This window comes from Vipera ursinii (assembly GCF_947247035.1).
Source record: "Vipera ursinii genome assembly, chromosome: 9".
In the NCBI taxonomy this organism is placed as follows: Eukaryota; Metazoa; Chordata; class Lepidosauria; order Squamata; family Viperidae; genus Vipera; species Vipera ursinii.
The window spans coordinates 10,026,210-10,314,567 of record NC_139523.1 but is presented as its reverse complement, the minus strand read 5'-3'; the positions used below and the strand labels follow the sequence as shown (position 1 = coordinate 10,314,567).

Genomic DNA, 288,358 nt, shown 5'->3' with positions numbered 1-288,358 from the left:
CTGGAGGCATTAAAAGACCCAGAAACGTATAACGCAGGGGTCTTCAAACTTGGCCCTTTTATGACTTGTGGACTTCAACTCCCAGAATTCCTCAGCCAGGCACGCTGGCTGAGGAATTCTGGGAGTTGAAGTCCACAAGTCATAAAAGGGCCAAGTTTGAAGACACCTGGTATAATGGGTTGAAGTGGGAGGAAGCAATGAAGGGAATGACCTAAAGGTGCTTTCTCAAAGGTTCTTCTTCAGTTCTCTTCTTGGACAAGTAGCAAAACATTTTCAAGGAAAACACCAAAAAAGTCCAGTTGCCTTTTGGAACTTTTGGGACAACCATGACTTGAATAATTAAGAATCTCCCTAGACAAATGAAGGGTATGCCACTGCTGGCAGCAAATGACCACAGGTCCAGCTCTGGTCTTATAACTGATAAACACCTGGAAGAAGCCTTGCATGGCCACAACACAACTGTGGTTGGCTCGCACATTTTACCCACAGTCATCACCGTGCATCCTGGGGCTACTGAAGCTGGAAACGATTAGACAGGATGATACCCTATTGCAACACAGGTGATAGTAGAGGAAATCAACTCTGGCCCCGAGGTGGTTGCTCAGCCCCAGGAATGTAGAAAGGGTGAGAAAGAGACTCAGAATAGCCCTAATTTGGCTTGGCTGTCACGAAAAAGGGGGCAGCAAAGGTTTTAAAGTTGCTTTCAAAAATCTCTTAGCAGAACCCAAAGCAACCAAGTCACGGCCCTGAAATCCTTGCACTGTCTGTGTTTTGACCTGTCCTACCATGGAGGGATGTATACACCCAACCTGAACAGCACATGCACATGAATCCTCAAAACTAATAAAAGGAGTGAAACGGTAAGAAATCCAGCCCTACGATAAGGGCTGTTGAAAGATGGAACAGAGGATGTCTTGAGAAATGGTGGGTGTTCATGGCCTGAGGTGTTAAACAAGAGTCTAGATGGACATTTATTAAGGATATAAGCATCCCGTGCGCCTTTGGCGTCTAGTCATGCCAGCCACATGACCACAGAGATGTCCTCGGACAAGCGCTGGCTCTTCGGCTTTGAAACAGAGATGAGCACTGGCCCCTAGAATCGGAAACGACTAGCACACATGTGCGGGGGAACCTTTACTTTTACCTTAATGAATTTCTGTACTTGGAAAAGATAGTCTCCCAATAACTTTCCAGCCAGTGGGTGCTTGATACTCTCTGAGCTTGGTTGTTTTCTTGTTGGCGTTTCATTACTGTAAACAATACCCCAGCCAAGGAACTACCAACCCAACACAAACAATCTAACAGTAAACAATAGCCTACTCAAGGAACTACCAAGAAAACAATACTCCCATCAGTACTGACAATCCAGCTGTATTCCAACTCCACTCCTTCTAGCACTGATGAGTTACTTGTTGGGCAGTTAACCAAGTACCAGGAGATGCTTGTGCCGCAATAGGGTTATGGGAGAAAAAGCTCTAAACAGGGCGGTCTTTTTAGGTGTTGCTTTTGCTGAAATTCCACTTTGGAATCAGATATTTGAGGGCCAAGCCATCTGGAGCAGCGTCAGACGGAAAAAACAGAAGTGGGGTCTGGGATTTCATGGGTTGCTAGAAGGAAGAACAAAACCTCCAGTCTCTGTGATGGGCTACAGATTGCAGTTATCCAGACACAACAAGATTAGTGGAAGGATGGGCGGTCCACCCCCTGCCAAATATGTTCTTTGTCTGACCAGACTGAAAGGTGCAGGAGAGGAAAGGGGGAAACAAAGATTAGCGGTGATCTACCACCCGCCCCTGCTACCCTGCTTTTGTATCCTTCAGACTCAGTTGCAAAGTGGAATGTGAAAGATTTTAAGCAGCTACTCAGTTCTTACGTAAGGGGAAAATAGATGGCTAGGCTCAACTCTGAACTAGGTCCTATGAAGTAGCTCCACTATGAACTAGCAAGGAGGCTGTATTTCGAAGTTTTATTTGTTTATACCGCTTATGACTGTTGGCACCTTTCCCAAACTACAGACCTGAACTTCTATCATATCCAAACCAGATTTAGGTTCCATTCCTAAAGCTTCCAGGTGTGAAATTTTCTGTTTATTACAGTAATTGTACCTTGGGTGTCAACGTTTTCCTGGAGTCCTCTGTAAGGATTCTAAGATCCTGTTCCTAAATGATCACTTCTAGCTCACATCCTTTTGCTGTAAAGCTTGGATTTTTGTTCCAAATCTGCATCATTTTCCATAGCAACCTTCACCAGAATAGTGTCAATCTTGTCTTCAGAGCAGGATGTCCAACCTTAGGAACATTAAGGCTGGGGAATTCTGGGAGTTGAAGTCCACAAGTCTTAGTTGCCAAGGTTGGACATCCCTGGTTTAGAGAGATAGTTGCTGTAACATTGAAGTTTATTCTGTCTATATAGCCAAGCTGTAGCTACCCTTGCTGAAATGTTAGCATCTCTGACCAAATGCTATATTTGTAATCTCTAAATTAGTCCCATTTGTGGAATCCGGTACAGACTTTCCTCCCAAAACTGCTCTATTCCAGCATCTGCCACTCTAAGCCTAAGAGTTACTCCAATCCTGCTAGTTTTGAGAAACAAACAAACAATGGTGCCCTGACGAGAAAGATAAACCCAAAGATGGTGACCTCAGGCCATTGCCTCAGGAGATAACAGCATATCTGTTAAATTCCCCAAACCACTCCATGCACTGTTTACACACACACCTTTTCCTCAGGCCTTTTTTTATCCCCACCGGACAACTTCATATTTTAAAAATAAAAGACATTAAATAGAAGCCAACTGGAATGAGAGGCCTTGACCCCTTCCCAAGGCTTTGATTCCAAGGCCCAAGGCCAACTGTCCCCCAGACTGTCATGTCCAGGTGGGTTGAACTTCAGCTCCTATTGTTGAAGGTGTCAAATTGATTAAGGTAATCTAAACTGGAACAAAAGTTAGGACAATAAGTGATTCTCTCTCTCTCTCTCTCTCTGTGTGTGTGTGTGTGTGTGTGTGTGTGTGTGTGAGAGAGAGAGAGAGAGAGAGAGAGAGAGAGAGAGAGAGATGCTCTTTCATCCAGAAATTGAAAGTAAGACTCCCCCCCCACACACTGTTACCTTCACAATATCCCTCTAAATAGACAAGGTGATGCTTCTCAACCTTGGAAATGTCAAGATGTGTGGATTTCAACTCTCAAAATTCTCCAGCCAGCAATGGACTCTCCTTCCAATGTTATCTTCACAATAGCCCTGTAAATAGACTGGGGCAGTGTTTCTCAGACCTGGCAATTTTAAGATGAGTGGAATTCAACCTCCAGAATTCCCCAGCCAGCAGTGGCTGGGGAATTCCGGGAGCTGAAGACCACAAATGTTAAAATTCCCAAGGTTGAGGAATACTGAGCTAAAGTGAGAGAGGGTGGTAGGCTCAAAACTGACCAGAGAATTTCCATGTTTGGTGTGGATATCACTACGGATGTCTTCATTCAGTGCCGTAAACTAAACCTTGTCTTACATGTGGCATGGATTAATTATGCTTCACTCAATAAGCCATCACTGGCTACATTCACACACTGCCCTCAATTACAGCCAAACCGCCACACGATGATGTTGCATTCCAACAAACCCAATGCTGGCTGGGGGAATTCTGGGAGTCGAAGTCCATCCATCTTAAAATTCCTGGGGTTGAGAAACACCTCTATAGATCTTTTCAGCTTCCACCAAGGTACAGGCACAGAGAAAGAGCACTGAGGCCGACTAACAAGCAGCTTCCATCACTTTAGCCAAAGAACATGGCTACTCATAGAGTCCCCATCTCATACTTGATGCTCATACAGAGGCATGCACTTTTAGGTTTCCAGATCCCAAGTTGAGAATATCACTAAATCTCCTGAGCTGGAGGGCATCTCTAAAGAAGACCTGTTGGGGTACAGCAAGGAGGAAGGGGTAGTTGCTTTCATGAAATGCTGAACCAGATAAGCCTTTGGCTGGAACCTGCAAGATTCTGGTGGCTCTTAATGAAGACATGCAGAATTTCTTCCAAATTAATTTGATACTGTTCCTTCCCTGGACCTCTGAAAGCTGGCCAGCAGGTCTATTTGCTTCCAAGCCTTATTTCTTCTCATGTAGACATCCTCCTGCCTATTTGCTAGACCCATTGTTGTGTCCAAGAACCGGGAACCTCATACAAGATGCAAGGTGAATGGACTATCACTTACCCTCGTTTGCACTTTTTGTAGACTTTGTAGATGCTTTCTTCTGGCAGGCCATATTTTTCTGAAATCTAGAAGATGAAAAACAGAACAGTCTATGCACATTCCGATTAATGGGATTCCTGGGCTTATGAAAACTCAGTGTTGGCAACTGCAGCACGTGTAATACTTCCCAATTCATTTCATTCAGTCTGACCATAAACCAGTTGCAATTGCCTCATTCAGAAGAGATTCCCTTGTCAAAATCTAAAAACGGAGAGTTGAGAACTAACTTACTTAGGTGGTAAAGAGAATGAGATCCAAGAAAACCTGTTCACATCCTATTCTAGTTATAATTTTTCTTGGCTTAGGCTAAACTCTGTTTATAACTTTTATATCTCCCTTCTGAAACTCTGGTTTAAATCTTCCCTTGCATGGATACCCCTGGGGTTGGGAGAGGATAAAAAAAAATCAAGAGGGTGGCCTCAAAGTGGCCGTAGTCTTGACTTTTTTTTTTGCTTACTCTTGACCTTTTATGCCCCTAAAAATAATAGATTTTGTACCTTGGGAAGACCTTCCGAACATTTGGTGTGAAGTTCTTTCAATACACAAAGATGGTTCATAGGTCATGCTCAGTTAGCTTTAGTCATTATTTGTTAAGTAAGCCACAAAGTCAAAATTCACAAATTGTGCTAAGCCAAAAGCAAACAAATAATGTCTGAGAACCAGCCTAGAATATATGAATCATCTGGGCCAATTTTAAACCTGGTCTCCCAATTCCCTTCCCTTACAGGAGAACAGTATGTGGGTTTAACGAGATTCATGTTTCTTACTTTTCAGCCATCCCTTTTTAGGGAAAACAACAACCTCATTTCTGCAAGCAGAGAAACCGTTTTAATGTGGAAAACTACAGCTCACAAGGAGGCAATTTCAGAAAAAAGAAATTTGTTCCCAATGCGTTCTTTGTTCTTTTCCAAACTGAAAGTGTGCAGAAGCAGAGGACACACAGAGAGAGAGACACACACACACATAAAGCAAAGCCATAAATATGACTATCAGATCATTCCAGGAGATTGTTTGCTTTATTCCCCGCCTCAGCCAAGCCAAGCGAGGGTTATCAGGAATGGTGCTGATAAACATCACAGAAATATGCTCAAGCATTGTGTGCTCTTTAAACATTGAGCAAATGTGCATGGTGGTAGAGAGAGGGGGGGGGGAACATCTAGCCAGCCAAGCTAAAAGAAGAAAAATCTAGAGAAAGAAAGAAAGTACCGAATGAACAGGAAAATGGTCTCCAGAAACAGGTCTAGGAACCAAAGTAGACATGGGGTCTTTGATGGTGAAGCCCAAATCTTCACAGAAGGTTAAAAGTAGTAACCATTTGGTGTTTAAGCTCTGATTGTTCCTATGGTATATATTTATGAAGTTCAGGCACTATGCTTCTTCTCCATGTGCTCTGGTTGGTTTCAAGAGTAAAATATATGAATGAATACAGTTATTGAGGAACAGAAGTCACCATTCATGATCTTGTGGAAAGACAACCAACAAACTGATTGTGGCTTTTTCCATAAACCATCAGTTAGCAAACTCTAGTTTAATGCAAAATGGACTTCATTGCTCAGGTCAGGCTGCCAACGGGCTAGTTATAATTCCAACAAAACATTTCTTAAGAGAAGGCCTTAAAATGTGGCACCCTCAAATTGGTTTTCTATTTTATCAACAGCAGAATCATTGCACAACATTGATTAATTGGGGCCATCTCTTAATACAACCAGCAGCTGTTTCCTCCCATTATTTAAGCAAAATTGTAGGGAAATTGTAATTAAAATAGGATAAAGAAACCGAGGAAGGGATGAACATCTGGGATGGGAGGCAGTCTGACTCAAGGTGTCCTTCCGTTCGTGGAGGTCTGCTGGTTGCCCTTCTCCAGCCTAGATGTCTTCAGCACCTCATCCCAAGGTAGCAAGCTTCCATGCCACAGGATGAGCAAGGAGAGAAACTCACCGCATTTCTCAAGCCTTTGAGATCGGGGGTCTTCAGCATGAGAGCGTCAAAAACTTCCTCTGATTCCCTTCGGACATAGAGTAGAACTGAATGACAGAAGAGATAAGGATCAAAGGAAGCCCCCTTTTCTCTCCTTCCAGTCTAGAGTCTCCCAAACTCACTGGTCTTTGCTTTGAGGCCCCACATTCCTGTCCTTAGGAGCTTTTTTGCATTCCTTACAACCTCATCCCCCACACTCCATGTTTCTGTACTCTCGCTGGGCACAGACACTGGCATCAACTTCATGGCCCTCGGCACCTGTCCCTCTTCTGCTTCAGAAAAAGGACAGGTGAGTGATGTCACGCTTACTGTCTTAATGCAGGACAAATTAAGGATAGTGATGGATGGATTCCCCGAGCTTCATTTCTTTCTCCAGAGTTCCTTCCACCTTCCAGTGGAAAAGAAACCATCAATCGCTCTCCTTAACTTGTGATGGGACAATGAAGGACACAAGTGGGCAGGGCCCTAGAGAGTCGTGGTTAGTCACCTGTCAATTTGCCAATTTGCCACTCTGACATATTAGTGTTGTAGTTAACAAACAGAAAGGTGCATCCTTCTGCATCTCTTGACTCCTTGCTTTTTCTTGGGCCATGAGGCCCTCTGGGGATGCAGAAGACATCTGCCACCTTACCTCGTTGGGGGTCTTCTTCTTTTGCTTGTTTTGCAGCTATGGGATCAAATTCATCGGGGAAGGAAGGGCAACTCCGCTTTAAAGGCAAGCTGAGGTAGGGGGAAAAAAGGAGATCAGAACATCCCCTGGTTGTCCCTAATGTACAAATCAAAAGGGATCTTCCCAAATAGATCAGATGTCCATAACTGAATCTAGACACTGCAGCAGTTAAAGAGTGATCTATAGACCAGAAAGACTCAAATTCAAGACCCCTCATAATCCTCAAGTGGATTTAGTCACATTTCTCAGCTTAATCCACCTTGTGGGTGAATTAGGAGAAACTGCCAAGAAGAAAAAAAATGAGAGAGGGAGGGAGGATGGGTGGGTGGAACGGTGGATGGACTGATGGATGGATAGATGGGTGGGTGGATGGATGAATGGATGGATGGATGGGTAAATGGATGGAGGGATGAATGGATGGATTGATGGATGGATAGATGGGTGAGTGGATGGATGGATGGATGGATGGATGGGTAAATGGATGGAGGGATGAATGGATGGATTGATGGATGGATAGATGGGTGAGTGGATGGATGAATGGATGGATGGGTAAATGGATGGAGGGACGAATGGATGGAGGGATGAATGGATGGATGGGTTGGATGGACAGACCAACTTCAAAGCTTTGTCCTTAATAAAAAAGGACAGTTCATTTTATTTCATTTGAATGAGGCTGTTAGGCTGATATACATGTTGATGGACTGCTCTCTCTACTACTCATTAAAAACACCCCAAATGAAGTGTCCTCCCCTCATTTGAGACTAGACCCTTAGAGATTCCCAGATGGAAATTACTGACTATTCCCCCACATGGAAGCTGAACCAAGACTGTGACTGGTTCAGTGAAGGTAAACCCATGCCTGGATCAAAGACTTAAATATTTGAGTTTCCATAAGCTACTGTATAAAGACAACAGATATAAGGAAACAACACATTTTTGGTCTCAGAGTCTGAAAGCTTTTCAGGTTGCTGACCCTGTCAATGCCTCCCCCACCAAAGGAAATGCATTACACACCTGTTGGAATCATGTGGAGCCCCAGCAGTAGGTAATATCTGTAAAGAGGGAGGGATATGTTTTAAAGAAAGGTGAATAGCTACTTTAAAGCCCCCCCTTTGCAATAGCATTGCAAAGCGTTGTTTATTAGATTTAGATTCTGCCTTTTCTTCAAGGGTTCAAAGGTGGCTTATATGGAAACTCCACTCAAAATATCTTCTTTACTAAATAGCTTGTTGGAGCAGAGGTTGGTTGTTTCATGTATGTCCACATGCCTCTTGGGATGTAGGTCATACTCAACTAATTACACACTTTTACACACCTTACTGCTCTTCTTTGCCCCCCTTTTCCCTAAGGAAGGTTAGGTGTCTGTGTGTGTGTGTGGGAAATTAAATTATATTTCATCCCCACAGAATGTGTTCCTTTCTGGAGCAGAGCCTCAAATGGTTGCTTTGCTGACCAATTATTTGGATGATCACACAGTAAGCTTAATGTGGTCATTAATAATCCATTTTTGCATGACACATTCAACCTTATATTTATCGAATGGAATGGGATCATCCAGCCAACCAAACCAGACCAAACAGCTTGAGTTGACTTGGTAAGCATGTCACGTGAATACATTGTCCCTAGTTCTACATATTCAGTCCACTGATGTAAAAATTAAGTGAACTTACATATCAGATATACAACAAAGTCTAGTAACTTTTTAGCGAGAGAGACTAGTAGTTTATATTGAGTTATCATATATTAAGATAATTTATTATTTATATCCTGCCTTTATTATTTTTATAAGTAACTCAAGACAGTGAACATGCCTAATACTCTTTCCTCTTCCTGTTTTCCCCATAAGAAAAACCCTGTGAGTTGAGCTGAGAGAGAGCTTTCATGCCTAAGGCAAGTCTCCTGATGATTGGTCCAAAGTCACAAAGTCAATTTTTGTTCCTAAGGCGGGACTAGAACTCACAGTGCCTGGTTTTCGACCCTGGTATAATAACCATTAGACCAAACTGGCTCCCTGGTTATAATCCTATAAAGACTTTGCTTTCTGGACAACCACTGATTCTTGACCACACCTAGAGGTCAATCCTCTCCCTCACTGAAGATCACCTTTGGTGGATTCTAAACCCAACCATATCAAAGCATGGATCCATTCCTAAGTCCGCCTTTTCTTGACAGAACTCTTATGGTTCTCAGCCATAAGCTGTAGGGCCACAAGAGGAGTCTTACCGTTCCACATCTCTGGAGGTTTGAAAAATGAACATTTGGGATGAATAAGACTGGCTGGGTTTCCAAGTCAGTTTGAGGCTTGAGGTAAGTGATTTCATTGCTGCGAAAGCTTGAAACTAAACAGCTTTTTAAACCTGAAAGATAGAAAATTATGGGTTTTTTAAAATCACACTCCTTATTCTAGATCAGACATGTCAAACACAAGGCCCAGGGGCCAGATCCGGCCCGCAAAGTGGTTTCATGTGGCCCGCGAAGCCATCCTGGAAAGAGTGAGGGAACGGCCCCCACTGCCTTGGCCCTGGCCCAGAGACCCTCCTTCTGCCAGAGACCCTCAGATCTGTCCCACTTCTGCCCAGGCCCCCCATAGGCACCCTTGATGCGAACGATGTAGAGCTGGCCACGCCCACCCAGTAGGCCATACACACTCTAGCCACGCCCACCCAGTAGGCCACACCCACCCTGGCCACACCCACCCGGCCCCCTGAGGGCAACCGCCATGCTGATGCGGCCCTCAATGAAATTGAGTTTGACACCCCTGTTCTAGATTAACAGAAACCTTGTAGTCAGCCATCATATTTGCAGGGAAATTTTCTGGGATGGGCAACCTGATCAATGATAGTAGGAATTGTAGCCCAATACACATGGAGAGTATCCATTTATACAAACCCAAACAAGCACACTTAGGGGAATTTTATAAAAACAAATATTTTAATGTATAAATTAAGCCAGCACACTCATAGGGTTAATAAACAAACATTACAAATATTATTTATGTCATATAGTTATATTAGCTGATTAAATCACACCATCGAACGATTAATTGACACCATTTTAAAATATCTCTATAACTGAAATAGGAATTTGATATTAGTATGTTGTCTCTGTTATTTTTAACATCCCTTCTATTATTCTGCTACTTTGATTTTTATACCTCTTAATGTATTTACTCTTTTTAGCTTCGTTGAACATTGCCCAGAGTCATTTATTTGTGAATTACGTGGCTATATAAATTGGTTTAATGAACAATAGGTATTGGTATGTTTCTCTTTTCTCTATTATTATGTTGTTATCCCTATTATTTTTGGTTGAGGTTGCCTTTTTAAAAAAATGTCTTTATTATACACAACCACAGGCTGAATGAATGCAGAATGCTACTTGAAAAAAGCTCATAAAAATGGATGCCTTGACCATCAGGGGACATTACAAATTCACCTGCTGTCTCTGTTCCTCCGTGAAAAGCTGGAGAGTTTGTTGAATACTAATTGCTCCTTTGCTTTTCAGTAGGGTTAAACAGTCCCACGAGACATCTTACAAAATCATAGAAATGTATGATTCCGCTTGTAACATGATTTTCTTCCTCCCCACTCCTCCCTACGTGAAACAAGAAACAAACCCATTAAGCAGGAAGATGTAGGAGACTTGCAAATATTGCCTTGGGGCTGGTAGCATAGGAGTTACTTCTAAATGGAAAAATCTTTTGAGTGCCAAGATCATTGGTGCCCCTAACCTTTTGGCCTTTAGGAAGGCACTTAAGACTGTTTTATATCTCAGGGACTATGGGCTCTAATGGCGAAGGGCTTTCCTTAGAGATAGGCTTGTAACTCTGGTTAGAGTTATCCTCTGTCATTGTTTTTATATTGGCATTTTCCTTTGTGGTAGTGTAAAACATCTTGAGTCCTGCAAAATATGTGGTGTATAGATTTTGGTGTGAAGATAAATAAATTCACCCAAAAAGCAGATATAACTGAAAAGCTATTTTAAAAAGTCAGTAAACAAATAGTCTTGAATCTAATACAGTAATGTCTTAACACAAACTCATCCATTTAAAAGCCTTCTGAGACTATTCTAAGAGCTGTGGTGGTGCAGTGGTTAGAATGCAGTATTTCAGGCTAACTCTGCCTACAGCCAGGAGTTCAATCCTGACTGGTTCAAAGGTTTACTTAGTCTTCCAACCCTCTGAGGTCAGTAAAATGAGGACCCAGATTGTTGCGGGCAATAAGCTGACATTGTAAACCGCTTAGAGATGGCTGTAAAGCATTATAAAGTGGTATAAAAAGAGCCTTGGTGGAGCAGTGGGCTAATGCCTCCTTAAGTAACACCGGCTGCCTGCAATTAGTGCAGGTTCGCATCCCACCAGGCTCAAGGTTGACTCAGCCTTCCATCCTTCCGAGGTAGGTAAAATGAGGACCCAGATTGTTGGGGGCAATTAAGCTGACTTTGTAATAATGCCGCTTGGGTGTGTGTGTGAAAGCCCTAATAAGCAGGCATATACATAGAATGAAGGCTACTGCTAAGTTTGTAAGCCGCCCTGAGTCTTCGGAGAAGGGCGGGATATAAATGGAATTAAAATAAAATAAAATAAATAAAATAAAAAAATAAATATAAGCCTAAGTGCTATTGCTATTTCATAGATGGCATCCTAGAGAATCCAAAGTTTGTTTGTAACATGCTAAACCCCATTCAATATTGGTAAGATGTGCCAGCAGATTGTCCCATGAAAGGCAAGAAAACTTGTGACCCATTTTTTTTGGCGACCATCATTTAAGAGGTCCTTCAATAATTCATTACTAAACTGAGATCAAAATCAAGAAGATGCCATTGGCAACCTCAAACCCCAGAAAGGTGAACAAAGAAAAGGAGGCAGAGAAGTGAGCAGAAGGTGGAAGTGATGTTGATGGCCCCAAAATAGAACTCTGAGGACCACAGAAATTAGCAGAGGATGGAGGCCATTTTGATGGACCCAAAGCTGATCTGTAAAGACAAGAGAAGTGAGCAGATGATGGAGGTCATACTGATGTCCCCAAAGAAATCTCTAAGGGTCACCTTTTCTTAAATGACCCTCGTGGTCAACTCAGTTAATCTTACAGGTTCTTTATAGTTCTCCATTTTTGGAGACCTGACTAGTTATTGGAATGACAAGCCTTCAGGCTGTGGTACCCATACAACGAAGCTCTTACTCCAGGGACTTTCCCCTGGCCCTTTCTTTGCTATCTTGAAGGCCCTAGGCAGAGTTTGCCAAGCCTTCCTTGAGGCCTTGGAGCAATCACGAGGCCCTTGAAACTAGTTCCAGGTGCTATTTTTATCTCGGCGACGCTCTTTTGCTTTTCTCTCTTTTGTAGTTTTTATGGCTGTTTTTATTTGACATCTTATTTATTATGTTTTGAATATGGATTTGTTTTGTAAGCTTCCCGGAGGGCATGTGTCAACCTATGGGGGTCTAAATCTCATTAAGTAAATAAATACAATAGAAGGATTTTCACAGTAGGACTTTAGATCCAGCTGGGGCTGGGCTAACGTGGCCTGGCCTGGATTCTAGGTGGAAGGTGCAAACCTGGTTCCTGTGGCCACTCTCTTGGGCAGCTTGGAGTTTCCAGAATTGCACTGATTTATCTAGTGGGCACCAGATCAGTCAAGCTGGACTAAGAGTAGATGCTCTTGTTCATCTGGGCAACTGTCAGGTCCCCAAATCCTTATTGTTTTCCCTGTCTATGCGCTCTTGTTTTGGGGCCTGCCATTCTGCTGGGGGTGGGATGGGGGGGAATTTGCTTTCGCTTGGCATAACTTTTGCTTTCTACCTTTCCTCTCCTGCCTACATCCACTCGAGAAAGGAATGTCTCTCTCTTATCAGGGAGACAGTTACAGAGAAACGAAACTGGAGAAGACCTTGAGATGCAGCACCAACTGTTACCAGTTACCCATATGCCGTGCCACCTGTGGATTGGCTAGATTTCAAATGGACATTATGACTCTGGTGGGCGGAGGAATATTGTTAGTTTAACTACTAAACCATTTAAGCAGGATTCCCCCCAGATCTCACCTTGACTTCCCTACTGTCACTAACCCCTTATAAAAGTATCCTTTTGAGACCATGCCTGTTTCAAGAGCTTTACTTTCTTGGCTGGTTAACTGAGGTGGGTCCTTACAGCGACTCTAAAGCAGCTGGAGCCGAGTCTTTCTAGACTGCAAATGCTGATGCTCTTTCTACTTTTTTAAATCCTTAAAAGCAGTTGGAAGCCAATCCCAGGTCATCTTCGCTGCCACTAATCTCAAAGGCTGAGAATATTGTGAACCTATCAGAACTCCAGCAGCTGAGCAACAGAAAAATACAAAATACAGGTAATCCTCAACTTATGACCTTTTGCTTAGTGACCCGTTTGAAGTTACAACAGCCCTGTGAATGAAGAGACCTGCAACCAGACCTTGCCCTTCGGACCTCCCCAAAATCACGGGGTCAAAATTCAGGCACTTGGCAATCAACATGGATTTAAAATGGCTGCAGCGTCCTGGGGTCATGTGATCACCATTTGCAACCTTCCCAGCTGTCTTCCGACAAGCAACCACGTGATTCACTTAACAGCTGTGGTGACTTGTTTAACAACTGTGGGGGGGGGGAAATGATCGTAAACTCAGGCTCAACTCACTTAACAACTGCCTTGCTTACTAACAGAAATTCTGGTCCCAGTTGTTGTAGGTCAAGGAGCACCTTGTATGGAACTCAATCAAAGCTCCTGTCTGAGCAGTTGCTACAGTGGGGGAGCTGTAAAACTACCCAGGAGCCTCCCTCATTGTCTTTAAAAGACCCCTGAAATAATAGTCATCTTCGTCTGACTATCGTATCTGAGCCTCAACAGGGAGGGAAGAAAAAGGGTGGGTTGCCGGGGCCGTGGGAACTATGAGGCCAGGGTGAGGCAGACGTTCCCACCCATGGAGAACTGCTGCAGAGCCTCCGTATTTCAAAGTAAGAAGTTTGCCTTTCATGCAGTCCCAGGTACATGGTAGCTGAGCTGTCTCAGATGCTGAAAAAGATGGCAGGGTGAGAGAGACCACAAAGGTCCATATCTGATTCTGGAGTTGTGCAAAGCAGGAAAGCAGCTCAAAAACACGAAGCGGCAGGATTTCCCTTTCCCAGACGCTAGGGTGTCTGCAGAATGTGGCTAAAAACATCAAGACGATGGTCACGATGGAGCAACTGAAGCTCTTTATTATATGGAACACGCAAATGAATGAGCAGAGAACGATTGACTGCTGTGGCTGCCATATTGACTTTTTTTTTTTACCATACCTTGCAGGCATCTCTGTTAGTTACCAGCCCTGCAGCTTCCTTTGCATGGCCTGGTATCTACCTACGAAGGCCCCTTTCCAAACAGTTTGAAGGAGCGGTTAGTAGAAACTCACCGTTATTATTGGCATCCAAGCATTTTCCTTTCCTCCTGAACTGTTTGCGTTCATCATCCCGCATTTTCCTCTCTGCCCCCTAGAAGAGAAGGAGAGTATAGGGTTTCCTGCCTGAGCAGGGGGTTGGACTAGATGACCTCCAAGGTCCCTTCCAACTTTACTATTATGATTATGAACAGAAGCCACAACCTCACTCTCACATCCACGGCTGCTAAATGTAAACCTACGAACATTTTTTTTTAATGTAATGGTGTGCGTGGGAACGACCTGGGGAGACTGTGTGTAGAGATGCTGCCAAAAGATACTGCTGAAGGAGTGGCCAGATAAGAGGGAGCATGGCCCACAACTGCACAATGGGTGGAACAAGAGACACAGGAGGGACTCTCCTTAAGTTCTCAGGCTCTAAAAGTGACAGCAGGGAGGCTTGCACTTTCAGGCTGCAAAGTTCTGTTAATGTAGCTTAACAATAAATTAGATTTAGCTTATCTGGCTGTGTTACCTGTGGTCTGCCTAGTAAGACTGACAAGGCCGTGGCAATGTGACATGACATTCCTCTACTTTGACTTGCAAACATCTGAAGGTTAGTGTAACATTTAGCTCAGCCTGTTGACTGCGTCTTCTTCTTCTTTTTTCTTTTATATACATTTGTAAAAAAGGGAGGAGAATTTATTGCTTTCTTGTTTCATCCCTCAGCCAGGGTGGATCCTACCATACATGTTATCTGTTAAATTTAATTGATCACTTTTTTCTCCTTTTTTGTACACTACTTTCTTTTCTTTTTCTTTTTTTGGGTGTGTGGTTAGGGTTGAATGCACGCTTTTGTTTTATTACATTTTGTTTGTTTGTTTTACTGTCCAGTATTTTATTCTCTACGATAAAACAATAAACTTGTATATAAACAAAGAAATAACAAAGGTTACCCCTGGCCATCCCGAGGCTTTCTACACACGCACACACACACACACACCCAGCCCATGCACAAAATTGCCAAAGGCTCCCTTTACTCTACCTTATCACAAAATATTTTGATCTGGCAGATGGCTCGGTGGACCAGCCGGTTTGTCCCAGTGCTGTAGTCGTAAGTGTCAATCTGGAGGTTCAAAGGGACACCCTTCACACCCTTCTGAGAGGAGAAGTCCGTGCTCAGGCAGTTCACACCAATGAACACCTGCAAAGGTGAATAGAAACCACTATGGAGCTAGGTCTATTGTAGCCTTGAAAGTGGGGGGAGGGGGGGGGTCACCTGAAGCTCTAGTGGCGTCCAATGGGTGGGTTGGTGTTATTGCAATGGGACTGACTAATTGCTCAGAGATGCCATTCCTAACCAAGGTGAAAGTCAAAAGATCAATGTAACCAACCAAAGGAAAGAGATTATTGGAAATGGATTGTTTCAAAGTTCCAAAATCTCTGCCCAATTTGCGGGTATATAAACTGGGTGGGCCATTTTTCCAAAGCTCTTCAGGAGAGGGAGAAAGTCTCCAAACCATTTCTCGAGGGCTTCTTTGAGACAGGACTTCCTCTTCAGGGTGACAATAACACAATGACTTAAGAATGATGAGAGGAGAGTGGGCTTCTCTTGCAAATATTTGATGGAATTTAATGTGGGAAGCCAGGGAGACAGCAGAGTGCTGGAGAGATGATGGTCCATGGAAAGTCAGAGCATTAACACACAACTCTTGGCCCCACCACTTTGCACCATACCACTCCATCGATCTGAATTTCTCCTAAATCCTTTTCTACTTTAAAATAATGTTCTAAACCAAATTCTTCTTTATTAAATTAATTAAGAGCCAGTTTTTAAAAAATGCAGGGTAATTTTTCTGCCTGATTGTAGCCGGTAGTCCTCTTGGTATCTCAAGCCTACCTTTGCTTCTTCAGCGATATTCCAGACAAAGGATAAGGCATTGTAAGCTACCTCTTCAATGTGCTGCACAGTATTGAAATTCTCTTTACAGTCAGCTAAAAGAGACAAAAACATTTATGTTCTTTAATTGACCAGGTACAGTTACTTAATTATCATTACCTTAAAAAGATGTCATAGCTCCATATTTACTCCTCAGAACTACTCCTAAACTTTCCTCTGGATTCAGTGGCCAAGATCTAGGATAGTTCTACTTCCGTCCAACCTTCCCCAACTCCTAAGAGCCATTCTGACCATGAATGGCTCTTAGGAGTTGGGGAAGGTTGGACGGAGGTAGAACTATCCTAGATCTTAGCCACTGAATCCAGAGGAAGAAGAATGGCCATGGTCACAAGAATGGCCATGGTCTGTCCCAGGTGGTGAATGAAATCTATGGCCCTCACCATCATCTCCATAAAACACCTGGAGGAGGAGAAGATTATGGAGGTAGGCAAAACAAATTAGCAGGAGTGCCTCCCTCACAGTGGGAAATGGTTGGCATCCCAGCCCCGTGGACCTAAAACAGCTCAGCTAAAATCTACCAGATTAGTTGTCCCAAAGGTGCTTTTTTGAGACTGAAGAAGCTTCTTGGATGAGAAGTGAAACGTCTACAAGGAAAAACAAAGTCCAGTTGCCTTTTGAAAAAGTGCCTTTCGGACAACCATGATGACTGAGAATCTCCATAGATGCCAGATTAGTGGTCTGGGAGAAAGCCCTCCTACCCATTTTTTATTCTATTCTGGACAAATAACCCTGAAGTAGTCACCCTCCATACCAACATCGATGACTCTCTGTTTCGCTGTTGGTTGGCGCGAATGCCAATGTTTCCAGAATTTGAGCTGTTCCATTGGAATCTTCTCATTGTCAAAAACTACCATCACCACGCTCTAGAAAAAGAGAAAGAAGCCCACATAGACACTGTTAACTTCTACAAAGTGCTTATTTATACATCCATTTGCAAAACCAAAAACCAACTCTGGAGTAACATTCAGGATTGATAATGATTTTAGAAATCTCCATGGCTATTGGCTGGAATAGCTCTGAAAATCAATCCTGCCGAGACCATGTTTTTTGGTGGAAGTTTGGCTGCCTGTCACTTACCTTCACTTTGTTCGAGGACAAGTGTAAACATTTGGCGTCTCCAACTGTCCTCAGAGTCACTGGGTAGAACTGTCCTTTGTTGAGGTACGCCATGGGTGAGTCACCTGACTTGATATGAATAGCTTTGGGAGATCCCAAGGTGTATTCAAAGTCACTGGAATGGAACCATTAAAGAAAGAGAAAGAGGTTTTACTTGGTAAAACACAAAAGGAATAATCTCAGAGCCAACATGGTTTTCTTCAATGTTATAGCTACACCAATATAATGAGACTACAAAGCTGGACAGATCCTAGTTCATGAGCTAATTAGAACCCTCCTCTACTAATCAATTGGTGTTGTTGTTAGCTGCGAAGTCGTGTCTGACCCATCACGACCCTATGGACAACGTTCCTCCAGGCCTTCCTGTCCTCTACCACTACTAATCAATAGGGGGCATTTAAAAACAGCATCAACCAGCAACACATCCATCTTCTACGCTGGTCTGATTGTTTAATGATATTCAAAAAAAAACCCCCTGCAATTGAATAACAGAACAGAATAACAGAGTTGGAAGGGATCTTGAAGGTCATCTAGTCCAATCCCCTACTCAAGCAGGAAACTCTATATCATTTCAGATAGATGGTTGTCCAGTCTCTTCTTGAAAATCTCAGTGATGGAGCACCTACAACCTCTGGAGGCAAGCCGTTCCACTGATTAATTGTTCTAACTGTAAGGAAATTTCTCTGTATTTCCAGGTTGGTTTTCTCTATGATTAATTTCCATCCATTGCTTCTTGTCCTGCTTTGGCACATATTGAAGACTCTGTGCCTGTTGTCTATCTGCTATGTAACTTCAAATTGTGAAAGTGTCTCAATATGAAAGGTCCAAGTGGAAGGGACAGCCTAGGAACCATTGGAGACCAGTACATTCCTAATCTCTGCATAGCTCCCGGATTTCAATTAGAAAACTGAGGAGGTTTGGATGCACAACAGCTGAGCTGAAAATAAATTGGCTCCCTTGCTGAAAGGAGCCATCATTGTAAGTTCACGGAAATGCAGCACCAATTCAGAAGAAACTCTACGTGTGAAAGTCCCCAATTGTTCTCAAGTGAGCCCAACTTATAGAAAAGAGGATAACCAAGGGCATCAGTGTAGGAAGTGCTTGATTTTTTTTTAAAAAAAAGATATTTCCCCCCCCCTCTGTTGGAGATTAAATAGTTCAGGAGAAAACCTTCACACTTACGTCTTGCCATCACTGATGGAATAACCTTCTGAACATGGAGCTTCTGCCTTCAAAATATCGTTGAAGATCAAGGACTGCAGAGAACAAAACCAGGACAATTTGGTGTGATTTGATTTGATTTTAATTTAGTATGTATGTATGTATGCATGTATGTATGTGTGCATGTATGTATGTATGCATGTATGTATGTATTTTGAAGCCTCCCCTGTTCCCTTAGTTCAGGGGTCTTCAAACTAAGTCTTGTGGACTTCAACTCCCAGAATGCTTGTGGAAGTTGAGGTCCACAAGTCTTAAAGTTGCCAAGCTTGGAGACCCCTGCCTTAGATTCAAGGCAAATTTGGTAGACAGATATGTAGCAGATTAACCTTCACTGTGTGGGGGAACAGAGTATCCAGAAAAAAGCACCATCTCCTTAACTGTCTCAGCCAGCTGCTAAACAAGTAGGACAGCAGAGCCGACCAAGCAGGAACCACCCTGTACTCAGAACCACATAATCAGCTCTTGAATAGCAGAGTGCTATTTTTTGCAACCTCCAGAACAAGTCTTTAGGAAGAGAGAGAGCTGAAGTGGCTATGGATTAGATCATTGTTTCTCCACCTTGTCAACTTTAAGACATGTAGACTTCAACTCCTATGCTGCCTGAGGAACTCTTGGAGTTGAAGTCCACATGTCTTAAAGTTGCCAAGGTTGAAAAAAAACTGCATTACATGCAAAAGAAGGGCATTTTTTGCTAGAAAAGGACTTACCAAACCACATCCTAGCTAGCAACCTGCTTATGAACTAGGAGCAAATACGAAAATGTCCTGGCTTTAGGTGTGAAGTAAAGTGGTTGCACAACCATGAGAAAAACCAATATTTCTCCCCAGATATCCCCACCACAGCTTTCCCCTGTCTCGTGTTGTCTAAAGGTGTTGGAATAGAGGTTCCATGAACAACCAAACCCCAAAACAGGATTTCTGAGAGCTGTTGTCCAATGCAACTGGAGGACCAGGTTGGGAAGTTTGTGCTAACGTTTGAAGTGGGAGATCTTCCTTTCATCTCCAGAAACCTTCCTTCTGTCCTCAGCTACATTTGCAAAGATGTTGCTAAGATATTTTTAATTACGCTTGGTCCATAAAAGGTGGTGTCCCAATGGGAGAAAACCAAAAGAGCTTGGTGTGGATTGTTTTGCATTTTGAAATCTGCCCAGGTTTCTTTGGGTCCAGGATAAACTGGATAAGGAGAAGAGCAAGCAAGGCAAAAGAAAGCTCATGCAGAACATTAAACCATAAACCATGGTTTACAAACATCTCCTTTGAGAGTTCCATTCCATATTATTTCACAGCCCATAAAGGTTTATTTATTTATTTTATTTTAATTCCATTTATATCCCGCCCTTCTCCGAAGACTCAGGGCGGCTTGCTTATCCTTGAACCAGGATGAAAGGAAACAAATCCCATCAGGACTCTAAGTCAGTAATTGGTAAAGGTGGACCACGTCTCTGTAATTTCCTGTTTCTTAACACTTTTGCACTGGCCTAGTGTAATAGGAAAGAGCAGTTTAGAAATAAGCTGTAGTCATTGAACAATGTGCATAACTATAGGCAAGAAGTCTATTTAAGGAACAGCTGACATCACCCCCCCAAAAAAACTCTACTTCATCCTGCTGAATCTTTGTGACAACTGATTTTGTATGAAAGGGACACTCCTTTGTACGCCTAATTATCACAATATGTGCTGCTCCCATTTATACCATGCATGTCACATCCTGCACAGAAGTGGGCAGAACCACACAGCTTGGATCCAAGCCAGGTGGCTGACCAAGCTGAAATGGCCCTCCCTTAGATTCACCAAACTTTCTGGATTTCAAAACAATCTGCATTTTATGCTATGTATTAATATATACTTTTCCCAACTTTCCCGAACCTGGTGATCTTCCATATGTGCTGGATTACAATTCGTATAAACCACCAGCTGTGTTGGTTGGAGATGTTAGGAATTGTGCTCCAGTACATCTGGATGCCATGTGGTTAGAGAAGCCTAACTTACCAGGGTCACTGATATATACCCTACAGACCACCATTGGCTTGATAACATTAAACAAGGATCTTGCATAAGTTCTTACCTCCTCAGGGTCCTCTTTAAAGGTGCTATCTGGCTGCCATCTCTGTTGGGGTGGAGCCACGTGGATGGAGTCAAAGAGGGAATTAAGCGAGCCGTTGTCATACATGTCTCCTGAAGTAATCATATAATTTGCAGGATTGCTTTCTAGTTTGCTGTGACCTGGAGGCAGAGCTGGTGGCTTGTGAGGAGAAGAGATGGTCTCAAAAGCCAAACCGTTCTTCTTGGGCAAGTCCAGGTATTCTTGGTTCACTGAAACGTTTTCAGCCAGAAGCTTCATGAGCTGAGCAGAACCTTCAAAGGAAGAAATCTCTGGTTCATATTCCATCCCATGGCAATGCCTAGAAGAGAAGGAAGGACCAGGCGAAAGGATTTAGCAACAGAAGGCCAACAGTAGGACATTTAATACGGGGATCTGCAGAGTGGGAGCTTACCAGGGCTAACCACCTCTCCACTTGGTAACTACTGTATCATCAGAACTTGATCAGATTATTCTTTTGCTTTCATTTTGCTAAATGGAAAGCTTGCACCCTTTATAGTGCTTCCCAATCTCTTTCACAGAACTCTCTCCAAGGAAAGGATGGAGAACCCATGGTTTTCCAGAGACAGCTCAGCTACTGTTCCCTGAATTCTGAGTGGAACTGTTGGGAGTTGTAGTCCAGCAACACTTGGAAGACTGCAGGCCAGGGGAGCTGAAATCCGCAAGTCTTAAATTGCTAGGGTTGCCTAACAACTTTACGACTTGTGGATTTCAGCTCCCAGAATTCTGGGAGCTGAAGCCCACAAGTCTTAAAGTTGCCAAGATTGGAGACCCCTGCTGTATGCTATCTTTTCCTGCTGTAGGAAATTCAGGGGATTTTGCCAGGCCAATTCTGCCAGGCTGGTTCTTCCTTCTTCCACAGCTCAGTTCCTTCTCCAGCCAAAGTTTCCAGCTGTTGTTCACTCCTCTAGCTTGGACCAGCAAACAACCCACCTCCTAACTCCTTATCTTCAATTTCCATGCAGTTGTTCAGAAGCAGATATAAAGCACAAAGCTGAAGGGCACTCAAAGTCCCTTCTCTGGGAAGCATGGATGCCCAGAAGGATGAAAGGATGGATATAAATTGTTTTTCACAGTGGTTGAAATAGAAAGTAGTTTATCACCCTTACACACCATGCAGAGGCGTTGCAGAGATACCGCTGTTCCTAGTTCTCAATGTCCTCAGCTATCTAGGACCCCCCCCAGCTGAGATTCCAGCCTTGGGCCAGAATCAAGAAAATAGCAGTACAGATTCATCCTTTTACTCATCAAAAATAGCACTCTAACATATGCTATTGTAATGGTACATGGGAAGGAACTTGGGAGTTGGGGGAGAAGGGATGCTGCCTAAGGGAAGATTGGATAAGAGAGGGCATAGCCTGGAGCTGCATAATAGGCAGAGAAAGAAACACAGAAAGGAAGCTTCTTAACTTCTCAGGCTGTAATAGAGAGGGTGGGAGATTTGTACTATCAGACTGTAAATTTCTGTTACCCAGTCTTACAATAAAGTAGAGTTAGCTTATCAGGTTCCGTTTCCTGTTTGATCGCCTGGAAAGGCTAAAGTCTGTCTTCCCTAACCTTCATGGATCTGTCTCCATCTCTTTTAAGAATAACTTGAGATGTGTCAGGAGAAATTTCCTGACAGTTAGAACAATTAATCAGTGGAACAACAACAACCTGCCTCCAGAAGTGGTGAATGCTCCAACACTGGAAGTTTTTATAAAGAGACTGGACAGCCATTTGCCTGAAATGGTATAGGGTTTCCTGCCTGAGCAGTAGGTTGGACTAGATGACCTCCAAGGTCCCTTCCAAATTATTATTATTATTATTATTATTATTATTATTATTATTATTATTTCTAAGCACACCATCTCTATCCCACATCTGAGCAGAGATTGCCTCTTTTTATAATTTTGCAGTGGCTGCCAAGTGGTTTCAGAAGCCTCTTTCTCTACTAGGAATAGCAAATGATGTCCCATCAGTGTTGCTGAACTACAGCATCCAAGATCCCTTGCAATGAGGCATGCACTCAAATTCCCCAGCACCTGGCAAGCCAGAGGTTGCTAGTGTACATCTTCTGGAAGCATAGTAAAGCTTTTCAAAACAACTGGGCACATAAGCAGCATTTCTGATCCGATCCTAGTCCAGAAATAGGTAGGAAGAAGCCAACCTACAACCTCAGCTTTCTGCTTCATCAGGACCATTGTGTAGGAGGCAGCCACAGACCCCAAAGGGATGCAAACAGTTCTGCTCTGTTCACCCCATCCCCCAATCTGTCATAACTTGTAATCTAGTAAGACATTGTGGAGTCCAGCCCTCCCATTGTCGTCACCTACTGACACACCTTTCAATTATTTTTTGAACTAAAGAAACAGATGTTTTGTAGCATGGATTTATGCAGTCCTCATTTGCTAGATTTTTTCCCCCCTCAAGCAGTTTACAAAACAGGGCAGATATTTTCCTTACCTCTTCCCAACTTCACTGCGCCCTGGTGTTCCAGATGGAAGGATTCGCTTTTCTTTTGGAACCTAGCAAGGAGAAAAAATAATGAGAAATAAACATGGCCTGCAGATCAGGGTGATGATGTTCCAGGTTGAATATTATTGTGTATTCGCAACTGTTGACAAAATGCATTTAACCTGGTGGCCAAATTAATCATATTTTCTAGTTTGTGCAACAACCTCAGCTATAAACACAAATCAGATGGTCTAGATTTGCATAACACTCTAAGGCAGTGTTTCTCATATGACAACTTGAAGAGGTGTGGAGTTCATCTCCCAGAATTCCCCAGCCAGCATTCCCCATTCCCCTTAAAGTTACCAAGGTTGAGAAACACTCTCAAGTTTGAGAAACACTGCTTTAGCATCATGTTTATTTGCAAAAATAGAAATGAGTTCTGCTCTATGGACATTTGGGAGCTTGACAGGTCTGCAGTGGCAGCCATTTTGTCAGTGCACCCAGCTGATTCTCCTAACCCCTGCACCAATTGTTTTTCATACCATATAATAGTCATAGAGGAGACTCAGGGCTGCTACGCTGTCATCATCCCCATTTACTCTCATCATGGCCTTAGTGGCTGCTGTTAGAGGGTTCTCCAAGTAACTCTTCCAAGCTTCGTCTTCGTTCATATAGGAGTACTTCTGCAAGCCCATCCCATCGTTTTTCATAAGACGCACAGACATGTAGCTGAATGGGAACACAAAGAGGCACGTTGTATTTGCAACCATTGGTTTTACCAAAATACATATAAAATTACGGCACTCATATCAGTTCAATACAACAACAACAACAACAACAACAACAACAACAACAACAACAACAACAACAATAATAATAATAATAATAATAATAATAATAATAATAATAAAGTTTGAAGGGACCTTGGAGGTCATCTTGTCCAACCCCCTGCTCAGGCAGGAAACCCTATATCATTTCGGACAAATGGCTGTCCAGCCTCTTCTTTAAAACTTCCAGTGTTGGAGCATTCACCACCTCTGGAGGCAGGATGTTCCACTGGTTAATTGTTCTAACTGTCAGGAAGTTTCTCCTTAGTTCCAGGTTGCTTCTCTCCTTGACTAGTTTCCATCCGTTGCTTCTTGTCCTGCCTTCAGGTGCTTTGGAGTATAGCTTGACTCCCTCTTCTTTGTGGCAGCCCCTGAGATATTGGAACACTGCTATTATGTCCCCCCTCATCCTTCTCTTCATTAAACTAGACATATCCAATTCCAGCAGCCATTCCTTATATGTTTTATAGGGGCAGCACTATTTGTCAGCACTTTTTATATTTTCCTTGCATGCTGTCTTGTTAAGTTGTTTCATTTTACATGTATGACTTCATTAGACAACAAAAAATAGATTTTATCTTCTAAATTAGACTGATTTAATTGGATTCACAAGGGCGTAATGAATCTAGCTCAAACTTGAAGCTCTAAGTGAAGTGTTAGTACCACTTTATAATGCCTTGGTAAGGCCACACTTGGAATACTGCAACCAGTTTTGGCCGCCATGATATAAAAAAGATGTTGAGACTCTAAGAAAGGGCACAGAGAAGAGCAACAAAAATAATCAGGGGACTGGAGGCAAAAACATATGAAGAACAGTTGCAGGAACTGGGTATGTCTAATTTAATGAAAAGAAGGATGTGGGGGGTGAGATGATAGCAGTGTTCCAATATCTCAGGGGTGGCCACAAAGAGGAGGGGATCAATCTATTCTCCAAAGCACCTGAACAAGAAGCAATGGACGAAAAGTAATCAAGGACACATTCAACCTAGAATTAAGGAGAAATTTCCTGATCGTGAGAACAATTAATCAGTGGAGCAGCTTGCCTTCAGAAGTTGTAGGTGCTCCATCATTTTAAGAAGAGATTGGACAGCCGATTGTCTGAAATGGTAGAGAGTCTCCTGCTTGAGCAGAGGGATGGACTAAAAGATCTTTAAGGTCCCTTACAACTCTGTTATTCTGTTAAGTTTCTGGTGAAGCTTGCCATGTAATATATAATAGGTCAACTCTCCCACCGAGAGTCTCATCAGCCTCCTGGATGTTTCCAAGGAAAAGTTGAACCAGAGACATAATTTTGGGTGGCTTTTTACATAAAAGCTCTTGGGATCTTGAGGTGAGATACAAAGAACTAAATAGGTGCATAAAATGAGTAACCATATTCTCGTTCTGTTCTCATCCCCTCCTTTGCTTGCCCGTTCCTGCACTTTCTCACAGTCATAGGTTATGCAATTTGTTGTGTTTTTATTGTTTTATCTTTTAATTGTGAGATGCCCTAGGAGCTCTTGATGGGTGGGATTTTATTATTGGCTAAAAACAAACAAGCTATTAGCGAAAGTTAAGATTTCGTCCTGAAAGACAGTCTGGATCCAAACTGGGTGGCTGTGGCTCCCTTTTGGAAAAGCATCTTTACCGAACTAATGATAAATCTGTTTAGCAACAATGACAAACCGAAGACATTTCTGTCATGTCTTTCAGTAAAAGAACTTTCAAGATGTGTAGGCTAAAACAAACTACAGCAACAAAAGAAGCGATTAAACAACTCCACCAGCAGTCAGACGAGACAGACAATAAAATGTATCTGCCTCAAATCCACGCAAGAGACCACAATTAAAATAGCACTCCAGAGTTATTCACGGAAACCTTTACAGAATAAAGCAGGGGTTCACAAGAGAGTTGGGAAAATAAATAAAGCTAGTACAAAATATGACCCGTTTTTGAGGAATAAAAAATTACAATTAAGGTGCCAAAGTCAAGAAGGCTCTGTTAACTGCCCGATTCTAATGACGATTATTATTATTATTATTATTATTATTATTATTATTATTATTATTATTATTGATAATTATTGATAATAATAATAATAATAATAATAATAATAATAATAATAATAATAATAATAATAATAAGAAGAAGAAGAAGAAGAAGTTGTTGTTGGAAGGGACCTTGGAGGTCATCTAGTCCAACCCCCTGCTCAGGCAGGAAACCCTATACCATTTCAGGCAAATGGCTGTCCAGTTTCTTCTTAAAAACTTCCACTGTTGGAGCATTCACCACTTCTGGAGGCAGGTTGTTTTTTTATGTACTGCACAATGTTTTAGATCAAAGGCAAGTTGAATTATGCTCAGGAAGAAATTTGACATTCGTATTGACAAAATACAAGAGGAATGTCCCTTTTTCCCCTTGTGTGTTTTTTTTTAATTATCCCATCCATGAAAACTCAAATCACAAGCAATTTTTGGCAGCCTAATCTTTAGCACTTCCAACTGGACCAGTTTTCCAATCTTGTTCTAGAGTGGATCTCTCCCCCCCCACCCCACAGAGCTGGCCATTGGTTCTCACCCTTGCTGTCTAGGTGAAGGTTTTCTTTGGACACTCATACCCTCCATAAGTTCTTTAGATGTTCTCTGGTCCCAACCTCCTGATTTTCTGTCTTCTCTCCCTTGGGAAGCTGTGGCTCAGTTTCTCCCTGTCACACTCTCTTTGGGTTAATTGTCTCATAATGTGATTACATGGAAGGCAGACTATGACATTCTCATGATGCAATTATTAATCTGAACAAAGACCTGGAACAGTTCCTGCAATATGTTTTGAAAGGCAAACGAGAGGGGGAAATGGATGCGCTCCGAATGGCTTAACACTTTTGCTTTGCCAAGTCTCCAGCTGATTATTCAGTTTCTGGGATTTGCATTTTCCCCCAAAGGCAAAGGATGATTCTGCAGGATAAAAAAGGCTAACAGCTATGAAATACACAATAAGACTCCTATCCCGTCTTCTGAAAAATCTCCAAGAGGAACATTACTAAAAAGTTCATTTCTCTGGCAAGATCCACTACGGGTAGTCCTCGACTTACGACCACCGTTCAGCCCACAATTTCTGTTGCTAAGTAAGACAGTGGTTAAATGAATTTTGCTCCATTTTATGATCTTTCTTGCCACAGTCATTACTGCAGCTGTTAAATTAGTAACCCAATTGCTAAGGGAATCTTGGGTTTCTCCATTGACTTTGCTTGTCAGGAGGTTTGCGAAAGGTGATCAGGTGGTGCCCCGGGACACTGCAACCGTCATAAATATGAGTCAGTCACACCAAGCGTCTGAATTTTGATCACATGACCATGGGGATGTGACAATGGTCTGTGAAAAACTGTCATAAGCCACTTTTTTCAGTGCTGTTATAACTTTGAAGGGTCACTAAATGAACTTCTATTTATAATCTTCTTGGGTCCTTGGATGGCTAGGGGCTGTGTGCAACATTTTTTTGACTGGCTGCGGGTCTCAGAAGGTGAAACAATGATTCCAGTAGGTGGACCATCTCATGTACATGGGCAGTCTCTCTCTCTCTCTCTCTCTCTCTCTCTCTCTCTCTCTCTCTCTCTCTTTCTCCCTCCCTCCCTCTCTCTCTCTCTCTTTCTCCCTCCCTCCCTCCCTCCCTCCCTCTCTCTCTCTCTCTTTCTCCCTCCCTCCCTCCCTCCCTCCCTCCCTCTCTCTCTCTCTCTCTTTCTCCCTCCCTCCCTCCCCCCCTCTGTCTCTCTCTCTCTCTCTCTCTCTCTCTCTCTCTCAATTTGGGGATAATTTTTGTTTTTTGTTTTTAGGTAAAGATAAAGGTTCCCCCACACGTGCGTGCCAGTCGTTGCCGACTCTAGGGGCCGGTGCTCATCTCCGTTTCAAAGCCGAAGAGCCAGCGCTTGTCCGAGGACGTCTCTGTGGTCATGTGGCCGGCATGACTAGACGCCAAAGCTGCACGGAACGCTGTTACCTTCCCACCGTAGTGGTCCCTATTTTTCTACTTGCATTTTTATGTGCTTTCGGACTGCTAGGTTGGCAGAAGCTGGGACGAGTAACAGGCGCTCACTCTGTTACGCGGCACTCGGGATTCGACCCGCCAAACTGCTGACCTTCTGATTGACAAGCTCAGCGTCCCAACCCACTGAGCCACCGCATCCCTATTATTTTGTTTTTAAATGTTGTTAATTCTCGGTATTTTCTGGCATAACTCTCCATGTTTGCACACTTCATTTCTCAAAATAGCAAGAATCCAGGCTGCTGACTTTGAACAACAGCAGTTAAAGGGGTAGGTGGGGACCCCAGAAAAGGATCTTAGATTCTGCATGCAGCCTTGGGGTTGCCGTTTGCTCATCCCTGGATTACTGTGATCTGTTAATTAATGGGGCCACCCTTGAAGAAGGTGCAGACTGGCAGGTGCAGAAGATGGCAACATTAAATTTTATGTGGAACCACCCAGGATCCTCCCTTGTTCTCACTAAATTGAGCTTCATTTCTGGAGTCGGTTCAAACTGCGGGTTTGGGGTTACAAAGGTCCATTTGGAATCTCTGAATCCAAATTTACCCTCTCCAATCAAATGTTCTCCATTTATTTCAGATCATGATAGCTAGAGCTGTAATATCAACACATCTGGAGGGCAATTGATAACTGAAACCTTACCTAAAGAGTAGACTGTGATTTAATTTACTATATTATCAGATCTTCCATGGAAATTTTTCATTGAAATCATTCTCCATTTAATGTAAAAGGGGGGAACAGTCCTCGTGGGATGGTCTCTGATCTTCTAAAAATGTCAGGACTGCCTGACATTCATATGCAAGGAAATACTTTCCTACTTGGCCCTTTAAATATTTCCAGCATGATGTCCAGATATTTTGGTCTACAGTATACAGTCTTCATAAAGCTCATCTTAGCATGGAAGCTAATACAATTTGCCTGAAGTACACCACATTGGGGAAAGTTGGGTTACAAGTTCTTCATGGCAGGAAGTTTCCTTCCTTCCTTCCTTCCTTCCTTCCTTCCTTCCTTCCTTCCTTCCTTCCTTCCTTCCTTCCTTCCTTCCTTCCTTCCTTATTCCAGGGAAGTCATGGAATTATATTTCCCTCACCTATATGTCCATTTCTGTAGGACCTTTCTACAACACTGTCATAGAAAAGTAAACCCATTAGGCAATCCTTGAAGATTAATTCAAGGAATCCACTAGACAGTTCTTCTTTGTACTGTTTATTGCTCTTCACTTCCACTATATCTAATCCAATGCTAGGAGTGCCCTGATTTTTTCTTTACTTCAGATGTCCAGATTGTCAGGGTCATTGCTTATGTTGTGACAAGAGTATCACAAACGTGAACTTGCAGAACTGGGAATTGTCCAATATTTTGTAGAAGTGGAAATACAAAAAGTACATGAATAAAACCTCACCCAAAAAAGATTGCTTGTGGCTTTTAGGGGATTGGGACTAACTGGGACATAAGAATGGAAAGCAGAGGGAACCCTAAAGAGGAGCGCTTCTTTTTGCAAATTTGATTGCAGGTTCCATTTTTATTAACAAGGATATGCAACTGTCAAAGTCATAACATTCGTATTTCCCTTATTCTGGTTCATACAGGGTTTATTAACTAAATCACATTTGGCTGGACGTACCTGGTAAGCTTTAAACCACCGCGCCACTCTAAGCCAAAGCTTGTGGATTTCAACTCCCCAAATTCCCCAACCAGCATGGCCGGCTGAGGAATTCTGGGAACTGAAGTCCACAAGGCTTAAAGTCGTCAAGTTTGAAAACCCCTACTCTACCAGGGATCTTCAATCTTGGCCCTTTTATGACTTGTGGACTTCAACTCCCAGAATTCCTCAGCCAGCTATGCTGGCTGAGGAATTCTGGGAGTTGAAGTCCACAAGTCATAAAAGGGCCAAGTTTGAAGACCCCTCTTCCAACCTGTGGTTTTGTTAAGCACGAATGATTGAATCAAGCCATAGTTGGATGCTTACTAAAATGGCCCTCAAGGGAGATGAAAAAAGTCAGATTGACAGTCACAATCCTGCAATCAAAACCGCTCCGCTTTTTCATTGGCATCAATAAGCAGAAAAAAGGAATTGGGGTGGTGGTGGTTGATTCCATAGTTGAAGCTGCTGTCTTCCCTTGTGCCCCATCACAATAAAACACAACTTACAAATCAGAAAAAACTACAGTTGTGCAACAAGCTATGTCCAACAAAACAAATTACACTTCTGTGCTGCAGGATGTACAAAGCAGGCCCACTGCTTACACATCAACCAAAGCACACAAAGAGATCTGAGCTTTTCCTTCTCTCCTCCTTTAAAGATCTGATCTGAACTCCTACAGCTACAGATCACGACTGGAATAGTGAAAGCAATGTTGGATTTGGCATAATCACAACATTTACAGCAGTACTTCTTAACCTCGACAACTTGAAGATGTGTGGACTTCAGCTCCCAGAATTCCCCAGCCAGGCATGGCTGGCTGGGGAATTCTGGGAGCTGAAGTCCACACATCTTCAAGTTGCCAAAGTTGAGAAACATTGATCTACAGGGAGTTTGTTCTTAAATCAATCACAATCACTGGGCATAGCTCATCTCCTGCTTTGTTTGCAAAGAGAGAGAGGATTAGAAGTGAGGCCAAGATCTTCCCTGCTGCTTTGATTTTCCACAAATGGAAAAGAGGACGGGCTGCAGATCAAACAGAGTCCCACTGGGGGTGGGGGAGGGAAAGGCATCATTGCCAATCCCCACCCTTGGGTGCTTTTCCAGTTAAAGAGGCCCTGTGGCTCAAGGGCAAGACTTTTGCTTAGATCACTCTCCACTCCGCCATCCTGGAGTCAACCAGCAGCTATTATGTGTTGCTAATAACAGTTATGTATCGAGGGTGGATACTTGGATAGGTCTTGCTTAAGTCAGGAATGGTGAGATAGGATGGACCCCAAACCTCCATCCAGTTCATTGTTAGCGCTCCAAACCACCCAGGCTCCTTTGGTCAAAACACGGGCCACCCAAAATTTAGAGGACTATCAGATAGCAAGTAAGGGATTCCCCTACTTTTCTGCTCATCTGGATTTTTCCAGTCCAGATGCAGCAGCACCAACAATCCTTTGAACTCATCCTTTCCTTCCACAGCATCATTTGTCAATGTCACCCCATCCCATCCCTAATGTTCTTTGTCCACTGGGGTCAATGGCTGAGCAAATGGGAAATCCATAATGCTGGAAAAAAAACTTTTTTGGTTTCGCTATTAAGGAGCCAGATAGGTTATCAAAGACCACAAGTGTTCAGATCAACTTTTTTGATAGCTCCTCTCTCTTTCCCCTCCCCAAACCATTCCTTCAATTCTTCCATCCATTTCCTTTTGTTTCCAAAGATGCTTCATGGTATTGGCAATTTCAGGCAGACAATAAGTCATTTAATGCTGGTGTGGCTATTCGGGAATAGGGTGGCTCATCTTACAGCCTGTGGACCAAACTGAAACCTTCCAACATTAGGTATAAAAGAAATGAAGATGTCTCAAATTGAGTATTTTTATGTAAAGAACCGGTCCTAGCTCAATCTGGGAAGAGGTTCAGAGATTCAGGCTGGATTAGGGATAGAGAACAAGAGCCAGGCCATATTAGTCATAATGCCACACAAGTGTTTTAGGTTGCCAAAGCAGAAATCACCAGGTAGCATCAAGGTAGACCTAGCCATCATCTTCCCCAAAGCAAATGGCTTTTGTATGTCCGAGCCAGCTTGCTTTTTCATTCTACCCCCAAATACACCCATCTCTTTGTTTCTGGAAGGTTGCAGAATTGTGTACTTTGGAAAATGTCTAATTCGCAAGTGTTTAGTTATTTGTTTATCAAATTTATATAGCCGCCCATCTCACCAGATGTGACTCAGGGCAGCGTACAACAATCAAAGCTAACAACTGGTCAAGTAAAACAACAGCCAATCATGACAGCAACTCAATCCACAGAAAGCCTCAAGAACTTTCTTTGTAGCTGAGTCATAGGCAGGCTCCTGGTTCAAAGTATGGCTAAAAGCTCAGGACACTTGTTAAAGCCACAAAAAAACCTAGAATTCAAATGTTGTGTCCTACCCCTCCCTGCCAAATGACACACAGAGGCTTAGCTGTGTCAGTTGCGTATAAAAATAAACTGAATTTGCCCTTGCGCAAAATGAAAACCTTTTAGGCTTCCAAAGCTTTCATGATGGTTCCCCAGAGATCATTAGAGGAAAGCCAGGAACATCAACCCTCAAGCTAAGAGGAAAAAGTTTCCAGAGTTTGATTTTTTCCCCTTTATCTCCCCCTCACCCATCACCATCCCTCACACGGGACTAATGCTAGTTAGTTTCACTCTCTGCATAAAAACTCTTAAGGGGGGGGGTTGGTGATTTCTTTTTTTTTAGTGTGAGTTTCGTTGTCTTTAAATTTTTCTCACGCAGCCGTTCCTCCTATTCAGTGCCGCCCCGACTGTCTCCAACGGAGCACCCCATGGAATGACTCAGGTTTCACCACTGTTGACTCTGTTTAATCCTGTTCAGACAAGAATCTTCAGCCAGACTAAATATTCACATGACAAGCAGCAGAGAGAAAGGCAAAGGGGATTCAGCAACCAGGCAGTTTCCCTTCTGTCCTTGGTATGGGGCTATTCTTGTACGTTTTGACCTTTATCACGTTTATGCATCACAGGGGTCTTTTTAAGGGGACAGAATTAAGAGGAGATTCACAGAATCTGTCAAACGTTACAGAGCAAAATCTGCAGAAAATCATCAAAATCTAAGGCAAGACAAGAAACAAGGGATGGAAACTAATCAAGGAGAGAAGCAACCTGGAATTATGGAGAAACTTCCTAACAGTGAGAACAATTAGCCAGTGGAACAGCTTACCTCCAGAAGTTGTGGGTGGAGGTTTTTAAGGAAAGACTAGACAGCCACCTGTCTGGAACGGTTATAGGGTAACCTTCTTGGGGTCAGACTACAAGACCTCCAAGTTCCCTTCCAGCTCTATTCTGATTGAGAATCACAACATTCAAAATTCTTGCTTTAGGGTGGGTTGAGTTTTGTTTGATGCCAATTTAGTGTGTGAAAATCAATCCCTGGGTTCAGTAAACAATGGCTTTCTGGCTAAGCAAGTTGTGTGAAGTCCCAGCAAATGTGGTTTGTTCAGGAAATCATGACAAAACCTAGCACCCCATCTTGTTGTTATTTACTAGATGTGAATCCATTAACCGACTCAGTGGCTTACACACTCTTCTGTAAAATAAGCTCAAACATAAACTTAAGAATCAAACAAGCAGCAAAGAACAATTCTCTGCCAGGGACCACAAACAACCTAAGTTGTAACAGAACACTCTATTCCAAGAATGAAACACTTTATGGTATACCTGCCCCAAGGCCTGTTGGAAAAGCCAGTTTTTAATTGTCTGCATTGTTTATAATTTCACTTCAGAATGTAGTTTGACTGTTCATTCTACACTAAATAGGTACCGGGTATCCTGGTTTTGCTTTGTTGCCATCTTTGCTTTGGAATATCAGCTCTGGATAACAATAATAACAATAACAACAACAACAATAATAATACCACTAGATGGCAACAAAAATTAGGGTTTGGGGTATCTCTCTGTCACCATCTAGTGGTTGCTTGGGGTTTGGCAGCTGAAGAAGGTACAGCTAGCCTTCAACCTACAACTATTTGTTTAACGACTTCGAAGTTACAATGACATTGAAAAAAATTACTTATGACTGGACCTCACACTAATGAACATTGCAGCATCTCCATCATGTGACCAAAATTCAGGGCCTTGGCAACTGGCATGTATTTACGATAGTTGCAATGTCCCAGCATCATATGATCGCCATTTGTGACCTTCTCACCTGGCTTCTGATAAGCGAAGTCAATGCGGGGAACCAGATTCACTTAACAAGTGCAGTGATTGGCTTAACAACGATGGCAAAAAAAGATTGTAAACTTGTATGTGGCTTAACAACTGCTTTGCTTAACATCAGAAATTCTGGACCCAATTTTGGTTATATGTAGAGGACTACCTATATGCATATTATATTCATGGGCCATATTGCCATATTTAATATTGCCATATTCGTAGAGTATAGGTAAAGGTAAAGGTTCCCCCGCACATGCGTGCTAGTCGTTTCCGACTCTAGGGGCCGGTGCTCATCTCCATTTCAAAGCCGAAGAGCCAGCGCTTGTCCGAGGACATCTCCGTGGTCCTGTGGCCAGCATGACTAGACGCCAAAGGTGCACGGAACGCTGTTACCTCCCACCGTAGTGGTCCCTATTTTTCTACTTGCAGTTTTACGTGCTTTCGAACTGCTAGGTTGGCAGAAGCTGGGACGAGTAACAGGTGCTCACTCTGCTACACAGCACTCGGGATTCAACCCGCCAAACTGCCGACCTTCTCATCGACAAGCTCAGTGTCCTAACCCACTGAGCCACCGCGTCCCTTACTCGTAGAGTATAAAACTACATAAATATAAAAATACTGTATTGCTGGTACCTCCACACACACAGAAACCCCTTGGCCATTGACGTTCTTTCTTAAAGTTTGAAACAGGGCAGGAATGAGCTTCAGGTAATGCCCCCAACCTTCTTAAGAGGGCTTCCCATCCCCACCTCACTTTTTTCTACCTCCCGAAGAGTGTCATGCTAACGTCAGTCTTTGGACAATTCGGTTTGGTAAAACAAACTTTCTTTTTTTTACAAGCTTGTTCTCTTTTGTGTAGCTGTCAGGCAGAGAAGGGCGAGTAAAAGGGGGTGTAGGAAATCCTCCTTGTCAACAAAGTTAGAGACAAGGTGGCTGTCTTCTTACCTGGTCAAAAAGAAGAGGACAGAACTATCTAAATCAGGGGTCTTCAAACTTGGCCCTTTGATGACTTGTGGACTTCAACTCCCAGAATTCCTCAGCCAGGCATGCTGGCTGAGGAATTCTGGGAATTGAAGTCCACAAGTCATCAAAGGGCCAGGTTTGAAGACCCCTGATCTAAATCAATGTTTCTCAACCTTGGCAACTTTAAGATGCATGGACTTCAACTCCCAGCAGAGCTGGCTGGAGAATCCTGGGAATTGAAGTCCACTCATCTTAAAGTTGCCATAACTGAGAAACACTGATCTAAGTCAACCATCTACGGTAAGTCAAATAGAAAGTCATGGGGCAAGGGCTAGAAAAGGTGACCCACATTAAAAAGTAAAGCCCCAAACTCATTGTTGTGGCCACCATTTTGACATTTTTTAAAATCATTCCCTGTATGATTAAATCGACCTCATCGATTATTGATTTAGTCTACTTCCTACCTTTGGGAAATGTAGTGAATGATTAACTAAGAGCCCCCAAGTGTCACTTTGGATGGTAAGATTAAAAGAGGCTTGGATTCACACAGAACAATAATTTTCCCCACGTCTTATGTTTCACCAAGGTTAAAATGAACTAAGCAGTTAAGTTAGCAGTCTTCCAATATTTGAGGGGCTGCCACCAAGATGAGGGGGTCAACTTGGTCTCCAAAGCATCTGAAGGCAGGATAGGGAGCAATGGATGGAAACTAATCAGGGAGAAAAACAACCTAGAACTAAGGAGAAATTTCCTGACAGTGAGAACAATTAGGTAATCAGAGGAAGGACTTGCCTTCAGAAGTTGTGGATATTCTAACACTGAAGGTTTTTAAGAAGAGACTGGACAGCAATTTGTCTGAAATAGTATAGGGTCTCCTGCTTGAGTAGGGGGTTGGACTAGATGACCTCCAAGGTCCCTTCCAACTCTGTTATTCTGTTAAGTTGAACATGTTGTATGAATGCAGCTGCTGGGTTATAACTGATCCAAGTCATTATGTTGGGTGAACCTAGCCATTGCCTTCTTTCTATCCACTTAACCTCACCCTTAACTAACCATCTTCTAGGCCTGTGAAGTGAGCGGATGATTCACTACATTAGATTCAGTAAACCATGGTTCATTTAACCATAGGCAAGCGTATTTCAGGAACACAACCTTTTTTTAATGTTCACTATTTTGAACAGAATCCTATGCGGTCTAAACTTAGGAGAAACAAGCCCCAGAGAGGGGAATGGTATGAAACATCATATGAAACAAGGTGTGGAGACTCCGTGTGTAGGCAGAGATGAATCTTCCCCTAGTATGCAATCTGGGACAAAATTTCTTGGGAAATCTTTCACAATAAGGAAAACTTTAATTGTGCCCCTTCCCTACTTTGGAAATTGTGATTTGCTATGTTCATTTCAAGACCTGGAAAGAATAATAGGACACTTCATTTTCACATTCACAATTCCCGCCCCCCCCCCCTTGGTCTCAGATACAGGAGGAAGAGAAACCTTAAACCAGTTGAAGTCCATGAGTCATAAAAGAGCCAAGGTTGCCTAGTCCTCAACTTATGACCATAAACGAATCTGCAATTTTGATTGTAAATCACGCCGATTGTTAAGCGAGTGATCACATGACTATGCCCCATCTTATGAGCCTTTTTGCGGTGGTCGTTAAGCGAATGCTGAGATCGTTAAACAAACACATTTTTTGCTAGGAGGTGGGTTTTGTTTTTTGTTTTGCCAAAAATTAAAGTAAAATCAGTTTCCAGCAAAAATCAAGGTCATGTGACCACGGGAAGCTGCAAACAACTATGAATGTGGACTCAGCACCCAAAATGCAGTCATGTGACCACAGGAGGCGGCGGGAGGGGGGGGCCAGCCGTTGGAACTTTGAATTCAGGTCCTAAGTAGCTTTTTCAGGACATGTTGTAACTTCAAATGATTGCTAAGTGCCCAGTCGTAAATCAAGGAATGCCTTTAATCCTGACACATCCCTGCCTGCTGGCCATGTCTTTTGAGGATGATGGGAATGGGAGTTCCAATAACATTTGAAACTTCAGTGATGTGGTGAGGAATCCTGGGACTTGGATTCCTCACATTTTAATGTTGATGAGGTTAGGACACACAGATCGAGGATATGGTACTATAAAATGGATTGATTAGAGAAAAAAATGGACTGGTATTATTATACAATGGGGCAGAGTGGAAGAGGGAAGCCCAGATTTAAATCCCCACTTAGCCAGGAAGTTGAAAATGAGTCTGCTGCTATTGCTCAACCTTGAGCAATAAAGAGTGTTAGGGTTGCCTTGAGTCCTGAATGAAATGTAGGCTAGAAATGTAACACATTCTTTCTCTCTCTCTCTCTCTCTCTCTCTCTCTCTCTCTCTCTCTCTCTCTCTCTCTCTCTCTCTCTCTCTCTCTCTCTCTCTCTCTCTCTCTCTCTCTCACACACACACACACACACACACACACACACACACGCACACACACTGTCTTCTCCCTGCCACCTTGAGAAGTGAGAATCTTCCAATTCTCTTCAATGGAGACATGCTACAGTATTCAGTCTGAGGTTATGCAGATCTGGAGATTAAATCAGAAGACACATCAATGGATTTGCTGAATCAAATCCCTAGACTGGTCTGCTTTTGCATGAGCATCACCAGCTACGAAGAACCCAAAGATCATTTGCACAAACACACAAGTTACAGAAGGGCTGATGTTCCAGTGGTTCTCTGTGCACACATAACAAACACAAAATCTCCAGATGCATACCTGATTACTAGCAAGGTGCGTAAACCAGGATATACAACTGGATTGCAAGGAAACCTCTGCCTGTACAAAAGTGCTTTTTCACAAGGCAACAGTACATTGTATTTCCTTGAAGTCATTTCACCTCTCATCTCAGAAGATTCTTGGATGAGAAGTGAAACATCTTCAAGGAAAAACAAAATACCGTTGCCTTGTGAAAAATCACATTTGGAACAACCATGATCTGGATGACTGAGAATCTCTATATACATCTGCCTATACAGAATGCCAAACCAGTTTTGGGGCTAAATTGCACAGTACCCTCTTATTAAGAAGGACTTGTGGTTACCTTATTTTGGGGAAGTGCCAACTTCAATTCTTAGCACTGCACTGCCAGGGAGAGTTTTGAAAACCCCTTCCAGAAATTTAAGAAAGGCATAAATGATCGTTATATTTTCTGTAGAGAGGTTTGACAAGCGAAATGGCAATTTTGCGAGCATTAGGTTCAGTAACCCCACTATTTCATTGCCAAAGACAGTTGGGAAAAACTCCATTTGGAAAATCTGGAGAACTATTGCAATCCACAGTGACAAGGTGGGCCAGAAGACTGCTCAATGCTGCTTGGGTGAAAAGGAGAAGGAGGAAAGGTCCTTTGACTCCTGATCTTCTTGGACACATTTCGGCAATGATGCGTGTTTTCTGGCACTTTATTTTATTAAACAAATTAGTATAACTGCTCAACTGGCAGTGACTTCTTGCCACAATTGCCTTTTTCTGGGTTGTTTTTTTATTTCTAGCCTCTAGCCCAGGGGTCTTCAAACTTGGTTGGCCCTTTTATGACTTGTGGACTTCAAGTCCCAGAATTCCTCAGCCAGGCACGCCAAGTTTGAAGACCCCTACTCTAGCCCTAGTTGTCTTCCAACCAAAGAGCAACCAACTTTGACCCAGCTTAGGTTTTCTGAGATCAGCAGAGGAAACATTTGCGCACATAATTCTAGCCTCCCCTCCTCCCCCTTGCCCACCATTCACCCCCACTATGCTCCTTTGTTCATAAGCCATTGCACAGCACACCACTCCAGAACCAAACATTTAGCAGGTTGTGTGAACCCAAATTCAAGCCAGCTTCCTATGTTCCCATCATTCCCGACCTCCGTTCATTCCGCCGGGACCTGAAGACCTGGCTCTTCGAGCTCTCTGGCCCAGGCTGAAAATTTTAATTTTAGTTTTAATTTTAATTTTAACTGGGGTTTTACTTATGCAGGGACGAATATAATTTTTTTAATCTGTTTTTAACTTTTTTATTTTTGCTTTTAATCACCCTGTAAACCGCCCTGAGTCCTTCGGGAAAGGGCGGTATATAAATGTAATAAAATAAATAAATAAATAAATCATTTCTCTCAGACCAGAAATGCGGCTTATATTAACACTCATTCAGGCACTGTGCTGGCTTCATATTTACACAAAACACACACACACACACACACACACACAGAGAGAGAGTCCTGACTTGAACTGAATTGGGACCAGAATGCTAAGCAACGAGTTGCACCTGATTTCACGACTTTTTTTGCCACAGTTGTTAAGTGAATCACTGCAATTATTAAGTGAAACACACAGTTGTTAAGCGATTCTGTCTTCCCACATGGCGATTGCCTGATCCCCGGGATGCTACAACCTTTGTAAATACATGCAGGTTGCCAGGTATTCACATTTTGATCACGTGAGCATGGAAATGCTGTAGCAGTCGTAAGTGTGAGGACTGGTTATAAGTCTGCCCCCCCCCGCTGTTGTTGTAGCTTCTGTCACTAAACCAAGGGTTGTAATTTGAGAGCTACCTTTATCTAGGAACTCACACAAGAAAGTCTACCAACAGCCAATATCCTTTTCAAAATCTTGCAACTCTCGAGTAGATAGGTCCTATCGAAAGCCAAGCAGCCATCCCTGCTATTAGCTGGTGAGAACAACATGAGCATCAGACGCCTTCAGCAAGGGGGAGTTGTGTTAGATACAAAGAAAGGCACACCAATTGCAGTCTAAATGTTTCTCGGTGGAGACATGTTCGTCTGCAAACTTTTTCCTAGCTTTAGAGCAGGGGTCTGCAACCTTGACAACTTTAAGACTTGTGGAGTTCAGCTCCCAGAATTCCTCAGCCAGCATAGCTGGCTGAGGAATTCTGGGAGCTGAACTCCACAAGTCTTAAAGTTGTCAAGGTTGCAGACCCCTGCTTTAGAGGACTTTCCTAACTTTTATTTTTTTTCCTGAAATAAAGAAAGGGAAAAAAAGGCAAGGGAAAGACACCCATGCATGCAGTCTGTCTTGGTCTCTCTCTGTCTCTCATACACACACTTTCACACACACACAAACACAGAGACACACGCACACACAGCCTGGATTCAGGAGGAGGCCTCCTGCACATTAATAAAAGGCTTTACCTTTTTCATTCACCAAAAGCATAACTCAACATTTCAAGAGCACGCCTTGCTGCATGACAAAAATTTGCTCCTGGCAATCACGGTTTCGACCACAAACCACAGCGGGGAGCCGTGCTAGCTTTAACTCCTTCGAGTCCGGCACTTTGCCTGGCACACGGCACAGCTTTCCCGCACCACCTTGCCCTCCGCCCTTCAGAAGGGGCCAGCTGGATGGTTGAACCCCATCCCTGGGAAGGTAGATGGTGGGGGAGGGACAAGTTGAGTGGTAGGGAATTCTGGGAAATAAATCCATTCCCTCCGAGTCAGCACACCGATAAAACCTGCAGTAGGCGTGCGCCTGCATCGCCACCCCTATTTTGGAACGCTTAGGCAAAGAGCAGAGACAGTAAAAATGCCTAAAGTGCAGAATCATAAATGAATAAATAAACAGATAAAGAGACGTGCTGTAGACATGAATTTCTTAGAGTCTTTTTTTTCCTGCCTTCATTTTCTGGAAGGCAGTATTCCGTGGCTGATACAATGCCTGGTTTTCAAAACTGCATGGCTGATATAGCAACAGCACTTAAGACTTATATACAGCTTCATAGTGCTTTAGTTTACAGCGCTCTACAGTGATTTAAAGAGTCAACAATCACACCATTTCTGGAGCCACAAGATAAGAAAAGGCTTGAGGTTAGATTGACATCTCATTTTTTTTCTCTTCAGGAGCTCACAACAACAGCATATGAGGCTTAAATACCGCCCCATAGCACTTTACAGCCCTCTCTGAGTGGTTTACAATATAAGCATTATTTGCATGTTGCCCCCAACAATCTGGGTCCTCATTTTACTGAGCTCAGAAGGATGGAAGGCTGAGTCAACCCTGAGCCTGAGTCAACCCTGTCAGGATCGAACTCCAGACTGTGGGTAGAATTAACCTGCAATATTGTAGTTCAACCACTGCACCACCGGGGCTCCTGTGGGCATCTGTAGTGTCCCATCCTCACAGCTTTTCCCCACAAGAACATCCTGGTGAGGTAGGTCAGCTGAGGGGGGCATCTGGCCCAAAGGCAGCTGGGGAACATCTGTGGGATATCCCTAACCCAACTTTTCATCATTATTATCAGGTTGGATGTTGCCCATACTGGTCCAGAAATAGGGGTATTGACAGGGAAAGAGTCCAAAAACATCAAGAAAGCGGGTAGGGCTTTGATTGTATGGATGTGGCTGTGATTTTTGCTTTTTTGACCCTGACCCTGTGAAACCTGCTTTATTTGGGTCTGAAAGGATCACTATGTACAAGATTTCAAGGACAGCCATAGCCAGCATTCCCCTTGATCAGACAAGGGGAGAAACAAATTATCGTGGGTTTGATGCATCCCTGCAATATGGCAGAAGCTCCATTAGAACAAGCATTCAACCTTGTTTCTGTCCCAAAGGGAACTCCAGGAAAGAAGTGGATCAAAGTTCCCCTCCCCACAGGAAAACAATTGCCAGCTGTCAGTTGCTGACTGGGGAATCCTGGGAGTTGAAGTCCACACATCTTAAAGTGGTTGAGTTTGAGAAACACTGTAATGTTTAAACTAAAGCATTGAGCTGGAGAGCTCTGGGCACATGTCCCTCCTAACCATGGATGGTCCCTGGCCAGTGCCTCTCTCTTAGCCCAAATCCCTCCCAGAGTTGTTGTTCAGAAAAAAAAGGAATGAAAGAGTGCTATGTACACCACTTTGTTCTCTTGAATCAAAGAGGTCATTTGAATAAACAAAGAAACATAATTCAGTGATTCCACACAGACATGTTTTTGGGCCCTTCTCTCCCCCTGCTCAGAATTGGATTGATTGATTGATTGATTGATTGATTGATTGATTTCAGGGCAAGACAAGAGTTTCAGAGGTGCTGACGTTCCTTACTTTTCTGTCCCAATTTAGTGTTCAGCCACAATCAGAGTCACAATCCAAACACAGGACATAATCACTAGTTAGGGTGACAGATTCACCTGCATATTCTCAGATGTATTGGATGGGAATGTGGTTTCTCCAAAGGCCAAACAACTTTGGGGGGGGGGATTCAGCCCTCTTCCTTGCCCTCCACCTCTGAGCAATCTCCTGTAGCCAGACACTCTTCCAAGAATTAGTGGCTAAAACATATGAAGAATGGTGGCAGGAATTGGGGTGACATGATAGCAGTGTTCCAATATCTAAGGGGCTGCCATAAGGAAGATGGGGTCCACCTATTCTTTAAAGCACCTGAAGGAAGGACAACAAGCAACTTACCAAGGAGAGAACCAAGCTAGAAATAAGGAGAAATTTCCTGTCAGTGAGAACAGTTAATCAGTGGAACAACTTGTCTCCCAAAGTTGTGGGTGCTCCAACGCTAAAGATTTTTAAGAAGAGATTAGACAACTATTTGTCTGAAAGGGTGTATGGTTTCCTGCCTGAGCAGAGGGTTGGACTAGATGACCTCCAAGATCCCTTCCAACGTGTTATGCTATTATTTTGATAACTGCAGTCCCAAGACATCCAAAGGCTACCAGTTTGTCAGAGTGAAGACAGAGTTTCTCCTCACCTCAGCTGAGAAAAAGCATTCCCCGAAAGATCCTCATGGACTTGTGATGTTCACCAAGCCCTTGAGCTTTTCACCTGAACCCCTCAACCCTCACCTGCCTCAGCTTGACCCTAAAGATAACTGTCACTGATTGCAGATTGTCTCTGCATTCAGGTGCCTTCAGGTGGAACCCATCAGCATCTCTGTGGATGTTCCCCGGGATCAATCCTTTGAAAGCGATGGCCTGCATATTCAAAAGGTTTAAAGAGACAGCTGGGGCATCAGGACAGGGACCCCTGAGAAGAGGCATCACAATGTGGGGCTCCTTTATCAGGCTCGGGAGTTCAACATCACAAAAGAGGAGACACCACAACTATCCCAGCCAACTCTCTTTCCAACAGTCAGTGGAAAAGACCTTTTCTTACTCGCGGATGTAAACCACCCGATACACATTCATTATTGTCAGGAAGATTTCAAAGGGAAGCCGTAGAATGCAGATTCTTCAAAGGGGTGGATTTTTTTTTTGGGGGGGGGGGAAGGAAAGAGAAGAAAATGTAAATCTTTTTCTTTTCCGAGACTCTAAACTCTTCGGGATCGTAGTGGTGATGGTTTATGCAAAGCAACGTCATTCTTTTCTCCAAAGGGTTTAACTTTAAAATAGAACAATTGCCTTAGGAAAGGCATCATTAGAAAAACAGGGTTTTTTCCGTATGGATAAATTTGGCATGTCATAAAGAAGGCAAAGTTAGCCAAAGTCTGATCTAAAGCTGGCTGGAGACTCCATAGAGCAGGGGTCTCCAACCTTGGCAACTTTAAGACTTGTGGACTTCGACTCCGGCTGAGGAATTCTGGGAGTTGAAGTCCACAAGTCTTAAAGTTGCCAAGGTTGATGACCCCTGCCATAGAGCACATAGATAAGCCATTGGTGGTTCTCCTCCCGCCCCAACCCCCTCCGTCCAATCAGCCGCAGGCCTTAGAGGCAAAGGTAAAGGATCCTGCCAAGGGCAGTTGAGCGATCTTGAAAGAGATCAAGCAGAGTGGGATCAAAACATCCAGGATCCATTCTGAAGATTTGGAAATATCAGGGAGTCCCAAGGGGAGAAGGTGTCCAGAACCCCAAGATGATGGCTGCAAGTGTGTCATTAAAGTTTTACTCCTCATTTACATGCAATGCACATACACGTACGTGAGGTTTTTGACCACCCTTACAGGTAAAGAAAAGGGCAGATAGCTTATGATACCAACTATGCACATAAGCGGGAAAGAGTTTCCTTTCAAAGCACGTCTGAAAAAGCCCAGGCTGCACACTCAGAGGTGAGGATCTTAAATATTTCCCTGGAACGTGTCCAAATAGACATATGCCGAATGCTTGGAGCAACTAGGAGGGGGAAAAATGCTACACAGATATATGTAAGAGTTGTTATTACTGTGGACATCATAGAGCTGTGCTGCTGGGGAGGAAGAGGCATCTGTAATTTACTGCAATTTCACTGGTGGAAAAGGGCATAAATCAAGACAAAAAGAGTGTCTCTAGAACAAGCTTGTCAATTTGCTCCTCAGCCCCACCATTGCACCATTAATGGCAGGCTGAAGCAAGAAAATTCCATGAATGCAGATTTTCCTGTTACCATCTTCATGCAATGAAAAGTATTACTTGCTTAAAACAGGTCACAATTGCAGTACAAAAGTTGGCCTCGAACCTGGATGTATAAAAGAATTCATGTGCACTGGTTGTTTTCCAGCAAAGGAATAAGCTAATTCAAGGATCTGTCTGTCTGTCTGTCTATCTGTCTATCTATCTATCCATCCATCCATCCTATTTATTATATCTATATATCGTATCTATCTATATCTATTTACCTACCTATTATCTATCCATCTATCTATGAGAAAACACTGCATTCCCTTTACAGCTGAGACCCAGAAATCAGAATTAACCACTTTTAAGGTTAAAGACTGTCTTCACACTCGGCAGAAAACTTTGGTTTATTGAATAAACCAATATTGGCTGGGTTCACATATTATTGCCCTAAGCCAGGGTTTAAATAGATAGCATCTTCAAAACTAAATCAGTCGAAGGCTTTAGCCCATAGGACTCCCATAGGAAAAACTGCCCCGGTTCTTTTCACTCACATCATCTCCTTGTCACCACTGCATTCTTTGCAAATAAGCCAACTGCACAATTTAAATTGAGAATCCAGCCATAATGTACCTCAAGAAACCTTTTTCTATCCCCCCAACCCCCCCAAAAACCCACTAAGCCCACAAAATTACCCCTGCTGTGCCTTCATCAATAAAGTTTTTGGTCTATAAAAATCCACATCTCTTTTAAGTGTCATACCTCTGAAAGTCTACAGCCTCCACTATTTTTTTAAAAAATCTGGCCTGTATTTATTAAAGATGTGAGGAGACATCCATTAGTTGCACTGGGTGTGTTAATTGTCTATAGGGGCAGGTAACCTTAAATCCAAGTTAGTTTAGCCCAGGCTTCTTCGTTTCTTGCTGAGAACCAATCCTCAGTAAATTACTCCAAAGTTTTGTTCCATTCCAAGCCATTTAAACACCTGTTTTCCCTAACCCAATTCTGTGAAGGAAGTATATGGGGATGAATCACAAGTGAACCAACTTCAAAGCTGTCAGGACATCTCTTTTGAGTTTAGATTATGTTATTATCTGAGTCAACAGAAGTAGAGTGTCAGCCCTCACTTCTGGAAGTGTGCCAGGGGAAGATTGCCTCTGCATCTGATGGAGCAGGCCCAGCCTATTAACATTTGTCCCACAATGAAAGTGTTAGCCCTGCATTTCCACAGCAAACCTCACTGCAACATTATCTCTACATTCCTATATCTACTTATGCAGAAAAGCACATGCCATTACGCTCAGTGGGTTTATCTGTAGGTAATAGCCTTAGCTAATAATCTAGTGTGACATTGATCTACTTGATTAAAAAAAATAATCATCCTTCACCTCGCTACACAGCGCTCATTAGCATTCCGAAATCCCATTGTAGAATAAGTGTGGAAAGCAGAATTTCCTTTTCTTTCTTACGTTATTGTGTAGTGGTTACCAGCTATTTGTCCTTTCAAATTAAGGGGTGAATAAAACGCCTATTTTGACAGGCTTTCTGAAAAAACTCTGTTCCCCAACGGCTTTATCCACAGACCAGCAGAAATTCAGAAGCACCTCTCTGTGCCCTGGGAAGAATCTTGAATTCTCTCCCAGATGAGATGTTCTTATGCAATAAATCCAGGATCATATCCAAAAATAATAAACATCCAATACTCCAGAGGAAATAACTATCAGCTTAGCTGTACAGTACAGGAAAGGGACAACGTCTCCCTTGGACTGCTGTTCTTCAAACATTAAGAAGCAAAACGTAATCCTTTCCAACTCAACTGGCATTTGCGAGAAAGAGGCAGGGAGGGAGGCAGGGAGGGAGGAATATCACAAACTTCAGTTGCACCCCGGGCAAGTTTGCTAAAATATTTAGCGTCCCACGCCCCACTACACTACACGGAAAATACTGCCATTGCTTCTGAAACCAAACACAGCAACTCACTCCCAGTTAATTAAAGCAGCTCATTTTTTTTTTAAAAAAGGGGGAAATAACCGAAGGGGGCTTGGAATGAAAATTTCTACTTTTCTAATCTTTTTTTTCCCCCCTGGTTTTCTGCGAGAAAGAGTTGCTGGGAAATGCGCGGCGGCAGCAAAAGCCCGCTTCGAATCTCGTCGCTCCCGAAACGCAGCGAGGTTAGGAAAATCAGTCCACTTACTCAACGTCATTAGACATGGTCCGCCCAGGTTTCCCAGTGTCGGCTTAGCCAAAAAGATGGTTAGTTTCCTTTCCCTCCTTGGCTGAAGCGCTCCTAGTACCGTCTAAAGAGAGTCATCAGCTGTAAAGTGAAGGCTTTCTTTCAAGGTAGAAGTTTATGTTGTACAGGCGTTCTGCTGACAGGTAGGCTCTGTCAGATCCTTGCGCCTGATTGGCTGGGAGAGACAGGTGCCAGGAGACAGGTACAACTCAGCAGGTGCAGCAGTTAACCCTTTGCAAACCAGGCAGCGAGGAAGAGCTGCCATTATCGGAACAAGCTCTCTCTCTCTCTCTCTCTCTCTCTCTCTCTCTCTCTCTCTCTCTCTCTCTCTCTCTCTCTCTCTCTCTCTCTCTCTCTCTCTCTGTGTGTGTGTGTGTGGAGATGAAGAGAATTGGAACCGGTCTTGGGGAGGGGAAAGAAATAAAGGAGGAGAGAAAGTCCAAGAATGTAGCTTTTTCCTCATAGAAAAGTTTATTTTGTGCTCATCAGGAGGAAGGGTTTGAAGGCAACGGAGGGAGGCCGTTTGCTATCATAGCTGCCATTCTTAAAGGATGCAGAAAAATGCCATTCTGTCTGCACCCAGCAAGGTCATTAGGTGGTATCTGCCAAAGGGGGGTGGGTGGGAAGAGTGGGGCTGAAGGAAAAGTAAAAGTGAGGCAAGGGAGGTGAGGCATTGGGGCTTTGGGGAGGGGTTAGGCAGGGGGTTTTAGAAAGGGAAAGTTTTTTTTTTACTCTTGGGCCCCTAGACCTGGCAAAGCTGCACCAGCAAAATTTCCATTTGAAATGGTTTATCTAAAGCCATTTGTTGGCCAGACAGAACAAAATATCCAGTCATAGAATTGCTTCATGTACTGATCTATCTGTTTATGAAGGGCAAAGGCGTATGACAGGATCAAAAGATAAATGAATGTATGAAAATAAAATAATAGTAAAATAAAATAATAAAATACGGTACTATAACGAGCAATGCACACACATCCAAACTGTTCCACTGTTAATCGTGTTGATAGCGCTCATAATGTTAATAGTGTCGTATTGTACAAATGAGGGAACAGAACTAGACAATCTGGGACGTAATTTTGAATTCCCCTCTTTTCTACAGACATACACATGACATACAAATATCTTATCCTCCGTACTGCACCTGGCCCATAAGGGCTGGTCTAGGAATATGGGGCGGGTGGGAAAACTTATTTTGTGTGAGGAAACTGGTCTATCACACCCACGGCGGCAGCATCACCACTGAAGGATTTCAGAAGGGAACCTGGCCTGGCCTGCTGGGATGAGACCTTCAGTAAGTAATGGAAGACCCCTATCCCAGGATGGATGACATGGCGCTCAGAGGCACTAATACCCTGCTAAACCAGCCCCTCTTTGCCCTCCTGTCTTTTAAAAAATTGTTTGATTACAAACAGTTAAAGAGAAAGTTGCTATGCTGCAAAATGAAGTGCCAGGATCTAGCATTATATTTATTTTCAGCAATGCCCTTGGACTTGGATGCCACAATAGAAATTATGCTAGGCAGTGATTTTGCCTTCTCCCCAGGCGGGCGTTGTGACAGGCCATGCCCACCCTAACAGCTATTTGGGAAAGTTTAAAACATGCTATTAAACTTCCAAATGTGCTGGTGGCCCTCAAAGGTTGTCTAATGAAGGGGTGCCATGACATTCAGGGCAGCAGAGAATACGCATCTCACATGGATGCCAAAGCATATAAATGTAATTATGCACACACAGAGGCTACAATGGACTCAAAGTGATGCCAGGAGTGTGTGATGTGTCATAGGTCTGTTTTGTAATCCATCCAGTGTGGTATTCTGTAATCTTCAGTTTCAGAATACAGATTTGGGAAACGTTTACTTTACAAGAATATTCTTGTGCATTTGTCTTGACACACCCAACAGGAGTCAACGTGCAATACTCTTCTGGGTGAGTATGGCAGTGGGAGGGGGTACTTTTAATCTTAAGGACCATCTGTCCATCAAACTTCCCGCTGCTTAGAACAGGGTTTCTCAACCTCAGCAACTTTAAGTAAGATGTGCAGACTTCAACTCCCAGAATTCCCCAGCCAGAATGATAGTTGGGGAATTCTGGGAATTGCTCACAGCTTAAAGTTGCTGAGGATGAGAAACACTGACTTAAAATCACCCTCTGGTATCCTGCTGTGAATATTCTCACTTTCAGACATAAGGGAGGTAGAATCAATAAACGGACCCTTTTCTGCGATGGCCCCCCCCCAACAGTACAATAATTCTTTGATTCCAACTCACTTGTTATAGGTGGCAGGTCACAATGTGTGTATTTTCCCAGGCAGTTTCCATATAACCCTCCAGCATTCCCTATTTATTTATTTGTTTGTTTGTTTGTTTAATATACCGCCCTTCTCCCGGAGGACTCAGGGCGGTGTACAGAGTAAAGTAAGTATACAATAAACCAACAATAAAACAAATAAAACCCCAGATCTACAAATAAAACCCCAAATCTATCAGGCCAGGCCGGCTTGCTGGAATAGATAGGTTTTTAAATCTCGCCGAAAGGTGCGAAGGTCGGGGGCCATCCGGATTTCGGCTGGTAAGCGGTTCCAGAGGATTGGCGCACCCACCGAGAATGCTCTCCCCCTGGGGGTCACCAGCCGGCATTCTCTGACCGGTGGCACCCTGAGGAGGCCCTCTCTGTGGGAGCGCACAGGACGGAGGGGTGTTGACGCTGGCAGTAGGTGCTCCCGTAGGTAATCCGGACCCATGCCATGTAGGGCTTTGTATGTCATCACTAGCACCTTGAATTTCACCCGGAAGGCAACTGGAAGCCAGTGCAGCTCACGAAGCAGAGGTGTAATATGGGAGTATTGGGGAGCCCCCAAAAGCGTCCGTGCAGCTGCACTCTGTACCAGCTGAAGCTTTCGAGTGATTCTCAAGGGCAGCCCCATGTAAAGAGCGTTGCAGTAGTCAAGACGAGAGGTCACAAGTGCATGGGTGACTGTACGTAAGGCATCCAGGTCCAGATAGGGTCGTAGCTGGCGCACCAGACGAACCTGAGTGAAAGCCCCCCTAGTCACAGCTCCTATGTGATCTTCTAAGCAGAGCTGTGAATCTAGGAGGACACAGGAGGATGAGAGGAGCTTTATTGACTATGAATCTGGCATTAAGATATACAAGCCTGAGCTCAGGTGGTTGGTTATTTATAGCTATTGTGCTGTAATTATTGTTTGCCATTGTGCTGTAAAATTGTAGTGTTAGATATTTCAGTGTTTTATTCTGCTTCTGAAGATGACAATGGAAATGAGGAACTTTAGATTAGCAGTCTCAATTGAATAACTTAATCAAAATTTACATTGAGAATCAATTAGGAAAAAGAGCAAAGAACACAACCCGTTCAAAGAAAAAAAAACTGTTCAAAGAAAAAAAGTTCAAGAATTTATTTACATTTTTTGTGATTGGAAAGGGTTGAATAGCTTAGTGCATGAGACCATCTGGAACATCTGTGGAGGCAAAATATGAGTGGAATAACATATTCCCATTAATCTTCCCCTGGAATTGCTATTCTGAAACATGTCAGAGGTAATAGAGAACTGCAGTGACTAGTCACCACTGATACCTGGATTTTCTCTAGGACAATATTTCTCAAACGTGTCCACTTTTACGATGGGTAGACTTCCACTCCCAGAAGCAAGCTGACTGGGGGATTCTGGGAGTTGAAGTCCACACATCTTCAAATGACCAAGGTTGAGAAACCCTACCCTGTCCAAGCAAATTCTTTAATCCAGGGATCTTGAAACTTGGCCCTTGTATGACTTGTGGACTTCAACTCCCAGAATTCCTCAGCCAGGCACACTGGCTGAGGAATTCTGGGAGTTGAAGTCCATAAGTCATACAAGGGTCAAGTTTCAAGACCCCTGCTTTAATCCCTCTGCAAAGCTGGGCATTTGCTTCAGTTGTGGCCATGATTACTCCTCACAGGAGTGAATTCCAGGGCTTTTCAAGGCTCAGTTAAAATGAGTTCCCCATCATTGATGTGAATGGGGCTGATCTCAAAGAAAAGCTAAGCACTCGGTTGATACTTGAATGGGAAACCACCAGGAAATTATAAAGCAATGGGCTCAAGTCAGAAGACCGGAAACGATTTGGAAAAAGGCTGTGGCAAATCGCTTCCATGTTATTGTCAAGGAAATGATACACAGATCTCCATGAAGCTGCGAGGAGTTCAGGTAGTCGAAAGGATACTTAACTTTAGCTTTCATTAACCTACATCTCCAAACATCATATTCTTAACATGAAGGGGAAAAGAAGAGCAACAAAGATGATTAGGGGGCTGGAGGCCAAAACATATAGGGAACGGTTGCTGGAACTGGGTATGTGTAGTTTAACGAAGAGAAGAGTGAGGGGTGACATGATAGCCATCTTCCAATATCTCAGGGGCTGCCACAAAGAAGAGGGAGTCAAGCTATTCTCCAAAGCGCCTGAAAGCAGGACAAGAAGCAATGGATGGAAACTAGTCAAGGAGAGAAGCAACCTAGAACTAAGGAGAAACTTCCTGACAGTTAGAACAATTAACCAGTGGAACAACCTGCCTCCAGAAGTGCTGAATGCTCCAACACTGGAGGTTTTTAAGAAGAGACTGGACAGCCATTTGCCTGAAATGGTATAAGGTTTCCTGCCTGAGCAAGGGGATTGGACTAGATGACCTCCAAGGTCCCTTCCAACTTTATTATTATTATTATTATTATTATTATTATTATTATTATTATTATTATTATTATTATTATTATTATTATAGAATAACTTTTTGTTTGTCTACTCCCACTCTGTAGCATGTCCCTTCTTATACATTTTTTTTGAGGGATCCTTGTTGGTCTCTGAGCTTGGTTGTTTTCTTACAGATGTTTTATTACCTAAACTAGGTAACATCATCATTGCTAGCAAGGAAACAACCAGGCTCAGACAACACCAAGGACACCTCATTTCAACCTTGAGCTGTAGTCCTAGCACTGATGATGTTGTCTTATCACTGATGATGTTACCTAGTTTGGGTAATGAAATGTCTGCAAGAAAACAAGCAAGCTCAGAGAGCACCGAGGACCTCTCATTTCAATTCTGAGCTCCGAAGATTCTCCTTTATTGGTAAAAACCTTTTTTTCCTAAACGAAATAGTTCCAAATTTTATCAACTTTCCTCACAGAGATCTGCTCCAGCTCTTGGATGATTTTCTTTCCTCTTTTCTACAACAACTCTTTGGAGGTAAGTTTATCTTTGTATTGCCCTGTACACCGCCCTGAGTCCTTCGGGAGAAGGGCGGTATAAAAATTAAATAATAATAATAATAATAATAATAATAATAACAACAACAACAATAATAATAATAATAATAATAATAATAATAATAATAATAATAATAATAATAATAATTATTATTATTATTATTATTATTATTATTATTATTATTATTATTATTATCTCCACCAGGGATGGGCGATTGGAAGCCCCAGGGCCACAGGAGATCATCAAGCCTTCTTCTGCAGCCCTCAGAGCCTCCTCTATCATTGCCTATGGAAAGGTGAGTGGGAAAACTGAAAGTTATGGACACCATAAGCACCATTTTTAAATCAAGGAACATCTACCTGCACCAAACTAAGTTTGTCCGCTCCCTATACTGCCCCTGCTAAATCATTGTGATTGTGGTCATTGGGCTTCCAAGTGTTTTCCTACTCCTAAACCAGGTATTTATTAAAACTACAGGACAAGAGATCTTGCTTTGGAAAACACCTGTCCTTCTTCTCTTTCTCACACAGCAAAAGTAGAACTACCAGATCTCAGCTGCTAAAGATGTTTAACAAGGTGTCTAAATTTATCCATTTTCTTGGTTTGCCCAATTTCTTGAACATACACTCAACAAGGACCGGTAGAATGTAGCATAGTTTTTCTATTCCTTTGCTTGTTCTGGTGGCATCTGATGCAGCCTAAATCTGATAAGCTCAACAGATGCCTTTTTAAAGATGCTGTCAACTGGTTTTCTACACACGAAGTTGCCTTCCATAACCTGACTACAACATCCAGCATCCCTCCATTTGGGGATTTATAGTTCCCCCCCACACACACATCTGGAAGGAACCAGGTTAGGAAGTAAACATCAAAAGTAATATTCTTCTTTCTCTAACTTTTATTTTATTATTTTCAGATGGATTATGCACTGGCATAAAGGCGCAGCCATGAAAGCTTCACTCAATGATATTGACACACTCATTTGTTGTTTTTAGAGCCCACAGAGGTTTTGCTCTTTGGGGGTGGAGGGCTTTCCAAGGCTGTAACCGTGTTGTCGCAAGCCCTCCCAGCTGTTCAGAAGTAAGATTTATGCAACAAAAACAAAACTCATTGACTATTCAAGCACTTCCCATCCTCCTGGAGAGTTTCTGTCACCCACACGTTGCAACAAGAGTGAGCAAAAAGTGATGGGCTTGGTGTGTGACTCACTTCAGTGGGTTAAAGAAGGCAGCAGAGGATTCCAACCAGCATGTCAGAACAAGCTGGGGAAAAAAGGAAGGCCCAAATAGAGAGAGAGAGAGAGAGAAAAAAATGCCTCTCCCTTTCTCTTTTTTTCTCGTCTACCCCTGGGAGTCAATATTCTTTAAGGAGCAGGGAGAAAGCTTCAGCTGAAGACAAATTCTAAAAATAACATTTCCCTCTAATACTGTCATTTGTTTATATCTCTAAAAATGAGAATAGTGCCCATCTCTTTTTCCCCCCCTAGCTCTGTGTCTTAAGGCATAGATTCTCAGACTTTGTAGTACAATGATCTCAATGAAACTGAGAGAGAAGTATGCAGTGGGGTGCCCCAGGGCTCTGTTCTGGGCCCAGTGCTCTTCAACATCTTCATCAGTGATTTGGATATGGGGATAGATGGGGAACTCATCAGATTTGCAGATGACACCAAACTGGTAGGATTAGCCAACACTCCAGAAGATAGGCTTAAGATTCAGAAGAATCTTGACAGACATGAACATTGGTATTATCTAACAAAAAATGAAAGTCAGTGTTTTAATTTTAATTCCATTTATATCCCGCCCTTCTCCAAAGACTCAGGGCGGCTTACAAGCTTAGCAGTAGCCTTCATTCTATGTATATGCCTGCTTATTAGGGCTTTCACACACACCCCCAAGCGGCATTATTACAAAGTCAGCTTAATTGCCCCCAACAATCTGGGTCCTCATTTTACCTACCTTGGAAGGATGGAAGGCTGAGTCAACCTTGAGCCTGGTGGGACGCGAACCTGCACTAATTGCAGGCAGCTGGTGTTACTTAAGGAGGCATTAGCCCACTGCTCCACCAAGGTAATGTTCTGCATTTAGACAAGAAAAAACAAATGCAGAGGTATAGTATAGGACCTTGCTCAATAGTAGCAACTGTGAGAGGGATCTTGGAGTCCTAGTGGACAATCACAATATGAGGCAGCAGTGTGCTGCAGCTGCCAAAAAAGCCAACACAGTGCTAGGCTGCATTAATAGAGAGATAGCATCAAGATCACGTGAAGTGTTAATATCACTTTATAATGCCCTGGCAAGACCACACTTGAAATACTGCATCCAGGTTTGGTCTCCACAATGTAAAAAAGATATTGAGATTCTAGAAAGAGTGCAGAGAAGAGCAACAAAGATGATCAGGGGACTGGAGGCTAAAATATATAAAGAATGGTTGCTGGTATTGGGTATGTGAGGGTGAGGGGTGACATGATAGCAGTTTTCCAATATCTCAGGGGCTGCCACAAAGAAGAAGGGATCAACCTATTCTCCAAAGCACCTGAAGGCAGGACAGGAAGCAATGGATAGAAACTAATCAAGGAGAGAACCAACCAAGAACTAAGGAGAAACACCCTGACAGTTAGAACAATTAATCAGTGGAACAACCTGCCTCCAGAAGTTGTGAATGCTCCAATACTGGAGAATTTTAAGAAGAGATTGGACAACCATTTGTCAGAAATGGTATAGGGTATTCTGTTTGAACTGGGGGTTAGACTAGAAGACCCCCAAGGTCCCTTCCTATTCTGTTATTCTGTTAATTTATAAAAGTGTGTGTGTGCAATAAACCTATTAGACTACTCTCATATGTGGCTCCTGCTTTACCTGGACAAGCCAACAGTCAGTGCATTGACTCCTATTGTGACATGTCTTCTTCATACACATCACTTCCACATGAACCATTTATAGCATCTTCTAGACTTTGCAGTTCACCATTGGGTCTAAAATAACAGCAGTGCAAACAGGCTTTCTATACCCAACAGTGGTTGGGTGTTGCCCTGAAGTTGTATTTATGGTTATTATATTTTATTATGGAATTAGGTTATGTTTTTTTATTATGTACCTTTATCTAGGCACATAATTCAGCAAACAAATCAGAAAAAGATCATCATTACAAAATTGCATTCAATTCATGGTTTAACAGCCAATCCAGGGATACTAAAAGACCAAATGTGCACCATCGGAATCAGTGGCTGGATCCATTGTGGCATCCCTGTGGAAGGAATCAAGGAAGATCTATCCTTCGAAGAGGAAGAAGGAGAATTGAGGGCCACCTTCATCCAGCAAAGCAAGACTAAGTGGGATCTCTTTCTGTAATTTGCTTGTGGGCCTCTTACATTCTATGGTTTGAAAACATCTGACTGAAGGATTTCTCTGTACCTCCCAAGCTTGTAATGTGTGAATGAGAGAAATACTTTTCAAAGAAGTTCACTCAATGGGGAGGCAGAATTGGTGGCAGTTTCTTGAAGTCCAGGAAGTGGTAGGCTGTGATGTCCATGTTCTTGCATGCATCAGTAGGGCACACACTAGGGGAAGGTGTAAATAATATGTTTAAAGGCTGTTGAACAAAGCTTAGCATTGTTGGGACACGGTGGCTCAGTGGGTTAGAACGCTGAGCTTGTTGATCAGAAGGTCGGCAGTTTGGCGGGTCGAATCCCGAGTGCCGCGTAACAGAGTGAGCGCCTGTTACTCATCCCAGCTTCTGCCAACCTAGCAGTTTGAAAGCACGTAAAAAATGCAAGTAGAAAAATAGGGACCACTACGGTGGGTAGGTAACAGCGTTCCATGCACCTTTGGCATCTAGTCATGCCGGCCACATGACCACGGAGACGTCCTCGGACAAGCGCCGGCTCTTCGGCTTTGAAACAGAGATGAGCACCGGCCCCTAGAGTTGGAAACGACTAGCACGGATGTGCGGGGGAACCTTTACCTTTACCTTTATAGCATTGTGGAGATTTGGGCAAATATGTAAGTTAAGTTATTTCAGACTTGTGGAATATATTTAGATTATTACTTTATTTACTTCAAGATGTTGGAAATCAGTAGTGCTACATTTGGGGGAGGAGTACACTCTTACCATGAGCTCCAAGTCAAATTCATACATCATTCTTGACCTGATTATTGAGTTAACCAATTTTCTGGGTGTGCAATTAATTAGCCAGCTGTGAGTTCAGAGTTGAACTAGATAATTTTGATGGTCCATTTGAACTCTGTGATTAAACTATGAATCAGTGTTTTTCAAACTTGGTAATTTTAAGATTGTGGACTTCAACTCCAGTATTCCCCAGCCAGCATTGTGGGAGCTAAAGTCCACAGTTCTCTTCCAGTTGCCAAATTTGAGAAACACTGAGCTACATGGTCTTCTCTTTTGAAATGTAATTTGGGATCTTCTCTCATCAACTTAATGCAGAGATATTTTTTTGGCATGGTGCTAACGGCAAGACAGAGTTTCAAGATGCACTTTTTAATTGCTTGGTGTGACAGGACAATTTATCTTTACATCCTGGGTTTGCCCTAGATATTTGACTGCTTCAGGTAAAGAGCAAGTGTTCTCTTTGTCCCAGTTCCACAGACAGAAGCTGTTGGACAGTCTGCTGAGTCTCACTTCAGTTCTGGGGATGAGATAATATTTTGCATCAACACAGTGACAGTGCTGGTAGGGTGGTGAACCACCAAATTGGCCCCATACTTTCTACCTATCAATGGGACGCGGTGGCTCAGTGGGTTAAGCCGCTGAGCTTGTCGATCAGAAGGTCGGCAGTTTGGCGGGTCGAATCCCGAGTGCCGCGTAACAGAGTGAGCGCCTGTTACTCGTCCCAGCTTCTGCCAACCTAGCAGTTCGAAAGCACGTAAAAATGCAAGTAGAAAAATAGGGACCACTACGGTGGGAAGGTAACAGCGTTCCGTGCGCCTTTGGCGTCCAGTCATGCCGGCCACATGACCACGGAGATGTCCTTGGACAAGCGCTGGCTCTTCGGCTTTGAAACGGAGATGAGCACCGGCCCCTAGAGTCGGAAACGACTAGCACGCATGTGCGGGGGAACCTTTACCTTTACCTTTACTTTTCTACCTATCAGGTAAGATAAGCTAAAGTGGGCACTCTCCAGGTCTCCCTCAGTTAGGCAACATTACCTTGAGGGTGATAATCACCTTCTCAGTGATGGTTCCTCCCAGTGGTGGAATTCAGCCAGTTTGCACCACTTTGGCAGAATTGGTAGCTAATTTTTGTTGCCCAGGCCCAGAATGGACTTCCGGAAGTGGCATCCACACAGAGAATCGGTTGTTCACCTATTTGAATCCCACCACTGGTTCCTCCCCTGTGGAATGATATCTCCTTGGATATCTGTACTTGCTCCACCCCCCTTTGATTTTCTGTCAATTTTAAAAACAGTGGTTGTTCTCCTAAGACTTGGGTTGGGATGGTAGTTGAAGCCATTTTGTTTTTTGATTCTGTCTTCTAGTTGGCTATATTCTGGTTTCTCTCTCTGTCTCTTTCTCTCTCTGTCTTTCTCTGTCTCTGTCTCTGTCTCTCATTTATCTATCGATAGTCCTTGACTTATGACCACAATTGGGATTAGAATTTTTGTTGCTAAAAAGCAGTTGTTGAATGGATTGACCTTTCTTGTCATGGTTGATCATTGAAACTGCTGAGTGAATGAATCCAGCTTCCACCATAGACTTTGCTGGTCTGAAGCCATCCAAAAAGTTCACAGATGGTGCCGTGTTCCTTTGCAAGTCAAAAGACAGCCTGGCCTTTCAGTAACAAAGATCTTGATGGAATTCTTCTCCTCTCAGATGCTGAACGTGTTCCTAGTTGGGAATTCTGGAACTTATACTGGCATACCAAAGAACAATAAAAGCTGGGATAGACCTTCAGGTATGGAAACTGACCGTCTCTGAATGGCAGAAGATCATGCTGGTAATCAGAAACAGAGGGGACAATATCCTTTGCTTCTGATTCATGAGAAGGATCTAAATATCTCATCTGCTGTATGAAGAAATTCCAGTGTGCTTTTGCATTAGAGAGGTAACCTGAATTATTGGTGACAGGAGATGTCCCATCTCTCAAATGCCTTTTACTACAGCACACAGGCTAAAAACATCACATTTGGTAGAGAAAAGATCAGAACAATGTCGAATTCAATATCCTTCCTGCAAGTGGCCACCCTTGGAATACTGCATCCAGTTTTGCTCTCCATGATGTAAAAAAGATGTTGAGACTCTAGAAAGAGTACAGAGAAGAACAACAAAGAAACGGCTGCTGGAATTGGGTATATCTAGTTTAATAAAGAGAAGGACGAGGGGGGACATGATAGCAGTGCTCCAATATCTCAGGGGCTGCCACAAAGAAGAGGGAGTCAAGCTATTCTCCAAAGCACCTGAAAGCAGGACAAGAAGCAACGGATGGAAACTAACCAAGGAGAGAAGCAACCTAGAGCTAAGGAGAAACTTCCTGACAGTGAGAACGGTATTAAATTAAAATACACTGCAGCAGAGCAAAACCGGGATGATACAGGAAATATTTGAAAAACATTAGCAGCATAGCGAACATACCAATAGCTGAGCATGTGAGAGCTCTTATTATGGCACTCCTCGATTTACAAGCACGCTTGGGACCAGAATTTCCATTGCTAAGCAGGACAGTTGTTAAGTGAGTCACACCCCATTTTGTGATCACAGTTGTTAAATGAATCTCTGCAGTTGTTAAGTGAATCATGCAATTGTTAATCGAATCTGGCTTTCCCCATTGACTTTATTTGTTGAGCCAGCCGGGAAGGTTGCAAATGCTGACCACATGACCACATGATGAGGCAGTGGTTGTGAATGAGTACATAAGGCAGTTGCCAAGGGCCTGAATTTTGATCACATGACTGTGGGGACACTGCAACGGTCATAAATATGAGGACAGGCCATAACTCATTTTCCCCAATGCCATTGTAACTTTGAATGGTTGCTGAATGAATGGGTGTAAGTTGAGGACTGCTGATACGGACCATCTTAAACTGTTAATGCAGTTCGGAATCTACTGACTCGGCTCCTTCATATATGACAATGCAGGTGCAGTAAAGTAATGATGGCAACATTGGGATATTTTCAGGGAGAAATAACAGGAAGTGAGATGGGTGATTGATCAACGGAGGAGAACAAGAACTAATAACTTAAACAACCAGTGGCCTAATGGGCAATTTTAGTTTCCAGAGGAGATACAGGTTGGTGGACGTGTAAATGGAACTCCTTTAAATCTAGAGTCTGCAGACCTGATTTATCACTTCAGAATTCCCAAACTCAGCCATTAATTGCACCAAGTTGTAATTTTTATCTGACCGAAGGGGAAATGAATTCAACATACATGGAATAATCAGATGCATTGAATTTAATTCCTTTAAAACACATTTAAACATGAATTCAAGGAAACCTTATTTCCAATTTGGTCTAAATTGAACACTGCCCCGGTTTGGGTGTTGTATGGGGAATTAAAACAGGAGAAAAGACTCTTGCAAGATGTGGGTCTGAGTATATAGTATGGAAGTGAATCTGAGCTGCAATATGTGTTTCTGGGACTAATGCTCAAGTAATCACATGACAAGCATATCAAACAGACAGTTCCCACAGAGAGAGGGTGGTGGTGGCTGTATTGTGAGAGAAAGAACAACCACAGCTTTGTATTGATGGTTTGCATTTCAGTTCCTTGCATCTTTCATTTGGGGGCACGAGCCTTGAGGCACTGTCCAGCATTGGCAAGAAAACCACCATCACAAACATTTCAAAGAGCAATAATGAATATCTCCGCGGCTGCCACAAACAAGAGGGAATCAAGCTATTCTCGAAAGCACCTGAAGGCAGGACAAGAAGCAACGGATGGAAACTAGTCAAGGAGAGAAGCAACCTAGAACTAAGGAGAAACTTCCTGACAGTTAGGACAGTTAATCAGTGGAACAACCTGCCTCCAGAAGTTGTGAATGCTCCAACACTGGAAGCTTTTAAGAATAGACTGGACAGCCATTTGGGTTTCCTGCCAGAGCAGAGGATTGGACTAGAAGACCTGAAGGGTCCCTCCCAACTCTGTTATTCTGCAAGCAAAGCAGCAGATGGAAAAGAAGCCACACTCCCAATATTTCTCGGGGATTGTCAACAATTGAGCGCACATGTCAACAGTCTTCAGAATGGGAGCATTCCCCTTATCATGGCCATAAATAACCTCAGGTCATCAGAGTGACCCCCAAGGAATTGTCATAGATTTGCAGAATGCAACCTGCGTAACTGTCTCGGCTGTGTGAAATAGACCCTGTCTAGCCAGAAGCTATAAGTTGGAACAAACAAGTTGACCCCCAGCTCCACCAATACTGAAATTATCCAGTATCCTACGTAAAGAGGGTTAAAAATTGGCAATAGGAAAATTCCTGGTGTCCCCACCCTCCACCCCAAGATCTTCTCCCTCCAGCTAGTCTTACCTGTTTTCATAGAGTGAAAAGGGTTTGGATTGTAAACAGCTTAAGTGTCTTAGAGGCAACCGCTTTCTGTTTAAATATGTGAACAAATAACATGGACAGGACACTGGTCAGTTTACAGCACACACCCTTCACCTACTTCAAGGAGCATTTGTGGCCATTTTGTTGATCAGATGGCACCAACGTATTTGGTGGCCAGCGTAGCAACTGCCTAGAGCGGCGTTTCTCAACCTTGACAACTTTAAGATGGGTGGACTTCAACTCCCAGAATTTCCCCAGAAGCAAAAATGGGCTGCAGCTCTGCCCGTGTTATAATGGCAGCCATTTCTCTGAAAAGGATTGGGTTGGAGTAATGGCCAGCCCTGCTTCTAGGAAAATAGGAATTACACTTACTCAGTTTTGTAGGCTTGCACAGTTCTACTTGTATTTTGCTGTTTTTGTTTATGTATTCATTGTTGTGAGGCATACATGGTCAAACAGAATCATAGATGTGATATGAGCAGTTATTCCAATCTAATCCAGTCCAATGCAGTCTAGTCCAGTCCAATCCAATCCAATCCAATCCACAATCCAATCCAATCCAATCTTTTATTTATCACTGCAATATTGTTGCTGATGGGACAAAACAACTTTTCAGGTTGTTTGAAAACCAATGAAATGACTTGGAGAAGACAGAGCTGGGAAGTAGGTCAAAAATATCAAGATGGCAGCCAAATGATGTGATGGACGCCCTACCTGTTTATAATGTGATGCACAATAAAAAAGCAAGGCACATGAAAACTAGTGGAAGGATGAGTACACTGTGTCTGCCATCTTTTGAGAGGTGGAACTATGGTGGGGAACCTGATGTGATGGACTATAGTGAAGGGGCAGTGTCTCAGGAAGAAGGGGGCACTTTCCAAGCAGGGGGAGTGAGACAAGACACAGTATGGCCTGGAGCTGGATAGAACCAGAGCAAGAGAGTTAGGGTAGCCCCTCCCTAGAATCTCCCAAGGAATCTCCATTAGGGTGAGAGTAGTAAGGATTGAGTCTGGTAAGATTCTGTCTATTTTGTGCAAGCAGATAGCCTGAACTCTGGCTGGATTGTTCTATGTCATTCTTGAGATTAGCCTGACACATTTTTACTGTTTTGACCATGCCCTGCAGACACCCTAAACCAGAGGCCGAACAGAGAATTGCCATATACAGGGGAGAGTACAGATCTATATGGGATGACATTAAAGACCTCTTCAAGTATCTACAAAGGAGATGCACCAAACAAGGGCATGGCAAGGGCATTCTGCATGGACCTGGAAAAAATGATCCAGAATACTAGGCTTAAATTGTGGGAAGGCAAATTCTAGTTGATAAATTGGAAATAGATTCTTAAGTGGAATCAGTTACTCAATTACATTGCATTGTCCGTGTTTAAGTGCAGTGCTCAACCTTCTGTCTGGGCTTGTTTAACCTGGAATTCGGCACCAAACAGCACCTTTTCAGGGTGACATTTTTCTTACAGAGAAGTTGCCCATGCTTCTGTCTGCCAGCAATCACATTATGATCTGTTCATGGAAAATACAACTCTCTAATCCTAGCCAGGATTACAGTTATAATCACTACCTGAAATTGGATTACAACAATATAATTAGCACCTATTTGCCCAGTGCCTATAATATCAACAACAAACATGCTCTATTATAGTTGTCCTCTTGGGTGTACTTCGCTGAAGTTGTAGGACTTCATTCTTGCCTTCTCGTTTCAAAGCTAGACATAAACTCTGTTCCACTGAACGTGGAAATAGTGTAGCTCCTTTTGCATAGGTATGTCTGTTCTTAGAAAGAGATGGAAAGCACAGTTGCACCTTCTGGATAGCAAATGTGCATGCCATTCACATGGAAATGTCACATATCAACAGGTTATCCTAAAGGTGCTCTGTCTCCATAGACACATCAAGAGGTTACACTTCTAAAACTGGACTGTCTCCATCACCGCATGGTGTCCACTCCCATTTTCATTTCTCCATAAACTTTTTGAAACAAGAAACGGCCTTTCTCCTAAACTGGATTTTTTTAAATTTTTTATTAAAAGTTTTACAAAGACCATAAAAATTAATGCAAACTAATAAAGAGTAAAAGCAATAAAGAAAGAAAGTGCAGAAAGAAAACGTAAAACGAAATAAAAAGGAACTTCTGATTTCCTTGGCAGAAAATTTAAGTACAATCTCTTACACTATGATTAAAAAAAATCTCACTCTTTTCTATTATGCACTTTCCCCCCCCCCCGATCATCAAATCCACAAATCCTAAGTGCATTTTTCCCATTTCATGCAAAAAGTGTATAAGGAGTTTCCAGTCAGCCATAAAAGTAGACATTAGTTTTTCCTCTAATGAAAGAGATCAATGTAGCTATCTCCAAAGTTCCATCATCCTCAACCATTTCTCCATTATGGGTACTGTCAAAGCTTTCCATTTTTGAGCCTATAATAGTCTTGCTGCCATGGTCATACAGGCAGTCCTCAACTTACGACCATAATTGAGCCTAAAATTTCTGTTACTAAGTGAGACAGTGCCCCATTTTATGACCTTTCTTGCCAAAGCTGTTAAGTGAATCACTGCAGTTGTTAAGTTAGTAACACGGTTGTTAAGTGAATCTGGCTTCCCCCATTGACTTTGCTTGTCGGAAGGTTGCAAAAGAGGATCACAAGACCCCAGGATGCTGCAACGGTCATAAATGTGAGTCAGTTCCCAAGCGTCTGAATTTTGATCATGTAACCATGAGGATGCTGCAATGGTCGGGAAGTGCGGGAAAAGATCATAAGTCGCTTTTTTCACTAAATGAGCCATTATAAGTCAAGGACTATTTGTACAGAAAAACAAAGTTCCATGACTTTTTTCTAGTTATTTGTCCATTAGTCCCAAAAGAAAAAAATCTCTGGTTATGAAGCTAGAGGTTTCTGATGCCAAAAAGACATGCAGAATTTGTATGAACAGGAGGATTAATTGTGACACATGCCATAGAAACATCCTTTAAGAATAGTGGGAATCAACACAATGTCTTTCATTTCAACATGTGTCCTTGAAAGTGCAGGACACTTAGCCGTAGACCATCTGAGGACTCACCCAAAATGAGTACACAGAATGGCTAGGAAATAGTAAAACTAGATCATCCTCAGAAATAAGGTACTCCACCTGTCCTGACTTCCTGATTCACACAGGATGTGCATATATCATCATAAATACTCCAGAACTGACTAAGCCACCCTTCTCCAAACTGGGCATACTCCAGATATTTGGACCTCAATTGCCAAAATTCTCAGCTATCATACAGAGCTCAAAATGGAAGTTATTTTCTTGCAGACATTTCATTACACAACTAGGTAACACCATCAGAATAAGAAGGGGGAGGGGTTTGTTCTCTGTTTACATACAGTGGCTTGCTCTGTCAGTGTTGGTGGGAGTGTTGTTGGTGGTTAAGCTTCATTTACTCCATATATTTAAACAAGGGTCTTCAAACTTGGCCCTTTTATGACTTGTGGACTTCAACTCCCAGAATTCCTCAGCCAGGCATGCTGACTGAGGAATTCTGGGAGTTGAAGTCCACAAGTCATAAAAGGGCCAGGTTTAGTTGTATGTTCTTCCTTTGCTCTCCCTCCATGTTTGACTTTTCCCAATTCATTCTATTTATCAGACTGCGATAGTCTGATGGACCATCTGAACACCTTCCAGAGGTATGGACTTCAACCCCCAGAATTCTCAGGGAAGGCCATCTAGCTTAAAAACTCTGGAGGTGGAAAGGCTGCTGCCCGGCGGGTGCTTGGTTGGCCATGTCTAGTCTCCAGTAGAATCTCAATTCTCCTGGAAATGCCATCTAGAAGTAAGAAGTAAGGGAGAGTGAGTATCTACTTAGGCACCATATCCTGCCATGGTGAAGTGGCTTTGACTCATTCAACTCATCTCAACTCCTCCCAAGTGGAAAAGGCAATTTGGGAATCTCTTGAAAGTTTTCACGTGACTCACCGATCTATCAGGAGTATCAGGCAGGCAGTTACTTTCCAAGCTGATCAGGAAATACAAATCAGATACTCCTGGGGGAAAGAAGCTGGAATCTCTTACAAAACCATGCAAATGTGGAGTTTTCTTTCTTCTCCCCTTCCCATCTTCCCTCCATTGCCTCCATGCCAGACATCAAGATCAGGGCAGGGCAAAGTTAGGTGGGGTGGGAATCCCCCCCTGGCAAATACATCTGGCAGGGGTTTCAACACCTTGAAAGCAAATAAGGGGACATTTCCTCAAAATGTTTTGCACAAATCTCCTACCTGAAATGGAAATTGTCCAAGTAGTCTAGTCATTGATCGAAATAAATATTAACTATCATCTATTATTAGTCATTGATCGAAATAAATACTATCAATTCTTTTCTGTTTTTTTCCTATGCATTATCTATCATCTATATATTTATCAATTATTTAGTCATTGTTGAAATATAAATATATTGAAATCTATGTATATTTGTCAGATTTAAAAAATAGAGTATGCATAGCCTCTCTCTCATCATCTCTCTCATCATCTATTTAATCATCTATCTAATCATCACCTACATCCCCTGACTGGCTTCAAAGGAAGAAGGAAATATTAAAAAGGAAAAAGATGAATTGCATTTCGGCAACACATTTAACTTGCTTATAGAATTAACCAGTTTTCTGAGTTTGCCCCATGCCTTTGCCTAAACTCATCCAATAATGTCAGTTTGCTCCATACACTAAGCCACAAACATGAACCATGGTTCCAAGCAACCAAGATCCTTACGTTATACAGATTGCCACTAGGACTTTTAACTGAACCGAATTCTGGCTACAGCTTTAATTCATCAGTTTAGGCACTAGATCTCTTGATCTTCCTTCAGTGAAAGTTGGGGAAGTGTCAAAAGCAACTGTATCTTATCTGTAGGTGCCACTTGTGACAGAATTGCTGTCTGGATAGTTGTGACCCCTTATTTCTGGAGGGTGCCGGTTTGGATGAAGCTGAACAAAGGAGTTCAACCACTGTGCAATCACCATCAGTTTAACTGAGTCTTCTTCCCAGGACTAACTGAATAGACAGCTCCACAGAATTAAAAAAAAAGAAATAAGGAGCATCAAACAGAACCTCCGGTTTCAGGACCAAAGCACTTTATCGGAAGAATCACACGGGGAAAGCATTACAAGCTCCTAATAGTTTCGGTCAAAAATGCAAGATTGGATGTGTTCATTTAATGCATTTCATTTAAGTGCACAAGGTGTTTTTTATTTTTAAAAAAAAAGCAAGGAAGAAGACACAGTTTTCTTTGTCACAATGAGGCAGCAGCAGCAGCCTCTGGTTTTGTAATCATGATGCTTGTTATCCCATAATTGGCATTTTCCACCAGGAGAAGAAAAAAAAAACTCCCCACACCCTTAGGGGCCACCAGAAACATTTGCTAATTGCCCCCCCACTGATGTTTTTTAGTGTCCTGCTTGTCAGCCCAACATTGCAAAAGGAATGTTTTCGCTTTCTTTTGTAGGATAAACAGGTTTGCTGGTGCAAAATTAATCTAGAGTCCCTTCCAACACCTGTCTGCTTGTCTGCCTGCCTGTCATCTTTTCTGTTTCTTGCTCTGCCTCTTCCTTGGCCTGCGACAAACAGGTGGCTTGCACGGAAGCACACCAACTCTGTCAAATATTGTGCAATGCGTTGTGCAGATGACCAAAGTGTATCCCACGAGATCCTCACCTTTCTCATCAGCAGCATCTTAATTACTTCTTCATTTTTGGTATGTCAAGGTGCTTCGCTTTCTTCACCCACTAACATTTGTAGTTATCACAGTGATCATATGGAGGGGGCCATAAATGGAACGTACGTCACTTTAATTTGACTCCCCAACTCAGGGACAAGTAACTTGGAAGTCTGAATATGTAGACCACCTTATGTTTTAACGATGCAAATGCCATGACATTCCTCTGTGGTTATTTACCTGTGGTGTGGTGGGCTGTTAATCGAGAACTAGGAAGAACCAGATTTGAGTCCCCCTGCAGCCATCAAAGTCAAGGGCTGACATAGGACCGTGCAGTGCTTTTTTTGTAAAAGAAAAAGGTGACGGAACTCACACATGTCATACAACCCGGCTTGCCTACCCTACAAGGTTCCATCCAAAAAAGGTGCCGGAACTCCGTTCTGAGCCTTCTATGAGAAAAAAAAGCCCTGGGACCGTGCCCTCCTTTTAGCCCAACAGCCAAGATCATGCCAGGCATTGTTAGAGTAGCGATTAGACTAGGAATTGGGGGGGGGGGCAGACCCACATAAGATCCCTAGATAACTTTGAGACAGTCTCTCTCTCTCTCTCTCTCTCTCCCTCCCTCCCTCTCTCTCTCTCTCTCTCTCTCTCCAGCCTGCCTCACAAGATTGTTGTTGCAAAAGAGAAGAGAGAAGGGAACACTAACCAGAAAACATGGCCTAGTAAGCACTGATATGGGAGATATAGACCTAATAAATCAGATTTTGGGAGCCAATGTAGAGAAGTGATGAAGAGGTTTGACTGGCTCCTGAATAAAATCTATCGATTGATTTATATCTGAGAATTAATTAATACGCGTAGGACTAAGGTAAGGTACTCATCCTGTCCAAACCTTTCTCTTCAACACTTGTGGGAGGATACCAAATTGGGGAACTTAATTGGTTTAGAGCCGTGTTTCTCAGTCTTGGTGGCTTCAACGTGTGGATGTCAATTCCCAGAATTCCATGGCTGGATGGGGAATTTTGGGAGTTGATGTCCACACATCTTGAACCCATCAAGATTGAGAAACACTGCAACTTTTGGCATAAAGACTTACGAATGCCATGAAATGGTCCAATTTTTGCTGGGGGAACCTGGGGGGGGGGGGTAGAGAATTTTCTTAGGAACCCCTTGAGGTTGAGTCCAGGAAAAGAACCTGATTTTCAACAAGCCAATCCCAGCACATTTTGCTTGGCCCAGACTTTACTTGTCCTTGAAATATTCCAGAAAGAACATTGTCTTCTTTTGAGGGCACCCTGGCTGTTTCTAAGATGCACTTAATCCATCACTGGTGCCATCTCTGTTCCCTCAATATAACATGAATTAATTACTAACCTGTCTCGTTCACTTATGATTTAGCTACCTTGCCAAGGGTGTAACAAGCAGTTTCCAGGTGGCCAGATAGAGAACACTTTAGTCAACCTGGCATCCTTTGGAGATGTTTGACTCTGGCCACACTAGTTGGGACTTGAATCAGAAACAAGGAAATTCCATGACAAACTCACTGCACATAATGGCATTACACTGGAAGTAGAATTGGGCAAGACACTTTGCATGTGTTCCTGACAGTAGGTGGACCCAAAAAAATGGCATGGTGGTATCCCTACAATTACAACCATACCCAGCTTGGACAAGCTCCTATAAGATGGAGAGATGGATGAGGAATAGTTCTCAATCCCTGCTGAAGCACCATAGCAAAAGGCCAAATAGAATATAAGTATCTGCTGAAGTTGTCCCTTCAGATATCAGCTCTATCCAAATTAATAAAGAAAGTGGTAAAGTGAAGTTAAGAGCCATGGGATAGCAGCTTGGCTTCAGATGCTGACTTCAGATGCTGTAATTATGACTCTGGAAGTCCAGCCATTTGGTGGCCACTGACTTGGAGGAGGCTGGCTTGAGTTCCTGCAGACTTAGAGCCTGCAGGAAGAAATAGTCAGTCTGCCAGGCTGGAAGATGGGAGGGGAGATACCAGACAGAGAAGGGCAAGGGTGAAATTCACTTGTTCTTGTTTGATGTGTCCCTACTGGAGCCAGAAAGGCTAATGTCCGGGAGGGTCGCCAAATTGGTCCCCCTGCCCTTATCGGCTTTTCAGTTTTTCTCACCTTGGTTCAAGAAAAGGGCAGGGGACGTCTGGCCTAAGGGGGATAGGACCTTTTACATGAAAATGCAGATGGGATTCATTCAGAGCCATCAAATCCCTGGGAACCCCAAACATTATCTCTTATTCTCTCAAGGTCATCAAAAGTCAAGGATGCAGGACATGAAAGGGACAATGATTAAGGGTCTGAATAGTCTAATACAGTTGGGGGCTTGGGGTCAAAGGCTTGGAAGATGGAAGTTCTAATTCTCCATCAGCCCTGGCATTTTCTAAGTAATTTTAAGGACCCCTTTGAGTTACATGCACACAACACGTTAACCTGGTTATTGAATTGACTCTTTCCTGGGTTTGCACAAGATCCTGAAGCATATAGCGTTAGACAAGTAAGGCTCGCACCGCATACTTATTCACAAAAAAACCCCTAACCTGGTTATCTCTAACCCAGCTCAGTATGTTGGGTAAATGCTGCCATTAAGTTTGTATAATAATTGACTTGCTGAAATGTGGTGCACGAATACAGCCATTGATTTATTCCGTGTAGTGCATTAAGACATAATTATAGCCCTTGCACAAATCCATTGGTTGGACTGAAACAATAAATTAAGCCACCATGACCTCTTTTCAGCCTAAACCGTTTAAGAGGGAAGTTGTGAAGCTACAATGGTGGGTTGGAGAAAATAATAAACCAGAAAGAAAGATGGGCACAAGTGTGTGTGTGTGTGGGAGGGGAGGCAGAAGAAGCAAATTACATCACCATGCAAATAATATGAATCATGTAATTTTCATAATGTCGCTGTGAATATGTGGGTTCCATCCGTTGCCTCTAAAGGTGGGATACAAATGCAACGATAGATTTATCTGCATCATTCATAGGGAACTGCAACTAGTCTAGAATAAAAGCAGCAATACTATCCATTAAAACTTACTGCCTTTTCTTTAGGGTAAACAGCAGCTTGTTGTGAGCAAAACATTTTGTGGTCCCACTTAAACAATCCTTCCAAATCTCTCAAGGGACCACATCCAAAGTGCTTTTCAGGCACATTTGAATCAGCCCATCTGGGTAGATCAAACACTGCCACTTAATCAACCAATATTAGCTGATGAACTGGGTGTGTTTTAGTTGTTCCATCAAAGGAACTTGCATCCTTTTCCTTGGCAGGAAAGGAAAGGAAAGGAGAGGAGAGGAGAGGAAAGACAGGCGTGACTTATTTGGAGCTAAATCTGTCACAACTAGTTTATGCATTTTTGTGAACAAAAATGTAAGTTCTGTGAGGACAGAGGCCAGCTTTTGTTTTCTTTGTTGTTGTTGTTGTTGTACTGTTGTATTTATTCCCTGCAATAATTCCCTTTGGTATTCTGGATCCAAGCCCATAAAACATAACGGCACCAGAAATTTGCTTTGCATAATACATCAGTCAACGATCCAGATAGCATCTCAGCTCCATATCTTTATGTGGGCTAACCGAAACTGACAATGTTAAGATTTAGCTTTAGACATTCACCTAACTCTTCCTTAGGTAGGAGGTTAAACAAACAGAAAAAAAAGCAAGCTAAGAACAGGTTGACCAAGGCATGGTGAAAGTCAGCTGCCAGAACTACAAGCTAATTAAGTCTTTAACCTAAATGGACTGACTAAATCCCACTGAAGGCTTCGGAGATCTGGATTCTAAGGAGAAAATATCAGAATGTCCAAGGCAGGGGTCTTCAAACTTGGCCCTTTCATGACTTGTGGATTTCAAGTCCCAGAATTCCTCAGCCAGAGTGCCTGGCTGAGGAATTCTGCAAGTTGAAGTCCACAAGTCATGAAAGGGCCAAGTTTGAAGATCCCTAGTCCAAGGGAAGAGCTATGATGGCCTGTGGTGACAAAAACCACACTTTACAATCACTTTAAGGTCTAATAAATTAGTTTCTCAATCTCAAAGCCTTTAAGATGTGTGGACTTCAATTCCCAGAATTCCCTAGGTGCACATGCCTGTTGCCAAGCACCCGAATTTTGATCACATGATCATGGGGATGCTGTGACAGTGGTAAATGTGAGGGCCGCTTGTAAGACAAATAGCTTTTTAGATGTTGTTTGGCAAGCCATCAACACACCCCAATCAACATCTAAAAATCCATATACAACAGGCATAATAAATATCACACCCAGAGCAGCACACACTCTGATAGATAGAAGATCCCTGAAAATGGGCCCCAGCACAAGTCCGAAAGCTCGGAAGATGAAAACCTCTGGTCCCAGTGACCGACCCAGATTGGATCCTTGTTTTCAGGGCCATTGTAAGTTTAAACGGTTGCTAAATGAATGGATGTAAGTCGAGGACTGCCTGTATCCTGAATCCACTTGGTCTTGTTTCTATCTCTGTGGGGGAGATGGAGGAAGAGGTGAATTGGTAGCTGAATGAAGAAATTTTTGTGCAAACTGTAGCTGGGAAGGTTACTTAGGAATGGGGACTGCTCCTTTTAAAGCCATTTCCAGAAACGGCCAGTTTTCCCATTACTGTATTCCAATTTTAGAGTTGACACATTAGGGCATAACTGGGCTATACTGACTATTTCTAGATTTGAATGGATATCAGGACGTCTCCAAAGGGGTGTTTATGTAACTCTCCATTGTTCGAGAGAATATTCAGAACTGATTGATCCTGGTCAATAAATAAGCAGAGGCAGGTCTCAGCCAGTTGGTGTTAAACAGCTAACTAACATTTTCTCTCCTATCAATACATGAAGACTTGCGTATTCCTCCTGGTGGCAACTGTAACCGGCTTTAGTTCAGCCCTTTGATCACTCCTGCTGTCCAGCCCCCAGATAAAGAAACGAGGAGGTGGAGCACACTGGACAGCCTTTCCCACAATCATCCCGGCTCCATGAAGAATGTATGGTTTGAGAGTATAGGTCCATGGTGGCGAACCTTTTAGAGACCAAATGGCCAAACTGCAACCCAAAACCCACTTATGTATCATTGGGTGCCGGGTGGGCTTGGCCCATTGGGTGGGCATGGCTGTGGGGGTAACAGCAGACTGAGTGAGACTAAAAAGTTCAGTCAATCAATTCCAACTTTGTGAGATCTTTTTTTCCCCCGTGAGAAGTTGAAATTGATTGATTGATTGAACCTTTTTTTTTGCACACAGCAGCGCAGGCCTAAAACGAAAACATTTTATAAAACCCATCTGAAGGCCTAGGACTGGGGCGACAGTGTGCGTGCCCACAGAGAGGGCTCTGTGTGCTACCTGTGGCATGCGTGCCATAGGTTCGCCACCATGGGTATACGTAGTTACGACTGTAATGGAGCCTGTCCATTATGGTCATGAAGTTAGGATGGTTGTAAAGTGGGTCACCCACATCACCGACCCAATTTTACGAGCTTTTCCTGTGATGGTTTTTAAGAAAATGCTGGGGGGGGGTTGTCATTAAGCAAAACCGTTGTTCTCTGTGGAGCGTTTTGGCCAAAACCTAGTAGAATGTGTCGGGGTTTGGCAAAAAAAAAAAGTCATAAATTGTGGGAAGTGACTTGCTTGCACATGGTGAGCAAAATGACCAAATAGCCAGGTTTAGCAGATGGACCTCATAGTTTGGTACAAGCATTCAGAATATGTAGACTACCTTATGTTTTAATGATGCAAATGCCATGACATTCCTCTATGGTTACTTACCTGTGGTGTGGTGGCTGTTAATCTAGAACTAGGAAGAACCAGATTTGAGTCCCCCATTAGCCATCAAAGTCAAGGGCTGACATAGGACCCCTTGACTTCGGTGGCTGAAGAGGGACTCAAATCTGGTTCCTCCTTTTAGTCCAACAGCCAAGATCATCCCAGGCATCATTGTTAGAGTAGCAGTTAGACTAGGAGTTGGGGGACCACATAAGATCCCTAGATGACTTTGAGACAGTCTCTCTCTCTCTCTCTCTCTCTCTCTCTCTCTCTCTCTCTCTCTCTCTCTCTCTGTCTTTCTCTCTCCAGCCTGCCTCACAAGATTGTTGTTACAAAAGGGACGAGAGAAGGGAACACTAACCAGAAAACATGGCCTAGTAAGCACTGATGTGGGAGATAACAGACCTAATAAATCAGATTTTTATTGGCTGACTAAGCTAAAATATAAAAAGTTAAAAACTTACATTAAAACCTAAGTCACATAGGGAGGATGGGGGTGCAGTGTGTGTGTGTGTGTGTGTGTGTGTGTGTGTGTGTAGGGGAGCCGGGAGTTGGTGTGTGGCTTCACAGACTTGCCAGGAAAGGAGAACCCATAGAGCTGGGATGGGAAGCTAAGGTTGACCACCCATTGGGGTCACTTCTATGGGGAACCCCAGATGCAGCAACATTGGGGGAATCCTGCCACATACCATGTTAAAATCATGCAACTCATAATTTCCTCCCTCCCTCCCTCCCTCTTTCTTCTTCTTCTTTCTTTCTTTCTTTCTTTCTTTCTTTCTTTCTTTCTTTCTTTCTTTCTTTCTTTCTTTCTTTCTTTCTTTCTTTCTTTCTTCACAAATATGGAGATGCTGAAGGCACAGTAACATGATTGGGCCAGGTGATGAAATAACTTTGTGTCTTCCAGCAATCATGTGACAGGCAAGAAGGCGAAACTATTTATCATGTTTTCACCATCTCCACTTCTTCTCCTCTTCCTCCTCCTCGCCCCATCCCATGTTGCCTCTCCTCCTGCCCAGATGAGCAGTTGATGTAAGAGTTTAGTACAATTTATGCAGGGCACTTACAAAATCTGGTTCCTTATGAAGTGCAGGGAGCAGTTAAATAGTTGCTCTGGTCCAGGGGTCTTCAGACTTGGCCCTTTTATGACTTGCGGACTTCAACTCCCAGAATTCCTCAGCCAGGCATGCCTGGCTGAGGAATTCTGGGAGTTGAAGTCCACAAGTCATAAAAGGGCCAAGTCTGAAGACCCCTGCTCTGGTCCACTCCATCCACTGCCAAAGTGGGCCTTATAGAGAGCATCTTCTGAGAGGCCAATGACACCTTGTCACTGCAGCTTTCATCACCCCCATCTTCTCTGTGAACTCTGCATGGTCCCCCTGTTCTTCAAAGATCCATTTCACTGCATTTTGGGGGACAGCAAGTAACCCTGCCTGTGGTGATAAATGACCCCCCCCTTTCCCCCCCCACTTCCCATGCAGTGCAGGTTCATTCTTGTGATCCTCAAATCCTCAGATTCGATAGTTATAACAGTGTACAAAGGCTGCTACTTGGCTTTGAAGTGTACAAGAGAGTGTGTAGTGATGCGTATAGTGCAAACACAGCCAAATTAGAGTTTCCAATTTTGTGTACTGACATTTGCCTCATTTTGTTTAATTTAATAGTAGGTTTGCATGCAAAATTAAGTCACAATACCCTTTCCTTTCCTTTCCTTTCCTTTCCTTTCCTTTCCTTTCCTTTCCTTTCCTTTCCTTTCCTTTCCTTTCCTTTCTTTCCCTTCCCTTCCCTTCCCTTCCCTTCCCTTCCCTTCCCTTCCCTTCCCTTCCCTTCCCTTCCCTTTCCTTTCCTTTCCTTCCCTTCCCTTCCCTTTCCTTTCCTTTCCTTTCCTTTCCTTTCCTTTCCTTTCCTTTCCTTTCCTTTCCTTTCCTTCCCTTCCCTTCCCTTCCTTTCCTTTCCTTTCCTTTCCTTTCCTTTCCTTTCCTTTCCTTTCCTTTCCTTCCCTTCCCTTCCCTTCCCTTCCCTTCCCTTTCCTTCCCTTCCCTTCCTTCCCTTCCCTTTCCTTTCCTTTCCTTTTCCTTTCCTTTCCTTTCCTTCCCTTCCCTTCCCTTCCCTTCCTTCCTTTCCTTTCCTTTCCTTCCCTTCCCTTCCCTTCCCTTCCCTTCCCTTCCCTTCCCTTCCCTTCCCTTCCCTTCCCTTTCCTTTCCTTTCCTTTCCTTTCCTTTCCTTTCCTTTCCTTCCCTTCCCTTCCCTTCCCTTCCCTTCCCTTCCTTCCCTTTCCTTTCCTTTCCTTTCCTTCCCTTCCCTTCCCTTCCCTTTCCTTCCTTCCCTTCCTTCCCTTCCCTTTCCTTTCCTTTCCTTTCCTTTCCTTTCCTTTCCTTTCCTTTCCCTTTCCTTTCCTTTCCTTTCCTTTCCTTTCCTTTCCTTTCCTTTCCTTCCTTCCCCTTCCCTTCCCTTCCCTTCCCTTTCCTTTCCTTTCCTTTCCTTCCCTTCCCTTCCTTCCCTTCCCTTCCCTTCCCTTTCCTTCCCTTTCCTTTCCTTTCCTTTCCTTTCTTTCCTTTCCTTTCCTTCCCTTCCCTTCCCTTCCCTTCCCTTCCCTTCCCTTCCCTTCCTTTCCCTTCCTTCCTTTCTTTTTTTCCTCCCTTCTTCTCTCTCCATTCCTCTCTTCTTTTTTCTTCCTTCCTTCCTTCCTTGCTTGCTTCCTTCCTTCCCGCTCCTCCTCCTCCCTCCTCCTTCTTCTCTTTCTTCTTCTTCCTCTTGTCTAATCTCCTTCCCTCCCCTCCTTCTCCCTCTCTCTCTTTTATTCTTTCAACGATAGATTATACCCAGGGTGGCCGGATCAATCCGAAGGCAGCATTTTTAATCATCACAGAGAAGGAATTTCCCCAGGTGTGACATGCCATTCTGACATCCTTTCTTCTATGTCAAAAGACAACCCAGGAGCCTTTTGTACCTGTCTTCATTACCTGCACAGGTACTAAAGGATTCGTCTCCCTCTCCTGCTTCTGCCCATTTGGTATTTCTAGGTATAAAGCAAACATGAGTCTGGGCACCTGCATTCCTCAGCCACAAATATCATTGACATTGTCAAATTGCAGTAATTAGTCCTCCTTAAAGTCCCCTCCCCTTCCAGAAGAGAGATACAGGTGATTAAGAGGAAGCTGGGCAGATGTCCAAGATGCAGAGGTTACCAATTGTGTGTGGTCACCATTGGCTTCTGATGGCTTTTGTTACCAGTTGAATAGAAGGTTAGCCTTTAAATTAGCCCTAATGTGGGGGTCATTTAATTTCACCCTAATGGGAGGTTGTTTGCCATTGGAAGAAAGAAAGTAGAACCAACTGTGGAGTTTCTTGGACAGACTAAAGGAGACCTGCTGCTCAGACAGACAAAGGAAGTTTTTGCACAAAAGGTAAATAAAATGTAGCTGCACTAATTCCCTGTCATTGGCAGACTGTTCTTCCAAAAAAAGTGCAAGGGAACAAGAGCATAGCTTGCAGAGGTTCTGCAGAGGGATGGTCAAAAAAGTCAAGATGGCAACTGTCCCCATATATTTGAGGCTCTGCCCCCCCCCCCTTTAAGATTTGCCTCTCAGTCAGAAAAAGAACAAGAAGCCATGGATGGAAACTAATCAGAACTAAGAAATTTCTGGACAGTTAGAACAATTAACCAGTGGAACAGCTTGCCTCCCGAAGTTGGGGCTGTTGTATCACTGGAGATATTTTTAAGAAGAGAGTGGACAATCATTTGTCGGAAATGGTGTAGGACAGGGGTCAGCAACCTGAAACAGTGAAAGAGCCACTCAGAACCGGTTCCCTCACAAAAGGATAAACTGGGAGCCGCAAAAAATGTGTGCGCATGCACGTACATGCGCACATGCGCAGAACAGGGTTTGACTGAAGAGTGGAGCCAAGGCGAGATAGGCACCTACCCTGCATATTTGAATTGATTGGTTGAACTTTTTTAGTCCCACTTTTTTTTTTTTTTGGACTGCACATGGCAGAAGACTGGGAGCCACAGGGGACGGCTGAAAGAGCCGCATGCGGCTCCGGAGCCGTGGGTTGCAGACCTGTGGTGTAGGATCTCCCACTTGAACAGGGGGTTGGACTAGAAGACCTCCAAGGTCCCTTCCAACTCTGCTATTCTTTTTATTCTACTTTACAATGGAAAAGCAAAAAATGTTATTAGACGTTGAGGACTCACAAGAAGGGGCCTGATCTGGTGGCCAGTTTTGGAAAGCTAGGCTAGTCCTTGGTTGGTATACATGGGATGACGTCTTTTAAACCAAAATTTCCATTGCTAAGCAAGACAGTGGTCCAGTGAGCTTCGCCCCATTTTACAACCTTCCGTGCCAGAGTTGTTAAGTGAAACACTGCAGTTGTTCAGTTAGGAACATGCTTGTTAAGTAAACCCAATTGACTTTGCTTGTCGGAAGGACTCAAAAGGAGCCCACCTGACCCCAGAACACTGTAACCATCATAAATACATGCTAGTTGCCAAACGCCCAAATTTTGAACCCGTGGCCATGGGGATGGGGCAACAGTTGTAAGTGTGAAAAACAGTCATAGGTCACTTTTTTCAGTGCCGTTGTAACTTGGTACAGTCACTAAACGAATGGGTGTAAGTCGAGGACTACCTGTATTTAATTCTTCCCCTCCCTTACATTGATTTAGTGAAGCACAGATACTGTATTTTAAGAAGAGGAAAAAAAATCCAGATTTCCAAAAACTTGAAAACCAAGAAATGTATTCTCTGTGATTCTCTGCAATGCCCATTTATTCAGACTTTCTTCTATTCTTATCCTCGTTTGGAACTATGTGGAATTTTTTAAAAATATATGTGAAGAAACATAAACATGTTATTGGCCTGCATGAGTAAACAGCTGGGGCTATTTCGAAATCACTAATGATAGGACACAAGGGTGTGTGAACTTCCGGTGTGGCACACCACATAGGGCTGTTGCTTTTGTATTCACCAATTAAGGTGTCCTTTTTTTTTCCTTTTTCTTTTTTTTCCCAAGAGCTACAATTTGCCTCCATTGAATTAACAAGCAAAATTTCCTCTCTGGAAGGGCTGACAATTAAGCATCATTCCCACCGGAGAAGCTCCCAGCTTGGCGTGGAATCTGCTTTATCAGCAAGCCCTTATTCTTCTTGAGATATTTGCGAAAAGACACAGCTTCTGGAGGCAATTTCCAAGCCTGGGATGGGAAATAAGGCACAGTGTTGTTTTTTTTTTATTATTATTTGATTGTTGGGAAATGTGCTGCATTCCACTGCACATTTTCTCCCAGAATTTGATTGCCACTCCGCCCCACCCCACCCCTTATAATTAGGGTAAAGAATAAATGTTGGGACTGAAGGAATTCACTTCTCCGGAAACTTTTTATCTTTTGATACCAGTCGAATGCTTTGCTGATTAAGGTGTTGGATCAGGACAAGATGACTTTGGGCCACTTGCTGCCTCTCAGCCCAACCTACCCCATGAAGTTGATGGGGTGGAAAAATTGAGATGAGAAAATGTGCGAAACTAGTGTTAAATATAGCTTGGGTCATTGCTTTGCCAAGTGTCAGGTAGGGATCAGGTATCCAGGCATTTGGTTCTTTGAAAATCAGAGAGAATGAGCACTCCAGGGAATAAATGTATTATGTGTTGAAGATGGATGGATGTATAAATAGATAGATAGATAGATGATAGATAGATGATAGATAGATAGATAGATAGATAGATAGATAGATAGATAGATAGATAGATAGATAGATGAGAGAGATGGACAGTGAGAGAGATGATGATAGAGAGATGATAGATATGAGAAAGAGAGAGAAATAGAAGTTATATATGTTTTATTTTTTACAAAAATCTGACAAATAAACATAGATTTCAATATATTTATATTTCAATCAATGATTAAGATAAATAATTGATAGACATATAGATGATAGATAGATATGCTAAAGATGGATAGATATAGATAGATAGATAGATAGATAGATAGATAGATAGATAGATAGATAGATAGATAGGAGAGAGATGGACAGTGAGAGAGATGATGATAGATGATAGAGAGATAGAGAGATATGAGAGAAAGAAATAGAGGCTATACATATTTTTTTTTAAAAAGTATCTGACAAATATACATAGATTTCAATATATTTATATTTCAATCAATAACTAGATAAATGATAGATAGATAGATAGACAGACAGACAGACAGACAGACAGACAGATAGATAGATAGATAGATAGATAGATATGCTAAAGATGGATAGATGGACAGACGGACAGACAGACAGATGTCATTTAACCTTTCATTTGTCCTCCAACGGTGCCCCTAATACTACTGAATTGAGGCCACCCATCTCACTGCTGCTCACCTCTCCCAGCACTGGGGCCTTCTCCAGAGACTTGGCCCTTCGCATAAGAGTGATGTAGAATTCCCAGCTTCCTGTCTCAGGCCATATGCTTTGCAACACTTCCAACGCAACGATGGGTCCCTAAGGTACAGACACTCATAGCTCAGGAGAAAGTTGTGTGTCTGAAGAAGTGGGTGAAATCTAAGGATGTTTCTGCCGTAGTAAATCAGCTAGTCTTCATACCACAACACTGTTCTTTCTTCTCCCTAACCTCATTTCAAGGTTGTTATGGTCTAGAGCCACATGAGGTCCACAGCATGGTCTGGTCCCTAACAGAATCTAGGTAAACTACCTAGAAGTCTAGCAGATGAAAATTGCTCTATGAGTCCTGTGGAACAAAAGCATGATCTCTAGCTTAAATGGAAATAAACCAACTAACAGATGTCTAAGGAATGCCCCATTTTGAATGTTTTAATCTTTGGAACCATTGCCAGAAATAGAAAACTATGTGGCTAAGTTTATTTTCTTTTAAATCTTTTAGAACTTGAAGCTCTTATTTAAAGGCCTACCTGTGGAGGGATTAATAATTTGTTCTGAAGACAAAAGATGGATGTCTTTTTTCAACCACACCCGATGTTGTATAATCAGGGTTAGGCAGTCTAATCTGTGCATTTCTCGCCTCATCAACAAGGGATGTATGGAGACAGTTCTCCTCAGGTTAGTTATGGTTATAGGAAAACTCCCTCATATGAACTTATTTTTGCCCTTAAAGCAATAATGGTCAAAAAAACCTTTTCGTTCACATAATAATCCAACATTTCATTGTGCTGTAAAGATCTTCAAACGATGTTGTGATGTCTTAGAAACTGTAAGACCGAAGTCTCCTTAGGAGTGTGCAGTCGAGGGACAAGAGCTTGGAAAGAAACCCTGAGGGAAGGGATGGTTTTCACACACTTGTAGCTAAAACAATAACATGATTGGAGGGATATGGTGGGAAAGCTGGATGGCAACCAGCTAATTCCAACAGAAGTATGGCTAAGACATGTTTCATGCAAATAACACAGCTTGAAATGTGTGCATCATATATCCATCTCCTTACAAAGTGAAAAGGCTGACAGAAGTGAAACTCAGCTGCCCAGGAACAATGCACAGGAAGAGCAAATTACGCATGAGCGTTTTATCCCGAAGGTGTTTTTTTTTTAAAAAAAAGGCAACACTAATACAACACTAATGTCTGTGGAGATTTTAAATCATCCGGGTCATGGTTGTCCCAAAGGTGATTTTCCAAAAGGCAACTGGACTTGTTTTTCCTTGGAAGACATTTTGCTTCTCAGCCAAGAAGCTTTTTCAGTTCTGACCGAAGGGTGGAGGATGGAAGGATTTGTATTCCTTATAATTTCATTTCTGAAAGAATGCTAATGATCAGATGTCGAGACTCTAGAAAGAGTACAGAGAAGAGCAACAAAGATGATTGGGGGACTGGAGGCTAAAACGTATAAGGAACGGTTGCTGGAATTGGGTATGTGTAGCTTAACGAGAGAAGGGTGAGGGGGGACATGATAGCAGTCTTCCAATATCTCAGGGGCTGCCCCAAAGAAGAGGGAGTCAAGCTATTCTCCAAAGCCCCTTAAGGTAGGACAAGAAGCAATGGATGGAAACTAGTCAAGGAGAAAAGCAACCTAGAACTAAGGGGAAACTTCCTGACAGTTAGAACAATTAACCAGTGGAACCACCTGCCTCCAGAAGTGGTGAATGCTCCAACACTGGAAGTTTTTAAGAAGAGACTGGACAGCCATTTGCCTGAAATGGTATAGGGTTTCCTGCCTTAGCAAGGGGTTGGACTAGATGACCTCCAAGGTCCCTTCCAAATTCTTCTTCTTCTTCTTCTTCTTCTTCTTCTTCTTCTTCTTCTTATTATTATTATTATTATTATTATTATTATTATTATTATTATTATTATTATTATTATTATTATTATTATTATTATTATTATTATATGACCACAAGGAATACAAATCCTTCCATCCTCCACCATTCGGTCAGAACTGAAAAAGCTTCTTGGGTGAGAAGCAAAATGTCGTCAAGCAAAACAAAGGAAGTCCAGTTGCCTTCTGAAAAAGCATCCTTGGGACAGCCATGACCTGGAGGGCTGAGAATCTCCATAGGCATTAGTGTTTTATGATATACATGTTGTTTCAGCTGGGTCTGCAAAAGGAAGCTTCCATTGCTCCGCTTCTTTAAAGTTCTGAAAATAGAGCCCAAACATAATTCTATGTTAAAGAATTCCAAGAAGGTCTAAGCAAACATTCTATGAAGTTTTGCAACATTCCTTAGAATCTTGAGTCTCATGTCCCTCTTGCACCTTGCCTGTTTATTGATTCCATTGAAATCCAGCTTTACTGCTTAAAAGACTGCTTAAAGAGAGACAGCTACTCGCAGTTCAAATATGGAGAAAATAGAAATATGCAGAAAACGTGAAAAGTAAAAAAAAACAACGAGCTGGGGCACTTTGCAAGTCTATCAGCAATTTTTGGCATGCAAAGATCTTTGCACAGGCTTCCCCCATGTCACCAATATTATGTTTATTGGTCACATCTTGTATTTCTTCCAAAGAAAGCAGTTTAGATTACATGCTGATATCTTTGGTTCCTTGAAACAAAATACATAGAGCAGGGCTTTTCAACCAGTGTATGGTACCACATGTGGTACATTGGCACCTGGCAGGTGGTACGCGACCATCCTAGAAAAGTGGTAGCGGGGGAGGGGAATGAGCTGAACTGGTGCAGCACTGCAGAAGCTTGAGCAAGAGATGACTGGAGCTGCAGGGCTGTCAGGGCTCGGTGGAAGCACCAGGATCAGCGCCAGGCTCCAGCTGGAGTTCGGCGCTGATCGTGGCGCTTCTGCTGAGCCCTGAAGAAGCACCAATCAGCTGGAAAGCAGCACTGATCCTGGCGCTTCTGCTGAGCCCAGAACACCGATCAGCTGGAATGTTGCAGCATCTCCAGGGTCTTGTGATTTACATTCAGATGCTTGGCAACTGCTTCATATTTATGATGGTCACAGTGTCCCAGGATCATGTGAAGTGACCAAAACTTGCTGCAACCACCCAGCAGACGGGGGGGATAAAAACCAAACACCCCCACCCCACCTCCACTGCCAATCCTCAACTGAAATGCTCACCACAATGAAAACCTCGGACAGGAGGAAGAGCGCCGCCGGGCGGGCAGGCAGGTGTCTTGCTCAGCTGTGGCATGGGGGGGGCACTTTTTTCAGTGCCATTGTAGCTTCAAATAGTCACTAAGTGAACTGTTGTAAGTCGAGGATTACCTGTACTTTATCCCTTTTTTCCTTTTTTTTTGTCATTAAGGTTTTGACACCTTGTTAGGCGACTGGTGGTACTTGGATTTTGCCATATCCTAAAAGTTGCACAATAGGTGAAAAGGTTGAAAAGCCCTGACACAGAGGAGTTTCCAGGTAGCCTCTCAACTTGATACTCATGGGGCTCATTCCTATTTAGCTTCAGAAGGGTTATTGCATTGCCTTCCCCTGCAACTGAACTGCATATTGCAGGGATCCCCAACCTTGGCCGCCTTATGACTTGTGGACTTCAACTCCCAGAATTCCTCAGCCAGAGTTGAAGTCCACAAGTCATAAAACAGCCAAGGTTGGGGACCCCTGGCATATTGGATGGATGGATTGGATGGAATGGATACATATTCGAGCTCCTGCCCTTGGCCAGAAGACCAAGGGTGATGGTGAACTTTACGTCCCTTGCATGCTAGGATCATATCAAGGGGCAAAACGGAATTGTTACGTAAAGATTTGATTAAGAGCCATCAAGACGATGTCAGCTCCTAGTGACCACATAGAAAGTTTTTTCACCCTGATGATCTGTCCCTAACCTGGATTTTTCGGGTCTTCCAATGGTGCACTCATTGCTGCTGTATCTAAGTCTTGCTGCTGGTCATCCTCTTCTACTCTTTCCTTCCACCTTCCCCATAAAGATATGCCTCCCTCCCCTGCTCACCACACAATAAACAAACAAATGAGTATTTCCTAAGAAAAAATGGAAGAGAAAAGGAGAACAAAGAAAAAAGAAGGGAGGAAGGAGGAAGAGAAGAGATGAGAAGGGAAGGGAAGGGAAGAGGAGAGGAGAGGAGAGAAGAGGAGAGAAGAGGAGAGGAGAGGAGAGGAGAGGAGAGGAGGAGGAGGAGGAGGGAAGGGGAAAGCAAAAAGGAAAAGGGAAGGGAAGGGATGTTGAACAAAGGTAATCAAAGTCAGACCTGGTTTATTCTTGAATGGTAAGCTATGCACCCACAATTATAGGCTAGACTAGGAAGTCCGAAACACATTCCAGAAGAAGACAAAGCCAAGTGACTTTAGTACCATTGCCAAGAAAGCAGTAAAGGTACATCCATGCAGTCACCATGGAGTTTAGTTTGATTTGAGGATGAATTTATCTTTTCCAAGTAGTAGTAGTAGTAGTAGTAGTAGTAGTAGTAGTAGTAGAAGAAGAAGAAGAAGAAGAAGAAGAAGAAGAAGAAGAAGAAGAAGAAGAAGAAGAAGAAGAAGAAGAAGAAGAAGAAGAAGAAGAAGATTGGACAGATCTGTAGTCCAGGTGAATGGGAAGACTTCTCTTCTCTTCTCTTCTCTTCTCTTCTCTTCTCTTCTCTTCTCTTCTCTTCTCTTCTCTTCTCTTCTCTTCTCTTCTCTTCTCTTCTCTTCTCTTCTCTTCTCCTCTCCTCTCCTCTCCTCTCCTCTCCTCTCCTCTCCCCTTCTCCTTTCCCTTTTGTTTTTTTCTCTCCTTTCTCCTTCATCTGTCATCTGCATCGATACAATTCAAGAACAAAAATTGCCACTTCTTTTTGATGGCTACCTGAAATCTTCCCCTCGGAAGCTCATTTTTCCCTAACTCTGATGTGCACATGGGAGCAAACTAGTCTTTAGAAAGACCCATGGAGAAATATCCCATCTCCCAACTCACAACTCCATTCCAGTGGACTGTTATGAAGACAATTACTAACTTAACTTTATTGTGGTCATTAATCAGCACGACAACCATGTAATAGTCATTCAAACTGTTGTAGCTTGAACCTAAGTAGTTTCTGTCTTGAGTCTGGTAAGTACTTTTTAAAAAAATGACAAACAGAAAACCACATGGATTAATTTGTAAACTTTATAAACAATACAATACATTTTAATACCACAATTTTATTAATATAGAATTCTGTAAATCAAGGAGAAAAATCTTACTACTGTATTATCTTATTCTGAAATCAAGCGATGTAACATCAGATAGAGTCATATCACAACTGAAACACTGTTTATGTAAATTAATTTACTAGCTAATTGTCTCAGTTTAATTTTAAATAAAATTATACATACAGAGATGGATTTGTTCCAAAGAAAACTTATTGTATTAGATAATGCATCAAATAGTACAGATTTTTGCAAAACCAACACTGAAACCCTTTGGATTGTGTGGAAGGATTACTTATGAAAAGAACAAATCTTTGGAGAGTCTCCTGTGTACAGGGACCCACTTCTTGGTTGTGTTAATTATTTGGGTTGTTTCTTTGGCTACCTGAATTTTAACTTTTAATATTTTTTGTTATTGTTTTTATTCTATTTTAATTCTGCTTGCCACTAGAATCACTTGTTGAGATGGGCAGCTAGATGGATGGATGGAAGGAAGGAAGGAAGGAAGGAAGGAAGGAAGGAAGGAAGGAAGGAAGGAAGGAAGGAAGGAAGGAAGGAAGGAAGGGCAGCTGGATGGATGGATGGAAGGAAGGAAGGAAGGAAGGAAGGAAGGAAGGAAGGAAGGAAGGAAGGGCAGATGGATGGATGGATGGATGGATGGATGGATGGATGGATGGATGGATGGAGCATCTCCTAACAGTTAATCCAATGGTTGCAACTTGAACTTTGTACAAGTGAAGTTCAGTCCTTTTCATTCCACGGTTTGGTAAGCAGCCATTCTTCTCTGTCTGGTCAGTCAGAGAATTATCGCCTTCCTCTCTATCAAGCGTTCATCTTCCCTCTGTGTTCCATGCACCTTTCAATGTCTCCTTAAGCATCCTCTTTTCTGAACGATGGCTTCCATTAGCCATTGCGCATGGTAGATCTCGGTTCCAATCCCCCATTAACTCCAGGATATCCTACAGTACAACCTTTTGGGAAGTGAGACTTCTTGTCCATCTCTTCCCCCAGTCATAATCTGAGATTTGTTTTTTAAAAAATTCAAAATGAGAAAGCAAGGGCAGCATTTTGAAGACTGTCAAATAAGGACAGGCCGTCCGGAGAGCTCAGTCTGATCCCTAAAACCTTGTTGTCTACGAGAACGGTTCGATGAAAAAAAACACCTTTCAGCCTCAAGAACTATAACACACTTATTGAGATGAACTCTTTGGCAACCATTTATGACAACAAGAAGGAAGCAGGAGAAAGAGAAGACAAATAACCCCCTCCCACCGCTGAGTCAAGAAGGCAGGAGCCACAATTGGCTAATCCCAAGCAGAGGAAACTTTCAAAGGGAGAAAAATAAGTGAGCAACTCTTCCATTCTCTCCTCCCAGGTCTTGTTGGCAGGTGCCTTAAGCGTCTTTGGTATCTCCGAACATCTTCCCCACATCGTACGTTTCCCAGGAGGATGGAGTAAGACAGGGCAATAAACAGCAGGTCTTGTTTATTGCTAACTACTGTATATCCTGGTAGTTTTTGGAGGCTGCAAATTCACCCTGGCCTCAGGCGCCTGCATGGCTCTGTTGATCGCAGGGACAGTATGTAGGGCAACTGGCCACGGCTTTCCCAAAGGCTTTTGTCCTCCACGGTTACCCTCCTTGGAAATAAAAGGGGTGAGCATTGCAAACATCCAAGCAACCAGCTTGGTTTCAGTGGGGAACCAGGCCCTTTTCTCTTTCATATACGGGAGACGCACATGCTGTATGTGCAGGCCAGGCGCACCTGGGCAAAGGCAGAGGAAATTGTTTAGGGTGTGTATGCGTGTGTGTTTAGGGTGTAGTTCTGCTTTTTGAGTTATGAACTGTTCCCTGCCAAATAATTCATGGTTGATCCAGAAGGATGAAGAACTGCCACCGTCGTTTGAAAAAACAAAACAAACAAGCATCGTGGTTCTTCTGAATGTCATAGTCTTTCTTAAAATGTACAAATAAAGAGATTGAAAATTCCCTCCTCACCCACCTATGGGTAGTGTGTGTCCTCAGTATGAGGTCCTCTACCAGAGGCCTAGGACACAGGTCTGCAACCCGCGGCTCCGGAGCCGCATGCGGCTCTTTCAGCCATCTCCTGCGGCTCCCAGTCTTCTGCCATGAGGAGTAAAAAAAAAAGTGGGGCTAAAAAAGTTTAACCAATCAATTCAAATATGCAGGGTAGGTGCATATCTCGCCTTGGCTCCGCACTTCAGTCAAACCTTGTTCTGCGCATGTATGCGCATGCGCACACATTTTTTTGCGGCTCTCAGTTTTTCCTTTTGTGAGGGAACCGGTTCCGAGTGGCTCTTTCACTGTTTCAGGTTGCTGACCCCTGGCCTAGGAGTTTGAGGGTTCTACACAGCATCTTAGCTGTTCCTAGCACTGCACTTTTCTGGACAGAGACTCTGATGCCATTCCTGGGATCTTTGGAGCTGTTCTCCCAACTTTAGTGTCACAGCCCCAAGTGCTTCTACCACCACTAGGACCACTTTGGCCCTTACTTTCCACATCTGCTCTAGTTCCTCCTTCAGGCCCTGATCCTTCTCTAGCTTCTCCTACTCCTTCTTCCTGAGGTTGCTGTCACCTGGCACCACTACTTCCATCACCACCATGGTCTCCTGGTCCTTGTTTACTACCAGGGTGTCCAGTTCATTGGCTAGTACCTGCCTGTCTATGTGGATCAGGATCTTAACCTTCTTATTCGTCATGACCTTCTGTGGGATCTCCCATCTGGACATGGGAAGCTCTAGCCCACACAGGGGCTTCTGAATACTATACCAACTACTTGATTGTGCCATTCAGTGTATGCTGTTCCTGCTTACATCTTACACCTTGCCACTTTCTCTGAAGCCTCTCTGCAGCCCCTCTGCATAGTCTTGGGTCTGTCTAGTGTGACAAATCCCTGGTTCTATGGTTTCGTTGCTTAATGCCTGTTCTTGTGCTGCTATGATCAGCGCCTCAGAGCTGCCTTTTGCTCCAGCCCTTTCTAGCCACTAGTAGGATTTCCTGGTGTCTGCTGTTTCAGCTATCTCTCGATGGTACATCATGCAGTGTCTTGTCTTGTCATGGCACTCCTCTGCTTGATCTTCCTCCAGTGTCTGTTCCTGTTCCAGGCATTCTCTTAGTAGCTCATCTTTGAGTGCCATCTTGCTGATGTGCTCCTGGATGCTTTGGGTTTCATCCAGGACAGTGGCTTTGACACTCATCACACACACAAACCCCTTCCTGGATGGAACATGGTCTCTGGGTGTTGGACTTGCAGTGGAAACCTCCATGTATATCAATTTTTCTGTGACGATAAGCCATAATGGTGAGGGAAGGTAGGATGAGTTAAAATGCTCTCTGTTCCAAGCAATTGTAACTTTAAATACAGTTATAGTTTGGAGTTTAGTGTGATTCAGACAATTATAGTTGAAGCTTTGGTTTAACAAGCTGTGTGAACCATATCTTCAAGTCAAGCAGTCCTCAGAGGCATCAAAGCAAACGAAGGATAGTGAAATTCAGTGTACAACATTTCAGGCAAGATTTATTTGTAGTGCAATATATAGGGTGGAAGTTGAATTTTAGAATTAAGAAATTTTTGAGATTCAAACATCCAATGGTTGTGTGCCCGATGTGACTTTGGCCTGCTGCTAATTCTCAGCCTAACTTACTTGATGGAGGTTGTTGTCAAAACAAAACAGTGCTAAGGATATTGTCCTGAGGACAAAAATTACTAGTTATGTTATGTGTGTAATCAGAGAAAAGGATTATTTTTAATGTATGAATAATCAAGTAACATATTAATGTAGCTTAGAGATGTATGAATGACATTAATATGTCCCCTTGAACATTTACACACTAAAGGCTATCTCTACAATATCTCCATCATCTGTGGGCTATATCTTGCTGTTAATTTTCAAGTGTGTTAGCACTCAGCCCCAAATTTGTTTGTTTGTTTATTAGATTTATATGGCTCAGATACAGGACTTTGAGTAGCTAACAAAATAAAAAAAATATATACAATAAAATGAAACACAGAGCAGCCAGGAAAAATGACAAACATTTCAATCAGTCACTTAACAAAACCAAGAAACAGACTCCGTCACACACCCAGGGCCCCAGGCTCTAGCAATATACTAAAAATACTCCAGAATGGATATAGAATATATTTCTGCAGATTGAGTAATTTTAATCTTTGTTGTACTGTATGTGCAAAATCTGGGATCTAGAATGCAAGGATTTCAGCATCTCTTCTTTATAAACCAGTGTGGAAATCAAGAAATTATCTCGCTTTCTCTGAAGGCACATGGGCTGTGCTCATTTCTATTTCCATCTATCTTTCCACCTTCATCCTCTTGATTTCTTCCTCTGCTTCGTGTCCACCTTCACCTCCACCTCCACTTCCATCTCTATCTGTTCTCCAAAGCGCCCAAAGGCAGGACAAGAAGCAATGGATGGAAAGTAATCAAAGAGAAACCCAACCTAGAACTAAGAAGAAATTTCCTGACCGTTACAACAATTAATCAGTGGAACAACTTGCCTCCAGAAGTTGTGGGTGCTCCATCACTGGAGGTTTTTAAGAAGAGATTGGACAACCATTTGTCTGAAATGGTAGAGGGTTTCCTGCCTGAGCAAGGGGTTGGACTAGAAGATCTCCAAGCTCCCTTCCAACTTTGTTATTCTGTTATATATCTGGATATTTGTAACGGCAGAAACAAATGGGAAATGAGCACCCAGTAGTATTCAAAAACATGAACAATGTATGTTTGTTATTTGGTTCCAGAAACAATAGGTGCTGTTTTCTTGTTTTAAGTGTGGTGGTGCTGGGTTTTGCAGTTGGAGGGCTCCAGATTTAACCTTCAGAAAGACTTTAAAAAAACCCATTATGGGTCCTTGCCTTCTCTTCCTTTTTGACCCTCCTCTAAAATTTGTTGGAGAATGGTGGGCATTTTGGCAACAGCCAAAATGTTTGGAAAACCAAAGAAAGGTATTACCTCTACCATGCTCAATCTGGATGTTCTCTAGATGATACCCAGAAATCTCAGTAAAGACATTGCCAGTTATGGAATTCTAGAAGTAGAAGTCCACATATGTTGGACTGGGAATCCCGGGAGTCAAAGTTCACACATGCTGGATGGTTGAAGCCCATACACCTGGTAATACCTGTCTGCTATTCTCAGGTATTCTGGTATTGCCTTCAAAGGTTGTGGGTGCTCCATCACTGGAGGTTTTTAAGAAGTGATTGGACAACCATTTGTCTGAAATGGTATGGGGTCTTCTGCTTGAGCAGGGGGTTGGACTAGAAGACCTCCAAGCTCTCTTCCAACTCTGTCATTCTGGGGAAAGCTGCATTTCCTAGCAGACCGAGACGAGAACTCTAGCTTGGGGTGGGGGTGGGCAGAATGCCAGCAAGCAAATTAGGATGGGGACATTGGCAACCAATGGCCTGAGTGCGGCTCCTGTATGGCAATTGACCTCCTGAACTTTAATTGTGCCACTCTTTCAGTGTACTTTCCCTGCCTTATAATTGATCCCCATTCCAAAACTAGGCCAAAGCATGACACATCGTGCTACCAGCAGTACTTGAGGACAGGTGGATTTCCGCAGGTAGCTGGACAAGCTGATACTTGCTTATTCGCTCTTCTGGGTGGGGCGCCTTGAAACCTCTTTTCAGAATTGTCTAAATACTGCTGTTATATGAGAGAGAGTGAGAGGGAGGGAGGGAGAGTGTGAGAGAGAGGGAGGGAGAGAGAGAGGGAGAGAGAGAGGGAAGGAGAGACAGAGGGAGAGAGAGAGAGGAAGGAAGAGAAAGGGAGAGAGGGAGAGAGGGAGAGAGAGGGAAGGAGAGACAAAGGGAGAGAGAGAGGAAGGAAGAGAAAGGGAGAGAGGGAGAGAGGGAGAGAGAGAGGGAAGGAGAGAGAGAGAGAGAGAGAGGAAGGAAGAGAAAGGGAGAGAAGGAGAGAGGGAGAGAGAGGGAAGGAGAGAGAGAGGGAGAGAGAGAGGGAAGGAGAAAGAGAGGGAGAGAGGAAGGAAGAGAAAGGGAGAGAGGGAGAGAGAGAGGGGGGGAGGAAGAGGGAGGGAGAGAGGGAGGGGAGAGGGAGGGAGGGAGGGAGAGAGGGAGAGAGAGGGAAGGAGAGACAGAGGGAGAGAGAGAGGAAGGAAGAGAAAGGGAGAGAGGGAGAGAGAAAGGGAAGGAGAGACAGAGGGAGAGAGAGAGAGAGGGAGGGAGAGAGGGAGGGGGAGAGGGAGAGAGAGAGAGAATTCTGCCAGGTATCAGATAACTTTTGGGCTGCTTAAACCAGGGTCCTAAAACAGCAGAATGAAAAGCTGTGTTGTAAACCTTCACTTCCCCCATTGAAACAGAACTTGTGGAGTCTTTCAAAGGCCCTAGAGAAGAGGTAAAGGACAAAGGAGAATGAGGAAACTCAACCCTGAACCGGGTTGCCTGGAGCTATATTTGTTCCTAAGGGATTCTATGGGTGAAGAGGTCTCACTTAAGAGGTCAACTTAACAAGCTTTTATAGATCTTCCTTCTAGGCCTGTGTTTCTCAACCTTGGCACTTTGAAGATGTGTGGACTCCCAGAATTCCTCAGCCAGCCATGCACTGAAAAAAGTGACTTATGACCGTTTTTCACATGACCATTGCGACATCCCCAGGGTCACCTGATCAAAACTCAGACACTTGGCAACTGGCATGTATTTAGGTCGGTTGCAGTGTCCTGGGGGTCATGTGATCACCTTTTGCAATCTTCTGAGAAGCAAAGTCAATGGAAAGCCAGACTCACTTAACAACTGCATTATTAATTTAATAACTACAAGAAATTAATTTAACGACTGTGGCAAGAAAGGTTGTAAAATGGGGTGAAATTCGCTTAACCACAAAAATTTTGTGGTCATAGGTTGAGGACTTACTTTTGTATCTTTTAGTCGGGATGCCCTCAATAAAGTTGTCTTCTGATGAAAACTGGGGTGCAGTCTGAAAATTCAATCAATATAATCAATTGCTTTGAGGGGGACCCCAGGACTCCATTAGCAGTAGCCAGAATACGGCCCAGAAGTTAATGCTTAATTGATTCCCAGATTTTTTATTTAAAAAACAATGCAAGCAGAAGGTTGCATATTTTTTCAATGTGTTTTAATTTTTCCTTACTAGCAAAAAACAAACCAGAACAGCAGATTGTAGCCAGTCTTCTCATAGCCGCTACTATAATTGACCATTGCCAGCGGAAAACAAATTGAAGACGAAGTCTGGCCTGTTTTTTTGCTGGCAAGCAATGGTCAAAATGGGCTTTCACAAATTCTGAAAAGTGCAGTGACTTTAATGCAACCCGCAGTGAGGTCACGATGTACTTATTTGTTTTTTACTTATTTATTTAAGGCATTTATATAGTCCCCTCCCTCCAATCTTTCAACCAGCTCTGGGTGGCTCCCAATCAATCAATTCCAATTATGCAAAGGAGAAGTTAACACAATGATGCCACAGCAAAGCGGAGCTTACTATACCTTGCCCCACCAGGCTGCCTTGGAACAGTGGTGGGATTCAGCCAGTTCGCACCACTTCAGCAGAACCGGTAGCTAATTTTTTTGTTGCCCGGAACCAGAATGGACATCCAGAAGCAGCATCCACACAGAGAACCGGTTGTTCACCTATTTGAATCCCACTACTGCCTTGGACCTCACCCCAGTTTTCCAGTTGGATCTGCCAGTTGTAGATCTCCAACTTACACTGCAGTTGTAAAGTTAGTAATACAGCTGTTAAGTGCATCTGGCTTCCCCATTGCTTATCAGAAGATTGCAAAGGGTGACCCCAGGACACTGCAACCGTCATAAATACAAACCAGTTGCTAAGTGTCAAATTTTGATCATGTGACTGTGGGGATACTGCAGTGGTTGTAAGTATAAAAATGGTCATAAGTCACTTTTTTCAGTACCATTGTAGCTTTGATCACTAAATGAATGGTCCTAAATCAAGGGCATCCTGTACAGTATTGCAGGATAGGAGGGGCTCCTGGGGCTGCCACAAGGAAGAGGGAGTCAAGCTCTTCTCCAAAGCGCCCGAAGGCAGGACAAGAAGCAACGGATGGAAACTAGTCAAGGAGAGAAGCAACCTAGAACTAAGGAGAAACTTCCTGACAGTGAGAACAATTAACCAGTGGAACAACCTGCCTCCAGAAGTGGTGAATGCTCCAACACTGGAAGTTTTTAAGAAGAGACTGCACAGCCGTTTGTCTGAAATGGTATAGGGTTTCCTGCCTGAGCAGGGGGTTGGACTAGATTACCTCCAAGGTCCCTTCCAACTTCTTCTTCTTCTTCTTCTTCTTCTTCTTCTTCTTCTTCTTCTTCTTCTTCTTCTTCTTCTTCTTCTTCTTCTTCTTCTTCTTCTTCTTCTTCTTCTCCTTCTCCTTCTCCTTCTCCTTCTCATTATTATTATTATTATTATTATTATTATTATTATTATTATTATTATTATTATTATTATTATTATTATTATTATTATCCTAAAAAAGCAGTGACACACACAAAGTTTGCCGCTTACAACCGAGGCTGCAGGAAAGTCACTGCAAAAGATGAACATGTGATTCGGGCTTTTACAAAATAAGTTGGACCTTTTGACAATCACAAAGCAACAAGTGCATGTAACAGATCAAAGGCTGACTGTTCTTCAGAAGAAAAAGAGGCATCTTCAGCCTTTTGCCATGGGCAACCTGAAAATGCACACAAGAAGGAATGTTTTGCCTGTGTCCTTGCTGTTGTTTAGCTAAGTTCATGCAGGCTCTAGCAATCTTCCGACTGCTGATTAGTTCCTACACAAAGCCAAAAATTGAGTGGCCGAGAATGCACAAGGAGGGACTTTCTCAATGTGAAAAGTGACAGAAAAGAGCAGATATTTTTCATTTTTAAAAAAGGTCCCAATTCATTTTGGGCCAGGCAAATATATTCTCCTACATTTGTTTAACCGATTCTCATTTGGTTTGGAAAGCAAAAGACTTCTTTTGAGAATTGCTGCGGGTGGAGTACAATAGCCATGCCTGCATTATGACAAGCTGCCCAAGGTGTGTGTGTGTGTGCGTGTGTGTGTGTGTGTGTGTGTGTGTGTGTGTGTGTGTGTGTGTGAAGGTCCCGTCTTTGCTTCTGAAGTCACCTCTCTGAGTGATGAGAGAACTTCCTTCTTCCCAGACATCCGCAGGCATCTGTCCCACTGCAAGGAAGGCATCAGAAGGACTCCTTCTGTGGGACTGTTGTACTGTAGTTGTATTAAGGGAAAATGGCTGCAGAATTTCTCTGCCTTTGGAGAAAGTCCTGCCTACAAATTAGGTCATGGGTCTTCAAACTTGGCTCTTTTATGACTTGTGGACTTCAACTCCCAGAATTCCTCAGCCAGGCATACTGAGGAATGTTATGTATTGGGCTCAGCTGTAACACCACTAGTAAGCTGGAGCAGCTAACGGCTGTCCAGCAACCCAGACTCCAGGTCTCCAGTGCTGCTATTGGCTGTCCCTAGGAGGCAATGGGTTGCTTTAAACCGCCGCCTAGGGGCCAGGCTATAAATTGCTGCAAGCTGCAGCCCAATTCTCAGTTCAGTTCCAGCAAGCAATAACCATGAGCTTTGTTGAACTCACTTGCCTCGTCTCCTTTCCTGTGCGAAGAACTCACTACACAACACAAGTCATAAAAGGGCCAAGTTTGAAGACCCCTGAATTAGGTGAACTGTTTCAAAAGGCTGCTAATGCCTAGTTCTACAATCACCACCATTAATGGTTAAAAGGAGGGACAATCTTTGTGAAAGGGAAGAGAATGGCAACATCCCCTGGCAGTTCTTTGGATTAAAGAAATAGCTGTTGCTGCTGCTTTCTTTCTTTCTTTCTTTCTTTCTTTCTTTCTTTCTTTCTTTCTTTCTTTCTTTCTTTCTTTCTTTCTTTCTCCTGTATATGGCCATCCAACTCACTCTTAGAATCTCCAGGCAGCTGTCAAGGATAATAAAATCCAATTCAAAAACAATAAAAAAGCAATAACCCCCTATCACCACCACCCTGACAACAAAAATCAAATGGGTCGTTTGATGGGTTCCATCCTATTCTGAGGTCCCCAGAGGTCTTCAGGGCCTTGTGAAAGAGTGTCAAAGTGGGGGGGGGGCAATCTTATCTCTGTGGAGATAATTTTCCACAGGAAGAAAGCCACCATGGAGAAGACCTTTCTCCTTGGTTCCACTAGATCAGGAGACTTCAAACTTGGCCCTTTTATGACCTGTGGACTTCAACTCCCAGAATTCCTCAGCCAGGCATGCCTGGCTGAGGAATTCTAGGAATTGAAGTCCACAAGTCATAAAAGGGCCAGGTTTGAAGACCCCCTCACTAGATGTTCCTCCTTAGGACAGGACATTCCTTGCCTCTTTGCTTTGGTGGGTGGGGTAGATGTGACTAGGAAAGGATTGTTTTTCAAATAACTGATCCCATGCCATGTATATCCTTTATATCTTGCTTTTCTAACAATTACATTCAGAAGGATCCTCATCAGAAAGAGAAATCAGGGCCTAAGCATCATAAAGCTCCACAGAAGCTCTGCAGATTTTCCTGTTATTGTATCTTTCTATCCCTCTCTGGCTGCCCAACTTCCCAATCTGCTAAGCCAGGGGTCCTCAACCTCGGCAACTTTAAGACTTGTGGACTTCAACTCCCAGAATTCCTCAGCCAGCTTTTGTCAGAGGTCTTGACCTGGGGTTGAATTGAAGAAAGAGAAACCAGAGAGATTATCTTAGCAACTTTAAGATGGATGACTTCAATTCCCAGAATTCCTCAGCCAGCATGGGTAGATTTCATCTCCTAGAATTCTGGCTGGGGAATTCTGGGAGTCAAGTCCACAAGTCTTTTTAAAAATAAGTTTTAGTAAAAGAGGAGTTTGCAAAGACTTTAAAAACTACAAAAACATGGAAGAAATAGGAAAAAGAACAAGATTATGAATGAGTAAAAGAAAAAGTGAAGAAGAAGAAGAAGAAAGTCAGAAAGAGCAAGATATCCAAGGAAGCCCATATCTTAAAGTTGCAAAGATTGAGAAAGACTGTCATAGCCTTTGAGGGAGAGGGGCTCTTATAATGAAAGACGGGGCACCGTTGTGGCAATCTGGTCACTAAATAAGTGCAACAATATCCCACATGGACTATGAAAAGAGACCAAAATTCTCTTCTTCCTTAAGCATATAACATTCCACGCAAATTCACCATCTCCAAAAAGAGGCAGGAGAATGTTTCAGCCTGGATACCATATGAGCACAGTGGTTGCACCCCTGCGTGTGAAGGAGGAGTGGGATGCAAGCCAATTACTAGTCAGTGGATCTCACAAGCTTTTGGTTAGCCTGGCCAATCAGTCCGCTTAATGAAACTAAGGAAAGTTCTGAGATTCACAAACAACTTAATTAAAAACTCAGAGTTGTTTGGTTGCCTTCACTGTTTTGTTTTTGTTTATTTAAGGTATTTTTTTTTGACAAAAACAATCTGCATACAGGCGGAAGCACATTGCATAACATAATAAGCTGACGCTTCTGTACTTTGGAATTACTCTATTTATTGCATGATCGTGGGATTATAATATCATCCTGGAAATGAGCAGCAAACATGGACAACACCCTCATCCTATGGGGAATGGATAGAAGCTGCTGAGTGTATTGAGTTATTGAGATAGGGACGACTGGCTAGGGAGATGAGCATCCCAGTTCTCTGTGCACATAAGATTTTTGGCACTGTAAGATGGATGGACTTCAAATCCCAGAATTGTTTAGGAGTGGAAGTCCATCCATACTGGCTGGGGAATTCTGGGAGTTGGAGTCCACCCATTTTAAAGTTGCCAAGTTTGAAAAACACTGCTTTAAAGTCATACAGCGATAGTTTTACTTTCACCACAGACTTACTGAAGTACAACACATTTTTAAAAGGCTACTCCCATGTCAGACAACCCTTCTCTTCCCAAAGATCTGAATAGGGAGATCTTCCTCCATTAGCAAATCATGAAGGAGCAAAATGACTACATCTCTTAGACCCGTGCAAAGCTTTGAAAACATGAACATGTTCCCGCCTCTCAGTCGACGAAATTTGTTTTGTGAAGCAGGGCAGGGCAACCCATTCACAGCTCATAAAAACAAACTATGCAGCAAGAAGCCTCTTGGCTTTAGCAATGGATTGTGGCCTAAGAGCACTGTGCAAGACAAGCAATGATCGCCTTGTACAGTCCTGATATCTCTGTGTATGTAATGGCCTGTGGAAATGGCCTTGGGAGACAGAAGGAGGAGGCACAGAAGACATAACTGGTACAAAAGGTATTTCAGCTCACAGAAGGAGGGAAAAGTTTCAGAAGGGACCCTCCCTACTTTTCTGGAGAGCAAAAGGAAAGGAGGGGAGAAATACTTTCAATCTTGCAGGATTCTGCTAATGCTTACACTAACAATAGGGGCTAGTCCTCCCGGGCTGTGTTTGTCTGGACTACCTTGCAGGACAAACAGCATGCGAAGCCACATGCCAATAAACCCACAAGTGCAAGTTGGCAAATTTCAAAGTTTGCAATTATCTCAGTGCTGAATCCCTTAGAATTCCTTAATATTTCAAGCAGACTTTATGAAATGTACCCAACCAGGACAAACATCCCTTAAGAATTCCCAACAAACCCTAAAACTTTGGAAAACCTGCTTTATCATTTATTGTAGCAGCTCACTCCACAAAACCTGACAGTTAGGCCCTGGCCATTGTGGTGCCCCCCCACCCCCAGTGGAAGTGGCACTCAATTCCTCCAAGTTCCATGCCATGACGTCCCTCCGGGCAATTTGCAAAGTTGCCCAAACAGCTCTCTTCCATCATGCCTTTAATTCTGATTGATTGTGTTGGATACGTATCTCTTGCTTTGGGATCAGTTAATTGCTTGATATTGTCTTTCTTCTCTTCTTGATTTTCATCATCTTCAGATTAGGGCAGGTTATAAGATGAGACAATAACTGAAGTCGCTTCTGCTCTAACACGCACTCCCAATGCATCAGAAGATTCTTAGCACATCTGATACTGGGTTTGTCACTATTTACTTGATTTACCCCCACTGTTTTTTTGTAATGCTGTCTTTTATCTTGTGATAGCAGGGCATTATGGAATTAGTCCTCTACACAGTAAAAAAAAACAACACAATACACTGTAACTACAGCAATTAGAGACCGGAAGTTCATTAGATAGACAAGCGCTTGCCAACCACATTAATAAACTGGTTTAAAATGCCTGGGCCATGTTTCACTTTGGTTACACCTATTTGGGGAATGTGATCTCTAGGCTGGAGGCCTCTAGAGAGAAATTTGTCCTCCCTAAGCTGTATATATTAAATGTTCTTTTTCTTTTCATAAAGAGATGGGGTATCCCTTCACCTAACAGTTTAAAGCAGTGTTTCTCAACCTTGGCCACTTTAAGATGTGTGACCTTCAATTCCCAGAATTCCTCAGCCAGCTCTGGGGAATTCTGGGAGTTGAAGTCCACACATCTTAGAATGGTCACGGTTGAGAAACACTGTTCCAAATAATATATAGCATGACTGTGCATATTGGGTATAATTCACTGCAGTTGTTAAGTGAATCTTCCGGTCGTTAAGTATTTGTCTGGAATTGTACAGGATCTCCTGCCATGAGCAGCGGGTTGGACTAGAAGACCTCCAAGGTCCCTTCCAACCCTATTATTCTACGTTCTATGTTTAAGTGCCTGATTTTTCACCTTATTCTGGATACTTGGAATGGCACTTGGCTCAGGATGCTTGATTGACCAGATTTGCAAAACAAATCAAAACTGTCAGATTAAGTCAGCTCAGTATGACAATTTGATCCAAATGCCAGTCTGATTTAGAACACTGATTTGAGCAAATTATATTCCAATTTATTTACTTATTAGATCTGCATCTCCAAAATGAAGCTTCCCTTAGCATTAAGGCAGTGGTTGTCAAACTCTTCTCTGAAAAAAAAACCAGTGCAGAATCCATTGCTATGTTTCGTGTAGTGCGTTTGGTCTGAACAAAATGTTACAATTCAGATTGCTATAACAGATCTCATGCAATGTAAACAGAAACTGTAAAGTTGAACCCCTGGAGGATTCTCACAAGTTCTGGATTCCAGAGAATACAGCTTGAATACTGTGGGTCTAAGACAGTGTTTCTCAAATTCAGCAGCTTTAAGATGCTGGCTGGGGGATTTGGGGAGTTAAAATCAACGCATCTTAATGCTGCTGAGATTGACACAGGCTGATTGGAGAACGTAAATAAGTGAAGGACCCTCAAAAGGAAAAAGAATAAGAATTGAACTGATCGATTAATTAATCATGTGCCATCCAGTCATGACTGATTCTTGTAGCTGGTGGTTAAGAAAACCAGTGTATGTGGCATATTGTGCAACCATTAATATTGGGGCTAAGTATTTATTAATTCTAAGGGACGCGGTGGCTCAGTGGGTTAGGATGCTGAGCTTGTCGATCAGAAGGTCGGCAGTTTGGCGGGTCGAATCCCGAGTACCGCGTAACAGAGTGAGCGCCTGTTACTCGTCCCAGCTTCTGCCAACCTAGCAGTTCGAAAGCACGTAAAAATGCAAGTAGAAAAATAGGGACCACTACGGTGGGAAGGTAACAGCGTTCCGTGCGCTTTTGGCGTCTAATCATGCCGGCCACATGACCACGGAGACGTCCTCGGACAAGTGCTGGCTCTTGGGCTTTGAAACGGAGATGAGCACCGGCCCCTAGAGTTGGAAACAACTAGCACGCATGTGCGGGGGAACCTTTACCTTTACCTTATTTATTAATTTCATCTTGGACGAAGGGGATTCTGGGAGATGCAGTCCTAACACATCTGTGGAAACACCTAGCAGGGAAATGGGGCCCTTGAAGTTTTTGCTTTGAAAGCAGCAATAAGATTCTGCTCTTTTAGCAGCGCTGTTTGCTAATTTCTCCTCCCAGATTCCTCTGGTGACAGTCATCCTTCTTGTTGGGCTAGTTCCTTCTGTCTTTGCTTTTAGCAGGGGTGGGTTCCTTCGTGGCTGGCTGAGATTTATTATTATTCTCCCCACTGTTCTGCTGTCGAAAGGAGGCCCTAGAGATGGGAGTGCTTTCCATCAGATAAAAAGCATTAAATTGCTATTGTTGGAATTAAGAGCAATGAGCAGTTGCTCCAGGAAAAAAAAATACAGGTGGGATAGGCAGAGAAGGCTTCCCAAGGAAATGATGACATAATGTAGGTCCTGCTTTTTCGATCTGGCTTTGCAACAAGTGGAGGGCAGAAGAGCTGAAACGACGCAAAAGGAGGAGAGCTGTGGGGCTTTTTCAAAAGAGGCGAATGAAAACAATCTCATCTCCAACTACAAAACACTAAGGGAATGGCCCTCGCCAAGCATCCTGAGAATGAGGTAGAAAAACAGAAGCCTTTTTTTTTACACCTGAAGAAAACCTTTGGGGGAAAAAAGCAAGGGAGATTTTCCCCACAACCCAAATGGATGGCTTGGGCAGGTTTTGGAGATGAGACCAAACGCTTCATGGGATCCTGTAATGTCCTAGAGATTTTATAATCCATCCTGGAATAAAACTGGACAATGGGCAAATATATAAATATTGCAAGCAAAAAGTATCAAAACAAATAAAAGTCAAGTTATAAAACCATTAGCTTGTCACTGACCATCTAGCCTTGAAAATCACTGGAGGTTTGCAAGAAGAAACAGGACTGCCATTTGTCCGGAATGGTATAGGATCTCCTGCCATGGGGAGAGGGTTGGAATAGAAGACCTCCAAGGTCCCTTCCACTATTTTTTATTCTACCCTAGGCATCTTCACAAGGATTATTTTATTACTTTATTTTCACACTTTGCATGTAGCTTTTTCAAACAGTTTTCCCACAGTCATCTACAACATTCTAAAATGAAGGTTAAAAACATCAACATTAAACGTGGTGTAAAAATACATGGAATATTCAGAATAAAAGCCCAGGCAACAGGAAAAGATTTGTGCACACACCTGAATCCTGATGACTTTTCCTTTTTGTTTCAGCCTATAGAGACAGATAATGCTCACATTTTGACTCCACAGAGATTTCTACCTAACTATTTCAAGTTCATTTGGCCACAAAATTTAGGAAAGGTGACAAGCATATTCCTATGTATTTTAGCCCAGTCTTTTTTTATTGAAAAGTTTTATCATACATTTTATCTTTAACAAACCCCCCTACCCCTCCCCTATCCCTCCCTCCTTACCCCTCCCCCCCTCCCCCGACTTCCCAGAGCTAAGTACAAGGTATAAAAAACAAAAAAAATCATAAACAACCATATGCTAACAACCGTAAACTCTAAAATCTATCACTCTCTAGCTCATATAGGATAACTACAAACACTATTAATATAAAATATATAAAAAAGAGAAAAAAAGATAAAAGAAAGGAAGACTTATTCAAATGCTACATGAAACTTTTTAGTCCCATATTTGTTCTGGATATACTCAATCCATTTTCTCCACTCCATAATATAGCGTTCTTGCGAATGATCTTTCAAATAGGCCGATATCTTTGCCATCTCTGCCAGGTCAGAAATCTTTAAAGTCCATTCTTCTATAGTCGGCAGTTCCTCCTTCTTCCAATACTGACCTATTAAGAGTCTTGCTGCCGTAATTAAATTCAACATCAACTTAGTGTCCACAACTGTAGCATCTGTAATTATTCCCAACAAAAAAAGTTGCGGACAAAACTTTATCCTCTATTTAAAAATCTTCTGCATGTTCCACCAGACTTTTATCCAAAAAGCCTTAACCTTTTTACAAGTCCACCATATGTGAAAATATGTTGCGTCTTCGTCACCGCACCTCCAACATTTAGGCTGATAATTCGGATACATACTTGCAAGCTTTTTAGGATCTAAATGCCATCTATAAAACATTTTGTAAAAATTCTCTCTTAGATTTTGAGCTTGTGTAAATTTTACGTTCCTCACCCAAATCCTTTCCCACGTATCCATTGTAATAACTTCTTGAATATTTTGGGCCCATTTAATCATACAATCTTTAACAAGCTCTGTTTCTGAGTCAATTTCTATCAATGCAAGATATATCCGTTTGATATGTGCTGGACCCTGATTTCTAATTTGCTTTATCAAATTTTCATCAGTCATTGTAAAACCATCGAACAGGCAGTAGTCACACCGGACAGCTCATATATTTATGTAAATTACTAACAATTCTTTGTTAGTAATTTACATATATATATATATATATATATATATATATATATATATATATATATATATATATATATATATATATATATATATATATTAAATGCTTGTTAACAATCTAAAAATTTACACACACACACACACACACACACATATATATATATGTTTGTGTGTGTGTGTGTGTGTGTGTGTGTGTGACATCAGTGGGTCAAGGGAAAGTCTCCCTCTTCCTCCTGCTTCTTTTTCCTGCAATCCTACTCTATTTTCTAGTCGGGATCCCAGATCCCCTGTCCGCCACCCCCACCCCCACCCCCCCCACACATACCACCACCAGATTTACAAATATTTTTAAAAAATACTTCTTTGCCCCTTAGAGTTACACTGTCCAAATTCATTTATTTTCCATCTCTTTTCCAGGTGGGCGGCAGGCAACATTCCGCTGGCACTAGCACAGAGCATTTCCCAATCCATCCATCTCTTCTGCATTTCATCCTTTTCACTCAGTGACAACATCTCTTTGAGAGCACAGCCCAAATTCAGGGCTGAATAAGATCTGCGGCATCAGGCTCACACTCACTGCCTACATGCAGATCAGCCGAAATGGATGTTCAGGCTTCATTGCCAAAGTCTTACCTGCTGCCAATCAAGATAGGAACCATTTAGCGATGACTCATAAACCAAGCTATCTGTGGAGGATTAGCAAAGAAAGTTACCCAACGTAAGGCATAATTGCAGGGCATTAGGTGATATCTCTGGAAAATGTCACCCTGGCCTTAGATTATTTGTTCTGTCCTGTTTTTGTTTAAAGGAATAACAGAGTAATAGAATAACAGAGTTGGAAAGGGACCTCGGGGGGGGGGGTTCGAATCCAACCACTAATACTCAGTACAGGTAATCCTTGAGCACAATGGAACCCAAAATTTCTGTGGCTAAGACAGACCGTTGTTCGGTGAATTTTGCCCCATTTTACGACCTTTCTTGCCACCGTTGTTAAGTGAGTCACGGCAATTGTTAATTAAGTAACAAGGTTGTTAGGTGAATCTGTCTCTTCCTTTGTCAGGAGATCGCAAAACAGGATCACATGACCCCGGGACACTGCAACCGTCATAAATATAAACCAGTTGCCAAGTGTCTGAATTTTGATCACATGACCGTGGGGATGTTGCAGTGGTCATAAGTGTGAACAACGGTCATAAATCTCTCACTTAAATTTCGAACGATCACTAAATGAACTGTTTTAAGTCAAGGATACCTGTAATGTTTTATTTGGGATTGATGCCAAATAATCCTTCCCAAACTGCTCTGGCTTCAGTCGGAGTAATTAAAAAGACAGGTAGCAAAGACCAATGAAATGGGGCATTCTCAAACTGGCTAGTTAGGTGTCTCAGCAGTTGGTAGGACTTTACTAGACTTTATCTGAGTTTCGAAGATAAAGAGGGCTAAACCTGGTTAGTATTTGGCTGGGATTGTGCCAGGGAATTCCAGGTCTGTAGGTTAGACTGGGGAGTCAAAAGAAGGCAGAAGATACTGAGTGTCTACATACAGGTAGCTCTAAAGGTATCTGGACAGATAGATCTACATGCTCAATCAACCTTGGCTTGAAAGAGATTTTGTCCCAAACCTAATGATCCTTTCAGTGCAAGATCTACACTTTGTTTTTAGGTTTGGAGTCAGCCGTGTTCTCAGGATTGGCATAATACGAGCCAGCTCATTCTATAATGTTCTTCTTGATTTGTCCTATCAGGGTAGTTATAAGAAAGATAAACTCCTACGGACTTCAGAGGAGTTTGCCAAATCACAAAGGAGCTATTTTTCTGTGATTGCAAAAACTAAGTTAATTAATTTTGATCAAACACGGAGATTATCTGAAGATCAAGAGATCACACACCCATGGAGAAGGCTTGGAAAATGAAGCTCTCTTGGACCGCAGTGTAGCCTCCCTAAGTACAACTTTGGACATTATAATAAGTGTGGGTGGGCACAAGAGCACATGACTGTAGCGCTCCATGCTAGAGCACCTCCAGAAGGCCAAAGTTTGGCAATAAGTATAGCTGAGGGCTGAGAACTCTCCTTTGAAACTTTAATGGGTCCCTACCAGTGAGTTGTGGGCATTATTGGTTCTAGTGATTCAGCTCCACTGAAGGCACCTTCTTAGGTTCTATCCTGAGGGCCCAGATAAAACCCCAAGTGGCCTCAACAGCTCTCAGAGAGTATATTAATGACCAGATGACTGCAAAGAAATACAATCCTTCCACCACCACACCACCATCTTGTCAGAACCTATCCTTCCATCCCTTCATCACCCAATCACAACTGAGGAGAAGCAAAACGTCTTCTTCTTCCTCAAAGAAAAAACAGTCAAGCTGCCTTTTGGGGGGGGGGGAAAGCACATTTGAGACAATGATGACCTGGATGACTGAGAATCTCCATAAATAATCTTAGTTTTACTCAAATGTTCCATAATGTCTTCAAAGTAGCTCATTTAACTAAACGTCTATCCCATCACCACATCTGAGTTTTCTCCTCCTTGGATGTTAGCTTTGAGATATAGGTAGTCCTTGACTTACAACCATTTATTTAGCGACCGTTTGAAGTTACAATGCCACTGGAGAAAAGTCACCTATGCCTGGTCTCGCACTTACAACAGTTGCAGCATCCCCATGGTCACATGATCAAAACTTGGGCTCTTGGCAATCAGCTTCCAATTTGGGGCCTCAGGAAGCCACTCCGCAGTACTTAGGTCAATCTGCCCCCAGTGACAGTGAAGAAGCTGGCTTAGGGAATTTAGTATAGCACTCTTGGTATTCCAGAGACCATAATTAAGCCTGTTCATATGGATTCTCAGCGCAACCTGGTGTATTTGTAGCAAGCGATGTGATTGATGTAACTGTAGGTGAGATGCTTTATTGTCTTCCCATGAAACTTCTCTATTAATACCTCCTCCTCTTGTTGCCTTAGCTGGAGAAGGACTGTTTTTTTCTGAATGGGCTGCGACCTGGGGTCATGTGATTGCTATTTGCAACCTTTCCAGCCTGCTTCCAACAAGCTATGGGAGAAGCCAAATTTGCTTAATCACTGTGTGATTCACTTAACACGTGCAGTGGTTTGCTCAACTGTGGCAAAAAAAAAAATTGTAAAAATGGGCATGTCTCAATTCACAACTACCTTGCTTACCAATGGAAATTTTGGACCCAATTTGTAGTTGTAAGTCAAGGACTACCTGTATAACAAACAAATCAGGCTAAAGTTAACCTGTGGATAAAATCCATAGTATAAACCAGGGGTCTCCATACATGGTCAATTTAAGACAGTTTAAGAATTCCTCAGCCAGCCATGGAGTTGAAATCCACAAATCTTAAAGTTGCCCAGGTTTGGAGAACTCTGCTATAAGCCAAGCCTTCTCACCTGAGGATAGTTTGTGTAGTAGTTTCAAGTCATCTTGAAGGCGTATGTTAGGGTAGGTTACCAGGAAATTATTATATCCTTATAGATACTTTTAACTGGCACACAACTTCCCACAGGTATAGCATAGGTGGTTCCTGGCTCAATAGTGCTAATTGTGAGAGGGATGAGCCAGCAGTGTGCTGCAGCTGCCAAAAAAGCCAACACAGTGCTAGGCTGCATTAACAGAGGGATGGAATCAAGATCACGTGGAGTATTAATACCACTTTATAATGCCTTGGTAAGGCCACACTTGGAATACGGCATCCAGTTTTGGACACCACAATGTGAAAAAGATATTGAGACTCTAGAAAGAGTGCAGAGAAGAGCAACAAAGATGATTAGGGGACTTGAGACTAAAACATATAAAGAACAGCTGCTGGAATTGGGTATGTCTAGTTTAATGAAGAGAAGTACTAGGGGGGACATGATAGCAGTGTTCCAATATCTCAGGGGCTGCCACAAAGAAGCAGGAGTCAAGCTATTCTCCAAAGCGCCTGAAGACAGAACAAGAAGCAACGGATGCAAACTAATCAAGGAGAGAAGCAACCTAGTACTAAGGAGAAATTTCCTAAGAGTTAGAACAATTAACCAGTGGAACAACCTGCCTCCAGAAGCGGTGAATGCTCCAACACTGGAAGTTTTTAAGAAGAGACTGGACAGCCATTTGTCTGAAATGGTATAGGGCAGGGGTGTCAAACTCAGAATGTCACGTGACGTCTTGAGACTTATCGTGACTTTTTTTACCATTGCCAGCAATGAGGTGGGCATGGTTTCGCTATGATGCATCCGGCTTGCAGGCTGGCAGTTTGACACCCCCTGGTATAGGGTCTCCTGCCTGATCAGGGGTTGGGCTAGAAGACCTCCAAGGTCCTTCCCAGCTCTGTTATTCTGCAATTCTGTTATTCTGTTAAATAATTATAAGCAGTCTGATGTAGACCTCAGCAGATACAGGGAATCCTCCCTTACAACTATTCATTTAGTGATCATTCGAAGTTACAGCAGCACTGAAAAAATGACTGGTGAGTGGTTTCCACACAACTGTCACAGCATCCCCATAGTCATGTTACTAAAATTCAGGCACTTGGCAACTGGCATGTATCTACGAAAACATGCACTGTCCCGGGGTCATGTGATCACCACTTGTGACCCTCCCAGCTGGCTTCCCACAAGCAAAGTCCATGGGGGGAGTCAGATTTGCTTAACGACAGCATGATTCACTTAACAATTGCAGTGTTTTGCTTAACAACTGTAGCAAAAAAAAAACCTCATAAAATGAGGCACAATTCCCTGAACACCTGCCTTGCTTAGTAACTGAAATTTTGGGCTCAGTTGTGGTCATAAGTCAAGGACCACTTGCATTCAGATTGTTTTCCCCTCGGCGTTCACACTGAATTTTATCAACAGAACTTGCTTTCAAAATTGCCTACAGTTTTTCGAATGTCAATTCTGGGAGAATTCTCAGTCCTGGGTCATGGGGGTGATTAAGGGGCTGAGTGGTAGAGAAATAATGTCTTTTCTTTCCTCCTGTGATCCTCTGTCAACCACAGTCTTTGGGGCCAGTCCCTCTCTCTCACAGCCCAACTCACCCCCCACTCTGTTATCGTTGGGGGGCAGGGGGGGGAGAAGAGGAAGGAGTATTATGGATGTTCACCACCTTGAATTACTTATAAAGTAATAAAGGTGGGAGAACAGAATACTAGAGTTGGAAGGGACCTTGGAGGTCTTCTAGTCCAACCCCCTGCTGAAGCAGAAAACCCGATACTATTTCAGAGAAATATTTGTCCAATTTCATCTTAAAAACTTCCAGTGCTGGAGCACCCACAACTTCTGGAGGCAGGTTGTTCCACTGGTTAATTGTTCTCACTGTCAGGACATTTCTCCTTAGTTCCGGGCTGGTTCTTTCCTAGATTAGTTTCCCTCTATTGTTTCTTGTTCTGCCTTCAGATGCTTTTAGAGAACAGGTGGAAACCCCCCCCACCCTCTTCTTAAAATAAAACCTAAAAAATACCCAACTTCAGGAGGAGTTTTTCTTTCTTTCGAATTGGGAGATAGGAGTAGCCAGGAAGGCTTCAGGGAGCCTTAAAAATAGGTGACGTAAAACAACTACAGCCGCAACTTATTGCTAAGTTTGTAAAAGCCGCCCTGAGTCTTCGGAGAAGGGCGGGATATAAATAGAATTAAAATAAAATAAAAAATAAAACTTCTTTTATCACTGTCAATAATCAAACCAGCTCAATCCTTGTAAGTACACTGAAAATTTTTGAAGCCCAGTAAGAAGAAGATACGAAACCAGAAACATCTTTTGGAAGTTTTGAGCAGAGATTAGCACAGTTTTCCTTTGTGAATCAAAGCTTAGTTAGAACAGCTTCCATTGTGTCACCTTTGGAAATTTACCCAAATGCAAAGTGGGAATTCTAACTTCAGCTTTGCTCCAAGGAATGCTTACTCAACATCAAGCCTCCCTTAATGTGGGGAGAAACAATGAACTACACAATGTATCACCCTTCTTATCTTCAATATCAAATCAATTAGCAGCTCATTATGCAAATATATGGAGATCAATGTAAGCAATGAATAATGTTTCACCTTATCATCAAAGGCAGATCCCAAGCATGATAAACCTAATCAAGGCTTTCCTCAAGCAATGCCATTCAGACTTCTTGGTTCCCCATCTTGCAGGCATTTGAATCCCGATGCTGAGGATTATGTAGCCTGACAGATATGGAGAGCATCAAACTTAGGATGCAGGCAGCGGCCACTTTGGGAATCCAAAAATTCATGTTCTGAGATGGTTTGTAGGTGTTTGCTTTTCAAATGGTTAAATTAATTTATCTTCCATTTTATCTCCTTGCCATCTTTTTCACAGCTGGTTACATTATAATATTGCTTTGCTATGTTGTGTTGTAATGCTGTAAACCTCCAGGAAGTGGACCTCATTCTGCTTGAATATGAATGCAATAAATAAATAAATTTACCAACAACAGTAGCACACCGCCTGAGGCACCCTGCAAATATTTTTGTTGTGAGTCTCAAAGCTGCTCTGAAAGTCACCCGTCAGACTGTAATGTTCATGTCAACAATTATTCACTCACTAGGTGTTGTTGTTCAGGGACTTAGTCTCCTCTGAACCTCTGGGACCTAATGGTGATCTTTTTTTGCCAGGATTGTTTTCATCTTATGACCACAATTGATCCCAAAATTTCTGTTGCTAAGCAAGATGGCTGTTAAGTGAGTATTGCCCCATCTTACAACCTTTCTTGCCACACTTGCTAAGTAAATCACTGCAGTTAGACTTATTTATATTATGTTGTTAAGGGGATCTGGCTTCCCCACTGATTTTGCTTGTCAGAAGGTCGCAAAAGGTGATAGCCTGACCCCGGGACACAGCAATCATCATAAATACATGTCAGTTGCCAAGCACCTGAATTTTGATCATCTGACTATAGGGATGCTACAATGGTCATAAGTATGAAAAATGATCATAAGTCATTTTTTATCACGGTAGTCCCTGAACGAATGGTTGTAAGTTGAGGAATACCTGTAATTTGTGTTTGTGTGTGTAGAAAGAGAGAAACCAGAAAATCAGTCGTTCTTATAAGCTCACATTGGTATCATCTGTAATAATATCAAGCCACTTTATCTTCTGTTGGCCTCTTTTTATGTTGCCTTAAATCAGGGGTCTTCAAACTTGGCCCTTTTATGACTTGTGGACTTCAACTCCCAGAATTCCTCAGCCAGGCACAATACACGTCAAAAGGGTGGGGTTTTGATTGGTTATGGCTGCCATCTTGACTCTTTGACATCCCTGCAGACATGTCTGCTATTTAATTTTTGTAGTCCAGATCCTCAGTATACAAAGGTTAAGTATGGCTCTTGCCTTGAAAGAATTTGCACCCTGTCTTGGCTTACAAAAATGGGCACCAAGCATCATATACTACTAATCATAAGAAAGCAAAGATAGTACCAGTAGTAAAAGATGCCTTGGATGCCATCCCAAAATATCTGGAGCACCATTTGAACACCATCAGTAATGATAAAATCCTGAGCTGTCAATTCCAAAAGGCAGCTTTACTTGGAACAGCTGACATCCTGCAACAATATCTTTAACCTCAGCAAACATCTGCCTGTCCCAGGTTCTTGTCAAGGATCTGATAGCTGGATGTAAATGCCAAATCCAATCTAAATCTCTGGCCATGTGACCCCTTGGGTGAAAACCAATAGCATTGACAAATTTGCCATCAGTCAGTTGCAAAAGGCTACCTTTCTTGGAACTGCTCACATCCTTCAACAATACCTTTAATATTATTAAACAGCAACATCTGCTTATCCCAGGTCCTTGGGAAAGATTCAGTGGGCGAATAAAAATTCCAAATCCAATTTAAATATCTGTCTGATCATGTGACCAACAATTTTAATAATTCTCTCTCTCTCTCATCTAATATCTATATCTCTATCATATCTATCTATCTATCTATCTATCTATCTATCTATCTATCTATCTATCTATCTCAGATTTGGGGGCCCATCTTATCAAAAGCGACTCTGGGTGGCATATGACATTCTGGTAAAGCAACACATAGTATGAATCATAATCCATTAAATTTATATGAAGCCCCTTTCTTTCCACCGCTAGATAAATGGTAGCTTTGCTAACCTGACATCTCCCGTGCCCCATTTGTGCGTCATCTAAAATATATCCCTATTGTTTTCTTCCACCCTCACCAAAAAAAACAAGCAAACCCTCTTTAATTCATTTAATGATGTCAGTGTTTTCAAGCTGAGCAGAATAAAAGGCTGATTAGATCCTTTGAATTGTCTCACAATGTTAACCTAAACCTAAGCTTTAGGCTATCCGTCTACCTACATCTGGAACACCGAAAAAAGGAGTGTAATGGGATTTTCTTCAAAGATGACAGAAGCTTTCTTTCATGCTGAACCAACTTTGCAGAATCAAAAGTGAACCATGTTGATATAAGTCCTATGAATACTCAGGCGAATAATACATGTTGGAGAAACAGGGTGAATGAAGTAAACCTTTTCCAATCTGGCACCCTCCCTTTTGCCAGGCTGTGATTCCTAGAAATTCAGTAAGGATCAACAAAAGGGGAAGAAGAACAGTGAAGCTGCTGCCTTTTTGCAAAACGTCTTATTTACTGAATGGAATGTCGATCGGATGGAACCTTGGCATTTTAGAAGCAAAGAAAGCACACTCCACCTAGAATCCTTTAACTTCTGTGTCTGCTCCATGCAGATGATCAACTTTCAAATCCGTGTGGTTAGGAAATTGTTATCTTTATTCTCAAAAGATTTTATAAGTCCGGGAACATTTGCACAGGGTAAATTGCTCTCAGCCTCCCACAGACGGAGACCCTTGTCTAAGCCAGAGTTGAGAATCCTGGAAATGATTAGGTCAATATTTTTCATTCCAAACAGGACAACTGATCAGCTAAAAGGTAATATGACACGAGGTTTCGGGTTTTAGATTTCCCCACACGCTGTCGTTGATTGGTCTATTGTTCAACAGATTAACGACAATGAAGAAAATAAATTACTTGAATACAGGGTGCTGTAGGAAGAAACTGTGTGGGTGAGCATCTAAATTAATACTCTTCCTCCGGGCCTCTCTGAATTTTAACAAGGGCTTATGCTGGTTGAATTATTCACATTCTGATACAAACTCCTACAAATCATAGGCAGGTTGTTGTTTTATTTTAAATGGGCTCTTCTCTTGGCTTGCCTCCCACCCTCAAGGAAGACAGACTCAAAATGTAGGGGCTTTTTAAAAAAATTAATAAGGACTGCAGTTGGCTGTCCCAGAAATGCCACTAAAATTAGTAAAATGGAAATAAATGTCCCCACTAAGCTTGTGCAATGCTTTGAATTTGATTCAGAGAAAGTGCTTTGGAACAGGTAGGAATACAAACACTGTTTGTGAGCAACTCATTAAAGCAACTATGTCAGTTCCTGTGATCCTGTAAGAAGACCCTGCTGCTTTCAAGTATAGTGTACAAGGACTACATTTGTGCTTCTACACATTCCAAAACACTTCTTCTGAATCAAATTTTACACTGAACCTGGTTTAGCAGAAGACACACTAAGCCAATAATTAGGTTCCTACTATACACTGTATCATAAGTGGCCCAATCTCATTTCAGCAACTTGTGCGCACCCAATAAATCTGAAACGGTGACGTGCTTAAGTTAATGGGGCTGATTTTGATCTCCTTAATCTAAACTCTACATACGAATTTATTTCTACTTAATGACTTCTTTATTTCATTGTTCATAAAGCTGCCCACTTCAACCAGTCTGAAGTGGGGTAGTCTACAACAAAAACACCAAATAACGATAATAATAACAACAAAAATAATAGTATACCTTTAACACCATCAAACATCCACACCTGTCTATCCCAGGTCTTTGAGACGGTGGATTAAAATGCCAAATCCAGCCTGAACATTTGGCTGACTGCAACGAAGAATAATAATACAAGCATTAGGCAACTGATAGAGAAATACAAAATCTAAAAAAACTCTTAAGATCTATCAAGCTGCCTCCAAATATAACCATGATGGTATATTCTAATAAACCTCTGGAAACGCCACATGAAAAATCTTACATTACATTCCTTATTTCGGTGTTATTTGGCTGGCAAACCTATCATTTTTTTAAGAACGGAGAGCAATTAGACAGAATGCATATTCCTTGCACTTCTAGCTTCGAGGCAAAAACTGGGGATTTTTTTTTCCTGTCTGAGAAATGAGGTATGGCTGGGCCTCTAAGATCAGGCCCTTAAGACAGAAACTAGAAGGGGATGGGGGAAAAAAAATCTCTAAGTGCTTTTTTTAAAAAGGCTTTTTCCCACAGGAAACTTCCATCAGGGTAGTCTTTCGCCTAAGGTGAATTCAGTATCTGTCATTAAAAAATATTGCTGTCAACTGTCAGGGAGCAAGGAAAGGGAAATGGGTGGGACCTGGGTTTTAGATGCAGCACAATGGTCCAGAAGAGGATTTAAGACTGCAAGGAATGTACACTCTTCAGGCAGAAACAGAATTCCTCCTTGCGTTTGCCTTAAAATTCTCATACAGTATCATTGAAGCAACATCCTCTAATAATCAATCTCGGATCAGGGTGTGATTCTTCCTAGGGAGTCTGCAGAATATAGTACGATTAGGGGGGGGGGGAATCATTGCTGGCAAAGATCAGTGCCTGGTTTTGCAGCCACTTTATTTATTTAGTTATCATATAGATACGCTGCTCATTTCACACAGCGAGGTGACTTTTGGAATATTGGAATATTCTTTATTGGCCAAGTTTGATTGGACGCACAAGGAATTTGTCTCCGGTGCGTAAAGTCTCAATGTAGATACAAACAACGAAGTGGAAAGTCATAGATCGTAAATCTTTAAGATACAAACAAAAGGTGATAAAGGTAGTAGGAAAGATGAGAGGATGAGAAAGATGAGAAATGAGAAGATGCGAAAGATGAGAAGGACAATAGCAATGCTGCTAATTTACCCTACTACATGGGTAAATATCTCTGTTAATAAGACAGTGCTGTGGGAATTAGGTGCTAGCAAAGTGAGGGCATGAGGGGGGAAAAACTGTCTTTGTGTCTAGTCGTTTTGGCATGCAACCTTCCTGAGCTTTATCTATGATTTTATTGGATTATTGTTTTACTTATTTACCTTTCTACATTGTCATGAAGTAACTCCAAGAGCTTATCTTGCAGAATCGCCTGTTGACTTGTGATCCTCTCTAACCAGGGGCAGGATCTAAACTGCAGTATATCTATGTCATTGTTAAGAAGGTAATGTAAATAAACAAAGCCAGCATCATCTGGGGTGTCCCACCTTTGCTGAGCACACAGGCTGAAGTTTGGGATTAAATTTTGTGAGGGTGCATTGGATGGGCAGGTGGAATATCTGACTTTAAAAGATTACTTGGGGTGGGGGGGTGGAGAAACTAGGCTTTATCCATCAGACCTAAAATGGAGCTTTGCCCCAAGCGATTCTTAGGATTGGGAGAGTGCTTATGTAACAAATTCCCACAAATGTGGAACCCCAATCTAATCAGACAAATTAAGCCATAGCCAGTTGCCCAGTCACTAGTCAGATCTCACACACACACACACACACACACACACACAGAGAGAGAGAGAGAGAGAGAGAGAGAGAGAGAGAGAGAGAGAGACACACAGACACAGACACAGACACACAGAGACACAGAGACACAGAGACACAGACAGACAGACAGACACCCCACACGCACAAAAGCAAGGTGAATATTAACCAAGCTTAGTATATGGTGCATTTGCTAGACTTTACCATATTGGGTTGTATGAATACAACCCTTTATTTCAATACAAACTATACAAAAGGGAAAGGGCCACCCCAATGGCGGTGACGCTCTTTTAGCTGTACTTTGTATGTAGGGAAAAATGCATGTGTTTCAAATATAGGTAGTCCTCAATTTACGGCCACAGCTGGGACCAGAATTTCCATTGCTAAGCAAGGCAGTTGTTAAATGAGTCACCCTGATCATATGAACTTTTTTGCTATGGTTTTTTAAGTGAATCACTGCAATTCACTGCATGTGTGAGTTCTAGTTCTGCCTTAGACATGAAAGCCAGTTTGGTGACTTAGGGCCAGTCATTCTTTCTTTGCCCAGACCACCTCACAAGGCTGTTGTTCTGAGGAAAATAGGAGGAGGAAGGCATATGAGGTATGTCCACCACCTTGAGTTATTTTTAAAAGTAATAAAGGTGGGATTTTAAAAAAATATTTTAAAAATCTCTCTCTCTCTCTCTCTCTCTCTCTCTCTCTCTCTCTCTCTCTCTGTGTGTGTGTGTGTGTGTGTGTGTGTGTGTGTGTGTAGCTTTTTTGTTTTGTTTTGTTTAGCACACAATTCATTTCCATCCGCCTGGTGCGTCTTCTGCTCCATCTTCTTTGGCCAAATCCTCTCTCCTTTACCGCTCAGCTCCACCCATTCCCGAAGCGCCAATCATGGCAGGAGATCTGGAACAATGGACAGTGAAGACGATGGAACTGATGGAGATCATAAAATTGGATGTTCTAATTAAAGAGAACAAAATATCTAATTTTGTTTTCATATGGATACCATTCTGGGCTTTGCACTTGAAACTGAAAAAAATAATACCGGTAATGAAACTTTGATTTTACGTGTTGACCACTAGAAATGACTTTATTGTTACAGAAATGGCTTGATATATTTACGAAAGGTAAAGCCGGTTGAGGCTGTAACTTTCTTTTTGTATCCTATTTGCACTGGAAAAAAATTTTGTTCTTCCTTTGTTTTTTTTCCTTGTTCTTCCTTTGTTTTTGCTTTTCCTGCACTTTTTTTCTCTTTAACTTTCTCAGTTTTGTTTCTGCTTGTACTGTACCTTGTTAAAAAAAAAAAAAAAGGAAAAAGCTACAGGAAAACACTAGGATGAATGAAGAAGTCTTTGTAACACTTCTGCATTTTTTTTCATTAGTTTTTATTAAAACAATGGGGGGGGGAGTGGCTGAAGTTGCCAAGAATTCTTCTTCATCTTCCTAGCATTTCCTTGCAAGCCCAGGGACCGTTTTTCAGATCAAGATTGTATTTCACCTGATCAAACCCAACAGCCGAGTCCAACTGTCTGATTTCTGTGTCTCTGTTAATGGCGTCCTTCCCACCTTTGCTTGGCTTCCGCTCAGGCGTTTGCCACGCAATAGCCCCACTGGCCTTCTCACGACAACCCAAACAAGCCGAGTTTTAATTAACCACTTGTTACAGCAGGGCCTTCGGCAAAGGCCGGAGGAAGAGCTACACAGTTAGTTGTGGAGATGTTAGTAGTAATTAGGAACCTTTGGTAATTACAGCATCTGCTCCCATGGGTCAGGACACTCAGTTGCTCAAGAGAAAAATCGCAACAACACCTGTGTTATCCCCACAACCTTGTTTCATGCTCAGAGGGATGGGCCTCTTCAGCCTGCAGGCTAGTTAAACACATGATCTGCTTCCTCCTTGGAAGCGTGCATAGCTGGAGAATGTGGCGTCCTCTGATAAAAACCGAGGCTGCTTCCGAAAAACAACCCTGATTTAGCCTCGTGACACACATCCAAACATGTTCAACATCTAAAGCAGAGGTGGGGAAAACTATGCCCCCCCCCTTTATGACTTGGGAACTTCAACTCCCAGAATTCCCGAGCCGGTCATGCTGGCTCAAAATTTTCAGGAGTTGAAGTCCACCAGTCATAAAAGAGCCACAGTTCCCCACCCGTGATAAAGGAACTTTTGCCTGGTTGGGCTCATCAGCTGAATGGCTTGCTCGACACTTCCCATCAGGACACAAATGATTGTGGAGCTCTGTGTGTGCTTGTGTGTGTGTCTGTGTGTGTAACCTGGCTTCTGGTAATCTTCTAGATCTTCCCACCATCAGACGTTCCCCACATTCGAGTATTACGAAAGAGGAAGAGAATTTTCTCTTTCTCCACCTTTGGCATAGCAGAGATTTTTCAAAATCTATTTCTATTCTGTCCAAACTGTCCTTTCTTCGGCTGTGGTCATATCTTGCCAATAAATATAGATATGCGCACGTAGTCCTCAAGTTACAACAGTTGGTTTAGTGGCCGCTCAAATTTACAAAGGTACTGGAAAAAGTGACTTACCACTGTTTTTCACATCTATGACCGTTGCAGCATCCCCAGGCCCACGTGATCAGAATGCAGATGCTTGGCAACTGGCTCTATATTTATGACAGTCGCAGTGTCGTTTCCCAAGCAATGGGAAATCAGATTCACTTAACCATTGTGTTAATAAATTAACAACTCCAGTGATTTCTTTTCGACCCCAAACCACCCCAGTGATGCCCTCGCTGTGATGTCCCGTTGCCTGGAGGCGGTTCGGGTCTGGATGGGGAGGAACAGACTTCAGCTCAACCCTGACAAGACTGAGTGGCTGTGCATTCCGGCATCCCGGGACATTCAAAATGTTCCATCTCTTTCTATGGGGGGTGAGCTCTTACCCCCCGTGGATAGGGCTCGCAACTTGGGAGTCCTCCTAGATTCACGGCTTACCCTAGAAGATCATGTAGTGGCCGTGACTAGGGGGGCTTTTGCCCAGGTTCGCCTGGTGCGCCAGTTGCGGCCCTATCTGGACCGGGATGCCCTGTGCACGGTCACTCATGCGCTTGTGACCTCTCGCCTTGACTACTGTAATGCTCTCTACATGGGGCTTCCCTTGAAGACCACTCGGAGGCTCCAACTGGTACAGAATGCGGCCACGAGAGTTGTCTTGGGAGTTTCCCGGTACTCCCATGTTACACCTTTGCTCCGCGAGCTGCATTGGTTACCAGTTGTCTTCCGGGTGAGGTTCAAGGTCTTAGTTATGATCTTTAAGTCCCTACATGGCATGGGTCCGGGGTACCTCGGGGACCACCTGCTGCCGGCTTCAACTCCCCTCCCCCCTGTGCGTTCCCACAGAGAGGGCCTCCTCAGGGTGCCTCCGGTCAGGGAATGCCGACTGGCGGCCCCCAGGGGGAGAGCCTTCTCTGTGGGTGCCCCGGCTTTGTGGAACCAACTGCCGGTGGAGCTCCGGACGGCATCGGACCTCCGAACTTTCCGTCGTGGTCTGAAGACCCATTTGTTTGAATTGGCCGGTCTGGCCTGATGGGGGAGTTGGGTTTTAAATTGTCATTTTAGATTGTATTATTGTTTTTTAATTGGGCACTGATTTAATCTTTGTTTTAACTTTTGTATAGTATTGTATTTTTATTTATATGCCCTGTGAACCGCCCTGAGTCCCCAGGGAGAAGGGCGGTATATAAATTAAATAAAACATAAACATAAACAAACTTAACTGTGGCAAGAAAGGTCATAAAATGGAGCAAAATTCACTTAAGAATTGTCTTACTTAGCAACAGAAATTGTGGGCTCAATTGCGATCGTAAGTTGAGGACTACCTGTATAGACAGGAAGACTGATTTCATTAGAAATTCACTTTCTAATTTCAAAGTTACTTAATCCTTCACAACTGTGGAAACCCACTGGGTGACATTTGCCCAGTACCTTTCTCTCAGCTTAGCCTACCTCATAGGCTTGTTGTGGGTGGAAAAACTGGAGGAGAGAATACTGTTCATAGGTAGAGTTCTCAATGTACAACCACAATCGGGATCAGAATTTCCCTCGCTAAGTGAGTTGTGCCTGATTTTATGGCCTTTTTGCCTGTTAACCAAGCCATTGCAGTTGTTAAGTGTATAATGCAGTTGTTATATGAATCCCTCTTCCCCCTCACACACACACATTGACTTTGATCATTGATAATTCGCTAGGAAGGTCACAAAAGGTGATCGCGTGACTCCAGGATGCTGCAGCCATCATAAATACATGCCATTTGCCAAGTGTACCAAATTTTGATCACATGACTACGGGGATGCTGCGAAGGTACTAAGTACAAGAACCAGTCATAAATCACTTTTTCAGTGCTGTTGTAACTTCAAAAGTCTCTAAGCAAATGGCTGTAAGTCGAGGAGTACATGTATGTCACCTTGAGCTCCTGAGCAAAAATTAGCGTATCAATTTCCACCAAGCAAATAAACACTGGCTAAATTTGTAAACTCAAGTTTTGCAAGTTGTGGGAATGCAGACGTGATATCTCCATTGGGGTAAGCATCCTGAGCCTCCGAGGCCTAGTGATTTCCTCAAACCTCCTCTGGTGGTTTCTCCAACTCTGACTGCCCAAACTCAGCAGCCTCTTGACGTCCTCTCACCCAGCCTCAAGACTTTCTACCAGGGATCCCATAACACAGCGGCTCCCAAACTTTTGGGCACCAGGGGTGGCTCTGTGGGGGGAAAAAAAATTCCATGGCCCAGGGCAGTGTGGTTTGGCGCGCTACCTAAATCTGTCACATGCGCAGATGTAGCTTCACTCGCTTACCTGGCCTGGTTCCTAACAAGCCGCAGACCAGTACTGGTCTGCGGCTCAGGGATTGGGACCCTCTGCCATAATGTGTTTCACAGGTCAAGAATAATGCCCTATTCTTGTTCCCAAGGGTAGAGAGCAGGCAGATTTTTCTCCAGCCAAGAAGGTGCAGTTGCTAGCAGAAACCAGATTTGGATGTTGCAAACCTCACTTCCCACCTTATGCAAAAACCTGCAGTAATCCTGGCTTTATGCAGATGCTGCCAGTTTCACCCAATGCGATAACAAATGCAATTAAGAGCACCCCCTCCTCCCAGCCCCTGGGTGAATCTCCCGACAGTCAGCTGTTGTCAAAACAATCTATGGCAGCAAGCAAAAGGAGGTGATAAGAGCAAAAGAGGCGCTGCCTTATTGAGCTCCTGAAGCTGAGATCCTATCCATCTCCTGTTGGCCACCTACACACACCTCCATGAGATGATGGTAGCCTCCCTTCTGCCTAACCGAGTCAGGGCATAATTAGGAAATGCTTCGGGAAAGAAGATACTGTCCCTCTCCAGGGCTTGGCTGCCAGGCCTTAGGTAATCCTTCCGCTTTTTGCGATAGTGGCGAGGAATTTCGCCAACGTTATGCCTGCTGTGCCATCTTTGCATACTCCAGAAAAACACGGGCCCGTCTGGAGGAAGACGGGCGGGCTGGTTTTGTGGGATAGAGGAAGCATTATCTGGGGCAAAGTTTCTCTTGAGGGTTGGATATTTTTTTTTTTCAATTTCGATTCATTTGGAATCATACCCCTTGCCTATCTCAGAGGCCTCCAGAAGGACACGACTCCTCTCCGTTCAGTACTTTGAGAGCACTGCTTTTCAAACCTGGCGCTTTTAAGATGGGTGGACTTCAGTGGTGGGATTCAGCTAGGTGAACAACTGGTTCTCTGTGTGGATGCCGCTTCTGGAAGTCCATTCTGGGCCTGGGCAACCAAACATTAGCTACCGGTTCTGCCAAAGTGGTGCGAACTGGATGAATCCCACCACTGGTGGACTTCAACTCCCAGAATTCCTCAGCCAGCATGTGAAACTTGGGGAATTCTGGGAGTTGGAAGTACTCCCCTTAAAGGTGCCAAGTTTGAAAACACTGTTTTATAATGACTTTTCCAAAGCCATCTTTTCCCAGGTAGGGGCCAATTTTTAAGCCAGGTCAGGACTGTCTTTATTGTAAAACTATAGTAACAGACTCTTGCAAGTCTCAATGTGCTTCCCCATTCCTTTATATCCTATTATATAAAGAAGGGGCTTGTCTGAGATGTCTTCTCAAGCTATTTTCTTGGTCTTGAAGTGCCCACCAGACTTCTCATTTCTTAAAAAATTTTACGTAATTGATTTGTTTTCCTCTTCCGTCTTCTTGGCTTTTTTTTCTTTTTCTTTTAAAAAGGTTATTGGTAGGGCAATATTGGAAGAAGGATTGCTTGCCTACTATAGAAGAATGGACGCTTAAAGTGTCAAATGGTTAAGATTTCTGCTTATTTGAAGGATCATTCACAAGAAAGATACATTTCGGTCTGGAGAAGATGGATAGATTATATTCAGAATAAATATGGGACTAAAAAGTTCCATTTAGCCTATGAGTAAATTTTAGAGTATTATTATTATTAATAGTTTATTATAGTGGGATTTTTTTTAGTTTTAATTATATGATATTATTATTAGTATTAGTATTAGTATTGTTTAACAACTTGGATATTGTATTGTTTAATAATTAGGATATTAATTTTTTTATGTTTTTATTATTATTATGTTTACTTTTAATTTGTTTATATTTATGTTAAAGGGGAGTTAAAGCGCATTATGGACTTGGTTAATTATATAGTGGGTTAATGTTAGTTAGATTACGATTATTATATTTGTAACCCTGCACTCAGCTCTGGGAAGTGGGAGAGGGAGAGGGCGGGGTTTTAGGGTGGGTTGGTTTTGGGGTTTATATTGTAACTTTCATAAAACTTTTCAATAAAATAAAGAATTGCACATCAAAAAAAAGTTTCTTAGAGTATAATCCTGTAGCTGCATTCTGCCATTTTTTTTTAAAAAAAGATCAACTACATTGTCCTTGGAACATTTTTGCCTAAGGAATGGATTAGAGATGGTTAAAATACATAAATATCTTAAAACATATACACAGTGCTTTTTTGTAAAAGAAAAAGGTGACGGAACTTACACATGTCATACAACCCGCCTTGCCTACCCTACAAGGTTCCATCCCAAAAAAGGTGCCGGAACGCCGTTCTGAGCGTTCTATGAGAAAAAAAGCCCTGCATATACTGTACACATTTGGAATAACTCTAACCACCCATCCTGTTTACCGTGGAAGTAAAAATTATGACAAGTGAAACTGCTCCCTCTTTTTGTCAAGTGAAATAAATATGCATATGTGTGGGTATGCAGGGAGGCAATTACCAACTTAGCAAATTGTGAATTGCTAGTAAATAAGGAAATTAATGAGGAACAGGTTTTCGTTTATTTATTTCAAGCATTCCTTCTGAGATTTTGCTCTTTGTTAGAGATAATGACTGGATCTAACTGAACTGCCAAGTCCTCTATTATTCAACGGATTTGCAACAATGAACCATGCCTGCTTACCCTGTGATTAGACTACTGCAGAGTGGTCTTTGGGGGCCTACCCTAGAAGGATATCCTGAATCTTATATCAATACAAAATATGGCAGGGAGGCTTCTAAAGGGCATAAAACTTTAATATCATATTGTGCCTGTAATGGTCTGTGCCAATAACCTTGGGAGGAAAAAAAAGGCATAGTCTAGTAGTCAAGCATCATGGAAAAGGTGTCTCAGCCCACACAAGGAAAAGGGAAGTGGGAAGAATATCAGAAGGAGCCCTCCCTAGTTTTCTGGAAAGTAAAAGTAAAGAAGGGGAAAGTGTTTTTCAAACATGGAAGTTTCTGCTACTCTAAACTCATAATAAAGGTAGCCTGAGTCTTATGATTTGTGCTTCCTGACTCATCTGCCTCAAAGGGCTAACAATGTCCCCCTTGAAAAGGTTTCCATTGATTGCAAATCTCATGTCAAAAGTAGCAGCCTTAAATGGCTGTTCTAACTATCTTGATGCAAATTTGTCCTGGCACTAAGATTAGAAGGAAATTCCCTCTTAAAAACTCCCAATTTCATTTTATTCCTCTTTCCCCCCCTTTTTTTTTACATATTCTGTTTTCTGTATTTTTTCGTATTTATCTTTGATCTCTCTAAAACATTTCTAATAAAAATAATAATAAAAATAAAAACTTCCAATTTCCTTAACGGGAACCCTGCAGAAGAGCACAATCTCCTGTTTGCTCTCAAGCTATGGAGCACAACAGCTTCTCTGGAATTACACTTACCTCCCTGATTTTTGCTTGCAGAAAGCAGTGGAGACTTCCTCTCCAGCATCTGCAGGGCAGTAGAAGGGCAAAAAAGTCAAGATGGGACAGACATCCCGCCCCCCCAATCAAACTCCCAGCCTTTTAGATGTCTGTTGTGATGCATACAAGAAAAAGCAGGTTTTAGATAAATGCACTATAACCACTCCCAATTCCAGCAGATGCTTTTGCTTCCTCTTCTGCCCAAAATGTTCCAGATGTTGAATGGCGACATTAGTTGTTCTTTATATTTAGAGTTTGATACCATCTTGTCTTCCTGTCTTTCTTAACTATCTTAGGAGATAAGGCAGGAAAAGAGGGTGGCAATCTGAAATCCAGTCACTGTGCAGAGTCACTTTGCAGAGTGAGACAGGGGGTATATAAATTTAATAATAGATAAAACAAATTAAAAACCATGATAGGATAAATACAGGTAGTCCTCAACTTACGACCACAACTGAGCCCGAAACATCTGTTGTTAAGTGAGACATTTCTTAAGTGAGTTTTGCCCCATTTTACAACTTTTCCTACCACGGTTGTTAAGTGAATCACTGCCCTTGGTAGCCAATCTCAATGTATACATGGTTGTACTTTGACAATAAAGGTTCATTCACTCATTCACCCCGTTGTTAAGTGAATCTGGCTTCCCCATTGACTTTGCTTGTCAGAAGGTCGCAAAAGGGGATCACGAGACCTTGGGACACAGCAACGGTCACAAGTATGAAGCAGTTGCCAAGTGTCGCAACTTTGATCACATGATCGTGGGGCTGCTACAAAGGTGGCAACTGTGAAAAATGGTCATAAAGTCATATTTTGCGGTGCCATTGTAGCTTTGAACAGTCACTACATGAACTGTTGTAAGTTGAGGACTACATGCAGTTAATTGCCAGGATAAGTCACCAGAAATTAAGCCCTCTTCTGGCCACCCATAAAAATACACCTCCCGTTTTCCTTTCCTCATTTGGACTCAAGGGCCAAACAAGGTGCAGAGTTGGAAAAAAAACTTTACAAAAGTGGAAGAAATTTGGGCCCCGTCGAGAACAGGTTGATTCTGGATAAAGCTGAATTCCTCTCGCGCTTCAGTTCCGTAAGAAGATCTCGTGGATTGATGTTCCCCCTTTCAGAGAGCTATCCTGGTGGCCCTGGCGAATTTCAGTCCAGAAAAGGTAAATCATTTGCATAGGGCTTCATTCGTAAGAAGAAGAAGAAGGAAAAAAAGAAGAAGAAGAAAGAAACGTATTTTACTAAATGTCACAGTACTGTTATCTCCTGCACATCTGGAAAGCTTAAGGCCGTGACCTGTTCCTTGTTGTCAGGGCACCGAATGAAAGGCTTAAGTTACCAGAAAGCAAATTCCAGGTGAATGTTGAGCAAAACTTTCAAAGAGTAAAAACAGTTCAGCCGTGCAATCAAAGTCCGGGAGAGAAAATGGGCTTCCTTTTTCTAGAGGTCTTCCAACAGTTGGATAAGTTACTTGTCAAGAAGGTTTAGAGATAAGAATTTATCTAGCTGTGTTTCCATTTGGAAACCACATCTAGATTTTGTACTCGAAACTGGGGAGGGGGGGGAACCCTCTAATTTTAAGTTTTAATTATTAGATTGATTTTGTTGTTGTAAAATGGCTTGAAATATTTCAAAAAGTACGGCAAAAGATGAAGACTGTGATTCTTTTTGTATTCAATGCCACTGAAAAAGTTGGAAGTCGCTACTTTTCCCTCCCCTTTCCTTTCTTTCTTTCTTTCTTTCTTTCTTTCTTTCTTTCTTTCTTTCTTTCTTTCTTTCTTTCTTTCTCTTTCTTTCTTTCTTTCTTTCTTTCTTTTTCCTTCCCTCTTATTTCTTTCTCAATTTTTGTTTGCATTTATATTTTATCTTATAATAAGCTTTAATTAAAAATGATTGCTATCTTATAATAACCTTTACTGTAATTTTTTTTAAAAAGAAATCTACCTCCCTGCCGTTTGCGCGAGGCACTTAAACAGCCTATTTAACCACCTCTCTTATGAACCTAGTGGCTACTCTGTGTGTGTGTGTGTGTGTGTGTGTGTGTGTGCACACGCGCGCATGCAAGCGCATGTGTGTGTTTGCCTTCAAGTCAGCCTTTACTTCTCACAGCTGCCTGGACTAGCCAGGTTTCTCAGAAGTGGTTTGCCCTTGACTCTTTCCCAGGGTTTACAGAAAGTGACTGGCCCAAGGTCAGTCCCTAAGGCAAGACTAGGACTCACAGTCTCCCTGTTTCTACACTGCTTCCTTCGCGATTACACCAAACTGACTCTCCCCGGCTAACATGCTAAAGTTTTGTCTGAACAGAGGATTATCACCGTCGTGCAAACCTAGTGCCACTCAGATAAAGGTGCGCAGTGGCACTGACTCTCCTCTTCTAGGATTGAACATTTTTCAAGGAGCAGGTTTGTTCTTCGGTGCCCATCACTAATCATCTGATCACTTCCCAGGGGTGTCTCTCCCATCCGTGCAGCCCGGTGGGAAAGGTGGGAAAAGATGGCCTGTATTATACAGCCCTCAGCTGACTATTCACAGCTCTCTTGGCAGGCAGCGAAATGACTTCTTCCCCTTCCGCAATATGGAGAAGGGGAAAGAGACGCAAAGGGGGAAATGAAAGAAGGAAAAAAAGAGAAAAAGGTAATGCTGAAAAAAAAGAGAGAGAAGTAGAACAAAGAGAAAAGGGGTGACTCCACCCTCATCGTATCCTGGTTGCACCCACACTGCCCAGAGTTACCTTGAGGTAAGATGCCTGACCTATAAACTTAATGAATAAATACAAATTAATGACTGGTTCCTCGACAATCTCTATCCACTCCCTCCCTCCCCCCCCCCGCCACCAATTTGGAAACTTCACAAATTTGCCTGTGTGGTGGTGGTGTTTTTTTTTTTTAACCAAAATCTTGTGTTCCTCATTGTTTTTAGCCAGGCTAACGGCTATAGTTTGCAAGGCAGGGATGTTTCAGATAACACTTGAAGGGAAAGATTTTCAAGTGGGTCTTGGTAGAGGAGAAATTTTAAAGTTTTACAAGTGGGGTAACTTTATCAAATGTACCTATTTCCCTTCATTTCTGTTGGAAAGGAGTCCATTTTGACTGGAGAAGCATAGAAGTCCTGTAAATGAATCCAGCCTTCCATACAGAATGGGGGGAAAGTCAATCTACTGAAATATGCAAAAGTACTGCTTTATAAAGCTCTAGTGAGACCACACTTAAAATACTGCATCCAGTTTTGGTCACCCCATTACAAAAAAGTTGTTGAGATTTTGGAAAGACTTTAGAGAAGACCAGCAAAGATGATTAGGGCCCTAGAAGCTAAAAACATATGAAGAACGATATTTTTTTAAATCCCATTTATATCCCGCCCTTCTCCGAAGACTCAGGGCGGCTTACAATCTAAGCACAAATCAATGTGCTTAGCAATGTGATTGCAGAAACTGGGTACACCTAGTCTAGTAAAAAGAAGGACCAGGGGTGACATGATAGCAATCTTCCAGTACTTGAAAGGCTGCCACAAGAAAGAGGGGGCCAATTTATTTACCAAAGCACCTGTGGGCAGGAGAAGAAACAATGGATGGAGAGAAGCAACCTAGAACTAAGGAGAAAATTCCTAACAGTGAGAACAATTAATCAGCGGAACAAATTGCCTTCAGAAGTGGTAGGTGCCCAATCACTGGATGCTTTTAAGAAGAGGCTGGACAGTGATTTGTCAGAAATAGTATGTCTCCTGCGTGAGCAGGGGTTGGACTACATGACTTCCAATACCCCTTCCAATTCTGTTGCTGTTACTATGGTGGATTAGACACTGAAGGAGAAGAACTGTGTCAGTTTATGGTCACAGAAAACTGGTAGCACCTCTTCCAAGTAACATATTTTAGGAGAAGAAACAAACTTTCGTTAGATATAGCTTGTGTCTTTTTATAAAATGTATTAGTTGGAAAAAGGGTTACCAAACGAGTGGTGGTTTAAGTAAAATCTCTTTCAGTTATAATGTGACTCTTGGGGGTTTGATGGACCAGCACAATTTTGTTGTGTTCTGTTGTGTCAGCCAAAAGTGACACACACACACCCTTACACCCCTTTACAAAAGTGACACACACCATCTTACATATCAAATTGACATGGGAAAAAATCAGCAAGGGATCAAATCTCCTGCGACGTCGATTGGGTGGGCAACCCACTTACACGCTTTCTCCCTTGAGCGATGCAGCAGCTTTGAAGGCACCCCTCCTTATCACAACAACAGCAATCCTTTGAAGTGAAACCTCAAGCTTTGCTTATTGCCGAAGAAAGAAAAACACACCAGTCGCCTGTGAGTGTGTTCTTCTCCTCTTGATGGGCAAGCCGCAAATATCCACGACTGTTTGCAAAACACATTTCAGATTGGGCTTGTTCACACTTGTGGTCTAGGGATGCTTTAATCCTTGCTAATTTGCACACCTTAATGAGGTGTGAATTAACCCTTGCTATCTACTCCTCTGAACTTCAAGGAGAGTTTGGGCGGCTTTACGCCCACCACACCTTCTCAGTCATCAGAGATGGACAGATGCAGGCATGTTAGGATTGAAACCAGCATCTATTGTCCGGTTGTTGTTGAACCACTCAGCATACAAACTCATATGCATTTTGAGCACACAGCTCAGTCAGCTACAGGTTGGCCTCGACTTACAACAGTTTGTTTAGCGACCGTTCAAAGTTACAACAGCACTGAAAAAAGGGACTTATGACTCTTTTTCACACTTAACGACCATTGCAGCATCCCCAGGGTCACGGAATCAAAATTTGGACACTTGGCAACTGACTCATATTTATGATGACCTTCTGACAAGCAAAGTCAATGGGGAAGCCGGATTCACTTAACAACCCTTATTACTGACTGAACGACTGCAGCGATTCATTTAACAATGGTGGCAAGAAAGGTCGTAAAATGGGACAAGACTCACTTAACTAGCTCACTTAACAACAGAAATGTTGGGCTCAATTTTGGTCGTAAGTCGAGGACTACTGGTATAAACTTTGGCATTTACAAACCTCTGGAAGCCTCGTTCATTTTAAATCCTGGGTCTTTGTTAGTAGCACTTGTTAGAAAGCAGACTAATTCAGTACAGGCAGTCCTTGAGGGACAACGACAACGAAGACCAGAACTTCTGTTGCTAAGCAAGGTGGTTCTTAAGTGGATGGTGTTTGATTTTACAACCTTTTTTTCCCATGGTTGTTAAGGGAATCACTGCCACTAAGCGACTCAGGCAGTTGGTTCTTAAGCTGGGAATAAGTTGCAAATGACAATCCTGTGTTCCCAGGATGCTACAGCCATAGGAAATACATGCTGGTTGGCAAACGACCAAATTTTGATCATGTGACTCTGGGGATGCTATGACAATTGTTAAGTGTGAATGAAGACTGATCCTCTTTTAGTTGTAATTTCATTGCTAAAGGAATGGCTGTAAATTGAAGACGATATGAAAGATGTAGGAAGCATAATTCATCCACTGCACAGGGAAGGTGAATCCTCTTGCAAATTCTGAATGGGATTCCCTGTTTCTTAAACCATGATTTATTTATTTATTTTATTTTTATTACATTTATATCCCGCCCTTCTCCGAAGACTCAGGGCGGCTTACAAGCTTAGCAGTAGCCTTCTTTCTATGTATATGCCTGCTTATTAGGGCTTTCATACACACCCCCAAGCGGCATTATTACAAAGTCAGCTTAATTGCCCCCAACAATCTGGGTCCTCATTTTACCTACCTTGGAAGGATGGAAGGCTGAGTCAACCTTGAGCCTGGTGGGACTCGAACCTGCACTAATTGCAGGCAGCTGGTGTTACTTAAGGAGGCATTAGCCCACTGCTCCACCAAGGATCTGGCTGTTTTAGCCAGTGGTGGAGCTAAGCCAAAGGTTCAGAGTCTCTGGATTGTAACCCCTAAACCCAGAGGGTTGTGAGAAACCTGTGAGCTGGGTTTACAATGAAATGAACCAAGCTTGCACAGGTAAAGTATGAAGCAAAGCCAGAGGTGAGTTTTAATTGAAAGCTAACCAAGCACGCCTAGCAATCTGCCAAAACCAACAGCACTGTGATTTGTGGATGCACCCCCATCAGCTGACCACTTCCAGCATAGCATGTGGTGGTACGCCCATAATCCTCAGAGTATCTGTAGAACCATGCATGTCAAATTCTGTACTTTTATCTAATATTTTTTATCTCTAATCTTTCAAAGAGAACTATTGTGGGATAGTGGCTATGACACCAAGCTAGAAACCAGGAGACTGTGAGTTCTAGTTCTGCCTGAGGCACAAAGTAGCTAGGTGACCTTGGGCCAGTCATTCTCTCCCAGCCTTAGGAAGAAGGCAATGGTGAACGAAATGTGAAATCCTGCCAAGAAAACTGGCATTTGCTAGGAGTCTACGCTGACTTGAAGGCACATACTTGCATATGCACACATACACAAGCTTTTCAAAATGGACGCTTTCTTGGGTGGTAAAAGAAAAGCTCAAGAGCTAAAACAAGGCCAAGGAGAGAGCAGAAGTCCACTACCTGGATTCTCCTGGATGATACGCTGATTTATGACTTGGTTGAGGATGTACCTTCTGGGCACTCACCTTTGCCTTGAGAAACTGTCTCTGGAGAGGATGACCAATTGGAGATAGGCACCCACGAAGGTGGAGCTGACAGAGGAGGAACAAACAATCCCAAGCTGACTCAGAGAGGTCAGACCTACTTCATACTTTTCTAAAATCTGCCGGAGGGGAGAAGAAAGAAGGTCTTCTCTTTTATCTAATTGGGTTCGGGTTGTTTTTATTTTGTTTTTCACTCCTGCCGTTTCTGTTGACACAGGATGAATTGCGTTAGTAGCTAAGTTAGAAGAAAGCTGGCACGGAAAGACTCTAACGTTACATCTCCCTGACCCACTACAGTAGAGAGGCAGCGTATTTTTTTTATTTTATTTTATTTTATTGGGTCTTCTCTTTTAAGGAGCTCCATCTAGTGGGACCAAGAAGAAGGACCTTCTCCGTGGTTGCGCCCTGCCTGGAGAACATCATCCCTGAAGAAATAAGATTGGCCCCCACCTTGGTACTCTTTTGAAAGGACCTAAAGACGTGGTTTTGCCTGTAGCCCTGAACACCCCAGGATGGCATAGAGCCCATCAAGTGGTTGGTCTGATCATTGCCACCAGGTGGGGGAAGGGAGTTTATTGGCTTTTGCATTGGGGTTTTATTTTTGTAAACCGCCTGGACTCACCAGCCCGATAATTTTTTTCTTAATAAATAAATTAAGACGGGACATCCTTTCCCCTGTTTGCATGGCGAAAAGGGGGTTATGTGTTACCCATGCCAGCCTGATCTCCACACACCAAAGTGATGGAAGGAAGGTTTTCTTTATTACAGTCAGAGAACAATTCCACTTAAAGGTGTTTTAACAGCGAAACAGTACTGAGCGTCCAGGGAAATCATGATTTACTGCACTTCTCATCAGTGGAATAATTTTCCACGCTAATTAACATCGTTTGGGTTAGGCAAGTAACACAGATGGATTCAAATAATGATAAACGTTGACTGGTTACACTTGCAGACTTGCAAATCTGGAGTGGTTCGGAGCCGTTTTCCAGACACATATTGTAGCGTAAAACAAATATACAACCAATAGTTCACCAACAGACAGCACAAAACAAGAAAACAAATACAGGTAATCCTTGACTTATGATCACAACTAAGCCCAAAATTTATGTTGCTAGGCAAGATAGTTGTTGAATGTATTTTGCCCCATTTTAAGACCTTGCTCGGCACAATTGTTAAACGAATCACTGCAGTTAAATTAATAACCCAGTTGTTAAGTGAACCTGGCTTCCCCATTGACTTTGCCTGTCAGAAGGTCGCAAAAGGTGTTCACAAGATCCTGGAATACAGCAACCGTCATAAATACGAGTCAGTTGCCCAGCATCTGGATTTTGATGACATGACCATAGGGATGCTGCAACGGTCATAAGTATGAACAATGGTCATAAGTCCCTTTTTTCAGTGCTGTTGTAACCTCAAACGGTCACTAAGTGAACAAACAGTTGTAAGTCGAGGACAACCTGTAAAAGAACAAGCACACGAGTTGATACATCAGCACAGCATCAGCACAGCAGCCAGCCACAAATGGTGGCCACCACTGCATCATCAAAAGCCTTTTTTACACGTATCACAATGCCCATGAAAGGAACTGGGTTTTAATCACATAGTCACACTGTTATTTGATTATTATTATTATTATTTTGATACAAGTCTGCAGACCCCCCCCCCTGTACCAACCCATGACTTTTGCTCAGTGACATATCCAAATGTGCCTTGTTGCCAAAGCTTTTCCTGAAGCTCAGAGATGGCCGATTCAACTTGGCATCAAAAGCAATCTGTGCTCTACGCAGCACAAAGGACTCTGATGCAGTCTGGAGCTGAGATAATGTAACTTTCCCCCCCTCCTTTTTATAATGTTTTTATAAATTTTGATACATTTTATATGGTTATAAATCTTGATAGTTTGTATTGTTTCAATACAACCCTGTTTACACAATAAAGTTTATTAACATTCTATTACACTGTATTTAGTTAGTCTACAGATAAGAGAGCAGAGGAAAAATATTCTATCAATACAGGTTATAATTTAGGGTGGCAATATTACCGGCGTAAAATTATTTGGCGTTTTCATTCAGATGTTGAGAAAAGAATCACCATGGCTCACATCAAAGTATTTGTATACAGATTTCAATCTTAAACTGATTACTTAATATTAAAATCTCCACGGAGTGGTGTCTGTCTCTCTCTTTCTCTCTCTCTCTCTCTCTCTCTCTCTCTCTCTCTCTGTGTGTGTGTGTGTGTGTGTGTGTGTGTGTATGGTAACAAAGGAAAAACTATAGATAAAATGAGCAAATTTAATAAGAATTAAAATACCAAAAAAGCAGGGGGTGAGGGGGGGTGAAGAAAGAAAGAAAATAAGAAAAGGACTATTGAATTTCTAATTCCCCAATTTTGTGTATTTGCTAAATTCTCAGTATTTATAGATATACAGGCCCCCTTAGAAACCAAACTGTAAGTGACTGTATTTGTCATGCTGCATGACGTGTTATATGTATAGGACCCATTCCTGTTTACATTTAGTTAATGCTTTCATTCTGTTGCGTACCTATAAGGTTAATTTTGCTATTGCCGTGTACTTTCCAATTTTAAGTCCCCAAATACTCTAATTTTTAGACACTTTGTGATTGGATGCTATCTCCATAGGTAGTTTGTGCTGCCAATCAGTAGTCAGCAAATGGAGGAAGGGAATATGGTATCTGAGAGAAAAGCCAGTATTTTGGGGGTATCCCCCATAGAAATGCAACCCGCCCTTTAAAAATACCTGCAAATAAATGCAGGAAAGGTTTGTTTTGCCCAGCAGTAGTAAAAATGCTGTGTCAGGGGGAAACATATTTCACAGTTTCCATGTTGCAATGGAGGTTAAAGGGGAGAATTAGAGAAAGGTGGATGGCCCCATCCAGCATCAGCCTGTTTGTGAATGAACTAGGCACAAGGGCTGGGTGTGCAGGGTGTTGCAAGGACAGGGGTGACATTTAAAGGCTTTTTTAGAGGTAAAGAACAAAAGTGTTAAAGTTCATCATTCACTTACATTCATAGAAAGAGATATTTGGGAGGCAGCCTGTCCTCGGACTGTTAGGCATCTCTGCCCATCAACTGCCGATCACATTTCTCTGGTGTTGTAAAGTTGGGCCAATGCAATATTACAGAAGCAAGGAGAAAAAATATGCAATAAATGGAATTCCTGGATGCAAAGGCGGACATTTTTATGAGTCAGGATGAACAGGCTGTTACCGTCGCAATGAAGTGTCACAATCCCTCTTTCTGATGACCAGGTGCCTTTCCTTTGACATCCCATGCACAAGTTTACAAAATCTGTATTGATCAAATAAAACAGGGGTCTTCAGACTTGGCCCTTTTAGAACTTGTGGACTTCAACTCCCAGAATTCCTTAGCCAGCATGCCTGGCTGAGGAATTCTGGGAGTTGAAGTCCACAAGTCATAAAAGGGCCAAGTTTGAAGAGCCCTGAAATAAAATAATAGGCCTGATCTGCTTCGATTTATTTTATTTTTATCCCATCTTTTTATTATTTTTATAGCTAACTCAAGGGGGTGGTGAACATACACGTTTCTCCTCTTATTTTCCCCACAACAACAACAGCCCTTTTAGGTGAATTTGGCTGAGAGAGTGACTGGCCCAAGCTGGCTTTCGTGACTAAGGTGGGACTTGAACTCATGGTCTCCCACTTTCTAGCCTGGTGCCTTAATCACTACATCAAGCTGGCTCTATTCTAGAGACTGCATTCCTACAATATGCTTAGTCTTAACCCAACCGTTAATATTGCTTTTTGATTCAGTTTATTACAGCTGTTTAATACGTTGAATGACTTCAAGTCCTATACAAGTTCAAGGTGCCGGATATTGTACAAATCAGAAATGGATTAATTCAGTAACCGGGTTAAGTGTATCTTGTAACCACGATCAGTGTTCAGGTGTTTTGAGATACCCAGGCATTTTGCCTAAGGCTCCTAAGCGCCATTATTTATCTTAATTCACAAAAATAAGACTTTATTTAAGGTTAATTTATTATTATTTTTCATATTTTACAAAAACAGCACCGGGGGGGAAAAAATCATCTTTTTTTTCCTCATCAGGGCAAGCCATTATTTTCCAATGAGTAATCAGGAAGGGTTGGTGCAGCAGAGAAATTCTTCCTCACCCACCTTTCTCAGGTGCTGAGGTGCTATTGGGCCCTGTTGAAGTGACTGACACACCTTGGTTGATTCAGTTTCTCACATGGTGGATCTGGTAATCGGGCCTAAAGAATCAGAAAAACATCCAGTCTTAATGAAGACCAAAAGAAACACAGTTCTAGCAGAAATTTATTTTCTCAAATTCCAAAGAAGCTTTACATCAGACATGTCAAACTCGTGACGTCACGTGATATTGTGTAACGTATGGGGATGGTTTTGCCATTGCCGGCAATAGGGTGGGCGCAGCTTCCGCGTGACGCATCCAGTTTGACACCCCTGCTTTACATGGTTTGGCCTAAATAGGTCTGGGGCACAAAATCAATTGCAAAGACATACAGGTAGTCCTCGACTTATAACAGTTCATGTAGTGACCATTTGAAGTTACAACAGTGACTTGCACCATTTTTCACACTTACAACCGTTGCTCGTGCAACCATGGGGATGCTGCCCTGTTTGCCAGCACAATGATTGTTTGTGCCATTGTAACTTTAAATGGTTACTAAACGAATGGTTGTAAGTTGAGGACTACCTGTGCACCCATCTTGTGTCTTTGGTTGTCATTAACCATTGCTATTAAAGAAGGGTTGGTTCAGGCTGAATTCCAACAGGGGCAAATTAATCCAATTGGGAGCTCTTCAGAATGGTAGAAAAGGATATTTCTGCATGGAGGTTAAAAAAAAAGTCAGGTTTTACCTCATCCAACAGGATCTTCAGGGACGAAGGTCAAAAAAGTCAATATGGAAGCCACAGTCCCACAGTGGGCGCCCCAGTTCTTTTTGCAGCTGTCACATAAATCAAATGCTGCGCCAGGGCTCCAATTGGAGGCTGGGGGCTGTCGTCTTTTTTTGACCTGCCTCCCTTCAGACAGCCCGCCCCCCCCCTCATGCTGGAGACCCACAAGTCCCAGATTCTCACAACCAGCCAAGCCTAAAATTAATTTTATCTGGTAGCCTGAGATTTTGCCCCCGCCCTCTGCCCCTGTTTTCTCTTTATTTATAGCAGATGATTTATTAAGGAAACATTTTAAAAGGCAAGTGCCTGAGCATCTGCTGCAGATTCCTGCTTTTGTCAAAATGACAAATGCGGTGCGTTGCCCCGCAAGCATGTGCAAGTTGAAAGGGGTGGGGCTTGTGACGGAACAACACAAATGCTGCTGGCGTCATTCAGGCTCCTGTTGTGGGTACTCCAGGCCAACTCAGAGGGAATTGGCCTCTTTAAACTGGGCCAAAGTAAACATGTACAAAAATCTTCCTCTTCAAATGTATCTTTACTTGGTAGCTGAAACAAAAATATTGTTGATTTTGTGGATAATTAAGCTTAATCTATTTTCATTCCAAAGTCCCCACTATTAGACCACGTTTACTCCAGAAGAAGTAAATTGAGTTTAAGCAATTGCTGTAGGAAAGTGCTTAGAGACTGATAGCTTTCAGGGGTCTCCAAACTTGGCAACTTTAAGACTTCTGGACTTCAACTCCCAGAATTCCTCAGCCAACCATACATAAAGTGGCCACGTTTGGAGACCCTTGGATCATACCAAAGTATGGAAGGAAGGCTGCAAAGCTTGCAATTAAAGCAAGTGATTAAAAAAAAAGGAGATGGTGCCAGTTGGAACAATTTGTTCCTGTATCGTGCCACTTATTCCTAGATAATTTACTCCCCCCGCCCCCCTGGCAGAAATAAATAAATATCAACAACATATCTCTCAATGGAGCTTACCCGACAGTTTTGATATTGAGGGGAAAATAGGAGGAGGCAGCATTAGGTATGTTCACCGCCTTGAGTTATTTATAAAAATAATAAAGATGGGATTTTAAAAAAAAAATCTAAAAAAAACCAAATAAAGACATAATACGACAAATGATTACATAAGGAAAATTGACTGTTCTGAGGCTTGACACTCTTCCACTTGTTAATTAAAATAACCATCAAATCCACAGATCACTCCGTTTAGGGTATTCTGGTTTTGGTCTTTTACTTTGGATGATTAGAGAAAGTAATAAATTGTTCTACAAATGGAAAAAAAAGTGGATTCAAAGGCTAAGAAGAACCTCTTGCCCATTTCATCTATAATTGCAGCCTCCCTCCCTTCCTTTTCCTTCCTCCTCCCCCTCCCTCCCCTCCTCCCTCCCTCCCTCCCTTCTTTCCCCTCCTTTTCTTCATTCCTTCCTTTTCATCCTTCCTCTCTCCCTCCCTTCTTTTCCTCCCTCCCTCCCTCCCTCCCTCATTTCCTCCCTCCCTTCCCTTCCCTGACCCTGGACTCTTCTCTCTCAGGAGGCTTCACCTGACTTTCCTTTCCAAGGGCAATTAGGGGTTAAAAGCCCCTTCAAAGGAGGAGCTGGAAAGAATGTCAGCCTGGCATCCCCAAGATGGAGAGCTAATCCCAGCCACTTTCCATAAGGGAAAAAGGCCTCCTGGCTGTCTGGAGACGGGGTGTGGGGGTTTCTCCCAAAGCCCTCCTGTCTCTCACCTGGCTGCAGAGACATACCTGGGGGTGGGGCAAGGCGGTGGCTAGCCTAAGCCTTAGGGCTGTTTTGACAGAGATTCTTTCGGTAACTGTTCACGGCCAACAAGGACGGTGAATGTTGCACTGCTGTGAAAAGCAGAAGGAACTTGATAAGGAACTTGAACCCAGACTGAGGAAAATGACCCATTTGAGGGAAGGGAAAGGAAAGGAAGAAACACACACACACACACAGAGAGAGAGAGAGAGAGAGAGAGAGAGAGAGAGAGAGAGAGAGAGAGAGAGAGAGAGAGAGAGACCCCTGCAAGAAAACAACCAAATCCAAAAAGCACCAAGGACCCTCCTTTCAAAAAAGCTACTTTTCTAGCATTTGTCTGTCCGACAATAATGATAATGTGGAGTTAAAATTAATAGTGAAAATGTGGTAACTCCACTTCTAGAGGAGAGTAATGCCAAAGAAGGGAGTTCATTTGATTTTCAGAAATTGAAGCAATGAATTAATGCAATTCTGAAGGCAAACACTGCCACCCAGTGACATTCCTCCTTCATGGCATCACCAATTATCGGCAGAGCGGCCAACTTCCGAAATTTCCGGTCGAATTTGTGGATGTGCATGCTCGAGGTTTTCTCCCAGGTTTTCCCATAGAGAGGTCAGCAGCTTTGCTCTTGAAAAGTCTTCCCAAAAAGAAATATATTTATTTATTGTTATTTATTTGTTTGTTAAATTTGTTTGCCCCTATCTCACCATAGGACTACTCTAGGCAGACTATAGTACAATAATTTATAGCTATAGTAATAATAAAATACAATGATTTATGTATTAGACACTCATTAATATCTTACCTTTCAGTCAAGAATTCAAAGTGCCCTATGTACCACTCCCTTTTTCGATTGTTCTCAACAACAGCCCTGCAAGGTAGATTAGGTTGAGTAGGAATGATTGAACCAAAACTACACACTGCAGTAAATTTCTATGAAACAGGTGAATGTGAATCTGGATCTGTTTAGTGCTAGACCAACTTTTTATTTAACTTACTAATTTTAACTGGGTTTATATTTATTCTTTTATCATTTTGTAAGTCACCTGAGTAGGTACAACCACAATTGAGGCCAACATTTCTGTTGCTAAGCAAGATAGTTATTCACTGAGCTTTGCCTCATTTTATGAGCTTCCTTGCCGCAGTTTAACAACAACAACAACAACAACAACAACAACAACAACAACAACAATAATAATAATAATAATAATAATAATAGGAAGGGACCTTGGAGGTCATCTAGTACAACCCCCTGCTCAGGCAGGAAACCCTATATCATTTCAGACAAAGTCTTAAAAACTTCCACTGTTGGAGCATTAACAGCTTCTAACCATCAGGAAATTTCTCCTTAATTCTAGGTTGCTTCTCTCCTTGATTACTTTCCATCCGTTGCTTCTTGTCCTGCCTTCAGTCGCTTTGGAGGATAGCTTGACTCCCTCTTCTTTGGGGCAGGCCCTGAGATATTGGAACACTGCTATCATGTCCCCCCTCGTCCTTCTCTTCATTAAACTTGACATACCCGTTCCTCGCATGTTTTAGCCTCCAGACCTCTTTGTTGCTCTTCTCTGTACTCTTTCCAGAGTCTCAACATCTTTTTTACATCGTGGTGAATCATTGCAGTTTTTAGTAACATTATTGTTGTGTGAATCTGGCTTTCCCCATTGACTTTGCTTGTCAGAAGCTCACCAAAACCGATCACATGACCCTGGGACACTGCCACCATCATAAATGCCAGTTTCCAAGTCTCCACATTTTGATCATGTGACCGCGGGGATGCTGCAACAGTCATAAGTGTGAAAAAACAGTCACAACTCACTTTTTCCAGTGATGTTACAACCTTGGCCTGGTCTCAAGAACAGAATCAGAAACAGAAAGCTGGGGAAAAAAGAGCGATGCAACCAGCCCATATTTTTATAACTTTCTCTGCCTCCCTCCCTCGTCTCTTTCCCTGTGGCTGTTTTCTTTTCGATCAGAAGCCTGAGGGCAAGATTGTTCTGAAAGCTTTTTTGGCTGCAGAGTCACCCGTCCATAAAGGAGGAACATTCTTTCTTGCATGCTCATCTGCACACGTGGGGAAGAGTGGCAGGGTATAAAGTCCACCCCAGGGTCTGCAAGCCACCCTTTTCTCTGGGTTGGTTTCCTGAACCCACAGTCATGTTGGCTCCGGCAGTGGCGTAGCGTGGGGGGTGCAGGGGGGGGCGGCCGCACCGGGTGCAACATCTGGGGGGCGCGCTCGCACTCGCAGCTCTCAGCCCCTGCCTGGCTCACTCACTCTCTCTCACTGCAGTGCTGGCTGTGCGAATCCGATCCAAGCCGCCGGGTTGCCGCCCACTGTGGAGGGGGTATTTGCCAGGCATGCGGTGCGGTGCGGAGAGAGAGCGAGGGACTATCTGGGGGAGGGACAGTGCAGCGGCCGCCCAGCGCAGCGCTGAGCGCGGGAGAGAACCACACCAGACCAGGCAGCAGCAAAAAGAAGCACTCGAGTGCTAAAATCCATGGGTTAGGGGGCGCAAATTACTTGCCTTGCCCCGGGTGCTGACAACCCACGCTACGCCACTGGGCTCCGGGCATCATCCCAAGTTGAAGGCACTGCAGAGAGTGGTGAGGACGGCAGAAAAGATCCTTGGCAGTTCCCTCCCTCCCATCCAGGACATGGCACAGAAGCGTTGCTCGAGCGGGGTCTGCAAGACGGTCTGGGACACCACACACCCTCTTCACGACCTGTTTTCCTTGTTACCTTCTGGGAGGAGGGGGCTTCGTGGTATCCAAAGCAGAACATCCAGATTCAGCCACAGCTTTGTTCCATACAGTATTAACCTTTTGAGCTCTAAAGAGCCTTGGTGGAGCAGTGGGCTAATGCCTCCTTAAGTAACACCAGCTGCCTGCAATTAGTGCAGGTTCGAGTCCCACCAGGCTCAAGGTTGACTCAGCCTTCCATCCTTCCAAGGTAGGTAAAATGAGGACCCAGATTTTTGGGGGCAATTAAGCTGACTTTGTAATAATGCCGCTTGGGGTGTGTGTGAAAGCCCTAACAAGCAGGCATATACATAGAATGAAGGCTACTGCTAAGCTTGTAAGCCGCCCTGAGTCTTCGGAGAAGGGCAGGATATAAATGGAATAAAAATAAAATAAATAAAATAAAATAAAGCTTCCTCCTGCCGTTATGTATTCAAGACGGACAGTGATTAATATTTATATGTTACTTATATGTAAGGGTGTAGCTCTATACATATGTTGTGTATAGTATGTTTTAAATGTGTGTTAGGTATGTGTACACTTTGAGAGGAAGCAACTAAATTTCATTTTTTAATGTGACAATAAAGGTGATCTAAAATAGCTAACGGGTTTGCTACTTACCAGTTCCTTGTTCATTTGACACAGTTCCTCAAGGATGGCAGGGCCTGAAGGAGAGCCAGTTCGGTGTAGTGGTTAAGATGCTGTGAGTTCTAGTCCTGATTTTGGTGTGAAAGCCAGTTGAGTGACTTTGGGCCAATCACCAGGAGTCAACAGTGAGTCAATCCTCAAAAGAAATCAGCCCAGACGGTCCTTTAGAAGGACAGATACTGAAGACGAAGCTCAAATACTTTGGCCGCTCAAGGAAAAGAGAGGAGGACTCAACCCTGATGCTGGGAAAGGCTGAAGCCAAAAGGAGACGGGGAAGGCAAAGGTGGAGATGATTAGTGTCATCGATGCAATGAACATGAATTTGGGCAATCTCCAGGGGACAGAGGAAGACAGGGGAACTTGGCATCCTGTGGTCCATGGGGTGATGAAGAGTCAGACATGACTTAGCAACTGAACAACAAAAAGTACAGGAAGGCAGATCCCAATGAAATTAGGGGGGGATTCTAGCAGCCTGATAGTGTCATCAAATGATGATGATGAGGAAGAAGATGAAGATGATGATGCACATTGTTTAAAGTTCCAAGTTTATTCCTCATGTTTTTGGAGTATTGAACAGGTTCTATACTTCAATAATTTAATTTAATTTAATAATATTTGTATACCGCCCTTCTCCCTGAGGACTCAGGGCGGTTCACAGGGCAGAATAAAATACTAAATACAAACGTTAAGACAAGATTAAATAATTGCCCATATTAAAACAGTTGGAATAAAATTCTAAAACACCAAGTTAAAATTAAAACACAAAATTAAAAAAAAAAAACCCACCAATCCCCATCAGGCTAGGCCGGCTTGAACAAACAGAAACGTCTTGAGATCGCGACGAAAGGAGCGAAGATTGGGCGCCATCCGGAGCTCTACCGGTAGCTGGTTCCACAGCTCCGGAGCGCCCACAGAGAAGGATCTCCCCCTGGGGGCCACCAATCGACATTCTCTGATCGGTGGCACCCTGAGGAGGCCCTCTCTGTGGGAACGCACAGGGCGCAGGGAGCTTGATGCCGGCAGCAGATGTTCCCTAAGGTACTCCGGCCCCATGCCATGAAGGGCTTTAAACACTGTTACCAGTACCTTGAATCTCACCCGGAAGACAACTGGCAACCAATGCAGCTCACGGAGCAGCGGTGTAACGTGGGAGTATCGGGAGACTCCCAATAATCTGATTCATGTTATACTTTTTACAGACTCAGTCCCAAATAAACTGGTGTGTATCCTTATTTTGTTTCAAAATGTTGCGCAACTCTTTCAGCAATGCTCAGAATAGCTCTTATTGCTCCTGAAATGTCAAAATGAAGTACTTTACACCACCACCCCCAAATTTAGGCCGCTCACACCTTATCTGTGTCCCGTGGAAGAGAGAGTTCTTAAGTGGAAAATAACCATTTAAATAAGGAAGCTAAGCTATTTGCTTACATTATAGCTGTTAACATCTATTCTCTGTTAGATAGATAGATAGATAGATAGATAGATAGATAGATAGATAGATAGATAGATAGATAGATAGATAGATGATAGATGGATGGACGGACAGACAGACAGACAGACAGACAGACAGACAGACTCATTCTGTTTGGACACATTCGGTGATGGGGAGCAAGCACATTTCTGATGGGATTATATCTTACACACACACACACACACACACACACACACACACCTTGTGCTTGGCTCCCCATCACCGAATGTGTCCCAACAGAACGAGGCCAGTCGTCTGTTGGAGAAACTTCAATTTGGACTGAGCAAGGCTGGATTTGACGGCCATCCAGCTGCAGGAACGGTATAACGGTGCAACAGTATCCCCGGTGGCGCTCCCGGGCCCGAGGTTGCCCACCCTGGCTTAGTTAGCGGCGGCTGGCCAAGTCCCGCTTGGAGCCAGGCGGCGGCAACAGAGACTGGAGAAAAACCGCGGAGCGGGCGGGGCTTCCTTTGCGATCTGGCGAAGGGCCAATTGCTTCGTGAATCGCGTGGGTCAAAATTGCCTGTTGAGATTGACTCACGTGGAAATTGTGAGGAAAAGGACGAGGTTTGTAGGCGGGCCGTCAAAGCTGGTTTCCCCTCTTTGCAGGAGAAATAAAGCTCAGCGGATTTATTCATTCATTCATTCATTCATTCATTCATTTATTTACACTTTGTTCTTCGTATCGTTTTTCAAACGGGCTTCCTCCCTAATTCGCGGAATAGCGTCTTTGGACGCGGGGCTGCTGAATTTACGCGTTTTCTGGATTTCCACAATATCAAACTCTTTTACCACCATCGAGAGGGATGAAAGAAAAGGTATCGATATATTAGCAAAAGACTTTAACCTCAACGTGAGTAATCCTGATATCGAAAGAACAAAAGGGGAGGTGTGAGAAACGTTATTAGGAACAGAACCGAACACGTGACTTTTTGGAAAAATGCCTTCTTTGTTCAAAAAAAGGAAGAAAGGAAGCAATTTTAAATCAACAACGTATCATAAAAACGCGTTGGTGTGAGCTTTCTCCTTCTGTTCTTGTATCATTTCTTTAACCAGTCCTGAGACTCCCAAATCCCATAATTTGTAATAATAGATCTCCAATAATAGGGCTACAGAGCCTCGGAATGTGCACATTCCTCACAAAGCAGATTCTGTATTTATTTACTTACTTACTTACTTAATATTTTGCCACCTTTATTACTTTTATAAGTAACTCAAGGTGGAAGACCTATCCAACACATCTTCTTTCTCCTATTTCCCCCACAACAACAACCCTGTGAGGTGGGTTGGGCTGAGAAAGAGAAAGAGAGAGAGAGAAATTGGCCCAAAGTCGCTCAACTGGCTTTCATGGCTAAGGCAGGACTAGAACTCACGATCTTCTGCTTTCTAGCGTGGTGCCTTAACCACTAGATCAAAAACAAGGACTTCGAAAATCACCTCCCAAGTTTCCCATTTTGCGGTTACCATCTGTACGACACACCAGATCATTCCTGAGGATTGGAACTTCTTATCGTTGTCTTTTATTTGGATTTAGCTTAGTAACTGTGTTCTGAATTGTTTTTAGACTCCCGCGATCCTTATTGTTTTCCTCTTATACACCTACGCGTACACGCTGAAGGATACAGTACTTATTTTTTCCGATATTTTGTTTGCCTCCGGCCTTAGAACTGTAATAAATTTCACTTTGATTGCAAGGAGCTGGACGGTGCCAGGAGAAGCAAGAAGACGTCCGTGGGGCTTTCCCACGGCCCCCACGAGGGCAGAGATGGTGTTTTTTTTTTCAGCACCAGGTGACATAGATGCTTTCCTCTAGGGGGCCACGGTTCACGTGTGCTGATACCACACAGGAAGCACGGAAGTGAAAGTAAGAGAGCAAATCGGGCCCAGATTTAAGCTGACATCTTTCTGAATGCCTGCTGTGGAGCTTAGCGTCTTGCTACTGATGGTTTTTGCTCCTTTCCAGCCCATTCAAGGTACGATCTTCTCCCCTCCCTCCGAATCTCTGGGGCAGCCTGATTTACGGTTAGGTTACCGTAGGGTTTTCAGAAAATGCAACCAAAGCAGGAATGCAATTCCCTTTTCAAAAGTCTCTGGATTCAGGGTGTAGCCATTGGCACCTGATTTGAGCCACAGGAGTGGGTGGGAGATATTTCAGGCAAAGCCCACAGTGCACACTGTACATCTCCCGTGTTCAGAGGGGAAAGAGGTGGTTTATTTTATTTTATTTTATTTAATTTTAATTCCATTTATATCCCGCCCTTCTCCGAAGACTCAGGGCAGCTTACAAGCTTAGCAGTAGCCTTCATTCTATGTATATGCCTGCTTATTAGGGCTTTCACACACACCCCAAGCAGCATTTTTTACAAAGTCAGCTTATTGCCCCCAACAATCTGGGTCCTCATTTTACCTACCTCGGAAGGATGGAAGGCTGAGTCAACCTTGAGCCTGGTGGGACGCGAACCTGCACTAATTGCAGGCAGCTGGTGTTACTTAAGGAGGCATTAGCCCACTGCTCCACCAAGGCTCTTGGAAATGAAATAGAAAATAGAAACAATTGGCTAAAATTGGGACAGGCCCTGGTGCCTCAGTGTCCCATACACTTCCCCTGTTGGGAGTGAGACCCACCAGACCACGATCAAGTTCTTGGTAGACTCGGAACCTTCTCATGATTTTTAACTGCTGAGATAGACTGACAGATATTTATTTGTGTGTCTCTGTGTCTTTGAGTCAGTGTTGACTGCCTGGACTAATTCCTGAAGTTTTCTTGGGGGGAAAAAATTGGAAGTTCTTTGCCCTTGTCTTCTTAGGGCTGAGAAAAAATGACAGGCCCAAGGTCACGGAGATGGCTTTGAACCTAAGGCAGGACTAGGACTTTCCCTCCACTCCACTTTATAGGAAAGAGAGTCAAGGTGGGGCAGTCTTGAGTTTCTTTCTCACAGTTTCTTGTTTCTCCAGACTAAGCTGTTTTCCCCAAGTTTACCATTGTAAATAGTAAATAGTTTTTTGTAAATAGTTTTGTAAATAGTTTTTCAAAACTATCTCTGTCCTGTTCGATACCAACAAATTAGGAACGTGTCATTCCAAAACACAGGGTTGGGAAAACTTCCTAATTACAGATAGTCCTTGACTTACAACCATTCGCTTAGTGACCATTTGAAGCTATAACAACCTTGGAAAAGTGACTTACAGTCAGTCCTACATTTAGAACCGCTGCAGCATCCCTAGGGTCACATGATCAGTATTAGCAACAGGCATGTATTTATGACAGTTACAGCATGCCAGGGGGACAGGATCGCCATCTGCCACCTACCCAGCTGGCTGCCAAGAAGCAAAGTCAGCGGGGGAAGCTAGATCCGGTTAACAACCGCATGATTCACTTAACAACAGCAGTGATTCATTTAAAACTCATGGCAAAATACGTCATAAAATTGGGCACAATTCACAACTAGCAATGGCCTTGCTTAGGAGTGGAAATTCTGATTTCAGTTGTGGTTATAAGTTGAGAACTTATCTGTAGTTTGTGCCAGGTGCAAATTGGAGGAGTGGGGAAACTTGCTGTCCCCAAGCGTCCCAATGGATTATACAACCCAGCCTTTTGACCCAAAAAGCAACACAATCTCTGGCTTTAATCCCTGACAGGTGATGACCTCCGGCCACCCCGGAACCTCACTTTTGTCTCAAAGGACTACAGTCTGTTCATGAAGTGGTTGCCGCCTGATGGTTCCCCACCAGGAATGTCCTATACTGTCCTTTGGATGTGAGCATTGACGGAAAGGGACGTTGGTTTTGAGGTCTGGGGCTCCAGTGGGTACATTGAGGCCATATTGTGTTCATTCTCCCCAAAGGGCTGCCATGGTGCATTTCTCCACCCATCTCAGAGATAGCAGATTTGGGGGAGGGGGGCAGATGTAATGCATACCTCTGCACGGGACAGGAGTTTGGCTGCTAGACCACAGTGGGGCATGTTTGATGCATATTTGCAATCCTGGTAAACCAAAGAATGGCTATAGTGTCATGTGCTGTATGAACTCAGAGAATTGTGGTATCCTCAACAAACTGTTGTAAAGCAAATCATGGCTTAATGTACTGCCTGATTTGGACATTATTTTAAAGTAAACCAATCCTAAGCACAGTTTCCCCATACTGATATAGCTCATAACACAGTCCCCCCCTTTTAAATAGGAACGCTGCCTGCCTGCCTGCCGGCCTGCTTGCCTGCCTACCTGCTGCCTGCCTGCCTGTCTATCCTATCTATCTATCTATCTATCTATCTATCTATCTATCTATCTATCTATCTATCTATCTATCTATCTTGTCTATCTGTCCATTGATTTCTATTTTTCTAGCCAGCTAAAAGCTTTATATCAGGTTCCCCAACCCATGGCCCACAGCCCACTACCGGGCCTTGAGCCCTTTGGAAACAGGCTGCAGAAGTGGCAGGGGAGCACACACGCCGTTGCATGGATCCCCACTTGTGTGAGCAGGCACTTTCCCTCCCCCACCCCGGCCAGTCTGCAAAGCTGGAAATGTTGGGGAACTCTGCTTTATATAATCTTAGCTCAACTCCTGGCTAATCAGGTACTTTTTCTTCTTCCTATTGTTTTAACAGAAAGGAAATTTTTGGTGGGATGTTATGTTGTGTGGGAATGTTCTTTGAAGATGGGAGAAAGAGCTGCAGCCAGCGATATGGGGACCCTCCTAGGTTTCAAGACAGTAAAAGGGAAGGATGGGGGTGGTGGTTTACTTTCAGACTTGCAAGATGGATGTCAGCCTGACAAGTTAATCCAGACAAGATTTACAAACCATGAAAAATAACACTGTGTTTTTATTGCATGTCTGAAAGTCCTTCACCTTTACCCTCCCGAAAAATAGGGAGGATCCCTTCTGAAATATTATCTCCACCCTTCCTTTGGACTCAAATTTTGCTTCTCAGATCATTGTCTAGGCCAGGGGTCCTCAATCTTGGCAACTTTAAGACTTGTGGGCTTCAACTCTCAGAATTCCTCAGCCAGTCTAGGCTGTGGCTCTTCTCCATGTCTCCCGAGGGCCTTCTCACATACCATTACGTGGTAGCAGAGGGTGTGCAGTGTCTGGATCACAAACGTCAAAATGACGACTGCAACCATCTTGTGACGCGTGTAAAAAAACCACCAGGGCTTTGATTGCACAGTTTTGAACGCCATCTTCACTTTTTTGACCTTTTTGCATGGACAACCCTAGTGGGAGGCATTTAAGACCCAACGTGTGCCATCCTGCAGGATTCAATGCGGGAGAGAGAAATCACAGCATTTCAGGTGAATGCAAAACTTAGATGGTCCTTCTGGTTTTTGTTTTTGTTTTTCCTTCAGGGAGTCTTTTGATCTTCAGTGGGAGGAGGTGCAGCACTGCCGAAATATCACTGAAACCATTTGCAATATTACTTGTGCGTTTCAAGAACCAAGCAACCGATATTGGTTCAAGGTGGAAGCTCGCAGCAGAACCTGGGCTGGATTCGTCTCATCAGCACCTGAAACCATTGATTACATCCTTCAGGGTATGATGATCTGGTGGGTGTAGCTCTCCTCTTCCCAGGAATCCTGGAGGTGCTGAATGTGGTTTGATTCATTGTAGCAATTTCTGGGAAGGAAAATGGCTGCTTCCTTGCAGGGCAAAAGGCGAAAAAGCACTTTGCATAACTATGATTACGCTATTCACTGAAAGGGCTGCTTTTCTGGGTTTGTAGCCACCTAGGCTTGACTCCATTTAATACGATTAACCACAAAAACGAGAGAAGGTTAAAACTAACCAGGTTTGCCATGGTGTATTAATGTAACCACCAGGAGAGTGATGGCGAACCTTTTATTTATTTATTTATTTATTTATTTATTTATTTATTTATTTATTTATTTATTTATTTATTATTTGAATTTATATACCGCCCCTCTCCCGAAGGACTCGGGGCAGTGTACAGGGCAATTAAAACACTATATACAACACATAATATACAAAAATTAAAATAAATTAAACCAATTAGCCCTAAACAATAATTGAGCATGACATGTCAATTTAAAAAAAACAACCACTTACCTTAACTCTACTGATGTATCTCACAAACACACCCACCCAGGCAAAAGATAAACAATTCATAAGAAGGCATAATGCATTACATTAAATGATTTAAATTTAGTATTTAATAAATAAATGCTTACTGAATTGTAAATATATACGTAAATATATATATATTGAAATGCCTATCCAAGGCAGCTCCAGGTTGCATGAGCCCTGGAAACTTTAGAAGCCTTAGACATCTCTTGCACGGCCTTGCAGCTTCCGAAAAGAGCAGGAAAGCCTGCCCCATTCTCTCGCACAATTTTCAGAGACTCCAAAGGCCATCTTCAGAGCAGAGACCTCCTGCACAGCTTCTGGAGGGTCCAAAAGCTTGGCGTGACACCAAAAGGGACATGGCAAGTCACTTGTGACACACATGTCATGAGCTTGCCATCATGCACCAGGGTTTGTAACTGAGCCACTTAGGGGTGTTCTGGGATAGAGTCTAAATTCTCAGATAGCCTTGAAGAAGTAAAAAAAAATGTGGGAAAGATTTATAGCAGGGGTAGGCAACCTTGGCTCTTTTATGACTCGTGGACTTCAACTATGCTGACTCAGGAATTCTGGGAGTTGAAGTCCACGAGTCGTAAAAGAGCCAAGGTTGCCTACCCCTGATTTAGAGAGTTACGGCTTTATGAAGAAGATGGAAAATCCAGCAGGATCCTTTTGAGCATCCAGGTGATGCAGAAAGAAGAATTGTAGCCATCAGCAAAGTGGGCAGGATTGCTAAGTGGTACAAGTTTTTAATTTCCTGGCGAAATTAAAGAGAGGGGAGCCTGTACAACAGGATAGATCAAGGGGGTCCAACTTTGGCAACTTTAAGACTTGAGGACTTCAACTCTCAGGATTTCTCAGCTAGCCATGCTGACTGGGGAATTCTGGGAGTTGGAGTCCGCAGGTTTCAAAGATGTCGAGATAGGCCACTCCGAGGATAGATGGTGAAGGATGTGCGCATAGAGTAGCTTCTGCAACCTTTCAGCTTTATAGGACTTGTAGATTCAAAATTCCTGGTGGCAGGAATTATGGGAGTTGTATTCCTATCTCATCTATAAGGCAGCCAGCTAGGGAAGGTTAGTCTAAAGCAGGGGTAGGCAACCTTGGCTCTTTTATGACTCGTGGACTTCAACTCCCAGAATTCCTGGCTCAGGAATTCTGGGAGGTGAAGTCCACGAGTCATAAAAGAGCCAAGGTTGCTTACCCCTGGTCTAAAGAAAATATGACATTCTGGCTCCAAAAATCCAGAAAGACACACACAGCTATTTCTAAGCAGTTTATTTTATTGCTCCTCTCCTAAAGACATAAATCTTGCCAAAGTGAAGCAACTACTTGCATCATTGAAGATGGACTCTGAGAACTTCTAGGGAGGAGCAGCCTTGACCCTCTTTCTCCCAATCAAACTATCTAAACTTCACTGTCTCTTGGTTTTCTAAAATGCGGCCCCTCCCTCCTGGGAATCCAGATTACATCCATCACACTTGTTCTAACCACCTGTTTTTATTTTTTCCAGTGCAACTCGCTCCCCCAGTTCTCAAAGTAAAATATAGCAGAAATATCCTTGATGTGAACGTTTCTTTCACCTACCCTTCTTGTATAAAGGAAGTCTTTCAGGATCTGACATATGATTTGGAGATTTGGAGAGTTGGATTCCAGAAATTGGTGAGCCAGAGAATGGTGCTACTCTTCTCTTGTGGGTTTGTTTGCAAAATATGTATTACAACTGTATTGTGTCCTTCTTCCAAAGATCTTCAGTTGGAGAAGACTCTTTTTGCCATGACCAATGAAATAAAATGCAGGATCCTCTGCACATTCTTTGACCATGTTTGCTATCTAACAGTGGAGGGTTTCTTTAAATGTGAAGAGCTGTGTCTCCTTCCTCCTTGGATGGAATATTCAGAAATACTAAAAATAAAGCATCTTAATAAAACAAGGATTAAAATAAATAAAATAAATGGACAAGGACAAACCAGGGGGTGGCATCCTGAAAGTTAAATCTGTTGCCACCAGATGCATCTGAAGAACTCAGTAGAACAGCAGGAAAGGGATAGGCTTCTTCCACCATTGTTCCCCAGCAATTAATAGCAATAGCACTTAGACTTATATACCACTTCATAGTGCTTTACAGCCCTCTCTAAGCGATTTACAGAGTCGGCATATTGCCTCCAACAATCTGAGTCCTCATTTTACCGACCTTGGAAGGAAAAAGGAGCTCAATCAACCTTGAGCCGGTCTGGATCGAACTCCTGGCTGTGGGCAATGTATTAGCCTGAAATACTGCAGACATGGTGGCTCAATACTGCAGAAATACTGCAGACGTGGTGGCTCAGTGGGTTAGGACGCTGAGCTTGTCAATCAGAAGGTCGGCAGTTTGGCGGGTCGAATCCCGAGTGCTGCGTAACAGAGTGAGCGCCTGTTACTCGTCCCAGCCTCTGCCAACCTAGCAGTTCGAAAGCACATAAAAATGCAAGTAGAAAAATAGGGACCACTACGGTGGGAAGGTAACAGCGTTCCGTGCGCCTTTGGCGTCTAGTCATGCCGGCCACATGACCACGGAGACGTCCTCAGACAAGCGCTGGCTCTTCGGCTTTGAAATGGAGATGAGCACCGGCCCCTAGAGTCGGAAACGACTAGCACGCATTTGCGGGGGAACCTTTACCTTTACCTTACTGCATTCTAACCACTGCGTCGCCACGGCTTCTTTGGTGATGTCTGATGTCTAAAGTCTGCTGCCTTGATTTGGAAGCTAGGCAAATAGCCAGCAAAATTAGTACCTCTTGTTAGCCCAATGCCCCAGAAATATTTCATCTGTTGTTCGAGGCATCCAACTTGGAGACCATTCTCCATATCAAATAGCAGTAATCCATATCCCTCCATGTTCATCCATCCCCCGTTAATTGTGTGACTCATTCTTAAAGACGCAGAAGAAGAAAACCAGGGAAGGAAAGATGGATCCTTAGGGATGAGGGCCAAGTCTCCTGCCCTCCGTCTGTCTGCTGTGCTCTTTCGCTAATGTTTCTGTTGGGTTCGAGTCTGGCTTTGCTTGTTTTCCAGGTGACGTTAGAGAACACTCACGAGCCTTCAGTGGAGGTCAACACCACAGAGTGGCCCTATGGAGAACACTGCCTTCGTGCCCGAACATCCTTCTTCAGAAATGGAGACAGGAAGCGGAGCAATTTCTCGGAACCACTTTGCCTGTTGCTGCACAAAGAAGGTACAGGAGGAGTCAAAGGCCTAGAGCTCAGTGAGCTTGATCTGACACAGAAGATCTTGGCGTAGGATTGCAAACTTCCAGTTCTGTGCACCCATGGCCAGTGCAATCCCATTAAAATAGTATGTGGTTGGTCTTTTGAGATAGACAAGAAACACACCCCAAATCCAAGAATCACAGAAGTCCGTGATGACTCTTCCTTCATTTTGAATTGTGAGCCACCTAGAGACTTTTGCAGAGAAGAGTGGCTGTAGAAATCAAATCAACCAAGAAATTTCAAGACAGAGTTGCAGAGGTTCTTTTTTTCCCCCCTTCTTTTCACTGGCAGCTCCAGAGAATTATCTGCTACATGGGTGCATTTTCTTCCTCATCACGGTTTGGCTTCTGAACATTTACCTTGGTTTTGGGGTGCAGCTCCTCCTTGCCTTTGCTAGTGGCCTGGAGCAAGGTTAGCTACCAGGTTCAGGGATCTTATTTGGGTCCCATATTGCTTCCTCCTAACACAGAGACAAAGGGACGCGGTGGCTCAGTGGGTTAGGACGCTGAGCTTGTCGATCAGAAGGTCGGCAGTTTGGCGGGTCGAATCCCGAGTGCCGCGTAACAGAGTGAGCACCTGTTACTCGTCCCAGCTTCTGCCAACCTAGCAGTTCGAAAGCACGTAAAAATGCAAGTAGAAAAATAGGGACCACTTCGGTGGGAAGGTAACAGCGTTCTGTGCGCCTTTGGCGTCTAGTCATGCAGGCCACGTGACCACGGAGACGTCCTTGGACAAGCGCTGGCTCTTCGGCTTTGAAACGGAGATGAGCACCGGCCCCTAGAGTCAGAAACGACTAGCACACATGTGCGGGGGAACCTTTACCTTTAACACAAGAGACATGAGAATTACTGGGATTCTCTCCACAAAGGGCCCAGTAGCTACCAGAGTTGAGCAGGACAATAATACATTGGTAAAACAAGCAGCTTGTCTGCCAAAGTCCTGATTTGGCATCACCAGAGAGAGCTAGGAAAAAATACTTGAAATTTTGGATCCTAGGCCATTACTTGATATTGTCAGTTTGCTACAAACGGGAATGTGTTGTTTAGCTCAGTCTTTTTGTATCTGGTATTCTCTAGAAGTGTTGGATGTCAGTGGCCTGACTTCAGATAACATGGTAATTAACAATTCCAACATCCTCTCTATTAATATCTGAACAATACAATTAGTATCTCATAATTGTTTTTTGTTTGTTTCGTTTTCCAGCAAGAAAATGGAAAATCATTGCCCTTCCTTTGCTTGCTATATTGGTTTTTGGTGGTGTGATGCTTTACTTCTGCTACAAAAAGATGATCAAGCAAGCTGAGATGTCTTCAGTTTTGGTATGGGAAATATGGAAGGTGTTGGAAATGAGTAGGGGGAAGTTGGACTTCCATAATAATGTTCATCTTTTGATACACAGTGGCTGCACAGATGTGAGATGGATGCCCTGCCTGCACGTGCAGGCACATGGGGCTTGCATGGGTTTTTCACAATAGCAATAGGATAGCACTAGTACTTATATACTGCCCCATAGTGCTTAACAGCACTCTTTAGGCATTTACAATGCAAGCATTTGCATATTGCTTCCAACAAGCTGGGTCCTCATTTTACCGAGTTCAGAAGGATGAAAGGCTGAGTCAACCTTGAACCTGTTAGGATCGAACTCCAGACTGTGGGCACAGTTTGCCTGCAGTACTGCACTTAACCACTGCGCCACCACTGCTCCTGCAAACAAAACCAATTTTCAGCTCAGAAGAAATACCATAAAAACAGTTTTCAGTATTTCTTCTGGACACGTGGATCAGGCCTCTAGCAGGAATTATTGTCTCCTAGCTTAGAGGACCTCCTATCCCAGCGGTCAGCAACCTGAAACAGTGAAAGAGCCACTCGGAACTGGTTCCCTCACAAAATGAAAAACTGGGAGCCGCAAAAAATATGTGCGCATGCGCATACATGCAAGCATGCGCAGAACAGGGTTTGACTGAACAGTGGAGCCAAGGCGAGATATACACCTACCCTGCATATTTGAATTGATTGGCTGAACTTTTTTAGTCCCACTTTTTTGGGGGGGACTGCACATGGCAGAGGACTGGGAGCCGCAGGAGACGGCTGAAAGAGCCGCATGCGGCTCCGGAGCCGCGGGTTGCAGACCTGTGTCCTATCCTAAGTCAAGACAATGTAGCATTTTCCTGTCTTCGTCTATATGCTTTCTGGCTGCTTGGAGGGACAGCTTTACAGTTCTAGACAGTGGCTAGTAGAGTTTTATTTATTTTTTTCTCTCACTGTAGAAGGTATGCACAGCGAGTTAAAAACAAGGTTAAGTACACCATCTGTCATTTTTCACATTGTTGTTCCCCATTGGTCAACTGGAGGGGACATTGAATGTGGCAATGACTGTCCTGGTTTGATAAACAAGATTCCATAGTACCAATAGAAGAGAATATGTGTACCTCAGGGTTGAACTATGGAGTCCCTGGTGCTCTCTGAGCTTGGTTGTTTTCTTGCAGATGTTTCATTACCCAACTAGGTAACACCATCTGATAACTTTACCTAGTTGGCTAATGAAACATCTGCAAAAAAACCAAACAAGTTTAGAGAGCATCAGGAACTCCAGAGATCCCAAATTAATGTGAAAAATAAGCCATAAATGTAAACTGTTGGGTAACATCTGTCTGAATCAGTTTGGGGAAGTAGTACTTGCTTCTTGCTTGGAATTCAGTTGCACATTCTGGTGGACATGAACACAATTAAGTTAAATATAGTAGCCACAAAGCAGGTGGTTCTCAAAGAAGACAGCGAGCAGAGGAAAGGGACCTGAGAAAATTTCTTTAGTAACTAAAGGGAGTGACTATCTTTGAGAAATTGCCAGGCCCACCACCCTTCTTGGCCTCATCAACCATCATTTGGTCAGTGCAGAAGAAATAGCAGCTAGTGTGATCGATGGCAAGAGATTGTGAGAGTTGTGCTTCAGAACATCTGGAAGACACCACATTGATAACCCTTGCCGATTAAACCATGGTCACAAAATTTGCTTGCCACTCTCTTAGCCCAGAGTGCTGATGTTGAATAAGACCATTGATCAGCAATTCTTCCAAGTATCCAATTGTTTAATGTATCCTGTGATAAATATTGCCCTGCATTGTGGACAGATGTTTAATGTTATCAGTGTGCGATCCTTCGGAGATGTCTTGTTTCCTTGTGCCCCGACACCTTTTTAACTGAGGATGCTAATGTGGACTTAGAGATTTTCTTCATTTTAAACAGATGCGCTGTCATTGAGCAGTATGTCCTTTGCTCATATAAATGGGATTTATAATTGGTATTTAGCAGCTGATGGTCTAGGAGTAATAATGTCTGATGACAATTATTCCACCCTTTAGCATATCTGGTTTCTATACCTAGAGATTCCCTCAGAGTTGCCCATCTTAAGGACCCCAGTGGGTTTAGCCTATATAAGAATCAGATTTATGGAGAATTCAGATTTAACACGGTGTATTAATAAGTGCAAATACCAGTTTCAAACTAAAATGGGTCATTTAAAAAAAATCCAACTACGAACTTTAAATGATGAACTGCATTCTCGTGGGGCAGTACCAGTTGTTCTGTTTTTAAACCGTGCATCCACTTAATCCTGTAATCTTAGACCTGTTTCATTTCTTAAGCATGTTTCAGTAGCAGCTTATATATATTCTTTAACAGATGTTCTGAGTTTTGTTTCATGAGCATTTCATTTATTTGGATCTCTAAATAGGACATCTTTTTTCTGGCTCTGTTTAAACTGTGTTACTTAACTCAAAGATATTGAAACCAGTGAGAAAAATTCCTGATTTTTTTTTTACTCTCTTGCCTTATCTTCCTTGCCAGGGACTGCAATGCCAATAAAAAAACAGAGAAGGGGGTGCAAACCTTGTCTTTTTGTAATAATGCATTTTGTGACAGAATACCTTTACAGTTATCTTAGTTTTGTGTCCATTGCAAACTCTCTGCAAGAAAATCTCGGCATGATTCATCTTCTTCAAGCTCATGATGATAGAATTCCAAATGATCAAAAGCTTTCTCTGCACCAGGAAAAAGTAGGCACTAACCCCTTTTTCTGACACCTGGCAGTTCCTCTAGGCTGAGTTATTTATTGTTTTATACCTGTAGTCAAAATGCTGCCCAACTAAGCACTCTACTTTCAGCACCTACAATATTCTCTGTGAACTATTAGGGGCAATAAATTACTGGTTTTAGTTGCCATCTTAAATGAATTCAATTTAACTTCCACATATTGTTCTTGTTGAATAAGCTTAATTTTACTTTCTGCCACATTTCTAAATTTCAAGTCAAGATTTTGAGGTAGCTAATGCAGATGTCCATTTGTAATAAATCCGTGTTTACACAACAAGTAAACAAAGCAGAATCTTCTTGTTCTCCACTTATTCTTGTTAGCTGTTCTTCTTACTTCCCATTTCTCAATTTTTAAAAAAATGAAAATGTGTTGTCTCTCTTTTATCCCTCTCCCCCATCTTCCTTTCCAAATTAGGATTTCTCTAAGTATCAGCACCCAAAGAACCTACTGGAATTTGATGAAAGGAATTTGACCGTAAACGTCCTCTTTATTCTGAAACAGAAAAACACACCTGCCCAGAAAAACACACATTCCCTGCTTTCAGCGCATTCTTTATTCAAAGAAGATGAGGATAGCGAGGAGGAGGAGGATAGTAGTAGCCTCATCCCTTACATGGAAACTCTTCGATTCCAGAAGGATGAAAACTGCTCAACAGTTGAGACGCTTCCAAAATGTTCTGACTCTTCTTCTGGATCTGGCAATTCTCAGCTAAGCGGAGAAGGCTGGCTGCCTGCAGTGATAACAAAGCCCTTTTTTACAGCCGAATGGATGACAACGGATGCTTCTTCTGGACTCCTAGAGAAGACTTTCCTTTCTGAGGAGTCCGTTATGGATGAATCAATTAGCTTTGCAGGAGATTTCTCAGCTGCTAGTGGAGAAAGTGAAGAAGTCACAAACAGAGATATTGACTTTTTGAACAAATTAATGTTCTTAGAAAGCCATGGCTTCGACTTTTCTACAGACTTGAAAATCAGGATGGCAGGAGTCCAAGGCAGAAGCATTTCTGCCAGTCTACAAAACTCACAGACATCTCTTTGTAGTGAGGCCGAAGGACAGATCACAGAAGAAAAAGGATGTGAAAATGACTCGAGCAATTGTGAGGATCTCCAGCTAGAAGAACCTCTGCTTGACATGTCTTGTAAAGACAGGGTTGAAAATGGAGAAGGGGTTGAAAACAATACTGTGAAATCTACGTGCCACAATTATCAACCCAGACAGAGGCATTACATTTCAAGAAACTGATGCTGGTTACTGGTATATATTCTAAGACTAGAGAGGATCTTACCATGATTTTTCTAAATTAGATCCTTTGGTGAGAGTTGCACTTTAAAAATAGCAGAAGACTGCATATGTTATATATTAATACATACATTTCACTTTGTGAAACAAAAAAAAATCCCCTTCCCTGGAACTGTTTGGAATCAGAATGAACCAAAAAGGACAGGTAGTATATTTACAGTGTATTTCTGTATTTCAGTGTATTTCTGCCATATTCTTACATTGCACCTTATTTTAAAAACAAAACAAAGCAAAGCTGAACATTCCTAAGTGAAATTCCATTGAGATTCAAAACCGGAACAAGCAGTTTTCATGGTTGATTTTGTCATGGAAATTGGAATTTTGCTATGGAAAATTGGATTTTTGTCCTGGAAAAGTGAGCATTCTTTCTCAACTGAGTAATGTTCAACTTGAAAATAATATCTATCCATATTTTAGATATCCGTGTCCTTTTCTCCATTTGTGAATAGTTGGATATGTTTCCCCTGCCTGTTTTAGTCTTTTTGAACAGCAAATTCCAATCAGAATCATAACTAGCATTCACAAGTCTGTTTCGATGTTCACAAATTGGATTTATCTTGCTGACCCCAATATGTGAACAAATAACAGTTCAGTCTGTGATCAAGAACTGAGAACAGAAAATACAGAAGATTCTTGTGGAAGTGTTAAAGCCAGGGATCTTCAAACTTGGCAACTTTTAAGACTTGTAGACTTCAATTCCCAGAATTCCTCAGCCAGGGCTGGCTGAGGAACTCTGGGAGTTAAAGTCCACAAGTCTTAAAAGTTGCCAAGTTTGAAGACCCCTGTGTTAAGCCAATCCAGACTGGTGCTATTCTTTTAAAACTGAAAAGCACACTTTCTAGAATTAAGGAAAGGATAAAGATAATCTCTTCCTCTTTGGAGAAAGTTTTTTCAACCTTGCACTAGGCCCCTGATAACATTTTTTTCATCGACTCATTGCAAAGAGAAGAAAGAAATATCAGATATGCTCTTTACTGTGCAACTGTCTGCACACAAACTTGGATCTAAGTTTATATTGAACTGAAGTACCAACAAAGGAAAATATCTGTAGCTCAGGGTCGAAATGAGGCGTCCCTGCCCAACTAGGTAACATCGTCAGTGCCAATAGATGCAAGTGATGCTGTCACTGATGTTACCTGGTTTGGGCCATGAAGAAAACAAGCAACTCGGGGAGCACCAAGGTTTGAAGTATTTCAAACCAAGAACCACTCTCAGGTACTAAATACTTTTACAGAATTTGTGTTTTTGTGTTACATGCCTTCATTTATATCTCATTGGTTGGGGTGACAAAATTCATAGAGTGGGAATTCTGGGAAAGTCTTAAAGTTGCCAAGCTCGGACACCCCTGAAATAAACAAGTTTGGGGAGTTGAGAGAAGGATGGCATAAGAAAAAAAGCAGAGTCAAGCATGTTAAGAGAATGCTCCATTTTTCTTCTCGTTTGTAGACATCTTCCTTCAGGGCTCTCAAGCTTTGTCAGGGGATGTTGGGATGTGATTTCATCCAACTGATGACATTAATTCCTGTTTTAACATGGGAGGTTCCTTCAATCAGTTTAGAGTACACTGGATGCTTCTCCTGGTCACGTCTTAAGAGGGGACCCGCTACTTATCTAAAGCTGCTATTCAGTTTCTTCTCTTAGTTCTTCCTCACCAAGCTGAGGGCATGGGAAATCACCATCCTTACCTGTGTTCTTCTATTGGGTGTCTTCTAGAAGTTTTGATCTCTCAAAGTTCTCCAGCTAACCTGTTTAGGAGACTCGGAGGATACCAGGTTGGAGACATGGCCCATATACACTTAATGGCATTTTAACAGAGTTTACTTAAGGGATTTTATTGCAATAAAGTTTTATGTGCAAATACGTGTTTCAACTAACTGTTGAAATCCCTCTTACTGACATTTTTGGCTTGCTTCAGTGGAGCAACAGTTTCTTTCTACATGAATTGGCTGGCAACTAGCCTTTATGTCTTAAATGAGACAGTATTATTAAGTTAACCAAACCTAGGTTCATTGATAAATAAGGCTGCAACTAGAACTCAGCACGGACTTTCCAAGTGTTCTGCTGAATGGGAAGGTAGAGCGATGAACTTCTCTTGAACCCAAATTCCCTTCCCAATTCAGAACTTCATTTATAATTGTGGAAGATAAAATTGTGGGTGAGATCAAGCCAAGAATACAGTCCAAGGCAGTGTTTCTCAACCTTGGCCACTTTTAAGACTCCAACGCTGGTGCTCCAACGTTTGTCTGAAATGGTATGGGGTTTCCTGCTTAAGCAGGGGGTTGAACTAGATGACCTCCAAGATGTCTTCCAACACTTATTATTCTGTTATTTCTCTTATTAAGACTTCAACTCCCACAGCAAGGCTGGCTGGAGAATTCTGGGAGCTGAAGTCCACATATTTTAAAATGGCCAAGGTTGAGAAACACAGGTTTAAAGGGAAGTGTTGGTCTTGGGAGGCATTAGAGTGGCCTTACCTATTGATTTTGAAGTAAGTATTCAGAAGGAGAGGCTTCCATTGGGGGAAATTTAAAAAAACACCCACTATAGTATCCATAATTAGTTGCATTAGCCCTACCCTTTTTACCTAGGTGCTTCTGTAAATTCCATAATTTCGTATTTTGTGCTCATGAATATAAATTGGTGAACAAACTGCCTGAATTACTCTTGTAAAATGCACTAAAAAGACTCCTATACATTAAAGGTAGTTCTTTGAGCAAGTTGACATGGAACAAAAAATTTCCAATGATTCATTTATTTTTCTACATCTTTTTTCTTGTTTATGTATACCCTCTGTGGTTCATTTTATTGTTTGTAAATATAAATTTTAAAATGCACTGGTGTTTTTGTATTTATGTGCGTCTGTGTGCCTGGGTGCCTGTATGCGTGCATGTGTGAATGTGTTTATTGTTGTGATTATCCCAAAGCAGGCCAGAGTGGGATGAAATCCCTTTCATTTTTTTTATTTTTTTATTTTAATTCCATTTATATCCCGCCCTTCTCCGAAGACTCAGGGCGGCTTACAAGCTTAGCAGTAGCCTTCATTCTATGTATATGCCTGCTTATTAGGGCTTTCACACACACCCCAAGCGGCATTATTACAAAGTCAGCTTATTGCCCCCAACAATCTGGGTCCTCATTTTACCTACCTCGGAAGGATGGAAGGCTGAGTCAACCTTGATATTCATCCCACCAAATATGTATTTTAACTATATTACTGAATAAAATGCAATCCCGTGGAATCATTCTTTTCCATTTATTTCATAAAGCATGTTTTGCTCACTACTAATTTTATTTATTTATTTATTTTAATTCCATTTATATCCCGCTCTTCTCCGAAGACTCAGGGCGGCTTACAAGCTTAGCAGTATAAACTTTTCTTTATCAGTGAATATAATTTAAAAAATAAAAACAATCACTCACCTATAAAATCTAATGTAATTGCTTTACTAAGTGAATCACCTGGAGAGCTAATTAGACTTCATAATGATTATTGCAAAATCCATGCATGTAAATGAAAATGTACAGTCCTTCTGGAGCATGTAAAATCCTCCATACTTTTGTTCTGTCTTTCAATATATATTACAGTCCAGAGTAACTATATTAAAGCTGTAGTTAGCCTAATCAATGACATTTAGTTCCAAACAAATACTTCTAGAATCAGGATATAGATAAATCATGCTATATTTTAATAAACAACTGATTAAAATCAGGCATTTGCTATTCCATATGTTCTCTGCAGATGCAGGGATGAGCCACCAATAACAGGCAGGTTATTATTATGCATAGGCAAGGTGCAGTGGTTAACCCTTTATTATTTCTGCCTGATTAGCTCTTCTGCCCCCCCCCTTTTTTTTCACTGAAATAATAATTTATAAGACATCATTGATGTCTTTACTCAATGCTGGGTCCAGAATAGATTTCAGGTAGTCCTTAATTTACAATCATAAGTCACAGCAGACATTAAGCGGGTCATCACATGACCGTGCCTGATTTTATCACCTTTTCTGCCGTGGTCTGACAATTACCTGTAGTAGATGTGTATTTTTCCAGTTCCCAACCTGGGGCTAGGAGAGAACAACTTCGCCTAAGGGAGGACTAGAATTCATGTCTCTCTGCTCAGCACCTTAGCCAACACCCAGTGCAGGCTGTGGGGCAGAAAGGAAAGGCCTGGCCAGTTTTTCCCCACCCCCACTTTCTGTAGCTGAGTGAGGACTTGAACCTGGATCTCCCCTCCCTTATTCCACACCTTCATTACTACACCTCTCTGGGATGTGTAATAATTACAGATCAGACAGGAAGAGCCAAAGGATATGCTGAGAACTGACTTGAAATGAGACAATGAGTCACCAAGTGGGAAATTACTGAGTTACTTCTCCGTAATTCGCTTCTGTGCTGCATTTGAGAGTCATTCCTCCTTCTTGCTTTTTATTCCAGCTTTTTTTGCTGGCCTGCTGGAGGAAAGGAGGTTTTCTTCTGTTTTTACGTGGTCCTCGACGTACAGCAGTTCGTTTATGTTCAAAGTTACAATGGCACTGAAAAAAGCAATTTATGACAATTTTTCACTTCTGACCATGGCAGCATGCCCATAATCAGGTGGTCCAAATTCCGATGCTTGGCAACTGACGCACATTTATGATGGTTGCAGTGTCCCGGGATCATGTGATCCTCTTTTGCAACCTTGTGGCAAGCAAAGTCAATGGGGGAGCCAGATTGATTAAATAACCATGTTACTAACTTAACAACTGCAGTGATTCACTTAACAACTGTGACAAAAATTATCATAAAATGGGGCAAAACCCACTTAACTGTCTCACTTAGCAACAGAGATGTTGAGCTCAGTTGTGGTCATAAGTCAAGGACTAACACTTCAACTAACCAGGCTTCAACTGGTGCAGAGTGCAGCTGCACGGGTAGTGATGGGAGCACCCCGATACTCCCATATTACACCTCTCCTGCGTGAGCTGCATTGGTTACCGGTTGTCCTCCGGGTGAGATTTAAGGTGCTGGTACTTACCTTTAAAGCCCTACATGGCTTAGGCCCGGGATACTTGCAGGACCATCTGCTGCTGGGAACGAATTCCCATCGCCCAGTACGCTCACACAGAGAAGGCCTCCTCAGGGTACCGTCGGCTAGACAATGTCGGCTTGCGACCCCCAGGGGGAGGGCCTTCTCTGTGGGAGCGCCAGCCCTGTGGAACCAGCTCCCCCCTGAGCTTCGGATGGCCCAAGATCTCCAGTCCTTTCGCCGCGGCCTCAAAACACTCCTTTTCCACCAGGCTGACCTGGACTGACAGGGATTTTAATTATGTTTACAATTTTAACTCTAATCTTTAATTTATTTCAATTTTTAATTTTAATTTACTGTACAGAGACCTTTAATTTTTGTTGTTGTTAGCCGCCCTGAGTCCTTCGGGATATAGGGCAGGATATAAGTCCCATTAATAAAATAAAATAAAATAAATAAATAAAATAACACTAATTGGGATCTTTTCAGTTATGTTGAAAAAGCCCCAATGTTATCTATACTTCACCCATTTTATTGTTGCAAAGAATATTTTTTAACGGTAAGAGGATTGCCCATTGCCACAGCCTTCTAGTTGGGAGACACACAGGATTCTGCAATTGAACCCCCTCCTCTTTGTTGCACATTAGAAGTGTGACAATGCAGTCACAGGTGCCATTTTGACTTATTTGACCTTGCAGACACAGGAACCCTTTGGGATAATCAGAAATAGGAAAGTATGGTAAAAAGGAATCAAGATGGCAGTTGTAATTGTGCAGCCAAATCTCCACAGCCTTTAATTGCAACACTCCAGTCCAGAAAAGGAGTGAGGTTTCAACCTTGGTGTTGTGGGTGCCATCTTGACTTTTCTGACTTCACCCCTTTAGATGCCTCTGAAGCCATTCTGAGCACGTTAATCCCAATGTCCTTGCTTCTTGTTTCTTTGATTGACCTGCCTTTCCTGTTCCAGAAGTGGTTTTATTTTATTTTATTGTTACAAGGACTCTTATGTAGCCTTGATTCTGTTGACTCTACGCTAATGTTATCTCATTCCTGAGAACGATTGGAATAAGACAGAACAAGCATACCGTGCACTGGTTCCCAAGGGTTCAATGAGGTTAAGATTGTGGTGTCCTTGGTGTGTCACACTCTCAACACACACAGGCAGACGGGAGGCCCAACAGGTCAGGTGAGCTCTTTATATATGAACAGTGCAGGCTCTGCAAATTACACATATACAAAAACACGAAAGCACCTGCCTTACCATGATGTAATATCAATGTGGTAGGATTGCATCAGAGAAAACCGCATGGTGGAATCCGATTTGCACCAGATGGAGTTTTGTGATACAGGTAGTCCTTGACTGACAATAATTCATTTAATGTGAAGTGTAAATATCACTTTACAATGCCTTGATAAGGCCACACTTGGAATACTGCATACAGTTTTGGTCGCCGTGATGTAAAAAAGATTTTGAGACTCTGGAAAGAGTGCAGAGAAGAGCAACAAAGATGATCAGGGAACTGGAGGCTAAAACATATAGGGAACGGTTGCTGGATTTGGGTAGGTCTAGTTTAACGAAGAGAAGGACGAGGAGGGACATGATAGCAGTGTTCCAATATCTCAGGGGCTGCCACAAAGAAGAGGGAGTCAAGCTATTCTCCAAAGCACCTGAAGGCAGGATAAGAAGCAACTTACTTCCATCAGTCATCAGTACCTGTACATATCTTGAGCATACTTATTTGAAAGAAAAAAACCCACTGCTGTTTGTAGAAAAAGCATTCTGCCAGGTTATCTACCATCTTAGACTAAGCATAGAAAGATCTGAAATCTAAGCCTTCGTAAAGAAAAAAAATCCAGATTATAAAAGAGTGACGCAGTTTTTTCCTGGTTCTTTTTTCTGCTTTGATTTTTTTTAAAAAAAAAGAGTTTCAGATCACAGAAACATTTTCCGGGTATCTCTCACTAAAATATGTAACAGTACAAATTGCCCATGAATGTGATTAAAAAGCACACGCTTCTGGCATTTAAAATGCAAATTCCCCCCACTGTAAGCTCTTTTAAATAAACTTTCCATACCATACAGGTATTTTTTTTTCTTTTAATGAACTTTTCTGCTCAAATCAAATGGAAGCCAAATGCTGAAATTCACTTCTCAAGAATGGATCTGGAGTTCTTTCACATTCAAAATAGAACGTATTTCCTAATGGAGCCGGCATAGGATTTTTACTAGATCTCATGCCAGAAAACCCACATAAACTGAATTATTCTGCTTGGCTACAACTGGGAAAAATGTTTGCTAATACAGATAGTCCTTGACTTACGACCATTCATTTAGTGACCATTTCAAGTTACAACAGCACTGAAAATAATGACTTATGACTGTTTTTCACAGTTACAACCGTTGCAGCTTCCCCAGGGTCACATGATCAAAATTCAGAGGCTTGCAACTGGTTCATATTTATGACGGTTGCCGTGTCCCAGGGTCGTGTGATCACCTTTGGTGACCTTCTGAGAAGCAAAGTCAATGGGGAAGCCAGATTTTCCTTAACGACCCTGTTACTAACAACTTCTGCAGTGATTCACTTAACAGCTGTGGCAAGAAAGGTTGTGAATTGAAGCAAAATTCATTTAACAACTGCCTTGCTTAGCAACAGAAAGTTTGGGCTCCATTTTGATCAGAAGTCAAGGACTGCCTGTATTTGGATTGGTACTACAAACAGTTTGACGTTGTAGAACAAAGCACGAGGTTGATAGAGATGTTTTCTCTAAAAATGTCAATGCTACCTTCAGTGCAAAGCACAACAATAAAGTAACAAAAGAGATATATTGCCTCATCCTACACATAGTTAGAATCCCAAGCATCGTGTCCCCCAGTTTTCTTGTCTGAAGCAAAATATTCCTTTCTCAGCTATAGGAACCACAATAAGCTAATAATTCAGACTTCCCACTCCCCACCCCCCACCCCAGGTAACAAATTCTAAACCCAGCACCTTTAAAGTCATTAGGAGCCTAGGGGCAGAATTAAATGCTTTCTTGAAATTTCCCATCATACTTGAAGACAAGAAAATTAGTTGGATGATTCCACTGAAATTCTCCAGGAATTTCCAGGTATCCCACAGAACGATCCTTTTTATAAAAAAACCTCTTGGAACAGCAATTTAGACAATGCCATCCTTTATAAATTCAGCGGTCCTGAAATTCGAAACGCTCAACTATTATTTATTGGCATCAATTCCTTTTCTTTTAAAGATGTTCCTACCTTGGGCCTGAGAATGCCGGTGCTCCAAAAAAAGAAAGGAAGAAAAAATCAAAATCAAAATCTAGCCTTAGAATCATAGTCCAGACATTCTTCCACTGACTCTGGATTATCTTAAATTTTCTTGATTCCAGCAGTCACCTAAGCAGTACTGCAGAAGTCTCAGAGACTGGGGCGTGGCGAGCGTCTTGCTTCTGCCTGTTGAGGTGCAGCTGAAAATAAATAAATAAGCCGCCAGACCAGAAAAACTGCTCTGACACCAAGGAATGGTTGCAGGAAGTTCTTCTATATCAGAAGAAACGCTTGCTTCATAAGGATGGAGCAGTTCCAGCTCCTTAGCTCATTGATCTGGCAGCAGTCTATCCTCTGCGGGAGAGACTGAAGATTAATCATATCCAAAGGTGTTTATTCTTCCGTGGGCTACATGGGAACGGAGATGCCAAGTTAATTTCTCTACCTGGTGGAAAGGAATTGTCCAGCGTTGAAAACTTCTGGAGAATAACCTAGCCAATCTCAAAGGAAATTGCTTGTGTCTGGCTAATCTCATTACACTATTAATGAAGGAGCTTTTCATTTGCTGGGCCTTGTGCTCTCTAGCAGGTAAGCAATCCGCTTGAGTTTGTTTTTTCATAAATACCTTTTTTTTAAAGATCCTGGGTTTTTTGCCTCTGGGTTTTTGAAGAACTGCAGAGCAGAGCGGCACAACCTCCTAGAAATAAACTAGTGTGCGCAAGCAGGCAAGCTGAATGTGTTTCAGTATAAAAATGCTATAGGACCAGAAGACCTCCAAGGTTGAACATGAAAATAAAAGCAGTGATGGGAAATCAAACGCCTTCCCTTATGCATCCCACGAAAAGATGGAGTACAAGCACCATAAGTATATTGCTTTGTAATCTGATGTATTTTACTATTTGTATATCTACTGTATTGGTTAGCCACCTAGAGTTCTGTTATATACTGTGGATGGTGGCATAATATTTTTAACAGATAAACATCATGCGTCTCTTGGATAGGATCTGAGCCGTATCATGTTTGTTTTTATCTTGGATGTAACTGGATTTATTTCCTGCCCTTGTGAAGCAGACAGTGCCTAAATTCTGTGAAGTACCAAAACATCACAGTCTTAGGGAGGAATTGTCCTTGGCCTGAACTTAAAGGATGCCCAACTGGTTTGGGGGGGGAAATGCAATGGGAAATAAATATTTCTTGGCAGACCACATCATAAAGTTAAGGTTACAGATATAGACTGTTCCGAAGCCTGCAATTTTATTTTGGAAGCTTTTGATTTGAATCTCAGTATGACATCAATATTCCTAGGTGCCTTTGGGCAAACACCCCACCCTTTGTTTTAGCTTTACATGGATAGTAATCTCAGCTTCAGTGGCTTCTAAAGGTTACTAGAATATGTAATATGGAAAGACATAAAATAACTTCCCATCATTTGGTCTTCGCAGTGGTGTGTTGGCCATACTAGCTGAGAACTGTGGTGCTGAAATCCAGCCCACCTACAGGATAGAAGGTTGAGGTGGGTTTTCTTCATGCAGAGAGCAAGCACAAGATTGCAGGAAAGAGCATCAGATCAGCAATGAATTCATTCCAGAGATAAATGTTAGCTTCTAGCCTTGGTGGAGCAGTGGGCTAATGCCTCCTTAAGTAACACCAGCTGCCTGCAATTAGTGCAGGTTCGCGTCCCACCAGGCTCAAGGTTGACTCAGCCTTCCATCCTTCCGAGGTAGGTAAAATGAGGACCCAGATTGTTGGGGGCAATAAGCGGACTTTGTAATAATGCCTCTGGGGTGTGTGTGAAAGCCCTAATAAGCAGGCATATACATAGAATGAAGGCTATTGCTAAGCACATTGATTTGTGCTTCTTAGATTGTAAACCGCCCTGAGTCTTTGGAGAAGGGCGGGATATAAATGGGATTAAAATAAAATAAATAAATAAATAAATCACAGAATAAATGGCTAAGCATTGGAGAGTCAGTTGTGTACAGCTTGGGAATCTCTTTTTTATTTTCTTGTTTTTCCCCTTGGTTAAATGTTTTCATTATCTACGAAAGCAAACAAAAGACAATTATACTCAGAGGAGGCCTGTGTTCATATTTTCACCCAGTTATGAAACTCACCAGGTGACCCTGACCCAGGGAATATTTTATGGGAGTTAATCATTGTTAGAGTTCCCCCCCCCCCCAGGGAGATCAGATACCCAACCATTTCTTCTCCGTGTTTATACGCAGAACAACCATCGATTGCGAAACGGGGATTGCCCAACTCACCTAGGGAGAATCTATGGCTGAGTTTCCCATGTAGAGGGAAGTAGTATTTAAGTACAGATAGTCTCCAACTTATGACTGCAACTGAGCTTAAACATTCCCCTGTTTGGCAAGATAGTTGTTAAGTGAGTTTTGCCTCATTTTATGGCTTTTCTTGCCACAGGGGTTAAGTGAATCACTGCAATTGTTAAGTTAGGAACACCATCGACTTTGCTTGCTAGGTCGGAAGGTCGGAAAAAGAGATCATATGACCCGGGACACTGCAACGGTCATAAATACATGCCAGTTGCCAAGCATTTGAAGTTTGATCATGTGACCATGGGGATGCTGCAGTAGTTGTTAAGTGTGACAAATGGCCATAAGTGATGGCACAGACATTGCACAAAAGTGCAGTGGCACTGATAAAGGTTGCACTGTTCCAGGTTAATGTCTAAGCTTCCTAGCTGGCTGCTAACAAACAAAGTCAATGAGGGAAGCCAAATTCACTTAACAACCTCATGATTCATTTAACAATTGCAGTGATTGACTTAAAAACCATGGTTAAAAAAAGGTCACAAAATAGGACAACTGTCTTGCTTAACAGCATAAATTTTGAGCTCCGTTCTGATCAAGGACTACCAATATCTTCTCTTCATTCCTCCTGCAGTATCAATGTAATTTAATTCTTGTATGGAAAAATAATTCACAAGGGCTCTCCCCATATGGGCTGGGATGAAGGATTTAAGGTCACTATACTTCTCAGATAATGTAAGCATTGAGTTTGGGATACAGTCCAGTTCTTACATTCCATTCTAGGTCGTGCACAAATCCCAGCCTTGTTTGTTGAGTTTTACAATTCAGAGGGTAATGATCCAGTTTCTAAGCAATGCATTTCTTTGTTTGTTGATCACGGTGACTATAAAAGACTGATATTTAACTGTCTTTCCACCCAACCATAAGAATTGACAAGGAATTGCAATTAGCTTGTTTTCTGTTTACCTCTATCCCATGGAAATTGTCCCATTATCCTGACAGTTTTCTCATGTTTTGTGTCCTATCGGTTTAATACTTTCGTTGCAATTTTTGTTTTCATGAATTTTTTCTACCTGTCACCTTTTATAACTATTTGTTGTTGTTTCCCTGAGATAGCTATGGTTCCCTCTCACTATCTTTCTGGTAAGCTGGCTGTATCAAACTTCAGGAAATATCCTATCTTAAATGTAACTAAATAAGCCATTTTATCAAGAGGACCTCAAATTATCTTCAAAAGTCACAAATTGGGAACTTCCATCCTGGTAGACGTTTACTTCTTGACACTCAGGAAAGGGTAGAGGCTAAAAACCGTGCAAAGAGTTTTAGAAATAGGAATCAAACAAACGCACACTTAACCTAGTTATTTATGTTCTGGTCATATGCTAACCCAATGATTTGTGTTTTCCCTACATGCTAAACTCCAATGGTGCTAATCAGGTTAACCTTAAAGAAGCCTTGGGTTGGGGAGGGAGGCTTTGAGTAATGATTTCAGTAACTAGGTGTCTCTTTGATTAATGTTTCTAGTTCTTTGAAGTAACATAGGAGATTCTCTATGTGGAATGTGGATTCTAATAAGAGCTGGTTCAAAGAGATTGTGCAAAGAGTTGAACCTTAGTAACCTTAGTAACTTGCAAACTCATCATTCTTCATTGTAATCTAAAAACCAGCCCCACTTAATAAGGGGATGATCATTAACAAGCTCAGGCTAAGAAATTATGGGATGGCTATGAAATGTTACATGGTACATATAAAATAACTGATCTTGTTAGATCATACAGTAGATGAGTCAAATGATGCTAAACAACCCAGCATGCTTGAACCGTATATAAAGTGATTCCTTACCTCTCTAAGGAGCCCCTCACCTTGTATCCATGGGATGCCAGTCCTCACTCACACATAAATAAAGAGGATCAGGTTCTAATTGGGCAATGGACATGAGGCTAACAAATTTTGCTGCCTACAGTTTGTCTTCTAATTGTCCTAGTTGGGTGTTCTGTACCAGCCTGCTACCGGCCCTGCAGAAAAGGCAGGGACAACCCCTTTACAAATGGCAAGAGGCTGGAATTAAGCCTGCCAAATTTATTAACATAAAACAGAGCAAAACAAGGCACCAACCATGAAACAGGAGCTATGAAACAGGAACTATTCAAGCGGTTGCCTTCAGCAAACCAGCCCTCCCACGCATTCCCCTTTTATACAGTTCAGGGCGTGGCTTCTCTCTGCCTCCTTCCGAGGTGCCCCATTGCCTTCCTCTGTTTACTCCTGATTGACTGCCTCCTGCGTCGGGCATCCTTGAACAGGGCCAGCTGTGGGTCATCTTCATCCACGCTGTCAGGCTCACACAGCTGGGTCTCCGTCGTGACCAGGTGGGAGGGGCCTGGCTGAGGGCTCTCATCAGCAAGCTTTCCAACCCCCTCAGCAAGCTCTTCAACACCCCCCTCCTCCTCTGAGTCGTCCGACCCAACTGCCGAACCCACAGGCTGACCCTGAATCACAACACTGGGTGTGTTTTGTGAAACCACCTAGTAAGAAAGGTCAAGGGATCTGGAGTTTCTTAACTTCCTCCTTAATCTGATGGCTGCTCACAATATCTTAAGAAATACAAAAAAGGAGAAAGAGCAGACATCCCAAAGGTGCTTTTCAAAAGGTACTGAACTTCCTTGGTTGTTTTTTTCTCCCCCATGAAAACATTTTTGCTTCTCATCCAAAAACCATCTTCAGTTCTGAAGAAGCTTCTTGGATGAGAAGCGAAAGGGGAACCACCCACCACCCCAGTCCAGTTGTCAGAATCCATTTATATCATATTCATAAATGGAATGTTTCAAACATTATTCCATGGATTCTGCCATCTCCCGAAGAGAAGAGAATGGATGTGTATTGAACCGGCAATAGGCATTTCAAAGGAAAGGAGAAGCCTTTTGAACTGGGGAAACAAAAGGGGGGGGCTAGCATCTGGCTTTTGTCACGGAAGACAGCAATAAACAAAAGGGTCCTAACTTCCTTTTCCCACGAGATGGATGATAGGAGAGGAAGGATGGGGGACTGACCAAATGGGGATTAAGGGGGGTTAAACCGGGAACTATTTATAAGGGTTTACTTCGTGGAAATATTAAGTCCTGTCTTGCCTCCTACAACCAAGCATGTCATAGTAAAGATTCCTTTTGGACTAAGATTTGGCTCCAAGAGTTTTGTCTTCCTAAGACGTGGTTTGGGGTGGGTCCTGACACCAGTTGCCTTTTGAAAAGCACCTTTGGAGATCCATGACTTGGATGAGTGAGAGTCTCCAAAAATGAGAAGGAGATTTTAGGGGACCGGAAACCACTCCTGAAGTGAGACTTACCAGATGCCCAATTATGACAGGCTCAGACACCCAGTCTCAGATTAGGCCATCTCTCCTTCCAGCTAGAGCCCCATGGCACAACTAAAAAAATGATTGGTTTGCTCCTCATCTTCTATGGCTAAGGATTAGGCCTGGGAGACCGAGCAATTTGACTTTCTTGGAGTTCCTTAGCATTAGAAAAGGCATCTTCTAACCCAGAGGCTCCCTTCACACAGCCTGCTTAACAGAGCTAATGGCTCGGACCTTTTGGAGGTATTTGTGCTACATGTTGAACCTTAACCTTGCCAAATGGGTCCAACATAGTTCACAAAATTCTAAACATAGTTAAATTTACACCACCACCACAGATTGGAGCCACTGGCTTCATCTTTTCCTGAGCATTTTTTGCAAACATAGTTGGAAATCCTGCTACAGTGTAGCCGGATATAGCCTGAAAATCCTTCCTTCATAAGGAAATTAAACCAATGACAAGAAAATCTGTGTGTGTGTGTGTGTGTGTGTGTGTGTGTGTGTGTGTGTGTGTGTTACAATTTACAACTCAGTTATAATTCTTGTGGGATATTCTAAGATATGCCTTTTTTCTGTGTTTCTTGTTACAAACTCTGAGACCCATTGTGGTAGAGTTCAGATAAGAGAAAGCAACGGTTTTCATGGAAGCAAAGAATTATAACAGAATTTTCCACCGAAGCTAATCTTGAATGCTTGTTCATGCTTCCTTTCAGGGAATTCACTGGGGAAAAGATCACCAGTCATTCAAGAAGCAACTTTTCGGTCCACAAACTTTGAAAATATCTTCACGTGGAAGATTAAAGGGGAGACACCCCCAGGCACCCTATACGATGTTCAGTATAAGACGTAAGGATGTTCTGCTTTTTCATAAAAATTGGTGTCCTGTATTGTATGAGCTAAATCCATGGATATTTCAAATAGGCTACTGTCACCAAATGAAGAAACATTATGTTACGTGCAACTCCAATAGGAACTTTCTAAAATTAAACTCAATCCTTACCTCTAAGTATCAACTTCAATGCATCACTCATTATCGTGAAATGTAAAGTCACATGTTAATAGTTACCGATAAACATACAATATTGCATTGTTAAGTGGATTTTTTAAAAGAGAAGAAAAAATGTATTAACATATCTAATCAGATAGAAATTCAGGAAATTTAAACAGATTCAAATCCCCTTTCCCTATCTCATTGTTGAAAATGAAAGATCAAAATTTCCCCAAACAATCCATTGCTAAAAATCAGAAGACAATAACCTTAAAGTCTTTCTAATGATTAACTTTCCTCTTTTCTCAGGCACTGTGTCCTTGCAACACATTTGTTTCTTGAATTATGTCAATTACCCCTATTGTGTCCTGCTCTGACATACAATTCACTAAATCCTAAACTAATCAAATTGTGGGGAGTTCACACAACATACTAAAACCCACATATATCCACACATATAGAGTTAAAACTATCCCAGTTGAGGATGCTGTGCAAATGCAATGCAAAAGTTGCAACTGTCTTGACTGAGGCTGTTATCTGTTCCCTGTCAGGGTCTTCACCAGTTCTAACATGATGGGGAAACTGCTAAGGAATGCATGCATCCAATTTGACCTCAGCTCTGAATTCAAATCCAACCCTACGAGGAGTGGGCCAAAGATATCCATTAAAATTCCACTTCTACAAACAAATAGATTATAGTCAACCCACACATTTTCCAGCAAAAGTGAAGTGGCCAAATTATTAACTTTCTTTTGAAATCGAAAGAAGCTTATCTGCTTCTTTATATGGCATAGGGTCTCCTGCACAAGCAAGGGGTTGGACTAGAAGGCTTCCAAAGTCTCTTCCAACTTTGTTATTCTAATAGTCTGTTGCTCTAGTATTCTGCCATTCTGTTATTCTGCTTGACAGGTTCTGAAATGACAGATTTTGCTTAGAAGTAGACGCGGTGGCTCAGTGGGTTAGGACGCTGAGCTTGTCGATCAGATGGTTGGCAGTTTGGCGGGTCGAATCCCAAGTGCCGCGTAGCAGAGTGAGCGCCTGTTACTCATCCCAGCTTCTGCCAACCTAGCAGTTTGAAAGCACGTAAAAAATGCAAGTAGAAAAATAGGGACCACTGCGGTGGGAAGATAACAGCGTTCCATGCGCCTTTGGCATCCAGTCATGCCAGCCACATGACCACGGAGAGGTCCTCGGACAAGCGCTGGCTCTTAGGCTTTGAAACGGAGATGAGCACCGGCCCCTAGAGTCAGAAACGACTAGCACGCATGTGCGGGGGAACCTTTACCTTTACCTTTAGAGGCCATAAATAACTTCTACTTCTGCTGAAAGCAGTTGAAGTTATACTTTTCTTTGGCTTCAAATTCTGTGATTTGAACCCTGGCTTGTATCCTTGAGAAGCTATAAGGCAGGGGTCCCCAACACCCAGCCCATGGACCAATACCGGTCTGTGGCCTGTTAGGAACCAGGCTGCACAGCTGGAGGTGAGCGACAGGTGAACAAAACTGCATGCGAGGGATCTAGGTTGCACGCTTCTCCTTCCCCACCCGCCCAATCCATGGGAAAATTGTCTTCCACGAAACCTATCCCTGTTGCCAAAAGGTTTGGGAACTGCTGCTATAAGGGGACAGCAGTGTGGTCTAAAAGTAACCTCTGCCATCCATGGGCTTCCCTTATTCAGTGAGTATACCTAATACTCTAAGTGTATATACTTTATTTTAATTCCAAAGCAAATATTGTAACTGATTCCTTTCATAGCAACCACTGACCTTTTGGGCTAAGAACAGTTAGTTCTGCCCTATGATAAAAAGTTCAAATTTTGTTTGCCCTGTTGGGACTCTCCTCTAGATAATCATTCTTTATTAATCCCCATAAAGGAGAATATTTGTAGCTCTGGGTTGAACTGAGAGGGTGTTCTCTGAACTTGGTTGTTTTCTTGCAGATGTTTCATTACTCAAACCGGGTAACATTATATGTGCTAATATCATCACCCCTCATTATTAACCCCCCAAAAGGGGGGGATAATTTGAACCTCAGTTATTCAAAATTTACTGCTCTTTAAATGGCACGGTGCAGTTCGCCAATTAAACACTGCCCAAAGTCCTTTACAGTTGCATGGTTATTATAATTTTTAATTGATGTGGATGATGATGATGATACATTATCTTAGGGAAAGGGATGTATAAAGCATGCCTATATGTGGAGCCCTTGGTGCTGTCTACAACTTGTCTTGCACAGGGAAATGGTATAGGTCCAAAATCTATGAAACACTGGGACATTTCCAGATTATAAGCCTGCCTCCCTCATTCTGCAATAAAACCGTAGTCCAATGTTCCCCAACCTTGGCAATTTTAAGATATGTGGAATTCAATTCCCAGAATGCTGGCTGTGGAATTTGGAGAGTTGAAGTCCACATATCTCAAAGTTGCCAAGGTTGTGAAACGCTGCCACGGCCAAAATTAACAAAAATGTTAATTCATTACACCCAAAGGATGGGAGAAGAAGCATATTTACCTGTTCATCCAAGATGGCTAGCTACAGAAAGAGAGACAGACACATGCACACACAAAACTAACCAAGAAATTAGTTTGGTGTGAATGTACGTGTGTTGAGTGAACTCATCCAGAAAATAAATCTTGTAACCTATTAAACTGATTATACACATGCAAATTTAAAAATAAGTTATACCTTCCACAAGATGTGGTGAGGTGATGGTGACATTTATGGGTCAAGCCACCAAGGGGTTGCACCTTCTGGCCCATGGTTCAGTTTTGGTAAATGCAGGATTGAGAGTCACCTACCTTGACCCATACCTACTTTGTCTTTTAATCATCTTGGATGCCATCTCTCTTGATTCCTGGTCTACACCTGTATAGCATATGCGAAGCCTGTTGAGAGTCATTGTCTGGTCTGATCACAGGTATGGTGACCTGACCTGGCAGAGTAAACCCGAGTGCCAAAATACCACCCAGAACATCTGCAATCTCACTCATGAGACTGAGAATTTCACCGAACGCTATCATGCCCAAGTGAGGGCTCTGGTTCCTAATTGTTGCGTCTCTGATTGGGCCATATCCTCAAGATTCTGTCCTCGTGACGACAGTAAGTGCTTCTTGTAAACCGTGATGTAAACAGGGTGAATTCTGGATCTCCAGTGTGTTTGTTCATGACATGGGGCTTGCTAAGAGTGCCATCCTCTCCTCCAAAGGACACCTCCCAGCAAACCCCTCCAGGACAGGCAGAATTGATCTTTTTTTCTGAGTCAGTTTCCATCTGTCAAGTAGCTGTTTATTGCTTTCATTTTAACTTTTTTATTAAACCCCCCCCCCCTGATACCTTTGTTTTATTGATCAGCTAGGGTGGATTTTAATGCTGGAAATTGCCAGCTGATTTGAATTTTCTCCAAAAATTTGGATAAGCGAAGGTATCAATAAACATAATGAACAATACAAGAAACAAAAAGGAAAGTTTGTGTAAACAAGGGCAGGACTGTCCATTGGCTCTGGGTATTTAACTGAAGTAATTCATGGGTAGGAACAGGAGATTTGTTTCATTACATGTTGTGATCCTCTTGCATTTTGCCTTTATTGAGGAAGAATAATTGGGGGGGGGGGGGAAATCCAGATAGGAATTACAGCACATTAGGCTCCCAGAGACTTGCTGAGGACTTCTGAAATGTTTTGAAGCTCTGCTAATTGTTCACTAATTTCTTTACTATCTGCCATAAAGTAGACCTTCTTTGGCCTCAATGGATAAAAAAGAAGCATGTTGCAGTAATACTTAACACAATCAGTTATAAACCCAGCAGCTGCATTCTCACAACAGGCTAAGTTCAGTTTTTGCTTAGCCTAGGGGTAGGCAACCTTGGCTCTTTTATGACTCATGGACTTCAACTCCCAGAATTCCTGAGCCAGCCAGTCCATGAGTCATAAAAGAGCCAAGGTTGCCTACCCCTGGCTTAGCTTATCCTGCTGGGTGAACTCAGGTCATTTAAGTTATGCTTCAATACATTGGGTGATTCAAGAGTGTGATGGCTGGTTTAGTGGGCTGTGTGAATGGAGCCATCTTCTGGGTTGCCCCAATGAACCATGATGAACCTTAAATGTAAAGGCTGAAGTGATGGGGGGGGAAATTAGCAATGTTTTGAGTAGTACATGGAACCCTTGTGAAAACACAGAATAAATGGCTTCCAATCTCAAAAATGGAAAAGAATGACTAGACAGACAGAAGGATGAACAGGCAGGCAGGCAGGCAGGCAGGCAGGCAGATAGACAGATGTGATTCACTGGATGTTTGACATTTAATTTTATTCAATTTTTAATTTTTAATTTTAATTCCATTTATATCCCGCCCTTCTCCGAAGACTCAGGGCGGCTTACAAGCTTAGCAGTAGCCTTCATTCTATGTATATGCCTGCTTATTAGGGCTTTCACACCCTCCCCAAGCGGCATTATTACAAAGTCAGCTTAATTGCCCCCAACAATCTGGGTCCTCAGATTTAAATTAAGTTTAGAATACGGTCCACGAATGTTACCTCCAGTGATGTACAGGAGGGGGTTGCCAGAAAAGTCAAAATGGTGATCACGCAATGAAATCCCCTCTTTTTGTGTGTGCTGACTGCACACATACATGCAAAGGGGCAGGGCTTCAATTTTGTGCTGCAACCACTCCTTGACTTCTTTTTATCACTCCCTGTAGATGCTACTGATTACCAGTAGAACTAATCTTGTGAAGGATACTCTGTAAACAACATTTGTAGTTCACAGTTGAATTGTGGGTTACTTAGTGTTCTTTGATGTTGTTGTTTTTTCAAGCAGATGTTTCATGACCCAACTAAGTTACCTCTTCAGTGCTAGAAAGGAATGGGGTTTGCTCTCTGTTAACCCTACTTCCTTCTAGCACTGAAGAGGTTACCTAGGTGGGTCATAAAATGTCTGCAAGAAAACAACTAATCTCAGAAACTTGACTACATTTATCATTAGTCTGAAACTAATCCCCCCCCTTTCTTTCTTCTTTTTCTTTCTTTTTTTAGCTCATATTGAGAATATTGACGTAAAATATACACCCAGCATTCAGTCCATCAAGTTTGTTATTCATCCTCCTTACACACCTTTGAAGGATGATAATGGCTCCCTTCTGACTGTAGTGGACATTTTCAATCAACTTGATATTGAGTTCCACTATGAAATAACCATGTTCTGCACAAAGACCCAACTGAAGGTAAGAAAGGGGACCCATGAATTACCTTAATGGCACATGCAGTTGATACAATAAATGTAAATTATTACAGTCAAAGACTAGCATGTACAATAAGCCTAAAAAGGAATTGGATCATGTATGGATGTCCTCAGAGCATAAAAATGTCTAGATGAGGACTACAGCTATTGTCTGTTTGTTTGTCATGTTTCTTAACCACCCATCTCCCTCAGAGAGGGCCTCTGGGTGGTGTACAGTATAATCAATAAAATTAACATTAAAATCAGGCTAATTTAAGATGAAAATTTTAGAATTATAAAAATAACATTATAATTGAAGTCCAACCCTTCTTTTACAATGCATATACCAGGGGTATGGAGTATGCAGGGGAAAATTGGCAGCTTAGAAAAAACAAGATCAGAGGAAGGGGAGAGGTTAAAGAAGATGGGATTTGAGGTTATAGGCTGGATCAGGGAGCTCTATCACTAGAATAAGCGCCCCCCAAATTATCCAAAGTAATCCACTACTACATACACGCTCTCCATAAATTCTCTGTTGTGTGGACTTTGAGTTGATTTTGGAAACTGATTCTCTCTCTCTTTCTCTCTCTCTCTCTCTCTCTCTCTCTCTCTCTCTCTCTCTCTCTCTCCTCTCGATTTAGTGGAAAAAAACTGTAAATAGTGAAGAATTTAACATCGATGACTTGGATCCTGACACAGAATATAATGGAACGATATACATCCGATATTCTGACAAAGTCAGCAAGTCCTGCATGTTTCGAGTACGGACGTTATCAGGTGTGGTTCTGGTGCCCAATTTGATTCTGCACACAGCTGTTTTCTTTTCATGAACCAGAAATATTTCTTTAAAAGTTCAAGCGTTCTGCATCATACTGCATGAAATACGTCGTCTCATACATAATTGAATTTTATTCATAATATTACTCATCACGTGTGTTGCATGTTTTTAAAATGGTTCACTGCTTTCGTGTTTTATATTCTGATACACATTTTATATGCTGTTTTTGTGAGGTTTTATGCATTAATCCCCCTTCATGGATTACTGCCTTGTCGTGGCGAAGGGGCTTGCGTAATTCAATGAAGCTATGAGCTATGCCGTGCAGGGCCACCCAAGACGGACAGGTCATAGCAGAGAGTTCTGACAAAACGTGATCCACTGGAGAAGGAAATGGCAACCCACTCCAGTATCTTTGCCATGAAAACCCTATGGACAGTACCAAAAGGCAAAACAATATGACGCTGGAAGATGAGCCCCTCAGGTCGGAAGGCGTCCAATATGCTACTGGGGAAGAGCAGAGGGCTAGTACTAGTAGCGCCAGAAAGAATGAATTTTTTCTCCATAGGAACCTGGAATGTAAGATCCATGAATCAAGGAAACCTGGATGTGGTCAAACAAGACTGAACATCGACATCTTAGGAATCAGCGAACTAAAATGGACAGGAATGGGTGAATTTAATTCAGATGACCATCAGGTATACTACTGCAGGCAAGAATCCCTTAGAAGAAATGGAGTAGCCTTCATAGTCAATAAAAGAGTAGGAAAAGCAATACTGGGATACAATTCCCAAAATGACAGAATGATCTCAGTTCGAATCCAAGGCAAACCATTCAATATCACAGTAGTCCAAGTCTATGCCCCAACCACCGGTGCTAAAGAGGATGAAATTGACTGGTTCTATGAAGCCCTACAGCACCTTATAGAAATAACACCAAAAAATGATGTCCTTATCATCATGGGGGATTGGAATACTAAAGTAGGAAGCCAAAAGACAACTGGAATAACATGCAAGTTTGGCCTTGGAGTACAAAATGAAGCAAGGCACAGGCTGATAGAATTTTGTCAAGAGAATACAATGGTCATAGCAAACACTCTTTTCCAACAACCCAAGAGACGGCTCTACACATGGACATCACCAGATGGTCAACACAGAAATCAGATTGACTATGTGCTCTGCAGCCAAAGATGGAGAAGCTCTATACAGTCAGTAAAAACAAGACCAGGAGCTGACTGTGGCTCAGACCATGAGCTTCTTGTTGCAAAGTTTAGGCTTAAATTAAAGAAAGTAGGGAAAAGCGCTAGGCCAGTCAGGTATGAATTAAATCATATCCCTGTTGAATATACAGTAGAGGTGACAAATAGATTTAAGGAATTAGATTTGATAGACAGAGTGCCTGAAGAACTATGGACAGAGGTTCACAACATTGTACAAGAGGTAGCAACTAAAACCATCCCAAAGAAAAAGAAATGCAAGAAAACAAATTGGCTGTCTGAGGAAGCTTTGCAAATAGCTGAGGAAAGGAGGGAAGCAAAAGGCAAGGGAGAAAAAGAAAGATACGCCTAATTGAATGCAGAATTCCAGAGAATAGCTAGAAGAGATAGGAATGCCTTCTTAAATGAACAGTGCAAAGAAATAGAAGAAAACAATAGAATAGGGAGGACCAGATATCTCTTCAAGAAAATTGGAGAGATTAAGGGAACGTTTCATGCAAAAATAGGCATGATAAAGGACCAAAATGGCAGGGACCTAACAGAGGCAGAAGAGATTAAGAAGAGGTGGAAAAATTACACGGAAGAACTATACAAGAATGAGCTTAACATCCCTGATAAACACGATGAGGTGGTCATTGACCTCGAGCCAGACATCCTAGAATGTGAAGTGAAGTGGGCCTTAGAAAAGCTGAGCAACAACAAAGCTAGTGGAGGTGACAGTATTCCAGCTGAGCTATTCAAAATCTTAAAAGACGATGCAGTAAAAGTGCTACACTCAATTTGCCAGCAAATTTGGAAAACTCAACAGTGGCCACAGGATTGGAAAAGATCAGTTTACATTCCAATTCCAAAGAAAGGCAGTGCCAAAGAATGTTCAAACTATCACACCATTGCACTCATTTCACATGCTAGTAAAGTTATGCTTAAAATCCTACAAGCTAGACTTCAGCAGTATGTGGATCGAGAACTAACATAAGTACAGGCAGGATTTTGAAGAGGCAGAGGAACTAGAGATCAAATTGCCAACATACGCTGGATCATGGAGAAAGCTAGGGAGTTCCAGAAAAACATCTACTTCTGCTTCATTGACTATGCCAAAGCCTTTGATTGTGTGGATCACAACAAACTGTGGCAAGTTCTTAAAGAGATGGGAGTACCAGACCATCTTATTTGTCTCTTGAGAAACCTATATGTGGGCCAAGAAGCAACAGTGAGAACTGGACACGGAACCACTGATTGGTTCAAAATTGGGAAAGGAGTCCGGCAAGGCTGTATACTGTCACCTTGCCTATTTAACTTATATACAGAGCACATCATGAGAAAGGCAGGGCTAGATGAATCAAAAGTTAGAATTAAGATTGCCGGAAGAAATATCAACAACCTAAGATATGCAGATGATACCACTCTAATGGCAGAAAGTGAAGAAGAACTAAAGAGTCTCTTGTTGCGGGTGAAGAAGGAGAGTGCAAAAGTTGGGTTGAAACTTAACATTAAGAAAACCAAGATCATGGCATCCAGCCCTCTCAATTCCTGGCAAATAGATGGGGAAGAAATGGAGGTAGTGACAGATTTTATTTTCCTGGGCTCCAAGATCGCTGCAGATGGGGACTGTAGCCAAGAAATTAAAAGACACTTGCTTCTGGGGAGGAAAGCCATGGCAAATCTAGACAGAACACTAAAAAGCAGAGACATCACCCTGTCGACAAAAGTGCGTATAGTCAAGGCTATGGTCTTCCCAGTTGCAATGTATGGCAGTGAAAGTTGGACCATAAGAAAGGCTGAGCACCAAAGAATTGAGGCCTTTAAATTATGGTGCTGGAGAAGACTCCTGTGAGTCCCTTGGACTGCAAGGCGATCAAACCGGTCAGTCCTACAGGAGATCAACCCTGACTGCTCTTTAGAAGGTCAGATCCTGAAGCTAAAACTCAAATACTTTGGCCACCTAATGAGAAGGAAGGACTCACTGGAGAAGAGCCTAATGCTGGGAAAGATTGAGGGCAAGAGAAGAAGGGGACGACAGAGAATGAGGTGGCTGGATGGAGTCACTGAAGCAGTAGGCGTGAGCTTAAATGGACTCCAGAAGATGGTGGAGGACAGGAAGGCCTGGAGGAACGTTGTCCATAGGGTTGCGATGGGTCGGACACGACTTCGCAACTAACAACAACAAAATGCATTAATCCTGTATTCATATGAAATAAATAAATAAAACAGTTCAAGCAGGTGATGTCCTCATATAGTTCTGCCTTTATCTTTAGCATAACAAAATGGATAAATGGGGCTTTCTAGGGCAGCGGTGGGATTCAGCCGGTTTGCACCACTTTGGCAGAACCGGTAGCTAATTTTTTGTTGCCCAGGCCCAGAATGGACTTCCAGAAGCAGCATCCACACAGAGAACCGGTTGTTCACCTATTTGAATCCCACCACTGCTCAGGGGGCTTTTTAACTTAATTCTGAGTACATTATAGGTAATTATTCCTCTGCTGTTGGGATACTAAATTCATGATTATGATGCTTTGGGGTTTTATTATATTTTTAGTATATTATTGTGGACAATTTATTCATGTAAACTGTTGATGGTCATAAGATTGCAGTGATCTAAAAACCTAATAAATATATAAAAATAAAAAGCCAAACAGCAAACTTTTAAAATTCATAAGTGGTACCTGTTTTCTTTTCCTATCTCTATCCTCTTTGGAACTAGGAGAAATCTTTAAAGTTTTAATTTCATCCTTTTTATTGACTCCTTTGTTTGGTTTCCATATTTTAATTTATGGATGGATAGATAGATAGATAGATAGATAGATAGATAGATAGATAGATAGATAGATAGATAGATAGATAGATAGATAGATAGGTAGGTAGGTAGGTAGGTAGGTAGGTAGGTAGGTAGGCAGGCAGGCAGGCAGGCAGGCAGGCAGGCAGGCAGGCAGACAGACAGACAGATAACCTTTATTGTCATTTTTCACTGTGGCACAGTGAAATTTAGTTGCTTGCTCTCAAAGTGTAAACATACATAACACACATCAAAACATACTATACACAGCATATGTATAGACCTACACCCTTACATATAAGTAAGATATAAATATTAATCCCTGTCCATCTTGAATACCGTATTGTATTGGATACAATACAAATTAAGCCCTTTATAGGTATCATAGTTTTAAACTGGGTCTTTTTAATTTAATTTCATCAGACAGAATAGCAGAACATTTAACCAGGACTACAAACTAACACTTTTGAAAAAAATAAGGCTGCGCCAGCTATTAAGATGTTTCTCGAGGACTGAAATGTGGCTGGTCATATAACATGCTAACATTTAAATCTGGATTAGCAAACAGAATTTATACACGGCCCTAACCTGGTTTAGTTTTGCTTGCCATGCTAGACCCACCCTCAAAACGAAACCATGGCTCATTTTTTTCAACAAGTGACCATTTGCAGCAATAATCCATGGAGTTATAATCCTATATTCTAATCATGATCTGCCATTATATCTGAATAAAAATCATGTTTTACTTGTAGCAGTTCTTTTTTGCTGTTGTTTTTGTTTGTCCCCCTCCATTTTTAGGAGGTATTGGCGGGATTAAAAATGAAACAAGTAGGAATGAGGTGAACAAACTAGAATTATTTGATTTCCCTGTAAGAATGACTCTCAGTTATATAAATCTAGATTAGAGGTTATGCCTCCACGTAGCCTTTTTTTTTTGGCCAATCTTTGGTTGATTTTTATTTTTGTTCTCTTTCCCATATAATTAGGCATGTTTTGATAACTCAAAAGAACGAAATTATTGGTTCCTTTAAATACAGATAGAAAGATGGTTATTATCAGCCCTGCCCTAGACGTTTTGGACAATTCAGGAATTTTTTTTTCTTCTGCATGTCTCCAAACTAATTAATTAATTTGTTGTCTTCTGTCCATAGATAACACCTGGCTGCCATATTTGTTTGGAATGTTTATATTTATAATCATATTTACCTTTGGAGCTGTATTTTACTTTATGTATAAGTATGTTAAACAGTACACCATTCAGCAGCCCACATCTCTGGTATGTAATTTTCAATTACTATAAAAGTCTTCATTATTTTTTCATCTGCCTTTTTTCATCTACGCTATTTTTGTAAATAATTCAAGGTGGTGAACATATCTAATACTCCTTCCGCCTTCTATTTTCTGCAAAACAACCTTGTGAGATGGGGTTGGGCAGAGAGAGAGAGAGAGAGAGAATCGTGACCCAAAGATACCCAGTCGGTTTTTCATGCCTAAGGCGGAACTAAAACTCACTGTCTCCTGGTGATTCACCCAAAGTCACCCAGTCGATTTTCATGCCTAAGGCAGGACTACAACTCACAATCTCCTGTGATTGGCCCAAAGCCATCCAACTGGTTTTAAGGCAGGACTAGAATAGTCTTCTGGTTTCTAACCTGGTGCCTTAATCACTAGACCAAGCTGGCTCATAAATTATGATTTATTTATTTTTATCCCATTTATATCCCGCCCTTCTCCGAAGACTCAGGGCGGCTTACAATCTAAAGCACAAATCAATGTGCTTAGCAATAGCCTTCATTCTATGTATATGCCTGCTTATTAGGGCTTTTGCCGCCCCCCCAGCGGCATTTTTACAAAGTCAGCTTATTGCCCCCAACAATCCGGGTCCTCATTTTACCTACCTCGGAAGGATGGAAGGCTGAGTCAACCTTGAGCCTGGTGGGACTCGAACCTGCACTAATTGCAGGCAGCTGGTGTTACTTAAGGAGGCATTAGCCCACTGCTCCACCAAGGCTCTTTATTTATTTATGATCTCAATATATATCTCATTTATCAATATTGTTTGGAAAAGATCAAAACCGGAATTCTATTTCTTCTCTGCTCCTCTAAAGTCCATTACAATGAAACAAAACCTCTGTCTTGAGCATAAGTGTCTCCATTTGGAGACAGAAACCAGATAAACTTCATTTGGTTCAGAAGAATAGGTTCAACATATTTAAGTCACATTTCATATACAGCAGTCACTGTAATAAAACTCCAAAATTCTTGGTGTTCTATGTTCCTATGTAATTGGTCTGGGAGAAGTCCGATAGGACTGTAAAATGAGGGCAATGACAGAGCATCATGTATCCTTAGTGAATGCAAACCTTAAGACGACATTCCCTTATCTCAACTTTGATAGAGTCACAGCGACATAATCTCTTACAATATGGAATTTTTCTTTGATTCTGAATACCGCTGTCTTAAGCACAGCTTGCCAGTATGAATTCTGTTCTGTAATTGGCAGATGTTGTACGATAAAGTCTGAATTTAATCGGGTACTTGGGGAGAGGGGATGTCTGTTAAATCCAAATGTCCACTAAATCCAGAGTTATATCATTTGCATTAATTTACATCATTTGGATAGTGAGATAATTGATGTAAAAAGTGTGGAGAAATTTGAAGTAAGATTTTATGGACAAACTCTTGATTTAATGGACATAAGTCTGTTAAATGTGGCTAAAGTCTGAACAATAAAAATTGTCCATTGTCTGTTAAAAATGGTTAAACCAAAATTTTATTGCATTGAATGGATTACCACCAGATTCAGTGAAAAATTAATTATATTCAAATTAAAGTAATCTGATGATCTAGTTAATTTGTGATCTATGATTCTGGCACCTTCTAATGCAGTGTTTCTCAACCTTGGCAGCTTGAAAATGTGTGGACTTGAAGTCCACATATCATCAAGCTGCCAAGGTTCAAAAACACTGCTCTAAGGTTATAAGTGTTCCTGAAGAAAGTACATGTAATTGGAACTTAGTTTTGAATTTATCAATATATAATAATGAAATTGAAGAGGGATAAGTTAACTTTTAATCAATAATCTAAATTTTAAACTGCACATTTTTTACAAGGCTCTGAACTAGCAGCTAATACTGAATTTTCTTCCTTGATAGGATTTCAAAGGCATTTCCCGTTTCCAACCTCTCATATTAAATGTGGAGTGTGGCCTGAGCCCTTATGATTTATCCAAGATTATCCAACCAGGGGTGTGTTCAAATGAGATTAGCCATTACATCCAGGGTGTGCCAGAGAACCAAAAATTATTCAAACCAACAGCGACATCTTGCCAGCAACAATCCAAAATGCCGCCATTCCAGCCTCTTGCCCAACCCTTGAATGGTCTTTCAGTTGGATATGCCCCACAAGTGATCAAGAACAGCCGTCTGCGTATCCTAGGGGAAAATCCTTCCACATTAACGTATGGATTATGCGTTGAAGGAGCCAACCACAAGGCAAACCAAGGAATTAAGCGTAATTCTTTAATAAGCAATAGACACTCTAAAACCCAGAAACCAGAAAGGACTAACAAAGAGTTGCAGGAGACCACAACTCCACAGAAGGAAGGGTTGGGAGTAGAAACCAGCCCCCGGATTCAACATCTCCCACTTCAGGAAGACTCAAAAGGTCCACCACAAGAATCTCCGAGACTTCTGGGAGAATGGAGACCTATCACTGTGGACAGAAGCGTAGGAAGCTACAGAAAGCAGGCAGAGGTTCTACCTCCCAGTTCAGAAGTTGGCCAAAATGCTATCTTGGAAGGAGGTGATTCTCTACTGTTAACTGTCTCCCCACCACCCTTATTTGCACACTCTTCTTGCAACAACCTCCCTCAGGATCACAGCACAGGGCAACCGCCAGCCTTCAGCCTCTCAGCCTGGACTGATAATTTCTTGCCTTCCAACTCATTTGGATTCCAAATCACAGACTGTGTAGCTCAAGAAAGCTGGGGATTAAAAAATAAGCCTCAGACTTCAGATATTCCCCCAAATATCCTGGGTACTCATCGGGTCAATGGACCTTTCCCCAGTTTGTTCAGGGACTTGGATCTGAAGCTCCAGTGGGATGGCAGCCCAGAGGAAGATGCAGCAACTTCTTAAGACGTGCAAAAGTTTTGGGAATCTCTTCCTACAAAATGAAGTGGAAAGCTGATACTCTTTTTTCAAATGCACCCTGACTGCTCTCTGTGGGCTGCATGTCTCTGTCTTTAAAAAGAGGGACATTTTTGAAAACTGCATTCCACATTTATATTTATACTGGCTAGGTGGAAATGTGAAAATAGAATGAAATAAATATTAGTCTATGTTTGACGCGTAATCGGATAGCATCCTTTTACAGCTGTGGAATACACTTTTTTGGGGAAAAATATATACATAAATCCTCTAAAGCAGCAGCCCCCAACCTTTTGGGCACCAGGGATCAGTTCCGTGGGGATACATTTTTTCTGTGGGCCAGAGGGGGGGGCTGGTTTCATTTGCTGCCTGCATCCCACAGATGGGGCTTCGATTGTTTGCGTGGACCAGTTGCTGTCATGCTACAGACCAGTGCACAGTCCACAGACCAGGGGTTGGGGACCGCTGCTCTAAATACTGCAGGGGATATGTCAGCGATAAGTTGGTGTTGCTGGAAAGGACTGTCTATAAGTTTTAGTTTAGCTTTATTTTGTTTTTATTACTCCATCTTTTAAGAAATTACGGCATCTGATTTTAGCAGTGCCAAATCTTGGGAGCTGGTTGCTGAGCACTTGAAATACAGCCATGTGACCATGGAGGGGGTGGGTGGGCCATCAGACCTTCAGAACTGGTCACAAGTACCTTTTGGGGAGTCTGTTGTAACTTTGAGGAATCGCTAAGCAACCAGACCTGAAAATTGCCCTCTGTTTCCGTGCCTGTCGTGCATGGGGCTTCTTTAACTCGTCATGCAATTATAGCCCCTTGAAAATTGGGATGAGTGGGGATCCCTTCCCTAGGAGCATGGACAATCTCTTCAAGATCTGGTAGTGATGCCCTGTCAATGCAGAAGCGGCATCCACTGCTCTGCAATGGCATTTCCCTGACTACAGATACACCTCTGATGCTGTCAGCCTTGCGAGGTAGTCCAGACAAAAAGGCACGCTCAGAAGGACTAGTTCTTACTTTATTGTAGGTTACACTAGCATAATCTGGTGAGACAGAAAGTACGTCTCTCTCTGTCAGGCTGTAAAAGCCAAGAAAGATACACTGAGGTTCTTCCAAGCAGCCTCTTTTAATGTCCCTCACCCACAAATAGAAATGTTGCCGAGCTAAAGCAGATGACTTGTACCAGGAAACATATACTCTGGGAACTATTAGGGAGGAGCTGTCTTAACTCTCTTTCTCCCAGCAAACTATCTAAGCTTTCTGGTGTTTTGCTCCTCTGGAATGCAGCCCCTCCCTACTGAGAATCCAGACTACATTCCACCACACTCTTCCCACCCACGCACCCCTCTTGCTTTTACAGTGCAAGAAGATAGAAAGGGTTCCTTCTGAGACGTTTGCCATGGCCCCATTCCTTCTAGGGGTTCAGCCATCTCTTATCTAATCACTGCCAAATCTGCCGCTCTTCCTCCTATCTCCCAAAATCATTCCCACGTACCATTAAAGATTTGGGTTGATTTGGCAAGTTCCTGCAACTAACTCATATAATCTATAGAGGGGGTGCTCATTTCAAGCGAGTCCTGGGATTGCATGGTCCCTAGAAGTCCACCTTATTTTAGGACGTCTGAAGGCTCCTTCAAGATAAAGTTTGAAGTGTCCCATAACTAGCAAAACAGGTTTCCTTGGATCCTGTGAGAAAGATGATAGGAAAGTATTTACCCTGCAATAACTGATCAACAGAAACAGCCTGCAGGTCACTGAAGGAAAGATATGATCCAGGGACAGCCAAGTAGGGCAGACGTCAGTGGAGATGAGAAGCTAATATTAAAAACCCATTTCCCAAGCTGGTTTATATAATCTGATAATTTTTCTCTCCTCTCCACTACCATGCCTGAAAGCCAATGATAAATGCTGACAGTATGACCTGGTTTGGTAATTAAATGTTTGCAAGAAAAAAACCAAAGTTCACTGAACATCAAGATCCTAACAATCAACCTTGAGCTTCCCATATTCTCAACTGTTGCTTTTATTTGAGCCAAAGGTCATCTTTCATTATTGGGTCGATTTGGTTTTATTTCCTGCTCTGTTTTTATGTTACTTCATATCATATCATATAAAAAGAGCCTTGGTGGAGCAGTGGGCTAATGCCTCCTTAAGTAACACCAGCTGCCTGCAATTAGTGCAGGTTCGAGTCCCACCAGGCTCAAGGTTGACTCAGCCTTCCATCCTTCCCAGGTAGGTAAAATGAGGACCCAGATTGTTGGGGGCAATTAAGCTGACTTTGTAATAATGCCGCTTGGGGGGGGTGTATGAAAGCCCTAATAAGCAGGCATATACATAGAATGAAGGCTACTGCTAAGCTTGTAAGCCGCCCTGAGTCTTCGGAGAAGGGCGGGATATAAATGGAATTAAAATAAAAATAAATCATTGTTAGCTAACTTGGCTACTGTTTAATGGGGAGCGAGCTATCGGTTTGACAAAAACTAAAGTCATGTTAAAAGGTGTCTAGATTTCTTTTACGTTTTCTTCTTTTCCAGGAACAAAGCAAGCCTGGAAAAAGCAGTTGCAGAACACAGTGGGACCATCCTTCCTGGAATGTATATTTTAATGATAAGATAAATTTGGAGACCAGGAAATTAAACGATATCATAAAACAGGCCCTGCTTATTCAAATGACATGAAGGGCTGGATTTGACAAGTCTGTGCTTTAGATTCACCATCTTCCGTTTGCCTTGAGATATCATTCCTGTAAAACATGGAATCTCACCCCGGGGGAGGGGGATACGTTTATCACTGAACTTACAGAGGTTTGTGAAATCAAATGCACTTTGCTCCAAATTCAGGGCTAAGGACAGAAAACATGCAACTAGATTAATCTTTACTTAGTGTTGCTTTCCATTAAAATAACAGCTCCCCCTAGCTTCTAGAACATCAGCTGTAGTAGGACAACCTATTCCAATTTTGTTTTTTCTCCCTTTACTTATCCAAGTTTCTGGATTCCTCCCCGCTTTTTAAAAACTTGCTTTTTACAAAAAAAAAATCAAAGGGTTGGATGTCTCTCTCCAGCTTTAAAAAAATCTAAAGAGGATCCGACAGGTCCAGAACAATTGGAAAAGCAACTTGGCATACCTTGGCATTCTTTTCCTCCTCGTTTACCAACTTTGGTAAAAAAAATTGTGATCCGTCGGAGAAGAGAATTGACCTGGAAATCAGTGTGGCTCTTTGAGTGAAAAAGATAACACTCTCTCTCTCTCTCTCTCTCCCCCCCCCCCTCTCTCTCTCTCTCTCTCTCTCTCTCTCTCTCCCCCCCCCTCCGGAAGAAGGAGGCAAGGGCAAACTACTTCTGAAATCTTGCCAAGAAAACTGCAGGGACTTGTCCAGGTACTTCCCAGAAGTCAGAAACTGATTTCAAGGCACATGCACACATGCACATGTATTAGGGGTATCTTGGGGACATCTTGGGGGAAATGGAGCAATTTGTGATTGGCAATTTGTAAAATTGAATTTGGAACTGTTGCTGCACTTATGTAAATCCTGTTTGTAGCCACACACTGGCTTTAGTGGTGGTGCTAGTGACGGTAGTGTAATGACATTATTGGAGCATGGGAAAAGGGACAATTGGGATCAAATGGTTTAAATATTACTGGTCTGTAAAAATCCTGGCAAGGCTTCATGACATAACCCTCCCCTACACCACTGGTCCAGCAGGGCTTCATTCCCAAACAATTGTCATGTGCAAAGAATCAGGACTGTACGTTAAGTTCCAGTTAAGAAGATTTAAGTTAAGGAGGAGCTGTGGTGGTGGTGCAGTGGTTACAATGCAGAATAGCAGGCTGACTCTGCCCACAGCCAGGAGTTTGATCCTGACTGGCTCACAGTTGACTCAACCTTCCATCCTTTCAAGGTTGGTAAATGAGGACTCAGATTGTTGGGGCCAAGATGTTGACTCTGTAATCCAGTTAGAAGGGGCTGTAAAGCACTATGAAGCAGTATATAAGTCTAAGTGCTATTGCTATTTATTGCTGAAGCCTACACACAAGAATCTAGTCAACTAAAAGTCAGCACTAAACTGGCACTAAATAAGGATCAACAGAATTTAAGGAGGGCTGGATTTGGAGAGTTTGTGGACACATAATGATTCTAGGCTGAGTCCTCTTTTGACTCCACCCCTAGGCCCTACCTCTTCTAAATAACTCCCAGTACCTGCTGCTTTCTTCCATCCCAGCACCACCCCCTTCCTGGCCCCCAACACAGTTGCAGATGGCAACAAAGGGTGAGCAGGTAGAGGGAATGGTGAGAGTCCTACCTGCCCCCATCAGCTTTCAGGCCAGATTTCCCCACACCAAGGGCTTTCAAATGGGCAAAGATGACGTTACTGGAGTCCTATTAGCACAGAGCCCCCAGGCTCCTCTATTGGGGTCAACCTCCAAAACAAACACCAGAAAAAGTAGCTGGGGATGTAAGATAATAAAGCCAATGATTGCTGTCCTGAGAACAATACTTAGAAAACAGAGGAACAAAAGAATAGAGAAGGGAGGATTATCAGTAAGACGATCCAAAGGATACTGTGCTGGAACAGGGAAGGATTAAGATCTGTTTGCACATTTCATTCACTGAATGTCAGCCCTCCCAGGTAAACCAGACAAAGAGACACAACTAGAGGAGCTAAATCTACTTTTTTTATAAGGCTACATGAACAGAATACAAACTTCCCATCACCACTTTTGACTGCTTGATTTGTTAGGGCAAGTCTAAGGCAAATCTATCCTACGTTTCTTCCTTTAAGCCACTGACATCCCTTCCCCTCCTCCTTCAAATTCATTTTTCACATGCCACTACACAGAATTGTCCCTTTTCCTGGGGTTGTGCTTTGCATTAAAAACTTCAATGAGGTATTTTTTCAATCTTGACAGTTTGAAGATGGGTGGACTTCAACTCTGAGAATTTCCCAGCCAGTCTTAAAAAGTTGGCAAGGTTGGGAAAAAAATGGCAAAACAAGTAGGATGGATGCAACACAGTGAAATTTCCCTCCCCCCCCCAAAAAAAATCTAACCAAGGTTAGAAATAACCCAGTCTAACATGTAACTAGCATGTTTAAAAGCAGCAGCTAGGTTTACACCTGACCTGGTTAAGCCTAGAATGTAAACACAGCCAACTTTTTCTTTTCTTTCTTTGACATTTATCCTCACAGCACCTCTTTCTAGTAGCAACTGGCCACAAAAATGGGCTAAATAATTCACATGTGATTTATACTTTGAGATTAGGAGAGAGAAAGAGGATCTCCGTGAATTTGCTAATAGTCTAGGTTCTGGCCTGTGCATGCAACAAAATAATTTAGGGGAGAAAAAATGAGTGGCAGAGTGAATTGGACTGCGGTGTTCTCTGAAAAGCAATAAAGTGCTCAGCCGGAGGGACTGCCAAGAATTTTCCCCTTTTCGATTCACCAATTGCAGAAAATTACCAGTAGCCTGCCTATCTGCTTTTCCCTTTTTTTTTTTTTTTGGCTTGCAACAAGGGGCAGCGGCGGTGGCGGGGGGGGGGGTCAACTTATTTTCTAAAGCACCAGAAGGCAAGACAATAAGCAATGGGTGGAAAATAATCAAGGAGAGAAGCAACCTGGAATTAAAGAGAAACCTCCTAACAATGTGAACAATTACACAGTGGAACAGCTTTGGTCACCGCGATGTAAAAAAGTAGTGAGACTCTACAAAGAGTGCAGAGAAGAGCAACAAAGATAATTAGGGGACTGGAAGCTAAAACATATAAAGAACAGTTGCTGGAATTGGGTATGTTTATTTTAATGAAAAGAAGGATGAGGGGGGACATGATAGCAGTGTTTCAATATCTCAGGGGCTGCCACAAAGAAGAGGGAGTCAAGCTATTCTCCAAAGCACCTGAAGGCAGGACAAGAAGCAACGGATGGAAACTAGTCAAGGAGAGAAGCAACCAAGAACTAAGGAGAAACTTCCTGACAGTTAGAACAATTAACCAGTGGAACAACCTGCCTCCAGAAGTGGTGAATGCTCCAACACTGGAAGTTTTTAAAAAGAGATTGGACAGCCATTTGTCTGAAATGGTATAGGGTATCCTGACTGAGCAGGGGGTTGGACTAGATGACCTCCAAGGTACTTTCCGACTTTATTATTGTTGTTGTTGTTGTTGTTATCTTGCCATTAGAAGTGGTAGGTGCTTCATCACTGGAGGTTTTCAAGAAGAGATTGGACAACCATTTGTCTGAAATGGTATCAAGTCTCCTGCTTGAGTAGAGGGGTTGGACTAGAAGACCTTCCAAGATCCCTTCCATCTCTATTCTGATTGACTGACTGTGTGCCTCTTCATCTGCCAAGAGATTCACAGGGCAGGCTTTCCGGAGCAAATGTCCAGGGATTCCATGTCAGCAATACAGTATATTGGGGGGGGGGGTGTTTCCCACTTGCAATAACTGGTTGTGGGCCCATTGTTTATTCAAGTGGACACCATTCAAGGGTCACGACAGATCAAAAAGAGTGAAATCCCTCACCAGTAACTCTGGTTTGTCACTTGCTGAAAAGCATGTGCTGGGTCAGATTGCCTGTTTCTAATACGCACAAGGACTGCTTAGATTTTATCCTACTTGAATGGCACTAATCGCTGTAGCAAATTGAGGTAATTGCATAATTGCATTTCATAAGTACACTAAACACAGCAACATAGAGAGGCTAGGATTGTATAACATACTAGGCTAAAACAGGGCTGTCATTCATTCTGTTGCCGAAACTCAGCCACTGGGTTTAGCCGGAGTTAAGTGTGCCTTGTGCCCTCCAGTTATATTGCTCTTGTATGCTTTGAGGCATTTGTGTGTGTCTTTGTTTTACACAACCTTAGGCTAATGAACCCACCCCATGGACATTTTCTTTGTTTTCAATTATACTTTCATTATTTTGATCAAAAAGCCAGGCAATTCCTTTCCAGCGAACAAATGTTATTAAAAGCCATAAGCTTTTGGGAACTGTAGCTCACTTTATAATCAAGAGCGGTTTTGATTATGTCAGATTTAAATTGGGACAGAAGGCAGGAAGGGTTGAGGGTATAGACAAGGGGTCTTCAAACTTGGCCCTTTTATGACTTGTGGATTTCAACTCCCAGAATTCCTCAGGGTTTCCTGCCTGAGCAGGGGGTTGGACTAGATGAACTCCAAGGTCCCTTCCAAATTATTATTATTATTATTATTATTATTATTATTATTATTATTATTATTATTATTATTATTATTATTATTCTCAGAGACAATTGCAGAGGGGGCAGTTTCTCAGGGCAGCTCCATACGAATGGTCTTCAAAAGAGGCAGCCAATTCGTCATGCACCAAATGGACATCTGTTCAAAGCAGCATTATGAGCGAATCCACACGCCAGCTATTCTTGCTAGCTCTGGTCTGACAATGGATATGACTGCTCCCGAGCCAGAAAAATAATCTGGATGTCTCAATGCAGAGAGATCATAAATCCTGGATGGTTTCCTCCATTGTCATTGAAGTGACATGAGATAATTCTATATTTAAGGCGGAAGGGGTGGGCAGTTTATCCTTAGACACATTCTTGTGGAGATAGTCATGCTTAATGCCATCAAGAAAGGGACAGACATCACTCCAGTGGGTACTGTTCTTCTTCAGAACTCAGAACTTCACCAACCCTGCTCAGGTTTTCCTCTAGTCTGCTGGGATCCTAAGCATTGGGGAAATATTTATCATCCTCAGATTATTAAATCAAGGTACGTGATCGTCTGCCTTCTCAAATATGTAACTTGCTTTGAAAGGTTGTTTGAGATGCTTCAGTTTTGCTTTGCGTGAAATAATAGTTTGATAACTATCCCACCAGCTTACTTTACAAAAACATTTTGTTCTGGATTTTTTCCTCTGCCTTAAGTTACTATGAAGAGGAATACAATTAAAAACAAAAGATCCATTCTTTTATATTAGGCTCCAAATAGCTTCTGTTTATTATTTCTAAAATACGTTGCATCCCTTTATTTATCAATAAAGGTAGCCTGGGTGACAGTGAGATATTTCCATCACATCATATCAAATCATGGCCACATCTAACTTAATTCATGACTAAATCTTTCTGTTTTAGGTAAATGCAAAGTATAGCTTATAGGTTCCAATTTTTCTCTAGGTCCCAGAGTTTTGGGGCTCAGAGATGAAGAACAGCAATTCAGGATTTATAGATGACCATGATACAAATCCCTATGAGCAAATTCTTCCAACCTAGAGGAACAGACAGAATGTCTGCAGCCTTTGGACTCCGTTTTCACATCTGAATCATCTTGCAATGTGAAGTAGAGTACAGCAGATCCTTTGAGCTTGTGAGCTTCTGAGGATGTCAGCAGAGCATTAGAACAGACACTGATGGAATCTGTGCTGCCTCAGAGGTCTTCTTCTGGCAGAGGTTTTTATGGGCCAGAGTCCATGCAAAAATCAGCCAGTTTCCATTTATTGTGTCAGAAGACTGTAAGTTATTTCCACTCTTCTGTAAAGTTAAACTTGTAATACTTCTCAGAGATAACAGGAAAACAGGGGACCTGAATGAGTATGTCATGTCACCACAGCTGGGATTACGGAAGTACATTTGCACAGCTGCTCCAGTCTCCATAATGGTATCATACAATCTCTGGAATACAATTTAAAGGGTAGCTTTTCCCTCTCATTTCAATCCATAAAGGTAAGTGTTGTGTATTAGGTTTTAGGAATCAACTATTCACATGTTTGAACGCTAACAGTTCTGGCGGGAGTCTTAGTGGCGGGATTGTTAGGTTCAATCTGATTGGTTGTATGAAAGTATATAAGCTTGCATGTATGCCCTAACTCCCCAGTACAGTACAGACATGATTGCCAATAAAGCAATAGTTCACTTGTACTCATCTGCCTGGCATCTTCTCTACATTTCAGAACCCGATACACAATAGTAAGATAAAGGCGACTGTGTTCCTCAATTTACAATTAGCGCTTACCGACCCTTTGAAATTCTGACACACCAGAACAGCTGCTTTACAGCCCACAAAGCACTTCTGGCCATCGTAAAATGTCATTTTACACACACACACACACACACACACACACACACACACACACACACTTATCAATGTGACTGCATTTTGGATGCCTGGCATCCAGACTGAATTTAGAACTGGTAGCCTCCCACAGTCACATGACTGTGATGGTTTTTGCCAGTTTCTGGCAAAACACATCCACTCAAAAGAATGGATTTGAACTTATGACTGCAGCATTTTCTTAATGACCATGAGGATTCATTTAACAACTGCTGCATAAATGTTGTAAAATTAGGTTCGATCATACAGATGCCTTTAGTATAATGACTTAAGATCGGAAATTTAATTCCAATTGTGGTTGTAAGTCAAGGACTACCTGTATAAATAGATATTATATTTCCTACTTCCCCAAATCTGAAAAAAGACAATAATTGGGACATGACCTCTTCCTGTTTTGTTTTTATACCTCTTAGGAGGCAACACTGTGTAAAGTAGCTATTGACAATTCTCTCCTCTATAAATGTGTTTCATTGCCTTTACTGTAAAGCCATCCAAGCTGGTGGCCACCATTACATCTTGTGGTGATGAATTCCACAGATCAAATTCCTCTTAGCTGTCCTAGATTTCCCCATAGCTTAGCTTTATTGAACTAATCTTGTATGAGAGAGAAAAGAGTATTTCTACAGCAACTGATCAACAGAAATCTTTGATTTAAAATTACTACCATAATCCTGATAAGAACCTGCCAAATATATGTTTATTTATACTGCATATAAAGTATGATTTGCAAACACAAAAATTTCCTGGGAAATAGATCATCAAGAAGGGTACTTGTTTTTTGCATTGCAAACTCTTTTTGCAATTTTGAGATGTTTTGAGATTGGGATGGGTGTTCCTTTTGTAAATTTGCATCAGAGGAACAGTACCCATAAAACAGGATGAGACATAGCTGCCATCTTAAACTTTTTTGATTCCCCTCTCTTGAAACCCTAGCACAACCATTCCAGGTGCCCCTTCAGTGCCCGTTCAGGAGCAATGAAAAGAATTCTTTTCAGCCTTTCTGTCTCAACTGGTGTTTGCAAAATCCTGGAGCATCTGACTTCCACCCCATTCAGATCAGCCACCTGTTCGAAAGATGTGTTTGTACCTGCTGAGCGTCCTGTGCAGAATCTTTTCTCAGCTTTGGCAAGTATCAGTTCAGGTGGGGAGAGAGACAGGCAGGGCTTCCTTCAAGGCCAAACCCATTGCTTTTCCTTTTTCTGTTTTACCCCGATGAAAATAATTACGTCACCTTTGCAGCAAAAAAATCCTAGGTGAAGAACATCCAGGCTGCCTTACACAGACAAGACTGTTGTGAAAGAAGCGTAAGGATTTTAGAACTAGGAGTTCAAGAGCATCTCATTCATGGCATTTTGCAAAGGGAAAAACTCTTCTCAGATGCCCTCTGATCCATTATGGCCTTCCTCTTGCAGATCATGAGAACCAGAACATCTTAATAATATTCATTTGCATACTGCTTTTCATCTAATTGTCATAAAAGAGTTTGCCACAATGCAATCACCATGCAACCAACAAAGCATTAAAATAATAGGATCAAACTCTCTTCTTCAGTCAGAAGCAAACACATTAAACTCAAGGGAAAATGTATTCTGATATAGGTCTAATGGTAAAAAGCTCATCAACGAGGCTGGCCACATCAAGAACAGCTTGTATGAATAATGAAGAGAAGGCCGAGGGGTGACATGATAGCAGTGTTCTGATATCTCAGGGGCTGCCCCAAAGAAGAGGGAGTCAAGCTATTCTCCAAAGCACCTGAAGGCAGGACAAGAAGCAATGGATGGAAACTAATCAACACTGGAAGTTTTTAAGAAGAGACTGGACAGCCATTTGTTTGAAATGGTATTGGGTTTCCTGCCTGAGCAGGGGGTTGGACTAGATGACCTCCAAGGTCACTTCCAACTGTATTGTTGTTGTTGTTGTTGTTAATTGTAACTCAGCCATTATTCATTGTTTGCACCACAAATTAGATCATCTTCACAGATTCAGTGGATATGCCAGGGTGTACCAACAAAATCTGATCATCCAAGCCATTATGATCCTGATGTCAACACATCTATACCTTGAGATAATCTTATAAGTCATTGGGCAACCCGCACAACTGACCTGAGAATAAGTATGGTGTGGCTCCAGTTGTGCACATTACATCGCGGTTGTTCCAGTCCATGTTAACTGAAGTTGGCAAACCATCTCCACCAAGCCCAGGGCACTGCAGTCACCTAACTAACCCAAAGGTTCCTGAGATGTCCGTGTCTCTGCCTGTCCCTGACACTCCTAGTCTGGACAAGGTTCCTCAGAAATCCTTGATACAGATGTTTATTGCTTCATCCAGCCTGACCCTCACTTCACTTTGCAATAGTTCTCTTTCCTTAGCTCTTCCTCAACCTGTCAAAAACGCTTTGAATTTTGAATTGAAGAAAACAGTTGTTCATCTCTCTGTTGGATTCCTGAAGCTGGTCTTCTTGTCCTGAGCTTCACCAATGTAAGAGTGATAGAGACATGTGTGCTGAGTATTTTTTTTGTTTCTTCACTGTAACACATGGGCTATTTTAAAACCTGTCAGTTGTGTTCAGGCGTAAACAGTTTATTAAAAGTCTTATACTGATATGTTCTGATGAAAATTTAAAAAATGCCTTCAGGTCCAATATGAGGCATGCCATAAAATCAAATCTCCTTAAATAAAAGGAATATATAAACTATAGTGAAGGGGTTTTTTTAATAGATTTTTGAAATTATCAGTGTTGTCATGTTCTCTCTTATCCTGCTTCTTTTCAAAATCTTGTTCAGGGACCAGACTGTACTGTCTGTCATAATTACCCTATGTTTTTGTATCACCTCTTTCATTATTATTCTTGCTTGCTAGCAAATCAATTAAAGAGAGAAAGAGAAAATAATTCCACCATGATTTTCTTAAGGAAATCTTTTGATTGGTTTTCGTGTTCTGGCTAAGCCAGACATGCTGATTTATATACTGCACTAGCTGGATTCACACAACATGCCAAAGTGGAGCCAAAAAAGTGTGTGATGTCCTTGCATAATGTGTGAATCCAACCAAGGTTTCTTGATAGATAGTGAAGCAAAATCCCTCATGCCTATGAAGCCAAAATGTTTTATATATGTGAACCCAAATCAGATTGGTAAGATTCAGGAAACATTTTGAAGTTCCTAAGTTTTGATTCATGTCTTTTACCAAATATTGTAGAAAGAGGAAAAAAATCAGACTGTTGGATACACCAAAAGTTCACATATGTATAAAACATGACAGTAAAAGAGACCTTTCAAATTAAAACAAAATGTTACATATTTGACCAGATTCCTTCCTTCTACTAAACCAGTCATCTGTTCTCAAGATGTTTTTTTGTTCCTGGCTTTCTGAAGATCTGGCTGTCCATGGGGTGGTCCAAAATATTTTGCTACTTTTCAGGCAAAAGCCAAGATTGTGCTGTTTCTGAGATACAGGAATGCTGATGGCCATGGGTGGTCCAGAAGACCTCCAGCCTCAATCCCTATTCTTACCTCCTTACTCTGTCAGCATCTGGCTCTGTTTCAGACAGCAGCAGCATGAACAACCATGACCCAATGTTCCCATCCAGATGCTCCACAATTTGCAACCCTTCTGCCAGCTTCCCAAAGTGGTTGCTTCACCTTGTCAGATGCCAGTCAGTCCTGATCATTGGAAGCTACAAAACATGGCTCATTGAATGTGCAAGCTATCCCAACCTGCCAAGTTGCACATCACTTTGCCACTGAGTTTCAAGATTTTGTTGCTAGATGCTACAACAATCAAGTAGCATTTGTGCAGCCTCTGTCATGCCTGTTTCTTTACCTGGCCTACACTGATATCCATCTTCAAAGCCTGCCAGAGTTTTCTAAAGAAAATCAAGCTGATATTATTTTGTGTTTCATTCAGATATATACTTTTGTCTCTGGACTATATCATTTCTTCTCCAAGTTCCCCTTAGTGGTTCCTTCCTTCCTTTCCCTTCTAATGGCCTTTTATATCTTCACAAAGGGCATTTCCAAATTCCTTATGTGGTTGAAAGTTGATTCACAGAGTAGAGATTCAAGAGACAAATAAGGGAGGCAAAGTTTCCTGTTAACAACGAAGAGACTTATCTACTCAATGATTTCATCAGAAGGCTGTTAGGAAGAAAATCAGAAAGCTTCTGCTCCAATATAAATAAAGAGATAGAGGGGTGGAGAGAGGACGAGAGGGGGGGAGAGGGAGGAAGAGAGGGGGAGAGAGGGAAGGAGAGAGGGAGGGAGGGAGGGAGAAGGAAAGGAAGGGAGATGGAGGGAGAGAGGGAGAGAAGAGATAGAGAGATTCTAAATAATTCAGTTGCTGAAAATCTAATAAGCTCATCCAGACATTTCAATAAATCTTCCTAAACAGAACTCTGTGTAACACATTTTGGGAAAGAATTGCTTTAGCTTACTGCCAACAACACTGGCAGTACCAACACATGCTCTTTTCAAGCAGATGAATGGCAGAGTTCAGAAAAATAACTTCTGATGTCTGTTGAACAGCTGGATTTTTTTTTTGTCTCCTTCCAATCTGTTGTTGCCAGATGGTAGATTCCAAAATGGCCAACAGGCTGAGAGGAGTGAGTTCCCCCAAATCAGAGGTTCCTAAAATTTGTGCCCTCAAATCCTTCCTTTAGTGTAATCTTAACATACAGGCATCTCCATAAAAATCCAAACACTACAATGAACATACAGTAAATGAACTATGAAAACAGTGCAATGAAACTTTGGGAAAGGTGGGTTTAAACATTGCTGTACACCTCCCAATTTAGGAAGCCCCGCGCTGTATGTTACGGTTTTTAATAAAACATATAGGGCAGGATTTCCCAAACGGTGACCTCCTTTGGAGAGGTGCAGAGAATAAGAGAGTTGGAAGGGACCTTGGAGGTCTTCTAGTCCAACCCCCTGCTCAAACAGGAAAGCCCCATACCATTTCAGACAAATGGCTGTCCAAATTCTTCTTAAAATCCTCCAGTGATGGAGCGGCCACAACTTCTGAAGGCAAGTCATTCCACTGATTAATTATTCTAACTATCAGGAAATTTCTTCTTAGTTCTAGGGCATGGAGTCCGAGGGAGGTGTGAAGTGTCTCCTGTATAGTTCTCAAACACCGGGCTGAATTAGGAGACCAGAGCAGATGATGTGACCTCTCCAGCTGTCTCCCAATGGCCAGGATGTTCTTGGAGAACAGTCAGGGCGCTGCCCTTCTCTTCCCCTGTCCTGGCATTTGCCACCTGAGATGGTCACCTTACTCTCCCCTATGTATGAATCCTGCATTTGTCCCCAGCCATAGTGAGCTGGTTCCTAAAATTGTTTGGCAGGGTGGATAAATGTGCTTTGGAAGGCCGTGTGCATTGAATCCCACAAGCATTTCAGCTGTGTCTAAATGGAGCCTGATCCCAGGGGGAAGGGCTGGAGGACTGGATGGTATTGTAGCTTGTCTTTGGCAACCAACAGCATGAAGTGGACATCGGCCAAGGGGAGCTGCATTGTTTCTCTCCCTCTTTCTATCTTTAAGAAAGCAACTGACCTAATCCCATTTTTGTTCATCTCCCAGTTGGGCTTCTGAGAGTTTCCAAATATCGGCAGGGCCACAAATAAGCACTTGTTGCAGTTGTTAACCATTTATTTCCTATTAATGTTGTTCTTGTTGTTGTTGATGATGATGATGTTCTACTGATTTGGATCTTGTGTTCAGAGATGAAGAAAACTAAAAAAAAATATTCTTGTAAATAAAAACAGGCTTTCCCCCTGCTCAAATGTGTGACAATACCAAGGAAATGACCAGCTTTTTGCACTTTTTGAAAATTATTTTCTTGGGGTTCGAAAGAGGTTGAGCCTTCATGTTGGGTTTCTTTTTTTTTTAAGGATGGAAATGTTGTAGAAAGAAGAGACTCACACAAGCTCTTCAGGAAAGGAAAGGTTTATTGCACAGGTTCAGAAGGCTTAAACAAAGCAAAGGGTCTGAACCCCGAAGGGCTCATGAACAGACATATTTATACACCTCTAATTCCTAGTTATACATTGTTCCTTATATGGTTACATCCTGCACATTCTTATCAGACAACAGTTTACAGAAGAAAATTACATGAAGTACGTGTAGTTTCACAGACAGGAAATGGCTATCCCAAACAACATCTACCTTAAGGACAAGACTATGTTTGCTTAAACAATGACCTTTGTACACTTCCTCTTTAGAAAGAAATGTAGTCTACATGTTAACCTATGAAGGGTTTAATGCACTTTATTTGATCCCGTCTCTTCTCTGGATGAATGATGGAGCTGGGCATTTACCGGCCAGATGCCCTTCCTGATGCCTACGTGGAGTTCACAGCAGATATTTTCTCTTTGCCCCCTGATAGAGAAACATCTGTTGTTCATTCCTAGGCAACAAAGGCACAAAGAGAAAATATCTGCTGCAAATACCACATAGGCATTCAGGAAGGGCATCCCGTCAGTAAATGTGAGCATTCAGTCACTCTGACTCTACCCAGATAAAAGACTTTATAGGGTTGTAAAAAGAAAAGAAAAAAAGAATTCGATTCCTCCTCTTTTTCCTCGTCTCGTCTTCTTTTTCAGTTTTATTGAATGATTTGTTTGCTTGTTAGTTTGTTTTTAATATCTATGCCGTTCATCTCCCCTACAAGGTGACTCTGGACTCTTGATGTTTTTTTGGCAGACAGGAATCCTCTGATCTCCATCATGACAACCCACACCTTTTACCACCACAGAGAAGAGGAACAGAAGGCAGAGAGACACCGCGATTTGCAAATGACTTCACAGACAAGAAAGTCCAAGTTCAGGACCAGGTGAGTTTAGGAATTAAGAACGTAGTGGAATCCAGGTTGAGAGAAGGGGTCTGAGACATATGTTGTGTGATCCATTTAAAAGCCAGTGGCTGTATTCTCACAACCTGCTCAACTTGTTTGGTTACTTTCCGTGAAAGCTTATCTGTTGTGTAAATTCAGCTAATTTGCACAGGCTTTAATGTACAATACATTAAAAATGAATATATTCACTGAGTTGAGTTTCCATAGCACAGGAAGCCACCAAAACTGAATCATAATCCAACTCAACGTATTATGCAAATGTATCTAGCACATCTTAATAATGTTTAATAATTTTTAACCTGGCTATATGTCTCATGTGAATACAGCCACTGAACTCCCCTCACTAAGCCCAAAATGTGTCAAGCACCTTTCTCAATTTGATGTTCTCCAGATGTTTAGATCTAGACTTTATTTCTAGCCACATGTTCACTAGCAATATTGGCTGGGAATTATAGGTCTCAGCCTAATACATTTGTAGGACACTAAGTACAGAAAGCTGTGAAGAGAATTGGAAGGTAACACCACTGTTATTTCAATCTCAACTACATAATTGCTTTCAATGGGATTATAACACTGAATAAAAGAGAAAAACGCCTGATGGCTCACTTACATTGCAATTCTACGAATACATATTTGGTAGCTGCATTATTCATTCATTTCAGGGTCTTTTAATCTTGTCTTCAGTTCTGAACGATGATTTGGCTCCATTAAGCAGAGCTCCAAACAATAGTTAAATCCATTAAAATAATAATAGAAAAGAAAATTCAATAGTGCTGCTGTTAATTAATTAATTAATGTTCATTCACTCTTTATTCGGCACCCTCAATACTTATTGCAATCAGTCTCTGCATTAAGGACAGTGGTGGGATTCAGCCAGTTCACACCACTTCGGCAGAACCGATAGCTAATTTTTTGTTGCCCAGGCCCAGAATAGACTTCCAGAAGCGGCATCCACACAGAGAACCGGTTGTTCACCTATTTGAATCCCACAACTGATTAAGGACCGGTACTGGCCCTCAGCCTGGGGGCCAGGGACCTCTGCTTTAAACCAACCTTTTAAATGCAATCAATTGTTTTGCATTTAATTGGAATGGTAAGCATGTCATGGAAACAATTCAGACTCAAAATGAGTTTGATTTTATTACACTGTATTTTTCTCAGTTTATTTCACAGACAAGCATAATAATAGTCTCCACTATTTATGCACAAGCTCTCCATACGGAATATTTTATTTACGAAACATTTTTATCATTGCCTGTTCTTTCATCCAAATATTCGCTTTTTGTTGTTGTTGTTGTTGTTGTTGTTGTTGTCTGCCATCTCAACTTTCTTGGAACAGTGAAGAAGAAGAAAGCTTTACATCTCTGGATAGGACCATTGCATCTGCTCTTGCGTTGACAGCTGAAGAATCTTGGTATGTCCAATGATTTACTGGAAGGACATTTTTTTCTGCGCCAGGCCTACTTGATAAATATAGTTAACATTACACTCTGCAGTGATGGACCTTCTGTCACCTTAAATATTTTGATGACAACCTCTGGTCTTCTCTGAATGCCACATCCAGAGAAAATCTTTCTGTAGGCAGTCCTCAGCTTACAACTATTCATTCAGTGACTGTACAAAGTTACAACGGCATTTAAAAAAGCGACCTATGACCGCTTTTCATACTTACGACCATTGCAGCATCCCCCTGGTCACATGATCAAAATTCAGCTGCTTGGCAACTGGCATGTATTTATGACAGAGTCACGTGATCAACTTTTGTGACTTTCTGACAAGCCAAGTCAATGGGGAAGCCAGATTCACTTGTCAACCAAGTTATTAACTGCAATGGTTCGCTTAATGACTGTGGCAAGAAAGGTCATAAAATGGGGCGAAACTCACTGCCTTGCTTAGCTCAAGTTGGGCTCAGGTTGTGGTCGTAAATCAAGGATACCTATATCCACAATATAAAGACCCTTATTTTCTAAAACAGTAATAAATAGACATCTAACCATGCAATTGCCTTAGCATTTTTTGTACAAATACTCCCTGACATGTATAGGTGAAACCAGCACGTATACGAGCAACTTCCATTTAACTTCACATGTCATATGGTGCAATTATAGTAACTATAAATTACTATTAGAGAAATGCTCAATAATGCATGGGTGAGACTTGATTATTCACCTTTTTCTGGAGCCGGAATAAAAAGGAATAAAAAAGCAGAGATTCAGGGTTGGCATGAGGCCTATTTCTGAATTTGAAAAACTGGACTTTCCAATACATTATCATCTTCCTCAGGGAATCCAGGATGAGACGGGAGGCCACTATACTAAACCTGGAGGAGAGGGGAAAGAAGAGAATTCGTTTTGGGAATGACATGGAAAAACTAGAGAAGGACGTCATCAGAAACTGCCGGTTCTTGCGGGTGAAGGCTGACAGGATGGCTCTTCGGAGGAAGGTAAGAAATGGGGTTTCTGAAGGGCAGCTGGGAGGAGACAGCCTGAAATATGATCTGCAGAGTGTAATTTAGCTTTTGGGTCCAAGGAACTACGTAACTAACAGAAGAGAATATTTGTAGCTCAGGGTTGAATTTTGGGGTGAGTTGATGCACTCTAAACTTGGTGACTTGCCTTGCAGATGTTTCATTACCCAACTAGGTATCATCATCAGTGCACTGATTTTGTTGTCTAGTTACATAGTGAAACATCTGCAAGAAACAGCCAAGTTCATAGAGCACCAAGGGCCCCAGCTATGAAACTGTTTGAGTACAGATAGTCCTCAACATATGACTGTTCATTTACTGACAAGCTTCTTCAGTTCTAGACATTCTTGGATGAGAAGCAAAACATTTTCAAAGAAAAAAAAACACAAGAAAATCCAGTTGCCTTTTGGGAAAAAAGCACCTTTGGGGTATTTACCATGAATCATGGTCCATGATGTTCTTCCTTGATACACACATTTCTCCAGAGGAAGCTTTGCAAGTGTAAACACCCAGTGCACGCTCTTTTTTTAATGTAATCAGCATTGTTGACGTAACAGAGTTGGAAGGGACCTTGGAGGTCATCTAGTCCAATCCCCCTGCTCTTGCAGGAGACCTATACTAATTCTGATGAATGGCTGTCCAGTCTCTTCTTAAAAGCCTCCACTGATGGGGCACCCACAACTTCCCAAGGCAATTTGTTCCACTGGTTAATTGTTCTCACTGTTAGGAAATTTCTCCTTCGTTCTAGGTTGCTTCTCTCCTTGGTTTGTTTCCATCCGTTGCTTCTTGTCCTGCCTTCAGGTGCTTTGATAAATAAGTTGGCCTCCTCTTCTTTGTGGCAGCCCTTCAAGTATTGGAATACGGATATTGTGATGTGTGACATCCAATAGCATCCCTTTCTTCATTTTCTTTCTTTACAAAAGTTGCATGAGGGAAAGAAAGCAACAGTTTACTTGTTTCGATGGCAGCCTTTGTGCCACTGTAGGCAATCCAAAAGCCATGGAGAAACTTTTAGGCAATTGTTATGGTAGTACCTAGACCAGGGCTGTCAAACTCAATTTCATTGAGGGCCGCATCAGCATTACGGCTGCCCTCAGGGGGCCGGGTGGGTATGGCCAGGGTGGGCATGGCCTACTGGGTGGGCGTGTCTAGAGTGGGTGTGGCCTACTGGGTGGGCGTGGCCAGCTCTACATCGTTTGCATCAAGGGTGCCTATGGGGGCCTGGGCAGGAGTGGGACAGATCTGAGGGTCTCTGGCAGGAGGAGGGTCTCTGGGCCAGGGCCAAGGCAGTGGGGGCCGTTCCCTCACTGTTTCCAGGATGGCTTCACAGGCCACATGAAACCACTTTGCGAGCCAGATCCGGCCCCTGGGCCTTGTGTTTGACATGTCTGACCTAGACTAACCTGGCTGATCTAGGAAAAACTAAGCAGTGGGACACTGTTGTTATTTAGATGGGAAAACGCCCAAGAAATCTCAGATTATGCACTGAAGAATTAAAAAATTTAAAAATAGGCAAAGATGGCAATGGTAAAGCACTGTTACCTGAAAAATAAATGCAACTGTCCAAGTGATGACCGGGAATTTAGCTCATCTAAAGGGAAGTGTTGTTTTAACATCAACACCCAGAGGGTGCTAATCGTTCCCTGTCCCGTATCTGCGGATGTATTTATAGAACAGTAAGATAAAAAGTTATAAAACCTTCTGTATTCTCATCCAAGGCTGAAGCGAAGGCGCTACTGGAAAAGGAGGTGATGGAGCTGTTGTCCTACCGGGCACCCATGTTTTGGATCCCCCTGAGAGCTCACACAGTCTGGGAGAGGATGAGTGTCACGTTGGAGTGCACTGTTCTGGCTAACCCTCAGCCGAAGGTCACCTGGTAAGTGGGTCAGGCAGAAAATGTTGGCACTGTCTCTCTGAAACTATGAAAGAAGAACTCATTGTCCCTCTGAAAGATGGGTCCTCCATCGCTGGAGGTTTTGAAGAAGAGATTGAATAGCTATTTGACGGGGGTCCATGGTGCTCTCTGAGCTTGCTTGTTTTCTTGCATCTGTTTCATTACCCACACTAGGTAGCATCATTACCCACACTAGGTAGCAGGACAAGAAGCAACGGATGGAAACTAGTCAAGGAGAGAAGCAACCTAGAACTAAGGAGAAACTTCCTGACAGTTAGAACAATTAACCAGTGGAACAACCTGCCTCCAGAAGTGGTAAATGCTCCAACACTGGAGGTTTTTAAGAAGAGACTGGACAGCCATTTGCCTGAAATGGTATAAGGTTTCCTGCCTGAGCAGGGGGTTGGACTAGATGACCTCCAAGGTCCCTTCCAACTTTATTATTATTATTATTATTATTATTATTATTATTATTATTATTATTATTATTATTATTATTATTATTATTATTATTATTATCAGTGCTGGTAAGGAGTGCTGGTGGCTGTCAGTTTATATTCTTGTAGCTTGCCTGTCAGCACTGAGATTCTTTGTTTGGGCTGTTTGCTGTTGGCTTCTTTGGAAGTTTCTTGATTGGGGTGTTTACTTGTTTGTTGGTCTGATGTTAACCTTGAAGTTAATATATGCTGGTCTGGGTGCTAATTGCTGGTGGGGATGTGTTTGGGCTTTTTTCGTTCCCTTTTTGGCTGGTTGATTGTCTCTTTTGCATAGTGTATAGATATTTTCATGTCTACGTGTCTACTGATGACTAATTTGTCAGACTGCCAGGCTTCTAAAAATTCCCTGGCATTTTTGGACTTGGCTTGATCTAGGATGGTCACATTTTTCCCAACTGAAACGGTGGTTAAATCTTTTCTGTATGTTGTGACAGATTTAACCATCGTTTCAGTTGAGCTACCAGTATTCTCCTTTATTGAATAGCCACTTGTCTCAAAGGATACAGTATCTCCTGCTTGAGCAGGGGGTTGGACTAGAAGACCTCCAAAGTCCCTTCCAACTCTGTTATTCTCGTATTCTGAAAAAGTCACTTGATCTCATTGGCAGATTGCAGACTTTTCAGGATTGTACCCTTTGGGCTTAGAAAGGTGGACATGGTTGGATATTTGATCCTGTTCACAGAAAAATAGCAAGAAGGAGAACTTTAAATGCAGGTGAGGATTTATTTTTCCCAGTGGAGCATTTAAATGTGCAAGGGCTATTGCTTATTCCCAGTGCTTTTTTTGTAAAAGAAAAAGGTGCCGGAACTCACACATGTCATACAACCCACCTTGCCTACCCTACAAGGTTCCATCCAAAAAAGGTGCCGGAACTCCATTCTGAGAGTTCTATGACAAAAAAAGCCCTGCTTATTCCCTATAATTGTAGGACATGTTATGCCTTGTTGAGGATATGGGAAGAACTGATTTGATTCCAGCTGATCCTTAACATAGCTTCCTCCTCTGCAGGTGAAAGAGTTTACAGTTGGAAAACGTTAAATGCATTTCCCAAATTCCAGAAGGATGTTTTAAAGAATGCATCTGCTCAGAAACCATCCGATCTGGGGAGCTTTTAATTAAGTTTTGATTTAGCTCACAACTTATTCTCTCTGGAAATCTGTGGTTGCTTTCACAAGCAGTTCCCTTTTTGTAAAAGAACCAATTTTTTTCACTTGCTTTCTATAGGGCTTCCTCACATCATCACATTCCCCCTTCAGCTGTTGTTTTTTTTAAAAAAAAAGTGGCAGATCTTTCACAAATGCAAAAAATTGATGATGGTGATGATTGATGATGATATCTAGTTTGGTAATGAAATGCCTGCAAAAAACCAGAGAGCACCAAGGACCCCATACATAGATGAATAAGAACTCTGTACTGCTTTTTGATAATCTTTTCAGCTCACTATGACTGATATACATGCTTCTTCCAGCTGGTGCCTTCCAAATGTGCTGCATTTGTAACGGTGTTTGTAACACCGTTGTGCTTGGAAACTCTTCACATATGAAGGACATTAGATTGGGGAAATTATTTGAAAGAAATGCTTTGAATCTCTTGTTGGAACAGCACCATCCTGCAAAGCCTGAGAAAAGTTTAACTGCTTTAATGAAATTGGAAACTCTTCTTTCAAATACTGTAGTTTTCAGTGTATTCATTCATTCATTCATTCATTCATTCAATTTCTATAGCTGTCCACCTTAGTCAATGACTCTGCCTGGCTCACAATTCAAAATGCATAACCCTATGTGATAAATCTTGATTGGACTTTCAACATTTCCAGAAACATCCCTTAACAATCTTCATTTTCTTTCTCTTGCACCTGACAAGGTTTAAAAATGGAGTTCGAATTGACCCTCGCGTTGCTCCAGCAGGGAAATACAAAATGAAGAATGAGTTTGGAATGCTTACCCTGGATATCAGGAGGTAACTGATTAATCTAAACAGGATTAATTTTTTAGGTTGATTGTAAGAACTCACAAAGCAAAGGGATGTCACAAAGTGAAGAAAGCAACGAAAAGCAAGGGTTGTGATTACATCCCACATTAACACAGATCACTAACAAATAGACAACTGCACTTTTGCAAATTGATAAGTTTGGCGACTTTTGACCTTGGTTAATTCAAAACCTGGCTACTTTTTTGCACAAATCATCTGGGTCAATTGATGTTTCCATGTGTCGTGGAAAAACCCAGTGGAAAAGACAAGAGACAGCAACACAAAACAATAATTCTTAATTTAATATTCAGAGGTTTATTTTGCTAATGATTTGGAACATAGCAAGCATGATAACACAACATCACTTACATTAATAAACCATTGCAGTGAGGACCACATGGCGTAGCAGATTCCAAAAGGACAGCTATAGGCCAATGGCAAATCAATCAGATCCAGACCCAACTCTTTATACCCTTTCCCGTTCTAAGACTGTAGTCAGGTAGTCTGCTGACTTTTGCTGATATTCTACTAACTTTCTGCTGTCCTTCTGCTGAACATAACTTTCCACATACACCCATCTACACTGGAACCCGCATCCATCAGCTACTTCAGTTCCCTATTTCTTACTGTTCCAGTCTTTATGTCCTAAATATATGTAAAACATGCAAGCTTAGCAAAATCATTTTAACTAAAGTACAATTGCAAACTGCAAAATTAAGCATAGCAGAGACTTTGGCTCAATACCTTGTCCATTAGACCTGACTTAGTTCACCTGGGCCTAAACCTTGCATTAAAAAAAAATAGCCAATATTTTTGTTTTCCACACATGTATGAAAAAATATATCTAGTTTATGGTATATCATACATGGACTAGCAATATATATTAACATTAGTAAAACACAATAAAATATAAATGTTAAAAAGGTTTCCTGCCGGAGTAGTGGGTTGGACTAGAAGACCTCAAAGGTCCCTTTCAATGTTACTGTTGTTGTTGTTATAGATCAGTGTTCAAATGACTACTAGGCCATCTAACCACTAAAGTGCAGTATTGTTTATATTTTTAAAAAAAATCAAGATACTGGAATGGTATATGCCCTCAATTTACAGCTGATCCCCATGTAATCTGAAAAAAATGAATTATATGAGCAGAAATTAAGAGACTGTTATGTGAAAACAAGTGAAGAGAAACCAAAATTCACAAATCATGTAATGAAGTTGAAATAGAAAGTCACCACACCATTAGCTTTAACCAGTGGGCCAGTGTTTCCCAACTTTAGCAAGTTTAAGACAAGTGGACTTCAACTCTCAGAATTCCCCAGCTACTACACACTGGCTGGGGAAACACTGCTTTTGGTTAAATATAAAACAACTGGATTATCCCACACTGTTGTTTGCTGTTATTTTCAGATGCTCTTTGGATGATTCTGCTGAATACAGCGTGGAAGTGAAGAACTCTTATGGCGAGGCCAACTCATTTGCAACCGTATTTGTCAGGAGTAAGTCTCGACTTGACTTGGACAAGCACAGAAACATTCTGCAAAGCCAGATGTTCTCTGCATGAAACATATTTCTTCCTCAGATACGCTGTTGCAATACAAGCGATGGGGGTTTCAATTCCTGAGGAGTTTTCCCAATTGTTTTCTGAGCAATTTCCATTACTCATCCATTAATCCAAACGTTGCCAATATTTTTTCCTCCTCCAGGCATGTTGGAAAAAGATTCCCACCACTCCCTTAGCTAGATATGGTAGGAGGGAGGCTAGTCCAACAACTGGAAAACACCTGGTTATGGGCGGTTGCCAATTTGGTCATTCTTTGCTATTTTTTTTTGTTTGTTATGCAAAGGGTGTTTCTCTGAGCTAGGAGTTCTCAATCTGGTTTTTGTCTAAAAGAAAAAAAAGCTTGATGGAGGCTAGAACTGGGTTTCCATCACGTTTGGTGTTCTTGCAGCTCTTTGGAGATTCACCTCTTCTGATTTCGATATGGTGTTTTTCTGCATTGCAACTTGAAACTACTTGGCTCCTGTGAGTAATCTGGCTGGGAATGAAGTTTAAGAAATCCCTTTCGGTCAAACAGCAATCATTTTCTGCCCTTGGGCCATGGGGGAGGCCTGGTCTTCTGTCTGGAGGACACCTGAATCAGTCACTGTTTGGTGGATCTCCCTGCTTTTTTATCTTTCTGATCTGTACTAGGAAAAGAACCAGCTGTTCTGGAACAGCCTACTACCGGCCTTGCAGAAAAGGCAGGGACAACCCCTTTTACAAAACGGCAAGAGGCTGGAACTAAGCCTGCCAAATTTATTAACATAAAACAGAGCAAAGAGAGCAAAGAGAGCAAACACGAACCATGAAAACAGGAGCTATTCAAACGGTTGCCTTCAGCAAACCAGCCCTCCCACACATTCCCCTTTTAAACAGTTCAGGGCGTGGCTTCTCTCTGCCTCCTTCCAAGGTGCCCCATTGCCTTCCTCTGTTTACTCCTGCTTGACTGCCTCCTGCGTTGGGCGTCCTTGAACAGGGCCAGCTGTAGGTCATCTTCATCCACCCTGTCAGGCTCACACAGCTGGGTCTGCGTCGTGACCAGGTGGGAGGGGCCTTGCTGAGGGCTCTGCGGAGCCTCAAGGCTATCCTCAGCAAGGTCTCCAACACCCCCCTCCTCCTCCTCTGAATCGTCCGACCCAACTGCCGAACCCACAGGCTGACCCTGAATCACAACAGCAGCAACATATTTTTTTTCCTTTCTGAGATGCATCTCCTAGTGGACTATAAAAAAGAAGAAGAGAAAAGAGAAGGGGAGGGGAGAAGAGACAGGAGGGGAGGGAAAGAGAGGGAAGGGGAAAGCAAAAAGTAAAGGAAGAGAAGAGAAGAGAAGAGAAGAGAAGAGAAGAGAAGAGAAGAGAAGAGAAGAGAAGAGAAGAGAAGAGAAGAGAAGAGAAGGCCATAGTTTCCCCATTTTTATATCACCAGAGCTAGAATAGGAAAGTTTGAAAATCTTTTGCCAATTTCACCTACTCAGAAAAGAAAAAATCCGTATTTCAGTGTTCCATTCATATATTTCTTAAAACACAACTTTCACCCTTTCCCCTGTGTATCTCTAATAATTGTGATTCTAAAAATGCCTATCTTTACCTGGTGATCTTGTGACTGTGGGTGTGTTTAAAAAAATGATCTGACATTTCAGCACTTTGGCCATCCTGAATTACAGCCATAAAGAACAGGAGCCATGGCAAGAAGGGAGAGGCATGCCCACCACAGCACCCAGTATCCAATCAGAGCAGAGACATTTGCCTATCAGGAATTGAAGCCCTGCGAGTCAGGCACAGCCACGTTTGTGCCAGCAGAAGTCGGAAAATGCTATTTTTGATGCAGGGCAAGACGAATTGGCAGAAGCTATGGTGGGCTGGGGTAGATAGAGGGCAATGTGCGTTCCTTTCCTTAAGGCATGGACAGTGAGTTGGCCTTCTGCTGGGGCAAGTCAGATGTGTGTGGACAAACCCTCTGAGTCCAGCTTTAAAAAGTTGGGCTTGACTTGACTTTATCCATACAAATCCTTTAGGTCAAAGTTTTCAACAACCAACTGTACATTATTATTTACAAATGAAACAGTGAAATGCACCTTTACCTATGCCAGTATTTCTCCTTCTCCCTTCCTTTCCCACTCCCCCACCAACTCCCCTCTACCCTCTTGTAGAATATTATGGGATGGAATCTGGATTTGATTCAGAAATCTATAAAAGTGAGTAGACGTTTATCATCCTTTATTTATTTATTTATTTATTTATTTATTTATTTATTTATTTATTTATTTATTCAATTTATATACCGCCCTTCTCCCGTAGGACTCCTGGTTTCTTCCCTTGGGTTTAACAGTGCATATACATAGTGCGACTGGGGTCTGTTAGGCTGCTCCATTTTAAAGATGGCTTCAAAAGGAACCAGAGGTGAAAGGAAAGCAAGCCATGAAGGCAGCAATAGCAGAAATCAACTATGCTCCCGCAACTTGCTTAATGTGGTTATGGAATTAACCCCTTAATAAGGATTTGTACAATATGCGAAAACATGAGCTAACTAAGCAGGCTGGGCTTGTACAGTGATTTAATTTCAAAGCAACTAAGATTAAAAATAACCAGTCTGACTGAGCTGTGTGATTGCAGCTGCTAGATATTTACTTGACCTGATTAAAGATGTTGTGAAGATGCAGCCTGTAGAGGCATCAGTAGGAGGTGCCAAAATCCACCAGATGGAGGGTCTGGAGCAGGGGTCTTCAAACTTGGCCCTTTTATGACTTGTGGACTTCAACTCCCAGAATTCCTCAGCCAGGAATTCTGGGAGTTGAAGTCCACAAGTCATAAAAGGGCCAAGTTTGAAGACCCCTGGTCTGGAGTCATGATCAAAACTCAACCCTTTTTCCACATGGATGCAGCATTGTTTCATATACAAAAGAGGAAAAGCTTCTATGCACCCACCATCTTGCAGATTTTAAGACTCTTGGAGTCTACACCAGAACAGAAGAAAAAGAGAAATCCTGCTCCAGAGCAATCTTAGACTTGTTACAGGTAGTCCTCAACTTATAACCATAATTGAGTCTGGAATTTTAGTAGTAAGACATAGCAGTTGCTAAGTGGGCCTGATTTTATGACCTTTGTTGTAGCTGTCATTAAGCAAACACCACAGTCATTAAATGAACCCTTAATATCCAATGCTGGAAACTGGAAGTAAACAGCAGAAACTGGCCAAAATTACCAAAACTCGTGGAGATGCTGCAAACAGCCCTAAATGTGGGCCCAAAAAAATGCAAGCGAGTGATTGTGGGGAAATGGAGCAACCATTGTAATGTTGAAATCAGATCATAAGCAGCTCTGAAGAGGTCTGTAGTAACCTGGAACAGTTGTTAGATGAGGGCTATTTGTACTTCCGGTTAGTAAAAGGTGGGAAGAAAGACCAAGAAGTAATTGAGGGCACCCAGTAGTGATGATGGGGAATTAACAGTTATAGTGCACATCAAAGTATATGATATGTAGACACATGAACAGATACATTTTGGTAAGTGGTAACATGGACCTCTTTTCTCCTATTGTCTCTCTCTCTCTCTCTCTCATTCATGGTGATCTGTGAATTTAGACTGGTACAACTGAAGACCAGCTTCAAACTGCTCTGGGCACATTGTAAGAAGAATAGGGTAGAAATGCCCCAGTCAGAAGAGGACTTTCATTCTATTTTGGTCATCAATGTTCAAACTTCTTTCTAACCCACCATCTGCTTGCTTCTTAGAGAGACTCAGAGACATAGAAGCTGACTTCGCCAGCACATTGAAGCCCATCTTTGCTACAGAGAAGGAACCCTTCACCCTTTCCTGCACTTTCACTTCAGACCTTCAGGAATACCAACGGAACATTTCCTGGTTCCGCGATGGTTTGTATTTATAGCCACAGTGCTGCCCGAGAAAGCATAAAAATGTGCTGCATCAGGTTTAGCAGCCTTTTGTTCCCCATCTTTGGATGCCAATTATACGATGGTGCTTTCCCAAAACAAAACACCCTCTACTTGGCTGTGAAGTAACTCGTTTCAGTAGTTTGCATAATACAATGAATGAGCCCATGTGAGCCATACAATTTATCATGTGAATTAGACATTTTAAGTAGGAAGAAAAATCAAATTGCTCCTTACTATGGATAAAAGTGCCCTTAGCTCAGGTCAAGCTTATTTGTACTCCTAGTGACTGCATCTGTCCAATATTCTTGGTACTATTTTGGAACTAGTTTGCCATTGATTTCTGCTAGAATGAATTTTGTCTTTCCAATCCAACTAACATTACTGGTGTATCCAGAAGATTGCCCAACTATAGGGTGATCTTGTTAGCTTCTGAGATCAGCCAGGGTCTACTAATTGCTGCCAACTGTTGAAGATTTGCCTTAAAATATATCCACCAATAGGACTTTTTTTCCCAACTTGTCCCTCAAAACTGCTTTTGCCAGCAGTGGAAAAAGAGGAGAAAGAGGTTGCCTTTTTTATGATTTCAACTAATATACTACTGTTTGTCAAAGACAGCACATTTTGCAAGTGAAATCTGGAAATGTTCAGGATTTCAGATTCTGAACATGTGCTAAGTATCATCTGTTGTATGAATGCATTGATTGGATAAAAGGAGGTGATGCTTATGTCCTGTGTGGTAGGTGAGTTGCTGAAAGATTCTGACCGCCGGCAAATCAAATGTGAGGACCGGGAGGCATCCCTGACAGTATCCTGTGCTTACAAGGAGGATGAAGGCTTTTATAGCATCCGTATCCCGACACAAGTTGGCTACAGTGAACAAAAAGCTTACGTGTTTGTTAGGGGTATGTTCACCATTATTGATCTGACAATTGAATGTTAAGTATTATTCCAAAAGCCTAAGACGTTTCTGCGAGCCTTTTCCAACTAATAGATTCCAGTTGAGCCAGGCTGTCATTCTTACAACTTGCACTCTGCTTGGCTATGAAAGGTGCCCTTAGTCTGTCACAAGTTTTCATGCAACCCCCAGGTTCTATGAAGCACAGTTTGAGAAACCCTAGGCTTTCCTTCAGCCTGGTGATATTTAGATGTATCTGACTGTAGTATGTGGAGACTGCAGTATTGGTGCAGTACAGTTCTTGACTTAAAACCACAATTGTTATTGTAAGTTAAGGATTATCTTTATGGGGAATGAAGTCCTCCCAATCATGATTGGTACTAGCTAAGATTGATAGGGTTGTACACCAAGACTTCTAGAGAATCTAGACATCCAGTTGGAGAAGGCTGGCTGGTTGAAGGTCAAGAGAAAGTCAGAGAGAGAGAGAGAAACAGGTTAGGAGTTAGTTTTGTATCTCTAATTTCCTTAATAAACTCAAAACACCATATATACAGTAGATGGTCCTTTCTCAAGGCTGTGAAAGTGACTGTCCCAAAGTTACTCAAATGAAACTTGTCTCTGTTGTCTAGCCAACACCATAAATACTGTACTTATGATAGTGAACACTTCCCATCACCAACAATGATTTCAGAATGTAGTAGATAAAAGTGAGATGTCCTTTGTCTTGACTCCACAATCTCACCTTAGCTTCCTGTCCTTCCCAGATGCTGCAGCTGCAACAGCTGGTGCTCCTGGCTCTCCTCTCCTTGTACAATGTCATGATGTGAACAAAAACACCCTCATACTTTCATGGGTACCTCCCAGTGATAATGGCGGAAGCCCCATCTTTGGTTATTACATTGAAAGGTCTACACTCTGTAGTACTCCAATCTTCCTCCCTACTTCCCTCCATTTTTTTTTATTTTTTGAGATCATAATCAATTGTACAAAAGTGTCATTTTTGCCTTGCAGGTGTGAAATGGGCACAGATGAATGGGTTCCTTACAATGACCAACTGGTGAAAACTTGCAGGTCACCAGTTTTGGGTCTCACAGAAGAAAAGACTTACCAGTTCCGACTGAAGGCTGTCAATTGTGCAGGAATCAGTAACCCTTCGAAGGCCAGCAGCCCTGTGACAATGATCGATCCCAATGAGGCAAAGAGGTTGCTGAGTACGTCATTCTATGTGAAGGTTCACAAAAATTGAAGGCAATCTTCAAGACAATGTGGGCCACCAATAGCCTCAAGTAAAAGAATTGTTGTACAAAGAATGATTATCCTACGCCAACACATCCAAGTGTTGGCATAGGATAATCATTCTTTGTACCACTTTTTTACTTGAAGTTATTGGTAGCCCACATTGTCTTGAAGACTGCCTTCAAAAGATTTTGCTAGATTGATTGAGTGGTTACTTTTGTCCTAGGACTTTCAAATATTCCCATTGGTTGAATTAAACAAACTGAAGTAATCCAATGGGTCTATTCAACTGAATTATAATTTAAATACCTATAAATTTATATACCTATTTATATACCTATACATTATAATGTATGGCTTCCAAAGTATTAATTTTCTTTTTCTTTGATTAGATATCCCTTATGACGATGGGATGAGGACAATTATAGTTTCAAAAGATGAACTGGAGCGTAAGTTCATAGGAACTTCATTCCTTAATTATTCCTCTGATAAATACTCTATCTCAAAGGTGTTTTCATGTTACAATGAAATGCTACTTATACATTTGGAGGGGTGGCAATTCTACAATTTGTCCCTTCCACTACAAATGGAAGTTCTGATAACCAAAGAATTACCCAGGAAGCTGCCTTAAATTGGACCAGACCCTAATCCTTCTGGCTGAGTATCTTCTACACAATTGCCAGTGATTCTCCAGGGTCTATGAAGTACATTCTCTTGGAGATTCTAAGAATTAAGTAAAGAGCTTCTGCAGGCAAAATTTTGATCTTCAGCTCTATTATTCCCTTATAGACCCATCCCTTGATCCCACTGTTTCAGTCATCCCCCACCTGGTGCCCTTCAGATAGTTTGGACTTGGCTGAGAAACTATGGAAAGTGAAGTCCAACTTTACTGGAAGATACCATTCTATTCTTATTGTAAATCTGGTCTTGTATGAGAGCTACAGTGTGTGATGGCTATTGTAACTCTCTCTTCCTATAGCTGAGATTAAGATCCCGTTGCCTCCCAGTAATGTTCATGCCAGTGAGACCAGAGAAGATTATGTGATTCTCTCCTGGGATGAGCCAGATCCCAGAGGCAAAGAGCCACTGAGTTACTACGTAGAACAGGTAAGAAACTAGCAGAGGTGCAAGCTACAGTAGATCAATCCTCCCAAGGCACCTTCAGATTAGACTGAACTTCATTTAGGTTCTTCCAAACCAAATTCTTTCTCAAACCAATTTGAGGACTTAAAAATAATTGTCCACAAATCCTGGTGCCCTCCATTGGAGTTGAGATGAAGGCAACATCATGGGAACATGGCAGAAAAAAGAGGATACAGGAGATTGATGCAAGATGGAAAAATAATAACATGCACAGTGCTAGTTTTACATTTCACCGTAGACCGTCAAATGGAGGAGAACCATGGTCAGTAGGCAACTTTCTAATTTCTACATCACACGTTATGCAACTTTCCATAAGATGTCTAATTTGAGCCTTACCAAGTCAATTCCCGTGGATTTCCAGATTTCCACATTGGGTCACTGGACATGAAAATGCAGGGCTGGACATTCTTTTCTCCTGGGAGAACTGTGGCTCCAGGCTGATACAAACCCATTTTGTGACAAATAAAGGTGGTCTTCTTTCTACCTTTTCAGTCAATCACAGGCAGTGACAAGTGGAAGATGGTCAATCTGGATATTCCCGTCAGTTCCACCACTTTTCCTGTCTTTGGTCTGGAGAAGGCAAAGTCCTACTGTTTCCGAGTACGGTCAGTGAACAAGTATGGAGTGAGCAATCCTTCTTTGCCCAGTGAACCCATCTCTCTGGGAGAAAAGATTGGTAATTCTTTTTCTTTTAGTGACTAAGTTGTCACTAGATAAAATCTTGTAAATCCTGATGTTGGCTGGGGAATTTTGGGAGTTGAAGCCCACATATCTTAAAGTTGCTAAGATTGAGAAACACTGGTTTAGCTGATAGGGATTGGAGAAGAATTGAAAGGAAGTATAATGGTCTTCTTGAAACTCAAATACTTTGGCCACCTAATGAGAAGAAAGGACTCATTGGAGAACAGCCTAATGCTGGGAAAGATTGAGGGCAAGAGAAGAATGGGATGACAGAGAACGAGGTGGCTGGATGGAGTCACTGAAGCAGTAGGCATGAGCTTAAATGGACTCCAGAAGATGGTAGAGGACAGGAAGGCCTGGAGGAACGTTGTCCATGGGGTTGCGATGGGTCGGACACGACTTTGCAACTAACAACAACAATAATGGTCTTCAAGTAGTTGCTGCTTTAAGTTTCCATTTTTTCCCATCTTTTGGTGTGTTTTTTTTTAGCTCCGCTTCCACCCCCATCTCAGGTCCTGGCTTTCAGAGATACCAAGACATCTGTGGTTGTACAGTGGAGCAAGCCAAGAAAAGGAGAGGAACCACTGGGTTATTACATCTATTGCAAGGAGGTTGGGACAGATGAATGGCAAACTGTCAACAATAAACCTGTCACTTGTCATGAGTGAGTTCATTTGATGATCCTTTCCATTTTTGCAGATTTTAGCATTTTCCACATTTGCTTAGAGGTTGGGAAAATGGTAACCAATTTTGTGATTTCAAAACAGGGAAAGGACGGATGTTGCTATCATGTGGGTGCTGTTCCACTGAAGTAGCTCAAACGTGGTCCAAATGTTCTCTCTTTTCAAGGAGCTCATCTAATCAAATGTAAATTGAGACATAAAAAAATGGTGTTCCAAACAAATGAAATGTCATCAACTAAAGCGTGTTAATTTTGGAGGAAACAGCACAGACATTACAGAATTTTAAAATGAACTAGTTTAAGATGGTTCATCCAAGCAGCTAAAAATATCAACCTTAATCTGAAAAAAAAAATCTCCTTTGGAAGGACAACTTGCAAAACCACTGTCATTGCCGAAAACATTCTGCTGTTGACCGAATATCCAAGCTATATTGGTTCTGTGTGATATATACCCATAAAATAGGCTAATTCAGTAACCAGGTTCACTGTGTTGTGTGAAGATAGCCAGCATGTTCCAAGATGACTGAAAGCTTCCATTGTTTTATAGTTGGAGACTCTAGTGTGGTGTTTCTCAAACTTGGCAACTTTAAGGTGGGTGAACTTCAACTCCCAGAAGTTCCCAACTGGGAGTTGAAGCCCACACACCTTAAAGTTGTCAAGATTGGGAAACACTGCTCCAGTGTGACAAACCAGTGCTAAGAGATAACACTGAAGAATGGATGGGGGGCTTTCTGTTTTGCTTCTTAGATTCACTGTTCCAGGGCTCAAAACTGGCAAGCAATATGTTTTCTGTGTCAAATGTGTCAATGAAGCTGGTGTAGGAGAAAGCTCCCCAGAATCTGACCCCATTCTTGTGAGACAGGCAATCTGTAAGTACCAGTTGTGCTAGAGGGGAAGGGAGGGGAAGGGAGGGGAGGAGAGAAGAGGAAGGAGAGGAGAGGAGAGGATAGGAGAGGAGAGGAGAGGAGAGGAGAGGAGAGGAGAGGAGAGGAGAGGAGAGGAGAGGAGAGGAGACAAGACAACTTTTTGGGATGTAACCAAGATTGTCTGTTTTTCTTCAGCTTTGGAAATGATGGGGGAAATCTTTGTTTTGACATTTCCAGCCTAAAAGTAGCAGAAAATCATTGCCATTTTTCAACAATTGTTGAAAAAGGTGGATTTTGAAAACTTCAAAAGCAAAATACCGAGATTACATTTGCCTCAAGTTTTTAAGTAGAGAAGCAGCATGCTGTTCAGATGCTCAGCTTCCATGATAATTTCAACTTTTTCCTCCCTCTCAGCTCTTCCATCTGCCCCACGAGGTTTTGCCCTGCTGAACTGTGGGAAGGACACCATGACCATAGGCTGGAAGCCTCCGAAACACAAAGGAGGTTCAAAGATTCTGGGCTATTTCTTGGATCAGCATGATACATCCCAGACTGACTGGCATGAGACCAACATTAAGCCCATTCCTGAACGGGTTTATACGGTATGCCATATCTGAACTTAGACAGGGATTTCAACCTCTGTCCCTGTCTGATTACAGCCATTTTTGAATATGGCTGAATCTTTTTCTTTTGCCAAAAAAGCAAAAACAAAATTAAAATGGGTTCTTAATTGTCAGGGTGACATTGCAGGCAACAAAACTGGAGCAATTTGAAAAGTGTTCTTAAAAAAACAGTAGAACGTTTACCTTATTCACTAAGCTAGCTTTCCACATCCTAATGCATTTCAGGTAATTCATACTTCAGCTTCCAGAGTTCCCTCTTTCATTCCAAGTATTCTTTAGCCGTGTTGACTGGGAATTTTGGGAGTTGAATTTCATATATCTACTGTAGGGGTGGGCATCCAGTTGGGAAAGCTGGTTTCAGTTTTCAGTGGGAATAATTTGCAAAGGAAGCCGTGTCTCTGTTAATGCGAGGCCTTCTTTTCGAAGCAAGGCTTTGGGAAATGCTCAACATCTCTGGTGATTCTATAGGTCACCAACCTGGACGAAGGACACTTTTATCAGTTCCGTGGTTATGCAGTGAACATAGTTGGTGTCGGGAAGGTGTCGGAGCCCAGCGATATTTTCAAGTGTGAGGAGTGGACAATGCCAGAACCAGGTAAAGATCAGATCTTGGCCTTGGCCAGATCCAAACCATATATACTAATAAGATGAGATGTTGAGCATATAAACCGATATAGCTTTGGTCCTTTGTAGCCTCCAAAACTGGGAAAGATGGAGGGCAATAGAAGAAGGGGACAACAGAGAATGAGGTGGATGGATGGAGTCACTGAAGCAGTAGGCGTGAGCTTAAATGGACTCCAGAAGATGGTGGAGGACAGGAAGGCCTGGAGGAACGTTGTCCATAGGGTTGCAATGGGTCGGACACGACTTTGCAGCTAACAACAACAACAAAGCCTCCAAAATCGAAGGAGTTGAACTCAGTAGTCTATGACGAACTTCCAGCATTACGAATCTATGATTCTTTCATCCTTTTTGTGGTCCACCAAACTTCTTCTGACTGTGGATACAGATGTAGAGGACCACAGAGATGACCTTGGGGAAGGAACGCATCTCCCAGAATAAAACATGATTTAAGACGAGGAAGAGAACAGAACATTAGAAACAAATGCAAATGATTTCCACCTTGACTCTATTTGGTATAAAAGGAAGGAAGAAAACATAGTGTCAAACTTTCAAGATTTTGTTTTAGCTTATCATAGTGGAGATCCAGTATTTCCTTTGTAGTCAGTTTCCTGAATTGGTCTAAAGCGGTATTTCCCAACCTTAACAATGTTAAGACGTGTGGACCTCAACTCCCAATGCTGACCGGAGTATTCTGAGAGTTGAAGTCCACGCATCTAAAAACGGCTAAGGTTGGGAGACGCTGGACTAAAGAAGGATCTTTGCAGCATCCAAGAATACATGCTTTGAAATCCACTCTTCCTTCCAAAACAGGACCTCCCTATGATGTCAGATGTACAGAAGTAAGAGACACCTCTCTGATGCTCCATTGGGAGCCACCTCTGTATACTGGAGCAGGACCAGTCCGTGGTTATTACGTGGAGGCCTGCGAGGAAGGATCAAACATCTGGGAACAACTGAATAAGCAGCCTATATCAAACACACACATGAAGGTTTGGGCTACATTTGACATTCATGCTCTCTTTGTAATATTTCTAAAATTTTATGGCAACAGTGTTTAAACCCTTGGTCAGCCAGAATATGTGGCTGGGAGTTAAGTTTCATAATGGGTCCCAAATGTGCTTTTTTCAAAAGGCAATTAGACTTTCTTGGGGGTTTTTTTCCTTCTTATCCTAGAACAGGAGTGGGGAACCTTGGCTCTTTTATGACTTGTGGACTTCAACTCCCAGAATTCCTGAGCCAGCATGAACATGTCAGACTGTCATATTTAAAAAGCTTTTGTTTTTTAAAGGACACAGAATAGATTTGATCAGCAAAGGAACTAAGATCTCACCAGTCCTCTGAGGCCCCCGGCCTCTTGACAAAGCCAAGTCTTGAGTGACTTCTTAGAAAATAAGGATGGATGAAGTTGACATAATTCTGGGTGATTCATAAACCTTCAACATCAGTTGTAGCCTTTGTTTTTAAATCAGAAGACAGAATTTACTGGATTAGCCTAGAATTCTGAAAATCCTACCAACCTCACTTCATCTGTGGGCAACTAGGAGCCCCTAAGTCAGGGGTGGAGAATTAATTTTCCCAAAGGGGCCACATGAGAAGCTGAGACTGTTGTGGAGGACTCAACCAATAGGATTGTGAAGCTGTGTAGGCAATGCAGGCAAGCACATGTGTACACTGGAAAAAAACAATAGCAGTCACCTTCAAAATAGAAGCAATCCATGTGGACTGGACAGGAACAGCCGAAGGACCAGATGTGTAGGTCTGTCCTAAGTCAAATCTATTCACATTATTTCTGAACAACGAGATTCCTAATGGATAATAGACATTGGTCATTTGACCTCTTATTGAAGGAGAGTAACCAGGATTTATGAGCCCAGAGGTTTGTATTTGTGTTTTTAGTACAGTATATACTTTCCCAGCTTGAGATCCCAGATATCGTCAAATTGATGACAATTAATTCAACTAAAGCAAAGTTCCCTTTCAGAGTCTTTTTCCATAAGGTTTATTGAGAGGGGAAAAAAGATTACAACAGTTCAGCAACTGGATTAGTTTCACATTCTAGCTAATTTATTTTTCAACCCTTTGGGGTAGAAACCTGTGTTTTCTAAGAGCTCCTGTTTGGATGGCAAGGAGGTGGTTTCATAGGTAACTGAGGAATTTGCAGGAAGTACTTTTCCAAAACATCTTCTGAAACAGATTGTAAATAATCTACTAGAGATATATTAGTATTGTCTTCAATTTCCAGACTCTACAGCTTGAACATATGGGTTGGGAATTCTGGAATTGGAGAGAGAAATTATCTTTATAATCTACTCAAAGAACACAAGTTACTGGGAGAATTAGATCAATAATCAATATTAATCCTTATTTTTTTAATTTATCATATTTAGGAGCTGCTCATTTGGGTGGTGTTCAAATTAAATATTAAAAGTAAATAATAATAATAATAATAATAATAATAATAATAATAATAATAATAATAATAATAATAATAATAATAATAATAATATAATCAGAGGGTATCACATTAGGGAAAGCTGGACAAATTAATTTATTGCTGTCACTTCTGGACCTCTCCTTCCCTATAGGCATTCATATATTTTAACATTATTTATTTATCTATTTATTTATTTTAAAATTTATATGGCCACCAGACTCATGGAAAGTGACTCTAGGCAGCATACAAGAACCTCTTCTTGAACCGTCTCCTTCTCTGTATTATGTTCCCCATCAGCTGAATGATCTGGAAACTGGGAAATGTTATACTTTCCGAGTGCGAGCTGAGAACAAGGCCGGTGTTGGCCCACCGTCACTGCCATCAGATCCTGTGATAGTGAAAACTAAACCAGGTATAACACTTTAACTATTCTTCTATCATCTATCTATCTATCTATCATAATCATCTGTCTTTTCTTCTCAACATTGCTCTTCTTTCTGTTTTTCTGTGTTGTTGTTTTTTGTCTTCCCCTCGTTCTCTGCTAACCTTTCTCAACAAAAGCCTCCATCTTTTGGGTATTGACACTGCTATGGCCCTAGCAGGAGATAAATCATGATGTCCTTAATTTATTTCCTGCTTTGAGTATTTTTCTCTCTCTTTCTCTCTTTTGCAGACACCAAAGAAATTGAAGTTGGGGTAGATGAGGAAGGGTTCATCTACTTGGCATATGAAGCTCCTGACATGGTTGACACTTCAGAATTTATTTGGTCCAAAGACTATGAAGGACCTCCAAATCCTGACAGAGTTGAAATTCTAGACAAAGATAACAAGTAAATTCTCATGAGAACTTGGAGGCAAACTAGCGATGACCCTAACTGTGCCCTTGGGAGTAGCTGCACTTGTAGAAATTTAAGAGAATTTTTTTTCCACACCAGTGACCATCAGGTTGAGTTTTATCTCCTGCATTCATGTCACTTTCTTGGCAGCAGTATGAAAGTGTTCGTTATTGTCCCCTACTGGGATGCTTTCTTGATTTCCAGAAGCACACTGCCAAATTCATAGCAAGCAATCTTTAAAACAAAAGAACAAATAAAAAGTTGCCTTCAACATGGGGCTGGCTCATTTAATACTTGCCTTTTGATTCATCCCAGACTTTCTAGGAGTGGCAGGATTGTCTATGGTCTCTGCCACTCAGATGCATTTGTTTCAACATCTCATTTCAATGTTGACCTATAGACCCATTTGTGTGACCAATTTTGAGATCCCTGATGCACTTTTGAGCCTATTAGCTTTGCATTTGACGTCCTATTCAAATCGTATCTCCTGCGCAGAGATCAGATATATTTGCAGACTCTGCCAGATTTATTCTCCTGAGTTTACTGTATTTCGTTGTATTTTTGTTGTACTTTTGCACAATTTATTGTTATTCATTCAAGGAGCAAGATTGCTGTAGTGCTCCACCTGATTATTAATCTGGGTACCTTGCACAATTGCAGGATACAAACATATTTGATGCGTAGATTGCATGTTTGCATATTCTTTTCTTTCAGGTCTAAAGTTATTCTGAAATATGCGTCTGAACGGGACCTGGGAACATATTCGGTAGAAGTAACTGATACTGATGAAGACATTTCTGCCAGCCATGTTTTAACTCAGGAAGGTAAATTACAAAAGAACAAAAAAAAACCCATTCATTTCAGTTATTACACATATTTGAAGAACAAGAGAGAAATTCTGCTGAAATTATTGGAGCCAGGATTGGGCTTTGTGGGAGAATCCTTTTCTCTCCTCTGTTCGGAAGCAAAATTTAAAGTCTGATTATTTGCTTTTTTAAAGAAAAACTTTTTTTTTCCATCTGGAAAAATCTCTCTCAGCATTCTACAAAACCTCTCCTAGGGAAGAGCTAGTAGCAGGCCTGTAGAAAGTTCAACTTTGATTCTAAAATGGTACTCCATGATTTTTGAAGACAGAGTCCCCAACCTGGCCCCCTTCAGATTTTTCCATTCTTTCAGTAACTTCAAAAATCATGTTGTTCGTGAAAGGTGCTATTCACAACTTAACAACATGGGAAAATATCAGGTTGATGAAAAGACCTTGTTCAATGAGACTCGTCCACAGCTTGCACCTTGTTAAGCCTTATTTTGTAGCCTACTGTGAGATCATGATAGTTATAACAACCGTCAACCTTTTCCTCAATCTAGTATTTATGTAGCTATGGCAGTGTTTCTCCACCTTAGCAACTTTAAGATATTAACTCCCATGGGGTTCAATTCTGGGAGCTGAAGTCCACATATCTTAAAGTTGCCAAGGCTGAGAAACACAGGCTATGAAACGGAAAGAAAGAACTGTTTGGGGGCATCATGAATGCTAAAACACAATTTTGATTCTGTCTCTCAATTCTGTTCTTGCTCTTCTCGTTTCTTAGAACTGGACCGACTACGAATGATCAGCCATGAGATTCGAAACCCTTGTAAGTTGCCAATGGATAATAATAAATTATTATTATTATTATTATTATTATTATTATTATTATTATTATTATTATTACAACTACAATTATTATCATTATTATTATTATTATTATTATTATTATTACAACTACAATTATTATTATTATTATTATTATTATTACAACTACAATTATTATCATCATCATCATAATTATTATTATTATTATTATTATTATTATTATTATTATTATTATTATTATTATTATTATTATTACAATAGTGACACAATGCACAGTTTCTGTCTTGTTGCTACAAACCAGCCTTTTGTAACCTGGAATGTCCTCCAGATCTTTTGAGATATGAAAACACCTTCTGCAGAGGTAGACCACTGGCTCATTTACATTAGACTATCATTGCTTACATCAAGCCCAAACCACCTTTTTTCAGGGGAGGGGTGTCTTCCCTCTGGAATACATGCAGAGGTCTACAGTACATGGTGGGTGAGACCTGAAGCAAGTTGGGAATGGAGTCAGACCCGTAAATAAGTGGAGATTCCACCTTTTTCCTAATCTTACTAACATCTTCCTTTTTTCACTACCTGAAATTTGCAGGGATGAGATAAATAGTTCCTGCTGATCTCTTGGGTAGCTGGTTGAATCAGACTGGGCAGTGGTGGGATTCAAATATGTGAACAACTGGTTCTCTGCGTAGATGCCACTTCCAGAAGTCCATTCTGGGCCTGGGCAACAAAAAAAAATAGCTACCGGTTCTGCCGAAGAGGTGTGAACTGGCTGAATCCCACCACTGAGACTGGGTCCTGGGGCTGTAAATTGCCCAAGTTGAATTTGCTCTCCATATTTATGTCAGAGATCTTATCTCGCTTTGCTTCCATATTCTTCTAATAGAAGCTGGGCCCTACACCCAAAGCACATGCTTGGCCACAGAGTTTTGGCTCCTCTCCAAGCGGACAGCCGCATAAGGAGACATATTCAATCTTCTATACAGGTAGTCCTTGAGTTACCACCACAACAGGGACCAGAATCTCCATTGCTAAGCAAGGTGATTAAGTGAGTCACGGCTAATTTTGTGATCTCTTTTTCCCATGGCTAAATAAATCACTGCAGTAATTAAGTGAATCGCGTGGTTGTTAAGCAAATCTGTCAGAAGCTGGCTTAGAAAGTTCCAAATGGCAATCACGTATCCCCGAGACACTTCAACTTTCCTAAATACATGCTGGTTGCCAAGCACCCAAATTTTGATCCTGTGACTGTGGGAATTCGGCAACAGTTGTAGGTATAAGGACTGGTCATAAGTCACTTTATTCGGTGCCGTTGTAACTTTGAACAAATGGTAGTAAATCAAGGACTACACAAATCTCCCGAAACGGGAGATAAGCCAGATGGCCGGAGGTACATTCGTTTTTCACCCCAAGGTAACCTCAAGGGAGAGAGAGTTCAAAGAGTGAATATGCAGAACAGCGGAAAGGAAACATTGTAGTGATAGAGAGGAACAAAGAGACCGCCCACAGCATCTTCCCCCTTCCCCTTCAGGAGTATGGCAGAACCCAGAATAATGGAAGACATAGAAATAGAAAAGAGTCCCCTTTAATAATATATGGGTTCCGACACAAGGACTACTAAACAAATGGTCAAGGGGCAACGGGGATACCTGGGTTCTATTTATACCTGTCCAGGTGAATCACAACCAATCGATTCAAACCTGGGCTTCCCGCCAGTGCAGGTGGCCAATAGATTTAAACCTTGGCTTCCCGCCAGGGCTGACCATGCCTGGGGCTGTCAACTGCTTGAGCAGTTCCTGAATAAACGCATCGTTACCCAGCTCTTGTGTCCGATTTTCTGTGAACCACGCGACATTGCATCCATAATGTCCATTTTCCTTTCTTCTCAGTGATTGAGCTGATATCTGGATGGAACATTGATGTTTTGGAGAAAGGGGAGGTGCGACTTTGGCTAGAAGTTGAGAAACTCTCTCCAGAGGCTAAGCTTCATTTGTTCTTCAACGAGAAAGAGCTCTCAAGCACCCCGGTGAGTTCCCCTCACTTGGTTTAATGCAAACGTCAGGGCTGTGTGATGAAAACTAGGTGGCATCCTCTCTGTAGATTCTCCCTCCTTCTACTCACAAACTGTAATGGAACGTGAGAATGACCTTGGAAGACGGAGAGAAGAGAAGCTGCCTTGGCGGACCCAGCCTTGTTTTTCTTTACTCATAACTAACTCCCATTTGGCTTTTTACACCAGACGCACAAGATCAACTTTGACAGAGCGAAAGGCCTTGTGGAACTGATCATCCAGGACTTCTGCGAGGATGACAAGGGGACCTACACCGCCCACCTGAAAGATGGCAAAGCGGAAAATCAGTTTACTTTGGCTCTTGTTGGGGATGGTATGTGAAGGGCAAAATCTACATCTTCATTAGTTCCTTGTCAGTGTGACTTTTCATGGTTTATATACTCGTCACCAAACCTATCATATTCTTCCTTAGCCAATTATAGCTAATTAACTAGACGAGGACATCTTGACATCTTCTTGAAAATGCCAGACATTCAATATGTGAAGGCTATTCTCAACACCTTGGCTAAGGAATTTCTTCTGTGTCCAGTGAAGGTTATTTTTCAGAATTAACTAAAGATGTAAAGAGCCATGGTGGTGCAGTGGTTAGAATGCAGTTTTGCAGACGACTACTGCCAACTGCTAGTAGTTCGATTCCCACCGGCTCAAGGTTGACTCTGCCTTCCTTCCTTCTGAGGTCGGTAAAATGAGGAGCCAGATTGTTGGGGGCGACATGCTGCATCTTTAAACTGCTTAAAGAGGGCTGTAAAGTACTATGAAGCGGTATATAAGTTTAATGCTCTTGCTATTACTATCTTCCTGTTTGCCATGATTTCTAATCTTGTACTGTGGAAACCCTTCAGTGCATTTCTCTATTGTATTCCTGCATCAGTCTGATCATTCTGAGAGGTTTTAAACTTCCATTATCTTGTATTAATTTTATTGATTCATTTTTATTATAATCTGATTTAGCATTACTCTTCATGCAAAGCAGGATAATGAAAAATTTAAAATGGTAATGATGATCATCTGGGTGGAGGTGCAGAGAAGAAGGAAAATTGTATTAGGGTTTTGTTGTGTTTTGTTTTTTTGTTTTGAGATGCAAAAATCTTCTTAAGGCCAGCCCTACCATCAGGCAAAGCTACTACTACTACTACAAAAATATTATCGCCAATATCACCAAAAAGAGCAAATAGCTGTTTCTTTTAGTTTCCTGATATTGTTACTAGGAAAGCCCGTAATATGATCTTGCAAGCTTTTTCTACCTTAGTTGATATAATAATTGGGTGTTGTGAATCCTGGCTGACGTGAAAGTATTTTCTGTTCTGCCTTAGGCAATGAAATATTTGGGGTTGATTCTAGTCTTCAGTTCTGAAACTCTGAAGCAAGCTTTAGGGAAGCACGCTCAGACATCTGCTCTCCTGGAGCAATGGACATTCTTTTTTTTTTTTATTAATTCCATTTATATCCCGCCCTTCTCCGAAGACTCAGGGCGGCTTACAAGCTTAGCAGTAGCCTTCATTCTATGTATATGCCTGCTTATTGGGGCTTTCACACACACACCCCAGCGGCATTATTACAAAGTCAGCTTATTGCCCCCAACAATCTGGGTCCTCATTTTACCTACCTCAGAAGGATGGAAGGCTGAGTCAACCTTGAGCCTGGTGGGACGCGAACCTGCACTAATTGCAGGCAGCCGGTGTTACTTAAGGAGGCGTTAGCCCACTGCTCCACCAAGGCTCTTGTGTCACTGTATAATTGCAGACCAGGAAAGGGGCTATTTCTTGTGTCTTTCCAGCCCCTTCAAAGGAAGCTAAGAGGCTGTCACTTCCAGGAAACCCATTCCCTCATTTGAATAATCTGTATTTGTAGCTAGAAGGTAAAATGTTCTTCAACTGTCTCCCCACTCAATCATGTACAATAATGGCTGATCCAATGTGGGTTTTTTTCTCTCTCTTCTCCTTCCCTTTTCCCTTCTCCTTCCATTCCTTCTCCTTCTCCTTCCATTTCTCATTCTTCTCTTTCTCCTTTTCCTTCTCCTTCCATTTCTCCTTCCCCTTCTGCCCCCCCCCTCCTCCTCCTTCCAGATTTTGATAAACTTAAAGCAGAGGCTGATGCCAAAAAGAGAGACTGGAAAAGAAAGCATGGTAAGAAATGCTGTCAGCCTAAAAAAAAGCCTTATCTTTCCTCAAAGGATGTAAAACAGCACAAGTCTACTTTAGACAGAAAGGCAAAAGAATCAGTGAGACCTCCCAAAAAGTGAGACGGTGGAAGGGAATGATCGCTCCTTTAGGAAGTGTGACAAGTCCCTCAAAAATGAGACAGCCAGGGACGTGCCCCTGATTGCACATCCCACTTAACCAAGTCAGTCACTAATTCAGCCGAATCTCTTGAGCAGTTTTTAGGGAAAACGTAGCCCCCCCCCCTAAACTGAGTCAAAAGTCACCAAAGAAAAATGCAGCATTCTATTTTAAATTTGTCTAAACCAGTTTTTCTAATCTGATCCCAAGAAGTTAACCATGTTAGCTGTTTGCAACAGAAAAACAAAAGAGAATCACCTGACCAATTTATTACAGGTCAAGATTAGAGGATTTTCAAACCCCAAGCCACCCAGAATCCTTTTTTAGAATGAGACGGGGCGGTGTATAAATTTAATAAATAAATAAATCCTTCTTACTTGCCCAGTGCAGTCCAATCAAAACACTCAGGATTCGTTGTTGTTTTTTTAAGAGCATGATATTTGATTATGGGTGTGGAAAGTTCACATGCAGAACCACAGAGATAGCCTAAAAGCAAGGGAACAGGGTGACTTTTTATTCCAGCAAGATATTTCTAACAATTAGGAAATCATTAAATGATACACAGCAATATGGGGATTTTCCCTCTTTTGCTTATGGGGAAATAAGGGAATTTTCCATCCATTTCTTAGACAAGCTCAATCAGGAAGCAAGGTAGTTTTGCAATAACAAGGAAGACTGGTTTTTACCTGCTCAGCTGATGAAATACCTAGCAAAAAACATCTATAGAAGATGGTAGAGGACAGGAAGGCCTGGAGGAACGTTGTCCATGGGGTCGCGATGGGTCGGACACGATTTCGCAACTAACAACAATCTTTACCGGGTAGCAGGCTGATATATCACATAAACATGGCGTTGGGAAAGCTAATTTCAAAGGTGCAGGTAGTCCTCGACTTACAACCATTTATTCAGTGACTGTTCAAAGTTACAGTGGCCCTGAAAAAAGTGACTTACGGCCCTTTTTCACACTTACGACCTTTGGTGATCAAAATTCAGACGCTTAGCAACTGGCATGTATTTATGACGTTTGCAGTGCTCTGGAGTCATGTGATCCCCTTTTGCAAGGTGACAAGTAAAATCAAATGTGGAAGCCAGATTCACTTACTAACTGTGTCCCTAACTTAACAACTGCAGTAATTCACTTAACAACTTACAACAAAAGGTCATAAAATGGGGCAAAATTCACTTAACAATTGTCTGGCTTAGCAATGGAAATTTGGGGCTCAGTTGCAGTCGTAAGTCAAGGACTACCTGTATTTCAAAAAAAATTAGCTGTTTCCATATTCTTCACTGCAACACCCAGGCATTGTTGAAGACATACAAATCCTGTCCACAATACTGCGCTTTTTTGGGCACAATTATACCGTAGTTGGTTGACTCTAGAAGATGCTGCAAAAGCTAACTGCAGAAATGGTGTCAGTCCAATTTCCACATTGTTTTGATATGAATGAGACACCTCTCCCTAAATTAAGAGTTAGAGGATGTACTAGCTAAGTGTGGAGTGTGGAGACCCACTGTATGGTAGATGTCAAGTTGCAAAAAGTCTGAGGTCTTCTGAGCAACAGGCCACCACAAGTTCATCCCAAAAAGGTGCTCGGATCAGACTGATCACTAGGTGGCATCAAAAGATGTTCAGCCTTGTACTTTGTTTCCTCCTCCTTTCACAGGTCCTCATTTTATTGAACAACTGGCATGGAAGGTCACTGAAGACTGTGAAGTCCTGCTGACTTGCAAAGTAAGCGCTTCTTTTCCCACAGTTGCACTTCACAAAACAAAACTACGTTTTACAATTTCAGATGCCTTCCGCGTTCGATCAAAGCCACGATGGATAGGAGTTTAATTACATGACTGATATTACAGTAGTCCTCAAGTTATGACTTTAATAGAGCCTGCCCATCACAGTCCTAACTTGTAACAGTCTTAAAGATGTGACCGAGACAAATTTCAGCAGTCATTAAATGAATCACCAGCGTTAATAAACAAACCAATGGTTTGTTAAGGGTGCATTTTTGCCAAAAACCGGAAGTAATTCCCGGACTTCGGCAAAATTGTCATAAAATGCAGTCATGTGACAATACCAAGCACTCTAAGTATGGTCACATGACTGCAGGGTGTGTGTGTGTGTTGAACATTAGAACTTCAAATCCAGCTGGTAAATACCAGGTCCATCATAACTTTGAATGATTGCCAAGTAACCAGTCATAAGTTGAGGGCTATCTGTTACAGTTCTGATTTTTACAATATCAGTTCCACCCGAGCCAAATTGGAAATGAGGTGGGTTGAGGCAGAATCATGAACAAGAGGTGGTCTATGGCACACATACTTTTTTCTCCCCAAGATGTAGGTGTTCCTCCAGTGAGTTTCCCATCCCAGGAATTTTTTTGGCCCTAGAAAGCAACTTCCGCAATATCTCAGCCAGGGTAAAATGCAGAAGGGAAAAAGGCTAAACTTCCTTCTTGGAGGTAGGAATGGTGAAGGACTTCATGCAAGGCAACTAAGCCTGGTCTCGTTTTGCAAATGGTATCTGCCGGACGCCACATGCTTCAAGATTTATAAATGCAGCCCACCCCAAAATTTAGTGAGCAAGCATACATCAAAATAAAGTATTCTTCCTTCCTTCCTTCCTTCCTTCCTTCCTTCCTTCCTTCCTTCCTTCCTTCCTTCCTTCCTTCCTTCCTTCCTCTCTCCTCCCTCTCTCCCTCCCTCCCTTTCTTTCATTAGGCATCAAACATGAAGAAGGATACTTCTTTTCAATGGTTCTTTGATAACAAAGCCCGCTCAGATGGTCAATATAATCCAAACACAGGAGCTGGGCTCCTACAGATTAAAAGGGTAAGTTTATCCTGAGTAACTGTTAATAATTAAATTAATAAAACGACATAGCAAAACAGGAAAGAAATGGAATGTCATAAATAAAAGAACAGAGCTGGAGTTTTGTTTTTTTGTTGTTTTTTTGTCGCTATAGCTTTTTCCAGTTTCATGCCACTTTAGACATTTAAATTCCACAGACAACACTATTTCCCCATTACTGTTACCCACAAAGGGGAGAAGGCATGGCTTCTCCCCCCCCCATCGTGGGTGTTTTAAAACATACTATAGAACCTAAGGGGTAAGCAATCCATAACTGGACAATATGTTTGTTAGGACCAAACAAAATAGCCGTAAAAGTGTAAAGGCTTTTGAATTCTGCACAATTCTTCATCAAGAGAAATGTTAGAAAAAGATAAAATGGGTAAGAAGCAAGAAACACCCCCCAAATTAGGGCTGTTTCTTTCTCTTTTTAAAAGAATAACAGACTTGGAAGGGACCATGGAGGTCATCTAGTCCAACCCCCTGCTCAGGCAGGAAACCCAATACCATTTCAAACAAATGGCTGTCCAATCTCGTCTTAAAAACCTCCAGTGTTGGAGCGCCCACAACTTCTGGAGGCAGGTTGTTCCACTGATTAATTGTTCTCACTGTCAGGAAATTTCTCCTTAGTTCTGGGTTGGATCTCTTCTTGGTAAGTTTCCAACTGCTACTTCTTGTCTGGCCCTTGGATGATTTGGAGAATAGATTAACCCCAACGTCTCTGTGACAGTTCCTCAAATATCGTCCCCATTAGTCCTTCTCTTTGTTAGAGTAGATATATCTAGTCCTCACAATTGTTCATCGTACAGTTACAGGGAATGGCAAAATGAGACTCTGACCCTCACTTGACCTATCTGTACCTATAGATATTGAACAATCTTTATTTTTTTAAAAAAATAAATTGATATGGTCATCCATCAATTGATATTTTCTGTGCAATTTCAAGATACTTCGTTTTCTAACCTGTACTTGCATTCACACAACATGCTACACTAACTAAAAAAAGGTGGGCCTCTTTGTGCTTTGTGTGTAAAGTAGGAACTCAGTCTTGTACACATAGTGTGAGCCAGGCCACCTCATTAAACCATTACATAGTTCATTCATTTGGTCATTGAGATATACGGGTGCACAGCTGCAACTGAGTTTTTCTAACCTGGATTTAGCCTTTAATGTGTTGTGTGAACCCAGACATCATCTCTATATTTTGCTAGATTACCAAAGCAGACAAAGGAGTCTACAAAGCTGTGGTTTCTGATGACCGCGGGCAAGACGTAACCCAACTTGATCTTACAAAAGAAGGTACAGTCCTTTATTCCTCACTGGCCAAAATATTAGTTGTTCATCAGAGTAGACTTCCCAAATCTGGTGCTTTGATGATGTTTTGTGCGATTCCCACCCAGTTTGGCCAAAAGAAAGCAGGAGAGTTTAAATTCAGCATGACAATCAGAAAGGAGAAAGTTAAGATAGAAGAAACATTTTCAAACACTCCTTTGCTTTGCACACTTAGGACCTCTATCTGTCATGGGGAAAATAGTTAAGAACTTTCCAGTTCACCACCAGTCAGCTAACCAGGACTGAGAATGACACCATGTGAATTCAGAGGCATATCCAAGTTTTTACTGATGTAACATTTTCATTAAACCATGCAGTGGGTAAGCAGTCTTTCAAAGAAGTTGGTCTGTTGGGGAGATCATTCCTGAGAGTCAGTAGGGTGTTGCAATTGGGATCTTTACATTAGCACCTACACAATCTTTAGCCCTGAAAGGATGAGGATCTCTTGGCTTAACCTTCCTTCAGAGATTGTCATTTGATTGTTGTGAATGTCCAGACAATGTGATCCCATCCAGTTCATGCCAGAAGTACTGCGTAAGGCGCTTCTGGGTTAAAAGGATTAACTGGTGACATCACTATTTCTCAGGGGATGTGCGTGAGGGAGCTGGAGCTGATGACGGGAGCTCACCCCGCCACACAGCAGCACTCGGGTCTCAAACGTGGGCTTGCTAACCTCCAACCCAGTATCCTAACCGTGTGAACCACTTACTCTTAACAATGTGTTGATGTAAAATATGGGAAAACTGGCTTTTTTAACCTGGATTTGAAAAAGGTTTGCCATAATGGAGTAGAAAGAATATATTATTATTATTATTATTATTGCATTCTGTTATTTATGTCACTGTTCACCGCCCTGAGTCCATACTAAGGACTCCTTAGGGAGAAGGGCGGTATACAAATCAAATAAATAAATAAATAAATAAATTATTTTTTGTTCATTTATTTAAAGTCTCAACTGCACTTGTCTAGGTTCCTGCCTCTAAACCAAGGGTGTCAAACTCAATTTCATTGAGGGCCGCATCAGCATTGCGGTTGCCCTCAGGGGGCCGGGTGGGCGTGGCCTACTGGGTGGGCATGGCTAGAGTGCGTATGGCCTACAGGGTGGGCATGGCCAGCTATATATTGTTTGCATCAAGGGTGCCTGTGGGGGCCTGGGCAGGAGTGGGACAGATCTGAGGGTCTCTGGCAGGAGGAGGGTCTCTGGGCCAGGGCCAAGGCAGTGGGGGCCGTTCCCTCACTGTTTCCAGAACGGCTTCATGGGCCGCATGAAACCACTTCGCGGGCCGGATCTGGCCCCCGGGCCTTGTGTTTGACATGTCTGCTCTAAACAGTAGAAAACCATGATGTTGATTTTTGGAAGTTGTGATTGGAAGGACCTCTGGGGTCAGGAACCACAAATATTCCTCAGGCTGGTCCTGCTCTAAATGAAATCTTTCCTTGTCATTCAATTGTCACTAATAAATTTCTAAGGATATTGGCGGAGCAGTGGGCTAATGCCTCCTTAAGTAACACCAGCTGCCTGCAATTAGTGCAGGTTCGCGTCCCACCAGGCTCAAGGTTGACTCAGCCTTCCATCCTTCCGAGGTAGGTAAAATGAGGACCCAGATTGTTGGGGGCAATAAGCTGACTTTGTAATAATACCGCTGGGGGGGGCCCGAAAGCCCTAATAAGCAGGCATATACATAGAATGAAGGCTATTCCTAAGCACATTGGTTTGTGCTTAAATTGTAAGCCGCCCTGAGTCTTCGGAGAAGGGCGGGATATAAATGGAATTAAAATAAAAAATTAAAAAAATAAAATAACTTTAGCCAGGACACAGCTAAACATTATCTACAATGGCTTGCTTGAGATATGGTGCTGTTCTTTACTATTATGTGATGCATTCTCTTTTACAGCATTTGACGATATCCTCAAGGAGCTGGCCAGAATCAGTAGTAAGTTGCTGATCTTCATACCCTGTTCTGGTGGCATTTATTGTACCCAAGGCACAAGAGATAGGATTCCCCTTCCATAATGTGGCCTTCTTTGGACTTCCCTTTGGATTTGGACCTCCATTCTCATCAATCCCAGGCAGCCAAGGATTATGGGAAATAGATTCAAAACATGCGGAGGGCCCTTGGATTCCTATCCTTGCTGTAAAGAAATAGAATTAGTTTATCAGGGGTGGCCTCATTGTCTTTCTGAAATCTTACCGACTGGGTAACTTTGGGTCACACCTCCCCCCCCCTCTCTCTCTCTCTCTCTCTCTCTCTCTCTCTCTCTCTGACTTTTTTGTTTAGTTCTATCTGCATCTCCTTTGAAAGTGCAGCCGACTGTAGAAGGTATCAAGATCTACAGTGAAGTAAAGTACTACACAGATGCCATGAAGGCCACCTGGTACCACAAGTATGTGCTTTAATCTCGTGACTGTAAATTTGCAGGGTAAGGTGTTCTTATGGGGCAGACAGAAGATGCAAAGGCATAAGCTAAGCTTAAGGAGACAAATGCCCACCCAGACTTGGCCAGGACCCTCCCTTTTTGTGGGGTCTCTTTTCTCCTCCCTCCTCAACATCCCGTAATTCATCCAGGAAACCTTCAGCCTTGCAAGGTTATTTGCTCCAACTGAGCAGGACAATGAAGATTCATCTGATTCAGGTTCTTAATACTATTTTGCTCCAGAGCTAATAGTAACTACAGATCGTCTGCCCATGATTTTGTGGTGGAATGTAGTCTGGATTCCCAGGAGGGAGGGGGCCACATTCCAGAGGAGCAAGAGACAGAAAAGTTTAGATAGCTTGGTTGATAGGGAAAGGGTCAAGATTGCTCCTTCCTAGTAATTCTCAGAGTCTTTAATGACACAAGTAGTTGCTTTAGTTTGGCAAGATTTCTGCCTATAGGTGAGGAACAATAAAAAAAATCTTAGAAGTAACCCTGTGTGTTTTTCTTGGTTTTTGGAGCTTGACAGGTTTAGAGCACAGGTGAAATAACCACAGTCTACCTGTGGCTCATGGTGGCCTGCCTTGGGACAGCGGCACCTCAGGTGGTTAGGACACTGAGTCAAAAGACCATTGGAGGTCGACAGCTCGGTAGTTTAAAACCCCAGAGCAAGCGACATGGCGGAATGAGCTCCCATCAATTTGCCCCAGTTCCTGCCCATCTAGCAGTTTGAAAGCATGCAAATGCAAGTAGATAAATAGGTACCACTTCAATGGGAAAATCAGGTACATGAAAGGAACCCTCTCGAGCATCCCCTGGGCAATGGTGATGGCCACCAGCTAATTCTTTCAACCCAGAAGCACCTTGGTAGACAGCTTTGTAAGGCAACCATCATTAAGAAGTTTATAGCATAACAATAAACCCAAAAATGAAAGAGAGATATTGTTTAGAGCAGGGATATCCAATCCTGGCAAGTTGAAGACTTGTAGACTTCAGCTCACAAAATTCCACAGCCAGTTGAAGTCCCCAGGTCTTAAAAGTTGCCAAGGTTATGTAATTATGATTTGGAGGCTGTATATTAATTGACGACCTAATCTCCTGCTGTGCCTTCAGTGACAAGCGTCTGGAAGGAGGAGATCATTTGAAAGTAGGAACAACCATGGACCAGGTTTGGCTGCACATCCTTGATCCCAAGGAGTCCGACCGAGGCAAATATAGCCTGGACCTCACTGATGGGAAAGAGATGCGCAAATTGACAACGGACCTATCTGGGAAAGGTAAAAACCCCATCACCTTCTAGCACTGATGATGTTACCCCGCAAGGTAATCAAACGTCTTCAAGAAAACCACAAAGCTGAGAGAGAGCACAAGGACCGTACATTATAGACTTCTCAAGAGAGCAAGGTCTTTGCATAACCCAGGGGTCTCCAAACTTGGCAACTGGAAGACTTGAGGACTTCAACTCCCAGAATTCCTCAGCCAGCCATGCTGGCTGAGGAATTCTGGGAGTTGAAGTCCTCAAGTCTTCCAGTTGCCAGGTTTGGAGACCCCTGGCATAACCCATCCAAAACATTGGTGCCACTTGGGATTGATTTGTTCTAGTTTCCATCTGTTTGTTATTCTCAGGCATGTGTTTCCCTTTCACTCTTTTATATAGGAAGTCCATGACTTACAACGGTTCATTTAATGACCGTTTGAAGTTACAACAGCACTGAAAGAAGTGACTTATGACCATTGCAGCATCCCCATGGTCATGTGATCAAAATTCAAAAGCTTGGCAACTGACTCATATTTATGACAGTTGCAGTGTCCCGGGGTCACGTGATCCCCTTTTGCAACCTTCTGACAATGGGGAAGCCAGATTCACTTAACAATTGTGTTACTAACTTAAGAACTGTAGTGATTCACTTAAGAACTGTGGCAAGGAAGGTTGTAAAATGGGCCAAAGTTCAGTTATCAAACGTCTCACTTAGCAACAGCAATTTTCAGCTCAATTGTGCTTGTAAGTCAAGGAATACCTGTATTAATTTTGATTTTAATTTCTAATGATATATTTTATTTTATTTTCAATACAAATTCCCCTGACAGTTTGTGTGAGGACTTGAGTGCTTCTGTTTGAGACTATAATAAAAAAAAACCTTTATTTTTCTATTATAATTCTGGGTTCTAATGGCAATTCCTATAAATGCATTAATATATAAAAATAGATGTTGACATGGAAACATTTTATTAGCTCTTTTTCCACACCGCATAGAGTTACCATTTCTTCAAGCCAACCCTTTTCTTGCTTGCTTGCTTTCTATAGCTTTCGATGATGCCCTCTCCGAACATCAAAGGCTGAAGTAAGTAGTGTGAGGTTGTGGCTCAGAGGGGGGATGGTTCTGCACAAGCAGTGGGCCAGCACGCTCGTCCACACAGCTCCACTTGCGCAAGCAGTTCCAAACAGGCCACAGGCCAGAACCAGGGGATTGGGTATCTCCGGCTGTAAGATCTGGTGGATGGATGCTTTGGCTAAGAAACCTGACACATGCAGTACTTGGGACTGTTGTGTAGCCAAAATGTAGTGACTCCAGGGCTGGGAGACGGGTCTTGCATTTAATCCTGCGGTTTCTTTGGTGAAATTTAGGTAAACACCGTATGTGACATAAAAACGCCTTTTGTTTTGCTTTCCTTGTAGGCAAGCGGCAGTTGTGGAGGAATGTGAGTATACAAAGATGCATCTTTTGTTGGGTTTTTTTGGTCTGTTGCATTCATGGGAGATGTGCTTGTTTGTTTGTTTGATATAGTCACCTACTCGCTCACAGCAACTCTAGGTGGCTTACAAACAGTAAAAACACAACATAGAAAAAAATGAAAATAGTAAAAAAAAAAAAAACCAATAACCCCACCCCACCCTGGGTAGCCTGGAGACAGTACACAAATAAAAAGGCAATGACTCAGTATGACTCAATTTACTTTGAATCCAAGGTGACTTTTCAAATCTGCTGCTTTTACAAACTTAGAAGCAGCACAAATCGAAAGGAAACAAATGTCCCGTCAAGAGCCGGGGATCTTCTCCGACAAAGATGCAACCTCCAAAGATGCTTGGAAAAACTCCTGGTTTGAATTTCACATTTCAAGCCGTTCCTTCCCATCTATCTAACCTGATCCTCAACGGAATAAATTTATTTACCACACACAACATCCTTCAACCAGTCAGTGAATTACCCAACGTCCTAGGTTCACACAAAACAGCAAATTGCAAAATAATCTGATGGGTTGGCTTAACGCAACATCCCCAGTTGCAAAGGAGCAGACTGAGTGAGATGAACATCACCCAGCTTAACATGTTGTGTGTAATGCAGCTACTCAGCTTGTAACTGAAGTACCTTGTACATAAAAAAACAAGCAAGAACTTTTCTAGAAAAGATTAGACAACCATTTGTGCTGGATAGTATAAGGATTCCTGCCATGGGCAGGGGAGTAGATAGACGATCTCCAAGGTCCCTTTCAGCCCTATGGTTATTATCAGATTCTTGTTTTGCCGTTGCATGAAACAGTCATAGAATTTAATAGATCCAAACTTTGGCCTCTGGAAAAAAAAATCTGCTGTTATTGAATTGTACACTGGTTCTGCTTAAAAGCTTCTAATAACATTTACTTGCTTCCAAGGTAATCTGCTCCATACCTTGATCTTAGCAACATAAGGCAGCCTGGACCAGTAACATGATTAACCTCTAAAGTATTTAGACATCCCCTGGCTAGAAAGTGGGAGACCATGAGTTCTAATCCCACCTTAGGTCCAAAGTCAGCTGAATGACTTTGGGACAGTCACTGTCTCTCAGCCCAACTCACCTTACAAGGTTGTTGTTGTGAGGAAAATAGGAGAAGGGAGGTGTGATGGATATGTTCGCTGCCCTGAGTTGTAAAAATAATAAAGGAGATAGATAGATAGATAGATAGATAGATAGATAGATAGATAGATAGATAGATAGATAGATAGATAGATAGATAATAGATAGATATATAGATGATAGATAGATAGATAGATAGATAGATAGATAGATAGATAGATAGATAGATAGATAGATAGATACCCCAAAAAGTGGGATTAAAAACTGAATAGCCAATCATCTATTCTCCCTCTGCAGTCCGTGCCAAAGTGGTTCGTGGCCTTCCAGATGTTGCAACCATCATGGAAAGTAAGGTAATGAATTGTCTTGGATCACCTCCAGCTGTGCGAGTGGGGAATAACTGCTGTGGGAACCCTGAATTATATAAGGGACTCTTGCATTACCATTGATACAGTATTAGCAACTGATAAGGCAGGCCTTGCAACATTCGATCTCTCTTCATGTGTGCCTTTGTGCAATCCTTCCAGGCCCCAGATTCATTGCACAACTCCAGGTGTTGTGCAATGAATGTTCTTCTTCCCCAGTGATCCTCAATGTTTCCATCAAGCACTTCCTGGTTCCCACAAGATCTGGTGTGAGAGCCATGACAACTCATGCAAGAATGCTGATGTGGCAATCTTGTACCATTGCAAACTTTCTAAAAAGAAATATCTATTTTTAATTTAATTTCTGGGAATTGTAGCTGCCCTTTGGGGGTTCATAAGAATACCCTAACATGGGGGCAAGAGGGACAGGGATCCTAGAGGGCATAAAGGGGCTGTCTGCCCATATGTTGGTACTGATGGGCACAGTCTTACCTGTCCTCTGGGTATATCTGCCTTGCCTAACTGCCTTGCCTTTCACTCACCAATCTGAAGTCCTACAATGAACCCTTTCTTTATTTCTAAAACAGACTTTGTGCTTAACTTGCATCATCTCTGGAGATCCTTACCCAGAAATCACCTGGTACAAGAATGAGAAGGTCATTACCTTCAAAGATCGGTACAAGATGGAAGTGAAGGGCACCGTGATCACAATAACCATTGAGAACGTCAACAGTGAGGACACTGGGAAGTTCAGCATCCTCGTCAAGAACAAGTGGGGCTCTGAAACTGGGAAGGTGACGGTCAGCGTCTACAAGCATGGGGAAGAACCTAAGGAGCTGAAAGATGAACCACCCTCTGTCTGAACCGCCCAGGTTCCCTTCTAAGGGCTTGGCCAGGTCCAGAAGGCATCACCCAATAGAAGAGGGTGGCCCTTCTTCATTGCAAGGAAAGACCCATCTCCCCATCTCCTACCCAACCGTTGCAGGACCGTAGGCTTATGATATTTATAGATATTTATAGAAGTCAGCCTCCAGCCCCATAGGAGGATTGGCATTAGGTCTCTTGGCTGCCTCTCAGTGTTTTTCAGTGCTTTCAAACATATATATATATACATATATCCTTTCTGGAGATATATCCAGGGCTTTTTTTCCTCATAGAACGCTCAGAACGGAGTTCTGGCACCTTTTTTGGATGGAACCTTGTAGGGTAGGCAAGGCGGGTTGTATAACATATGTGAGTTCCGGCACCTTTTTCTTTTACAAAAAAAGCACTGGATCTATCTATCTATCTCCAGAAAGGATATCAAGGGCCGGGCCAGTGAAGATATGGGTGTTACTTGTTTTAGCTCAAAACAAACAAACAGACCCGGTATGATGAGTTCATACATTTCAGTAAGCCAGGTGGGTTTTCACCCATTTATTGAATACAAGTAATCCTCAACCTACAGAAACTGTTTGGAGTTAAAATGGCACTGAAAAAGAGACTCATGACTGGTCCTCACCTTTATGGCTATTGCAGTTATGTGATCAAAACCCAGGCCCTTGGCAACAGGGATATATTTGTAACAGTTACAGCATCTGTCAGACCTGCCCCAGGTAGGTCCCTTAGGAAAGGGAGATGTCTTTCAGGGTGCTGGCACAACTGGTTCTGAGCTTCTCTGGTCTTGGGTCAAACTGTCATTCCCCTCCCCCCGTTTCCCATCACTTACTCATACATATTTATTGCCCATTTTCTCCTCCCCCATACACCTCCTCCCTCCCTCCCTCATAGCCTTTGATGGCACGATGCCAGCGAGGCGCCACGTCGAACATGGCAGACCTGATGGCATCCCAGGATCGTATGATCATCACTTGTGGCCTTCCCAGCTGGCTTCCGAGAAGAAAAGTCAGTGGAGGGGGTAGCTGGATTCATTTAACAACCGCATCATGCACTTAACAGCTGCATGATTTGCTTAACAACTGTGGCAAAAAGTTCATTAAAATTGGACGTGGCTCGCCTCACAACCACCTGGCTTAGCAATGGAAATTCTGATCCCAGTTGTGGTTGTAATTCGAGGACTGCCTGTAGGCCACAGCAGAAGGACTCACATGCTATACAGTGCGACGCTATTAAACAGGATGAAGTGTATATTTTGGAGTGTGATTCACATTCTTAAATCCAATGGGTGGGCCCAGGGGAGGGTTAAACTAGGTTCTGTTTCACATCGAACAATATTGAATTAAAGTTCAATTTACTGTAGTCAAATGATTAGTTTCCAGGTAATATTCAATCTATTTCCTTTTACGTGCAGAAACAATTATAAGTTGGTAATTACTATGGGAGAATGCTAAAAGTCATTTGCCCCAAGATTTCCAAGGGGTGCCTGTGGCCCATGGGCTCAAATCAAGGCCACCATGAATCATGATTTACAAAGCCCAGTTATTAGGTTCGTCTCAGAATCTAAATCAGAATAAAATATTTATGTGGTTGCTGCTTGCCATCTCCATGTTGCATAAAACCAGACACTGTGATTTATAAACCATGGTTTATGGCTTAGCACTATGAGCAAACCTAACTGATGTATCTTATTCAACAGAATACAATGGATCTGTTATGTGCTCCTGGCTACTTTCCTTCGTGGCCAGAGGCAAGCTCGCCTGACCAATAACCAGCCAAAACACAGTAAAGGCCTTTTCTTTCATTTATTGCAATAAGCTATCAAAGCTTGGTTCTCTCCAATGTTTCAACCCAAAATATTCCCTTTTTTATACAACCCTGTCCTGGCCAACACATCCCTTCTCTTTCCCCATTGGCTGAGGTACTACGGGGTTGCACTCTTTCTGTCTACTTCTAACACATTTCCTGCTAACAAATTAAATCATATTCACATGTTCAACAATAATAAGAAAAAAATAGACTTATTTAAATGGTTATTTTGAACTCTGTGGATATTTATGGCCCCCCTTTTTTAGGACTTCTTATTCTGTTTTCAATTCAGTATGCCTTTCCTCTTATGCAGTGGTGGGATTCAAATAGGTGAACAACCAGTTCTCTGTGTGGATGCCGCTTCCAGAAATTCATTCTGGGCCTGGGCAACAAAAAATTAGCTACCGGTTCTGCCGAACTGGTGCCAACTGGCTGAATCCCACCACTGCTCTTATCTCATTCAGCTGGTTTTCCTGTTTTTCAATTCAATATGCCTTTCCTGGCTAGCCATTTCCTCTTACAGCTATCTTTTAATAGTTTGTCCTCTTCCTTTTCTCACTCTTAAGCTAATTTTTGTCTACATGTTTATCTTATTTCCTCCCTTGATGCTCTCCTTTCCTGGTTCCCGTCTATTATAACCTTTTTTCTCCACTCGGTAAGTTTCCACTGCAGCAAATTCCATTTTAAATTTCCCTTTCAATATTAAATTTTGAAGACTTTTCCTTTACTTCGATCAGATCCAATCTCATGAACAAAGGCAAACATACGTCTCCCAGGATAATGTTGCAGGATCCAATCTGGGTTGGTCACTGGGATAAGAGGTTTAGTCTTTTGAACTCATGCTAGAGTCCATCCTCAGGAAACTTCTCTCTGCCAGAATGTGGGCTTTGGACTAAATATTAATAAATAAATAAATAATAAATAAATAAATAAACCTTTATTGTCAAAGTACAACATGTGTACATTGAGATTAGCTGAGCCTCCCCCCCCCCCCGTGCTCTCTCCCCCCAACACACAGTGAGCTCCATCATGAGTTCAAAAGCTCAGAAGACTAAACCTCTGGTCCCGGTGACCAATCCAGATTGGATCCTGCAACATTATCCTGAGAGACATATACTTGCTTTCATTTATGAGAATACAATGGAAATAAACCATACCTTAGGATGATGTGTGAATGGAATCACTCAGGCCTAGCTTGAGACTGCAAATATTCACAGATATTTTCTTAGACTTAGATTCAATGATTTCCTGGCACTACTATATCTTTGCTGACTTGCTCTACCGTTTGCTAAATAAATAGTTGGATTTGGACAGTATGATTACGCTTGTATTTATTTAAGAAATATACATGGCTCCAGCACTGAGCAGCTTACAAAAAAAAAACAACAACCCAGAAATAAATAATGATGGCATTTTGCAGTGGCACCTACATTTTTCAGTGAGACACTCCATCCAAAGTGTGACTGCTGGATGAACGGAGGTTCCCAAGACCCTGATTTCCTGCAAGAAAAAGTGTGCACATTGATGCTCCCTCTCTCCCCATTACATGCATCCAGCAGATCTTTGAAAAGATTAGCTTAAATTTTAGCTTCCCAAGGTCAGGACAGGAAGAAACAGTGCTGTTGAGTAAAGGTGCTGAAAGTCACTGAACTCTTTGGCATTTCAACTCAGTGCGCCCCCATTGCAGCCCAGGTCAGAGTATTTGCTAGCATGGATGAAACACCGAGAAAGGATCACCCATGACAAGTTGCAAATATGGATTAATAGACCACAACTTACTTACTTCCTTCCTTCCTTCCTTCCTTCCTTCCTTCCTTCCTTCCTTCCTTCCTTCCTTCCTTCCACAAATTTATATAGCCACCCAAGCTGGCTCCAGGCAGCTTATAACATTTTAAAAAATATTAAGCTAATTGTTGGCTAAGGTTAGGGTACCCGGTGTTAAGAACCCAATATCCACACGGGATTGAAGAAAGATAAAACTCTTTATTTCTATACAGAAGAAGAAAAGGTGTTAATTGCTCGTTGTTTTCTAAGTATTCTCACAGAAAAGAAATGGAAAGTCAGAAGAATGTTGGCTGATTTTACAGTAGTATCATGGATATCTAGAAAGTTGGCTGAAGTGGCTCAGCTATGACCAGGTACAAATTGAGTAATGCCCTGTCAAATAAGGTTGCTCCATATTGATCCTGCTGAAGTTACTGAACATTTGTGTCTAGCTGATGAGTCATCACTATGATTTGTCTCTTAGCCAGAATGCTTAAGCATCAGCTGCCAGGTCTTTCATGCCTTTCTCTTCCTCTACCTTGCACAAATCTACCAATAATTGCAGACTTGACAGTTGCAATTGCCATCCTGAAAGAATGAGGCACTTCTGTGAATTGAACCCAGTTTCAAAGATGTCCACACTGCATTCATGGGGGGAGGGGGAAATTGAAACTGTTGCACTGCTATTCTCTATAATTTATTTTCCCCATTTTACCTCACTACACCACAGCCCTTGAATTTTCTAGTGGTCTCTTCAAATACTCTTCAAGTACTAGTACAGGGGTCATCAAACTTGGCAACTTTAAGACTTATGGACTTCAACTCCCAGAATTCCTCAGCCAGCCCTGGCTGGCTGAAGAATTCTGGGAGTTGAAGTCCATAAGTCTTAAAGTTGCCAAGTTTGAAGACCACTGCACTAGAAGAATACCAGTTTAGTATAGTTCCCACAAATGTACAACTGAACAAAGGTTAATTGCTCCTTGAGCCTGCTGGGTGATCATTCCTAGGATGGGTGAAGGAGATCTTCTGTTTGATTTGTTCTTCTGTTGGAGAATAAAACTTTGTGTCCTAGACCAGTGGCCCCCAACCTTTTGGGCACCATGGACTGTGAAGAGAGGTTTTTCTGTGGACCAGAGGCAGCATGGTTTCACATGACATGGATCGCTGCTGTTGGGGTTGGGGGACAACTAGTGGCTCCCTTTGATGGAGCCAGTTATCTTAAACAAGGAGTATCCAACCTTGACAATTTTAAGACTTGTGGACTTCAACTCCCAGAATTCTCCAATCACGCTGGCAAGTTGAAATCCATAAGTCTTACAGTTGCCAAGGTTGGATACACCTGTCCTAAACTGAGGAGGAAGCTGACTTTAAAGGCAAGTCAGACAGATGGAACAAAGGCAGTTAGATATCTATATGACTTCTTAGTTTTATATGGTGTTTATACAACAGGCTTCACATTACCAAATTAATCAGTTTTCCATTTTGCACAATGCTTGGTGTTAACCAGATAGATTGGATTCATGGAACCCTCCTAAGCAGAAAAAATAAACTAAGGTTAAAACAAACCAAGCATAGCACTGTGTAAGTAAGGGTTCAGTGTGAGCATGTTGTGTGGCAGTACTTTGACAGCTACTTTAAGAAAAGTGTGAATGAAATAACCCCATCCAGGAAATATTGTTTTGTAGTAACCTTTTTTTCCTCTAGTAGCTAAGTTCACACATCATCTACACCATGTTGATACAGCCATGGTTTCTTTCATAATCACAATTGCTAAACGTTGTGATATACTTTACAAACTGCCATGGCTGAGTTCATGCCTGCTTAATAAGAACCCATCTAACCACATTATTGTTTAATTTGTTCTTGGGTTCAGCTGAATGTTTTTTATTTACTCTCTCAATTGGGGTTTATTCGATAAGCCATACTTAAGCATTATGAATGCATAAGTTTGGCTTATTGGAAAGCTCAGCATTATGAATAAACCCAGTCAGACACTTAATCCCTATTTTTCCTCACAGTCCTGATGGCCCGTTTAATTTAACCTGATATTGACATCTTATTCAGGTTTCACCTGTTGATATGCTTATACTCTGAATTAATTCAACTCTTGATAAATGTGATTCTATGGGATTTAGCCAATGTGACCAACCATTAATTAATTAATTCACAAGATAAACAAGGCAAAGAGCTGCTTTTTCAGGGACAGAAATATGGGTAAGCTTCAATCCGAAATAGAAATAGACTGATGTGGTTTTCAAATATAAAATTTAGAAGTAGAAGTAAGAGGGGGTTTTTCCTTACAGACGATAACTTGAACTTGACCAAGGAATTTAGCAAATTCTGCCAAAGCTTTTTCTGGCATGATGAACGAGAGGTTACTCTCACAAAGTACAAATGGAAGATTAATGATTGATGGCTCAAGAGTGCACAGCTCCGATTTGGGCAGGGCAAAGGATTTCACTCCTGTATAAATGCAGCCAGTGCCAGGAGATGCCCCACTGGCCTTTCCCAATTAGAAGCATCCAGCGGCATTGCCAATATGGCATTTGATGGTACCTGGCAAGTCTACACCCAAGAAAAGTATGAAGACTTCCTGAAAGCAATTGGTAAGCTACAGGCATTTTTCCCCAAAACGAACAGGATCTCTGAAGCAGAATCTGAGCTTTTTAGTGGAGACCAGATTTCATCTTGTTCTCTGGGGAAGAGGAAAACTGGAAAGCTAAGCAACTTACAATGAGGAGCAAAAGAGTTGTTTAGGGTAGCCCTACAGTACAGTTACTCAAACTCAAGGAGGAAGGACTGGTCCTTACCTGTAGCTAGATAGCGTTTCTCAACTTTGGCAATTTTAAGATGTGTGGACTTGGCTGTCTGGGAAACTCTAGGAGTTGAAGACCCTGTCTAAAAATGGTCAAAATTGGGAAACACTGGGCTGAAGGATATGAATGAGGGTACAATTTTGTTAAATCTGGGATGGAAAGTCTAAGAAGTTATGGCTACAATTTTAGTTATTTACAGTGGTGTCCATAGAATGTCCAAACATGTAAAATGGCATCAAGACAATGCAATCAAAACCTTGCCCATGTTTTAGGTGCTTTGCACAAATAAAACCCTTACATTCCTTTGTGATCATAGGAGGTGTTTTTAACTCCACCTTGAGAATACCTCTGAATATTTGGATTTAGTAGAGTAAACATCCCCCTGGGAGCCAGTTTCGTTTAGCAGTAAAGAGGCTGGATGTGGAACAGGAAACTGAAGTTCTAGTTATGTTTAGTCATAGAAACCAACTAAGTGACCTTGGGCCAGTCCTTCTCTTTCAGCCCTAGAAAGATGGCAACAGCTAACTACTTTCAAAATGTCACCAAAAACTAGTCAAAGGGCTGTACACACCTACACTATTCTACCTTCTTCATTTTTAAACATCTCATGAACTCTAACAGAATAACCAAGCTTCAGTGTATGGCCTCTATTTGCCCTGGCTATGCTGTATAGGGCAGAGGTGTCCAACCTTAGCAACTTTAAGACTTGTGGACTTAATTCCCCAACCATTTCAACTGCTCTTTTCCTGCAAACCTCATAATCTTTATTTTTTAACAAAGATAGTGTGATTCTTCATCTGACACAGAATTCATGTATAGAAGCTGTCATTAAGGGGAGTGCTGGGGATAGCACTGGTTAATTGGCATTACCAGATGAGCAGAAGAAGACTATAAGCTCCATAACCTGTCTTAAAAGTTTGAACAACTACCAAAGGAGAGGAGTTTGAAGGAGTCATTTAGAGCAATGTTTCTCAACCTTGGCAATCTTCAGATTTGTGGACTTCAGCTCCAAGTATTTCCTGGCCAACAGTTAACTGGTGACTTCTAAAGATGTCCCTGCAGCATTATTGGCAATAAAATGGAAGTATTGCACTGCTCTCCTCTGAGATTCTCACCACCGTCCAGACATTTCATATAAGTCTGGTCTACAGTTCTTGAATTTTCTGGTGGTCTCCTATTCAAGTATCGGAAGAATGCTGAGGACCAGTTTGATGTACTGATTAAGGAATATGGGAATTCTCAGGGTTGAATTCCACACATTTTGAAGTTTCCCCAGTTGAGAAATACTGATTTACAGCGCTTATTTTTAAAGTCTAAGATGCTCAAAGGCTCAATGATCTTCTACATAGACCCACGCATTTTCTCTCTCTGCATGCTGTATCTATGTGATGGTTTTCCTCCACACCTGAAATCCACATCGAAAGGGTGTAGGGAGAAACCGCAAATACTGAAAAAGCTCTTGAAATTATGTATTCACAGATGACTTTTCCCTTCATTGAATAAAAAATCTTTATCTGCCACGTTATTTGGCATGAACTCACCTTGAAATGTGTCATTTGACCCTGTGGTCCTCCATGCCTTTCCCAACCTCTCAGCCCTTTGTCTTGTCCAACACCGCTTTTTTTAAATCCTCTGCATCTATGACCATTAATTTCAGAGTCTGTGGGTTCAGAAATTACATTTTCTTTCCCATCTTCCTCAGCCCTGTCAGATGATATCATTAAAACTGCCAAAGACATTAAGCCCATTACTGAAATCCATCAGACTGGGAATACTTTTGTGATCACCTCGAAAACCCCCAACAAATCTGTTACAAACACATTCATGCTGGGAAAAGAAGCAGAAATGACTACCATGGATGGAAAAAAAGTCAAGGTGAGCCAGACTCAACTATTTTACATTTTGCTGTATGCTGCCCAGAGTCCCTCTCTGAGAGAGATGGTCAGTTAAAAAATATGAAAAATGAATGAATGAATGAATGAATGAATGAATGAATGAACAAATGTCTCCTTGCCTTGCAAATCTTAAGGCTACCCATGAAGACTCCAAATCTGAAAGCGGCCATCTTAGTTTTTTTATGATTTTTCTGGACAGACTCTAGGAAATGTCTATGGAGATTCTCGATCATCCAGGTCATGGTCAAAGGCACTTTTCCCAAAAGATACCTGGACTTCCTTGCTTTTTTCTTTTGGAAATATTTTGTGTCTTTTCCAAGTTAGAACTGAAAGAACTTCTTGGATGTGAAGCAAAATGTTTTCAAAGGAAAAAAAAAATCAAGGAAGTTCAGTTGGTTTTTGGAAAAAGCAGTTTGGGGACGAATGCAGGAAATCTTTCCTACTGAAATCTATGGCAAAATATCTCTGCATTTTATTAACAAGATTGTGACTGCAGCACAATTCTCTTTTTTCCCATCGATTTTTTTATAACATTATCTTTACAGCTTTTGGTGGCTTGGACCTAATTGTTGTCAGCCATCTACATGTTTCTTGCTGTTTGATCCATGTTCAGTAATGGTTTCATTGTTTTACAGTGCACCGTAAATCTCACTGATGGAAAATTAATAGCCAAGTCAGACAAATTCACCCACGAGCAACAAATTGTAGGCAGTGAAATGGTGGAGGTAAGTCAATGTTCATAGTTTATAGTTTAACAAAAAATTAATTTCCCCCAGGAAGGTAAGGTAAGAAGTTGATTCAATTGCCTGTGGTTCGCTGACACAGCCATAGAGAATATGGAACCACAGTTTCTTCAATTAACCCAGTTCTCTCAGTCTGCATGATATACAAGCTGAGATTTTATCACACACTAGGCTAAAATGTGCTGGAGGACAATGGCAACACTCTCTTGCACCTGCAGGAAAAATGAAGTCAATCCAAACTGTTCATTGGAAGCACAAATTGTAAAGCTAAAACTTAGGTCACCGTTTCTCAACCATGGCAACTTTAAGACCTGTGTACTTCAACTCCCAGAATTACGGGAGTTGAAGTACACAGGTCTTAAAGTTTGCCATGGTTGGAAAACTCTGGCTTAGATGTTACAGATACATAATGCAAGTCAAAGAATTGCTGGTGATTGTGAATTGGAAAAATCAAATGCAATTTTAAAAAATGGCTAAATTCTGTCCCCAAACAGACCAGATCAGGAAGGCTAAAATTACCTGCATTGACATTGGCTATAATGACAGAATCTTGCAAGTCCACTAATACCATTTTACAAAGCTTTGGTAAGGCCACACCTGGAATACTGCATCTAGTTTTGGTCACCACAATGTAAAAAAGATGTTGAGACTCTAGAAAGAGTGCAGTGAAGAGCAACAAAGATGATTAGGGGATTGGAGGCTAAAACATATAGGGAACAGTTGCTGGAATCTGGTATGTGTAGTTTAACAAAGAGAAGGGTGAGGGGTGACATGATAGCAGTCTTCCAATATCTCGGGCTGCCACAAAGAAGAGGGAGTCAAGCTATTCTCCAAAGCGCCTGAAGGCAGGACAAGAAGCAACAGATGGAAACTGACCAAAGAGAGAGGCAACCTGGAACTAAGGAGAAACTTCCTGACAGTTAGAACAATTAACCAGTGGAACCACCTGCCTCCAGATGCGGTGAATGCTCCAACACTGGAAGTTTTTAAGAAGAGACTGGACAGCCATTTGTCCGAAATGATATAGGGTTTCCTGCCTGAGCAGGGGGTTGGACTAGAGGACCTCCAAGGTCCCTTTATTATTATTGTTGTTGTTGTTGTTGTTGTTCCATTCTACCCCTGGCTTCTTCATTTTAATGAAACAGGGAAGCATCTGCCACGGTCACTTGCAGATAAAATCCTGTTCTTCTGGATTTAGAATAGTTCCCCTCCCTTTTGTTTGGCTAATCATTCTTGCAGATTTCCTGCAAAGTAAACTTCTTATTCTTTACGCTCAAGCATGCAAGAAAACTGCATGGTGTATTCACACAGGCATCAGGAGCTGAGGTCAACTTAAAGGAATTTACTAGCTATAAAACAACCAACCACCATTAATTGTAAATTGTAACCTCCACCTATACAGGTGACCATCTCTTTTTTTCCCTTTTAATTAATCCAAGACAACCTCTAAGATAGGTAAAAATAGTGTTCAAAAGTAAAAGGGGTGGGGCACAAAAAAAACAACCCAGTGGAAACTAATTGTGGAGAGAACCAACCTAGAAATAAGGAGAAATTTCCTGACAATTAATCAGTGGAACAGCTTGCCTCCAGAAGTTGTGTGTGCTCCAGCACTGGAAGTTTTTAAGAAGAGACTGGACAGCCATTTGTCTGAAATGGTCTAGGGTTTCCTGCCTGAGCAGGGGGTTGGACTAGATGACCTCCAAGGTCCCTTCCAACTCTGTTATTCTGTTAAAAAAGAGAAAGAACAAAAGTAAAGATTTTTAGCATCTTATGTTTGTTTGATGTAAGAGGAAGGACCCTGGAGAAATTTTTGTTACTGAAACTAAGAAACAGAAATAAGGATAGAATTCTTAAATAAATAAAACCCTTGTGTTTTATCAACCAAGGCAGTTCTGTATCTTTTAAAATGCCATTGATTCAAAGGTATATTCATTTTTCTCCCAGTTCTCCCCTGCTGCAATTTGAAAGAGCTATACTTGTGATGAAATATATTTTGTCATGGCTGCAGAAAGCTTTACATTGGCTAATTACAAGTCATTTTAATTTCAAAGAGCCCTATTTTCATTTCTCTCCCACAGACGATCTCCTGCGGCTCAGCCTCATTCACACGAAGGAGCAAGAAGATTTAAAAAAAAAAAGGAGATGACTTTATTATTATTTTTGTAGGTGCTTTTGTACATGAGAAATAAAAAAAAATCCACTGTCCGTATCGGTTCAATGTTTCCTTTTATTCAAAAACAACAGAGTTTAGGATGACCAGGCATGTCCATTGATTCATTTTGATACAGTACTGAAGAAAAAGTAGTAAAAGGCTGGGGCAAGTGTATTTATTATTTTTATTTTAGCTTATTCATTTTGATACAATATGGAAGGAAAAAGCTGCAAAGGTGTATTTATTTATCATCTTATTAAATAATGTATTTATTTATTTATTTACATATTTAAATAATTGATGTGGCCACCACTCTCAGAATTGGGAGTGCAGTTGAGAGATAGCAACATCTGTAGCAAACCACAATGGCACAAAAAAGGACAGTCCCACATGCTGTGAGAACATCATACAAATACCACCGTTAAGTAGCTGCGTTGCAGCATCACATGTTAATCCATAAATCGCGGCACTTGAGAAATGTTGTCCTCACGTGGGTGTCCATCTTCTCCTTTCCCTTTGCACCGCAGATGGTCCAGAAATTATTTCACACAAAACTAGCCAGGTATACCTGCAAGGCTGTTGTTTAAAAAAGATAAGAAGGTGGAGCTTTGATGGCATCGTTGCAGCTTCACCTTCTTGGCCAGACCTTGAGGGTTCCTTCAGGAACAAAGATATCTCCATTCAGCCTTCTGTAGAGTAAACACGTCTTGATGACTTCGTTTCCAGGTGGGGCCTGTCAGAAACACACAGTCATACACACACACAGCATTCTTGTCCTTTCTCTACCACCTGAGTGATGTGGTTCAGGTCCATTCTTCTATTCATTTAGGACACAGGTTAAGAGTCTCCCGAATTTATTTACTTATTTTTAAGTTTTATTGATTTTCTAGTTTTACATTTAAATATTTAAAAAGCAACATGGCGGCTGAGTTAATCGATAATTCAATAACATACAAATATCTTTAGTACAAGCTTCAGACTACTACCTTAAATATTTCCTCTCTTTTCCCCTTAGTGTTTATTTTATTTATTTTATTTATTTTAATTCCATTTATATCCCGCCCTTCTCCGAAGACTCAGGGCGGCTTACAAGCTTAGCAGTAGCCTTCATTCTATGTATATGCCTGCTTATTAGGGCTTTCACACACACCCCAAGCGGCATTATTACAAAGTCAGCTTAATTGCCCCCAACAATCTGGGTCCTCATTTTACCTACCTCGGAAGGATGGAAGGCTGAGTCAACCTTGAGCCTGGTGGGACTCGAACCTGCACTAATTGCAGGCAGCTGGTGTTACTTAAGGAGGCATTAGCCCACTGCTCCACCAAGGCTCTTTTACTGTCTCCTGTTTAAACTAATACAATTCTTATTATATCAATCAAATAAAAATAACTTTCTTACATTTAATCAATCATTTTTAGTTTACACATAGGTTATTTATTCTTCTATTCGTTTAGGACACAGATTAAGAGTTTCCCGAATTTTATTAAGGGTCTCCAGCATCTTAGTCTTGGTCAGACACACAAGGACACATGAATGTTGTTCCCATGTGAAAGACCCTGCCTGCACATACAAGCAAGCTTAGAGACAAACTTAACACAAGGAATTTCAAATGGGGCAGTTGTGTTAGGAAATTCACATCTGGTCCTTTACACATTTCTAAGCAAGTGGGAGGGACACGTTGGCTCAGTGGGTTAGGACGCTGAGCTAGTCGATCAGATGGTTGGTTGTTTGGCGGGTCGAATCCCGAGTGCCGCGTAACAGAGTGAGCGCCTGTTACTCGTCCCAGCTTCTGCCAACCTAGCAGCTCGAAAGCACGTAAAAATGCAAGTAGAAAAATAGGGACCACTCCGGTGGGAAGGTAACAGCGTTCCGTGCGCCTTTGGCGTCTAGTCATGCCGGCCACATGACCATGGAGACGTCCTCGGACAAGCGCTGGCTCTTCGGCTTTGAAACGGAGATGAGCACCGGCCCCTAGAGTCAGAAACGACTAACACGCATGTGTTTACCTTTAAGCAAGTGGGACACCCCTGAAAGTTCTTGCAGAAGGTACATCTGTCCGGTGTCTTTCTGGTTTTGCATTCCATCACCCTGATCTCAACCCATGTTATCTGGTCAGTAGGCTTTTACAAGCCCTGGCATTCAGCTGGGGCTACTAAATGCCAGATTGGCTTGCATAAGGCCTCCTTCATCTGTGATTTAATGTACTACTGAGACCTGCCTGGGTCCAGAAGCAGAAGATGTGTTCCCCTTTGGGGAATGGGCCCAGCCATGTTTGGTGTGTACCATCAGCTTAGATTCCAGGCAGGGGTGGTGATAGGATCACTGTTATTTGAGAATCTCTTAAGACTTTCATGTGCGCCAGTCCATGGGTTGCCGGATATAAGGCACAGTCAGGAAAAGGAGGTCTTCTATGCTACCCATTCCCCAGGTAGAACCATTTCTGCTGCCCAGAAATGCCCACAGAAAGAGAGTTTAAAAAAAGAGGGCAGCAAAACAGCATAATCAAAGCCCCACTCTTTTTTTAAAAAAAAGTCTGTCATAACACCTGCTTCAGTTGCAGAGCAGCATTGAAAAAAGTGGCTTATGACCGTTTTTCACATTTACAACCATTGCAGCATCCCCATGGTCACCTGATCAAAACTGGGACACTTGGCAATGCAATGAGGGTTGTATTGTTCCAGGGTCAGCTTTTGTGACCTTCTGATAAGTAAAGTCAATGGAGAAGCCAGATTCACTTAACAACTGTGGCAAGAGATGTTGTAAAAAGGGGCAAAACTCACTTAACAAATGTTTCACTTAGCAACATAAATTTTGGGGTCAGTTGTGGTCCTTTGGCAGCTAGTGGTGCTGTGCAGGTTCTGAGGTTTTGCTTGATTAAAAAAATACAGGAAACCAGAAGTTGCCTTTAAGCTTTATGTTTTTATTCAGCTGAATAAAAGACAGAAGCCCCAGATGACAAGAAATCCTTGTATTTATTCTTTCTGATTACATAAGCAATCCATCCAGCAAATGTGACGCACATAAGACAAAAATTTCAGTGTCTGGCACACTATAGATAAGAAGGGAGAAAGCAGAAGTAGCTAAAAATGTTCCCTTTGGGGTGTTTCCCTGAAGACATCGTACGTTAGGACATGGGGCGTTTTCCTTGCTGTCTTTTCATGTCACTGCATCCAGGACTCTGCAAGTGCCCAAAGACAGCAGGGCCATCTGCACATATTCACAATTGATACTTCCTACGCGGTGGCTCAGTGAGTTAGGACGCTGAGCTTGTCAATAAGAAGGTTGGCAGTTTGGCGGGTTGAATCCCGAGTGCCGCGTAACAGAGTGAGTGCCTGTTACTCGTCCCCGCTTCTGCCAACCTAGCAGTTCGAAAGCACGTAAAAATGCAAGTAGAAAAATAGGGACCACTACGGTGGGAAGGTAACAGCGTTCCGTGCGCCTTTGGCGTCTAGTCATGCCGGCCACATGACCACGGAGACGTCCTCAGAAAAGCGCTGGCTCTTCGGCTTTGAAATGGAGATGAGCACCGGCCCCTAGAGTCGGAAATGACTAGCACACATGTGCGGGGGAACCTTTACCTTTTACCTTTTATGCTGTCTCCTAAATCTGGGTCAACAGTGGTGTGGCACTGGTAGTGGTTAAACAATTATCCATACACCACTGTATATGTCCTTCTGAATCGTACCCATGTGATTGGCATTTTACATAAGGTTTCTGTTTATTATCTGAACGTTGCACTTCAGCAATACACAAACCAAACAGCCCCAGGACAGATGCAGATTACCATCCATTAGCAAATGGTCAGGATGCTTTCACCACAATGTGAGAACAGCCTGCCATGAATTCACAGAGAGGATGTTGATCCTTTTCCTCTGCTGAGAAATCGAAATTAAAATGCTACTTTGGAAACCAAAACCTAAAATTAAGATATAGGGGCTGGGTCAATATTTAATGCCTGGAAGGTCTATCATGCAATGCTATTGGATATCTGTCATTAGCCATGCCCACTATGGAAATGTTTTTAAGCCAGTGTACAGGGAATAGTACTAGTATCAGCTTGATTTACTAAAGAATAATCTGCTTTCCTCTCCTGTTTTACCAGGTACCAGGCAGTTTGGGTTTTAGTCTTTTCCTTTTGGGTTACAGAACTTTTTGAGCATAGTGTGGAAAATCAGTAGCTTTCAGCTGGCTTGGAGAAAATATGTTCAGATTTGGTAACTAGGCTGCCTAGAACACAGTAATGGCTGGAAACGTCAGTTCTGGGGTAAACGGTTGGATGGACTTCAAAGCATTGGGTCAGCAGTCAGAAGTTGTTAACTATAGAATATATTTTCTTACCAGAGTTTCTGCTTTTTACTTGCAGGTTGCATCAACAGGAGGATGGGTAAGAAATAAGACCAACTGACTTTCTAGTCATGAACATGTTGTCAACCTTGCATGATATAGTTATAAGGGCTGTGTTCACTTGGCCATGTAAAAGGGGAAAATGCTGTTATTAACACTTCACATCAGAGGCATCCTTGGTAGGGGTGTCTGAGTGTGAGATGTGTGTGTGTGTGTGTGTGTGTGTGTGTGTATACACATCATCAGAGTCCAACTTCTTTTTACCTGCATGATGTTATGGAAAATTCAACCTTTCTTTTATAACATTGGGAAGTGTTAAATTTGACTTCCCTTGGCAATACAAATCTCTTACTTGAAACTTTGTATATATGTCAAAAATCTGACTGGCACATATCTATTCCCTTAGGCTTGCTAACAGGTGCGGTCCTCGGACTTGGTAAGTTGTTTCTCTATGTTGCTTAATGGATTGTCATCATCTTGGTGGGAGAATTTTGCATTAGAGGAGCAGTTCTCAGTGCAAACAAGATGTTTAATTTGGGAAAAGAGAACTCTAGATTTTGGGGCGCTTCCTGGTGCTGATGGAACTTGAGCAGGATCTTCCTTTTTTTTCTAGCTTTTAAGAAGTACATGCATCAAGAACCTGTAATACCCAAGTAATTGTTACTATTAACAAAAATAATTTGAGGATACATAGGGAGGTTGGAAGCTTCAGTGATAAGGGCAGTCTTCAATCTGTACCAGAGATGGGCAAGGGTTGCAACAGTCTGTGTGAAAAATGGTCATGTCATTTTTTTCATTGCCATTTTAACTTTGGTCGCTAACAAGTGGTAGTAAGTTGAGGACTGCCTGTATATGCTCCTTTTTTCCCAAATGGATTCCTTCCCCCCCCCCAAGTTTTTATTGATTTTCCAAATTACATTTACATATTCAAAAAGCAACGTGGCGACTGAGTACAGCAATTCCATTACATTTAAATATCATCAATACAAATCTCAGAGTATTACAACTAATTCCCTTGTTCCCCCATGTTATATACAGTCATGTTCAAACCAACATAATTCTTATTCTATCAATCAAGCAAAAAACAACTTTCTAACCTTCATCAATAGTCTTCAGTTCATACATATCTTAATTAATTTAACGTTCTATCTTTTAGACAATCTCTCACCTGATAAGTTTTTCTTAAGTATAATTTCCCATTAATATTTTAAATTTATCATTTAATCTTTATGATTTCCAAATTTTAAGTGACCCCAATTTCTATCACGATCCCCTCACAGTATCTGTATTGACCAATTAATAATACAAAGTAATGTTTTTATTTTTCTAGTAATTCTCAAATATCTTCGCACTTCAAATTTAACAGCCAAAGTTTCTTCTTGGTTTTACTTAATCTTTATCTCAGCTCATAACAATATCTTAAAATCAAATCTTAATTATTTTTAAGCATTCAAACTTTTAGCCAGTCAGTAACCTGATATTTAATTTTCCCTTAATATTTTAATATTTTTTTCCAAATTTTTAATTGACTACAATTTCTTTATCACAATTCCTCACACAATATTTAAAATACACACCTTATACATAGATTCTACCATCTACCTTAACAAACTAGCAAAACAATATAATATTTTTATTTCAGTATTTATGGTTCTAGATTTTATATAACCAAAATTTTCTTTATCTCAAATCATTACAGTATCTTATGTTCAGAATACATGTTCTAGCCATTTAAATATATTCTATTTTAAATCTCATGTATAAGTCAAAGCCCCAGTCCTTTTCAATCTTATTCAAGCTTTTCTTCTTTGCCAGATCATCTTTCGTGTCTTTGCTTTTAAATCATCAAATAAATCTCTTTGTGTTGTTGTGGCTATTGTTTGATGTTGGGGGGAAAAAACACCATCCAACTGCTGTTTTCTCAAGAGGGCTAGCTGATCTAGCCGCTCATCTCCTTATTTTTCCGACTCGGCATAGCTGTCCCGAAGTATTTATCTTCTCTTTCATCTGCTTTTCTTTTGGATCTTCGGATTCCTTCTGGTTTATAAGAAGAGTCCTTTCTTTGTTCTTTATTATCAATTTCTTCTCTGTGTTTTCCATTATCTGTATTTGTTGAATATATAAGTCTCCTGTCATAATATTTGATTGCTCTACTTTCTCTGTAGAATCCTGTATAGATGATTCGTTGGTTAAAATCATGATTTGAGTTCCCATATTCAGGCTGGTTTCTTCTTAGTTCATCACCAATTATAAGGAGAGTATGGATAATCGCTTTTAACATGCAAAGAGTTTTTTTTCCTGTTCCTCCTCTGTGGGAGAAATCCATTCCCGTTCTTCTTCCATTATAGTATATTAAAATGAAAGCTTACAGTCAGAGAATCCAGTAAATAAGGAGTTGAGCTAAGTATCTTGCAGTTGGTGTCTCAAGGCTATTTATAGCTTATCTCTTTTTAAAGCTTTTCAACAAGTCTCTCTTAAAGCAGTCTCTTTTCAACCAGCGCCGCCGGGCAGGCTGGTGTCTTGCTTGGCTGTGGCTTAGAGGGCACTTTTTCCAGCGCCATTGTAACTTCAAACAGTCACTAAGCGAACTGTTGTAAGTCAAAGACTACCTGTACTTTATCACCTTTTTCCTCTTTTTTTGGTCAGGTTTTTGACACCTTGCTAGGCAACTGGTGGTACTCGGATGTTGCCATATCCTAAAAGTGGTACAATGGGTGAAAAGGTTGAAAAGCCCTGTCTTAAAGAATAGTAGGTTACAATTTTAGCCACCAGATGTCACCCCAGAATTTTTTATCTTCTATTTTAAAAGAGAAAAACCCAGAGCTTCAACAGAAATAGTGAGTAAAAATCAGAGAAAAATAAAAAGTAGAGTTACAAATCTTATAATCCACTAATTTTAGGAAGTACAAGTTCCAGTTAGGATCCCAGTAGTATTCCAACGTTTTAAACTACCCTGTGTAATCAATCGCCACTGTTTCTGGTGGGAGGGCTAAATTCCCCCTTCCCTCACCACAGGGGGGAAAGTACTTTGGCAGCTTATGTAGGTTAGTAAGTAATTAGGATAAGGGACGCGGTGGCTCAGTGGGTTAGGACGCTGAGCTTGTCGATCAGAAGGTCGGCAGTTTGGCGGGTCGAATCCCGAGTGCCGTGTAACAGAGTGAGCGCCTGTTACTCGTCCCAGCTTCTGCCAACCTAGCAGTTCGAAAACACGTAAAAATGCAAGTAGAAAAATAGGGACCACTACGGTGGAAAGGTAACAGCATTCCGTGCGCCTTTGGCGTCTAGTCATGCCGGCCACATGACCACGGAGACGTCCTCGGACAAGCGCTGGCTCTTCGGCTTTGAAACAGAGATGAGCACCGGCCCCTAGAGTTGGAAACAACCAGCACACATGTGGGGGGGAAACTTTACCTTTTTAAGTAATTAGGATGTAAGAGAGGTAGATCTCACCCAGTCTCTTCCACGCTGCTTTAAGGTTGCTAGATGGTAGCTTTGACTTCGGCTGTCTACAGCCTAGGGACGAGCCATATTTCTATGGCCGGTCCTTTCATCCACCAGTTTGGAGGGAATCGTTGGCTCTAATGGGAGAGTTGCTGCTCTCCCGCAATGGGTCCTCCTTGCTGGTTGCCTCTTTGGGGCGACTTTTGGCCCTTTTCAGGGGGCCCCAGCGATCCGAAACTGAATGGGGGAGACAGCAAATCTCCCAGCCGTACACGGATTCCTGTATTCCTTTTTTTTATTAAAAAGTTTTGTAAAAATTACAATATAATCCCCAAAACCAACCCACTCCCCCCCAAAAAACCCTCTCCCTCCCCCACTTCCCAAAGCTGAACACAGGGTTACAAATATAATAATCATAATCTAACTAACATTAACCAACTATACAAATAACCAAGTTCATAATGCGCTTTAACTCCCCTTTAACGACGGACTCCTGTATTCTATACAGTGCCATAACATCAGTGTGTCATTAATGTTCACAGAGCACAACGCTAGAGAAACAGCAAAGTTTTTGTTGAAGGATTAGTTTGCTATCTTCTGTGAGTAAAACCTCTACTGGGCTAGGTTGCACTGTTTCTGTTTAGACCGTAAGGGACATACAGGCAGGTGAAATAATTTAGAAAGCCAATGAAGTGATTAAAACATTGGATTGCTTTAAGAAGACATGCATTCTCTTTGACCGTGCAACTGATTGAATGACCGGTGAGAAATAAGGTGTGGAAAGAAAAATTGGCAGAAAATGCAGTAAACAAACAAACGATATGAATTTATCTCAGGTCTAGGTTACGTCTGTGCAGCAGTAACTAACAGCATGCTTTTCAGGTACAGCTGCCATCGGTGCTCCGCTCATACTGAGTGCCGTGGGGTTCACGGCTGCCGGCATTGCTGCTGGATCGCTGGCAGCGAAGATGATGTCAGTTGCAGCCATCGCCAACGGCGGCGGTGTGGCCGCTGGAAGCCTTGTTGCCCTCGGGCAATCAGCTGGTCAGTATCGCTTTTCAGGTTTTTTTGCCCTGTTGTTGCAAAACCTGTAGTGGCTCAGCCATTATGCCATAACCTTTTGCCAGGTGATTTTCCCATTTCTTCAAATGCCTGTTGCAATTTTGAAGAAGGGATACCTATTTACCAAGAGCCTTGGTGGAGCAGTGGGCTAATGCCTCCTTAAGTAACACCAGCTGCCTGCAATTAGTGCAGGTTCGCATCCCACCAGGCTCAAGGTTGACTCAGCCTTCCATCCTTCCCAGGTAGGTAAAATGAGGACCCAGATTGTTGGGGGCAATAAGCTGACTTTGTAAAAAATGCTGCTTGGGGTTTGTGTGAAAGCCCTAATAAGCAGGCATATACATAGAATGAAGGCTACTGCTAAGCTTGTAAGCTGCCCTGAGTCTTTGGAGAAGGGCGGGATATAAATGGAATTAAAATTAAAAAAAATAAAAATAAAAACTTGTGGGAAGATGCCAATGGGAACACAGAAACTGAATTTTATTGCTTTAGATCATTTTAATAGGAGGAATTGTCAACCTGGTATGCTGCAACATGCCTTTCTCTCTCGTGGATGGGCAACCTGCATTCCCAGGACCGTGTGTGACCCACAATACTCTTTGTGGAGACTCAGCTGACTTTGCATAATTAGCATCAGTGAACAACAGATTCTTATTGTTCCATGATGGGAAACCCTAATTTTAAGTCCTAAAATGGCAGTTGATGGGATTGATCTGCGCCTTCAAATCAGTCCCGACTCCTGGTTATTGCCTGGGCAAGTCCCTGCAGTTTTCTAGGCAACATTTATCAATAGGAACCAAAAATTGACCGGGGGGGGGGGGCTCGCCTGCCTGGTCATCTCCTGCTTGGACTATTGCAATGCGCTCTATAGGGGCTACCTTTGAAAGTATCTGCAAGCTTCAGCTGGTGCAGAAGGCAACTATGTGGGATGACATGTAACACTTTTGCTCCAGGGTGCCAGTGGGTGCAATGGGTGCCAATTTTCCTCCAGGTCCAATTCAAGATGTCAGCCATGGTTTTTAAAGCCCTCCAAGCTACGTACAAAACCCTCTTTGTCCCATTACATCTGCCTGCCCCATCCAATCAAGCAGGGAAAGTATGCTGCAGACCCTGTCAGTTAAATAATTCCAACTGGCAGTGTTTAGGAACAGAGCCTTCTCTGTTATTGCCCCTGCCCCATGGAATACTCCCCCCCACACACAGCAGTGAGACAAGCCTCCAATTCTGCAGTCTTGCACAAGTAGCCCAGAGGAGTATGCAACTATGCGGCTGGTTGGCACCTTGAGAGCCCTCCCTTCAACTTTTATTTTTAACAGTGTTTTAATGTTGGCTCTTTTACATTTTTAATTGTTATGTATTGTTCTTATATTTTAATATTTTATTGTACACTGCCCAGAATTCCTGTGAGGGAAATGGCCACTTTAAAAATGTGATAAATAAAATAATTTTTTTGGAAGAGGCTGCCTTCTTTTTAGGGTTAACAGAGGGACTGGCCCAAAGATCTAAACCAAGATTAGAACTCAGGGTCCCCAATTTCTGTCTTGGTCTCTTAACCATTATACCCCACTGGCTCTTTAAATGGCCCAAGTACAAGGACGCTCAGGTTCCTAGCCAGCCACCTTGCTGGATCCACCCTTCCCCGGTATGTAGCTTTCAAATAAGGTATGTGCAAAATAGAGAAAATGTTCTGTTGGAACTCGGAACCAGAGACTTAACTGTGGAAGGTCTGTCAACCTGCTCCATGCCAGCCATAATTAGGCAGAAACAAAGAGGTTCCACATTACCACGGAAACAAACTAGAAATAGTTTGGAGTGTTTTGGCCAAGGAAAAAAACTGAGATTCAGAATCCTAGATGGCAGTACCCGGATATAAAAGACAATCAACTGAGTTTTAAAAAGGCTTGGGACAAACACATATGAATGAATGAACCTTTATTGTCAAAGTACAACCATATATACATTGAGATTGGCTGAGCCTCCCTTTGTGCCCCCACCCCCAACTTAGTGACACAAACCCTCCATCTTATTACACCCTGTGAGCACCGGCCTCGCAAGTCAATTATGCATAAAGTTTATATTATTAAGTTTATATTATATTATATTAAATTATTTCCCATTCAAAAGCCTAAGAGCCCATGGATAAAAGCTGTTCTTCAGCCTGTTAGTACGGCTGGCTATACAGCTGGCTATCCCATCATCTGACAAAAATTAATAATAAAATAATAAAAATGATATAAAAATAATAAACAATAAATTCATTAATTAAAAAGAAAAAACTCAAAAGTGCAAACTCCAATGGCTGCTGTCTTTTTCTGAGCTTCGTTTCTGTTAACCCTTTGCTGCCATCTAGTGGTGCTTGTCCAAATCTGGTAAAGGAAGTCCAGGATTTACCACAACTGAGTCCAAAATTTGTTGCTAAATGAGACATTTGTTAAGTGACTTTTGCCCTATTTTACCTTTCTTGCCACAGTAGTTAACTGAATCACTGCAATTGTTAAGTTAGTAACATAGTTGTTAAGTGAACTGGATTTCCCCTATTCTTTTTACTTGTCAGAATGTTGCAAAAGGGGGTGACATGAGCTGTCATAAATATGAATCAGTTGTCAAGCATCTGGATTTTGATCACCTGATTCTGGGGATGCTGCAATGGTCGTGTGAAAAATGGCCATAAGTCACTTTTTCGGTGCATTGTAACTCTGAACAGTCACTAAGTGAATTGTTGTTAAGTTGAGGACTACCTGTACTGTAGCGTTAGCACCAGGATTCCCTTTTTCTTTGGAAGAACGTACGTTCTTACAGAAAGGACACAATGAAAGAGAGGTTGGTGTTGTGTTTCTGATTCCTCACAAGACGCTTCCCTTTCAAAAATCAATTACTTCCAGGGGTTTTTGAAGGGTGCAGTGGTTCCAAAAGATCAAGATGGTGGCTACAATGGTACAAATGAAGCTCTGCATGGTTTTTTGTGTATCTGGCTTTGCAGATAACACAATTAATTTCTTGAGGCCAGTTGGACATCCTTGCAAAAAATATTACATTGATTCTATGAGAGGGTTATTTTTTTAAAAAAAATATTTTCAAATACACCTCTCTCTTCTTCTAAACCTAATTGGATTGTTTCTCTCCATTCCAATATTTAAAGATCTGCCTGCAATTACTTTTTCTATTTTTCCTGAAAGCAAAACAAATGGCAGTTTCTTCTTGATCAAATGAACATTTGGAGGGAGGTGAGAGGACAAGAAAAAGCTACTCAGAATAGAGGCCCCACCCCGTAAACATGAAACATTTCTCTTTGCCCAGGTACCCATTTAATCCTCCAATGTAGTATATAGTACTAATGGTATGCCAAACCAATATTTATAGGACATGCATTCCTGAGGAACAGAGAATATACAGGTCAAATCACCAAGTGCAAAGTAGCTTTTGGGGTTAAATATATAAAGCATCGACAGTGTTCAAGGATGAATAGACGATATGTCCATATGACTATTTTAACAGGTCAACAGAGTATTTTGCATTTTAAAATGTGTTCTGAACAAAAGGGTACAAGAGAATGAACTTTACACAGACCAAGATTGAATGATAGTCAAAGAGCTATCCAAAACCAAGGTACCAGTGCCAAACCTTTGAAAAAAATATGTAACAATAATTAAGCAACGCTGAGTTTAGCTGTTGTTATCCTGCTGAATGTGAAGTTTGACTGCCTTGAAAATAAAGACTTAATGAACATATACACAAACTCAAAATCAGTAAGAATCAAAAATTTACAGGGTGCACTTACCTAAGTACTTAAGCAGAAAATAAAAAGACCAATGTGTAATTGTACTATTTACAACTACAGTACTTCTGTACTGCATGTGTGTGGTTTATTTTCCCTAGCTTAATTTGCATAAGATCTTACTTTTAAGCCTCCTAGATATCACATTGTTTTCAGACACTTGCAGGACATTTGATAAGTTGTTTTTCATCTTCCTAATTCTGTTACCTGTTTTTGTTTTTTACCCTAGGGATGGCAGGCCTTGCTGTCAGTACCAAAGCTGCAATAACTGCCACTGGTGCAGTGGTGGGGCTTCTGGTTTAAGAAACATCTGCAAAGGAGTTCACGATGTCATTTAGAAGAGCAGACCTTAAATATATATCTGTGAACTAAGAAGCCTATTTGCTAATCAATAACCAATTCATCTCAATCATAATCTGAATAAAATTTCACAAGTCTCTTCTTTCAATTGGATGAGTACAGGACTTTTCAACCAGTGGTACGGGTACCACCTGTGGTACATTGGCACCTGGCAGGTGGTACACAACCATCCTAGAAAAGTGGTAGCGGGGGAGGGGAATGAGCGGAACCGGTGGCAGCACTGCACAAGCCTGAGCGAGAGATGGCTGGAGCTGCAGGGCTGTCAGGGCTCAGCGGAAGCGCCAGGCTCCAGCTGGAGTTTGGTGCTGATTGTGGCGCTTCTGCTGAGCCCAGAAGAAGCGCCAATCAGCTGGAATGTTGCAGCATCTCCAGTCTTGTTGAGTTACATTCAGATGCTTGGCAACTGACTCATATTTATGATGGTCAATGTTCCAGGGTCATGTGAAGTGACCAAAACCTGCTGCAACCACCCAGTAGACGGAGGGGGGGGGAATAAAAACCAAACACCCCCTCACTCCACCCCCGCTGCCAATCCTCAACAGAAATGCTCACAATAAAAACCTCGGAGAAGAGGAAGAGTGCCGCCAAGTGGGCAGGCAGGTGTCTTGCTCAGCTGTGGTTTGGGGGCACTTTTTTCAGTGCCTTGTAACTTCCAACAGTCACTAAGTGAACTATTGTAAGTCGAGGACTACCTGTACTTCACTTTTTTTTACTTTTTTTTTTGGTCATCAAGTTTTTGACACCTTGCTAGGCAACTGGTGGTACTCAGATGTTCCCATATCCTAAAAGTGGTACAATGGGTGAAAAGATTGAAAAGCCCTGGATGAGTATACGTACATAAAGCTCCTAGCACTTAAATAAAGAAGCATTTGACACTCTCAGTTATAAAGTATATAGTTAGGGGTGGCTTTTTAAAAAATGTTGGTATTTGAAATAGGAAAAACTTTTGAGGTATTTGAGCTTGCTTTTTGTAAAGGAAAAATGGTATCTCTTGGTTATGTTAAAAATTGGGTTTTATTTTATTTACATTGGGATACTAGGACCCTCTCAGGCCTTTGAAAGGGGTTTTGTTGCAATTAAGAGTTGAGATGTGGAATGCTGAGTGTTACGTATGTGAATTATTCTTAAAATCCCTGAGCTTTGCGCAGACTTTTTGCCGATTAACTAAAGATGTTACTTATTTGATTTCTCTATTTATTAAGTAGACACAATGACTCCAAACGAGGTACATTAAAAATTCAGTTAAAAACCCACAATTTAACCCAGATGGTGGCAGCAACAGAGTCAAACAAGCAAATTGATAGGTTCTGAATGGGTTCCTCAAGCCTGCTGACAAAACCATTGTAAGTTGCCCAGAATTATCTTGCAGTAGGAGGGTGCCTTATAAATCAGTGATAGAGATAGGGAAGGAGAGGGGGAGAAAGAGGGAGATTTTAAGTCCTTCTGGAAAAACAAGAAGATGGGAGCCAGTCTTTATCTCTGCCAGAATGGTGTTGCAAAAAGAGAATGGTGTTCCATCACAGAGAAGCCCTTTTCCTAAGTCCCACTATTTCCATCCTATATCCCAGGGGTAGGCAACCTTGGCTCTTTTATGACTCGTGGACTTCAACTCCCAGAATTCCTGAGCCAGTCATGCTGGCTCAGGAATTCTGGGAGTCGAAGTCCACGAGTCATAAAAGAGCCAAGGTTGCCTACCCCTACTATATCCAAACCAGAATCCCAACCGAAAGGGATCCACATTACCCATTTCCTCCAGCATCCTCTGGAGCTGCAATGTGGAGCTGCATCCTCTGGAGCAAAACACGTGTTTTCCTGAAGTTTTAAAGAGGGGCCTACACTTCTGTACCATGTTAAAAGTGCTAATATCCCCTTATTAGCCTTAAATCCCAGGCAACATCACCATGTCTTAAAGCAGGGGTCTTCAAACTTGGCCCTTTTATGACTTGTGGACTTCAACTCCCAGAATTCCTCAGCCAGCTTTGCTGGCTGAGGAATTCTGGGAGTTGAAGTCCACAAGTCATAAAAGGGCCAAGTTTGAAGACCCGTCTTAAAGCGAATGTTATTTTTTTTTACAAAACGCAGCCTAACAAACCGAACGACCAAGAACGTTTCCCAAAGACACGTTTTTAACATTCTCTTCTTTCTTTCTGCATTTCCTACCCCCCCCCCCGCCCAATCTCACTCCAAACACGCGAACCAACCAGGCCTCGAACCCCGCCCGCGGACCAAAGGCGGCAACCCAACGGTCCGAATCGACCGCGCAGGCGCGCCCGGCCGCCAAGCGCTCGTCAACTCACGCGAGACCTGCCTCCGTCCCAACGGATACGGGCTAAAGGGCGCAGGCGCCTTGCCATCTCGGCTCGACGGCGGCGGAGAGCGCGCGAGACGCCATCCCGCCCGCCGTTGGTGCGCGCGCGCCCCGGCTCTCGCGAGACTTGGCCACAAGGCGGTTGCCCCGAGTTGTTCTTCTGTTGTGTGTCTCTTTTCTCCTCAGCGCCCGGGCCCCTTTCAACTCTCTTGGCTTCGCCTTTCGCGTCTAGCCGGCAGGCCGCTTCCCTTCCCCATCCCCGGGAAGGATCATGTCTCGCTACCTGCGGCCGCCGAACACCTCGCTCTTTGTGCGAAACGTGGCCGACGATACCAGGTGCGTGTGAAAGCAAGGGAGGCGGGGAAGGAAGGGCGCGGTAGGCCTGAGGCTCGACCGAGGGCTTGGTTGCCTCGCTATTTCCCGCCTCCCGCTCTTGCCGCGGGGAGTGGTGGGGGGTCTCCAGGCGCCCCTTTGCTTGCGGCCGGGCCTGCTGGAGGCCTTCTCGATCGTTTTCCTGGCCCCTCGGCCCGTTCTTCGGAATCTCCGTTGTTTCTTCTGCCCGGTTGGCAGAAGATGGTGGAAAACGCGTGGCCGGTGGGCGAGCGGCTCGTCTGCCCCCCGGGAGCCCTCAAGGGGCTGCGAAGCGAGACGCGGGAAAGAAGCCGCTTGGCTGGCGCTCGGCTCATCGGTGTGCTGACTTCTCGTTTTTGGCGCCAAAGGAGACTCGCAAAGAGGAGCGCGTGAAATCGGGAATATCGCCTCCGTTAGTAAAAGGAGGAAACCGTTCTGTGTTTGAGAGATCATGGGGTGGGGAAAGCATTTAAATTTTTTCAGCCCCCCTTTTTTTTTCTTTCCCCCTACCTGCAGTTCTGCCAGCTTCCCTTTGTTTCGTATACAGTTTTTGCTAATTTTTTTTCATTTCTGCAAGACACTGCTGCAGGTTTGCTATATCCACTACTACCTTTATTCGAATTTAGCCTCATTAAAATAGCTCCTCGATATTACATATAATTCCAGTTTTAGCACATTCCACACCTACATTGTTTTTTACTTTAAGCTTGGATTACAATTGGAAATTTATATTAAGTTACATTTTTCCCAGATTCTTCTCTCCTAACCCCTTCCTAAGACTAGGGAACTTACTTGAAATCTATTGCAAATCTATTTTTCTCCCCAGAGATGTTTTTTTTTATAATTAGTTTTAACTTTTAATATGTATCAATTACTATGGGCATAGTTGTTTAATCACTTTTTAATTTTTGTATCCTGTTTTTTATTATGTATTGCCCTGTTCACCGCCCTGAGTCCTTCGGGAGAAGGGCGGTATACAAATTAAATTATTAAATTAAATTAAATTAATTTGCATCTAGTAAATGGTCAAATTTCTGGTTATTAAGAGTTGGTGCATGAAATCATACAGTCTTTATTATGGTTTGTAGGAGCATGCACAAAACAAATATGCCCCATGCATAAAATGGGGTTTGGAAGTCCAGTCAAATATTTCCAGACCAGTCATGCAGGTTTCAATTTAATAACAAACCACCTGAAATCAGATGTTCTGGTGCAAGAAGTTTTGTATATCTCTGGTTGGTAGCCATTTACAAGTTTGAATTTATTCTCTCCAAAGGTTACATTCTTAATAATATTTAGCATGAATGATATATTGTGTTAGGTATTGTTACATTATATTCTATTAAAATTTGGGTTCTTACTTCAAGCTGGCAAGGGAAAGTTTAGAGCTGAGTTCATACTTTGTAACAAATAAGTGGGATGTACTACTAAAGTCATAGGATTGTACCCCCCAATTCCATATAGGTTGATAAGTATTTACACACATAGAGGTATTTTAATTTCTACCCCACTTTCTAATTTGTGAACACAAACAAACATTAAGTCTTATTGCAGGTCTGAAGACTTACGTCGGGAATTTGGTCGATATGGTCCAATAGTTGATGTATATGTACCCTTGGATTTCTACACCCGCCGTCCAAGAGGATTTGCTTATGTTCAATATCCTTTCTTCAGATGACTGATTGGTGAGAGGGGTGTTGAAGTTTGAAATTCACGTTTGTGTATGAGGTAACAAACCTAAATGACAAGGCTGTTTTATTGTGTTATTTGTAATATGTTGTGTGTGTTCCAGTCTCTGGAAGATTAATGCATTAATGTATTTTCATACTTAGAAAACTTTAACTATAGTAAACAATATATTGCATTATTGTAGCACAGGCTTCATATTTAGACTTGTGCTTTTGGTTTGGAAATGGCATTTGCTGCTGCCTCCAAAGTTTATCATTTCAGTTCAGCATATTGGGCATTTCTAGTAAATTTATTCTTAATGCTTAGCAAAATGTGATTGATATTTTATTGTTTATTTGATCAAGAACAGACTTGTATAAAATGAGGTGAAAATTCTTGCTCTGATTATTGTCCCCTAATTTACTGTCCTCTGTTGTTGCCTCAGAGTGTAAAGCTGTACAGTAATGGCGACCCCAAAGAGAAAGCATGAAAGAACCTTTAGAGTAGAATTCAAGAATTAAGGCAAGTAGACAAGCCAAAGACCTCTTAAGGATCAGGCTTGAAGAGAAGGGAAAGTTTGGGAAAAGAAAATATAAAGAAAAGCTGGAAGAAGGACAAGCCATAATGGGAGAAAAAGCTTCGCTTTATCTACACATGGGGGAAAAGGTTGTTTTTCAAAGTGTAAAGATAAAGCCATCTGTCACTTTTGACCAAGCACCTCAAGTCCTTCTGAAAAGCACTTAAAGAGTTAAAGGTCAAGATGAAGTTGACTGGTGGCCAAGATAAAAGGAGCCTTACCTGATGTATCCTACAGAATAAGAGCTTGCTGGTTGTGTAAGTGGTTAACCAATACTTTTTGTTTTAATTTAGTTTAGCTATGGCCCTGTAATAATTTGCTAAATAACCATGATGTCTGCATTTTATAGAAAAGTACAATTTCAACTAATCATTACTGAATTGAAATGAGGATATCTGCAATAAGATGAAATTTGCTGCATAGGATATTTGTAATTTGACACAAAGGGACAGTTAATCAAGTAAGCTCATTTAGGGGCAGTATGTAACTTGAGCTTAATTTTCCAGCATGTTTTTGTCATAAAATCTTATATAATTTTACAGTGATTTATCTTTTAAATCAATCATTGAAAACAAAAACCATTAATTTTAATACAGGCAGTCCCTGGGCTAAGATCATCCAACTTAAAGACAACCTCTAGAGAGGAACAGGATTGTTTAAAAAAATGGCAGAGGTATTGCAGAATCACTTTTTACAGTATTTAAAACGGCAGATTGGCTGACTGGCAATGTGATCTCATTCAAAATGGCAGACGGTGTTCTCCTTTGAGCTGACAAATCTCTGAACCTACAAAAAGATTTCTTGAGCATCACAAAGGAGTGTGTGTATTTTTAATACAATATATATCTTTTTTAGCAGTTCATAAATGCACTGTGCAACTTTAGTAGAAAGACAATACTGCCTGCCATTTTGAGTTCGATCATTTAGCCTTCAGGACAATGAGAGATTGAATTCCATAGGATTCTCCTTAAATTGGGTTCTTCTTGCTGGAAATCTGTCTTCGCCATAACTCAGTTTTGAAGTCATAATTTTAAACTTTACCCAAAAAAACCCTTTGTAAGCAACTTTGTTGTTCTTGATGTCCATTCCTAATAGGCAGAAGCATAGGTACAATAGTCTATCCCAACCTGAAAACAATTTTGGATTAAAGACATTTAGGAAACAGAACAGGTACTTAGACCTAGGATTGCCTGTATTAGCTTCATCTGGAAAATGCTACACTGTTACTATATTAAAGCTCTCTTAAGAAAAATAATACTTTGGGGTGAGATATTTTTTAAACATTGGTAGATGAAACATGACATTAATTAAAAATCCATTTTTAAAAAATTTAATTTGGGGCAAATGCAAATTGACATTACTGATATCAGCTAATCTTCGTTATGCAAAAATGAGGACACGTTAGTTGCAAGGCTATAATGGCATTATGGGAAAACAAAAATTTACTAACTAAATAGTTGCAAATACTTCAAATCTCCAAGTACCTTAACATCTAGCACATTTGAAGATGTCCGGGATGCTGAAGATGCCCTTCATAATTTGGACCGGAAATGGATTTGTGGCCGTCAGATAGAAATCCAGTTTGCTCAAGGAGATAGGAAAAGTATGTACTGCATTTATATTTAAGTAAAGTTTGTCAGAAAATTAATACTGAAACATAGCACATAGAGCTGTATGAATTATTCTGTCACAGCCACAATACATACATACACAAATTATTGAAATGTCATATTTGCTATTTACTGTTATAAGGATGTGATAAAAATTATAGTGCAATATTCTGATTAGAATGTATGATATCTGTAATTTTAGAAGAGTATTAAAAATGAGGGGTTAGGTGGGCACAATTAATGGAAATGCTTATCATAAGCAGTCAACTAGACTACATGGACTTTTCCAAATCAATATTTTTTAAAAATCATATAAAGCCTACCAGTTAGATAAGAGTAGAAAAAGTCTCCTCCCCTGACATTGTTAGTCATTTTATATCCATTTAGTGTATTTGTAGACATATCACTCAACTACCATGGAAGTTGGTTTGAGATATGAAGCAGTTATGTACAACAAATTTCCCCACAATAAACATCTTTTTGATCACGAGCTGTCTGAATCCAGAATACAAGACATAGAGGCAGCACTTAATCAACCTTCACTAGTCTCAAAAAGTAAAACAATGTCTAATTTGGTTATTGTATTGGAGACCACAAGGAAACCCCAGGGTTTTGGCTAGACAAGGAAATCATAAAAATCTTCCTAGCAAAAAGTAGTAGCAATTAGTAGAGATATTATTTTTAAAAAAATTAACTGGAATTTGCCTGTTTTCTATTGGCAACTACTTTTTAACAAAATGAAGAAACATTCTTCCTCACCTACATAACTCACATTTAGGTGCTTCATTCCCAATTTTTCAGCTGTGTGATCAATACCAGGTTACAGAGGCCTGCTGCACTTAAGAATATAAGAATGATTGTTAAAAAGTTTATCCAAGGGAGAAAGGAGAAGTTCCCCAGAAAACTTTTGCACAAGGAACAGAATTAATACATTGATAAATTCAGAACAGATTCTGTCCAAAATTCAGATTCATCCAGCAAGATTGAATTGTTGTATCATAATTCACATAGATACGAAATTGCAAGACAAATCTATGATGGCCATCAGTTTAATCACCTATACAAGAAGATTTGAGAAACTCATAGTTAAAACTCAGTGCTTGCTGCTTGTAAGAAATTTCATAGATACTATTCCTCTAAATATCTGTTTTAAATCAATATGAGAAAAATACACTAATATCCTGCTGCAGACATTTTGTGGACATCTGGCCATTGAAGAAACAATATTAAGATTACTAAAATACAAGTAATCATCTTTTAATGGCCATAATTGGGATTGGTAACTGTTGCTAAGCAACATGATCATTAAGCAAGATATTGTGTAACCGCAATGGACTTACAGCTTCATGTCTTTTCCAGTCACTAAGCAAATCTCCATGGATTGTTAAACAAGCTATCACGTGACTGTCAGGATGTTGCAACATTTATAAATGTGAGGATTAGTTGTAAAGTTACTTTTTCAGGGCCATTGTAACCTTGTTCAGCTGCTAAACAGGGCAGTCATTAAATGTGGACTGTCATACTTCATCATACTGAGAATGGTTTTTATTAGGGAAATGCAGAGTTAAAGATTTAAGAAAAAAATATAAAACAAAAGTAAACCAATGAATAATGGAACACAAAGAGCAGGTAATGAGAGTTTATTGGGAGAGAAAAGTAGTATGGATACAAGAGGACAGATTTGAAAATGCTTTGTGACAAAGATGATAAGGGAGATAGATGCAAAGAGAATAAATAGACTTGCAGTTTTTTAAAGAAATTTCAAAAGAACAGAAGATCAGAATAAGTTACACTTGAGCACTTCTGCCCTCAGTTGATTTCTCTGTTAAAAACTACTGAGCTTTTCCTAAATTGAGAGATCATACACATTTAAATGTGTTTAAAGCCGATCCTAGTTGGACTTAGTATCCAACCTTTATAGACGTTGTTGCATTAGATATTAACATTTAATTAAAAACTATTTTTTCCCAACAGCACCAAACCAAATGAAAGCTAAGGAAGGAAGAAATGTGTACAGCTCATCTCGTTACGATGATTATGACAGATACCGGCGTTCAAGAAGTCGCAGTTATGAAAGGAGGTCAAGAAGCCGTTCATTTGATTACAACTATCGCAGATCTTATAGTCCTAGAAAGTAAGTGTTGTACTACCTTGACCTATGCTGGCCTGTAATGAAGAGGAAACTCATTGACTGTCTGACACCTAGATTCCAAGTCACCTTAGCAGTAACATGCATGGAAGTTGTTATACCTTGCATGAACGATCAGAAATAGTGCATCCTTGAAGAAAAAAGAAATATTACAACTGAAGAATCTTTAGTTTGGGGGTGTGTGAGTAATTCTAAAGGTATATGCCACTGTTTACTTTTTCTCATGTACCTTTTTAGCAGTAGACCTGCTGGAAGACATCGCCGTAGCAGAAGTCGTTCAGATAATGATAGGTAAACATTCTTTTATATAACACATTCAAAATCAGAAAAGCCTGTGCCTGCAACAATAAGCCATTTTAATGTGAGATAATACAACACCTAATGAGATTGACCATATTGAAATGTATTATCTTCCTCTTTCTGATAGGTTCAAACACCGTAACACATCTTTTTCAAGGTCAAAGTCCAATTCAAGATCACGATCTAAGTCACCAGCCAAAAAAGAAATGAAGGCTAAATCACGGTCTAGGTCTACATCTTGTACTAAATCTAGAGACAACTCTAAAATGGATTCTAAGGCACATTATAAGTCCAGCTCAAGATATGAAAAAGAATCAAAGAAAAAAGAATCAGCTAGATCCAAATCTCAGTCAAGATCGCAGTCTAGATCTAGATCAAAATCCAGATCCAGATCATGGGCTAGTCCCAAATCCAGTGGCCACTAAACAGTGTATTTTGTTTTTAGGCATGTATCATCTAGATAAACAATTGAGTTATGATGTTGCAACATTGCTTTAAAATAATTTTGTTAGTTATCCCTGGAGCAGGCAATTATTACTATTAAAAATACAATGCAGATAATCTTACACAACAGAGTCCACTTTGTTAAATGTCTTGGGCAGCTACTAAGATTCTTGCATTTCTATGTATATTTTTGTAAAGGAAAAAAAAAGTATGGTCTTATGCTTCAAATATCAATGTTACCTTGATCATCACGGTTTACACTGTTGCTTAATTTCTGCTGTATAACCAGCAGATTGAGCAGTTGTTTTGCTGTAGTGACTGCTATGAGCTAAAAATGTCAACACTCAAAAAGGGTTGTAAAGGCTGGCTTGTTGTGGACACTTGTGCCAAAATGGTTGGTTCCTTGGGCATCTGAAAGACATTGAAATACTGATAACCTCTGAAGCGATGGTCCTGAGAATAAGTTAGAAAAGGCAGAAATTACAATGATTTACTGTGGATTTGGCAAAATCCAGGTGCTTTTTTCTAATATGTTAACCTCCAAAAATAAAATACTCAGTTAAATCGTTAGGTAAATATTTGTATGCAATGTGGTGGGCTTTGAGGTTTAGTGAGCAAATTCTGTAAAGCTTTTTGCTGCATTAAATTAAAATAAACATCTCATTGTACCATGTGTAAACTAAACCTCAACACGAATGTTTTTATAAGTAGTTGGCTTACCTGTTTAGTGCCCCAGGGTTTCATTAGCAGTATTTCTAAATAGAAGTGACAAGTTTGAGTTTATACATTAATCTAACTTTCTCTTCAGATTAGGAGGGTCATTTGGTATATGTTGTTTTTGCTCTTGGTAATTAGACTATGGAAAGTTGCCATGGTATAAAAGTATTCTCTGGAAGACCATAATATTGTACTAAGAACATAGCTTTTCTGTTGGAAGAATGAAAGTCAGCATCAAACTTTAAAGGCCCTTTACTTCTGTTTAGCAGGAAAATTTAATATCAGTGGAGCTCTTTGGCTCTATAGAGAACTAATTTCAAATTTAAGTTCTACCTATTCATCATATAAACTGCTCGGGAGTAAAGATGCCTTTTAAAATGTTGGCTGTTCAGTAAGCAGGAGTGATTCTAGAATCTTTGTATATTTGATAGCCTAATTTTTGTTTAGTACTAAAAGTTAATGTCCTGCTATGCAATCATTTATTGCTTTTTTTAAGAGTTCTCCCTAATGTAGTTTAAAGCAAAGTGCAAAATTGTAGTGTTACTGTGCAGCTCTGGTCAGAAGAAACTTGTGGAAATAAACTTTATATTTCCTTTCTTATATAGAGGCTTCCAAAAAAGGTATTTTTATATGTTTTTTTTAAATACCAGGTACTACTTTAAGACATCACTGTTTTGATTAGGAGGACCCGTTTATATTTTTGCTTGCTGTAAATCTAGCATACAAACTAATAAAAAAGTAGAAACACATAAATTCTCTACTGTAGTTTTAACTAGTATTGTTTGAGGATGGATGTGTTCATACTTAAAGGATAAAACCAATGCTGTTTGTTCAATACGGGAGCAGCAATTATTTCAGTTTCATTAGCCAATGAGAAAGACAAGTTTAAAATGTTTTATGTTGTGCCAGAACAAATTCTGCCTCAGATTTGAAGCATTGATACAAACATTTTATTTCTGTAACTGCTCATCTTGCCAGTTGTGATTCTGAATGATGAACTTAAGAAACAAATAAAACCTCCGACCCAGAATACAATAAAAAGGTGGGCACTTGAACAAATTGTGCACTGTTTCTTTTACTAAAATTGGCTTTTTCACAAAAAGGTTAAATTTCATCCATAAGTGAAATAATAGGCCAATGGAAGTTTCCCTCAAACAGGGAACTGTTGAAATTTTTGACACCCAGAACAAGTTCATAGAGCTTTGAATGTTGAACTAAACATATTGTTATGCCTGGTGTTTGTATAAGATACCTGAGCTGCAAAACTAAAATTGTTCATGAATGTTAATATTTTTTAAACCATCTTGTTCAATTTAGGTAGGACAGTATAGCCAATTAGTGCCTATTTTTCTAACTTTAAAAAAAGCTTTTTTTGGTATGCATCATTCTTATGCATACTGTAATTAGTTTAAAGCAGAATTAAAATTGGCACATCCAATCAAATTAAAATACAGGTACCATTAAGCAGCACAAAGTTTCTCTTAAGCTTATTTGGTTCAACATATCCAGTAATATATGAAGAACAAATTGAATTTGCTCTTATGCCCAACTGCAAATAATTTAGCACACCTGTACTTCTTATTTTTAATATCTCATGATTCACAGCTCAAAGTTAAAGTCTCTGCTTTACAAATAAAAATTCTTCAATCTAAAGATTCCTATTAAAGAAACAAAACCATTGGGTTACTTGCCAATTATCTGCAGCTGTCCATATTAAAATGGAATTCGTGCACATGGTTGCTTTTCTCTTCAACCTCATATCTTTAGATCTATGGACAAGATATTCCTTAATACTATATCTGCTTTTTTAGTTTGAAAATAAACAAATACTATAAATAAAGTAGCAATCAACACACTGCTGGGGAGAAAAGGTTAAGGATTTTTATTTAAAATTTGTTTCAAATTGATATCTAACAAGCATAGAATTTAGAGTATCAAAATTACATCTGGGATACAACGATTTTCAAATGTCGGGTACATTTGGGGCATAAGGTAATATTTTGAGCAAGTTGTCCAATATGTTTTATTTGGGAATATTTTAAATGTTTTGATGGTTGCTAAAACATTTTGAATATATATGTAGCTAAAATGTGCAACAATGTACAGCCAAATACCCCTTTTTTAAAAAAAATAAAACCTCTTTCACGGCAACTGTTTCATTACTATTGTTGGAAATTTAGCAACATTACACATTTTGTTATGTATAATGTTTACATAATTATTTACACAATCTATTTTTACCAAGATACATAGTGCCTAATACATCTGAAATTCTACCAAATTCTAAAGTTGCTGCTTCCTAGAAAAGTTCAGACACAAGACAAATAATAATTCTAATGGTATATAATGAAATACTTTTTTTAACAAATGACAGCATATAAAACAGCTAGGAAAAGTGCTACAATACAATATAATACATAGTTTAAAAACAAACACTTGTAAAAACGCTTTATTATATATTTTGACAAATACAAGATGGGGTTTTGGCATTTTAAGATAATGGAACTTCTAATACTTTGTTTTCCTGTGAAAAGTACTTTATATATCCAAAATGAAAGCAACCATCAGAGGGTACATTACAACTGTATGCAACAGTTATAGTATGCAGGAGTTGAGGTTTCACTGAAAATGCAACCTTACAGCCCAGTCCCAAACACACTTGAATAAAGCAATTTTCAACAAAGTATATTAGGACTGAAATCTAAAAAGTGCATAATCATTTACTGAATTATCAAGATTTCTCTTCATTAAACAAACTGGACTGCGCCCTTCAAAAAAACATTTAACCTTTTAAAATGGTACTTTCTACCAAGTTAAATCCAAATTATCATCTAAACAGACGCAGCCTGAGCACATTCTTTCACTGATACTCAAGTGCAATGGCATCGATATGTGCTTTTAAAGTTTTTTTTTAACATTTTTTTTATAAAAATCATGCCATGTATATTTAACATGGACTTGTTTACATTCAGCAGTTTTGTACTAAAAATAGTTCTTTTTGGCAGGAAAGCCTACAATAAATTTACATATGCTACAAGTTTTACATTTATTTACATGGATCTTCCCTCCATAAAAGATGTTTTTACAATTGTCAAATTCTTTAAACAAGTTTACATAATAGATTGCCCTATTACACACTGGCCTTAGCAATTCAGTTTCAGGAAATGATGCAAAACATACAGAATGCATATCAAAAACAGCTTAGCAAAATTCACTGAAGAAAAAAAAACACTAGAAGCTTTTGGCAGTACCAGTCATTACGAACATTCAAGTTGGCACATTTTGGGGGTATCAACTTTCAATGCATTATAAGGATTGTACAAGAACTAGATCAATAATGAAAATAATTGGCATGCAATTAAATGAGCATTTATATAGAATGGCATTTTAAATCCAAATTTTGGATTTCAAGTCCCAAGGCTTTGGATATTTGCTTGCCCAACCCATCAGTTCAATGATAGAAAAATGAGTTACTTGACGAAATTTAAAAAATTACAACAATCTGGGGCTCAAAAACATCTGATTTTGAATACTTACAGAATTTCACAGTATAGGGAATAATCATATTTTGCAATTACCTTGCCATTGTGATTAGAAATTTGTTTGGCTTGTATTACTGCATCCCGAAAGACATACTGTCAAACACACTTTCTGAGAAAGAAAACTAAAATTATCTAATACAATTTGTATAGAGAACAATGACTGAGATTTGGTCTAGGCTATCAAATTATTTTAACAATGCATCTGCAGCACATAAAAATGGATACAGAGTAACACCCAAAAGTGAAGTTTTTAATTAAGAGTATTTCCAAGGAGTGCTACCGTTCACCATCGTACACAATTCAACTACTTTCCAACATGGTGACTTAGTTCTGCATGCTGTGCTTTTTTTGAATTCTGGTCTCCAACATGGACTCATACTGAAACTACGAAGTGTCGTTTTCTACGGAACTTAAGCCTGTACTTTCAGTAAGGTCTTAAGTTGAAAAGTCATGATTTCTTTATCAGCGGGGTTAAATGAAACAGTTACCCAGTGGCTTGGTGGTTTAGGAAGAACGCTTGGGGATGGTGGCTCACTGAATTTTGCTCCAGCATAGTTTTGGTTAGTTTGAGGCATGAAAAGTGAATGGGATAAAGCTGGATTCCAAGTCTGGTTGGTTTGGAAATGCAGTGTGGTTTTTCCTTCATTGTGCATGGCCTGCCATGCTACAGATGATGAGTTGCAGCCATGTCCTCTCTCTTTCTTGTGAATTTTCTTCATGTGGGAATTCTGATCTTTACTCTTTTTTCTATTATTCAGTTGTTGATGGCTCTTGGTAGCATTTCTGGACTGGACAGATGGAACACTGAATCTTTCTCCACCTCCCATCTTCAAGTTAAATGTCACCTATCCAGGGATTGGGAAGATACAAGAAAAGACAAAACATGTCAGGGGAAACCTAAGAAAATATGGCATATGATGTAACCATGATATTCTTTTGTAAAAAAAAACACCCTTCAATGGCAATGCCAGAATATATTCAGATTGCAAAGGCTAGAATCAAATAGCTTTACTAAATCTTCAAATTATCCTGGTTCCAAAATTTGGCATGTAGACTGGGTCTTGAATTACCATATTGATCTAATTTATAAGCAAAAATCTGCTGTAAAATGATTTCATCAATATTTCAGATAATAGCACAATTTATATGCAACACAAATACCTCTGGAAGTTTAGAATTGCTATGAAATTCAATTCCATAGTACATTGACTTGTTTCACATACCACAGTAAATTGTGTTGTTTTCCCAACCATGGTTTGTTAAATAAAGCATAACAAATTAGAAAACACAGGACAATAAGCGATTTAAAATAGCTTTTCTGAAACAAAAATCTTAAGGCAACATTCCATCAGGTTTGATTTTTTTTAACACCATCAACCTCTTCCTATTTCAGTAAAGGTGCATCCTCACTGTATAATAAACCAGCTCTGTTTTAAATATTGGTTAGGTTTTTTTTAATCTCGCCTTTATTACTTTACAAGTAACTCAAAGCAGTGGGCATACATAATGTTCTTTCCTCCCATTTTCCCCACTACAACAGCCCTGTAAGATGAGTTGAACTTCACCCAGGCTTTTGTGCCTAAGGTGGGACTAGAACTCAAGTGTCATCAAATTTATACTGCATGGCAATTTTCCATGCAGTATAAAACCAAACAGCCAATTAGATATTTTAATGGCTGATAAAAGACAAAGATTTAACTATTTACTGAATTTTAAGGAACAAAATAAACCGGTCCAAAAGTTATGATTTAAACATTTACATATCCACCCATCTTCTATTCAAGTCTGGGTAACTCCTACTCAATAATTAAAACCACCTCAATAAAGGGCAGAATACATGTCTATTAAAACCACAAAGAATAAAAACCTGGCACCAAAGTGAAGTTTCTTAACATACTCAATAAATCCTCTTATCCACCTCACCCTATTCTCAACTCTCAGGAGAAAACCAGGTCTAAGTGCTTTTCAGGCTAGAAGAGTAGAGGTCTACCAAACCTCCAAGGGCATGAGTGTTCCACAGGATGGGGGCTGCCAGGGAAAAGGCAGATTTCCTTAGCTTCATTACTTTCTACACAAGGAATAAGTCTTCCAAAGAAACAACAATATATATAAAGGGAACCCCAGTCTTTCCCAGAGAAACAATTTATGTGGTTCCCATTTACCTTTCAGTTCTGTTTTCCAATTCCACAATGTCCACCTCCTGTCCTCTTTCTTGCTGCCAGACTTGAAAGAAAAGATGCTGACTTTTGTTGAATCTCTTTTGGCTAGGAATGGTAGTTCGCATGGGCTGATTTGCCGTTTTCAGCCACGAAGCCAAGCCCAACATCAGATTCTCGGCACGTGGGCTTCAAGGGTAGAAGTCCCAGCTCTAAAATGAAATTTGAAATAGAAAGTCAAAGAAAGTTCCCAGTTCCAAATAATGTTTTATTTTTTAAAAAAACCTGTTATTTTATTTTACAATAAGTTGGCAGAGGCAAAATATAGCCATCTGAATACAAAAATCTGTATTATATTTGTGTACCACTCTATTTTAAAAGGTATCAAAAGTGATTTATTTTTATAGACTAAATCAGTCCAGATTATTAAATTGATAAAGCACTAAAATAAAACAAATCTGTGTGAAAATGATATAAATACAACATATTTATATGTCTGGGGGAAATGGCACCCAGAATACTTCTAAAAGCAGAATAACATAACCAAGGCTTTAATATGTATCTAGAAACTGTCTAGATATGTCAAATACAAATTCACCATTATTACCTGTATCAAATATTGAATTTTAGTTTTATTTATTGTACGATGTCCATACTTCAAAGTCTGGTTTGGACAGCAAACGGAAAAATAACCAAACCAAGAAAAAATCCCTCAAAAATAATAAATGTGCAAATATTTACAGTATTGAAATTAAACCTACAAATAGACACAGTACTGAAATTATAAAAAAATAAATTTCCCAAAACATGCCCACCAAATTTACATTGTCAATAACAGGATATAATTGATGGAATAGCCAGTTGTAACCACCTCCTAAAACCCAGAAAGGAGGAGCAGAATTCCAAAGTATGGGAGCAGAGATCAAAAATGCCAATGGCATTGTCATGCAGATGGACCCTGAAGAAGACAGGAAAATGACTGAGGCAGAAGGCAGGCCAGAGTCCTGTAGGGCCTAGAAGGTGACAACTAGCATCATAAATTATATCCAAAAGCCAATCAGCAATCAGGCCTGACACAATGTCACCCAAAAATATTGAGATATTCTCATTGCTGCCTAGATTGGTTGGAGTATGGGGCAGCTGCTTTCCAAGGGCAGGACTGTGCAGACTATATTATCATAATCCAAGTGGGAGGTGACGAGGCCTGAATGTAAGCAGAGTCTCCTGATCCAGGAGTGGCCAGACCTAGTCTACAAGATGTAATTACACAAAACCCCTCCTAGTCAGAGCTGCCACTTGTTGCTCAAACAAGAGCATGAACCATCTCGCAAACAAAGAAATGCAATTCCATTCAGAACCAGAGATGGCATTACTCTGGAAACACTTGGCTCCCAAATCCACTGTATTTTGAGGGGTTCAGTTGGAGACTCCAGACTCCGATCCAATATTTCTATAATATATTGCATTACCTCTTTGACCCAAGGAATATCAAAAATACAAGTACAAAAAGGCCAATCCTGCACATGCCTATTCACAGACTCAGAACCATGACACAGAAGACCACAAAAATCATCTAATCCAACCCTCTACAATATATAAACAATTAATTAAACCAATAAAAGGTGACTGACCAGCCTCTTAAAACTTTCAGAGATGGGAGAACCCACAACCTCCAAGAGTAAGCTTTTCCACTGTTGTCTAGATCTTCAGAAAATGTTTGCTTAAACAAACACTGCATTTCATCTGGATTCTTATCATTACTAAGCCAAAGTGTGTACAGAATTGCAGTCTTCCATCAGCAACCAGAGTGAGGGAGGAATGGAGTGAGCAAAGCCCAGTGCATTGTCTCGTTCTCTGTTAGCCAATTCATCTCTATTAAAACACCCAAAGAGCAATCTTTTCACAACACTAAAGTGTTCCATTGTCTATATAAGTTTATATTTGAATGGCAAGTTTTGCATAGTACAATCCAGAAGGATTTTTGCATAGTATATCAACTAATTCCTGTGCAAAGATATCAATAGCCAAAATCTTTATAAAACATTCTTGAGGGTCCCCCTTACAACAAAGGTAAGTTTTGAGGAAGTATTTTAAGTATTTAAAACAGTGTAAAGGCATTCCTGCCTTCTTCAGCTCAGTGCCCAGATAAGCTGGTCCACAACTGCCATTAGCCCTACCAGCCAAAACGAAGTCTATTGTTTTACAAGATATCTAAATGATTACAAGCTGGGAGAGGGCAATTTGTATTAGTTAACACTTATCATTCCACTACTCAAAAAATCCTCTCAACAGCCAAGAAACTACTGCAAGAAAGACGGCCCTCACTCACAGAAACCCACCCCCTTGAAACGATTTGCACAACTCTGCACTGCAAACAATCCAATGTAAATATTGCACCTCAGTTTCATCAGACCGGGCAGCTTTGGCGCATTGTTAATCATCTACCCCAACTAGTAAACCATTCATTGACAACAAGGAAGGAGTCTGCCATCAAGATTCTTTTCCTCAGATCCCATTTCTCATCCTGACACGTCCACACAACACAACGCACACACGGAATTTCCAAGCACCAAGCACAACTGGGGAGGGAGGGAGGGGCGAGGGAATTTCCCAAACCACATCCTCGAGAGAAGGAAACCAAACAAAGCCTTACCAGCTTCCTGCTCTTCCTTTTCTCCACCCCGCCATCCCCCGAAAAAGTGAATTTCACTCCTTCCTCGCCAAACAAGCAACTTGCCAAGCTATTAAAAGAGACGGAATGTTTAATCCCCAAATGGGGAGGGGCATCAATTAAACTAGGGAAGAGGACCGTTGTACCCACGGAAAAGTCTTCAATGGAAGGAGAGGGATAATTAAGCAAAAAGCACCCGACAAACTACACAGATATATTCAGAGGGTTTTTTTTTTCACCTAAGCCTGTCCTGGAAGGCTTGTCGCCCCCCGCCCCAAATCAACTATTCAGCAAAGTCATAGCAAGTTCGGGCCCCGATTCTTTTGAGCCCCCCAACCAGGCACAATCCAGCCTCTCCTCCCTATAAAGGCCTATAGGGCTCTTCTCCCTATATACGAGCGGCTCGAAACTTCTGAAGGGCACCAAGTTAGGGAAAGTGACCCTAGACATAAATTCTCCCCCCCCAATCACACACACACATACTGAATGAAGAGGAATTGTATCTCCACAAATAGAAAAAAAAGGGGCCGTGCCGTGCCGGTGAGGAACACTTTTCTTCTCTCCCCCATCGAAACACTGGGGGGAGGCACCCATTTTGGGCTTTTCAATGGGGCACCACAACATGGCGGCACACCCCCTCCCCCCCAACCCCTTCTAGCCCCGAGCCCCTTCTGCCGTACCCCTCCGCGGTACTAAGGGCAGCTCCGAGCCTTTCTCACCCCACCTTCAGCTGTAGCCGAACCCGCTCCGCTCCTCCGGCTCCCGCTGCCTTCTATTTCCACCGCCTCAAAACTCTCGCACAAAATGGCCGACAATTCCCGACTTTGAGCCCCAAGAGAAAGGGAGGGGCAACACGTACAATACCGCCCCGCCTTCTTTGCCAGGGCAGCCAATGGAAGGGCGGAGCCCACGAACGGGCAGCCAATAGAAATCGGGTCCGCCTGTTGCTAGGGGCGGAAAGGAAGGCGGGTCAAAGAAAGGAAAGGAAAATAAGGAGAGAAAGGAGGAGGAGCCATTGTTGTTGTTGTTTCAACTTCTCAAAGAAGAGCATGTCGGGAAAAGGGCCTGTTGGAGGGGGCGAGTGATATATTATTAGAACAAACCACAATGGTGGAATGGTAAGGATCAAACCATGGTTTGTTTAAATGTGGGGTATTTAATAAACCACCTTTGACTGAACTACATTTTAGGCTTTCTTATTAGCATTTTAATAAACTGATATTAGCATTTTAGCACGGTATCCATACCTCGTTTTGAAGTTTAGGAAACCCTAAAATTGTACATAACAATGTGAGTTCAGCCAAAGGTGGCTTATTCAATAACCACATTTAAACAAACCATGGTTTGATCCTTACCATTCCACCAAAGCCATTTCCTTGGATGTGCAAAAGGCAAAAGCAATCAAACAACAGGGCTGTATTCTGAAGACCTTGATCAAATTTGCAAGTATTAAGAAAGAAAAAAAAACCTGTTGGGAAAGAAGAAGATGCAACATAGTTTAAGAGTGTCTGTATCTTAACGAAACAAAATCTATTGCACGTGAATGTCTTTTATTAATTGATCTGTTGCTTTCTGACTAGTCACATACATATAATATATGCAATATTTATTTCTGTACTCTATATAAAGACTTGACACACCTTAACCAACAGCTTTTGCTTTGCCTGAAGTACTTGTAGTTCCTATTGTGCATTGAATAAATTCATTGCCAGAAGATTGGCTCAGTGTATCTGGTTTTTTTATACCCAGTAACTATGCTTGTTAGAAAATGCTTCAAACTGACATGATTTACTTTGCTCCAGTTATTCCCAAAACTGGAGAAGAAAAACAACTTCTCTCCAACTAAAAAAAACTGTACAATTGTTTGCTATAGAAGAAAGTTGTTGCCACCATTGAGAAACAGCAGTTCAGATGCTGTTTGCTCTGACCTATTCCAACCATTTCAGTGGTTTTCAAATATTTCTCTAGGGTTATTATTTAAGGACAAGCTGAAGTACAAAACTGAGAGTTTCCCTGGGAAACCTTAGGCTGGTCAGTTCCTCTCTGTCACTTTGTTGTTGTTACGGAGGAAAAAGGAACACAGGGGAGTACTGCATATGCCACCTTGGGCCCCTGAATGGAAAGGCAAGATAAAATCCTAACAGACAAAATAAATAGAATTAATAAGTAGAGGTTTTATTTTGTAACAGGATAAGATGAAATTGAAGAAATTATTGAAATCAGGAGTGCTTTAGCTAAAACTAGACAGGGCTGGATCTTATCCAAAGCTGGGAGCTCCAAGGGTAAGTGGAATTAAGGGTATAATACTTTTTTAAATGATATATGCAAAACCAAATTAGAATTATCTTGCCAGCAATGGTTTGCCAAAGGAATTTCAGGAGGGTAACATTTTCTTGAACTTTCTGCTTTCTTCTGTACTCTGTTGAAAGAGGATTCGTGCCAGTTTCATCTCAGCTCTCTTTTCAGGGTTAATTTATTTATTTATTTATTTATTTGATTTTTATACCGCCCTTCTCCCGAAGGACTCAGGGCGGTGTACAGGGCAATAAATATCAAAAATACAAGATACAAAAGTTAAAAAAAACATTAAATAATTGTGCCCGATGCAATAAATTAGTTAAGATCAATGTTAATCTATCAATGCGGATAGTTGTGGTTACTAGCCAAATTGTACGGAATACTAAATAGGCAAAAACAGCCAAATTTATCCTGGCTGTGTTTAAAGTAGAATCTGCATTACTGGATATGTGTAGCCATTATACTATCTTTCCCCTTTAAGGACTAATGAGTTGAAACTTGGGAGATAAAAAAATGAGGTTAGTCAAGAGTTGCTACCGTATTTATGGGGAAACTGATAACAGAATGACAGAGTTGGAATGGACTTAGAGGTCTTCTAGTCCAACCCTCTACTTAAGCAGGAGACCCTCTCCTATACCAGGGGTAGGCAACCTTGGCTCTTTTATGACTCGTGGACTTCAACTCCCAGAATTCCTGAGCCAGCCGGCTGGCTCAGGAATTCTGGGAGTCAAAGTCCACGAATTATAAAAGACCCAAGGTTGCCTACCCCTGTCCTATACCATCCAGGGCAAATGGCAATCCAAACTCTTCTTGAAATCTCTAGTGATGCGAGCACCCACAACTTCTGAAAGTAAGCCATTCCACTGATTACTTGTTCTCACTGGAAGGAAGTTTCTCGTTAGGGTCTCTCCTAGATAAGTTTCCATCCGTTACTTTTTGTCCTGCCCTCAGGTGCTTTGGTATACAGAGCTGGTCTCAAATGAAAAGATCACTTGTTTCAAATTTGCAGTACTACTCAGAAACTGATGAAATATCCACTCTTAGTTCACACAGAGATCATCTTGTTTTATTTATTTTTTACAGGACTTACACAGCCACCTATCTCACACAAAGATGAAGTGGATGACAACAAGCCATAAAGCAGGGGTCTTCAAACGTGGCCCTTTTATGACTTGTGGACTTCAACTCCCAGAATTCCTCAGCCAGCCAGCCAGGCACGCCTGGCTGAGGAATTCTGGGAGTTGAAGTCCACAAGTCATAAAAGGGCCAAGTTTGAAGACCCCGGCCATAAAGCATAGTTAAAAATAAAGATACCCTTCCTCTCAGGCACCAGACTCCAAGCTCAATGCTTGCGGAAGAGCAAGGTCTTTGCAGCCCACCAGAAGGCCAAAAGGATACAGGTCCCTCTATCTCTGGTGGGAGGCTGTTCCAAAGGAGACCATAAAAAAGGCAGCCTCCAAGATCCCATCAGTTGGCAACATGTAAGGGAGGGGACCTGGAGCACACCCACCCTATGTAACTTAGTAGTAGGATAGGCAGATACCCTCAGGAAGAGGCAGATAGCCTGGCTGTGTGCATGTAGGGCTTTAAAAGTGACAACCAGCACCTTGACTTGCACCCAGAGAGCAACTGGAAGCCAGAGCAGCTCTGGTGTTACTCGGCTGAATTGCAGGGCATCCAAAATTGTGCATGCCGCTGCATTCTCAGTCAGTTGCAGCTACTGGATGCTTTTCAAGGGCCGCCTCACATAGAGGACATTGATGTCATCCGAACAGGAGATGACTAAGCCATGGGTAACTGGGAACAAGCTTCACAGGAGCAAGGGGAAATGCCCAGGAGCGCACAGAAATTTTAAAGAAGACAGCCAACTTCAGAAGCCACACTTTTCTTAGAAGGGGCAAATAAGGAACCAACGAATTATGCAAGTGTATTGTAAGCCTTAAGTCTCTGAATGTTGCACAAGCCGAATAAAACTCATCCCACACATTTCGCCCAGTTGATAGCTGACCTTGGAGGCTCAAAACCAGACTTTTCAAGGACACTCTTGATAAACTGTTGTAGGAGTAGAACCCTGTTAGCTTATGAGAGCCAGGAATCTTAAGGAGGTAACCTTTTCAGATGAACAAACTTTATTAAGCTCGTGAAAGCTTAGGCCTTTTCATAAAATTTGCCAGCCCCAAAAAGGTGTTACCAAGTTCCTCCCAGCTTCTTGATAATGTGGTTTTATTGCAGATATTAGAATAGATATTTTTTAAAAAAGCTACTATCAGCAGTAAGACTCAAGCAATATATATGCATAGCTCACCCAAGCTTCAAAATTCCTGCTCTCACCCATGCGTTGTAGCACACTGAAAACCACTAGTTTTTATCTGGAGGAGGAATTGCCATCTGTGTATTGTTGTGGTAACAATAAGACCAGGCTTTTGCTTCTGACCTGGCCCATTTTAGACCTCTACACCAACAATCCATTTTCCAGATGTTAAGCCAGCATCTCCAGCTGCCTTTGTTGAACAGCCTTCTCAGAACATTCTATTATCTCCAGTCCCTCCCTTCTGCTTGCCTTCTTGTGGATGCTACAGCCTGCCACAAAGGTTGCCTGGAGGAGAGCCAACCCAATCACAAGCCAGATCCTACCCTTGGAAACGTCCAATGGCAATCACATTGGAGCTACCTCTTGCATTGTCCTATCATTGTCCCGTTGCCTGGAGGCGGTCCGGGTTTGGATGGGGAGAAACACGCTTCGTGGCTGTTCATACCGGCATCTCGGGCTGACCAGCCTTCTCCTTCATTAACAATAGGGGATGAGGTATTACCCCCCGTTGATAGGGCTCGCAACTTGGGAGTCATCCTGGATTCACGGCTCAGTTTGGAAGATCATATAGGAGCCGTGACCAGGGGGGCTTTTGCCCAGATTCGCCTAGTGCGCCAGTTGCGTCCCTATCTGGACTGAGATGCACTACGTACAGTCACTCATGCGCTCGTGACCTCCCGGTTAGACTACTGCAATGCCCTCTACATGGGGCTGCCCTTGAGGACCACCCGAAGGCTTCAACTGGTGCAGAATTCAGCCGCGCGAGTTTTGATGGGAGCTTCCCGATACTCCCGTGTAACACCTCTTCTCCGTGAGCTGCATTGGCTTCCGGTTGCCCTCCGGGTGAGATTCAAGGTGCTGGTAATGACCTATAAAGCCCTAAATGGCTTGGGTCCGGACTATCTAAGGGAACACCTGCTGCCGGCATCATCTTCCCATCGTCCTGTGCGCCTCCACAGGGAGGGCCTTCTCAGGGTACCGCCGGTTAATGAATGCCGGCGGGTTATTCCCAGGGGAAGGGCATTCTCTGTGGGTGCGCCTGCCCTATGGAACCAACTACCCATAGAACTTAGGACTGCCCCCGACCTTCGCTCATTTTGCCGGGACCTGAAAACTTGGCTCTTCGATCTGTTTGGTCCAGACTGTGGGGTTGTTAATTTAACTGGGTTTTAGATTTACTCTTGGGGCTTGAATTTAATTTAATTGTTTTAATTGTTTTAAATTTTTTGTATTCATGGTTTTAACTGCCTTAAACCGCCCTGAGTCCTACGGGAATAAGGTGGTATACAAATCCAATAAAATAAATAAATAAATAAATAAATAAATCACTCCAACTTTTTGCCCTCCCACTCCTAATGACTCTTCTTTTGCTTCTGCCCTTCACTTCCTCCAACAGATCCTGCCTTGTGGTTTCAGTTCTACAGATGCTAATTCTTTCCACTACTGCGCAGCTCTCCAGCTGGCTGGACAAACCACTTTAAGGCAACTTTCCCACCACTCTCTCAGCACAGGTGAGGACTGTGCAGAAAACCCCTCAAGCCCCCCCCCACCACAAAAACACCGTAGAACTTGCACAGGTAGGTCCTAAGCATGATATATTTTTTTTACACTTGAAACCACAAGTAATGGCAGTATGTGGCAATTGCCAGCGCATATAGGAAGCCGCAATATTCTGCATTACATCAGCTTTCAAAACGTTCCTTAGTTAATTTGGCTTTTCTACACAAGACATTTGTTGTTGCGAGTAGGAGAAATGCAGCTCTCTGCCTAATTTCAGGGATCTTGGCAAATCACTGAGCTGTTTTGAACCTCTTGCTAAGGTAAGGGCTAAGATGATATGGATAAGTCTTGCAGAGGGCATCCAAAAGGAAGGTAAGATTGCCTGAGTGGGAACTAAACGAGTTATCTAGTATCATGGGATATCAGACAACTAGTTCAGTTGTCTAGTATCTCGTAGTATCACGAGAACTGATACCTGGTAAGGCCACACTTGGAATATTGCATCCAGTTTTGGTCACCATATTATAAAAAACAAGTTGAAACTCTGGAAAGAGGGCAGAAAAGAACAACAGAGAGGATTGGGGGTTAAAACGTATGAAGAATGTTTGTAGGAACTGGGTATGTTTAATAAAAAGAACTAGGGGTGATATGATAGCAGTCTTCTAATATTTGAGGGGCTCCTATAAAGAAGAGGCGGTCAACTTATTTTCCAAAGCACCAGAAGGCGAGACAAGAAGCAATGGATGAAAATTGAGCAAAGAGAGAAGCAACCTAGAACTAAGGAGAAACTCCCTGACAGCAAGAACAATCAGCCAATGGAACAACTTGCCTTCAAAAGTTGTGGGTGCTCCAACGCTGGAGGCTTTTAAGAAGGGACTAGACAATAATTTGTTGAAAATGGTTTAGGGTCTCCTGCTTGAGCAGGGAGCTGGATTAGAAGACCTCCAAGGTCCCTTCCAATTCTGTTATTCTGTTAACTGCAAACGGGAGTGGGTCAGGAAGATGCCACCCTAGGATTAGTGTATTTATATATTAAGAAATATGGTTCAATTACAGTTCTCCAGTCCAGCAAAGAAGCATGTAATATGATAGTTAGGACATGGTCGGAAAATAGTTGGAAAAACATTGTTCCAGCAACAAATGTGGGGTTTTTAGACTCTGTTCTCAGGGCAATACTTGAGCCTCAACAGCAGGCAGTTCTGTGTTGTTATCCCATCTTTATTTTGTATGTAATGCATACTACCCTAAAGTGGAAGTTGTTACTGAATTCAGCCACCTGAATTCTACTGCTGAATGGCTCTTATGTTAGAACTATCCTAATATTCAACCACAAAATTCCAAATGATGCATTTGGGGATGATTTTTTTTAAAAAAAACCAGATTGTGGTGCAGGAAACATGCAAACCCAAACCTTTAAAATGCTTGGTCAAGGCTGCACACTGGGATTCTGCTAAGTTGACCCCTTCTAAATATGAAAATACTGTATGGCGATGATGCCACTGAAGATATCAGGGCATTCTTGACTTACTCTGTTTTCCCTTGGAATGAAGATTACTCCTTTACTTGCTGGTACTGATGCCCACTGCTTTCTGCTCTTCTCACTGCCCCATCAAGATAGGGTGTAAATCAAATAAATCCTTGGAAACAGAAACCATAGCAGGTTTCTTGGTTGTAATTTTGCTGTGCATGGAGAATAGGATCTGGAGCTGCTTATTCCCACAGTAGCCCATAGCTATGTATTGTGGCTTCCTTCCCTAAGTAAGACAATCCATCAAAGATTAAATAGATGAAATGAGGTGCAATAATCAAGGTTTTTGCTCTTGATATTATTTGTGAATGGCCAGAGCAATTTAGGAAAAGCCTTTAAG

General features: G+C 41.8%; 8 protein-coding genes across 14 annotated transcripts in view; 6 read left to right on the top strand and 2 right to left on the bottom strand.

The window, feature by feature from the left end:
• Window positions 1-46,374, bottom strand: part of GRHL3 (grainyhead like transcription factor 3) — a 53,281-nt gene extending 6,907 nt beyond the window's left edge. Inside the window, exons 1-15 of one of the 3 annotated variants that reach the window (XM_083369759.1) lie at window positions 46,203-46,341; window positions 23,628-23,814; window positions 23,095-23,156; window positions 20,614-20,950; window positions 18,511-18,584; window positions 17,290-17,443; window positions 16,964-17,075; window positions 16,153-16,247; window positions 15,298-15,456; window positions 14,289-14,367; window positions 9,114-9,247; window positions 7,905-7,942; window positions 6,852-6,940; window positions 6,182-6,267; window positions 4,205-4,269 (exon numbers count right to left, since the gene is read on the bottom strand). In XM_083369759.1, the coding sequence (XP_083225885.1) occupies window positions 4,205-4,269; window positions 6,182-6,267; window positions 6,852-6,940; window positions 7,905-7,942; window positions 9,114-9,247; window positions 14,289-14,367; window positions 15,298-15,456; window positions 16,153-16,247; window positions 16,964-17,075; window positions 17,290-17,443; window positions 18,511-18,584; window positions 20,614-20,950; window positions 23,095-23,156; window positions 23,628-23,814; window positions 46,203-46,219 (1,688 nt within the window). In that variant the 5' untranslated portion in view covers window positions 46,220-46,341. Of the gene's footprint in view, window positions 1-4,204; window positions 4,270-6,181; window positions 6,268-6,851; window positions 6,941-7,904; window positions 7,943-9,113; window positions 9,248-14,288; window positions 14,368-15,297; window positions 15,457-16,152; window positions 16,248-16,963; window positions 17,076-17,289; window positions 17,444-18,510; window positions 18,585-20,613; window positions 20,951-23,094; window positions 23,157-23,627; window positions 23,815-46,202 lie in introns of all 3 variants that reach the window. The other 2 variants (XM_083369761.1, XM_083369760.1) reach the window with 2 other exon arrangements.
• A 39,972-nt stretch (window positions 46,375-86,346) lies between these two features.
• IFNLR1 (interferon lambda receptor 1) lies at window positions 86,347-154,098 on the top strand (the record flags this gene model as incomplete). The annotated part of the gene is given in 12 exon segments (XM_083370107.1): window positions 86,347-86,359; window positions 138,853-138,980; window positions 139,941-139,961; window positions 139,965-140,033; window positions 140,037-140,100; window positions 141,767-141,884; window positions 143,476-143,660; window positions 145,722-145,870; window positions 147,263-147,422; window positions 147,748-147,867; window positions 148,660-148,775; window positions 151,961-154,098. Coding segments are annotated over 12 exon segments (1,971 nt in total). The 3' UTR covers window positions 152,789-154,098.
• Window positions 154,099-161,531: 7,433 nt separating this feature from the next.
• IL22RA1 (interleukin 22 receptor subunit alpha 1) lies at window positions 161,532-182,049 on the top strand. The gene is made up of 7 exons (XM_083369030.1): window positions 161,532-161,706; window positions 167,454-167,586; window positions 170,646-170,827; window positions 172,758-172,945; window positions 173,583-173,718; window positions 178,857-178,981; window positions 180,861-182,049. The coding sequence occupies exons 1-7, from the start codon at window positions 161,664-161,666 to the stop codon at window positions 181,842-181,844; spliced, it is 1,791 nt and encodes a 596-aa protein (XP_083225156.1). The 5' UTR covers window positions 161,532-161,663; the 3' UTR covers window positions 181,845-182,049.
• Window positions 182,050-197,592: 15,543 nt separating this feature from the next.
• MYOM3 (myomesin 3) lies at window positions 197,593-237,713 on the top strand (the record flags this gene model as incomplete). Its single annotated transcript, XM_083370106.1, has 36 exons — window positions 197,593-197,774; window positions 199,135-199,209; window positions 200,079-200,238; window positions 201,981-202,138; window positions 204,517-204,612; window positions 206,032-206,120; window positions 208,314-208,358; window positions 209,894-210,034; window positions 210,796-210,957; window positions 211,715-211,856; window positions 211,962-212,161; window positions 212,579-212,635; window positions 213,166-213,293; window positions 213,822-214,005; window positions 214,500-214,674; window positions 215,440-215,561; window positions 215,973-216,160; window positions 216,650-216,776; window positions 217,616-217,794; window positions 219,537-219,651; window positions 219,913-220,069; window positions 220,790-220,899; window positions 221,665-221,709; window positions 223,598-223,734; window positions 223,948-224,092; window positions 225,846-225,905; window positions 227,723-227,790; window positions 228,777-228,887; window positions 230,117-230,204; window positions 232,133-232,171; window positions 232,517-232,622; window positions 233,766-233,929; window positions 234,958-234,994; window positions 235,330-235,352; window positions 236,783-236,838; window positions 237,438-237,713. The coding sequence occupies exons 1-36, from the start codon at window positions 197,668-197,670 to the stop codon at window positions 237,711-237,713; spliced, it is 4,272 nt and encodes a 1,423-aa protein (XP_083226232.1). The 5' UTR covers window positions 197,593-197,667.
• A 6,125-nt stretch (window positions 237,714-243,838) lies between these two features.
• On the top strand, window positions 243,839-248,882 carry LOC310644209 (fatty acid-binding protein, liver; the record flags this gene model as incomplete). The annotated part of the gene is made up of 4 exons (XM_083369019.1): window positions 243,839-243,905; window positions 245,818-245,990; window positions 246,646-246,735; window positions 248,832-248,882. 4 exons carry the CDS (start codon window positions 243,839-243,841, stop codon window positions 248,880-248,882), a joined length of 381 nt encoding a protein of 126 aa, XP_083225145.1.
• A 4,034-nt stretch (window positions 248,883-252,916) lies between these two features.
• Window positions 252,917-261,976, top strand: LOC310644626 (interferon alpha-inducible protein 27-like protein 2A). Its single transcript, XM_083369836.1, has 5 exons — window positions 252,917-253,008; window positions 253,270-253,290; window positions 253,657-253,686; window positions 257,574-257,735; window positions 261,758-261,976. The coding sequence occupies exons 2-5, from the start codon at window positions 253,287-253,289 to the stop codon at window positions 261,829-261,831; spliced, it is 270 nt and encodes an 89-aa protein (XP_083225962.1). The 5' UTR covers window positions 252,917-253,008; window positions 253,270-253,286; the 3' UTR covers window positions 261,832-261,976.
• Window positions 261,977-264,312: 2,336 nt separating this feature from the next.
• Window positions 264,313-276,774, top strand: SRSF10 (serine and arginine rich splicing factor 10). 5 transcript variants are annotated; one of them, XM_083368983.1, is made up of 7 exons: window positions 264,313-264,532; window positions 266,102-266,208; window positions 268,294-268,395; window positions 270,377-270,536; window positions 270,792-270,842; window positions 270,979-271,296; window positions 276,313-276,774. In XM_083368983.1, exons 1-6 carry the CDS (start codon window positions 264,468-264,470, stop codon window positions 271,274-271,276), a joined length of 783 nt encoding a protein of 260 aa, XP_083225109.1. In that variant the 5' UTR covers window positions 264,313-264,467; the 3' UTR covers window positions 271,277-271,296; window positions 276,313-276,774. The 5 variants fall into 5 exon arrangements, with proteins under 5 accessions (XP_083225109.1, XP_083225108.1, XP_083225111.1 ...); XM_083368982.1 differs by having other exon boundaries at window positions 270,789-270,842; XM_083368985.1 differs by lacking the exon at window positions 270,979-271,296.
• PNRC2 (proline rich nuclear receptor coactivator 2) lies at window positions 273,872-281,359 on the bottom strand. The gene is made up of 3 exons (XM_083368987.1): window positions 281,106-281,359; window positions 277,717-277,922; window positions 273,872-276,399 (listed from the first exon to the last, which is right to left on the bottom strand). The coding sequence occupies exon 3, from the start codon at window positions 276,379-276,381 to the stop codon at window positions 275,965-275,967; it is 417 nt and encodes a 138-aa protein (XP_083225113.1). The 5' UTR covers window positions 276,382-276,399; window positions 277,717-277,922; window positions 281,106-281,359; the 3' UTR covers window positions 273,872-275,964.
• Between the last annotated feature and the right edge of the window lie 6,999 nt (window positions 281,360-288,358).

Excerpts from the sequence above, each read along its gene's own strand:
- IL22RA1 (XM_083369030.1), top strand. The coding sequence starts at position 161,664 with ATGAAGGAGCTTTTCATTTGCTGGGCCTTGTGCTCTCTAGCAG. Across the intron at positions 167,587-170,645 it reads TACGATGTTCAGTATAAGAC|GTATGGTGACCTGACCTGGC; the intron begins GTAAGGATGTTC and ends GTCTGATCACAG. Across the intron at positions 173,719-178,856 it reads TCGAGTACGGACGTTATCAG|ATAACACCTGGCTGCCATAT; the intron begins GTGTGGTTCTGG and ends TTCTGTCCATAG.
- SRSF10 (XM_083368982.1), top strand. The coding sequence starts at position 264,468 with ATGTCTCGCTACCTGCGGCCGCCGAACACCTCGCTCTTTGTGCGAAAC. Across the intron at positions 266,209-268,293 it reads AGGATTTGCTTATGTTCAAT|TTGAAGATGTCCGGGATGCT; the intron begins ATCCTTTCTTCA and ends CATCTAGCACAT. Across the intron at positions 270,537-270,788 it reads AGATCTTATAGTCCTAGAAA|CAGTAGACCTGCTGGAAGAC; the intron begins GTAAGTGTTGTA and ends GTACCTTTTTAG.
- PNRC2 (XM_083368987.1), bottom strand. The coding sequence starts at position 276,381 with ATGGGAGGTGGAGAAAGATTCAGTGTTCCATCTGTCCAGTCCAGAAAT.
- LOC310644626 (XM_083369836.1), top strand. Across the intron at positions 253,687-257,573 it reads AGGTGCGGTCCTCGGACTTG|GTACAGCTGCCATCGGTGCT; the intron begins GTAAGTTGTTTC and ends CATGCTTTTCAG. Across the intron at positions 257,736-261,757 it reads TGCCCTCGGGCAATCAGCTG|GGATGGCAGGCCTTGCTGTC; the intron begins GTCAGTATCGCT and ends TTTTTACCCTAG.